At 43.4% G+C, this 243,793-nt stretch overlaps 1 protein-coding gene across 4 annotated transcripts; it reads left to right on the forward strand.

The window, feature by feature from the left end:
* Window positions 1-994: 994 nt before the first annotated feature.
* DAB1 (DAB adaptor protein 1) lies at window positions 995-239,906 on the forward strand (the record flags this gene model as incomplete). Of its 4 annotated transcripts, none has more annotated exons than XM_080921819.1 (15): window positions 995-1,061; window positions 121,435-121,574; window positions 127,370-127,468; window positions 187,635-187,766; window positions 188,385-188,504; window positions 188,997-189,035; window positions 190,503-190,568; window positions 197,096-197,155; window positions 221,994-222,044; window positions 222,136-222,183; window positions 226,112-226,174; window positions 228,442-228,550; window positions 235,168-235,716; window positions 239,366-239,493; window positions 239,811-239,906. In XM_080921819.1, 15 exons carry the CDS (start codon window positions 995-997, stop codon window positions 239,904-239,906), a joined length of 1,767 nt encoding a protein of 588 aa, XP_080777945.1. The 4 variants fall into 4 exon arrangements, with proteins under 4 accessions (XP_080777945.1, XP_080777946.1, XP_080777947.1 ...); XM_080921820.1 differs by having other exon boundaries at window positions 197,096-197,149; XM_080921821.1 differs by lacking the exons at window positions 221,994-222,044; window positions 222,136-222,183.
* Window positions 239,907-243,793: the final 3,887 nt, after the last annotated feature.

A 243,793-nucleotide genomic window follows, 5' to 3' on the forward strand; every position in this document is an offset into this window, starting at 1 on the left:
ATAGGGACCAGGGAAAAACTATTGACAAAGGCAGTATGTTTATTCAATTTAAATGAGATCTAAGGCGACAGTGCATGGGTAGCATTGAGGCCAGCGTATCGAGCGTGTCTAGTAAGAGCATAGTAAATGCTAGCTTTAATCGAAGTGTCTGTTGTTCTAATCATCGTCACTCTCCCTCTAATGGCATCTATTCTTCATAATACTCAGTATCCTGTAATACACTGCCAGGGAAGACAGAGCAACAAAACGTGGGTCTCCCATTCCCGTCTCTTTTCCTTTCTTTCCCCACATTAAATGCTTGTCTGCCCTTACAGTTAAGGGAAAAGCTGACATAAAAATTGGCTTGCTGAAAACTTCCTCAGCCCCATTTGTCACCTTAACCTTGGAACCCAATTGCATGTCAACTCTATGTCCCCTCTGATGCCTGCCAGTGAGGGACAGACTGCAGGTCACTCCCCTATGATCTGCCTTAGCAGCTTAGGTTCTGATCAAGCTTGGCTGATGGATGGTGGTCTGTTGTTGGAAATGTCTCCACAGGGCTGGTCAGGAAATATGTCTTTGTGATATTTCCTGGGTGGCATCTAGTGCTTGGCCATTAGGAACATTAGCAACAAAGAGCTGGGGATCGCTGCTTTTGAAATTTTAAGTTTCTTAGCTTGCAAAACAGCTTCACAAAGAATGGACTCATTCTCATTGTGGTGTGAACCCCATCTAGGGCCCTATAAACTCAGACTAAGATGAACAAATTCATTCACAAAGACTAAGATGCTCTCGCTGTTGTGTGTTCGCTGGTTCATTTCCTCATGTTTCTATGCAGCCCTAGGAGGACCTTGATTTTGACTATCTCTTGCTTTGATTTGCAGCACTCAGAGTGAATGACATGTGCGACCTGGGGTGTCCTTTCTGAAGGGAGGAGCCTTTCTCTTGGAGAGGATCCTCGATGAGCCTGGCCAAGGCCCGGGGTCTGTGTGAAGAGGACTAAGGATTAAGTAGGATGTCAACTGAGACAGAACTTCAAGTAGCTGTGAAAACCAGCGCCAAGAAAGACTCCAGGAAGAAAGGTAAGGCGAGCCGTGTGCCCTTCACAAGGCTGCGTTCTGAGTTAACGCTAGAACGATAGAGAAACAGAGCTATTGCAGCAAATGTTATTTTTCTGGTGATTTTGTGCTCATATTTTGATGGCTATTATTTGCCAAGTCCAATCTCTGGTTCTTTTTGTAAGATGTGGAACCTTTCTGTTTGTGTCCTCTAGCCAGGTCTCCATCAAGGTCAACCCCTGATGTCCTCAGTCCCCAACTCGGCTCCCACTCCTGACTTTTTCCCTGTTGGCATTTGTCTTTTGCATACTGCTCTGCTTCTCAAACTCTGACCACACCAGGCTCCTGAGGGTTGATTACAGCAGACTGTGGATTCCATCCCCAATAAGTGCCCAGAATCTGCAGACTGCACTTGTAATGAGTTCCCAGGCGACGCTGGTCTGGAGGCCGCACTGAAAACCTCGGAGCTATCAACAGAAAGCCTGTTCTTGCTCATTGCCTTTCCTTCATGGATCAGTTCCTGTTGTCCAGGCTGGGTTTTCTGCAACCTCCCGAGCCTTTTCTCCATCCCCAGTGGAGGCGGCTGCTCGCTTGATTTGCTTCAGTTGCATTTTTGTTGTGTCTCTCTTTATTTAAAATGGCTTGTGTTTTTGTGAGTCATCTGGAGTAGCAACTCTTAGAGGTAGGCCCTGTGCTCTGCCTGCACCCCCAGGACTCTTAGCACGTGGGAAATACTTAAGAGAAGGTTCACAGAAAACTCGGGACACAGATAATGAAGATAGGCATGTCCAGGGTCCTTTACAAAGATCATTCTATTGTTATGTATATTTTGGAGTTAGAGTTGGTTCCATGGCTTTATGAATATGCCCGTTGTTAAGTGTGTCCTTTGGTGTGCTTATGTGCTTTCTCTCTCTCTCTCTCTCTCTCTCTCTCTCTCTCTCTCTCTCTCTCTGTCTGTGTGTGTGTGTGTGTGTGTGTGTGTGTGTGTGCATGCCTGCATGTGTGATATATGTGTGTTCCTTTGTGTGATAAATGTTGTGCATATGTATATGTATGTATTGTGGTGTATGTGTGAAACTAAGGATGCCTTTGGTTTCTGTGTGTCAGTGATTCGTTGGATACATCACTGTGCCTGCCTAATCATGTTTTGTGATGGCCTCTGTCTGGCACCTGAGAAGCGCTGGCCATACATGGAATCCACATCCAGCCCCTGGGCTATTAGAACTCTAGGGCTGACTATAAATCTTGTGTTTGATGTTTATATGATACACAAATATTTTGGAGACAGTCTGTTTTATTGCCTGAAACTTCATGTAGACCTTGCTTTTTATGCCTCCTAGTCTAAGAAAAATAGACAAAAAGAAAATGGACAAGGGAACAGGTCTTGAGAGATTGCTGTGTGGGGAGAAGGTTGTAAAGTCTGGTGAGCTCTAGAATTCAAATGCTTTTGCAGTGGAAACTGACAAGTTGTATTTTTGCTTCAAGATTAACCTTTCCACTAAACTTATGCTCTTGAATGTTTAATGCCTTAAAATTTTATCTTAGCGAATATTTTAATGTGCAAAACTCAGCAATCTGAAGAGAGGGTTTTTAGGCTTTCAGCACACTAATTTAAGGACTTGGTCCTGATGGGAGAGTTTAGGCGACCCTTTTACATCCTCCTCACCTTCGCCTCCTAAGCATCTGCATCACTAACATAATATATTGGAGAAGTACCACTTCTTTCTGAGATGGCGGAGTCTGGGCAGGCAAGCCTTAGTTCAGGTTCTGATGGTGCCCTCCCTCCACCTCAGACCGTTGGGTCCACCTCTCCAGCCTTGTTTTCCTTTCCTATAAAATAAGCTATGATAGTATACACTCAGAGGCTGACTGTAAAGGTTAATTTAAGTAAGGCAAATGAAATCTATAGCCTAATCTTTGCGTGCCTTAAATGTTCAGTAGAAGTTGGCAGTTAACGTTCTTGTCATTTTCCCTCGTCTCATCCTCCTTCTCTGTCATCTTTCTGTGACTCAGTTTTATTTTCTATTTCCTCATCATATATCTTGTCTTAGTCAGCTTGAGCTGCCCTTCCACATACCATACATCGAAAGGCTTAAAGCACAAGTCATTTCTTACCGATGGGTATGTGGAGGTGTGAGATGCCAACAGTCCCCTTCCTTACAAAGGCTGTCTTCCCAACTGTGAAGGCCACCTTTTCCCTGGGTCCTGCGGAGTGCAGAGCAACATTCTCATTGGTTCTCTTTGGTTCCATTGCTTTCCCTTCTGTCTCCCTTCCCCCCTTAGCTCCTGCTTTCCCTCCGCATCCCCTCACCCTGCCTTCTCTCCTTCCCCCTCCTCCTCCTACAATATTATTCCCATCATGAAGGTCCCACTATCATCTCAGGTAGCACCTTTGTCTCTCTGTCTGTCCATTCAGCCACACATCCATCCAAAACACTGCCACACTGGGTTTGAAAGCTTCGTGTTCAGGAATTTTGATGGAGTGCAGCTGTTTGATGTATAACAGATACTGCTTCCTTCTCTTTCCTCTCCTTTTCATTTTTTGTCAGCATCATGTTCATCATAACCACAGGTTTTTCTTATATTCTATAACAATGAAGCCATTAACAGGTATATTATTAGTTTGTCCCAGAGAATAATTTTATAATTATTTTTACTTATGCAATTGTGACAAGCAAAGTTTATTCTAGAAGGATCGGTATAGGCAAAAGTACCATAAAAGCATATGAACACATCAAAAATAGAAAGTGAATGTGTAGTAACAATATTTATTCATTACTTTAAAGGATTTGATAATAAAATAAGTATTTTGTTAAAGGCTGCTACCTTGCTCATAATAATGAACTTTAATGGACTAGTTTACACATTGGTTTTGAATCTTGAACACACTAATGTTATATTCTTTAGCTGCTTTTTTGGATTTTTATAGAATCAACATAAATATGAAAATGAGTATTTTTCCTGTTACATTGCTTTGGTAGAGTCTGTCAATATACTACTTAATAATAATAACCACTCTTACCTTTGTTCTGGATCAATGAGAAATATTTTAAATTACATTTAAGAATAATATTTAACTTTTACTAAAGGTTACTAGTTATAACTTTTTTATTTTTTAAAGGAAGTTGGATCATAATATGTTTCTATAATTGCCTTAGTGAATGCAGATATTTTTCCTTTTATTGTTGTGGAATTGTAAACGAATAGATTGTTTACTTTTGATTCCTGGGTCAACTTTACTCAATCACAGGGTATAATTTTATCTACCCTGTTGAGTATGATTTGTTAAGTAAAGAAAGTTTTCTTAACCCATAGTCATCAGTAAAGGAAGGAATTTTTTTTTCAGGTTCCTTACTATACCAAAATGAGAATCAAATGACTCAGTTCTTCCTAGTTGCATTCTCAGGATTGGGGTGCTGGCTGAAGGCAATGTTGGGAGGATTGGTCCTGTGACTAACAGATAAAGCTGTTTCTGGCGTCATCACCTGAGTTGAATCAGCACATGGTACTGAGTGTGTAGAAAGAATCACTGGGTTGGGTGTGGGAAAGAATTTGTTTTTATTCTAGCTTTTCTCCATTTCTGTTGGGTAGCCAGAGATGGTGATGGAGCCTCATCAAGCCTTGGTTTACTTATCTTTAAAAGATGCACATGTGCACTTTTAGATAGGAGAGGTAGACATTTGTGAGTTGCTGTGGTTGTGGGGCCTAGCAATAGCAACTTTTTCCTTTTGGTTTTGTGAGGTCCCAGTTTATCATTGTCTCTCTTTTTAGAAACATCAGCAAATGAACATACTGTCCTTGTATTTGTGGTAAAGGTGTATCCCTGGGCCAGCAGTTAACTACAACAGTGATGAAGACCCAAGTTATTGCCAGTAGAATTTTAGGCTCAAGGCCTCACTAAGATTCAATCAGGATGGATTAGAATCCTGGCCAGTTTATGCTGAGTTTATGGTGGTTTTGGTAGGGCCATAGTCAATTATACTTAGGAAATAAGACTGTTAGCATTGGCTGACCAATTGGTAGTTTCTATAATGACATCATATTCCTTAGGGTTTTAGAAACACAGGGCATAGAAGGGTAATATTTGCAAAGGATTCTTCAAAGATTCTCATCTATTCATACTTCTATCTACTGCTCTTTGCCTACGGTGGTGAGGGATGTTGCCTGTAGCTCACTGAGACATTGGATTTTTGATCATCTTTAGGTAACTACTTTCTGATATATACATTCAGTTTCCTCCAATACCAACAGAATGTAGAAATTGTAGCTCCCTGTACAACTTTGAAACATCCAGAGACATAATTTTATTCTGCCCTTCACAGATGTTTATCCAGCCCCACCCGTGGGCTCAGCCTATATTTGACTCCCTGGGAAGAAAGCAGCACCCCAGGAAAGATGCTGGGCTCTCATTGGTCTGTGCTATAGCAGGCTTCTAGCTGATTCTGACTTCTATAGAGTTTGTCTTTCCCAGGAGAGATAGATTTACTATTTCCTTATTGTTGTTCACTTTCAATTCATCACAGATAATAATTTTTTAAAAAATATATTACCTTTATTCCAAGTTGAATCCCAGTATTAGGCCACAGATAGATTCCAAAAAGGATTGCTGCATGTTTGAAGTCTATGTGGTGCAACTGGAGCTTTAGGACAAGAACTTGTCTCAAAATAACAATAAACACAAGTAGAGCAATGCCTTAAATTCTGCGTACATCTGCATGCGATTAAGTTCACTAGAAGTTGAGACACATAAAAGGGTAGGAGAAATTAGTCGATGGAGGAAGCAAAGCCTGGTTTTCACAGATAGGATCTTGAGAGAAGGAGCTACCAAAGGTCATTCTGTGGGTTAAATGAGTTGTGATCGTGGTCATTGTTAGTTTGACAGAACCTAGAATTGTAGGAAATGAGCCTTTACTTGATGATATAAGTTGAGGTGGGAACTCACCCACGGTGGGTGGTTCCATTCCCTAGGTATAAAATCTTGAGAGAAGGAACTGCCAACAGTTATTCAGTGATGTTAGATGAGTTGTGATAGTTGTTCTTAATTATCAGTTTGACAGAACTGAGAATTGTATAGGAAATGAGCCAATACCTTATAATATAAGGTAAGGTCAGAACCCACCCACTGTGGGAGGTTCCATTCCCTAGGTATGGGATCTTGGACTATATAAGAGTAGAGAATGTGAGCTAAGCACTAGTGTGCATGCATTCATTGTTTTCTTCTGACAGCAGATAAAATATTACCAGCTGCCTCAACCTCCTGTTGCCTTGATTTCCCCACTCTGATTGACTTCACCTTGACCTGAGAGCTCAAACAAAGTCTCCCTTTTTGTCAAGGAATTGTCTCCTTTTGTCAAGAAATTTTCCAATAGTAAGTAGTTATAGTAAACTAATATATGAGGCAGGGCTAGAACCTAGGAATGTCTCTCTGGGTAGAGTACCTTCAGCATAACAGATTCCCAACACCTTCTAGTTTTAGCATTAGCCCCACTGACCTGCCTGTCCCTGTTTTCTTCCCCTTACTTGCTGCGAAGCCTCCTGGTAAGAGTTGGTGCTCTTCTTGCATGATAGCCATTTCAGACAAGCTCTCCCAAATGAGCTCAAGTCTCAAGCTGCCCCTTGGCAAATACAAGAGTAGCATGTAAATCAGGAGACTTCTTTCCATTCCCATGGAATGTTGCAGTCATTACAGTGTACACATTCTGTGGGGTTTCCCTGTGTCTCGGTGCTGGGGGTGAGAAGTATGAAACATTGCAAAGGATTTTATCAGTTAATGGGCGGGGCTGTGGTCAATAGAACCAGGTACGTCTGTGGTACTGCTTTGTCTTGGGAGTTGTTTTGTTGTTGTTGTTTAGTTTGCTTGTTTGTTTGCTTTCATAATGAAGTCATTGTTCACTTTCCTCACGGACTTTGAGCTATTGAAGCCCTAAGTGCTTCAAACCAAAGATTTTGTTTCAAGATGAAATATATCTCCCTGAGGTTGCTCAGTGAGGCTCATGGATGCAGGGTTTGGAGAAAGCAGTGATGGTTTCAGGCCAGTCAATCTTAGTGGTGAGCCTTGTATCGTAATGGATATGCCATGCAGTGGAAAGAGGTGTCATGTTTTCTGAAGTCACCCACTAATCATGAATGTGTTACTGGATGCTGCACTCAGTGTAGTTATTCTATGAGGACAAACTCATCTGCAGAGGCTGACTGGATGCCCTAGGCTAAAGCCTCACTCTAACTGGTTCTCTTAGAAGAAATCTGGGTTTCCTCAAACTGCCATTTGTCTCTCGAGCAGCATAGCCCAAAGGACAACACACCAAACTTCTTGACATATAGTCTTGGCTCCTTTCCTCTACCTCTTTGTAGATGAACCACACTGATCTCCAGGTCCTAGGATGTGCCTGTGTGACCCTAGTATAGAATGTTCCCTTGTGTGAATCATCTCCCTCATCCTGGCCACTTGTTACTGTTGGTCACATTCTAGCATGCAGTAACTATTGCACTGGGCCATTATCCTTAACCTTTCGAGCCTCTTTGCATCCTCAGTTAATGAATCACTATTATCAGTATGTGTGACAAGTTGCTTGTCTTTCCAACCCATTAATTCTTTATCTTCTAACTGTCTTCCTCCTAAAGGTACTCCAAGCTAGCTTTTATCTCTCATCTGGAATATTCTGTAGTCTCCTAAGTGTGTCCTGAGATTTCCTGTATTAGACATTTCTAGCTTGTGTTGATTTGATCAGGAGATTTGATCATGTCAGTCTGCATAAAACCTGCAGTGAGAGGCTCCTGATGCCTCAGCTTATCTCTGTATCTAAAAAGCTGTGTGTCCCGCCCTTCCTTATCTTTCCAGGCACATCTCCTTCTCTTTCTCATAATGGTAGTTCATACAGGGCTCAAGGGAATGAATTTCAATGCACCTACCCCACTGTGTTGCTTTTGCTTCTGGGGATTTGCATGTGCCTTTTCTTCTCCAAGGAAGGACCTCCCTCCCTCCCTCCCTCCCTCCCTCCCTCCCTCCCTTTCTCCCTCTCCCTCCCTCCCCATCTCTTCCTCTTCCTTTCTCCCCCTCCCCCTCTCCTCCCCCCTCCCCTTCTCCTCCCTCCCTCCCCCCCTCTTTCTTTCTTTCTTTCTTTCTTTCTTTCTTTCTTTCTTTCTTTCTTTCTTTCTTTCTTTCTTTCTTTCTTTCTTTGTTTCTTTAAGCTAACTCCATGTATGTAGTTTCAAATTAGATGATTTTCCCCCTGGAAATCCTTGGTGATCTTTTACTTCTCTCCCATCCCATCCTGGGGCTTTCAAAATACCCCTTGCTAATAATCACCGTATGTTAATTTAAGGGATATTGTTCTTTCTCTTCTTTTTACCTATGAGGCTCTGAGTTTTGAAGGGGGGGGGGGGCTATGTATTCACTCATTCCTGCCACTGAGCACTGAAGTAAACACCAGTATTAAAGGATCCCCCCCAGGCATGCAGGAATGAATTGGAACTCTAAGGCACATTGCTCCCCAGGTCTGGGTAGGTCCTACAGCATCTGTCCCCACTCAGGTCACCTCACTGGCTGCAGGTCTCCAGTCATATTTCTCAGCCTCTGCCATCACCTGTGGGTTCCTCACACAGCACTTGGCAGGTGGCATAGGGCAGGAAATGCTCAGTGAGTTAAGTTTTTATAAAGTAAGCAGGGGAAGGATTTGCATAAGAAGAAGAAAAATAAAATAAAAAAGAATACAAACATCTCTCAGAAGAACTGTGCCTCCCAAGGTTCTTGTTATATGACATTCAAAATTCTTGCCATTCCCGGAGCCTCTCCTCCTGTCTGGGTGTGTGTCCAATCATGTCTGGTGCTGTAATTTAGCATGATGTGGCCCATATTGATAGTAAGAGCTATACGATTTGCTGTATTAGTTCATCCCATTGCTTCATTAAGCTCAGTGTGCTGCCTCTGGCAGTGGCTGGGCCTGAAATTTGATGTTGGAAGAACAAAGCCCTTCACTTTAGCCCTTTAAGTCCTCAACAGAGCTGTGAGTCAGGCTTCTCAGAGTGTGAGGCTGTGTGCGCCTTCTCGGAGTTAGAGGGTCTGCGTCTTTGCACATAATCAACAAATGGCCTGGAACACGGGGCTCTGTTATTTCTGTGAGTTTGGTTAGCAGACGTATCCAGGTGTTCTGGGATTTCAGAAATCTCTCCTTCTGTAGCATGGTCAGAGGACACCTGCTGCAATCCTAAGTGTGTCTACATAACCCATCAGGAAGCGTGCCACATAGGTCAAAGGTGGTGGCAGAGAATGCAATGCCTTAAATTATCTTTACAAAGAGGGCTAGAGAGATGGCTCAGTGGTTACACACACTTGTTCTTTCAGAAGAGCCTGGCTAGGTCCCTTTGAAGAGCACATACATAATGGCTCATGGCCATGGAAAACTCCAGTTTCAGAGGGAATTCAGTGCTGCCTTCTGGTCTCCACAGGCACAAGTGTGACACACACACACACACACACACACACACACACACACATACACACAAACACATACACACTTTTAGATGAAGCTCCCAAATATATAAAGTTTTAAAAACTACACAGAAACCTTACGTTTCAAAAGCTTCAGAGGGGAGTTATATATGCTCGATAGCATTATTTTCCAGATGAGGAAGTGTATGCTCTTAAGCTGAGATGTTCTGGGTGACCCAGCATGCATATGGAAAACAGTCATCTTAAATGTCAAACTAAAGGATCCACTGCATAGTATTTATGCACTACACCATAGTATTTATCATTCTATTCCACTGTGTTCCAGCAGTGACTATTTTATAAAGCTCAGCCAAAGCTCAGGTCCCAGGGGCCTCCTTCCCACTGCGAAGCAGTAACTTTGGATTCTATTTACCTTCATAAAGAACCCATTTGTGATTGTAGATTCTTCCTTCTAGTTTGGGGAACACCATCATTTGAGTCCTTTACCTCCCTTGGCTGGTCATCCTGCTCTAGGGAGAACTTGTATGCTAATCGTTAAATCAGAAGCAAGAAAAACCATGCAGGGACTCACACATTGGACGGAGCCCAGGAGATGATGAATAGCAGACCTGAATCTTATCATGTATTTCAGGATGATGTACGGTACTGTTAGAAACTGCCTTTGACAAATGTGCACGGGAAGGGGAATTATCTCCAACAATGAAAAATGTTCTTATTATGTGATCCTAAAAAGGATCAGGACCCCGATCATTGGGAAGATGATCATCCCTACATCCCTTATTAACAGCAGTACAGAAGCATGTGTTAAAGACATTGGGCATTGTACCAAGGCAGTGATGGATAACATGAGTGTTGAAATCAGGTCGGATGAAGGAAAGGCTGCTTGATGCAGGTCCAAAACTTACAGCTCACTGAGGTCTCTTTTCGACCCTTGCTTCATGAGCATCTGTGAAATTTGTTCTGTCCATTCTGTCAGTATTTGATAGCTTTTAGTAAGTTCAGTGTTATACTTTAACTAGTAGAAAGTACATGGTATAAGTTGGTAAGGAATAAAACAGATGTGCAAGAGATTTTCTACCCTTATTTTGATTTTCTTCCTCACACTTTGCACCCCTATGCTCACCTTTATGTTGAACCTGTAAAAGTCATAGAGATTCAGCAGCTCTGGTCTATAGCCAGAAGCTGGAAGTTGGGATTTGAACCTGAGCAGTCTGCATTCATACTACGTTGACCATATAGTATCCACTAGTGAAAAATCTCCTGGGATTCAGAGTGATGGGTCAGATGAGCATGTGTACAGTGGTAGAAGAAGCCCTAATTGTATTCTTTACACAGAGCAGTGCTGTCCATGTTTTTGAAGTTGGGATATAGCATTGCTGTCTATTGCAAATTGACCTCTACTGCATTCACAGTTGTCCTGGAACATACCTGTCCTGTTAGCATCATGTGGACCTATCTAGTGAAGGTGACCCAGAATGGTTAGTTAATTTAAGAATGCTAAAACGCTAACCTTTTAAACACAAGACTCTATGAGATTTCTAACTCCTGTCTCCTTTTTCTTTCTATTATTTAATTGTCTTCCAACCCCCCCCCCCCACTGGTTTCACATATCCATTTAAAATGTTTTGTTGAGGTCAGGCAGAGTGATGGCCCTACAATACTGTGATCAGGTCTTGGACTCAAGGATTTTAAAAATGTGCTACAAAAGATAGAGAACTACAAGGCAGTTGTAGTTGCTGGAAGTAAGAGGAAATCACATAGCAGAAGAAATCTATAATCTATGTGCTTCCCTGGGGTTAAGAGATTTAAAGAAAGGTCCTTGGGGTTCAGAATGCTGATATGTTGTGAGTGCTTTGTAAAATGCTAACATTCCACAGGCTACCCATTACTCTTCAAGCATTTACATGGGTACTGTGAACAGCAAAGCGTACCCTTTCCCCAGAGACAGATAGGCCTCCTTGAATGGTAACTTGCTCTTCCTCCTTCTGCATTGCAGTGCCTTGTAGTTAGTATATTTTATACATTTCACATTATGCACAGGGTCTGGTACACACTATGCATTCATTATGCATTTGTTGAACATTAGATCAGCCTTCATTATATAGGGAATTCTTTGGCCTTTGGCTTGTATTTTCCTAGAATCAACCATTTATATACCATTAGTTTTTCTTTAATGTTTTGAAATAATCATTGCTGTGGTTTCCCCTCCTGTTCTCAAAGCTATAGATTACAAATAGATTTTTTGTATGATTTGCCAATGTAGATCAATTTTAATGGCTACCTCAAGTGCCCTAGGGAGTGTTTGTAGCCCCAGCATTTTCTATAGCAAGCAGTTAACAGTCAAGTATATTTCCTTCTTATGCTTTTTTTTTCTTACTGTACATGAATATATAAAGAGATAAATGGAGAACAGGATTCAATTACACGTTTGCATACATATTATTTATCACTAAAATCCTCATCTAAAACATTATCATACAATAAAAAATGGGATCATCATTTTTAAATGTGCTAAGTGATGTACGTTTCTTTGATTTTTTTTTTTCTCACAGAACCTCTGTCCTTACCCCTGTAAATACCGTTGTCATTTTTCACGGCTCCATTTTGTGATGTGTTAAGCATTCCTCTTTTGATAGTTGATAGTTCGCATCGCCTCCTATCTTGAGTAGATTCAGTGAGGACTGTGTGGTGCATCTAGGAGGGTAGAACTTGTTTTCCTACAAGGAGAAGAAAGCAGCTGCGGGCTGGGTGCCCTTTAGCTGGACCCACTACTGTAGTGTGATGCTGCCATTAAGATTCACCGGTGGATGTCTGTGAGAATGAGTGCTTTTTGCAGTTCATTTTGCTTCTAACCCCAGCTTATCAACTTTAATATGCTGTCTTGGTGCCTTGGGTTTTTTTTTTTTTTTTTTTTTTGGTTCATCTATTTTAATGTGATGGAATGTAAGAATTGAGTTCACTTTTGTTTCCTTACAAGGACTTTAGGGGATTTGGGCTGATAACCCATCCTTCGCCTCTCAGGGATTCGAATTTTAAACACCCCCAAAATACATTTTTTTTTTTTTTTGATATCTGCCATCAAGTGATTAGTGCAACTATTTAGTTCTGGTCCTGTTTCCTATTCTTAGTAGATTTATTTTCTCTCCTTAGAATTCTACTCTCACCCTCTCTGTCTGGGAGACTGGAGATGTCATTTAAACATTGCTTATTAGGATTCCATTATTTGCCTCATATACAGTCAGCTAAATCAAAAAGTCAGCCAGTGTTTTTAAATTGCAAATTTAAATGACAATTTATAGACCAGGTCTACTGGAAATTTTCTGTCCTTGGCATCCATCAGTGCCTATGGGTGTATAGTTTTATACTCTCCTCCCTTCCCTCTTCCCTCCCCCCCTTCTACCTCACCCCTGTATGCACACTACACCAGAAAGATCAGAACTGCTTTAAACGAAACAAAACATAGATCTCAGCTGAACTGTGGACAAACACCCAGACCTTATTTAAGGTTGGTTCCTTCTTCTCCCTTCCCCCTTCCCCTTGCTTGTGCCTTAAAGGAAAACCTTGCATTTGTTGCTTTGTGTTAAAGTGTTTTGAAGCTATATTTTAGATTCATAAATATATACACAAATACACATACATATAAAATACATCCAGTGAATACCAAGAAAGTACCAGCTTCAAGTGTCTCAGTTAGTTTTCATGAAAACAAAAACAGAAACATAACAAGACAAAAAACAAAAGCAAAAAACAAACAAAACAATGTGGCACTTACATCATCGTTGATATTTATAGAGTGTTTCTTATTCACTAGACTCCATTCTGTAGATTTCTTCCTTTAACGTGTGTAACATAATCATCTTGGGTATGTATAAGAGCTTGAAGTTCATGGGAGGTGACAGAGAATTACTGAGCGCTGAAGGTCAAGCAGGATAGAGCTTTTTTGCTTTTGCCTTATGACACTTTTGACCACAGCAGCCTGTTTTCATTCGCAGGGGGGAGGATTTGGAGTCTGTGTGGTTTCTCTGTTTCATAAAAATGACAAGTTGAAAAGTCTTCTCACTATGCCTTGCTGAGTTTTAATTTTTAGCAGATTGGGTTAGAAGAGGCAGCTTTAAACCTTGAAATCATCTTCATTTATCGGTCCATTTTCTCTGGGATCAGAGTAGATTGGCAAAGCATTATGATCTTCCATTTCAGAGTTGAAGGATCATCCGTCCTGATGGATGAAATCATCTCTAAAATCCTTCTGGAGCTGGTCGAGGGGTTGGTCCATTTTAGAAAATGCCCGTGTTCCCAGCAACCTTAAAAATGAAAGTTAATGGGATAAAGTTTGCATCTTGAAGACTGGGATTTAAAGGGCGAGCCCACAGCATCTATTGTATCAGACTTTCCCACCTAAAGCAAGAGGTGGAGTGTCTGTTGCTTTCTACCCAGCGACCTCCAGTGTCAAAGGCAGAGGTGCAGACTTTGTTCAAACAGGAATCAAAGTCATGGGGAGCTGGGGAGCCTGTCTCAGACTGATGGACAAAGGTTGAGAGGGAGTCTTTAGCTCACAATGCAGGTTTGTTCTGGTTGAAGGAGATCGAAGGAAGGAAGGAAGAAAGGAAGGAAGGAAAAAAGAAAGGAAGCCAGCAAGCAAGAAAGCAAACTAGGTGGTGCCTGGGAAACACAGGGCTGGATCAGCTGTGCACATAGATATCTAGCATCAGGCAGCTCTCCTGCCATTAGCCAGTTCTTCCTGTGTGGGAGGAGGGCTGTAGGGTACATGCTCGTGGGCCACATCACAGCAAAAGGATTCATTCACACTATATGCACATACTAGACATTTCTATGTGACACCCTTTCACATCTCCATCTTCCTCCCACCACAGACAGACTAACCAGATAGATTGCTCTCTACAAGTCACCCACGCTCCAGAGGCAAAGGTGGGCAAGTGGGTGCCTACTAGCTGCTCTGCCAAGTCGGCCCAGTAATTCCTAAAACACGTCAACCTTTCTTGGTCTACAAGGTCTGGAGAATAAAAGAGAGGAAGAGAAAGCAGGTACCATTTACTGTCTAAGGAGAAAGCCTGGTGTCACGCTTGTACCACTCCCAATGGAAGGCCATTTAAAGATGAGGTGGGTGTCTGGTAGTGTGAGGATTGGTGTCTAACACTGGAGAGCCAAGCTGAAGTCTACTAAGAGGAGCAATTGACAGCTCTTATGATTTAGCTCTCTGCCCTGCTTATCATACATATCCTACATCATATCATATGTATATGTATATGATGTATATGTATATGATGTATAGGTATAGGTATACATATGATATATATGATATATATGATGTATATGTATATGTATATGTATATGTATATGTATATGTATATGTATATGTATATGTATATGTATATGTATATGTATATGTATATGTATGTATGCTATATCTTCCCTGACCCTTGCCTGTGCAGCCCAAAGCCACCATAGAGTAGGTAACCAGAAGACACAGTCATCCAGAAGGAGTGATGGTCGTCTTAGGCAGTGAGAAGTACTTCCTGGTGGCAACAGGAAGCAGTCATCCTACCCCAAAGTGATTGCTTTTTTCCCTTCAAAGTGTGGGCAGAAGTGAGTTCCCACAGTGCCTTTCATGTACACTCATGTGATACATTCTTTGATCCCAAACTTTTGGAGGTCTTGAATCTTCAGGAGCTGCAGCAGCTGCCCATATAATAGCTGTCCAGTGCCCAATACGTTAATGCAAATTAGCTTAGAAAAGACGAATACATTGGGGACTTAATGAGCTGAGCTGGCCCTGTTCATTCAGCACATGGACGACAGCTTTTTAAGCTGCTGAAGCTAAGGAGGTAGTATGAGACTTGTGCTGTCTGGGGAACAGCTTGCTTAGGCAATTTTTACTGAAGATTCTCAGTAAAAGACGTTGGAAGGTTTGTACATAAAGACACACCTCTGTGTCCCCTATTGCCTGCCGCCCCTGCCTCAGACTGTGCAGAAAATGCTCTGAGTGGTTGAGATAGGATATGCATGTTATTGCAATGGGCTGAGTGTGATTCTCCATCCTTGCATGGAGGAGCCCAGTGCTGGAGTTACATAGGCTTCCTGGTGCTCATGGGACTCAGAATGCTACAAAGCCACATGGGGGAGTGCTCCTGTGAGAATACAGTTGTGCTCTCAAGCAGGGCCTTGGCACAGCTTGTCAGTATTTGGTAGAGGAATGAGTAAACCTGTGATCACCAGCCTTGAGCTTTGCTTCCATATTTCCGAACATGTTGAGTAAAGATGGGTGGTTTGTCTCTGACTCCTCATTTTTCTTGTATGGCTTTAAACCCCGATCACACCTACATATTCTGATTAAAAACTCTGATCTAATGCATTTATTACGTGGTACATGTAAACACACAGCAAACATATTCTAATAACTTCTATTAATAATGAAAAAAATAGATTGTTTGATCCACCTCGGTTTTCTTATTGATGAAATGGAACCCATTTCATTTGCATCCCGGGTTTTTATTCAAAACATGTGAAAGTCTGGTTCAGGGCTCAGGAAGAGGCCAGTGTTGTCATCATTATTGGATGACTTTTAAGACGAAGGCTATGCCCACCAAGCAACCAGAGACTGTGCAGGGGAAAGGACAATGTCAGGCTTTCCCAGGCACACATAGTACCTTTCCTTTTCCTTTCCTCATTCTTTTTTCATTTTTCTCAAAGACTTGGAGTTTTCAGAGACCTTGGGTTACGTTCTCTAATTTTTACAGAAACCGACTTGCATGGTTCTCATGGCCTAAAGCCAAGCCCACTTTACCAAAATATATAAGAGACAAGTAAACAACCAACCCCCCCCCCCAAAAAAAAAATAAACCCTTAATTTTTTGATCTTGTTTCTGTGACAAGAATGAATGTCTATAGCCTGTCACCATAGGTGATTTACAGAGGATGTCCAGGTAGTAGCCTTTCTCTCACTGCAGACCCATTTTCCCCTTAGGGTGATCACCTCTGAGTCTCCAGACCATGTCCTCCTCAGGATGGAAAGAGCTGGTAATCTCAAGATGAGAGGGTGAAGGGAATAGTCCAGAAGGAGAAAAGGCAGGGGTTACCTTCTGTATTGTGGAGTGGGAAAACACTGTTCATGTGCTCAGGATAGCCAGAGCACCCCCCTCTGGCACACCTTTGTCACACCTCTCTAAGAACAGAACACCCCATTAGATGTACTCTCCTGTCAGACTGAGCCAAGCAAAAGACACAAGTTCTGTTGCTCTTTAAAAACCAGCTAAAGGTGTGTCCTGGAAGTGTAGGGTTGGGTTGGGTGGGGAGGGAGGGGGTATAGTCATGTCTTGAAGCCTTGTCTGACAAAATAGCTTTCTGTGGGATCAGGGGTAGGCTAAGAAATAGGTTAGGGATGCTTGCCGCTTGTCTTTGCTTTCTGATTCCGTCTTCACCCATAAAAGCAGGGAGGACAAAGGAAGAGACACCCATAGCAGGAGCTCTCTTTCCCCTTCTGAGGACAGGCTTGGGAGTCTCCCATCTCATAGGCGCTCATGAAGAACTGAAGGCAGGACAAAGGGAGAAACCTGTTCCCTCCTCTGGCAAGTGGCTGATTCTCTTCTGTCACCCTTCACTGACAGAGAGCTGCTTTGGCCCTGCAGAGTTTCAGTTTTCTCCCAGGCCAATCCCTTGGCCTTACTCTAGTCAGACCTCCCACTACTTTTGTTGTTCTAATCCCCTGGCTGGTAGCCACCTCCCACTCTGCTAATCCTTGAGTGACTCCCCCTTTCCCTGGCTTTTCTGCCTTTTCAACCCAGTTGTGATAGTTCTCTGCTTTAAATTCCCTCTGAATAACTGTCCAGAGCTCATTTTGCCTGACTGGGTCTCCCTGGCTGGATTCTCTGTGAATCCTAACCCCACAGTATTTTTGAACTAGAACCCTGGAGAAGCTCCTTAACACAGAGAACCCCTTATCTCTGCCTCCTACCCCCATCTGCATTTGGAATGAGGCTATAGGTGTGTAAACTCCATCAGAGGGCACAGTGCACAGTAGGTGTAGGAGTGACTGCTCTTGAGTTTTTACATTCAGAAAGCCATTTCCTTTGCAAGGAAGAAACCTGATGATTTTACCTTTTTTGCCTCCTAGTTAGTTGCCATACACTTGACACATAAACAAGTAAAGAAACTTAACAAACTGTTTCTTGACACCAGGGTTTGGATAGTTGAAAGGCTCTGCCCACATCGTCCCAACACTCCTCAAAGGAGGGTTGTGTGGGTTTTCTGGTGCCTGGGAAAATTTTATTGCCATAACTTTCACAGATAAGAAACGTCACAGCTGCCCCTGGGATGTGCACCCACGGGTATGGCTGCCACCACTCCCTCCCTCCTATATCTTACCAGCTGCAACTAAGTTGGGTTGTTTTGGGGGGGGGGCATTGTTTTGTTTTTGTTGTTGGTTTTTGTTGTTGTTGTTGTTTTGGGGGGTTCCTTTATTAGGAGGAGCAGTATTTTTGTTTTTGGTCTGTGCAATCTCTACCATTATTTCGTCTCTCCTCCTTCCCCAGAGTGGTTGCCCAAAGCTGAATCCATGGCCATGTCCCAGACTGAGGCTCACTCTGGGTGAACACAGACGGCTCCCTCTACCATGGTTCCTGGAGCCAGACGCTCTTGCTTAGGGGCAAGAATCATAAGGTTTCATTAGTCACACTTGCTAAAAGCACAAACCCTCTCTAGTGGGCTTGTCAAACATGGAGAAATCCCGGTGTGTAAATATTTATGGATTAGGAATCAAATATTAAATATTTACCTCAGCTTTGTGGAATTATCAACGATTTAATAAACCCTGTTGGGACTTGGAATGGTGGTGGTTAAAACCCACTCTTATGTTTAATTGTTTCCCTTCCCCCATCTCCACCATGCAGTGTGGGGAGCTTGAGGTGCTGCTGGAAGAGTCAGCATTTGGATTTTACGTTTGGATCTGCTTTCTATCTCCAGTGTTTCCTCTGGGTTACATGGTGGGTGGCCCCGAGAGGGACTCTCATAGGACATCTCAGCCCCATAGTTGTCACCACCACTATGTGTCATGGTCACCCAAAGCTGCTTTGAAAAACTCAGAGGTAGGTCTGTGTCAGCATGTGACAGAAACTTGAACACATGCAGGATGCTAGAAGGTTCCCTACAAAGACTGCCCTGGGAGGCCCAAGGCTGTGAGGACAAGAGGCACCCAGGTCTGAGTCTCCTCTTTGTTATTGAATAGCTACACACCTTAGAGAAAAAGCTTCTTAAGCTCAACAAAGGCTGGTGTAACAAATGGTCTCAGGCTTGCTCACTCAGAATGACTTGGATCTGGAGACCTAAATATTGGCAAGGTTGTCCTCTAGGTGACAGGAGAATCTGCCCTGCCTTCCTCAGCCTTTGGTGATTCCTACTAGTCCTTGCTTTCAACTCTGTCTTTAGCTAGTTTCCCATCTATGTGTCTTAGAGTATAATTGACATTAGACTTCAGGCCTATCTGAATGGTAAAGAAGCATCTGAAGATCCGTATTTTAATTGCAGCTGTAGAGACTGATTATCTTTCAATGTCGATTTTAAATATCTTTGTAAGGTCATTATGTTGCCTATACACTGTGTAAAAGGCTACTAATGTCTCTAATTGACACCAGATTGGGTTGCTGTACAGTAAGTGTACATACACTTACTCAACTGTGGGTATTTTGTGATCTTGTGGAAGTTGGCAGTTAGAATGCCCCTTGGTATCCTGGGAGCCATCCGCTTAATGGTGGCTTCTTCTATTACAATTCACAAAGTGTGGTTCATATTACATATCCATGGTCCTGCAGATATAAAATATGTCACTTCCTAAAACACTGGGCTTGGGAGTAGGCAACACAGCCATTATAGTCCCATGTGATAAGCACCTTTGTGAGGGGAATTGACAGATGCTGCTGAGTGACTGGAGAAGACTTCCCAAGGGAATGTTGTGGGCTCTCCTTTATGCAAATCAGTGGGTGTGAACCTCTCTTCTTCCTAAGGTCTGTTGGTCACCAGCCAACAAGAAAGGACAAGAATGGGGTTTCCTATGGAAATGACAACCAGGATCAGCTTCATAGAGGCAGCTTAATTTTATTTAGGGTAAATCAAGGGCTATATAGCTTTTGGGGAAGTGGGTAGGGCAGATACATCATTGGCTACAGTCTAGTTCACCTCATTTGTATGGAGAGGCATTCCAGAAATTGCAGGTGTTTGTTGGACAGGGTCTTGTCAGGAGAAGGGAAATTGAACCTTTAATCTCACTAAGGCAATATGATGTTCTGCAGGTAGAGGGTGGGGGTTTCAGGCTCCCCATACAAGATCAGAGAAGAAGTCCTGCTCCTAAAGGGAGTCCCCCATTTTGCAAGGAGCTCAAGAGAGCCTTTTGGACAATGGTAGTCTTTGACCTTAATTATTAGCAAGGCACAACAGATTGGAACAAAGGGAAGGTACACCTCATGCCTCCTGAGAAGCCGCAGGTATTGAATGTTCAGGAACTAGGTTTTCTTGGAGACAGGAGGAAATTAGGAATGTTGGAACGTGGAGTTCTGGGAGCCGAGCTGTTCGGGTGAGGCAGCCACAGGAAGCAATGCCAGATACCATGTGATGCTCACAAGAAAAGTAGGAATCCCATCTCACTGGGGATGAAAGGGTAATTAGAAATTAGTTTACCTACAACTTGTGTCTGGTTAGTGAACAGCTCAGATCCTTGCCGCCTCGCCCCTGGCAACATGCAGGCTCTTCTTCATGTCTTTCTTCAACTGCTTGCAATGTTTTCCTCTTGTATTTTTATTCCCTCTGTATTTATTGGGAGACGCTCAGTCCAGGACCTCAGCTCTAGTGAGTACCTCTGGGCTGCCTTAGACTTGGCCCTCTATAGCCTTTGTTCAATGAGTTTTACTGCTGTGGGAATTATCTCACCAAGCAACAGAGGTGGATGGAATTCTTTCTGAAGTCTTCCCTGACCCCTGTGCTCCTGAATTGAGTCTGTTTACATAAGAAGGCAACATTTGCTTTAGGGGGTCAAAGTGTACACATACCAAGCTGCACCTATTGTTGCTGATTTCTCTGGGGGCTGGGGACTAGTTACACGGAAGCTCGATTTCCAGCTGTCACATGCTTTCTTATTGGTTTACATGTATAGATCCAGTTATGTTTACCATCCACACGAGTGCTGCATTCTCAATAATTCATCGAAATGTCGTATGAAATTAATCTACAGTGAGAACTCAAACCTGACTCAGGCCAAACCACCGTGCCCAGGAATGTCTTTGTTAACTGACAGCATCCATCTTGAGTTCTTTTGTTTTTGTTTCTTTCTCGTATCACATGATTTACGAAGTCTCCTGTAAGAAGAGCCAGATTGAGGAAATCATTAATCTCTGACAATTGTGTAGATATAATTAAAGATATATGATTAGAAAAATACCTGCTATCTCAAATTACTTCCTAAAGGAACAAGGAGTGGGGACAGAGTGTGTTCTATTTAAAATGTCAGATAGAGGCACATTAGCTTGAGTAGTCAAAGCACTATGTATCTGTCAGTCATAGAAACTGACAATTAACTCCATAAATAGATTTTACAGGCTGTCATACAAGAACGTATATCTAGCACTGCTGAGGTGCATGAAAGGTAGAGCTGTATTGGCTGTGCTGACTCACAGGAGACCAGAGGGTATCTGAGGCAGAGGATGAGCTCTTTGGAGCACTTATGTGGTCCCTGGAGGCCTTGGGAATGGCTCACAAAAAGAAGGAAGCTCACTGTTTTCTTCCAGTACTTGCCCACTAGCCCTACCCTTAACTGTTTGCATGAACTCTGGCCACTCTCCTATGTCTCCCCGACCCATTTCCTTATCTAAAATGAAATGGAGCTAGAGGAAAACTGAAAGAGGAAATACACATAGGTTAGAAGTTGACTTTCTGTCACTAAGGTGGCTTGTTGATAGTAGTGACAGCTGAGCTCTTTCTATAGGCACCAATAGATGGTCAGAAGGCATGCTAAGTCCAAGGCCTCAAAATGTCACTGAGAAATGACAAACCCAAACTGGAACTTTCTTCTATCCAGTGAGAAAGAATGCACAGAAAGAGGGTGTTAAGGGATGGGGATGTGTGTAGATCTACCCAGTATCTGGGCTCCATCCCTGCCCTTCCTCCAAGAGCTCAATCTTGTTTAAAACACACGACACCTGTGCCCCTAAGAGTCCTTGTCCACAAAATGGGGTAGATGATTTTATAATCACATTCTCTTCAAGGCTGAAATAGCAAGAGCAGCTAATACCAGGGATATGCATAAGGAAATTGCAATGCCACTGTGAAGCTCATGATTGGAAAATATGACCATTGTCAGACGGGGAAGAAGACAGAAGCAGGTCAGAAGCAGTGCCCAGACCCCTGCCCATCCTCTGTGCACAGGGAGTGTAGCTTTTGCTCACTGTGTGTTTTGTTGGTTAGCTGTATTTCATCTACACAAGCAGGAAGGTTTTGTCTGTTGCTTACTAAAATGTTCATATGCCTAGAATCCTTTCACTTGAGACACATTGATAAAACAAAAGACAATAAATATCTTATATGTTGAGTTGGTTCTATTTTAGGTAGTATAATGAGGATTACAGGGAGCAGGAAAGACAGAAAAGAAACATGGAAGCTCATTTATTCTTTCAGTGTTCAGTTGGCTTGGGAAGGTAAGGTAAAAAAAATTACTAAATGTGCTGTATAATACATGCAAAAAGCACACACACACACACACACACACACACACACACACCACATACACATACACACATACATACACACATACACACACCACATACATATACACCACACACACACACACACACACCACACATACAAACACACACCACACATACTCTCTCTCTCTCTCTCTCACACACACACACACACACACACACACACACACACACACACACACTCACACTCATACATACATATACACTAGAGCTAGAAAGCATAGGCAGTACTCTTCCAGGCTACAATCTAAAAAAGTTCAAGTGCTCTTGGGAGTCTGCTTCCTGATACTACAATTGGCTAATGTCCTGCGGTCTACATAAATAAATATCAGCAATGTGCAGACAGAAACACCCGGATGCGCTCCCACCTTCAGCAGCCAAAAGAATTCTTAGTCTTTTAGAGACCTGGATTCCAGCCAAATTGGGGTGCCTAAACCAGGTTAAGGGGGTTCTATTAAGCATTTTAAGAAAGGAACTCTCACAGAGAACAAAAGCACACCTGAGAAATGGGTCCAGTCTTATTGGGGAGCACCAAAACCCAAAGTGAGACATACCTAACTTTATAAGGCTCCTCAAGAGTGCAGACAATAGAGTGTCTTGCCACCAGCCAAGCATATCATGTTGGTGGCTCTCAAGTTATATTTTCAAAGGTTGCTAAGAAACTCTTTTTCTTTCCTGTTCTTTTCCTCTCTCCTCTGATAAGTGTGGCTATAGCATAGTTTCAGCAACAACCTGGATGTGATTTTAATCTGATAAAGTAAAACCAGGGGTCCCTCGGTTTGAACAAAGGCCTTGGCATATGTCCTTGCTATGTAAGTGGGGTTTCTGATGTAAGTCCTAGTAAATTGCAGGCTTATCTGTGGGAAGAGAGAGAAGCTGTAAATAGTTGATAATTTCCATAGAGTTCTGTTTCTACCCTGCTGGTGTAAGGCTTTAAGGCTCTCTTACCTCACAAATTCTTTTGTCCTTTTGAAATGAGAAAATGGGGGATGCTTGAGAAGAATGTGGGCTCTCCTGCCTCAGGTGGATTAACTCCAGAGTTAGGGTGCCAGAAGCTACTAGCCACATAGAACATCCTCTAATTTGGTGGCTCCAAGTCTGTGTCATAAACTCGAAGAGTGAAGTGTAGATAAATCATGGAAGGGTTAGCTTCGATATGATTTATCAAAGGGTTGTAAGTAGGAACTTGGGAGAAAGCAGGAGTGGGTCCAGAGATGGGGGTACCACAGAACTGTCAGTCTGGAGTCTTGATATAGGACCCCCAGCATAAACTGGGTTGGGCAGTTCAATCCAGTTGGCCTGTCTATCCTGTCCAGGTGCCTTGTTTTGGTCACATCCACACCTACAGCTTCCAGAGAATGGGGTGATTTAGCATTTTTCTGAAAGCACAAGAGAGAAAATGGGAAACAAGACCAGAAACCAGCACCCCTCACACTCTTTTGGGCATTTCTAGCCTCTGGCACAAACAGGTTTCCTAATAGAACCAAGGTTTTCTGGCTTCCAGGCAAGGACACAAACCAGGCCTGCTGTTTCTGAGCTCCCTACCCTAAAATGCCTGACCAGTTTCTGCTTCCAGTCCCCATCATTTCTGTGTTGGCATGGGGCAAATGAATTTGAATCCAGACTTCACCATCAAATGTGACCTTGAGTAAGTCATCCAACCACATTAGAGTCCCAGTTTCTTCACGTGCAAACCATCGCCAAAATGTAACAGATGACACAGCCAATGCAGCAACAATTGCTGGCATAAAGGCTGGCTCTCTGCCAATGGCATCCAGCCCACCCACCATTCCTTACTTTCTGCGGCGTTCCAGCCCAACTGTAGCTCTTCCTGCCACCTTGCATGGACAGTTTTTCTCCCAGCTTCTCACTGACTCCATTCTTGACATACATAACATGGTCCTTCTACTGCCCTGTTACCACCATCACCATCACCATGGAAACTATTTCTAGTTCTGTTGAGGAGCTTTGACTAGGTGATGAAGCATTTTATATAAACAATTTGCCACAAAATTGAATGAAAATGTATTATCTTATTCTGCAAATGATGGAATGTAGACGTGAAGGCATTCCAGTGACCTTAGGAGACACTCATATGCTCCCTGGCTACTGAGTCCTTGAGCTTCTTGAGGGAGAAAACTCACAGGAGCCCACCTTATGTCTGGCGCACAAGGCGAGCTCATGAGTGCTCTGCTTAGCTTACCACATTTGGCTCAAGTGTGCTGTCTCTGAGGTGGCATGGAAAAGTGTCATCACATGGCAGTCTTGGGGCTTGGGAGCCATATGAACAGGATTTGAAAGAATTTCCAAAGGGTCTTTTCTTTTTAGACTCTGGATGTAAGCAGAGATGGGAGGGTGGTGTGTTGGGGGAGGGTGGTGTGTTGAAGGATAGAGGTGTGTTGTTGGGGGAGAGTTGTGTGTGAGGGAGGGTGGTGTGTTGAGGGAGGGTGGTGTGTTGGGGAGGGTGGTGTGTTGGGGGAGGGTGGTGTATTGAGGGAGAGTGGTATGTTCAGGGAGGGTGGTGTGTTGAGGGAGGGTGGTGTGTTGGGAGAGAGTGGTGTGTTGGGGGAGGGTGGAGTGTTGGGGGAGAGTTGTGTGTGCGGGAGAGTGATGTGTTGGGGGAGGGTGGTGTGTTGGGGGAGAGTTGTGTGTGAGGGAGAGTGGTGTGTTGAGGGAGGGTGGTGTGTTGGGGGAGAGTGGTGTGTTGGGGGAGAGTGGTATGTTGACAGAGGGTGGTGTGTTGAGGGAGGGTGGTGTGTTGAGGGAGAGTGGTGTTTTGGGGGAGGGTGGTGTGTTGGGGGAGAGTGGTGTGTTGAGGGAGAGTGGTGTGTTGAGGGAGGGTGGTGTGTTGGGGGAGAGTGGTGTGTTGAGGGAGAGTGGTGTGTTGAGGGAGAGTGGTGTGTTGAGGGAGAGTGGTGTGCTGAGGGAGGGTGGTATGTTGGGGGAGGGTGGTGTGTTGGGGGAGGGTGGTGTATTGAGGGAGGGTGGTGTGTTGAGGGAAGGTGGTGTGCTCAGGGAGAGTGCTGTGGAGGCTGCTGTGTTGGGGGAGTGTGGTGTGTTGGGGCTACTTCATAACACGTGGGCTGGGTTATCTATTTTTGTGAGTAGCTCTGGGGGTGACATCTAGGACAGAGGCTTGGACCTAGGGTCCTGAAGTTATTCATCATGGCACTCACAGTTGATAAAGGGAGTTCCTGTGACAAGCAGACCTTCCCTTTGCCATTGGTCACTTGTGATATGATTTCAGCCCAACAGGCCTGGTTGAGTGGTGGCTTTTGTGACTTCAAGTAAGTAGTTTTATCTGCCTGAGCCTCAGCTGCCTCACTGGTACAACTGAAATACCAATGCCCAAGGTTCCTTTCTACTTCTCTCACTTGTGGTCCAGGATTCTACATGTTTGGCAGTCCTGCTTCCCGCAGTACCTGGCTAGAAGTCCTCACGTTCCCCAAACTCAGCTAGCCAGTACATTTTGCAGGGATGGTGGCTTGGCCTGGCTTATTTTTAGTGCCCGGTGCAGATAGAAGAGAGCTGAGCATAAAGAATGAATGAATAGCATTATCCCTGTCTTTATATACATCCTATCAATGACAGATATAGCACTTTCACGGCACACGGCACTTGGAGAAGTATTTTCCAATGTTTACTTAGTATGTGACACATATGGTATGACTGTTGTTTTGCAGACAAACCCTTGACAATGCTTCAGTGGAAGTAATTTTCAGGACATCTCACACTTCATTTACCGCTAGCCATTAGGTGACTTGAGTCTGTATGTTTGAGGCAGTGAACGCGGTGCTTCGGTAGCTTCCTCTATGGGAGCAGGCTTCCCCTCCTCTCAAAATAGGCAATCAAACAAAAAGTTCTTGGTTCTTGCGATGCACCAAGGTAGGCATAATCGCCATCTGCATGGAGTTCACAATCACTGGTGGAAACTGTGTCAGGGGTTTTGGTGAGTGAATCCATCCTTCATACCAGAGCAGAGGGAAACCTGGGTTCACTTAGTATACTGGGACAACCACAGTGTCATGGCATCAGGTATCCCGTAAGACTCTGAGCCTGCAGTACACGTTGCCACTATAAGAGTAGTCCTCATTTGGTCAGTGTGCACCTTTATACATACACCTTGATGGCTTATAATCTGAACATGCCAATGAAGGCGATCCTGTTGGGAGGATTTCAGCTGTAGGCAAGGTGGTTTACAGGGCAGTGACATGGTATGGGTTGTCATCAGTTCTGAGGCAGATTGGCCAGAGATGAGTCCTGATCTCTTGTAGTCTGAGTGAGGCAGAGCCTGTTCCCTTTCTGGTCTCTTCATCAAGGTGAATTTTCCTCTACAGAGAGGGGGGGAGGGAGGGAGGGAGGGAGGGAGGGAGGGAGGGAGGAAGAAAGAGGGATTGGGAGAGGAAGGGAGAGAGAGAGGAAGAGAGATGAGGTAAGCACCTCTCTTGTTTACTTTTATAAACTATTGAGCTATTGGGAAGGCAATCCCTGCTGTGCAGGTGGGGTTAGAGGGTAAAGAGAGAAAATACTCAGTATCTATCAACATCATTTTATGAACCAAATGCTATTTGGTAGCATATATTGGGTAGATAAGAGGACTGTATAAGTATAGCAGAGAAAATACGTCAGACTCCAAAGGAGTTCATTTTTCAAATATGAAAACTTAACTGCATTCTGACTTGCTTCTCACAAAGCCTAGAATACAATACAGGGCTGCTCCTCCAGCCTGCCGGCTGGGTTCTATGCAGAAACCGAGAGCGTTGGAGTCTTTACTCATAAAGGTTACTGTTACTGAATGCTTAGTTTGGACTAGACACTGGTACAAGTCTCTTCGGTAATTCAGTTGACTCAAAATGCAGTGTGAAAAGGCCTGGAGAGATGGCTCTGTTGGTTAAGTGCTTGCCTTGTCAGCAGAAGAGCATGATCCCAGTCTCTAGTACCTACATTTGAAAATGAAACAAAAAACAGTAGTGCATATAATGTTATTGCGAGGAACATGGGGCCAGGCAAGCCTTATGGGCTTGCTGACCAGACAGGCAATACTGTCTTATAAGCACCATGTCATTGAGACATCCCCCCCAAGAGGTGGACAGTGTCTGAAGACTGACATTGACTGTAACCCTCCCAACCTTCCATACATGCCATATACATGTGAACGTACACCAGTACACGTGTGCATCCTCACGAACACACAGAAACCAAGAATAATCGTCTGATGGCTTTTAGTATTAAGTGGGAGAGAACCTGAGGCACAGAGAGATTAGTCGTAAGTTGTCTAACAGGATGCAGGGCTAACATGGGAGCCCAGGCTGATTGGCTCAGGCTCTGTCCAATAAAACATAACTTCCATTCTGCAGAGAAACCAGAGGATTACATGCAGTTTGGTTCAGCTGAATTGGGGCAACGGGAATGGATTCATGAAAAAGTCCTTTGAGTGTGGAGGAAACCAGTTTTGTGACATTAGGTGTGTGCCCAGACTTCTTTCGGCCTGTTTGTATGATGGTAGGTTTGCATTAAAGAGTCTTTTGGAGACTTTTTTTTTTTTTTCTGGGCTCCATAGCCCCAGTATCTGAGAGGTTCAGTGATGGCATTGACAGGTGACACTCAGTCTGTGCTTCAGATCCTGGGCTTTGGCTCAGAGTGACATAAGCTTGAACTGTGGCTCTGCACTTTACTAGAAATTCTGGGTGCTTGAGTAAGCAGGTAAAGCCGGGATACTCGGATCTTCGGTTTTATCATGTATTAAATAGGTGTGTCTGGAGATCATCTTCTACAGCGTAATTCTGAAGAGCCAGGGAGCCCATGTATGCAGAAGATGTGCTCACTCACCAGAAACCCAGCAAGCATCCCACAGGACCTCCCTCTACTGTTAAGTGGACTCTGGACCATGTGCATCATGGATGCTCATCTGTGTAGAGGAGAGGATGTATCATCTTCATCCCCCCGTGGCTGAGCTTTGACATGTTGTGTTGTTGGCCTCTGGGTGAGTTTGTGCGTTGAGGGGTTGAAGGATTGTTTGCAGAGCAAGTGGGTGAGCCTGATGCCTGGCAGAGTGGTCAATATGGCCAGGACTCACACTTGACACAGCATTGTGGAAACCTAGGCAGGATTCCGATCCTAAACTAACAGTTGGAATCAGGAAGAAATGTGTAAAAAAGGATGGGATGTGGAACCGAAGACACCTCCGTATCTAGAGAACATCATAGACTGAGAACCCACGGTCATTTCTACCTGTCCTCATTCACTGGGGCCAGTGCACCCACAGCAGCAGTCGGCATAGGACAGGGGTCCTGAGATGGGCAGTTTCCTCTGTATTGTTGCTCTCAGTTTCATCACGACCGATGCAATGCCCACTGTGCGCCTCTTCCCCTGGCTACTGCTCTGAACAATTTTCACTGTTCTCTTGTCTCTGGCTGCCTTCCTGCTTCTGCTTACTAGGAACAAGAAAAGCCTCAAACCTTCCAGATCCCTCCTCATCTCTCATCCTATGTGTTCTTTTGTTCTTGACTCAGCCTGACAGTCCTCTCAGGGACAGCCCTGCTATTTAGTTAAGACCTAGTTCAGTTTTTCATTTCAGTTCTTCATTTCAGAATTCTGTGTCCTGAGGACCAGGCATAGTTGAAGCTCTTCTCCCCCTCTACATTCTTTGTCTTCCCTCTCTGTGTTTATTTAGACTTCCCATTTCCTTCAGCTCTGCCTCCCCTCTAAGCTGTGAGACCTCTTTGGACCAGAAACCTGCACCTGTCTTCCTTTTTTGCAGCTGGCCCTTGCTATAGTTGGCTGGATGTTCAATAAATACAAAGAGGTCAAACAGTGGCCCCGGGGGGAGGAGGGCAGCAAAGACCCCATCCAGCCCAGGGGAGGGTTGACAGGTAGACTGGGGACATTGCACAGGGAGCCTTACTGTTCCTGTTTCACACCAGCTGCCTGGGTAACATGATCCAGATGCAATGATCTATGCAGTGTTTCTCTCCAAGGTACTTAATCAAACCCATCTCGTTAATCCTCACAAAAATCTTCCAAGGAGGCGAGAAGGCAGAATTCATCTTTTTGTAGCATGAGAAAATGAGACATCAAAGGTGCTGAACCTGCACATTTGGATTGACACAGTTAACTCCCTGGTTCCTGGGGATAGAGACAGAACTCCCTTCCCCGCAGGCTGGCCTGTGTTCACATCATCACCCTGACATCCTCAACGCATGAGCCTCCCTTCCCACTCTATTTACGACCCCCCTCTGTCACATCCAGGTTCACAGATGATTTTAGAAGTGAGGGGTGAGCAAATCCTGTCGAACAATTTAACCAGATTCAAAAGGATTGGGATCATTTGCGTAATTGGGCTAGCAGATGGTAAATGTAGTTCAAAGTACAAAAATGTAGAATAATTACAAGGGGAGAAAGTAACAGAGCTTATGGATGAGGAAAGCCATTTGGGAGAAAAGCTCATTGAAACCATCATGTCAGTGTGGAAGAGAAGGACAAACAGCTCTGGGGTGCAGAGGAGAAAGAGTATACAGAGAACAGCCCTCAGAGGAGGAGTCCTGAAGAAAGCAGGAGAGACGGCTTGTCTAATCTCTGCAGCGAAAAAAGAAATGTCCACCGCTGGAGGGTCTCTGAGAGGTTGACAGAGTGGGACTAATCGCTCGAAGGCTGCTGGAGTAGAGAGGGTCCCTGGGAAGATAATGGCGCGGAGAGGGTCCCTGGGAGGATGGTGGGGTCGGAGGGTCCCTGGGAAGATGATGGGGTGGAGAGGTTTCCTGGGAAGATAATGGGGTGCAGAGGTGACCTGGAAAGATAGCAGCTTGGGACAGGTGATGGGCAGGTGTTTGGGAAGGTGGTGGGGTGGAGACAGTCCTTAGGAGGATAGTAGAGAGGGACAGGTCCGTGGAAAGATGGAGTGGAAGGGCCCCTGAGATGGTGATAGGGTTGGGGAGAGTCTATGAGAGGGCAGTGTGGTCAGAAGATTCCCAGGGAGAAGCTGGGATGGGAGAGTCCTATGCTAGTGACGAGGTGGGACAGGGCCCTGGGAGAGTGGTAGGACCAGGAAAGCTCACTGGTAGTTGAGTAAGCTGGAGTGGAAGGCCCCCGGACAGATGGTGGGATGGGACATGTCCCTGGGAGGCTAGAGGGGTGTAAAGGGTTCTTTGGAGGATGGAGGGATGGGGTCTCTGGGAGGGTGGTGGGGTAAGGGGTAGGAAGTTTCCTTGGGAGGATGCTGGGATGAGGAAGTTCCCAGGAGGTTGGCCGAGTAGAGAGGGTTTCCTAAGAAGACTATGGGATGGGAGTATGGAGGGTTCCTGGTCACATACTGAGTATTTGGGATAAAAAAATTATCAGGAAAGACCTGCAGCCAAAGAAGCAGTTGTCTATGGGAGCCTTTAGTGGGAAGAACACCCCCTTGACACTTTGTTTTTATTCAGCAGAAATTATTTCAGTGTTCTGGTGTCAGGAAGCATGAGAGAACACAGCATGGGAAATGACTACAGGTAGAAAGGAAACATGGCTTGTGCAAAGAGATCTGGATGGGGTCCAAATCTCAGTCATGGTTTCTGCATCCCTAACGTGGGATAGTTAGTAACACAGGACTGATAAAGGTTACTGAGATGCCGTAAAAGCGATGTTTGTAGCTTGTGCACCATGGATACACGAAACGGTTGTTAGACTTTGTTTTGAACTTTTAATCAGACTGCACGTAGTCTGCACTTGGAACTTCAGACTGTCTAGTGAAACACGCTGTGAGAGCTGGAGTGAGCAAGGCGGAGGCATCTGGAAATGATGGAGACACACAGCCTGTTTGGAAGAGGTAGGGCCATGGATATGAGACAAGGGCGCTGGGGTTGCTGCTTGCTCAAAGGAAGGTTTAGCTGCTTGGAAATGCATCGAGTAGAGCTCAGAAAAACGATGACTGTCAGAGAAAAGAATAATACTTTATCAGGAAAGCAGTGTAAACGGGAAAGGTAGTCTGAGAATACTAAATCCCAAAGTTTGGTTGCTGGTAAAGAATTGAAAAACATGGCTCTTGCGTTCTTGTTCTTCTGTTCCCCTCTTCCCCTTTGTCCCTTCTCTCCCCATTTCCACCCCCCCCTACATATTCACGGCCAGCATCTACTCCTCTGTTCCTCTTCTCTCTCCCTCTGTCTGTCTGTCTCTACTACCCCAACTATCCTCCCATGCTCTAAATACACTCTATTGTACACATGAACACAACTCCCGCCTTCCTTCCCTCCCTCCCTCCTTCCCTCCCTCCCTCTGTCCCTTCCTCCCTCTGTCTCTCTGTCTCTGTCTCTGTCTCTCTCTCTCTCTCTCTCTCTCTCTCTCTCTCTCTCTCTCTGTCTCTCTGTCTCATCTGAGTATATCCATGGTATTAGCAATGAAGTGTCAGAATAGTTCCTAGGACCAGGGTGGCTATGTGACTCTCTCCTGGTGACTCCTCTGGAAAATGTAGGAAACTGGCTGAAGCTATATTAGCAGGGATTTGGAGGGCAAGGGGTATTTGAAGGATGCTAAGTCTTACATTAAGAACCAGCAGACTGAGTGGCAGACACATTTCTTGATGGAGTTCTGATGCAGAAGGAATGATTACAGAACCCTTCACTCCATCCAAGGGTTGGAACCCGAAGAACAAAGCAAGTGCGTATGGGGTGAGAATCTCATAAGCCGGGGCTACATGTCTGAGAGCTGTGGCCGAGGGAGCTATGGAGATTCTTTCTGTGAGAAAGATGCTGGCAGTGGCGGGTCCTCATGTATCGGGCAGTTCTTTTTCTCTTAACCAGATCTTCAAGATTACCTATTGTGTCTCTCTCAGAGACTTTCTTCTTCAATCTGAGCCTTTGCCTTCAGCATCCAGCCTTTAGTGTGATCAGTACCACAGCCGAGCAGCTTATGTGATCTCTGATTGTACCTCGCGGTTTGGAGCATCGTTTAAGGAAAGGATGTGTAGAGAGAAGGGAGGATGTGGGAAGGAAAAGTAATTAAGCATAATAAGACTTTAGAGAGTAACCATTAATTTGGATGTGAAATATAAAATTGCCTTTAAAGTAATAGAGGATAACGCTGGGCAGTTGTTGTGTAGCATGGGAAGAGGCGCCGTTAATAACACACCGGGAAAGACCGTGCATGTAGAAGCTCCCAGGGTTTTGTGGTGTTAATGATGTTGGTTTCACTTCACTGCTTATTTAAGATACACATTTCATAAGTGACACATTAGAGCAAGTCAGTCAGTGGCAACCTCTGAACAGTCATTTCTTATCTTAAGGTTAATATTTAATCAGGAGATATTTACAGCTCTTTATTTTAATGCCTTGAGATGGCGGTTCAACAGAATTATCAGGAATGTTCTTTATGGGGCTCTGTGTTTTGCTCTAGCAATAAACTTTTCCACACACACATATAATTTTTTTTTTTTACTTTGCCAAGTCTTTGATCACTAAATGTGGAAATGCATATTTTTCTGGAATATGATACTTACTGTGAGTGTGCAGAGCTCACGTTCTGAAATCTGTTCACAGGGAAGACACTCGAGGACTTTTAGAGATACGTTTCGGTTTATTTAACATAATAATGAAGGATCTGGATATTAACTGTCATGGACACATATTTGTTCCTTGGGTTTCACAGAAGAGTCTGCTGTATGCTCTAGCCCCTCACATAAAATTGTTCAGTGTAGACACAAACCCTACACATAAATTCTTTTGTGCTTTCCATAATCTCCCCATACTTAATACACTGCAATTAGCCACTGTTCTGTGTTTTTAATATATAACTTAGAGGGTAATGACAAGATTAAAATGTCTGTGCCTTTTCATGACAGTCACTACAGCCTTTTTATGCCAAGTATTTTCAGCCCCCTGAATGTGTAGGCATGGGACCTATGGGCAGAAAAGGCTGCATGCCCAACACAGAGTTAGCAGAGTTTCTAGCATACTTTTCTTTCTAACGCTGTGATAAACACCACGACCAAAAGCACCTTGAGTCCGCTGTCCTCAGACGCACCAGAAGAAAGCATCAGACCCTATTGCAGATGGTTGTGAACCACCACGTGGTAACAAGGAACTGAACTCAGGACCTCTGGAAGAACAGCCAGTGCTCTTAACTACTGAGCCATTTCTCCAGTCCCCAAAAGCAACTTGAGAAGGGAAGGATGTAATTGGCTTACATCTCCCCATAACAGTCCATCACTGAGTGGATTCGAGGCAGCAACCCAAGCAGGAGCAGAGGCAGGAACCATGACAAATAGCTGCTTATTGGCTTACTCCCAGAGGCTTTTCAACCTGGGAGTAGTGACACTGCCCATGCTGGGCTGGGTCCCTGCACATCAGTCATTAACCATGAAAATGTGCCATAGGCAATCTGATGGGGCAATCCTTCAATTAATGTTTCTCTATCTCAGATGACCCTGGTTTGCATTGTGTTGACAAAAATCTAACCAGGTATAATAACACCCAGGTTTGACTCAACCTTCTAAGTCTCAGAAGTTATCAGGATGAGGTCAAATTATATATACTAGTGTTTGGAAAAGCAACAGATTGTAGTCTGACTGTTTGGGTAGAGAAAAGCATTTTGTCATTGGTTTGTTTATTTAACGTATCCATTCATGAGGTATTTATTGGTCATTTGCCTGTCCATGTTCAGAGTGCTAGGAATCAACAGTTTGAAAGGACCCCAGTTTTGTCCACTCTTTATTGTGGACAAGTAAACATTATGTTCCAGAGGAATGTGCATTTCCATAGTTTTAGGACTTGGCAAAAAAGATAAGTGGAAAAAATTCATGTGTGTGTGTGTGTAGAAAAATTTATTGCTAGCACAAAATACTCTGAATATTAAACATGCATACCTCTGATTTTGCAGATTAAGCATCTATTCTAGTTTTACTCTTGCATTTATATTTGTCAAGTTTCCATAATAAACACCCTTAGCTTAACAAAAAAATAAAATGAGTAAATAGGGTGGTATTTGGCTCCAGAGTTGGTGGGCGTGGGTGACTGGAATATTTTTACATGGTTACCCATGGTACATGGTATATAGCAAAACAGACTTTATGTAAAAAGATTGTCCATTTGAATTTGTGCTCTGTCAATTTGAATTTCCCCTCTTCTAAAAGCCAGAAAGTCTGCTGTCCTGTATGGCCTACTCTGTGTCGGCAAGATCGGTGATTTCTGATGTGATTAAAGGTTCTCATGCAAGCGAAGAATTATTTTAAAAAATAGATGCTTTGGGTAATTGATTGTCTTGTGTGTGTCGCCCTAATGATGCTGTCTGCAGGATGAAATATCTCTTCTCCATTTTCCAAAGCACCAGTCTGTAACCCCAGGTGACACTAGGTTTTCCTTACCAGCTTTAATTACTCAGTACAGATGCTTCTGTGCCGAGCTTCGGTGGGCTTCACCCACAATGTGAATGCCCACAGACGAGCTAGCCCATAGGCGCACACTGGAATAGTCATGGAATTTGGAAACCATTAGAAAGCTAGGCAATTTCATTATTCATTCGCTTGAAATAATCCTGGGACTGCTTTCAGTGACATGGTTCCTTTGGCAAATAAAGATAAGCCAAATCCCTGGGCACTCAAAGAAGGGCAGGTTCTCTAAATTAATTCCAGGCTCAAATAATTCAGCAGTATTTGTAATATTCTGTGCATAAATTGCCAATTTGCTAGAGAGATCAGGAAATGATAAAGGCTTGTGCTCCCCTCCCCCATCCTCATCTTAACAAGAACTGAGGCAGCTATCGAATAAGAGAAATGTTTTATTCTTAATAAATGTCCTACCAGGTAATGCGCTGATTAACGGTGTCCAAACATGGCACCCCTCCCCCTTCAAAGCAATTATTTCTCATCAGAAAGACTGAACTATATGGGGATCTAAGGATGGTTGCAATCAGGCTTTTCCACACAGCAAAGTTTGTGTTAATAAGAAATGTACTCGCAATATGAAGTATGATGTTAATAAGAAATGTACTCACACAATACGAACAAGTTGGAAATGAGGGCGATAGTACCACAGGTGTCTTTTATTCATTGTAGAGAATGTTTTAATTGTTTTGCCTGTGGGTTGTGAAAGACTATTGGCTCTCTCCTGATCATAACAGACTCCAGGGACCCCTAAATCTACTCATTTCTGGAATCTTCTTTCTCTTTCCCACTCCTACTGCCTTTGGGGCAGCCTGGGCTGGGGAATCTTTGAGAAGGCTGGTTTAGTCCTAGAGTAAAACCACTCCTGTTCCTCTGCAGTGCTGCAGAAGCTGGGCTTCAGCATGTGCCTTAGATCCTTCCAGGTGTGCCGGATCCACAGAACTGACAGTCCTCCAGCAGTCTGCCCTTTCTCCTCCCTGCAGTCCTCAGTACACAAGGCTGGAAATTCCTACTCTGCTGCTGTGTCCATGAAGGTGCACTAGCAGAAACCCTCCAGTGGGGGGAGCTCCACACCTCACAGCTCTTTCCAGTCTAGTGACCAGAGAAACCACCCTTCATATGGCCCCAGCAGAGAGCGGCAGCGCTAAAGAGTGAATGCTGCCTTTCTGTTGAGTAATTAAAAGAGGGTAGATGGTCCTTTGTTGGGGTTGTTAGCTTTTCCTCCCGTTTCCCCTGGTGATGCATCCTGTTCACTTGGGCAACAGCTGTCTGTAGTCACCTATTGATAACATAGAACCCCGGACTGTTTCCCTGCTGCCGGCGGTGTTAAAGAGAGCCCACTTTGTCTCATCTCCTGAGCCTATGCCAGCCCTCCATTGTGCAGGTCGAATACCTTCTTCACAGTGATGGAAGCATCTATATTTATTTTATATCCATCATTACTGTAAACCACATCACAAATGTGATATGCTTCTGGCCAGCTAAAGACATAAGAACTCATATCTAGCACATAGTAGGTACCCAGTATTTATCTGATACATCCATGAGCCTGTTTTTATTTTTACCTACAAACCATACAAATCAAACTAAAATTGTAAAATTTATTTTTCAAAAATTTTCTATGGAAACACATTTCCCTTAATGGGTTTTTCACTATTTTTAATGTCCTATTTTCAGTATATTTTAAAAATAGCCATGCAGATTTTTGTTATCAGTGGAATCAGATAAGATGAGAGCCTGCATTTCTTCTCTGGTCCTTCAGGTTAAGCTATGATAAGTTCTTAATCCAGTACTTAGGTTGCAAAGAAGGAAGGGTTTTACCTGAGCTGAAATGTTATCCACCTTGCTACAGAATAAACTTGGAAGACATTGGCTGCGGGCCAGGTTTACACTGGTAATTAATCAGTACTGGGCAGGAGTTTTTCAGTATGAAAAGGACAGACGGATGTATCTTTACATGGGGTACTGGTGAAATTCTATTATTAAATCTACTCTTAAGTTATAGAGAACTTGGCTTTGAAGTCTTTGACACTGATTTTGGAGGAACTGTGGCTTTATCCTCAGGGCTTCGAGGGAAAGGCAGGCAGCTGGAAGTTTTCTTTCATCACGTCCCCAACTCTGTTCAACAATTCAGGACTGGAACTTCCACCACAGCCCTTGCAAACAAAACTCACTCCTTTTCAGGCCCCTTGGTCATACAGAAGGTCCAGGGTTCTCTGTTGCTGAAAATCACTATCATCACACAGAGGGAAATCTCTTCCCAGCTGGCTTTGCTGGAACAAAAAGTGTTCCAGAGAGCAGCCAAGAAAAAGCAAACACCATCATTCCCATTTCAATGCATAAAGTGGAACCCCCCTTTTAATTAATTCTTTTCACTCTGCTTAAGTGGATCTGATAAAAGTCTTGAAGTGAGAGAGTCAAGGGCCAGAAGTTGCATGCCCTTGTCTCCTGATGTCTCGTTTTGTCTCCTTAAGATTATGTTTAAGCTTCTTACTGGCTGTCCTAGTATGCTTCAGGTGATTGGTTGTATAAAACACTAAACCTTTTAATACTTCTTTACAAAATTATCTAGCTCTGGCAAGCTAGACAGCTTTAATAGGCTTGTCCTTAAAGGAGCCATGTGGGTGTAAGAGGGAGTTGTGAACAACTCTATGTATCTCAGCGTTCTGTGAGTTCTAAGGATACCCACAGTGAACCATAATGTCCAGGCTATAAAATGACTGGGTTTGGGGGCATCCCTGCAGCCAACAGATCCATAGCTGTTCCTTTTTTTTCTTGCAGGGATGGCTTTTCACTGGGAAAACAAATGTCATAGACAGTTAGACATTTAAACTAATATTCACACTGGCTTATTGGGCGAGCTGGAAAGGCTATCTTGGTAATTAGATGCCTGGTAGTTCTTCATTGACTTGATTTTTTTTCTACAAATTTAATTATTTTACCATACTGTCCTTCCAACAGCTTTATGTTGTATTGTCCTGCATGCATGCATGTCTTACTGTACACATGCACACACAACACACACATATGCACACACACACCACTATCATCACCATCACAGAGCCTCTAACCTCCGACACAGGAAAAGCAACATGAGCTTTGAATCCAGAAAGATGCAAGCTTCAGTCTTGAACCTGGATGTCGTATTCAAATCACTTTCTCTCAGCAGTACTTTTCATCTTTTATCTGTAAAATGGGGAATAGAAGAATCCCCTGTTGAAGCATGAATGTGGAAGTATTGTGAAGTAAAATATATATATTATATGTTACTAACCTAATGAATGAGTACTGTCCGGACTGAATGGATCTTAACAGGAATGTTGGACAAAAAGAAGCCCCAAGTAGCCGCAGGGGATTCTCTACTACAGGAGAAAGAGAACCTTACAAAGATGTTCTCAAGAGAGGCTGCTTTAGGTAGGCTTAATGAGAGTTCAGGCTTTTGTCTTAGGCACTGGGGAACTCTCAAAGGACTTCTCTTAGTCTGTCCTTTTAGATCTTTATGCGATGGGGGGTTGAAGACACATGCTCATACTGGCAAGATCCCATGCTTGTTTTTTTCCCATTGTTATGACTTTCATACAGGATGTTTCCTTGGATTTTTATGTCTTAATTCCTCCATAGTTACTGGCTAATCACATATTCTAATTCTTCAGTAGTTATTGCCTGGTTAGGTGACCCCAACAATTTACCAAACTTCATTTGCAGGTGGATGGTGCCAGTTGAGGGAGGAGCTTTTGCCTCCATGCAAAACTCCACAAGCTACAAGGGGTGCATGGCTGCAAATCTGGGTCTTTTGCATGGCACCATTGGCCCAGCTTCAGGTCTGTTAACCATCCTCCTTTTATTTCTTTGGGCTTTAATTTCTCCCTTTGAGTTCAGGAGAGTAAAGATTTGTCAACATTATTGTGTTCTGACTTCCAAAACCACTTTAAAAATATTTATTTTTATATTTTGATCAGAGTGCATATTCCATCCATGATTCCTACACTTTTCCTTTACCTCTGTTGTATAGTCTGCTTTGTTGCCTAGTAAGCCTTGCTTGTTCTCCCATGTAATATGCATATGTGAGTGTGATGCAATGCATATGTTTGTGTGTGCATGTGCACATGTGTGTACATGCTAGTGGAGGTCAGAAGCTGGCACTGAATGTCTTTCTCGTTGCTTTCCTCCTTAGTTTTTGAATGGTATCTCTCATTAAACCTCAAGCTCCTGGATTCAGCTAGGCTGGCCGCTGAGCTCTAGGCATCTCCCCCCAACTCCATCGTAGACTAATAGGTAGACACTTCAGTGTCTCACTTCCATATGGGTGCTGAGGATCTAGTCAAGTTCCCATCCCTGTATAGCAAGCCTTTTGTTGACTCTGCCCTCTCCCAGCCCTCAGCGTAGCTCTCTTTTGCAGTTCTGTAAAAGTTGGTGAGGTTGGGCATTTTTATATGCTTATCGGCTACCTTTTTTACTCTTTCAAGAACTGTCTGTTTTATTTTATTAGCTCATTTTATTAAGTTGAAAGACCACCTTTTAATCGGGGACACTGACCAAAATGTTACAAATTACAACAAATGCATGATAAAGAAAATTGCCAAAAAAGAATCTCAATTTAAGGAACATAGGGTAAATGTCTTGATCTGAATAAAGGATGGTTAGAAAAATACAATAAAAGAGGAAATGCCGGAGTCGATGTTTTCATGCTCCAGGGGATTCTGGGGAGAGAACTAGTTTGTATGAAGGCAGAAGCCATGTTGTGTGCTGGTCAGACTATAAGTTGGGGTGCTGTGTAGAGAACTTTATGGGTGTGAGGGCTGTTCTCTTTCACTAACATAGTTCTAGCTCCTTGCATAAGACCTGAGTGGGATGTCCAAAAGCCAAATGGATGATAGAATTTTATGATGGCATAATTCAAAGTGTATATGTCTAAATTATAGATACAAATACGGCTGCTGTGCTATATTGAGTGCTTTTCTTACTTCCCAAGGCTAGTATGCACTTCTCACCAGGACAAAGCACTTGGAAGCCTTCAGTAGATACGGGACAACAAAGTAGTGCTTTCACACCTGAAGCATTGTGCAGAACTCTTACAGATGATCCGGCTTGGCACTGACCACACATAGGGATCATGACCTTACATGTCTATGCTCTCTGAGGGGCAGCAACCATTTGATGGGTTAATTCTGATAATTACCTGGGGAGCTGGGACAGTGAAGCCAACACAGTTCCTGCAAGAGGCTCCACTGGGACTTGTGAAAAGGAGGGAAGCTGTTAGGGAAAGATTCATTGGGGATTAAATAACATCCTATCTACTATAATGAGGGCCTGAGCAAATGCAGATACCTGTGGTTAAAGAAAATCACAGTCCCTACACAACCAGCACAATTGTGGGCGTAGGGGACCTTCCTGGTTCATTATTCTGAGGAATAGCATTATCAGGGAATTGCAAAGATTTGAGCTTCAAAATCAATATGTGCTGAGAATTACACGGCAGGAAAGCCAGGAACTGTAATACTTTGAACACTGTTTTTATAGTCAATTTTGAAAAAGTCCATGAATTCAAATTCAAGGACACATTTCCAACACTCACACTTGTTAGCTGATATAGTCATGGACTTGTTCAACGCCCCCCCCCCAGAAGCATTTAATGATTAGACAGTATTGGTTAAGCACTGTTCTAATTGTGTGGCAGATTCAGTGCTATGGATTGTGTCCTGAAGGCTTATGCAATTGTTCGAGTTAAGGTGATTGTAGCCATGCTTATCAAAAATGGATAATCATTCAAACAAAATTGGTGTTAATCTCTTGCTCATACAAGAGTACTCGGTAGGTAGACCAGTTGGTGGGCATCTCATTTCCAGGCAGCATTGAAAGAGCAAAAGCTGATGAAGCAGGTTCTGTTGTTTTCTAAACATACTTTGCAAGGTTACCGAGGGCAAATCTTCACTCCAGCCAACTGGAAGAAACAAGAGGCACAGACGAGCACCCATGGCTGATCCTTTCCAGTTACATGAAGTGGGGAGGAGCCAGTCACGAGGCTAGAAGGAAAAGACTGTGGGAAATATAATTTTGCTGTTCACTCCAAGGCATAACTTTGTGGCCTTGGGAAATACTCTGAGCCTCAACCTACAGATGATGTGAGGTTCATGGTAATGCAAGAGGAAGACACTCTGGAAGTCTGCCAGTAATAAATGAGTGGCTCCTTGTTTTATAAAACATTCATGTAAATTAAAGCTTCACTTCATGAACGCCCTACTGTACCCTTTTTCTATAAAAGAGGAAATGGAGACTCTGGATTTTAGGTAACTGTTTTAGTCAGGGTTTTACTGCTGTGAACAGACACCGTGACCAAAGCAAGTCTTATAAAGGACATTTAATTGGGGTTGGCTTGCAGGTTCAGAGGTTCAGTCCAGTATCATCAAGGCAGGAACATGGTCGCATTCAGGCAGACATGGTGCCAGAAGGAGCTGATCTACATCTTACTCTGAAGGTTGCTAGCAGAATACTGACTTTTGGGTAGCTAGGGTGAAGGTCTTAAACCCATACCCACAGTGACACACCTACTCTAACAGGGCCACACCTTCCAATCTTGCCACTTCCTAGGCCAATCATATCACAGTGACTTAGGTTGGGTTTATCTGAAGCCAGTGACAGAAAGTGAAGGGAAGGCTGGCGCTAGATGGATACCTACTAGTTCTATCATTTGCAGCATAATTAATAGTGTTTACATGGGTCATGAGTTACCATGCACCAGATGCCATTCTGAGACGTAGTACTGCTGTTTTGCACAGGTGCGTTTGGTTTCTCCTCTGGTATTTTGTTTTGTTAAAGCATTCACAGTTGCTTTTCTATATCCATGTGTAGTCGTTCTCGTCCCACCTGCAGAGTTTAAATTGGCACTCCCCCAGAGGAGCTGGACTCTAATTACATCTTATCTGTAAATTTGAAAAAAAAAATGATGAGTCCTGTATCTCCATCCTTTCCACCCTTCCTTTCCCCTGCACCCTGCATCTCTCCTGCACTCTTCCTCTCTCTACTGTGATCTGTACTGACAGCTCATTGGCTCCTATTCTTTGCTGATCTATTGCATTTTGGGAGAATGTGTGATCCTTATATTTACCTGATGATGCTGGAGACATGGGGCAGAAACTCAGTGACTGACTTGTTCATTTATTCATTTCTTTCTTCCTTCATTACTCCATTTCCTTGTTCTTTGTCCATCAAATGTATTCACTGTCTCACTTGAATCACCCAGCACATCAAGTGTTTCGACTACAGAAACTGAAACACTGTACGCCTCCTTTGACCAGTTAACTGTTTAGTCGGGCATGGGATCCTAAAGCTGAGACAGGTTTTAGGAAAGACAAGGGACAGAAGATGTAATTGGACCTTGACATGGGTGTGTCAAATCTTCCTGAGTACAACCCAATGCCATGAGTGAAACCAGAAAGAAAATAAAGAGGTTCTGATGAAAAGTCCTTCCATGTAGAAGAAGCAGAAGGTGGAATAGCAATAGGTAAGGGAAGGTAGAATATGAAAGCAACATGTGTTCCAGATTGAGCACCATGACAGCAAAACTGTCAAGTTTAAGGTACTCGTAAGGAACAACAGGAAATGCTCTTCCAGTGTGTCTGTGTGATAATAACACATATCCCTGTGTCTTTCCTGGGTGTATTCCTGCCTCTGGTGTTGGAGAGGCATCTCCCTTCTACTGCTTATATTACCTGGAAGTGGGCTCCTTCAGAAACCCAAGCGAGGAAAGGAAGTCAGCAAGGACCTAGCTCTTGAGAACCAAAAGTTGCCCGGTCCTGTGCACAAACTTGTCATAGGAGGGGAGTCTCAGAGGTTAGACTTTATATACATAGCGAACAGGGAGCAAGGGTGATGGCCCTCCTCCTGCCTTCATGATATACGTGGGGCAGAGGAGATCGATGGGTTGAAGACAGAGAGACAGAGGGGAGAGGAAGAGAGGGAGAGGGAGAAGGTAAGGGAGGGAGGGAGGGAGGGAGGGAGAGAGAGAGAGAGAGAGAGAGAGAGAGAGAGAGAGAGAGAGAGAGAGAGAGAGAGAGAGGTGCCATTAGTAACTAAACCCCAGAGCTAGGTTTCCAAAAACATCTCAGATGTGTTTTTTTTTTTAATTCACCATGTTTTCAGCTCCCACTTATATAGTACCATGTAAGTCCTTAAGAGTAATTAAAATAAAAATAGCAATAATAGTAGGCTTGTGTAAGCATTGATTCACCATGGATGACCAATCACACTGTTTCTGTTTCTCTGGGTGCGCAAGCCATGCTCTTGGGCCTGATGACTCACACGTACCTGGTGTGAACTAGTCCAGAGGAGCTCAGAGCATCCACTTTGGAACCCTCCAGCATCTGGCAGCAAGCCATTTGAAGCCAATTCAAAAGTGCTCATCGAGTGTCTACCAAGTACAGGAATTATGTCACCGGAATAACAATGATCAAAGGGTACTGCTCTAAAATTGCCCTCCTCCAATTTTTTCCAGTTGGTTTATCGTGTTTAGAATGGTGACTCGGAAGAATGACAAGTGGGGACTTTCTGAACATAGTTCTGTTTAAGGGTTTGAAATGCCTCAGGAAAAGGACTCTTTTATAAATGGAAAAGGTTTAAAAGTTGCCTTAAAACCCAACAACAACAACAAGGTATAGTGAATAAATTGTCTTTAACATTGACTAGCAAGTATCAAGGCTCATAATACATGATTTTAAAGACATGTTTAATGCACTGGACATAGCTCATACCTGCATGTTTCTTACTTGAGAGACTGAGGCAGAGAAGTTACCATTAGTTCAGCAATGGCTGCTACACAATGAATTCCATGTCCCCATGGTCTCCAGAGTGAAACCCTATCACAAAAGTAAACAAAATCAAAACTGGGAGGGGGTGGCTGTTCAATGATTGGAGAGCAGGGATGTGGTGATCCCAACTGTAGGAACATCTGTGAATTGTGCAGCCTCCAGCAAGGAGTTATCCAGAGCCCTATACAGTGATCTGAGTGCTACTGCTGTATATGTGTCTCTGTGTGTGTGTGTGTGCATGTGTGCGTGTGTGTGTGTGTGTGTGTGTGTGTGTGCGCGCGCGCGCGCGCGCGAGTACATTCCTGGCTTCTGCCTTTTTCCTTTGAGCAACAAACTACAGAACTCAGAAATAGGAATGTGTTCCGCAATAGCACATGCTCTGAGCACCACATTGGCAGTGAGGGGTCTCCCAGTGTCAGTCTCTTCCAGTCAGCACCATCAAAGGAAGGAACCCTGAAGGTGCACCCCCCTCCCACCCCTGGAAGTCTCTTTGTTTCTTTTTCTCTTTGCCCAGGAAAAGACCTTTGTGACCTGTCAGCTCACAGTTAGAAGATTAAAGGTGAAGAAAAGCACCTGAAAATGCTTTTGTCATCTGAATCCCTCCCTGCCAGGGAGAAGCTGCAAAGATGCTTTTAACTCCTAGAAAGGGATTGGAACAGGGTGAGGGTTGCTTGTTCCCCTAGGTCCTCAGTGTTGGCTTATAGATATGCCTTACTCTGAGCAGTATGAGTTTCAGCCATAAGCTGACATATAAACCTTTACATGTAACTCTTTTCTTATGTATGATCAAGGACAAGAAAGCTCCCTTAAACCTAAACCCATGTGGTTGTGAGAACTTAATCAGTCTCCTTCTGAGAGGCTCTAAGACTTACTGTAACATGGAGACTTAAGAATTGGGGACATTGATTGTTACCGAAACTGTTAATATGTAGTTCTGTAGATGAATCCTTGGGCAGTCTGGGCTCTCCTTTAACTGGATCATGGTGGGAGGAGGGTCATATGTAACAGAGGGAGTCAGAAGCAGAAGGTATATGCTTGGGGCATTTGAAATCCAGGGTGATAGAAAAATTAATTTCATGGCTTCTTAACTTAGAGGAAAAAATTCAGTTAAGAGCTGAGGAATGAGAAAAATGGGGATCTTGTTCTAGGACTGGACCTGCCAAGGTCATCCTGAATATGGTAGAGTCCGTATTCATGGGTCTCTTTCTTATCCTACAGGAAGAACACGGTACATTTGCTAATCAAGAAGGAAGCGTAGTCATGAACATTGTCTGTGCACACAGAAGAATGCTTTCTCAGTTACTCCCAGGCCGTGGACACTGTCTTCTAAGCCCAATATAGGGAGAGTTGATGGCCCCATGACCAGTGACAGTGTCTACTTGCTAGTGAGGTTGATTTCAGTTGTCTCCTGCTCTAGTTGGGGAAGTTTAGTCTCTCTAGACAAGAACCTGGAAGCTCTTAGCAAGTCAGAATGTCACAGAGAGGGAAGGGGCAGGTTGCCAAAGGTCCTAACAGAAGCGATAGAAGCACATGTTTATCAGTTTCTTTCTTAAGTTTTTTTTTTTTTTTGTCTTTCTCCATTACACTAGATGTTTAGGTGTCTCCCTTTTCAGTTTTGGTACAGTGGAGATTATAACTGTTGACAATAACAACAGGGTTAACGAGAACAACACAAAAAGCTGCTCGGTTCAGTAATTCAGCATGCATTTTTTGAATATCATATCTGGATCAGGTGCTCGACTAAATGCTGGGGCTTCTGTGATGAACACCGCAATCTCTGAATGATTTCTGCTCCCAACCTTAGTTGTCTTTCTTGGGATACCCACTCTGCCAGTGGCTACATATATGGTGTAGACTCATCTAATGTACTTGTGCTCCATATTTTAAATAGCCGAGAGTGGGTGGCTAGAATAACCACCACTGGGAACCAGAAGAAAGAGAGAAATCTACATTTATCACTGTGGTGGGGGGGGGGGTCCTCTTCAGAACAAGAGTAAATCCCAGAGGGCAGGATGATATAATGAACCAGGCATTGATAGTAAAAATGTTCCTTGTAGTTTAATCGCCCAAATTCACTCTGCAATAGTGAGCTTGGTTTAATGACTAAAATTTTAATTTCCGTGATGGTACCGGGCCCATCCTTCATTTTCAAAGGCATGTCTCCTCAGCTCATTGTAGCCTATGTCCAGCCTCTTATCTCTCTCCCTTCCTCCCTCTCCCCCACTCTTTAAAAGGTAACTGTGGTAATGAAGGCAGTGTTGTGTAGTGCTATCGAGAGCTGCATGCAGGAAGAAAAAGGCCTCTGAGCATGGGAGCCTCTCAATACCTGGGGCACTGGTCAGATTAACACTTGCTAACACAGTGATCCCTGTCCGTGCTAAGGTGGGTGTCTCATGACCAGCTTCAGCTGTGTTCTCCCACAGAAGTCCTGTGTATGCCATCAAGTCATTATTTAAAAATCTGTTTTTTTTATTTGCCTTTTAAAAAAGTACTTGAATGTTTTTAAAACACTCTTCATTAAGATTATAACATAATTACAACATTTCTCCCTGCAAAGCCTCCCATATACTCCTCCCAACTTCCTTCAAATCTATGGCCTCATTTTCACTAATGATTATTACACACACACAAATGGACACACAAACATATATTTATATACATTCATTTATCTTTTTAACTTCAGTGTTTTCTTCAGTTTCTCTGTGTGTTTTTAATGTCGAATTATTCCCATCAAATTCTCAACTCTTTTGTGAAATGCTTTTTCATGCATGTATTTGTTTTTTCTCCTGCCCTGGGGCTGTCGTCTGGGAACTAGGGCATCTAAAAATGCTCAGCAAAACAATTTAAAATATAATATTTATATTAATTCTCTGAAGATGTCATATATGCATCCAATGCATTTTGAGCAAAACCCCTGTGCTTCTCAGCCTGTCTCCCAAAGACACCTCCACCATCCCACTTGCAGCTTTATGTCTTCTGTTTCATAATAACCTACCAACCCTGGCTTGTGATACTTACCATCTATATCCACTGCGTCCATTGGAGTGTGGTTGACTTACCAGGGACCACACCCTTAAGGAAAACTGACTGTCTTCCAGAAACTGTCCATTGTCACTGTCTCCTCAGTAAGGGATTCATGAACCCTATACCAACATGAAATATTTTCATCATTTAGGTGTGTGTGCGTGTGTGTGTGTGTGTATGTTTGAATATGTATACACACAATCTTGCATCTTTAGCTATTGTCAAGGTATTGTGTTAGTACTTGTCAGTGTGTCTGAAGACCTTGCTGCAAACCTTAGTGAGCTTGGAGAGGTGTGGCACACTAGAGACTAATGAAACCCGAGTGTGCTCACTGGTCCGATTCCAATAATAAGGATCATTGGCAAGGCAACTTTTAAGGCTGTGTTGCATTTTCTTCTATGCAGTCTCAGCAGAGGGACCAGGCGCACCAGGGGCTCCATAAACTTCCCTTGTTTGGATGGATGGGTAAATTAATTAGGTAGATGACTAATGTCCTGTAGATGGTAAAAGTCTTTGAGAGGCATAAGGCAGAGAAGTTGTGAAGTGTTTTGATTTGTTTTTCTTCTGGCAATCTTATTAAACAAGCTGGGTTTTTTGTTGTTGTTTTCAGGATGAGGTCATCTTTTAGGAGAGCACAAAGAAAGAGGAGTCTATTAGGTGGCACAAAGACCAGGCAAACAGGCCTTACATCAGTGAGTGGTCCAGATGAAGCACAGCATGAGACTTGGAAGCCAGGGCTGGGGGTTGCAGGGCAGAGCACAGACCCACTGTCCCTGTTAGAGGACCTCAGTTACTTAGCACACTTGTGATCTTTGCCTGTGTGCTGGGTCTTCAGTCTAGAGCAGAGGTTGCCAGAGTGTAGCTTTCTTCACTCCTTTTCTGCCCTCTTGAAACTACTTGCTTGCCTCTCTATAGATCCACGCAATCTATAAAGATTCCGGAAACACCTTCCTTGCCGTTAAATTTCCTAAGTCCAAATCTGATCCACTGCTTATGCTCTAGGAAGATTCCATCTTGGGATTGTTTTAGATTGCCACATAATGTGTAAATCTTAGGTTTATTTGTTGTTTGAGGCAAAATGCCCCTAGGCAGTTTTGTATCTTGGAGAATCTCTTCTTATCTCATGGGATTTGTATTCCCTGTAAAATGGGAATGTTGGTTTGAAACCCGAGGTCTTTTGGGATCAAGGCTTTGAGCATTGCTGTATTTCCTAAATCACAAAATGATGTTGTGTGCTTGCTGTTTGGTTTATTGTGTTTTGCTTAAAGGTCTCTTTTCTTCTCCTTTTTCCTCCCCCCTTCCCTTTCATCTAATTCTTCTTTCTGTGTTAAACACCTAGCCATGACATACAAAGCAAGCTCTCTGTCATGGAGGAATACTTATAGTCCAGTAGTCATGTCTTGGAATTAAGGATCTTAGAAAAAATTATAAGTCCTTTTTGGGTTAGCTACTTAGCATTAAAAGTTGGGGGATGACAATTTGGAAACAAAAGAGAGAAAGGAAAAAATTCCCATTGAGCCTGACCTTGGAATGCAAAGGTAACAAACACTCCTTCATTCATGTCTCTATGTGGTTTACTTCTTGGGTACTAAATAAACGTGCTGGAAATGGTTTGTGGCTCATTGTTAGGCTTCCTTAGGAAAAGATGAAATGCTTCCCCATGGGAAAAGTGCTTGACCCTTTCAACAGATGATCTTCTTGCCAGCTTTCCAGTGGAAATACTCCCTGTCCTCAAGTATCCACCCAGTGATGACAGCCAATAAAATGGATGTCAGAAATGCCTCCCCATGTTAAACTCACTTTCATCCCTAATGGCTGGGAGATGAAGAAAATCTCAGCCCTGTGTTTTTTAGGACAGTAACCATTAGCCTTCTACTCTAGTGAAATTTAAACTTAAAGGGAACATTGCTACCACTTACAGTTTGTGTGTTCACAAGCTCCCCTTGACCAATGGCTGCCTCTGTAGGCAGCAGGCAATATTTCCACCATCAGAGCAAGTCCTTTGGGGTCCACCCTATGACTCAGTTTTCTTAGAATGTATTGTAAAGTGCCAGAGCCCTATAGGTCCTGTGACATCAATGTCTTAGTAACGCTCTGTCCTTTTAGTTTGGCGCTATGTACTCTGGAATGGATAATGAGTTCTTTCAAATATCAGGACTGACCTTTGTAGATAAGTGTGATGTAAGGCCTTTTTTTGTTCTTCCGGTATGATGTCATACCCATTGGTATGTTTCCCATCTCAAGGGTGTTGTTGTTGCACTGAACTTGTCAGTTATCAGTCATGTCCTGAAGTTTCTCTCATCCAGCTCTTTGCCTATAATGCATCCCTTCTCTTTCCTCCTTTCCCTTAACCGGTCTCTGTTGTCCTTCAAGACCCTAGTTAATAATACCTGGGTAAATGTCAACTGTCTTTCCTTGCTCATATGTCTCTTTGTAGCACTCCTAAGATCTTCCTGTGCTCATCTGTTTCTGTACCTCCTACTTGACTGTGAGCACGTCAGGGCTGACCCGACTCCATCTCCCTGAATACCCTATGGATAAGGCAGAAAACAGTGGCAAGTTGCACCAAGGATGAGTAGCTTCTCATAGGAGTAAGGTGGCTGCTCTTCAAACACGGGACTGAGTGAATGAGTGAGTGAGTGAGTGAGTGGGTGAGTGGGTGAGTGGGTGAGTGGGTGGGTGAGTGGGTGAGTGGGTGAGTGGGTGGGTGAGTGAGTGGGTGAGTGTGTGAGTGAGTGGGTGAGTGAGTGAGTGGGTGAGTGGGTGAGTGAGTGAGTGAGTGGGTGAGTGAGTGGGTGAGTGAGTGAGTGAGTGAGTGAGTGGGTGAGTGAGTGGGTGGGTGAGTGAGTGAGTGGGTGAGTGAGTGGGTGAGTGGGTGAGTGAGTGGGTGAGTGAGTGGGTGAGTGAGTGGGTGAGTGAGTGGGTGAGTGAGTGGGTGAGTGAGTGGGTGAGTGAGTGGGTGAGTGAGTGGGTGAGTGAGTGTGTGAGTGAGTGGGTGAGTGAGTGGGTGAGTGGGTGAGTGAGTGAGTGAGTGAGTGGGTGAGTGAGTGAGTGAGTGAGTGGGTGAGTGAGTGTGTGTGTGAGTGAGTGGGTGAGTGTGTGAGTGAGTGGGTGAGTGTGTGAGTGAGTGGGTGAGTGAGTGGGTGAGTGAGTGGGTGAGTGAGTGAGTGGGTGAGTGAGTGGGTGAGTGAGTGGGTGGGTGAGTGTGTGAGTGTGTGAGTGTGTGAGTGAGTGAGTGGGTAGTAACCAACCTCCTCCATCGGCCACATGAGGACTAGAGTACTTCTTTGCAGTCCCAGCCCAATTCTCACACCCTGACATTTCTTTCAAACCCAGGGAATCATTATGTCTCTTCAGAACCAATACCTTTGAACTTATGGTCTTAGCCTAGGCACTAGGGCCTCATCTCTACACGAGTTAATCACTCTAAGAATAATGTAGGTCAGGAGATAAGAAGACAAACTGGCTTCTGTTTAGACAGATGTTGCTAATAGGCTCTGTGTGTACTCCTAATGAAGTGGGCCATAAATTCCAAGCTCTGCATACTGTGTGGCAAGGTGGGCCACTTGCATTGTGATGAGTCTACAGTATTCTGCTAGTTTAGTGTTAAGGGGATTAAAATGCAAGCCATTAAATTGTGCTTACTGTGGTGGCTGTGATTCAAGCATGCATAGGGAACTTGTTTGTTTAAAGTTTCTAGTGGAAGTTTCAGTAACAGGCACTAAGGCACATACATCCTGGCTTGGACTCTTTCTTTTCTTATTTAAACTCTACTGCATTTACATACTGAATCCTCAATATGGAAATGATACCATCACTGGAAAATCTATCTTATCTTTCAGAACCAAAGATAAATTTCTGAGGACCTACAATATTCTAGGCATTAAGCTAGTCAGCCTCATAGGTGTGGTGTTAGTAAATCCTGCTATATTTATCTCTCCATGAAGAAATCAATTAATACCCCCCCCCATTTTTCTCATGACTGAAATCCAAAGACACTAAGTGCCATATACACAAACACACAGAACGTAGAGCAGAGTTCATAGTTACCCCTGCCCTACCACTTCCAGCTTGAGGTTGCTCCCACTTATGCTGTTGGACATCCCCTATTAGAAAGAATTTCTAAAATGGTCTGCAGGGATGCTGTGAATATGATAAATGGTGCTCTAGTTGACTTAAAAACAGAGTAGGTACTTAGTAGTTCCTTCCAACAAGATGGAGTCCTTCAACAGAAGAGTCATTTAATGGCATGTATTAGAGAGATTAAGTACATTTAGGAAGGCTTAGTATTGTTGGCCCGAACCTGGAGAGGCCATGTTAAATGGACCATGGCTATCCTGTGAGAGCAGCAAGTGGTCTGTCCCCTCAGCTTACTGTGAGAAGTGGGGACGGCAATCTCAGGAACTGAATTCTGCCAAACCAGTCTGAGCCTGGCAGTGAGTGCTTTTCCAGGGCCTCCAGATGAGAGCCCAGCATGGCCAACAGCTTGACTTCAGCCCAGTGAGACCTTCAGTTTGGGGCCCTGTTGATCCTGCCTGAACTCCTGTCCTTTAGAGTTGTGAATGGTACATGGATGTTGGCTTAAGCTGATAAATCTGTAGTAATTTGTTGTATGGGCAAAATAAAGCTAATATAAATGTGTTATATTAGTTTGTAGCACATGATAGTCCTGACTGGTTATTTCCAACCCCAGACTGCCAAGGATAGCTATGACCACAGCCCAACACAGAACTGCAAACATTTTTGCAACATTATGAATTGTGTTTTGTAATGCAATTGCACAATTTTCATGAATGAACTTAGTAAATGGAAGTATTGTGTCATAACCTGATAGGATAAATTTATGAGAAAAAAAAAAAGTCAAAAGAGAGACTACAAATCACTCAATAGACTCTTAGAAACACTTATAAAATACTTTTGGTACCAAGAGATAAAGTGTACCTGTAAAGTGCTTTCCATGCCTTGAGTTTGAGTGTCTAGAACATATATAAAAAGTTGAATGTGATGACACATGCCTGTAATCCCTTAGTTAGGGAGGCAGAGGCAAAAGATTGCCATGACCCCACCAACAAGATAGCTCAGACTATGGATGAGGAATAGGACCTATAGAAAAATAATGGTCACTCATGCTAAAGAACCACCTCTGAGGTTGATATCTAGCCTCCATACATGTACTTGTGCATACACATATACCAGCACACATGTACACACACACATACACACACACACACACACAGCTTGTTTTTCTACATCATGCTCATTTGATAAATACTACACTAAGACTTTTAATGAGTAAGTAGCATGCCGAAAGCATAGAGCTAGTGAAAGTCAAGGAGCAAACACTTAAGAAGGCTCAGGGTCCCGAATCATAAATTTACAGTGGAAACTTCTAGAATAAATATTTCTGTATTCTGGTCTCAGTTGTCAGAATCTAAGGCTGGGGTTGGTCCCAGATAATTATATTTTAGATATTTCATCGATGCTAGGTCCTACCATAGGAATGCATGGTCACTACTGCAGGAATGAAGTCCTTGCATCTGGAGGAGGGCTCACTGGCTACTTTACAGATGCTCCTTTGATGGATGATACAAAGTATGAGTGTTGTGACAGTTACCTGTCTCTGACATGCTTCTGAAGATATGCTGGGCTACACTCTTGGTTTCGTCCCCTTGACCTTTGGAGTGGTTTGTGGTGAACATGTTTCTCCATCTCCTTCCATCACCTTGTTTTGATGGCTAACAGAGCAAACCCTATATATACATCTGATACCTTTCAGAGCTGCCAGCATGCTACCCCAGTCACCTGAAGGCACATAGTTCCTTTCCTTAGTCTGCCGAGGAACCGAGTTTTCCACCTGACAGCAAAGGGTTTAAAATAAGCTGGTTAAGAATAGGAGCAGAAACGAAGCTCCCTTATGGAGATGGCGAATCCTTCCTGAGTGGGCTGAGCTGTGAGGGACAGGCAGAGAAAGACTGAGCATGAAAAGAACATTCGGGCTCAAAGTGGGATCCCGACTGGGAGTGCTGGTTTTCCGTTCATCTGTGCAGTGTCGGGTGGGCATGCTTGGTGTCTCTCTTGTTTCCCACTCAGATTTATTTTTAAAAGTTTCCTTTCTCAGAACAATTCTACTCCTAACATGCCACATGATGAAAATCTTCATGAAGAAAAAGGAAGGCAACTGGAATCCCTCGGATACATTGCTATCTATCGGACCTGGGTGATGATGGCTCCATCCTAAAATATTTATATGGTCCCGCACTGCCTTTACAAAGAAATTGCATGTCAAATCAGTTTGCGTGGTGTCTGCTGGAGCTTCTAACAATGGAAGTCAGAGCTGAGAACCCCCATTTCCCAAATACCCAGCCTGTTGAAATGCCCATCCCTTCGTGGCACCTAATAAATGTCAGTGCATCTTCCTGTTCAGATAGCTGCCATCTGCTGGACTGGAGAGGGCTTCTGATTGCAAGGTACAAGGTAACCTGCATGCATTAGCTTTTTAGCATCTGGGTCTGTTTCCTCTCTAAAGCCAGGAGAATGTGTTCACATCCCCCTCCAAGTTATATATATAAGCTCTCAGAGCCCAGAGTACATCGAGGATGCTAGTGACCACCTGTCGTGTCCTTCCTGCATGCTTTGTGCTTAGCACAGGTCCTGCAGGTAGCAACTGTATAGTAAATGTTTACTAATAAGGGTTGGATGGAGTAATGAAGATAGGGATGTCCTTGAAGTCAGTGGGGGAAATTATTGCGTATTATCTGTGTAAAAACAAATGCCTTTGAATGTGCAGTGTCTGTGTTGTTACACATAGTTGTTATACTATGATATACTAGTAGATCATAGATTTACCGTCCTTCAGCTCACCAGTCCCCTAGACAGTTAGCTTCTTGTAGATCTCACATGTTATGTGAACCTCAAGTATTAGCCAACGTGGGTATCGCATTGCCTGGGAAGAGAACCCAGAGAGAACATAGAGAGAACCCAGAGCCCCGGTGCTTACCTCCGTTACTCTGTGAAGTGTTGCTGTAGAGGGATGTTGCTGCAGTTCCATGGAGATGTGACAAGTCCAAGGCCAATGAAACACAGCATGGAGCCAGCAGCTAAGGCAAAGCTACAGAGCCCAAGACCTGGTTGACATCTGATATCAAAATGAAGGCTACTGAAATCAGAAATCATATCTGGTGTGTTTCTTGAACAGCCATCCTCCTGTAGGGCCTATTCGCCTTCAGTTCCTCCAAACAGACCTCAAGCTGTGTTGGTGGTGTGTCTCAGGAAAGGGACAGCAATAGGGCAGACAAGATAGGTGAAATTAGACTATTAGACAAAGTGATGTCAAAGGCTGGCACTGTGGCTCACTTAGCCATAATGAGTGACACTTATAGGTCTCAGATTCTCCACTGTTAATATGAAGCTGATAAGAAGTTCATGGTATTGATGTGGTCATGGTACTTAACATACATTAGGTACATGTTTTCTCTTTATCAAGACTCCATCCATCCATCCATCCATCCATCCATCCATCCATCCATCCATCCATCCATTCATCAGTGTCTTCTTGCATGTGTAGTGTGTGAGGAAGCCAAAAGAGGTCATGGATCTCCTGGAACTGTAGTTAGAGAGTATTGTGAGCCACGATATGTGTACTGGCAAATAAATATAGATATTCTGAAAGAGCAGTCAGTGCTCATAAGTGCTACACCATCTCTTCAATTGCTCTGTTCTCCATTTCATTCCTAGTCATTCCTTCAATGTGGGTTGAATTCCAAGTGTTTAATAAATGTTGTGTTTGATATAGGCAGATCCAAACATAGAAGGTCTTGTTTTCCTTGCCTCCCAGAGGAGTGGAAGAAGTAGACATCTAGCAGTGAGAAAAACAGCAAGTGACCATACAGTCAGTTACATCTATGCTATGAAAACACAAGGGAACTATGAGTGCTAATCTGTGGGACAAGTGAGAGGAAACACCTATTCTTCATCAGAATAAGTGTTTTGCAGATACTTTAGTGAGCCCAATTTAGGAGGCGAGTGCTCTCTAATATTTTGTGTAGTGCTATATGTACGTTTCTTTTGAAAATTTTATTTCTCTGTACTCTAAACACTCACGGGACACTCAAGTGTAAAGACTGTGAGTTCCAGGTCATCTCAGCTTGCATAGTGAGACCCTGTGTCAAAAACCAAAAATCAAAAAGTATTCTTGAGGTATGGGTATTATGAATACATAACTGGTCATTTGTTAAAAAATAACAACCCTTTTCTATAGGTCAACCCTCTGTCAAGTGACCATAATCCTAGCTAACATTTATAACAACTAAAAATAATATAGGCTGAGCATCTCAAAAGTCAGAGTGCTCCAAAATGTGGTGCTTCTTTAATGCTCATGTGATGTCATGAAACATCGTGTAAACTTATCTAATAAGTGGCAGGTACACAGCTGTCCTGAACATTACACACAAGGTCATGTTCAAGATGTGTGAGTGAAATATATAGAGCACAGAGAATTTTGTATACACCTCATGCCCAAGGGGATTCTGAACCTGCCGATAGTTCTGAAATCTAGTTAAATTCAGTCTCAAATACTTCTGTCTCCAGTCTTTCTGGATAAGAGATCTAGTTTTGTAGTCATGAACTCGCTTTTAATAGGTAGCATATATTTTCTAAGCATTATGTTCACCAGCTCAGCTAATACCCCTTGGCTTCTTATAACACAGACACATTTGGTTTTTTCCCATTAAACAAATGAAAGAGCAGGAATGTCAGGTAATTCTGAAGAGCCACCAGCTCATGGCTGGCTGAAGTGTGAACTTGAACCCAGGTTTTCTTGACTTCAATGCCCATTTTTTTTCATGAGACCATTATGCTGCCTCCAGATATCTCTTTATTTAGAAAAGAAAAATAACATGATTGAGTTTGTTAACAGCAGATCCAAAATAGAAAACTATAAATGCGGTTGGTTCTGTTCTATATAATCACTTAATTTTAATAATCCTATTTCTTTATTAGGGTGACATTCTTTTTGAAGATCTGCTAAGTACGCTTGATATCTCTGTTGTCATTTAATTTAACATCTTTAGCAGCTGTTTTATTTTTGCCATAGGAATAGGAACTATAATCTCTAGGGGGAAATTTTCTGTTTCTTTCTTTCTTTCTTTCTTTCTTTTTTAAACACACCAATGTTGAAAACAAAATAAATGGTTAAAGCAATCCCTGAATAGTAGCTCACACAATTCAGGGTAGTTGTTAGCTTGCATAAAAAGATAATATAGACACTGTCAGAATGAGAGTTAAAGAGCTCAATTTTAGGTTGCCTGAGAAATCATCTGTAATCACCAGGAAGATTGCTTGGGTGTTCATTGAGTTCAAAGCTGAACTGTGGAAGGCTACGCAGTAACCATATATTTTTCATGTGCTAGCAAGGGGAAATGTATGCTTCAATAAACAAGTCTTGATTACCAAGACCAAATAAGGAAAGCGAGAACTGTGCATAACTCAAACAGTGGCCAATCTCTTGCAGAAACCCTCCTTCCTGAGATTGGGGAGATGGATTTGGGGCATCATGTCAGGGGCTCTCAGTTCTGACAGAGGCCAGCTGAAAGAGAGTTCTGTGATGCAAAGTCATCCAACATGGGGATGGGGGACTACTTCAGTCCCTCTGATGGCAGTGGTAATAGGATCTATTTCCTTTGGCTTAGAAGCAGAAATAGAATTTGGGGAACATGCAGATGGCCTTGTCATTCTGCAGGCAACATCACTTCACACTGAGCAGCAGACTCCTTTGGAACCCAGTGAATCACCCTGATAGTTCACCATTGCCCTGTCCTTTGTGAATCGGTTTAACCATACAGATAACTGCAGATAACAATCTGATCCGAATCAATATACCTGCTAGACAGTTTTGACAAAGCACAAAATTTTTAAAAAATTGCTCAATATTATTTTCTGCACAGATTAAAGTACGGAGCTACCAGGAAGATGGCTCAGTTGGTAAAAGCACTTTCTGCCAACTTGATGAGCTGTGTCTTAGAAGTTGTTCTCTGACGATCACATGCATGTCATGATGTGCATAGGAACATACACACACACAACACATGCACACACATGCTCATGTGCACACACACAAAATAAATAAGTAAATTATTGTTTCAAAGGAATTAAAGTAGGGATCTGAGGGTGTAAATCCACTAGGTTTAAATTTTAATGACACAAACCATAACCCTCAAGTAAAAAAAAATTAAAATAGTATAGGCACAGAGCAAGTTCTCTGTTAGACATCTGATTCATCTTTCCATTCTCCTTTAAGAATAAAATGGTATGTTGGATTTAATGTTTAACATTTTCTAGAGGCTTTTAAAAACTAGATTATAATTCCTTTATGTGCATATATGTGTGCACCATGGAGGTCAAGGACAACTTGCAGAAGCAGGTTCTCTCCTGCCATATGTGACCCAGGCATGGAAGGAGCTCAGCTTGTCAGTCTTAGTGGAAGGTTTTATACTTGCCAATCCATTTTACAAGCCTACTGCTGTACAGCATGTAGTTTAAAAGGATATAATGTAAGTGAAATGTATTTTTGAATGTAACAAACTGGATTTATACTAAATGTAGACATGTAGACATAGCCTTTCTTTCTTGACTAAGCATTGTGAGATTTAACTGTACTGAGATAGAACTTACATACTCTGTTAGATAGTAAATGAATAGAAGAAGCTGAAGAAATAAACTTTGTTCTTAAGTCTTTTCCAGAGACCTTGAGTTCAGTTTCAAAAACTCATACCAGGTGGTTCCACCTGTAACTGCAATCCAGGGTATCCTACACCTTCTCTGGTCCATAGTCACCCCCTCCTGACATACAACACAAACACACACACACACACACACACACACACACACACACACACACACAAATAAAATAAAAATAAGAACTAATTATTAAAATATGGGTAAGTTACACAATTCTGATGATAAGGTTTCAGGTAGCTTATCATATGGAGCTATAAAAATAAAACTTTGGTAAATATACTTCTACCTACTGTTTGGCTTCACATAATAGAACTTCATGAGTTCCTGTCTAGGCACACAGAGCTGCTACTGCGATCTACATGCACTCCACTTTTGTCAAACCCTTCCAGTAGGGTTTCCGCTTCACAAACCTCCAGCAGAACATGAGTGTTCCTGTGCTCCATAGAAAAGAAGAACTTAATCACTCAGTACCAGGCAATTCTAGGGATTTGCTAATTCGCAGTTATGAACTGATTCCTTATCTTGGTTAAATTATCCCCAGCCCCAAGGTTAGATTATTTTCATGTGCTTACTGGCTATTCAAGTCTTCTGAGCTCCGTGTTCATATCTTCACTCTATTTTTATCTCGACTTCCCCCTCTCACACTGAAGCATAATTCTCCATGTGTTCCACATATAAATCTCTTTGTACTGTTATAAACTTTATTGCTATTTTTGCATGGGAGGCAATATAGTAAGTGTAGTACAGATCGAGATTATAACACATGTGGGTGTTTGTGTGGATACTTTGATGGGCTCTAAACTGTTTGTGAGAATTCACGTGGCCAAGAATAGTGCAGCCTGTCTGGAAACAAAACGATATTGCAGGAATTGCACTCCTGCATAGGGAGGCGTACTGAGCATGCACTGCATTTACGTAACTCTGAGATGATTATGGGCACGGAGTTGCTTAGTACTGTAGGCAGAGTATGACAACATGCAGAATTCTTAATTGTCTTGCAGACATGAATTTGTGATGTATCTGATAAGAATCTAGCTCAGTTCTACCCTCATCTGAAATCTGTACTTGAGAACTCCAGGCCTATGTACTCGATACGTAACTATATTAGAGCTTAGGACATAAATGTTTATTGTATTTAAAGTACTGAGTGGTGCATGGCATAATTATCACTTCTAACCTTACCATTTATCAGGAAGTCGGGTGTTCCAGCTGTTTCCGGTGTCTTACTTGCCTCTGCACAGCTGGAATCAGGGTCTCCCTGGCCCTGCACATTGGCTGTAGCTGTTCTCTGCTGCCCCTGCCTCTGTTTCCAGCTTTGCCACTCTGCGGTTTATGACCACTTGTGAATTGCGTTTCATTTTGTTTTGTGTCATCTATCTCATAAGATTTTATAACCTTGGTGATGATAAGCATTTAAGTTCATCAGTGAACCCCAGGACCTTTGATAATACAAGGACTGTGATAGATTCTCAAACAGTATTTGTTGAACGAATAAATGCTTTTTTTGTTCTGTTCTGTACTACACTTTAAAACCTTTCCTTATTAAATGGTATGTTTTAGTTTCATTAAGGCTAAAGATAAAAATGCTCATTGTCTTCAAAGAATAAAATGGGGCATTGCCAGTATGGGTTTTAATTAAGAATATAGTCTTGATATTCAGCCAGAGGTGGGATTCAATCTTAAATCATCCTCATTCCATTTAATCCCTGTTCCACTACTGATCACTTCTTGGTTGTAATGTGACTATTTTTCTATCTATCTTCTATCATCTGTCTATCAGTCTATCTGTCTATCTGTCATCTATCTAACAAGACCTGTTTCTTCACAGGAAAGAATCTATATAACATTAACACACTTTCTAATAAAGATTTTTTTATTCTCTCTCTCTCTCTCTCTCTCTCTCTCTCTCTCTCTCTCTCTCTCTGTCTGTCTGTCTGTGTGTGTGTGTGTGTACAAGAGAGAGACAGGCAGACAGACAGACATACAGACAGACAATATATTCATGCTAGTGACTGAGGAGCTCAGAAAAAGGCATTGGATTCAATGGAACTAGAGTCACAATAGATTGTGAACCATTGGGTATAGGTTCTGTGAGCCAAACCCCAGTCCTACAGATGCTTTTCTACTTAGGCCCTTAGAAATATCCCCCTTGGCTTCTCACAAGGATTTTCATAATATAACATCATCTTGGGGGGACTTCTAATATGTCAACTATCCTTGACCACATAGAGTTTTATATATTTTCCATAACTTCTGGAACCTAACATGGAGGAAAAAAAATCAGACCAGCAGCCTTAAGTCAGGTGTAAACCATCATAAGTCCTATGAGACCTTCCTTCAAGATACATTCATTGTCCTCTCTCAGTTAACTGTTGCCATATAACAAAGGATTATGGACATACAGACTTGAAGCTACACAGTTATGTCATGGTTCTCATGGGTCCAGATCCTGAATCAGCTTGGCTGGGTGGGTCCTCCACATCTCCTCCTGGGTTCTGGGAAAGCTTGCATTCTTCTTCCAAGATCTATAGTTGTTGGTAGGGTTAGTTGTTTTTTTTTTTTTTTTTTGTTGTTGTTTGTTTGTTTTGTTTTTTGTTTTTTAATGGTTATAAGATAAGACGGCAGTCCCTGTTTTCTTCCTGTTATCCCTGGATTGAACGTAGCATTAGAGCCTCATAGAGGCCTCTGCCATACAATTTCCCCACAGACTCTCAAGCCCTGAATCTGTCACTCCAGTTCATATAAATTAGGCAATCTGGGTAGCGGCCATTCCATTATTAATTTTATTTTGCCAGATTCTGTTAACTAAAATATGTCACAGCTTCTTCTAGCCCTACAGGGGAAGGGAAATCAAAGATGGATCTCAGTGTTGGTGCATTTGTCTGTCGTCTATGGTATTCGAGCAGGAATATAGATGAAGAGATTTTTAAAGCACCAATTTGCCCAACCTCAACTGGTCTAATCGGAAGTGACAGGTATCAAACCAATATTGTGTGCAGGAATTTCTTAAAGCCATACCAATGGAACAGAAAGTCAGCCATCTTTTATTCTGCTATAATTTACTGCTTTGAGTGTTGAAACGCCTTTCTTTTATTAAAAAGAAGTGACTGTAATAGTAGATGACATGTTTGAAAATATTGGTAGTGACAACTTCAGTGAGACTGATTTGAAGTAGATTTGTCATTGTTGCATGTTGCATTGAGGTGCCACTCTTCCTGGACACCTGGCATGTCCTCCACACCAGACCAAGAGGCCTTGCATACACTAGGTCTTTCCAGAAATCCTCCACACAGGGATCACGGACATTTAAAGCAATAAGAATGGGTCAGTAATTCTCAAGGCCACATAGACAATAAACTGAGGTATAAAACCCACACCTACATACCAGATTTTTAATGAGTATCACTTGTCCATTAGCAGGAACTTGAAGTTGTCATATGCACCAATAAAGTCAGTCCTGGGAGTGTATGAGATGCCCAAGGCCCTAGTTCCTGAATTAAATGTGTCTTGTTACTTGCTGTGCACTTGTGCCTTACATTCACCTGAATCTCCAGTCACATGGGCTATCGCTGCACACCTGTGTGGGGTTTCCCCTCAGCCTTTGTCAATATACCAATCATAAACTAGATGTTTGCTCCTCATACCTTTGACATACCTGATTTTATAATAAAACGGCTGTATAAATGACCTTGTTCTTGTTTTAAAAGGGTATTTTCTGAAATGCAGAGCCCTCTGTGGTACTAGAATGGATATGAAAGAAAGAGCAGCTATAAACCCCCGTGCCAGGCCTGCAAGGGAGGGGCAGGAACATGGGAGGAGGCCATTTTTTACTTTGAGTGATCACTGTGTTTCCATTAGAAGTCAGATGACCTTCTCAGAAAGGTTACAGAATCATTATTAGAGATCGTCAGAGCTGACTAGACACTGGATTAATGGGGATTTTGTAGATTTCTATAAAGAGTGCTTTAACGAAAGATTCATAGGCCAACACAAAGACAGTTTTTCAAATTTCAAAGAATGTGTGCTCACAAAGTAACAGACATAGTTGGGAGTAGAGGAGGCTCTGAGTGCCCATCAAGGCAAAGGCTAGTATTCTTAGTAGTACATTTATCTATTGTTTAGCCCACATGAAGTAGTCTTAAATGATTCTTGATTTATGTTAGCAAGTCCTTGTGGAGAACAAATGTTGCTTTTATTAAAATGTGCTTCTACTCAAACATTTCCCCTGATCGCCTCTCTTCTCCATCTGACTCTGAGAAAGTTATTCTCCACTACATGTTCACACTGAGTTAAGGTTACACTTTCAGAGCAGAATAGGGAGCTACGGCATCTTGGCTTTGCATCAAACCCCATATACGGCATCCTGGGCTCCTGCTCCCACTGAGGTCTCTGATGCTGATGACCCTTAACCTCAGTCTCCTAGAGGTCTCTGATGCTGAGAACCCTTAGCCTCTATTTTCTAGTTGAGAGCTGGTATCTCTAGTAGCTCAAATGGAATGAATTCTCTAGTAGTTTGCACTAAGTTTTGCTTTGCTTTTGGGATCTGAAAGAAAAGCTATGTCCCATTCTCCTTAGGCTATTTGGACCATGAACATATCAAGTCAGCCATGGTTGCTCCATAACTTAAGAATTGTTTATACTGGCAAAACCAAACCAAACCAAATGGAAAAGGAAGTTCTTACTTAGTAACGACAATGCCTTTCTTTTGGAAGCTGCTCATGGTGTCCTCCACTTGTTGGTTTTGATGTTTCCCACCAAACCTTGGCAATGTCCATGTGATGGTATGAAGTAAAAGACCTTTATAAGAATCAAGATAGGAAGGCTCCTTCTTCAGGAATATGATCAGTCCCTTTTAAAAGAAGCTTCATTTAGTCCTTGTCTAGTTTCTCCTTCCATGTTCTGTTATGTAGGGACACAGCAAGAAGGCTCTCTGACCAGGCCAGATGCTACAACCATGAACTTGAATTTTAGATGCTGATTCAGAGATAGAGTTTTGACTTTGATAAACATTGGTGTTTGTGGTAGAAGCATAAGGCAGCTGTGGGATTAAACTTTCTTTTCTTTCTTTCTTTCTTTCTTTCTTTCTTTCTTTCTTTCTTTCTTTCTTCCGTTTGTATTTCTGGTTCCCTATCAGAGAGGGCAGAGGACTTGTCCCTAAGACATCAGCATCTGGCACAGGGCACATCAAGTACACATCTGGTGACTGTTAGAAGTTTATAAAGAATGAAGACCAAATTGGGAGGGGAGTGAGAGATGGGGAGATAAAGAGAACAGACAAACAAGCACAAGGAAGTAGAGATGGTCAAATATTGATAGAGCCCCTGGGTTAATAGAGTTACTCAATGGTGTAGATAAAACAACAGGGTCTGAATGATGTTACTTGCCTGTAATGTTATAACACCTAAACTTCCTTATGAAGGAGGAAAAATAACAGGTAGAAAGAGGTAAGCCATACTTAGGATGGAAGGCCTCCCTATGGTTCCAGGTAGAGCCTGTTTGGCATGACAGTAGATCCAGATGAGTGATGGGTAAAATCTTTTCTGTCTCCCTGTTTTGGATCTGCCAAGGCTTGGCCAGGGATTATTCATTCTGATGCTTACATATCAGCATAGACCAATATGGTGGCCTCTAATCACATGTGATTGTTGAATGCTAGCATATGCTATAGAGTTTACTGTATGTGTAAAATGACTGCATTAGTACCTAAAAAGATTGTGGAAATACTTCATTAATAATTTTATTTTGTCCTTATATTGAAATGATACCATTTCAGATCTGTAGTATTAAGTAAACATCACATTAAAATTTATACCTTGTTTACTTTACCTTCTAGATGTGGTTCATATAAGGTCTGGTTTGTGTAGGTTCCCTTGAGTTATTCTTCTGGGATCTTTGCTAGGATCTAGACTCCTCCTTTGCCCACTGACTATGTAACCCACTTTTCCTCCAGCCATGACTCCCTCCCCCTTCCCAGTTCCTTTCAGCCATGATTCACGGTGCTGTAAAGGTCAGTACAGGACAGCAGAAGCCTCCTGAATAAGTGATCATGTCCACCATTGGGTTCACGCTCTCCCAATTGTTTTGACTACCAGATTTCTTTTGATTTTCTGAAATAGGAATAGCAGTGATAATCATTTATTACCTACCCTCGGAAGATGTTTTCAAAATAAAATGGATTAATCAGAGTATGTGAATGTGCTTTATGAATAATGTGTGAGTACACATGAGCATCGTGACATGTACATGCACATAGATATTGTAAGTAACTGCTTTATCCTTTCTATTAAAGGCATTAGTATGATGAGCTAGCTCCCATCTGTAGCTGAGTCTTAGACCATTTGAGGCTCCCCACTGGGTATCTAGTCATATATAAAATAGAGAGATGGGCTGGATAGCCCTCCTAAGTTGTATGGTAGGATTCAGGATGTTTCTATGCAGATATTTTAGGAGGCTCACCCTCTAGGACCAAATCATCCTTGCCTTTCAAATTATGTCATATATGTTCTCATTTACCAAATCATGGTCATATGGAAATCCTAATTTGCATAGAGATGCCATAAGATCTTAGCTTTGGATAGTCCTTCAGAATTTAGTTTTGCATGTAATATTTAATTTAATATTTCTATCGAAATTAGATTCATGTGCGTAGCCCCACTTTGCAGGTGAGTAAGTGGAGACACCAAGGTTTAAATGATCTATCTTGGATTCGCTATCTGTAAGGGGAAAGTGGGGAGGAGAAGGTGATCCTTCCCTTAGTTACATCCTTCCCTGTGCATGCCAAGAATACCTCAAATACAAAGAGAAGGGGTGTGGGGGGGATGACTGTGTTCTGTAGTACCGTGAAAGTCACACCACTTAGCACCAGAGCCTGTGAGAACGCATATCCTTCACACTTGTGCACAGGGTCCCACCAGATTGCCGAGCTTTGTGCCAAAAAGGCCAGAGCTCTTCCCACCCAGATCTTGCTCGTCGAGTAGCCTAAATGAACTCTGACTGTTTCCATTGACTTTTCTGATCTTCCAGCTCAAGTTAAAAAGCATCATTTTGCCTCGCTGTCAGTCAATTTCACTTTTGTGAGAATTTTAAAGATGTATAAGCCCCTAAGGTGACAGTCCCAGCCTGATGCTGTCAAGCTGAACTGTGTCATATTGAATTCTGTCACTGAAAAGAAACAAAACGAAATGCACCCAGGTGTAAAATTCTAGGTCTTGTTCATTCTCATCGATACCACATGAGAATGGCAAGACTCAAATTAGGAAATCAGGATGATGAAGACTGATGCTTCTTTATTTTAATGGGCTGGTAGTAAGATATATTGTTTGCATATTCCTATATTCATAGGAATGTGCAGACAAGGGCAGGCAGAGAAAGTTATTGATTGGTCCCATCTTTTAATATTAATATCTTATTGACAATTAGCCTGGTAGTACCCAGAGTGATAGTCAGGTTTCATCTCTCTTTCCTTCCCTTAGTCCCTCCCTCTTTTGGAAACAAATTAATTTGATTGAATCCAACTGACTTTTTTTGTCAAATTTATTAACATGCCTATTGGTTTGAAAAGAACTTTTATTCCCATGTGTGCTTAAGCTTATTTTCTCAAAGCATTCCCTCAAATATCTATTTTTTTAAGAGAATAAGTTGACAAATAAGGCTTTTGCTATGTTCCCAGTGAGTCTTGGGTGGCTGTGTAAGAGACACAGAACTCTCTCAGAACATTTACTAAGAAATCTCTATGCCCCCATCAGGTAGGATATAAGTTCTGCATATCCCAACAGCAGGGCATAGGCTGATGTGTTTTATTTATTGTTTTCAATTCTATTGCTGTTCAAAACAGTGATTTATTTTCCCTTATTTAATAGCTGTCCCATCCTATGATCTATCAAGTATGTTTTGATTACATTGTAACATCATAGTCTCAAAAATGTTAACGTAAATTTTAAAGCTTTAAACCAGCCAACAATGATAACTTTGGCAACATAACACTAATATTAATGCCAGTGCCGATGGGATCAGTTTCCGTGAGTTTTTAAGCAGTACTTCAGACCTCCCCTACACACACCCTTCCATTTCATCTTTATAATAATCCCAGAAGCTAAACATTATTATCTCAACTTTATTAATGAGGAAACTAAGGCTTAAAAAGACAAAGTCATTTGGCCAAGGTCACACAGTTATAGAAAGCTAGGCTGAGATTTTCGTCAGGCCTCTTGAATCTATGCAGCTTGTCTCCTAATCCTATAAACGTGTTTCCTTATATGCCATCATGTCCACACTAGAACAGAATGGGTAGGTTTGAAGAATGACTGCTGTGTTTGAGTAGGGAGGAGGCAAAGGATCCAGGTCTTGGGACCAGAGAGGAGGAACTATCGCCATCAAATTAAACAATAGGACAAGGCTCTGGGTACTGTGAACTTGGCATTATATACGCTGGTTGCTCCCACTTTGCAGTTGCTGTTTATCCAGTAATAGTAGACAAAGTTCAAGAACAGATTAAGGTCATATAAAGCAGCAAAATGTTAGCTGTCAGATCTTTTCAGCTCAGTGACAGGAGATGTGAGTTATATTCCAGGGTGGTCCCATGTGCTCAAGAAACAAAGGTGCGGGTAGAATTGAAGCTGGCCGCCAAGCATCCATCTTTCCTCATGATTAGGCAAATAGACAGCAACAAGCACACCTTGGGGTGGGAGATGGGGGTAGAGATGGGGTTGGGGGTGGGGTGCAGGTTCAATGAAAGCTTTTCATTCTTGTGAAGACGAGGTTTGCTACAGGACTTACACACTTGCCCACTTCATGCAATGCTCTTTGTAGCAGAGGCGAGAGCCTGTTTTTTTTAAGCAGAAAAGGCAATGTGTTCAAAGCATGTGCTTTGGGGCTTATCACATCCTGCTATAAACAGTAGCATTCAGTAAACGCTAGTCGAATGAATGAAAACCAGAGTGTGAGACTCGTAAGTCCTTGCTGATTCACCATCCCTCATATCTTCCACCCTGCACATCCCTCAGGGCATCCTTGCTCTCCCTCATAGTCAATACCTGCTCTGCTCAGGAAGCCCTGATATTCTTTCCCTGCGTGCCAGTCAGAGAGAGGGGAATCTGGAAGACCAAGGCCAGCCAGAGCTCACCTGCTCAGGGATAAGCAACAGGATTATATCCCCAATGGCATACACAACTCACTGGATTTGTCTCTCCAACACACAATGAACTATGACTTTCTTGTAGCCTGGCTGGAAAGCATCTGCCATGATAGTTAAGTGGTGGGTTCTAAAGGAAAACTTTGATGCCAAACAATATATCGAATTTCCGGAATTCATCCCAGCCTCTTGATTTCTCCAGAAATCAAGTCACCTCATCTACAAAACGGGCAGAGAAAATAATAAATAGAAATAAACATAAGAAAGTTACAATGCAGTTTTTTCCATCCTACCTAGCTTGAGAGAACTTACGTCAAAACAAACTCTGTTGCTTAACAACCCACATACATAGAATATCTTGTGCCAGGTAGCCCTCAGTGTTTTGCCTAGAGGTGACAAGGCTAGAGGAGAGTGTTACAAGTGTGTGTGTGTGTGTGTGTGTGTGTGTGTGTGTGTGTGTAAGGGTCAGAGGAGAGTGTTACAGGTGTGTGTGTGTGTGTGTGTGTGTGTGTGTGTAAGGATCCAGGGAGTCAATGGAGGGCGTAGACTTAAGATGAGAACTGTGTGCTCATACTCCACTGCATTCTTGACATGGGTGCTTATGGACCATGACAGCCGAAGATGCTGCCCAGCTTCTGATGTTACAGGTTGCGCATTCGCGGTGGCCCTGGAGGCAGCACTTATTCAGGGGCACTTGAGAATCAACCAATGGAAATATCCCAGCTCTCTCACCTTTGACAGTGAATATTCCACGGGTACTGTTTTATGCTGTTGGCAGAGTTACCTGGCATGTGGCTTAACACCCTCTTTGTTGGTTCTCTCACCTGACTTTACTCCTTTCTCATTCCCAGGGAGTGATTCCTACTTCTTCTAAGCAGAGTACTTACCCTGGATTCTCATTTCAGAGTCTGCATTAGGGCAATTCAAGCCAAGAATAGATTCCCAGCATTTTCAGCTTGCCTCCGTCAAGGGTGTGTACCTGTGTCAAGGTCTCCATTCTTCCCTGGTATTTCTCTTTGACTTGGGAAATCATTCCACAATGTATGAAGATTGTGTCTTTTTAAAATTTAAGAAATGAGCTCTTCACGATGTATCTATATAGCCCACAACAGAGTTTAAGCTCTGTTTGAAAAGTAGTCAAGTATAAAAACTTTGTATTAGTTTTTCAAATGAACATGAAAGTTTTTTTTTTTTTTTTCTTGCTCCTCTTTTGGAGAAACCCAGGACCTTGTTGATATCTCCATGATGTCTGAAGCCTGCTAATTCCTCATGGTAGAAATAATCTGCCATGTGAGTGGCGGTCTGTATTACACAGCTTACACACTACATGACAGCAACCCTGTCTCTATCTTACACACAAGCCTCCAAAGGGCTCAAGGATACAAAGACCCTGGTTTCATGACTTCAGAACACCATGACTATGCACTTCATATTTTTTCACAAAGCTCCTCGCAGCCATGATGGTTCTGTGTCTGGACACTGGTCAGCAGAAAAAGGAAAGGGTTGTGACTCTTTCAACACCTATTGTAAAACGTTTAATTATTCAGTCAGGCTGAAAAATTAGGAAGAGACAGGCGACTGGTGGGCCTCGGTACTGACTTGCATATGAGGGAGTGGTAGAGATTAATTCCTGGGTGTTGAGGGCCCTGTCCTCTTCAATATCACCCATTACTATATCCCATGTTCTAGCAGTGAGGTAGGAGCTGGACACTGGCAGTAATAGATATAAACTATATTGCATGGAAATACCATTGAGTCCCCAGGCTGCAGAGGGAGGCAGATGAAAGATCACCTCGTGTGGTTTCAACATCCCTATTTCCCTTCCCTAAGCATCCCTTCCTATCTGTCTTTCTCCCTCATTTTCCTTCCCTGCCTCCCCCTCTTCTCCCCCAAAGCCTTTCTAACAAGCTCTTAGTTACTTAAATTACAGAACAAAGCCAGCTCCCTGCTAACCCCTTTGGACTTCAATTACAGACATATTCAAATGTGTTCCTTGCACCAGCACAGGCAGCACTAAATAGCACATAAGCACTTCTGCAGTGCTTAATGTAAACTTGTTGAAAAATGAACATTATTTTTCATTGACTTTAAATTGGATAAATGTTCATTGGAAAGAATAAAGTGAATTGGGGCTAGAAAGAGCATTAAAAAGAGAGAGAGAAGGAGCCAATAAAGGCATGTGGTGTCTAAATGTACCCACACTAATTTCTCTTTGTGGCAGTCATTTGGTCTGTACTCTATGAATCTACTTGAAGATGTTGTACATGTTAATGAAATTAGATTTGTTAAGCAATGTGATTGGAGAGCTTTTTTCTACTCTTTGATCAGATAGTGCTGGATCTGCCGATTAATTTTGTGTGACCTTGGGCCAGGAATCTTGGCTTTTCTGAGCTCCCAATGCTCTCATCTGTGATTCAAGAGAAATAACGCATGGCCCTGCAGTGGTTGTGATGATTACATGAGATGATGTGTGCTTGCTTGCATCCTGGGAAGTCTCTGATGCACAGTAGTTGATCGATCACTCTTAGCTACACTTCCTGTTCAGACTGCTGGTCTCGTAGTCTGCATTTTAGTGAGACTGTACTCCTCTTTCTCTAGCCGTGGCTCTGCTTTCTGGAGTCTGCCTGCTGGAACTGTGACAGGGTGAACTCATCCATTCTTTTCTTGCTCTATAGCTAAGTTGCAAGATGGCGGAAACTTCCTGCTCACCATTCTGAGCATGGTGCCTGGCACACTGAGTGTGCTTGGTAATGACTGGGCCAGGTGTCTAAGAGAAAGAATGAATGGCCTTAGTCTGAATTAGCCGCTTACTATGAGGAGGAATTGCAGGATAAACCACATTTCCTAGGGAGTTCTGGCTTTCAGAGCTTCCTGGCCCAGAGCTGTGTCTTGAGCACAGATGGGCTCCAACTTGCATGGCAGAGGCAGAGAAGGGATGCAGAGGTAGAGGAGGGATGCAGAGGCAGAGGAGGGATGCAGAGGCAAATGAGGGATGCAGAGGTAGAAGAGGGATGCAGAGGTAGAGGAGGGATGCAGAGGTAGAGAAGGGATGCAGAGGCAGAGGAGGGATGCTGCCATATCAAAAGACACAGAGGGTCCCATGCCTTTAGAGGGGAGCGGTTCACAGCAATTCCATTAACACCTTCAAATGGGGATGCCACTAATTTCCCACAAAGCAGCCTTCTATTCCAAAGGTGAGAGGCTCATAGCAGAAATTGTTTCAACTCCCTTTTACCTCCCAGTGGAAAGCTGTTTGAATTTTAATGAAGGTAAGCGCTACCGGTTTTACTTTTCTAGGCATAGCTCTCTGCTTACACTGAAGGGGAAGACCACGGGCAACCCTGTGTCCCTTATTTCAGCATCCTTTTACAGCCAACTAAGAATAGGAAATAACATGAAAAAACAATGTCATCTGTATTGAGCATGTGTAGACAATATTTTCTTGTCATTCCATAAACAATAAGTATAAGCATTTATATATCATTTACATTGTATATATGTATGATAAGCAATCTAGGGATAATTATGTGAAATACTTTACATGTATCTAGTCCTCAGGACAATTCCAGTAAAGGTTTTTGCTGTGCTCCCTCCTATATATATGTATAGTCATGTATATGATGTGTAAATGTATGTATATGTATATGTGAACACATTACATGTACACACTGAAACTGAGGCTCAGTAAGCTAAGAAGACATCTCAGAGCATGCCATCCAGTAAGTGGCTGGTGACCATGCCACAGTAACCTCAGGTGAGGCTAAGCAAATTTCTTTTTCCTTGAAGGTTTCAGTTCCTAAGGGGGGTTCACAGGCTGCAGCAGCTGAGGCCAACACTGACACGGTTTCCCGAACAGCATGATTCTATGTTCCCATGAGACTTAAGTCTGCACAGGTTCCTTGGGTCTACCCAGGATGACGGGTACTAATGCGCGTTCACGTTACCCACTGCTGTTTCAGATGAACAGCTCAACCTTTTTAGATCTGTTTGAGTTTCTATCTTGCCTATGGTGCAGAACAAAGCCAGTCTTGATGCTCTTTCATTTGAAAGCATATGCTTCAGCTGAGGGACAAGAACAAGCAGCATTAGGAAGGCCTCTCTCCCTAACCAGGACAGGGCTTTAAGACCAGAATGAGATTCATAATATCCCTCCAGCTGATAGACACCGAGAGACAGAAGTCCAAAAGTTCCCGTTAACTGTTGGGGTGAAGCAAAGGCGTGCATTTCAATGCAGAGATCACCAAATGTTATACTACCGTGGCCATGAAGTTACATACAAGCTCATAGCTATTGAAGGTATGTGGGGGTGGTGCAAAGACCCTCGTGTTCATTTTCATCCTTTCTGTCAGACACTCCAGAACTTGAAGATGGGATATTGTGGAAACGTTGCTATGGGCAGCTCCAACCCTGCAACTGATGGTCAGCTTTACTCTACTGTCTGGTCCACCATAGCTCACTGGCTAACTCAGCTCCCAGCTGAGTCTTCCGAAGCCCTATGCTGGGATTCTCCCTTGCTTTCACAGGAATTGCCTCTCCTTAGCAGGCAAGGGCTGTGCCTCTGCGACTGTTCATTATTAGACAACAGATGAAGGCAGAAGATGGAGTTGCTAAGGTTAGATCGAATTAAGAAAGGATGAGTCTTGATTTTAGATACCATTTTTCAGACAACAAGACCGCTCTGAACTTATGAAAGTCTGAAAGTTACATGATCTAATTTGTACAATTAAAGCTAATTGGTACCAATGTGATGACTTAATCACAGGGCTTCGGTGAAGCTGAAACAAAATAATAGATGAATGCAAAAATGCTTTTCTTAACTGTAAAGTGCTCGCTCATCCAAATGAAAGGTCCAGTTACTACAGAATTTCCCCCTTAACCTATAGTGTAGAATTAGTATTTCAGTGAGCTACCACCACCCCCATTTCCAGTCTAGATCCAACCCGTAATTTAATGGTTAATTACACTCTGCATATTTTCTTCTTCCAAAGTGAATGCAGGTAAAAGGACCCTAGTTATAGACCTGGCCTCTCTTTGCATTTCAATGGGTTCCCCAATGGAACAGCCAAATTCCAGCTTGCTATTAAAATGGGCAACAGACCAACAAAAATCTATGCTCATCAAAAATTCAGTAAAATAAAAAGATGTAAGAGGACATTTTCAAAGAATTCAGTCTGACCCCCTTGTGTTTTTAATGTATGCAAAATGTATTTTTTTTGCACCTGCAAGCATAGTCTCTAAGCCAACTCTAGCCTCCAAATTGCCAAAGCTCAAAAAAGAAAATATCTGCCTTTCAAATTCAACCCAGAAACCTAGTAATGAAACAGGGATGGGATGGAGGGCTGCCTAAAACTATTTATAGGAATATTGAGGGGGATAATTGCCATCTTGTGACTTGCTCTGAAATACTACTGCCTGGCAGAGATGTGTGCAGCACATCAGAAGATGAAGGGAATCCTTAGAGATGCTGGTACCTGAGCATCTTACAGCTGCAGCGTGGCTCCCTTCTTTCCTCCTCTTTCCCTCTTCTTCCTCCTCTTCCCCTCCACTTCCTGCTCCTCCTCCACTTTCTCCTCCTCTTCTTTTTTGTAATTCTTGACTCTGCTTAAGATGCTGTGGAAGTATAAAACTCTACTATCCATCCACTCATCTTTCATGTATTCTTTAATAATGTAACCTGTTTAGCACTGGCCAGGCTTCAGGCTCTGTACTGGCCCCTGAGGATCCAGTAATGGAAACTGGACAAGTCTCTGTTCTACTAAATTTTTTAATAGAGGACATAAGACGGTACCATTTGAAGGACAATCATGTCAGGATTTTTTTTCTAATTATTATATAGGGTATTTGTTATCTCTGTGGTATTTTATAACCAAGTGTGTTTTAGTAGATTCTCTTTCTCACCCTGATTTCCTCAACTCTGTTATCCCTAATTCCTCCTTGTCAATCACCCACCCCATCTCTTCTCCTCTTTTATGTTCCATGCATCCTTTTCCTGACAGCTGCTATACCATCCCCAGGCAAATGCTTAAAGGACTCCTTACCTACTGATACAGGAGAGACTGGGATCCCCTCTTGGTGGTTTTAATCTCATTAAATACAATAACTTAAGAGCAGACTCCAGTGGAAATGCTAGGACAGTTTATTAGGATCCCAAAGAAAACCCCAGGGCGAGAAGCTTTAACCTCAGTGGCTATAGGATGAAAAAGGCTTGTCCATTTGATATGCCAACATAGAAGTCTTCCTGGAGGAGCAAGTAGCCTGTGTGTGTGTATGTGTGTGTGTGTGTGTGTGTGTGTGTGTGTGTGTGTGTGTGTGTACACATTCATGCACATGTGTTTGTTGTGGCTAGGGTGTGCTTTAGAGAAACATTAAGGAAGCCCAAAATATCAACAGAATCATACTTTGAGGTGGCATCTGCAAGCAAGAGACAGAAAGAAAAAGGGGGAAAGTTGCAACTTAGAAAGTCAAACAGACCCAAACCTCATGCCAGCCCAATGAGGGCTTTTGGGGCTGTGCTGAAGGCGGGGAGTTTTGGAAAGGAAAAGTACAATATCTCCTAAAAGGATCAATGAATGATTCCACCCATATCTGTTTGACATGGTTTAATGTAAACCTACCTTTCTAGAGATGGTCCTTGGTAAGGCATTTGACCTGCCAGCACTGGGATGTTTTTACCAGGACCAAGGATTCTAGACTCTTGGGCAGTTGTTTTCTGTTAATTGGCCTTTATTGGTGCCCCAGCACTCCCATTAGACTTGTGCATTCACGTTTGTTTCTGTGTTGTTGATAACAGCAAGGAAGTAGCCCCTGCCCCAGAGACCATCAGCAGGGGTACAGGGATCGAATAATGAGAGCTGCATATGTGCACGGTGGAATTTTATTCTGCTGTAAAGAAAAATAGATGGATCTGGAATGTCTAACATTAAGTGAGGTAGCCCAAACTAAGAAAGACAAAAACTACATGTTCTGTCTCTCATGTGAATGCTAGCCAAGAGAGGGGAGAGAGAGAGAAGAGAGGAGAGGAGAGGAGAGGAGAGAGAGAGAGAGAGAGAGAGAGAGAGAGAGAGAGAGAGAGAGAGAGAGAGAGAGACTAAAAGCACTGTCACACATAGTGGATGTGCTGATGCACATAGTAGGCATGTTCCGGAGATCAGTCCTCCTTAGAGAAGTCATGCTCAAGCTGGGACTAAGAGTAAGTGGAATAATGGTTCAGGGCCACCTTTGTCTTAGAACCATTGTGTGGACAGTCAGCTCTGTCCTGAGAAAGGGTGCACTGGCCCCACCCTTGATCACAGAGGTGTGGACCCAGGCTCTCTAGCCTTGTAAACATGGCTGGGTGCCTTTGCTACTCATTCTGATACTTATTTCTTACAAACCCTCCTAGGAAGTTTCACCTCCTCTCCTCTTGACAGACAGGGAAGCTCAGGGAGCTAAGAATGATTGACTCAAGGTCAAGGAGCTGGTCTCAGAGTTCCACTTGTCCCCCACCTTCTGACTCCCACTCCACATCCCACCCTCTTTCTCTTAGTACTGTTGCATCTTTCGTAACAGCATTTTCACGCCATGGCTGTCTGCAGTTGCCCTGTCAGCGATCCATGACTTCTCTCTAGTCATAGCTGCTCTCCTGCTAGGAGACATGAGAGGAATGACCCATGCACACATATCCCACAGTCCTCAGCTCCCTCAGTTCACACGATCACGTCCCCATTTCTCCCAGAGCGCACACTTCTCAGTAAGTGTGTGTGTGTGTGTGTCTCCGTAAGTGGCTGCTAAGCCTTCAGGAGGGAAGCCAGCTGCTTTTTCCCATTAAGTTCCTTAAATACAGGTGACAACACACTGATTCCTTCCAGATGTTTGCTCTGGCAGCCCTTCTATGGCCTATCCCTCTGCTAGAGATACTTTTGCCTCCCTGCCCTTTCCTGAAGTCTCTGTGTGGGTGTTGTAAGGCATACGATTGCTAACCATCCTTTATTTTAATTGGAGAACTTTATTTTAAAAAACAATGACAAATGTACAAATTTTAAGCATTTTTGCATAAAAGTATACGAATACATTTTTGTCATGGCTTGGCTTTTTTTTTTTTTTTTTTTTTTTTAAGGTTTGATAGTGTGCATTAAGATCTTACTAGTTACAATGAGCATAAAGTACATGTAAAACAGGATGTAACCTGGAATTAGTCAAAGTTTTCTTGGTGTGTAAGGAGTAAACATAATGTTTTTTTTCTTTCTTTTTTTTTTCTTGAATTTCACACAGTCTCTGAGTTGTTTCTGGGGTGTTCAGAGCTTTCTGAGGTTAGCATCCCACTATCAGTGACTGCATATTATGTCTGTTCTTTTGTGACTGGGCTACCTCACTCAGGATGATATTCTCTAGATGCATCCATTTTCTTAAGAATTTCATAAAGTCATTGTTTCTGATAGCTGAGTAGTACATCATTGTGTAAATAGACCACAGTTTTTGTATCCATTCATCTACTGAAGGACACCTGGGTTTTTTCCAGCTTCTGGCTATTATAAATATAGCTGCTATGAACATTGTGGTGCATGTATCTTTGTTGTATATTGGAGTGTCTCTGGGGTATATGCCCAGAAGTGGAATAACTGGGTCTTCAGATAGTACTATGTCCAATTTTCTGAGGAATCGCCAGACTGATTTCCAGAGTGGGCTAACTATCTTTTTAAAAATGTTTGTAATCTGATTTTTTTTTTTAATAAATGACAATGTGTTCTAGAGGAACCCAGACGGTCTCCTCTCATGTAGGCGAGGTCTTCTCAGCAAGGTGACAGCGATGCTAATGTCCTGCTGACACTTGGCCGTGTTGATGAGTAGCCGTGTGTTACAGTGGTTTTAGAACCAGGCACCAGTATTCCCGAAGTGTCTCCCACCTCCACCCGGTTCATCACGTGGAAAATTCTAGTCAGTCTTCTGTGCGGTCCCCAAAGCTGTTTCCCTTAAAACAGGAATTTTCTTAAGGCCATGATTTACTAGAGCTGACCTCAGTGCATTGCTAACTTTAGCTGGCAGAACCTTACAGCCCTAGTTCTACTTAGATTCTTATCTGATCCCTCAGCCATTCAACCCAGTGCCCCATATAGGGCTCTCCATTTTTCTTTCACCCGCTACATCCCATCCTCCTTCTGTCTTAGCTCCACTCCCCCAACCCTATCCTTGACTTCACAGACCTTATATCCTTCAAATTCCAACTTACATACTTTTAGCTTTGAAAACCCCTATTCATTTTCTGCCAGGAAGAGTTGAGGTTTAGTCATAGAAGAGAGAGAGGGATGATGGTGCGGAGAAACATCGAGAGAACATCTGTTGCTCAGGATATATCTGCTGATATTCCAGGCAGAGACTAACCTATAATAAAGGAGAAGGGAGGGATGAGGGTAGAGATTACGGCATTGAGGAATGTCTGCTGCCAATGTTCTGGAACTTTTTGGAGCAGGCGGAAGTAGTTACAGGGTTAGGTGAGCGAGCTAGGGAACAATGAGGATTCAGTTTTTATTGTAAATGTTGTGAGTCGGTTTTTAGGGGCTTTCTTACAGTATGTGTAGTCCTATTACTTAGGACCATGCCTGCCCTGCCCTGGGAGCAGCACTGTCTCCTTATCACCAGCCCCTCCTCCGACATGGGGTGGGGGATCACAAGTCCACACTGAGCCAACACAGGAAAGAAGGGATCTCAGATCAAGACCCTGGCTGGCTTGATTTCCACACCCAAGCCTGCTGGAAGTGGCATGTTGTCCCTCCTGGTCCCTCCAGCTCATATTTTAATGTCCTTCCACCTTATTGGTATAGATTTGGCAGGCAGAGTTTATGGGAGAAGCAAAATTTCATTTATTGTAGTTTATGTTTATCATATGTATAACTTCTCATTATTTTGTGTGCAAAGAGTGTTTCCGAGGCGCAACTCTTTAGGGAGATAATATGCAGAGATCTTCTATTTCATTTTTTCTAACACCACTGCAGTTCGCTAAATCATCACCATCAAACCATACTTTAATTTAATCCACTTTATTGCTTTCCAAAGCATTTCCTACGAGTAACATCACATTCCCTAAGTTTAAAAAAAAATAACTCACTCTGAAACATACAAGTGAAACTAGACAAATGTTTTGTCCTCTTCAGCCTTTTCCATGCCCATCTTTCCCATGTGAATAAGGAAAGTCAGGAATGCCAAGAGGGGAGAGGGAGGCTCTTAACAGGGCCGTAAACCTTGTTTTCTCCCAGGCAGCCCTTGGCCTTGGAAAGAGTTGAACCTGGTACTAGACACCAACCTTACCACTGCTTGACTGAAAGATCTCAGGCAAGTGCTGTAATATTTTAAGCCCCCATTGCCTTGTGTGCGAGATGACTGTGTGCTGTGGTTCCACTCAAACTTTTTCAACAGAAAAGCTCTAGTGCACTTGGCATTGTTCTTGCCCATGGCAGGTGCAGAGAAAAAGGCTACTATTGTTAATGTGTAAAATGCTGGGTCTTACCCTGCGCCTTCAATCAATTGACAGGAGGAGCTCTTGTGTATCCATATCCTCAAGTCTAAAATGAGGAAGGGACAGGCAGTCTAATAGGTTTGTTGTGTGGATGAAATGGATTAGTACCCATGAGCTGATTAGGAAATAGCCAGCCCAGTGAGTCCACGGTAGACATTAGCCCTGTTGTTCTCTTATCAGTTGTTATCATGTATGCTTGCCCTTTGCTTTCAGGCATAAAATAAAATGAATTGTCAGACCATATAAAGGCTAAATTTTGAATTGCTCAAGCAATAAGGACTAGAACAGACTTTATTGATTTTTTTCCCTTAATGGAAGGTACTGGCAAATCAAAAGTAGTTTCAATTTCTGGTTTATCTGAACAATTGCCTTTGTTGTGGTGACTCTAATGATCTGAAATCTTCATTGCCTATAGCTTGGTTGACCCCATTGAAAAATACACTGTGACTCCAGTCATAAAAATTACCTCAATTAAACAGAACCGTTTAGAGTCTGTATAGAGTCAAGACCAAGAAGTCTGAAAGCCTATCCATCAGTGAAAACTTCTCATCATCCTGCCCAGGGCTTCATCAAATGGCCCGACAAGCTTTACTAAACTCTGGCTTGCTAAGCTCCCATATACCTCCATGTCCCTGCCTGGTTATTTCTATTACATGGGGCAGTAGGGAAGAAGAAGTGTACTGGAAAATAAGTTCTCAGCACCATCTCCAGCTCTGGGGGGGTGGGGGGGGCAGGGGATGTTCTAAGGTGAAGACAAACCAGTCTGCCCACTGGCAGAACATACTCTGTTAGAAATGCCTTCTACAGATGACTTTATGAGCTGAGGGCTAGCTCAGTGTTAGAGCCATGTCCCTGGCACTTAGAAAATCCTGAGTGTAATCCTTAACACTGCCATGCACCATGGAAAAATCAACCCTGCCATAAATCAACAGCACTATCAGACAGTAAATGATAGAGTGCACTTAAGGAAAGCACACATTCCATAGATTTGGCTTCACCTATATATCTGACATTACTACTAATGTGACCAAGCATTCTTGTCCTCACAGCTGCCTTGACTTCTGTTACTATTCATCTTGTTGTTGTCATTGTATATTTCCTTAGAACTGTATATCTAGGAATCCCGGGACATTTGATTTGATGTAGTTATCTGAAGTCTGAGGCTACACTACCTGCTTATGAAGTTGACTTCTTGGACTATTCCTAACAATAGTGATCAGTTAGCGTGTGTGTGTGTGTGTGTGTGTGTGTGTGTGTGTGTGTGTGTGTGTGTGTTCGTGAGTACAGTGAAATTCTCATGGCAGCCTTTTTTTCTTGTCATTCAATGGTCAAGGAGTATGGTCACTGATGTTCCTCAATGAGGACACTTTCAAACACAGGTCTGTCTGACTTTCAGACCTACATTTTTCCATCCACTGGTTGCTGGAAACTGTGCTGGTGTTGGAAGGAGGCTGGCAGAGATTCTAGAGAGAACCAGGGTAAATCCAGGCCTGCCTCACTTACAGCAGCAAAAGTCAGGCAAGATACTTATTGCTTCCATCTTACTCCTCTCCCTCCAAATAGTATATGTGCAACAGCCACTTGCCTGCCACTCTGACCTGCTCAGGAGTATTGACTAGTTCCATTATTGATCATGTACTATGCACTGCATATCCACAATAGAAAACGTTTAGGAAGGGCAGAAGTGGCCCCGTTTAGCATTAAACGGGCACCCTGTGTTATTAACAAATGAAGGTTTGTTCGGGGAAATGGGAACTGGTAAAGGGTAGAGAGTCACATGGGATTTTGTGTTCCCGTCTTGACTCCACAGAGCATCATATGACTGCAAGTGGACTCAGTCAGTATTTGATGAGAGTGTGACCAGTGGTGGAAGAGTGTGTGTGCTATGTTGTGCTGTGTGTACAGTAGAACCAGCGTGATTCAGATAGGCGCACCCACATTATACAGGCCAAGTGTGTGAGAACCGAGGATGGAAAGCTAAGAAGAGAGGAAAGAACTTCATGCATCTAGATGTCAGTGGATTTTTATCTTAACTGAGTTCCAAAGTGGCAAAAGAGCTTTTCCACTGAAGCACAGTTCTGGTGAATAAGCTATCCCAGGCCATGGTATAGGAGAGGTACCTTCCCTGCCCTCTTTCAAAACACAGTAAAGCTTTTGCTCTATGCATTGCCATTTGGCTTCAGTAAGCATGTCTAGAATAACTTAGCATCCCCTGAGTCCTGGCCATGCATTACAGGTTGTGTAAGCAGTTTTGATGAAGCAAAGTAAGTTCACATCAGCCCCTCGACAAGGATTAGCACTGTGGGGTTCCCATTTGTAGATGGAAGACAGGCACAAACAAGAGACCTAACCAGGGTCACATCCTAACACTGGATTTAGGATCCAAGCCATACTGGCGCAGACAGCCACACTCTTCTGTTTCTCATTTGAAGGGCCTTCTTTGTGAAAAGTGGTTATTAAAATAAATAGTTAAAAAGAGGAAAATTGGAAGAAGTCTTTGAAAAGACTATGTAGAAACAGAGTTCTAGAATTTCTAAACATTACATATCAATGTAGATTTGTAATCTTTAGGACACTGTGTTAAGTTCAGTAAGCCAGGTAACAAGATACAGGCAACAAGTGATCTCTCTTCTTTGTGGAGTGGGTACTGAAGGAGAGGCAAGGATGGGATTGTGGGCTGGGGTGGAGAGGGATTTAGGGGTGCAAGAGTTCAGTTCCACAGGAAGATGAAGTTAGAGAGCTTCAGTGTGTACCATCAATATTTATCTATGGTAAATGACAGCCTGCCCTCTTGAAACCAGAGGAGTTTCAGGGCTCTCAGTGTTAGAATGTGTGCAGCGTGGAGCGATGTCATAACGGGTGCATATTTCAAAACATCACATTTTAAGCCATAAACCATGTGTAATCTTGTGAATTTAAATCGAATTTAAACAGAAAGAACTGTGAAATTAGACAGTGGCGACGGTTGCACAAACCTAGAAGCATACACTTTAAAGGAGAGAATTTTATGGTAAGTGAATTAAACCTCACTTTAAAAGACAAGGGATGGTAATGGAATTCTGTTTCCCTTGCTAATGGAGGCCTGGAGATTGGAGATAGAATCTCTCTAACTTAGATAGAACACATGGGGCACGGGGACAGCAGGAATATAATGAAAATAGGGGCTAAGCAGATCGAGGAAAGTATTGCTGCTGCTGCTGCTGCTGCTGCTGGTGGTGGTGGTGGTGGTGGTGGTAGTGATGCTAGGGATAGTGGTGCTGATGCTGGTGGTGATGGGAGTAGTGATGCTTCTGATAGTCTTTTCTCAGTCTCTCAGTAATCTTACAATGTACTAGGCATATTAACACTTTTCCCACCCTAATTTATTTTATGTCACAAATGAATAGCCCGTGCGAACAGGAAGGTTAATGCACTTACCCAGAGGCACACAGCTAGTAAACAGAGTGAAGATCTCGGGATGGGGTGACATATAGGTCCTTCACATATATTTGAATACTTCACCCTATTTCCTCGTATTATATTGTGCTGTGGCCTGCTATGCTGTGCTTTGTTTGTGTCGTGAAGAACATTGGTTACATTTATTATGCGTGTGTCTGATATGACCACCGTGCCTCATGTGTACGGTATGGCCTTCTGTTCAGCTGCACTGCCTGACTAGCTTTGCACTCTCAAAGCAGTCATGAACAGCCACTAAGGATCAGTATTAGTTCCCACAGAATGAAACAATATCAGGGACTCCCTCCGAATGAGTCACTATCCAACAGGGACCAGATTTCCTGATGAACCTTCAGGAACAAGCTAGTGCTCCAGGGAGGTCTGATGAGCAGGGGGACATAGACCATAATAGTATGGGACCATAATCATTGATGATTTGTTTTGAGTTTTTAAATCCATTAATATACTGCCAGAAGTTGGAGCATCTGTGAATGTGTCATAAATACGGAGCGCTGGGCCATTGTACCGTACTAAGAGTTTTTCCAGATGTGTGCCTATCTGGGTCGCAGAGGAAGAAAGCGGTTGGTGGTCAGGAAGCTGATAGCTTTGGGTAATATGTCACAAATCAAGAGCAACTATCCCCAATCCTATTTTCTAATAGCCTGTCTTTCTAACCAGTTATCTCTCATAGAATTTCCCTCGTTATAGCAACCGTAACACCCCACAAGATATCCAGTTTCTATGTTTCTTTCACTTGTAACTCTAGGTTGCTCTGTGATAGCCAAGCCAGTGGAAATGACTGTTGGACGGTAAAGTGACTAAACCTCAGCTGAGTTGAAGGACTTACCCCTAGATCTTTGGTACATCAGTATTTTCATTGTATCTGAAGCCTTGTGTTTAGATCAGATGTGTTTTGTACAAAACCAGCTATGTATCATAAGTACCCCAACTTGTCCTGTAGATGGCGAAGTCATGGAAGTCCTCAGTTTTCTCATTCCCAGATAACTACCAAGTTCAACTGTCAAGTGCATGTAATTTACCTCTCCATCTCTGTTTGGGCTGATCCAAGGATGAGGGGAGGTTCATGTTACTCTGCATGTGTCACCTGATGTCTCAGGTGGACAGGTGCAGGTTGAGCATGCTAGTAAAAGGGCGTCTTGCTGGAGATGAGTCTGTTCTCAAGCTGCCCATCTTCCTGAGACCTACTTGGATCATTTGCAACCCATCTCAAGAATCTGGGTCACTATAAGGCCTTGAAGACTGTATTCTACTCCTGGCCCGGGCTCTTCATGTTGCAGCAACACACAACCATAAAGTTTTGTTGCTACTTTATGACTGGAATTATGCTACTGTTATGACTCATAATGTAAATATCTGTGCTTTTCTGATAGTCTATGAATGGGTCCCCGAGCCCCCAAAGACATCATAACACACAGGTTGAAAACTTCTGCTCTGTAGCAGTGTGGCCTTGGCCATGGTGCTTTTACCTCTCTGGACCTGTGTCTTCTCAGACCTGGGTCTCCTTATCTATATATCAAGGATGGATGGATGGATGGATGGATGGATGGATGGATGGATGGATGGATGGATGGATCTGTCTGTCTGCCTGCCTATCTATCTATCTATCTATCTGTCTGTCTGTCTGTCTGTCTGTCTGTCTATCTACCTACCTAACTACCTGCTTGCCTGCCTGCCTACCATAATTACAAATTCAGTTACTTCCAACTGTAGTCAGAAGATTACATGAAATGATTCTTACGGACTGACAAACACTGTGTGTGTGCTGGTCACAGTTGATCCTGGTTTTTTCCTTCCTTGGGTTTCTTGTGAATTATCTTGTCTAAAGTAACAGTTCTTCGAGTGTGTCATCTGTGAGCCAGCAGAGCATCCTTACCTGGATGGCCATTAGAAATTTTGACTGGAGGCCTCACATTTGTGCACCTATTGAATCAGGTCTACTGAATCAGCACCTCTGGGGGTGAGTTCTACCACCTTCTCCTTAATAAGCTCTGTGGGCATTTCTGACACAGTGAGTGCAAAGTCTTGGCTCTCTTCTCAGGGATCGAAAGAGACAGAAATAGTGCCTCCCAGTCACACCCATAATCCCTAATTATGTTCAGTGCTACAGAAGATGCCACCACACACTCCTTGCTATTTCAGAGTCCTTCACACTGAAGTAGGGCACTAGGATTGTTTTATCTTACCATTGTCCCCTTGGAATTTTCTGCTTCCCCAAATGCAAGGTACAGCAGTTTTGGACTGGCCTCTGCCTTTCTATTCTGTGTTCGCATGCTTAGAGTGAGTGGGAATCTCCACCCAGTGTCCTCTCCAGATGGCTGGCGCATTGGCCTCATTTCTCCCCATCGGTGACAATGTGACAGCGACATGATATCTCCCAGCTCAACATCATGACCTACTGACCTTTTACTGTCAAAGATGACAGGAGAGCTGAGGACAGCAGGTGGCAGGAGCTCTGGACAATCTATTAGAGTTGGTGGCTCTTGTAAAACCATTTGCTCCAGTCAAGAATTTCCTTGCAAATAACTCTCTGTCTCAACAAGCCTGGGTCTGTTATCACTAATTATTTTTGGATTAAGAAAGGCTAACAGGACTCAGCCTTGGAAGGTCAGAATAATTTGAGTAGATAACTAGATAGCCACATCCCCTGGGGAAAAGGATCTCCAGCAACAAGATTCCAGGAGCTTTGATTGAAAGGGAACAAAGCATTTGTTTTTGGTTTATTTTGTGATAAATGCTGATAAAGGGCCACATTTATATGAGTTTTCCATTGTTAGCTACTAGGTGTTATGGCAGAACCATTACGAGAGTGACATCAACCTCTAGATTCTAGGGGGAAAACATAGGAGAGAAAGAAGAACAAGTGAGCAAGAATTTTGCTATGAAGACAAGAGGTAGAGAGAGTACTGATTGAGAAAGAAGTCACTTCATCTGACAAGCTTTTATTTCCTACCCCCACCCCTCCTCTGAGCTATTAAACCCTCTGCAAACTATTACTTTGTGACTTTATTTCTATACAGATTGGAAATAAATGACGTTCCCAACTTGTAGCATTCCACAAACATGCACAAATGCATGCACACATGCTCACAGACATGTGCACACACACACACACACACACACACACACACACACTGTACTGGGGATTGAACCCAGGGCCTTGGTCACACTGTACAAGTGTTCTGAGCTACATCCTTGGCCTGAAATTCTTTTAAGGTAGTCTGTCTTGGCAAAGCCCGACAGTGAAGACTCAACAGTCATTTGGCTGTAATTTCTTTTGACAAAACAGCAGTAGGCACACTGAACAGCAAATTCCTGGACTATGTCCCCCTCCCCGAGGTTTCTTTCTCAAAGCAGTGGGTAATGAACTGAGCTTAGTCCTGAAAGATACAAAGTGAAAGAAAATCTCAAGACTGGAAAGTATTAGTAGGAAGCAATGTAGGAGAGATGGAGAAACATTAGGCGTTGTTTTTCTGCACTCATGTCCCACCTTCATTCCCTATGACGTCAAATAACAAAGCTGAGCCTCCTCCCTCGGTCAGTAACTTTTCTCGGACCCAGACTCCTGTCTTTCAGACCTTCACTTGATTTGAAATGATTTTCACAAGACATTTTTTTCTGCCATCACCAACACTATCTTTGTTTCTGCCTTCTATGGAAAGGCCATACATGTGGGCCATCTCCTGACAGTGGTAGCTCCTGATGAGCAGAAAACAGCAGGTCACTTACTTAGGAAATCTGAGTGGACAAGGAGGATCTCAGTAGTAGTGCAGCCAATCTGGAGAAGCCTTAGCACTGTAGCTGTGCAGGACATGGCAGATTTAGGAGGACAAACAATGTGAGGGGGTTAGAAAACTGTTTTTATTATAATGACATAGAAGTAGAAAGCTCACTGGGTCATTGAGAACAGTGGCTGCTCTTCTAGGGGATAAGAATTTAGTTCCCAGCCACGACCAACACGCTGTTCACAGCTATCTATAACAACAACACCATCTTCTAACCTCTGAGAGTACCTACCTGTACTCAGTACACACACACACACACACACACACACACGTAAATAAAAATAACAAAAATCCTTTAAAAATAAACCATAAGTGCTTTTTAAAAGACTATAGTTGGGTGACTATGGAAACAAAGAAACAGCTGGCATGTAAACCATGCTGGGTCCTGGATATTTAGTTGGGACTGTAGATGTTATTCTGAGCTACCTAGTGATCAGAGGGAAAGAAATGCCTTTAAAACTCAAAGGAACTGCATAGAACAAGGGGGGGGGGGCTGTCCAAATCACAGAAGGCATATAATTTATTTGAGATATGTTCATGTTTTAAAATTTAATGCATGATATAAAGGTTTGCTGTTACTCCAAATAAACTGGGAGCTCTACACTTAGGCTCTCTGAAATCCCCCTTTTTGGGGTCATATCACAATTTGGCATTCTGGTTCCAAATAGAAACCAGTCAGCCTTGAATTGAGTGTCTAAGAACTTCCAAGACTTCCCCAACTGAGAGTACTTTATCCAATGGTCAAGAATATATCATTCCTTGAACAGATGAATCAAAGTGCCTGCTTTTCTATTAGAGTATTCCCAGGCTCCTGGCCAGCCTTCCCTTGGAATTCAATGTGTCTTATTTCACTAACGAAACTTTGCTAATTACAAAATTTGTGAAGTCTGGTCCTGGAAGAAAAATGTTTTGCACACTTTACAAATAATAAAATCTCAGAGGGGCGAGTGCTGACTCAGACTATTCGGATTTGGGCTTATTTGGGTATTCATAAGAGTCCCTCTGTGCTGATTATGTCAGCACAACCGCTTTATTGAATTATGGATTGGGTATTTAATCAAGGCCTGTGTCTTATTATTAGCCTTGTAGCACTCCATTGTTTCGGTGGAAAATGGAGAGTGTAAAACCAGATTCACGAGAAAATCCATTGCCCTCCTCATAAATAGCCTTTTACAGGGTGCTCTTCTTTTATACCCCTATAATCCTTATCTGCCATAGAGTTGAGAATAGATGTGGGCCTTGTGCTGATGATGGGCTGAGAACGTGGCATGCGTCAGAGTGGTAGTGAGCCGAACTCTGGTGTGGAGTTTCAAGTTTGTCCCTCCTCAGTTAATCTGGGTTTGGACTTGGGGCTGTTTGGGAAAAAAACCCTGATGAATATTGCAAGCATTTAAATACTAGTATATTGTTCAGTGAGGTTTGCTTTGGGGGTCTGACTACGTGGTCGTACCTTAACTGACATAGGACACGTTTAAATACCTTCATGAAGGCCCAGTCCTCTGGGATTGACTTACCTCTTGCAACAGGGTCTCCATAGTTTTCTGGAATGCCAAGGTTTTCCTGATTTACAACCTAGACTAAGGACCAAATGATCTGTACTCCTGGGAGAGTCAAGGGCTAATCTGTAGTAATGTGCTGGTTCTGAGCTGAGTTTCAAGTCTATTCTGAGCATTCTGTTATTAAAGGTTCTCTAGGGTTCTCCTGGATGCTCACTGGAGCAGAGCATGCATTTATTGCAGAGGAAAAGGTTCTTTTTTTTTTTAAACGACTTTATTTTGCAAAACAAAGATAAATGTACAGATTTTAAACATTTTTTGCTTAAAATTATACATTTTTGTCAGTACTGTTTTTTCAGACATTAAAATAAATTTTACATAAAACCATGTGAATATATTTTTTAGTCAGTACTTGATTTTTTTCAAGGGCTTGGCAGTATGCATTGAAAACCTACTAGTTGCAATAAGCGTAAAGTACATGCCAAACAAAACGCAACATGGAAATAGTCAAAGTCTTCTTGTTTTGTGAATATATGTATATTTTTTGTTTTCTTTATTTCTTGGACTTCATACAGTCTGTGAGTTGTTTCTGGGGGAGTGCAAGCCTCTGGGGTTAGCATCCCACTATCAGTGACTGCATATTATGTCTGTTCTTTTGTGACTGGGTTATCTCACTCAGGATGATCTTCTCTAGATGCAGCCATTTTCTTAAGAATTTGGTTAAGTCATTGTTTCTGGTGGCTGAGTAGTATTCCATTGTGTATATGTACCACAATTTTTGTATCCATTCGTCTTCTGAAGGACATCTGGGTTCCTTCCAGCTTCTGGCTATTATAAATAGAGCCGCTATGAACATTGTGGTGCATATATCTTTGTTGTGTATTAAAGTGTCTCTGGGGTATATGCCCAGAAGTGGAATAGCTGGGTCTTCAGGTAGTACTATATCCAATTTTCTGAGGTATCGCCAGACAGATTTCCAGAGTGGTTGTATTAGCTTGCAACCCCACCAACAGTGGAGAAGTGTTCCTCTTTCTCCGCAGCCTCGCCAGCATCTGCTGTCATCTGAGTTTTGGATCTTGGCCAATCTGACTGGTGTGAGGTGGAATCTTAGGGTTGTTTTGATTTGCATTTCCCTGATGGCTAAGGATGTCGAGCACTTCCTCAGATGTTTCTCGGCCATTCGGTGTTCCTCAACTGAAAATGATTTGTTTAGCTCTGTACCCCATTTTTTAATAGGGTTTTTTGATTCTCTGGTGTCTAGCTTTTTGAGTTCCTTGTACACCTTGGATATTAGGCCTCTATCTGATGTGGTGTTGGTAAAGATCTTTTCCCATTCTGTTGGTTGCCGTTTTGTTTTCTTGACGATGTCCTTAGCCTTACAGAAACTTTGCAATCTCATTAAGTCCCATTTGTTAATCTTTGACCTTAGAGCTTGAGCCATTGGTGTTTTGTTCAGGAAATTTTCTCCTGTGCCTATGTGTTCTAAGGTTTTCCCTACTTTCTCATCTAATAGTTTCAGTGTATCTGGTTTAATGTGGAGATCTTTAATCCACTTACACTTGAGCTTTGTACAAGGAGATAAGAACGGGTCTATTTTCATTCTTTTGCATGTTGAGTGCCAGTTGGACCAGCACCATTTGTTGAATAGGCTGTCCTTTTTCCATTGAATGTTTACTGCTCCTTTGTCAAAAATCAGGTGACCATATACATGAGGGCTCATTTCTGGATCTTCTATTTTATTCCATTGATCCACCTGCCTATTTCTGTACCAGTACCATGCAGTTTTCAGCACAATTGCCTTGTAATATAGCTTGAGGTCAGGGATAGTGATTCCCGCAGATGTTTTCTTGTTGTTGAGGATGGATTTCGCTATTCTAGGTCTTTTGTTATTCCATATGAAATTGCACATTGATCTTTCCAATTCCATGAAGAACTGGGTTGGAATTTTGATGGGGATTGCATTGAATCTGTAGATTGCTTTTGGTAGGATGGCCATTTTTAAGATGTTGATCTTTCCAATCCATGAGCATGGGAGATCTTTCCATTTTCTGAGATCCTCCTCAATTTCTTTCTTTAGAGGTTTGAAGTTCTTGTCATACAGGTCCTTCACTTCCTTAGTTAGAGTCACACCAAGGTATTTCATAGTTTTTGTAACGATTGTGAAGGGTACCTTTTCCCTAATTTCTTTCTCCACATGTTTGTCCTTTGAGTATAGGAAGGCTACTGATTTGTTTGAGTTAATTTTGTATCCGGCCACTTTGCTGAACTTGTTTATCAGCTGTAGGAGTTCTCTGGTGGAATTTTTGGGGTCACTCAAGTACACTATCATGTCATCGGCAAAGAGTGATGTTTTTATCTCTTCCTTTCCGATTTGTATCCCCTTGATCTCCTTTTGCTGTCTAATTGCTCCAGCCAGGACTCCCAGTACTATGTTGAATAGGTAGGGGGAGAGTGGGCAGCCTTGTCGAGTCCCTGATTTTAGTGGAATTGCTTCAAGTTTCTCGCCATTAAGTTTGATGTTGGCTGTTGGTTTGCTGTATATTGCTTTTATTATGTTTAAATATGGGTTTTGGATTCCTGTTCTTTCCAGGACTTTTAACATGAAGGGGTGTTGGATTTTGTCGAATGCTTTCTCAGCTTCTAGTGAGATGACCATGTGATTTTGGTCTTTAAGTTTGTTTATATGGTGGATTACATTGATGGATTTCCTTATGTTAAACCATCCCTGCATCACAGGGATGAAGCCTATTTGGTCATGATGAATGATGGTTTTGATGTGTTCTTGGATTCGGTTTGCAAGGATTTTGTTGAGTATTTTTGCATCAATGTTCATAAGGAAAAGTTTCTTGAACCAGAGTGTATAAAACACAGGAGGCTTGGTGCCTCCAAGCTGAGAGAGTTTGAGCATTTGTCTTACTCTGGAGAAAAACCTGAAAGTCCTCTCTTAAACTTTGGAGCCTTATCCTTCGGGTGACAGCATTCTGAGTTCTTTGTGTCAGCCCAACCTTCTACCTCTGCTAATATGGCTGAGCACGTGGGTGACATATTTTTTTTTTTCTTGTGGCTGTTTGCAGATTTAAGTCTGACTGTCTGGTGGAGGTTTGTCAAGGATGAGGTTCTCTATGAAAACTTGTTGCTGTTCTCACCCTGCCTTGGGATCCTCAATTCTGCTATCTTATCTCCTCCTTTAGCTCATTAATAACTTCCCATGTGAGAAGCCATTCTCTCTGGGTTCCCCTTGCCCTGCCTGGAGACATATAAGTCCTCACTCTCCATAGTCTGGTCTCTCCTGCCTGCTGTGGCACCATTAGCAGTTTGGAGCAGCTCTTGAGGCCTCCAGCCTTCCCTCTTCCTGATGTTCTTTGTGCAGTGGGTGTGACAGTCATACATAAAGTAATGACTAGCAAAGGAAGGAGAAGAATGCCCAGGGTGCAACTTGCTGTGGGTGTACTATGTTTCCGAAGGCTCTGGAAGATTCTGTCTCTGTGCTTTAGCGTGTGTAGGCAGAGATGGCCTGGCATAGAGAGGGGATACATGCCTCAGGCAGGAGAGCAGAAGAAACAAAGACAGAGGCTGAGCAGGAGCCTGGTGGTGGGTTCAAGAGAATGAAGACCATAGAGCCCTGGGCTGGGATTTGGAACCAGGGCAGTCTCTGTGCCTGTCCAGTGCTGACCCCTGCTTTTCTATCTTTACATTTAGTGTCAGAACTTGTGTTCAGTTATGTGTGTTGGGCCATCACACCCCTGAGATTGGGTGAGGAAGAAGAAGCCAGTCTGATTAGTGGGGTTTGAAATGGATTGTACAAAAGTGCATAGGTAGGGGTGGTGTGTGTGTGTGTGTGTGTGTGTGTGTGTGTGTGTGTGTGTGTGTACATTTGCATGCTGGAGATAGGACAACTGATTCAGGTGTTTTTCTCATGTATGAAATGTAAACCATTTAAGAGCTAGGAGGACCTCAAACTCTATGTAAATTTCTACATTGATAGAAACATGAATGATTGAAATATATATCTGTGGCTCACTGAGCAGGTCTTTGGAACTGGACCCCAGGTGCCAAGTTTCTGTAATTCCTCAACCTAAAGAGAAGCCTTCAGATGTGAGGAAGCAGGGTCTTACCGTGTTGTCTACTTCTTTCTGAAGTAGACACTTAGCTGATTTGTGAGGTGAGTTTTATAATATCTTTTAAAAAAAGATAAAGTTAGAAGCAGTAGGTTTTTTTTGAGCTCACAACTTACTAGGAAAATGGTTTTATTCCCGCATAGATGCATCCCATTCATCAAAACTGTCTAGTGCTTCCACAGACATCCAGTGCACACCTTGAGGCAAAGACATTTTCTCCTTCAGGAAGACTACCACCTTCTATATTTTACCAACACTTTTGTCAGTCCTTTCTTGTGTTCTTAATTGTGACAGTGAGGACTGTGCCTGTGACAGCCTCTTTTGCCCCTGCACATTATGAGCTCCATGAAGAAAGGGATCAACTGCTCTCCCTTTTTTTTTTTTCTAACTTGCATAACTTACTGTAATGTGTGCACTTACTGCTATTGCTGTATGTGAGCTAGAGTCTGACTCAAGTGTATTAACAACAGTAGTTAGATGACATGAGCTCATGATTTCTGCTCCTCGTTGCCTAAGGATCATCTCAATAAGGCTGTACGGTAGGGGGAAGAGGAACACATCCAGAAATGAATTGTCAGCCCCTGCTAACCACTTCCTTCCTAGTTCATATCGCAGATGATGCTAACTTAATCCAGAGAGTTGCTGGTTCTTCATTTTCTCATCGAATCTAACCCCAGCTCTCTAGTACCTGCCTTTACTGACTTCAAACATTTCTGCTTTCAAGCTACAGGCTTCTGATAATTCTCCATTGTCTTGATGTCTTGGACTAAGCCTTTCCTTGCCTTCCACTGTGGTCTCCAGCTGAGGACTGGATGACCTTTGAGTCCCAGACCAGCTCTTGTTCCTTTCTCTCTACCACACTCAGCAGCTACCTGTCTCCCTCGGGGTTTCCATCTGCCACCTCCACTCCTGCCCCCTCCTGGATTTATCATATAGAATTGGAAGCCTCAAGTGCCAAGTAAAGTCTAGTGGAACTTTCCGGAGTACTGGAAATGTCCCTCACCTGTGCTGTCCAGGGTGAGAGCCACTGGCACCTCGTGCCTATTGAACACTTGAAATGGAATTGATGTGGCGAAAGAAGCCAAGTTTTCCTTTTATTTCGATTAATAACCTTATTTTTAATGTTTCTCCTCTGACAGTTTTATACATATATAACAACTTTTAGCCATTTTCACCCCTCACTGCCCCTTTCACCCCCTCTTCCTCTTCTGAATAATCCCTCATTTTATTTTTAAAATTGAACATTAAGGGAACCTGCTTGCTAGTGTCATCTACCATTGCTGTCGTATACCCTTCTCTCCACACGTGTGATCAGATTTGCTCCTCCGAGAATCTTCATCCCTACATGTAACCTAAGAGAAAAATGGCAACAGATACTTTTTGCCCACATAATACCCTCCCCCAACCTCAGGACCAGGCAAATCGGTGCTCTCCTCAGCTACAGAACACAACATGAAAGAACACAACATGAATTTTATAGGAACACAGTGACATGTCTTGACATTCTTCATGTTTTCACTTTTGGCACCCACATTGGAAAAGGAGTCCTATCGAGTAATGATCCAGTCCTGGTATCCCAAGAACACAATGCAATACCTGTCTAGCATGTACGGGGTACAGGCCTTTTGATCTTGGATATAGTGATAATCAATTTTGAGGACAGGCTCCTTATCTGCTACTACGCTGTCCAAATCTATCCTGTACCTCCACTTTCCCACCTGTCAATGGGTGTGATAGTTCATTCTTTCCTGAAGGTGCTGGAGCCTTACTGATCTGGCTTAATGTGATACCTGGGCTGTGCAGGCACTTGGCGATGGACAGCTTCCAATCTAGAGATGCTCAAGTCTGACTTGCAGTTAGTTGTCTTTCAAGCATGTACATGCTGCTCAGGGCTGCAAAAACTGGATTTATATGGCAACATTTTACTCTTCTTCAATATCCCTGATAAGGACGGTGATTTCCTTACAGCCGGGAACGGCAGATCCAGGATGCAAAGCCAGGGCCCCCAGGCCTCCAGGCTGACATAGACTTCCTTGTGCCTTCTTGCATACATTTGTAGCTATTTCGGGTTGCAGCCTCTATATTTAGTCAGCAATATGGATCACCGGTGAAGACGGTTTTACCATAGCCCATAGCTTCCTGTTTATACTCAGCCAACAGTGTGGATCACCAATGAAGGCAGTTTTCCCAGACCCCATAGGTTTCCCATGAGCATGTTGATTTGGAGACTGATAGTTGTCTCCCTTGCATGGTGTACTTTTATTCCTTGTTTGTAGGGTTTGATAAAACGAGAAGGAAGCATTCAATTCGTTCTCTCAATTAGGTTGTGTAAAAGATTGTCATGGGCATTTTCAGGAGGCAGTGTTCAATGGTGGGGTCGTGAAACGCATTGATCAGCTCCTTCTCAGATGAGCCATTGATTATTAGGTCTGTGTCAAGCAGAAAGGCTGCTGGCATCTCATCCTTAGAAGACTTAAGCTTCAGGTTTTGAAGATGGCTCAGAGACTGTCGAGACGGGTCACTTCCTTGTCTGTACGGAGAGCCTTGTGTTGACATCGACCACATTTCTGCGTCTTGATTAGCAACATGCCCCCTTTTCTTTTATGAACATCATTTTCCTGCCCTGACAAACTCATTGACTTTGCACCGTAGGTAAGAGACATATTCCTCTCTCCTAGAAGTACAGTGCTCATGGAGAAAGGGCTAGACACAGACATAAACATGCTCATGAACATATATAACATCAGCCATGGTAAGTAGAATGTACATAACCTGGGAGCCCAACATATAGGGTTATGGTGATATGTAAACATTATTATATACTATTATTTCTATATAGCCACAAAAACAAAGAGATTATACAACCTATCCAATGTTGTGTAGCTCATGAGTGGCCCGTCTCTTTAGCCTTTGCTAAAAATTACAGTGTTATTCTGATTTTAAATCATCCTACTGATGATTAAAATGTAAAGTTTGATGGGAGAAGCAAGTGGTTCTCAAATTATTTTCCATCAAAAATTACTCACAATGCTTTTTAATATGATCATAACATATCTTTCCAGGCCTTCTATATCCAAAATTCCTAAGAGGGGCCAAGAGAATGAAATGCTTACTGGAGAAGTGTCCATGTTTGGAGACCACTAGTCCTGTGTCTAAAGGACACAAAGTGTTATGACAAGACCTGGACTCAGAGGCTCATCCCTCTGTGGCAGAGGCTGTTAAGTTGTTGAGAGTTACCGAGAGATGTTGTTACGAACTGGGTTTTAACGGTGAACAGCAGTTAGCCATGCAGAGAGGTAAAGCCAGCTTTGTGTCTCCCAGGAGAATAAGTAGGAACTTATGTACTCTGAGGAGAAAAGGGGGGGTACCTCTTATGTATGTTATAGTGGGTGCAAATATAAGAAACTAAATGAACTGGTTTGTTATTTGTACCTAAGACCACACCGGTGTATAAAAGCCACTATCTTGCGCAAGATGATTTCAGGGCTCCACATATTGTGGTTCAGCTTCCAGCAGTCTTGGAATTTCCCTACCAGAGCCCCATATTTCGGTGCAAGCCTTTGCCTCAGATTAAAGAAATCTAAATGTCCTGGATTGCTGACACATGAGACCACTATGCATGCACACTTAATGTGATTAGTGTAGCCGCTTCAACCTTTGCAGCGCTCACCCCCAGGGATGGATCAGAGGTGGGAGTGGCGTCACGTGAAAATTATTAGTCCCGGTAAAAATCTTTGTTAAATCGCACTGAGAAAATGGAGCAAACAGATTTTCAGTGGGGGGGGAGCACAGCAAGGTTCCCCAGGAGGACAAAGACATGATCCTTGCTTCCCTGGTCCCTGCTACCTGTGACCAAATCACATTTGCAAACAGAATATGCCTGGAGTCCTGAAGACACAGCTGGGAGAGGTCAATAGTGTGTAAAGTGCGGGTGTGACAGCAGGATTTTACCAAGTGGCTATTAGTGCACTAGCACACACTTATTTTTTTGGTTTCTGAGAGAGCACAAAACAAGTCTGTAAAAGAAAGGCCAACCCTGGTCCCAGACATCCACTGTGCTGGCCTGTTCCCATCCAGAGTATCTGTCTGTGACCACAATCTGGCCGATGTTTTCTTGTTTTTGTTTTTAAATGGACTTTACTTGTCACACATCACACCAAGCCATCATAAGTCACACTAGGCTTATGGAGAACCAAACGTCGTACTCCCCGCACTGGGAGCAAAGAGGAAAAAGAGAAACTTCATTTTAACAGCTAACTGTTGTCTCAAGCACACGTTTCTGGTGTGCAGATTTTTAAAGAAGGATTTCGAAATCCTGCTTGCCAACGAGGTAAGACTGAAGATTCCAGGTGATTTATTTTGATGATTTCAGTAATAAAACTCACGAGGGAAATTGGTTCATAGTGAAAACAGCCACTTTTCATTAAACACTGCTAAAGGCTTCAGAATGAATCTACTGAGGCGGGATCTGCCTTTTGAATCAGGGACAGTGAGACAATTTGCATGTGACATAAATTCTCATAGGGTCCTGTTAAGAACACATCGGGCCTGGAATAAAAATTAAATTGACTTCTCACCCATTGTTGTCCCTTCCCAGCTCCACGGCACTAGAAGTCATTAATGGATGTAGTTGTAAAGAATGAGGATGTAGCCCTTTGGGGTTTCCCAGTCACAGAGATGCTTAGCAGACTGCTGCTGCAGGCGTTGATCCACACTTCAGCCTTGCTGCCGGCACCAGGTTCTCCTTTAAATAAGGCAGCAGTGGCTGTGAGCAGCACATCTTGCCAGAACAGCCCTGATGACAACCCAGGGTAGTCTGGCCTGGCTCATTATCCATCCCAGGTCCCGGGTACTAGACTATTTGCTGTAGTAATTGTGAAATTTGAATTTGGGGAGTTCTTAAGGGAAGTTTAAAGTGTGATGATAACACTCTGGTTAATTTTTTATATGTATTGGATTTCTCATAGACTTTTCTTCCTAAATGAAGAAAATGTGTTACCCCTCTATTAAATGTAAACGAAGGCAGTTGGTTACTTCTAGTTACAGAAAACCTTTAAGATTGTGTGTGTGTGTGTGTGTGTGTGTGTGTGTGTGTGTGTGTCTGTGTGTGTGTATGTATGTATGTATGTATGTAAGAGTGTGTGTGTGTGTGTGTGTGTGTGTGAGTGTGTGTGTGAGGGGGGTGGATAAATGAGTCTGTGCACACTTGAGGATACCAACAGAGGATATTTCTCATTCTCTGCCCATTCCAGTGACAGGTTCTCTTACTGAACCTGAAGCTAGGCTGTCAGGTAGCAAGCTCTAAAAATCCTGTCTCTGCTTTCTTTCCCCTTGGCACAGAGTTATAGGTGTACATTGACCACATCCATATTTTTAAAGAGTTTGAAGGATTTGAACTCAGGTCCTCATCCTTGCTTACCAAGCACTGCCAACCCGATGGCCATCTCCCCAGTCCCCAATTAGGATCCTTTCTTACCTGTATTTCTTAACCTCACAAAGTAGAAAGTAAGGTGAAAGTTACTATTTTTTTTCCAACTGATGTGTGCCATGTAGTGTCATATGTGGGTTGTATATTATTTTCCAAACTTTCGTTGTATGATATAAACACTGAAAATATAAACACCAAGTGAGGCACAGTGTCCTAATGAATGGGTATGTCATCAGCACTCAGACACAGGTCAAGTCACGACTGTGACTTGTCTCCTCCCATCAATTTTGCCTTTATCTCTCTGTCCTATAACAGAACTCCTTTTGATTTGTTGTTGTTGCTTTGTTTTGGTTGGTTGAGTTTTGTAGTCCTGGGAATCTATCCCAGAGCCGCCTTCTTGCTCATCAAGAGCTCAAGTACCAAACTACACCCCCAAGTGCTCTTGTCCTCTTTGCTTGTCTTTATGGTTTCATTATCCAAGAGACCAATCTAATCCTCTGGTTCTGCTTGCTCCTGTGCATCAGCGCAGGCCTAGTGCACATTCTGTATATATATTGAAAACACGTACATCCTTCCGATCCACCCAGATTGTCAAGTATCTTTACCTTTCCATCGGTTCAGACTGTGCAGTGACCTTTTGTCTTTTATCACATATATTCTTTCTTCCGCTTATATTTTGTGCACAGAGACTTACAATAGGATTGCTTGGCGGATTAGTTACTTTTCCATTGCTGTAATAGAACATGGTGAGAGCGGCAGCTCAGAATAGGAACCATTTATTTGGATTTACGTTTTCAGAAGGACACGAGCTCATCACAGTGAACTCTTAGGGAAGGCATAGGAGCGCTCAGCATGGCACTCAGAGCAGGAAGCTGAGAGCTCACAGCTTCAAGTGCAAGCCAGGAACAGGCAGAGCCAAGCAGGAGTGCCACAGGACGTCTACTCCCAAAGGCTGCCCCAAGTTACATACTTCTCAAGCAAGACTGTACTTCCTAAACTTTCCAAACAGCCCTCCCAAACCAGGGTTCAAATTACAGAGCATTTCTTATTCAAGCCACCTGAGTCTAAGGGCATGTTATGTTTGCCTCGAATTATAAGATATTTCTAATTTCTAATTATTATATCCTCAGCTTCCTGGAGTCCTGCTTACACTAAGCTATGTGGACCTTGCCTTTGCTGACACTCAATACCCTCAGTCTTTTTCATGTTTTCCCATCTATGATCACATTTATCTTTAGACTGCTCTAATCAGGAGGATAGTCACAGCTCTATCTTACGGGTGAAGCAATGTAGCCGCAAGCTTTGGAAATCGAGCTATAAAAACACAGGAGTGGGAGAATGTTACCTGTCTTCTCCTGGGGAGTTTTCTCAAAAAAAAAAAAAAACAAAAAACAAAAACAAAAAAAACAAAAAAAAAATCTTTGCCTATAACCAAAACCTTAGACTGCTTAAACAGTGAAAGCCAGCCAGCCCCTCCTCATTCGAGGAAAGTAAAGTAGAATCAAATTACACATTTTCCATATCCAACGTGAAGAAGTTGTGCTATTTTAAAGCACATGAGATTGAGATTAGGGTGTCAGGATGTATGTTTAACATCCCCATGGGTAACACTAGTTACTCTTGCAACTAAAAGGTCACCCAGGGTGCATCATGTGTCTGTGCCTTCCAACAACCTAAGGAAGGAAATAAAATCATAAATGGAGGAAGTTTGCCTTAAAAAGGTAAGGTGACTTGTCCTAAAGGACACAGCCAGGATAAAACAAAGCTTGCCTTTGAAAACAAGCACATATCTATTCATCTTCACCTATTATATGAAAATGCCTCTAGTCAGGAGAAAGCCTCAAGCAGGAACTCCAGACACGAGCATATGAGCCCCGAAGTTGGCTTTCTGCACATGACATTTACTGGGGCTGTCAATCTGATATGGTTAATACTCTCTGTTTTGTCCAACAGTAGCTAGAATTCTCACCGCAGGGACCAGGAAGCCAAATCATCGTGGATTTATAGACACTGTTGTCTCTGCGAAGTCTCCAGGTTTGGTCATGGTTGGGCTATTTGGCCCTATTATTTCATGGTGGATATGGTACTGTAGTGGTTAATATTTTCCTTGTGTCCACTAAGGAACCAAATGCTCAAACTTTTTTTTTCCTGGCTGTAATTTTTTTTTTTTTTTTTTTTGTGATGCTATAAATATGACCCTACTTCAAATGGGTTGAACAAGAAAACTCACAAATAGATGCTTTGACGTGACCACAATTACATGGTGTAGAATTGACCTACTTAGTGAGAACACTTCCCCTAGAGTTCTGAACAGAGAAATCGTCCTGCTAATAGAACTTAAGAAGATTGGGGCCTGTAGTTGTCAGGTGATCTACAAAGAAAATAATGGAAAGTGTGAATCATTAAGAATATGGCTACCTTTCAGTTTTATCCTCACTGAGAACACATAATGCATGAATATCGAATTATAGCTATTTTGATGCTGATACCAAGTCAGTTTGTACCTGTTCTTGAGGTTAGAGTACAGTTTTGCTAATTGGAATGTTGTGCCTGGATTTTAGTGAAAAGCCCATATATAAAGCATATCCTGTATAAATTCCCCTTTGAGCTCTTTAAGAATAATGTAGGGGTGAAAGAAAGTACTTAGGAGTTTTATAGAACTTCGGCATCTGTGTGTATTTCCACCGAATTCTTCTCAGTGTGTTGCCGTCTAAAACCTCGGCAGTTTGGGTCATCCTCGAATTTTAAATTGTCATTTTTATTGACACAACTCCTCTTTTACATTCATCTTACAAGCTTATCGCATATTTCAAAAATCATGTGATCCTATCAAAGTCAGCTTACACTAGCAGGTTCAGAAGCAAATGTGGAGGACTGGACTGCAGCCAACCTCTGTGTACAAAGGGCCTGTCTGGCTTTGGTGTTCAGAATGCAGCAGCCCTCAGACTGAGACGCAGGCCATTCTAGGCCTGTTCACTCCACCTCACCACATTATTGTGAAGCTTCTAAACAAAGTCGAGTCTGGAAATGGAGTGGCTGGTATATAAAGAACTGAATTCGTAAGTATAACTTTTGAAGATGTAACTTACCTTTTTCGTTGGCTTTAATCTAGTTTCCTTTTAGCTTCTGGGGTTTCCGGGGTAACCTGTGTGCCGTATTCATTCTGTTTGTTTGGTTTGGTTTGGTTCCTTGTATGGCTTAGACCCTACCAGGCCTTCTGAATATGCCACCCAGCTGCATCCAAGAATGATTCTGACCAGATAAAGGGAAGGTGATCCTGCCCTGAGGCCCATGTCTGGGGCTGCTTTGGCAAGGGCAGATCTCAAGAGATGGAATACAGAGAGACCCGCAGTGAGTCTGCAAACACAAATGGAGATATGGGGTCTAAGAGGCCCATGGTCCAGTCTGCTTAGGATCCTGAAGGTGAAGGCTGTAAATCAGAGGAGCATTCCAAGCACTCCTGTGGGGTTTCCCTCTGGTTGGTTCCTTCTCTTCTGGAGCCGGATGGATCCCCACATCCAGATTCTCTGATAGCAACCAGCATTTCTTTGCTGTCAAGGAAGCGGACATTGTAGAAAGAACAAAGTGGGATTCCAACATTGGAGGTTTTTAAAAATAGGGTCCATATCTTCTTTTGATATAAATATAGGAAAAGGCAATTACAGATTTAGTTATGACATTCTACACTTTCAAATCATACAATTAAGAGCCCCCAAACCCCAAACCCTATAGACAGTATAACTCTGTGTGTGTGTGTGTGTGTGTGTGTGTGTGTGTGTGTGTGTGTGTGTGTTCATACGTGGGGGGTGGGCTGATATATATGCCATGGTCTGGTACACAGGTCATAGGACAACTTGAGTCAGTTCTTTCTACTTGAATCTCAGGGGTCAAAACCTAAATAACTGGACTTGGAATCCAGTGCTTTTCCTCAGCAATCAATCCTCCTGACCCCAATTCCTAATCTTTAATGGGGAGAAAAACACTTGTCTAATTGCTGGTTACTTTGGTGCAGAGGATCAAGCCCACTCTCTGTAAACCACAGCTAACATTTTCATCAAATGATGGGTTGTTGTTTGTTCTCTATGGCCAGTAACAAAAGAATAGAAACAAAATCACCCTTACGACATTTCCACAGAAAGATCCTTTCTGCTCTAGATTGCCCCCCGTGTGTGTGTGTGTGTGTGTGTGTGTGTATGTGTGTGTGTGTGCACACGCGCCCGAGTGCGCATTCGCACACACACACCTCTACCCTCCCCACTTTGTCTTTTAGGCTCTTTTGACCTTGGGGTATATTTGTGTATAACAGCGTCTTGATTTTAGCTTTGCACTCTGGTGACAGTGGCAGTTATGCAGAGCTACTCTGGTCACTTCTGTGACATAACCCGCTGGAGATACCTTAAAAAGAAGTAGTATTCTGGTACCACTCAGCAAAGACTTTTTGGCAGAGCAGACACCTCAGATTTCACTCTAGCTTTGGGGGAGCACTTGAAGGCTGAACACAGATAGTTGGGTGATGAGACACAGCCCATGTAACCTTCATCTTTTCCTCCACTGTATTTGTCCTCTGCTTGAATTTCAGCTTTCTTTCTTTTTCTTTATTTCCTTTTGTCAGTGTGGATACAACTGCCTTCTGTGTGATGGTTTCAAAGTGTAAATGATCTGACAGGGATGGAACAACTGTGTTAGGAGCTGAATTGTGCTGCCTCTCTCTGAGCTCAGATACGAAGTCCTAATGCCTGTCGGCCAATAAAACTACATGGTTGTCTACAGACGGACCCGTGGGTTAGAATGTTGTGGTTGGGCAGTTAGAATGTTTCCGACTGAGAGTCAGGACTGTGTCAGGTTGTCTTTAATCCTCATTCATTGTTCTGGCCTCTCTCTGACCTTCACTGGTATCTTGACTGTCACAAAACAAAATAAAAACAGGCAAACATAAAAGAGAACCAAGACAACAACAACAGGAACAGAAATCCCACCTTGGAGACTGTTTGTTCAGTAGAACTGGAGGTTACCCTCACTCTGAAACTCAAGCAGGTTCTATGATAACATTTGAAATCAACAGAAGAAATCTCTCCATGTGTTTGGTCTGCCTATCCCTGGCTCCTACCAACGTATCTGATAAATGCCTCAATTTACTCTGTGCTCTTGTTCTGTGACGTTTGCAGTTTCATACACAGTAAACCAATGTGCCGTTCAGGGCATGGTTCCTAGACTATGGTCACTCATATTTGACTCCAGATAAAACTGCCTCTTGTTTCCTTTAGAGAAAAATGTTTGCATCGGCATGCTCCAACTTGGAAAATGACCTGCTTTCGGGGAAATTGCCATCATTATAAAGGAGCTTACTTAAGCTGAGGTCCTTGGCTTTCCTCCAATATATGATGGATATATTAATAAAATAAGAAGCTGTGGACATGACAGGTGGGGAGAAAGTCATAGGAAGGTGTCCTCGGAGAGCAGGGAGATGTGTCTTCAAGACCCGAAACTAAGTATTGGCAGCAAACCAGTCAGAGGCCGAAGGCAGACAGAACAGGGTCCCTCAGAGTGAGACGCCATCTATCCCAGCCAAGGCCTTTGGTCTTCGATGTCTCACCTTCAGAGCAGTTAGATGGTGAGTTTGTTTTAAGGCACTTGGTTTGTATCATTTTGATACAGTCACCCTGGCAGACTAAAACACACCTAGCCTTTGATTTTATTGTACTCCTCTTTTACTGTGTCCTGTTTCCTCCCAGCTTCAGTGAGGTAGCTTCAAATTGGCTGCCTCAGGAACCCTCTGCAGGGTGGAAACCCATGTATTCAGGGCTTCCTAGTTCTGATCTTGCACCGAGCACATGGAAGTTGTCCTCTCTCCCTGTGATATGTAACATGTGGGTTGTTGGTGGTGGTTGGTCCTCTGCAGTAATCTGCCACACATCCTGCTGTGGATGATTCTCCATGAGAAATTGCCTTATGAGGCTAACCTGAAAAGGAAGAGTGGTTGTAAATGCGTTGCCATGCGCATCGTTTTGAAATACCATTTAAAGCAGCTCAGAGAGTTGGGGAAAGAAGGGTTCTTTGCTTTAGGTTTCCTGTTTCCCCTTCATCAGGGAAGATGTTTGCAGGTGTGGAGAAGTCAGCAGGAGACTGGATTCTCTGAAACCCCCATAGGTGATTAAGTGACCACCAGTCACCCTACTTTGTCATTCATGTTAACTGTGCAATTTTATACTTCACACTAGAGTTCCTTTGTGAGTTTGTGACCAAGGTTGCATCCTACCCAGCTCCCTAGCATTTCTTTGAAACTGGCCCTGTTTGGTACTGTTTGCTTTGCTTTTGGTTGATGTTATATGCAAAAAATCCTCCTTCTGGTTGTACAATAGACCAAGTATTACATCTGTCAGCAGCATTATAGTAAAGAAATTCCAGCCCTGCATCCTTTAGCTCAGAGGGTTTTGTGGACTTCTTTTCCCATCCACAACACAAAATACAGTCTCTCTCTCTTCTGCCAAGCAGTATTGAACCCTTTGCCTTGATCTGAGGTGCTAGGATCTCAGAGACTTCAAGTGCTACAGGCTGAGGTGAGGGAGCCTGGCTCCTGCAGTGCAAGCTGCCTGTGGGCTGTGACTTCCAGTGGAGAGAAGGTTTTGAAGCATCAAAAGCTTCACACCTCTGGGTGATTTCCATGCAGAGACAGAGAGGAAGGGTGACCCTACCCTGACCCTCTGAAACTCACATCTGTACACCCTTCTATCTAGGGGAGAATGATAGCCTTTGCTTTCCTAGACACTGCAGGAATACAAAGACTGGGGAAGACCCTTGAAAGTCTGGAGGGGGAAGGGGACAGTGGGACCATGTCAAAGGGCGTGTGTTCTAATCCCACACCTGCCCTGCATCAAGCTGGAAAAACTTCTCAAAGCCCCTGCACCTGCCCGAACCTCTCTCTATAAAAATAGGTTAATGACAAGCACTTGACCTGACAGTTCTCTCCCTGGAATTATGTGCCATTGTGAGTGAATATGGCTCGCACTATTTATCCCTCTGTCGGCCCCCTTCCTTCCCTCCATCTGTCTCCTGCCACATTTATCACATCATTACTACATGCCATGTGCTTTGCTAAGTATAATAATGTTCATTAATTACATGGCTCAACGAGGTACTATCACGCTTGTAGTTAAAAATCGCATTACTTGGGTTCATATAAATCCCAGCTGTCAGCATGACCTTCACCAGATCCCTTGGTCCCCAGAAGTTTGGGTTTCTTACTCATAAGTGGAGAGAGTAAGAATAACTGCACTGGACCATCCTTGAGAGAAACAAAGAAAATAATGTGTGTTGAGTGTTCTGACACACACCTGACAGCTAGTAAGTACTGCTTAAAAATCGGCAAAAACAATAGCCCACACTTGTGAAAGTGAGTTTCTTTATAACTTCCGAAAAGATACGTCTAGATACGTCTGCCTGAAGGTTATCAGCCTCATCTGGGACTAAAAACAGTTGCTTGATAAATGAGTTAATTTCTGCAGTCCGGTGTTTCATTCTCTATTTCAGTTTAAGCAAATCTCAGTCCCACAGATTTTTCTCTTTTTTAAACCTATTTCTTTTTTTAATGCACTTTTGATTGAAATAGAACTACACTACCTCCTTTTCTTCTTCTATGCTTCCTTCCTCAAACTCTTCTCTTGTCTCCATCCTGAAGTCAAAGCCCCTTTTATTATTACTATTATTATCATTATTATCATCATCATCAATACATGTGTATATGCACAAATATCTAAATACAAACTACTGAATCCATGTCATAATTCATTGTTTATGTCTACAGAGTTTTATGGATGACCAGTCTGCATTAGACATCCAGTAAGGGGGTTCATATTCTGCTAGCAATCATTCTTATGGAAATTCTCAGTGGGTACAAAGGAGAAAGAGCACCTAGTCATGTCTGGGAATGGACAGATATAAGGGTGAGAAACCAGCAATTTGGAAAGAACTAAATTCACTGGTTATAAGAGAATTAGCCTACGACAAGAAAAATGTGGGGGGGCACAAACTATGGGGACAACAAGGTGAAAGGTAGGACCTAGTAGGTTGGTGGGGGATAAGAGGAATTGTTCCAGCCAGAGAAAATGGTGTAAAGCAATAGACAGATGTGTGCATGTGTGAAGAAGATAGGGGAACCAGGATTTAACTGAACCTTACAGTGCTAAAGCAGAAAGCAAATGTTAGGGAAACCGGTGTAAAAATAACTAAGTTGCTTTTCCAATAGGAAAGACTGCAGTGTCTCTAAAGTCAAGGAATGTGTCCACAAGGTTTATCTCTTGCTATCTGTTATTTAGGGGGTGGGCATGGAGCAAATATTGGATGTTATATTTTTAAAACGGGCCAGAATTTGTTTTCTTTGGTGTGGAAGAAAGTTAGAAAGCTGTGACATTTTCTGAGATAAATAGAATAGCATTATAATGCACTCTCTCAAGAGAGATTGCCCAGGTCCTTATCATTGGATCATAAGCAGGAATACTGGACCCTGGTTCTAAGGACCAGAGGGAAATCTAAGCTGGCATCCAGAATCTCCATCCAGAATCAATCCAGCTGCATAGATGGTAGTGTGCACTAGGAGCTGGGATTTGGGGACCAGGTTGATTCAAAGCCCTTCTTCCTGCTGTCACATCTTCTTAACTCATGGCTCTTTGGGTTCTTTTTCTGTACATGAGTGTGCACCACAATGGGCTTAGTACCGTTTCTGGCTCATAAGAAATATCCAGCATTGTAAAGCAGTTACTACTAAGCAGAATTCCATACAGGCTCATTTGCAGTATTTGACACTGGTTTAACGTTTAGCCATGTCTGGGTGTGGTCCCCTCTCTTCCCCAAACTGTATTATTTGAATCTGGTATTAATCCTACCTCCCATTCCAAACTCCCTCTGAGGATTGTAGTTCAAAGTCACCTTTTGTCTCTGCAATACTGCTCAATATAATATGTCTGCTAGTTGTTCTTAGGCTGGCCTGGGCCTTGACTTCTCTTGTTCTGCACATGTTTTTCTATCTTGATTTCTTGTTTCAGTTTTCAGAGGTTTATGTATTACCACTCTGACTTGATTGTAAATTCCTTGAGGTGATACAAAGGCCTTAAAATTTATTATGCCTGTAATTGGTAGCTGCTTCTTCTCTTTCTGTTTCTTTATCTTTTATCTTTTAAAAAAAATTGATAGCACATGATTCAGAAGAAAAAAAATAAATTATTTGGAAACCTGAATTTGAATTTGTTCATAGCCAGATGGAATATAAGTGGGTGTGGAAAAATGCTGTCTATGAATTGTGAGCTGTAGAAAGTTGAAAAATAGTAATACTGACTCATAGGGCCTGGATGCCATAAATATGATAATTGGTCATTCTTCAGTACTTTTCTGGGTCCCACAGTGATGATTATCAGTTGGCCATGTCCCCATCTAAACGGTGTCCACATTCAAAACTTGAATAGAAGACTTCAGTGTTTCAGATATTCAGATCAGAGACATTTATATGACCAGATATATTCAAAGTCCTTAAAGGTTCAAAACTGGAAACATTCTTGCTTCCAAGTATTGTGGGTAAGAGAATATTCAACCTCCATGTGTTGGTATTCCTTGAAGAGTTTTTCTCTGAAAGCCCTTCCCCCTTGGTCTTCCACAAAAAATGCTCTGTCCTTCTGGTTGTCATGTATCCATCCATCCATCTATCCTTCCATCCATCCATCCATCCATCCATCTACCCACCCACCCATTCATCCATCCACCATTGTACCTACCCATCTATCCATTCATCCATTCATCCATCCATTCACCTACCCACCTATCTATCCATCCATCCATCCATCTATTCATCCACCCACCCACCCACCCATTCATCCATCCACCAATCCACCTACCCATCTATCCATCTATCCATTCATCTGTCCATCCATCCATTATCCACCCACCCACCCATTCATCCATCATCCATCCATCCATCCATCCATCCATCCATTCATCAATCCATCCATCCACCCATTTATCCAAATTGTGACTTCTTCACATATGCTCCTTCAGTGCTTTGCTTGGAGCACAATTTGCTACTCTTTAGGTAGAAAGCATAATTGGAGCTTAAGAAATGAAAGGACTGAGACAGACTTGCTGACCAAATCCTGAAGGAACTGTATAACTTTACTGTCTGTGTGATCCCCTGACAGGTGCCTTGACCTCAAAAACCTCTTTCCTCCTCTGCAGAGAATGAGTCACTGGTTGTTGAATGATTTGATTGCTTCATATAAAAAGTAATGCAGGCACATAACTTTTCCCTGGTCCTAGAACTAGTGCTTAGGAAATGACAGTCTCAGCCCTTCACAGGAAAGATTCCAATCCTTTCGTTTTGTTTGTTTATTCACCAAATTAAGCAAAAAGTAATTTAGTTCTTATCTCTCTTTTCCACTGATTGCCTTACTGTTATTGCCCATGATCAGAATTTGCCTCCTATTCTGTTTCCCTTTAGTTTGAATAATCATTAAAATCACTCTCACAAACAAACCATTATGAGCCTTAGGGAGAGATGGGCCTTTGTGGTGATGTCAAGGCTCCAATTGGTTTTTCACCCTTCTCTTTCTGATCCTGAAGACCCTTCTGGTCTTCATTTGCAAAAGGTAGACAGACAGAAGTTGTTTTAGAGGAAAGTGGGTGGCTGTTCTGTTCCAGATTCAATGCAAGCAGAACATTGAGAGAGAGAAAGTAAAAAACTAGACAGTTTAGAGTCTGAAATTGTGATGTGGAAATGGAGCGAAGATCATCTCAGCCCGAAGGCCTTAGTCCACAGCTTCTTTAGGAGGTTTGAAGTTAAGATAAAGAGTGGGGAGAAGGACAAACGTCCATGGAAAAATGAGGCAGATGTGGTCCAACACATCCCTTCCTTTAGCCAAGCATTGTGTAAGGATCTCCTTGACTTCGGGTGGTGAAGGAGAAGCTGGTGTCTGCATCAGACATCTTCCTGATGCACTTTTTGAGCTGCAGGATGTTTCTACTTATCAGATTTCTTTCTGACTTTTAATTGAGTTTCCCCCATTAGCCTGGGGAATTCCATGGCCTAATTCCTATCCATTATTAACAAATTTTAAATAGCTTCAAGTAACAGAATCAACTTGAAGAGAGCTAAATAATAGAGCATATCGTAAGAACCCAGTGATGTCTCACAGAGCCAAGAAAGACAGTAACCCAGGAATTGGAAATCAGCTAAAGCCAAGAAAAAGACCCTGGGCAGGGACCCAGAAATCTGAAAGCATCCGTAACCCTAACATTCCATTCTTTCTCTGGTCACTTCTTCTAGGATTCTTTTCCTCCTTTTTTTTCCTTTTCTTTTTCTTTTTTAATGTTTGGTTTTGTTTCCCTGATTTACCGTAAGAAAAATAAAATAGCTACCTCGATTTTTTTTTTTTTAATTTACCAGCTGTGACATGCTATGATCCCCTCATAATGGGAAGCTGACTTCACCCTTATTCTCTCTGCCTCAATATTCAATTCCCAGGAATACAGCCCTCTGATTAATAACACACGGGCGGACCAGGTGTTACAGGCCAGTGCAATCAAGAGGGGCCAGAGGGCGGGTCACAGTGTGTAAGTACAGTCACCACGAATGTCATAGGGGAGTGGTTGGATAGCTGCTCAATCACTGAAATCTAGGCATGTATCACAAAAGGCCAGTATCAGTTCTTGACAAATGAGACAGGTCCCAGCTCTCACATCTGAGATGGATGCACTCCAAATGCCCAGGGACTACAATACTCCAATATACTGATCTGAAGGGTCAGCCAAAGTGTTTCAGTGTGAAATCTACCGAATGGGAAGAAGCTCATGTGTGTGGGGCAGCTCTGCCAAGTAGAAGCAGTACTCTTATTTCTTCTTGCACACACAGCACACAGACTGGCTAAGTTTTGGTGGAAAAGGGATTAATCTGTCTCACTATACTCAAGTCTAAGGTCAGAGGCTACTTTTGTCATTTGCCCTTTTGCTGCCAGAGCCCTGAGGAAACAGAGAACTACCACATGGTGAGAAAAAGGGAACATGTGTGTGTTTCTTCTGGTCTGCTTTGAGTTTCTTACACAGAGTCAATCATGAGATCCAGTCTAGTGATCCTAATTATTCCTGAATCACCTTGCCAAGGTTCTACTCAAAACCCCAGGGTTGGATTACATTTTTTTTTTTTTTTTTTTTTTTTTTTTTTTTTTTTGCTTTCTTAATATCTCACGGTAGAGATTAAATTTCAGCACATGCAATCTTGAGAATCATGGGGACCATGTCTGAACTATGTCAACAGGCTATATGTCCTCATGTTGGTTCTGTCTGTTCCACATGATAAATGAAGAGATGAGCCTCTCTTTGTGACAGAGACTACCTCAGATTCCTGATTTACTCCGGATTATACCTTTTGGTTGTTTGGAAGTTTTGTTTTTCTGCTCCTGAACCTCTCGTACCTAGCACAACTGGATATGAAAGGTCTTGAACAGAAGGAACACTGAGTCGCCACCTTCTCTGAACAAAGTTATGTCAGTCAGAAGAATTCTACCTGGAGAAGTCGCTCTGGCTTCCACTAAACTGCCCGAGCTCTTCTCTTTTCCTGCTGTCTCCAGTCTCTGTGTTTGGTAAGCCCTGTCTGCTTGTCTTAGAGTTTCTTTGCTGTGGTAAAACACCGTAGCAAAAAGCAATGTGGAGAAGAAAGGATTTATTTCAGCTTACACTTCCAGGAACCTGTAAGTCACAGGGGGAAGTCAGGGGAAGAGCTCCAAAAGGGGAGGAACCCAGAGGCAGGAACTGAGGCACAAAGGCCATGAAGGGGGCTGCTTACTGACTTGCTCTCTGCAGCTTGCTCAACCTCCTATCTTGTAAAAGGCAGCAGCCCAGGGATGGCACCACTGTTGATATAGGCCCGTCCTCCTTCATCACTCATTACAAAAGTGCTCTTCAGACTTGGTATTTTTCTCAGTAAAGATTCTCTCTTTCCAGATACGTCTGTGTTTGTGTCAAATTGACCAAAGCAAGGCCTCCCAGCACACCAGTTTTGACCTAGGTCATTAGTCTAGACTTCCTCCATTCCTCTCATTGTGGCTCTCCTCTAGCATACCTGGCCCTGCTTGGACTCCTCCCTTGAACACAGAGCAGTGCGAACAACCCTTTCCTGCTAAGCATCTGTCTCTTCTTGAAGCCCGCAGTGGCTTTCTACTCTGCTTGGAATCAAGCTTGCAATCCTGACTTTCCCTGCCTGGTAATGCAGTCATTGAGGACATGCCCACTCTCCCAACCCCTTCCCCTGCACTTCCTCACTCTCCCCGGGGTCACATCTTGAACAGTTCAAGCTCCATTCCTCCCAACATAACTGCTCTTCCTTACCGGGATTCCTTGCAAATGTCTTCTCTACAGCAACGTCTCCCTGGGTCCAGCTATCTACAATAAGTGTAACCTGACTCACTCCTTGTTTAATCAAATTGCTCCCCCGTCTTTAGAACACGTGCCACTTTCTGGAAAGACCCTTCCCATTATTCATGGGTTCTTCTTCCTCCCTGCCCCTCCAAGATCAGAATCTCCAGGGGAGAATGGGCTTCTTGTTCTCTGTCATTCATTGATGTATCCTGGGACACGAACCAGTGCTTGGCACAGAGTGGTGCTTCAGTGTGAGTGTAGGGAATAGAAACATTAGAGGTGTGGGGAGCCAGGGCTGGGCCTGTGCCCTTGCATCTATTATGAATCACTGCTGGAGACACTTAGTCACTGTCTACCCCTGTACATCCTCCTTAAACTCACCATCACTGAGATTTATCTCTGAGTTTAATCAAATGTAATTTATACCGAAGCCTCCTCAGTAAATAATTGATTTGCCCTCTCTGTTGTCTCCATCACACGTACTTCTTTGTACTCTGAAGAAATGATTTAATCAGTTGAGAGTATACACAGCCCTCTTGTTTAGAAGGCAGAGGGAAGATAAAGCTTTGTTCGCACCAGAATATATACCAGCACCCAAATAATCTCACTTACAAGAGGCACTCTTCAAGTAAGTTGGCAGCAGAGATATCCCACTAAATCCTGTGTTTTTCTAATGAAGATGACCCTGAACATTGTATCAGTACAGAAGAAAGTAGCTGTTTGCAGGCTACTCGTGACAATGAGAACTCCTGTTCATTTGTGTTTTAATTAACCTCTGCCTGAGCCTCAGAGGAAACTCTCAAATACCCAGTATGAATGCAGGATGCTGGAGAACTTCAAACCAGGGATTCCACTGACCAGCACTGCCTTCCACCTACCTCAGAACCTCTAGGTCGCTGGCGGCCAGTCTGTCAGGCTTAGCCTGGCTGTCGGTCTGTCAGGCTTAGCTTGACAGCTCGGCCAGGCTCTTGCACAGTCTGCGTCTATCCTCTGAGTGCCCTCTTGCCTCTCATGAAGAAAGCTGACAAGAGAGGAAAGTTTTACATCTGTTTTCACACATTTGTCTATTTTGAGCCAACATGTTTCTGAAACTGGAGAAAGGAAGGGGGGAGGGGAACATGATGAAGCATCAACACTGAAGCCTCTATGTGAGCCTTCTCAGGGGGCAAGTACATCTCTGTATTGCCTTTAGAAGTAATTCTCCGGATTGTATTTCTTTGTACTGTTTTAATTGGAAACATTGTAACTGTCCAATAATAGGGTCTGTTGAATAAATTATGATACATCTATAGGATGCAATGTGGTGCAGCCAAGACTAATCTTGCTGCAAACTCTGTTATGTAGGAGAGAAAATACATCATTCTTTGCCAGTTTTTTTTTTTTTTTTTTAAAGCAACAGGGCTGAAGCTGGAGCTCAGTGGTTAAGTGCTTGCCTGGTGTGCCTGGGGCCCCAGGATTCCATCCCTATATTTACAGCATGAACATATGTTCATACACTTATTATTGGAAAAAAGAGATGTTTATGTGTGTATAAATACTTCAGGAAAACCTGGACAAGCATGTACTCCGTTGCAGCCTTAAATATCACCAGGTGGCATTAGGGGTGTCGTCCCCTTTTTATTCTCTTGCATTTGCTACATTTTAAGTCCTGCACATATTTTTACGTTATAATTAGAAGCTTATTAAGAAGCATTTAGTTTAAGGAACAGAAATTGCAAAAGTTAAAAGGAAACACCTGGCTGGGTTTGGGTGGTTTTTTTGTTGTTTATCGTGGTTTTGACTTCGGGTTCTTTTGGGGGGTGGTTTTGGTTGTTTTGTTTGCTTTGGTTTGTATTTTTCTTTTCTTTTTCTTTCTTTCTTTCTTTTTTGTTTGTTTGTTATGTTTTGTCTTCCTGAGGTTGTTACTCACCCTGTGTTTTGCCTCTAGGGCTTTTCTGCTGGCTGAGATCCCCACTCACACACATTCACCACAAAGAGTTGTGAATTGTGGGCTGCAAGTACACTGCTTGCCCACTGGTGGTGACAGTGATGTCACCTTGGATTGGTACTCCTATTGTCACCCATACAGATGTGACCTGGCTACTGGGGCGGGGAGGGGGGTGCTGCCAGGTGCCTTGGATCCACATTTGGTGATAAACTATTGGCTCAGAATTGTTTTGGGCTGTGTGAGATTCAGAATCACGTATTTTACTTTGGAGAACGTGAATTCTTCCTGTCCCCATTGTACCTCTAAGCTCTCCTCCCAAGTTACCATGGAGGCTTTCTGGCTGGTCTGTCTCCAAGACTCTCTATCTCAGAAAACTCCTTTAAATGCATTGGTTGTGGTCCTGCCTTTCATTGTGCTCCAGGAAATCTGCTAGAGGAAGCTTGTGGATGAGCACTGCAGTGTCCAGAGGTAAACGCTGCTGGGGTGGGTCCTGTGGTACAGACAGAGCGAGGAAGCAACTTAGTTGCACTCCCAGCCTTGCCATGGCAGGAGACCTGAGTTGGCCGGCAAAAATACCACACATTGAGACGTGGGTGACATTGATAATGACAGGAGGACTGGACAAAAGAGAGAGAGGACTATGCAAGGAAGAGTGATAGTGTACTCACTAAGAGGTAGTAGCTGTGCTCCCTAAGAGATTCCCCCCCCCCTTTTTTTCTGTCTCATTCTTTTTCCTTATGCCTGAGGAAGTGAATGGCCCACTGGTGGTGACAGTGAGGTCACCTTTTAAATTTTTTTTTCCTGCTGCCTTCTTGCTTCACAAAAATGCCTGAGCTGCAGTACCAATGCCTCTGATTGACAAATGCTGAGATTTCAGACACTGTGATTAAGATCTAAACTTGGATTTGCAAGATTATAAACTGTTATGCATATGTGTTGGGTAGAGGTGGTATTTGAAAACTCTGGGAAGTAAGTTAAAGCAGTTTCCCTTAGCAAACAGATCTTTCAAACCAAGATTCATTGAGTACCCGGGATGCACTGGGTACAATTTACTTCTTTGCATCTCACAGCGAGCACAGCTGCCCTCAAGGACCTTCTGGTCTACTTGATGGTGCCCAGGGGCTTACACCGTCCAAACATGAGAAATATTTCAGCCTTATTCAGAGAAACATAGAAGTGGTATTTGAACAGATGCTCTGAGACCTGGCTCCTTAGCTCCTTTCCACACAGAGATCTACATGTGGCTTCAGACAATTATTTGAAGGTTTAGGTAAAGTGAGAGGGCTTGGCCAAAGAGTATTATCTATTGCTTTTTAAGAGTTTCTCCACATTACCATATACTTTATACAATAGATTTTTTTTAATTCAAGTATAAACAGGCCTAGAATTAAGGACAAACAAACAGTAGTAATTTTTTTCAGTTTTACTATTACTTGTTATTACTGTTTGTACCTATGCGTGGTGTTTGCTGAGCATCTGTGTCTGCCAGTGACAATTCATGCAGATAGATGGTGGTCAGACAACAACTTTCCCTTCACCTTTATGTGGGTTCTGGAGAGGAAACTGAGGTGGTCAGGTGGGTCATCTCCAAGGCTCCCGGGATAGTAAGATTTTGTCAGGGAACTGAATGTAAGATGGGGGTCTAAGAATGAGAGAACCATCCCTAATAAGGTGCCACTAACGGCATTGGTTAGCTTTAAGGGCAGATTCTTGGGGGCCCCAAATGTGGGAGTGAGGCCTGGTACTTTCTGCCAGACAGACTGTGTCATGTGTCTCTACTGTTTTAGAATTGCCAGGACATCGTTTTAGAGTCGTAGGCTGAATATTATCTTAGCTTTTTAATTAGTTTATCCTTTAGCAATTATGACGGCAACCGTGCTCATAAAAACCCATTTTAACAGCCCTCCATGTGTGTTTCCTCTGTTCTGCTTGCTACCCAGCTAGTCAATTCTCCAGACTCAGCCTTCATTCCCACACAGCTAGTATACAGTTATGTGTCCACTGCAAATCAAACCTTGGTAGTAACACAGTAGTAATCTAAGTAGAATCAGTTATTTCTGTGTTTGGCCCTCAAAGTCCTCCTTGACAAATCTGTTCTCAAATTGAAAAATCTACCGGACAGTAGGGTTCTTGCAAGGAACAGGCAGCCTGATTCTGGATGGGCTGGGAGAAAATCATTTGAAATGCTCTGATCATCGGGTCTGCCAGTCAGAGAGAGGAACAAAAGGAGGGGACATTGCTCAGTGCTAATAATTTAGAAGGTGATTTCTGCATTGACTCCAGGCTGGAACATTCAGCCCCTGATTGTACTCTCATTCCTATGAACCAGAAAGTTCCCAAGCAGCTGGGTAAGTATTCTGAGGCAGTATGGAAACTTGTTTCTCCTGATGCTTGATGAGAAATATATTCCTGGACCAAAGCCGTAATTTACAGTAGGGTCACCAAGTGCCAGGCAGAGTGCTAAGAACATCATAACATGTCAGATCCCCTGGGGTTTGAGAAATGAAGATAATCACACCCCTTTCGGATGGAAAACCTGAGAATGTTGAGTTAACTAGTTATCCCAAATGCACATAGTAGGTATTATACCACAAGCTCATCGTAATGCCTTCCTCCCACGGAGGGTCAACAATGTTCCTTTCCATCGCATTGAAGGTGTGTTTGACACAGTGACCTTGCTTCCCTATGCTTCAGATCCCTTCCTGAGTGTATAATAGTCCTTGCCTCCAAGGTCAATGCAAAGGAACTCTATTAAAACAAGACATTTAGGTATCACCTACATTTATACTTCTTCCCGATTCCAGCCATTCTATAACTAAATGTTTGTGTTCTCTTGTCATTCATAAGGCAGATCTCTAGCTCTGAGGGACATGACATTTAGAAGTGGCACATTAGGTAGGTGAAGTCAGAGGGGAGGATCCTCAGGATAGAATTAGCACCTGCTTAAGGAAAGGAAAACCTAGAATGTTCTGGCACGTGCCCTCCTGCTCCCCTCTTCTCGCTTTCGTATTCACCACACTCTATACTCCATATGGCTCGTGGAGTCCATTAGAGAGAAAGAGACAGACAGACCCTGAGTAGCTCTTGAAAACACAAAGTATGCAAGCCTGAGAAATCACCAATCTCCTATACCTTCATCTGGCTCTGCCCAACACATGACTCATGAGAAAGGAATTTCTGCTGCTTAACCACAGAGTCCATCCTATTTCACCCATGTGTGCTGAGCTGCAAGATACTTCTGCAAGGGTTAGGAGTCCAGAACACAGAAATGAATTGTCACCTGGAATGTGCTGGCAGTGACCTGCTTTAGACTTGGGAATGCTGTAACTAGGGGAAAAAAGTTAAAAGGCATTCACAACTGCAAGGACCACTAGGACTCAGCCTCTCTTAGGTTTGTGTGGCCACTCATCATAATCGGAGGCAGTCTAGGAGCTACAAAGACAATAATCTTGGGTATGAAATGTCTTTTATTTAGCCATTTAGCAATCAGCCTGGAGTAGGCGGCCATGTGCGACTCCAGGAGACTCTGAAGGCAGTCCCCTTGTGTTTCAGAAGTGCTAATCGCCTCCTTCCCTGGAACCTGACTCCTGCAGGTGTTGGTTTATATCGAAGTGTCTGCAGAGTAACTTTTAGTGTCACACCTCAGTATTAACAGTGCCCCCTGCTCCAGAACAAGGAACCTCCAATGGCATCTGGGAGGCCTGTTCAAAAATTGGGGAGTTGGTTCCTGTCCTGAGAAATCAGCCTGATTTTAATTCGGGAAAGAGTGGCCTCCAGTCTAGCAGGTGAGCAGGATTTGATGAGGTACATTGGTTCCTGCCTAATCACATAAAGCGAAGCCAACATTAAGACAATTATAGGTGTGAAATTTACTTTGGCACATCAACACTTTTATTTGTTGGAGACGAGATGAATCACAAGTTTGGATGAAGTGGGGTATGATGGGAGGGGTTTTACAAACTCCTCGGAGGCTTCCCGACAGTGGAACACACTGGCAAACTGCTTTAGAATGAAGGGACAAATTTACCCATTCATCTGTTCAGGAGACCTGAGGCCCCACGGCTCTGTGCTGTGCCTGAGGCCCCATGGGCCTATGATGTACCAGTGGCTACACTGAAACAGCTGAATCCGTCCTTGTTTCCATGGTGCTCAAGCATAGGGAAGAAAGCTAAGGAAACAATGTTACTGAAACGTCCTGAGTGCCGAAACCAATGCTGGAAATGGAGAAGGTGGAAAAGTATCCATGCCTATTAAGAATGCTGTAGTCTCCAGGAAGTGCGTGGTCAGCTGACCCAGTAGAGCCTCTGCCTTGATTGAAGTTCATGGCCTAATGAGGAGGAGTGCTGTTAAGCAGTTAGTGCAAATGAGATTAGTCTACAGCAAAAGAGCATAGGAGCTCTGAAGCCATGCTCTGGCTTCATCACCAAAGGGACTACTGGGCAGCTAACTCTCTGGAGCAGAGAACTCAGGGTCTGGGACATTAGAGGGAGGGGGTGAAAGGATGAAGTGATGGGAATGATTTCTGGACCCAAAGAACCTTAGGTGCAGAGTTGAACACAGTGTATTAGCTTTCTGCCAGTGATGAAACATCAAACTAATCAACTTCCAAAGAAGAAAGGCTTCTTTTGGCTTATGGTTGTAATGTTTCAGTCTGCTGTTCTACCCTGTTGCCTTTGGGTCTGTGGGGGAGGTAATCCTTCTTTGTATTTCTGTAGAAACCTGTTCTTTACTTCATGTAGCTATGAAGTAATAACTGGTTCAAGGGCATTTCCAGTTGGAATAAGTCCCTGGTCCTGAAGCCTATATCCTATAGGTCTCAGTAGCACAGCAGTCTCAACTGGGGACCATCCTTCAGCATGTGATTCTCTTGGAGCCAGGAGCAGGCCATTAGAGTTTACATCTTAGAGGATTGATCTGGATGAAGGCCCCTGGACCAGTAATTGTGGGGGATGGGAGGCTGGTATAATCCTAGCTACATAGATGAATTGAGCAAGGATGCAGATTATGGGGCAATTTGTAAGAGGTGAAGAGTCAAGGAGGTTAGCTTTAGTTAGTGAACAGGTAGGGCTAAGAATGGAGAGATGCTTTGAATAAAAGCCTCATAACAGAACTTGATCTGCATTGGTAATGTGTGTAAGGAGGCAAGTCATGTCAATGGAAAAAATCATGGCAAGAGCAATGGTCATGGGGGCTTCTGATTGGCATATAAGGTGTTGGACCAAAGATGCAGAAAGGGGTGATGCTGTAAAAGGAAATATAGCCCATGGCAAATGGGAAGGAGGCAGTGGAATTTTTAGGCATCTGAAGTGTGCTGAGGTGGCTCATATAGGAGGAAGTAATCCACTTGGGGTACTGTGGGACCTGGCTTAAGGGGTTATATGCATATGTCAGGGCACAGTAAAAAAAAAAAAAAAAAAAATCCCCCAGTGGCTGCTCCATGCTGTGTTAAGGGGAAGGTTGTTTTAATTGTGAGTAAAGGGGAAAATATATCCAGGAGTCCAATGCAGAGAGAACAGAAAACAGACTAGACATAACCTGGGCTGTCTGTGAGAGAATGGTAGGAGTGACAGCAAGAAAAGAGAAGGGGCATAATGAGAGGGATAGGGGAGGAAGGGGAGGGAAGAGAGGAGAGGAAAGGAGAGAGGCTAGAGAGAGAGGGAATAGCAAAAAGGGGGATATTAGAAAGGAGGGGCATAGGCTAGCATGGGCTTTAAAGTATATAACAGATACCTATAGGGACTGAAGAAGGCTTCAGGTCTGCATAGGCTTTGATATGCAACAAGTAGCCCAATATCTCTTATGCCAAAAGTAAGCCGATGACTCCCATTGGCAGATGGGAATCTATTCCTGAGGAATGCTGGCTCTGATCTAACCACCAGACACCCTCCTTCAGTTCAGCTTGAGGTCATTTCTAGATGTACGGACGTCCTGAGACCTGATGACGTGGAGGCACAGCCACTGTCATTCCCATGAACTTTCAGGTGCTCTCCCATAATGGCCACCCCACTCCAACCTCACAGTGGATTAAAGACAGTAGCCTCTGGGCTCCCCACAACACTCTGCAAAAGTCAGCAGAGAAGTGTGCTAGAAATACACACATCTTGTTAGCATTGTCAGTTTGCTGTGACTCCCTGAGGACTTCTCAAGTTGTTATTTCTCAGTCAGAACTGTCTGCAAGGAAACTGTGAGATGCAAAGAGTCCCCTGGGTGTGCAGATAATACACGGGCACACAGGAGAAATATGAAACATATATTTATGTTTAGCTTTATAGGAAGGTGTACGATAAAATAAGTAATGAAGTAAATGAATGATTTCCAAGAGTGCATGCACATCGTTTATGAAGAAATAGTCCAGCTTCTGAGTTGTAAGTTCAAAAAAATTTTCATTGTAAAAATGTATATAATACCCTGGGGGCCCAAGTTCTATGGATTTAGGAACACCTGAGTTTATTTTTTGGCACTAGTGTTTCTCTAGATATATCAATGTAGGGATCATAAAGTCTCTGGTTTTCTCTTTCAGTGCCTAAAGTTTAAGGACACTGGTTTTCTATGACTGTGAGTAAAATGCTCAACATTTATCTATAGTTCAAGCTCTGGGTAAGACCCCAGATATTGGTCATAGATACTCCTGTGGATAATTGGCATTCAGAGATGGCTTGAGAGACCATCTTCTCTCCAGAAACACCCATCAGACACAGCAATAAGGAAGCTCTATAAGGGTGACATCCAGGATGCTGTGTAATGGCTGGTGGGAAGGTGTGGTGATTGAGAACAAGATGAATCCCCAGCCTTCTATTTTCACATGGGTATTGCTTGTCTTTCAGGAACCTCAGTTTCTAGGCAATATTACAATCCTTTGTAAATCCAGTACCTTCCTACTTTGGAATCCAAATCAAGGAGATACTAAAAACTCCTTTGTCACATGATTTAGAAAATTGGCTGAAGACCCCTCCCACAGCACCTTCCATTTCTGGTGCTATTAATTACTCTTGCTTAGGAAATCAAAGCTGGTCTATGAGAGCAGAGCAGAAGGCTTTAAGCTTCTCAGTTGGCCCTTTGATATGATCTTCTCAGGACAATATCAATGCAGTAGTGGGTGTGCCTCCCATGCACACTCTCCATCTCCCAGACGTGGATGCCCAGGCAGCTACAGGTGAACCTGAGCCACATTTCCAACTTAATGGAATCTGTTTTTCAAAGAATATTAGTAACATACAAGTATCATTTTCTTCACATTTGGTAAATGATTAGAAAACTATCATCAACTTGCAAAGGTTCAAATTGGACAGTTCTCTCTTGAGGCTACAGTTTGAGAATCACAAGATGCCTTAGTTTCTCTTTATGGTTGTGCACTCACCGCTTGTTGTTGCCAATGACTTACAGCTAGTCAACTCTGTCTTCTGAGTTCCTATATTGATGCATAGTCTTCATGATAGTCACTTAGGATCTCGTGATGCTTTGTCTTTATGGTGATTCTCTCTAAGACTAGAATGACAGAAAGGCTAAAAAAAAATCTATTGATTTTTGATCAATAAATTTGACAAGACCTGTCCATTAGGATGCAACCACCATGAATAGAGTGGTATCAACATACTGAGCATGTGCCATATCTCTACACATCTTAGATCACACAGTAAGCACTCATTAGACATCTTGGAACACACAGTAGGCACTCATAAATATCTTAGAACATACAATAAGTACTCAATAAATGGCAAATGAGCCCATTTTCTTGAAATTCAACAACCTGTTCCAATTCAGGTTCTTGGAACAGAGGCGGAAAAAAGCCAGATTCTTGGCCCAAATATCAGAGGAATGACCCAAGCCCAACTTCTGGTGGTTATGGTTTTCCTCTGAATGCTGAAGGGTGAGTGGGATCCTCACTCCTTATGTTCTCTCAGCTTGGCCCGTTAAATGGTATGCTTTTTGAGTCTCAAATACCAAATTCATCCGTACCCTCAGAAGCCACCAAATAGTTCCAAAGTCCTAAAAACCTTGGGGTCAGGCTTTCAATGTACCACTTGTTCTGTATTAGTTACTTTCTTTTTTCTGTGATTTAAAAAAGAAATCCCTGACCAAAGCAACTTAAGTGAGAAAGGGTTTGTTTTTGCTTACTAGTGCGAGATATACAGTCCATTAAAGCAGGAAAGGTGTAGCTGTGCAGGGAAAGGCATGGAATCAGAACACAGACTCTAGCTGGTCATACTTAGTCTACCTCAAAAAGCATAGGGTAAATGAAAAGAAAGGCTCAGCCAAACAACCCCAAGGCAAGCCCCCAGTGGCCCAGTTCCTCCAATGAGATGCCACTTCCTAAAGTTCTCCCAGCCTTTACAAACAGAACCCCCACTTGAGGACCACGTGTTCAACTCTGAGAACCTCACAGAGACATTTATCATTCAAACCACAGCAGTGAATGATATCAATAGGTAAGGGAAATCTTTGAACTTCAAAGCATTCTAACATTATACAGAAGTGATAACCATACATTCTGTGAGTGTCCAAATACCACTCACTGACTTGTATATGTATATGTGTGGGTTCTGTAAGATGCAAATACTGTATTTCTACTGCTGGTGACTGAAAGTAGTGGAATCGGCCGAACTGCTGTGGTCATCTGTGACTTTGTGCTCATTACATAGCATAATTCAAAGAGCAGGCAAAGGAGTAAAGGAGAGATTGCATGGCTGAGTCAGGGACACCATAAAAGCTGGGCGTTAGACAAAGAAGCATTGTAGAATTCAGCTTAAACAAGTGACCTCTGCTTAGCCTGTCCTGAGATGTGGCTTCACTGTTTGCTTTTACTTGAAATGGACTGAGAAGCTGCAGGATGCCCCCCTCTTTGCATGTACTCTAGTGAGATCACACACTTAGGGCTCTGATATCTGTTATTTATTTTTTAACTAATATAACTGAGACCTTGTTCAAGATGTGCTTATGAAGAATTACCCTTTTAATGGTGGAGCATTTAATGAGAAACTGGATTTTCTACTGCATAAGTGCCCTTCATACAAATTAGCTTGGCCCTGGGTCCTGATCTAAATTAGGCTCCTTACTTTCTTCTAAATGACCTAATATTTTCTTATTAATCTCTGCCCTTTCTACCTGCCCTGACTCTGCCTCCTCATGTGAATCTCTCCTCAGCAGCGGGCTGTGCTTGACCCATGTTTCTTCAGGCTTTTTGTATCTGATGCAGGGGGGTTGGGAGGTTAGACATGACTAGTTTTCTGGAAACTATTCTATTTTCAAACTCCCTCTGTGTCCCAGTGGAGGTTTTTTGTTGTGTTTTGTTTTTTCCTGCCAGTGTGTTTATATTTAGGAACAATGGATTTGGGCCAGGTGAGTTCTGATTCGAGGTAAAACTGGGGATTCAAAGAGAAGTCGCATGGATGAAAAGCAATTAATCATAGTCGTTAAACGGATAGGCTTGGAACACAGTGTGTGCCGACCCAAATCCAGGCTTTGGCATTTGGAAAACCTGTGCAGTTCCTGCTAAGTGAGTGTGGGTGGATAATCTTGATGGCCTCTCTGCTCTGGCTTTCCGGTGTGGGTCTGTGGAAAGATACTTGCCTTATTGAGGAGTAGTCACTCGAGGTGTGTAACATACTTCCAGTGAGTGCTTTCAGCTGTCACTGTTACTGTTGCTCTCTGGGACAGTCTGAGTAGTGAGGGGAGTGTCACTTGTAATGAGAACAGCAGGGCTATATGTTGGTTATATGAGATGATGAAAAAGACCAAGATACAGTCTGCAGTCACAAAACATAGCATAGCAGACAGGGGAAAGCTTGGGTTGTCATAGGCCAAGTTGCTTAGATACATATCCAAAGAAGGGATCCAGCGTCCGGTATTCTCAGCACCACCCTCTGCCATGTCTTCTATTAGAAGTCCGGCATTTAATGTTTATATTGCTTATTATCTCTGACTTTGTGTCTTTACACCATTTGCTTTTAGGACTATTGTATCAATTATTTATTATTAGTTATTGGTAGACCAGGAGTCGCGGAATTTAGTAATAAATGACTATTAGGAGTTGGGAACCACAGATTCAGACTTGTCCCTATAGTCATCCCTTCTCCCCAAAATGGTATCTCCAAGTGCTGCATTTATTGGTCCGACTTATTCCTGACATCCTGACCTCCAGGTTTGTGATGATGAGGGAAGCCTTAAGAGGCAAATAGTCAGGAGTTAGAGCCACTGATAAGTGTTAGAGGCCTGGGGGACCCCAGGTTGCTAGAATGGTAGGTCCAGTGTCTAGGTCCCTGACTCAGCAAAGTGTGGTCAGTGTTAATTAAACTCTGTGAACAAGTCACTGGAGTTTATGTCCATCTTCCTTTAGAAAATGGAAATGGTTTAGCTTTTAAAGAATGTTTATAAAGCTTATAATAAACATCTGTATGTCCCGTTCTTAATGTGGGTATTTTTGAACTCCTGATTCATCTATGTAGTAAAATAGCATGTTAATAATGAGTAAAACAGCATGTTGTAAGATACAGTCAACACCAAATACTATAGGAGGCTCTTTTCCTGCATATCTGAGTTACCAGAAGCAATGTCATAAGTCAGTGTCATTACCTGATGTGAAGAAATTATTCTGAACTTTTACTATGAGACAGTTCGTGGCATTGGATGTAAGCAGTGACTTGGACTCTGGCAAAAGCGTCATTAAGAATTATAAACACTGGAAACTCAGTGCTGATGCTATCCCTAGCAAGACATCCGGACACGAACTCTTGGTGATAACTGTTGATTCAGTACCTATCATGTATCAAAAGCAAATTAGATATGTCACCCATGTTATCGGATGTGTTCTCTTGCTTTACTACAGTGATGATCTTTAAGTTTTCCTTTTCTGTCCAAAAGGTAGATGCTCAGACAAAGTAAATGAGTTCTGTGTTTAAATGGGCAGAGGCAGAGTTTCCATCTGGAGATGTTGTTTTATTTCTATTGGTTTGATTTTGCTGGCATGCAGGTATATGCAGGAAGTAGACCCCCAGTTGGTAAATTCTGTGAGCCAACGGAGCCTCAGCATGCTTGTTTCTCAATCCACTGTTCTTTGTTTTTCAGGTCAGGATCGCAGCGAAGCCACTTTGATAAAGAGGTTCAAAGGCGAAGGGGTCCGGTACAAAGCCAAGCTGATTGGGATAGATGAAGTGTCCGCAGCTCGGGGAGACAAGTTATGTCAAGATTCCATGATGAAGCTCAAGGTGAGTGCAAGCACTTCTTTAAGAATAGCTTTGGTTTAGCGTGGGCAAGGGAGAGCATTGCTCACCAGCTCTGTGGCAGATAACCACACTGCTTGAGTGATTTGGCTCCTGGATGCATCACCATATTTATTCCCTGGGACAAATTCTTAGTGGCTTAGAAACACTGCCTGGACACTTACTAGAGAGAGACTTAGCCAGGCCTTCTTCATGCTGTTTGAGTGAACCATTGTTTCTTCTTGGTTAACTTCCTAGTAAAACACCTGAAAAACGAAAGCCACAAAATGATCAAATTCTATAGTCCTTCACATAGTTTGAATTCTCTTGCTATTTTTGTTACTTTTAAAGAAAACCTATATGTATCTTAACCTCTAGTGAGGAATGTGAGGGTGCACAGTGGATTGCATTCCTTCTTGCAATGGCTCTGATGCACTCAAACGTATCATAACAAAGGAAGGCGGCCTCGCTTTCATGTGCAGCTGGGCATCAAAGATGGCTTTGCTGGAAAAACCAGGGGAATAATGCCACGGTAAAGATGAAGAATGGTAACCTATTATCCCCCTCTAGTGCCAGCACCATTAGGGCCACATGACACGTGCAACCCAGCTGCCACTCTGTCATATGGTCTGCAAGCCACCCTCTCCAGGCGGTTGGCTTCTCAAGCTGTCAACTCTGCCTGCCCTAGCCTTCTGTCCCAGGTGGTCTACAACCACTCTAGTGTGTTGTTTTTACTCCCTTGCTGTGCTGTTGCCAAGCCTTGCACACACACATCCCAACTCCATAGTGGGCTTTGTGTGTCCCGTCACTACACCCTCTTTGAACTCATGTATCTCCTTGACATCAAACTACAGAATAACTTAGGGGGAAAAAAGCAAACTTAAACAGACCCGACAAAGATCATGCTCTTTTTTCAATCAACCTTACAAACACACGAGAAAGAATTCCTAGCCCCCAGATCTTGATTCTGCACATCCTCTTAATTAAAAAAATGAGGTATAAAAATAGTAGAAAAGCAAATGATCTGACAGGAATCTTGCTTCATATGCATTTAACACGTATAAATCTTATTTTTCTCAACATAAAATTCTAATTATAAACTTCAGAAATACAAGGAATAAAACTAAAATCATCCAAATTTCCACAGATATGAGAGTTGACATGTTTGTGTTTAATCTATTTAACTTCTTTAATATAAACAATACACATTTTATAATAAAAATGGATTATAGTTTATATAGTGTTGTACTTGGTCTTGTTTGAGCTCATACACACACACACACACACACACACACACACACACACACACACACACACACACCTCTGTCTTTTTCAAGGGCACTGTTAGGTCAGTGGAATATATTTAATTATAGGAAAAGTGAAAACTGGTCACATTCTGGCAAAGTACCTAAAAGTATTTTTAAGTGAGAGAAATTTATTACTGTCTGTACCACCATTTTCCTATTTGCTTAATAAGTCACAACTTTTATTTTATTTTGTTGGTGGTGCTATACATGTCTCTTAAGACTTTAACATGTCTGTCGGATATGGTCTCCAAGTGGTATGACTGTTAAAAGCAGGCTTTTTAGAACTACTCGGGTTTCTATCTCTACATCTTTGTTTTTGCTATTTAATGCACTATATGAAAGAACTTTGTTTCAATCAGTGCATACCTAACTTTAGGTATATTAGAAAAGAGCATTGGCAACAGTGTAATCATGACTTAACACTTTCACCTTGGAAAGAGCTTAGAGATTTTTTTTTTCCAGATAATGAATCCATGTTATGAGATTTCAGAGCAGCTCAATAATGAGCCTTCTTTCTCTTCTAAATTCCAACCTGAAAGATAAAGAGATGAGACAGTCAGGCAGGAAGATTCCCACGGCTGCCCCTCTGTGACTGCTGAATGCTGGCCTAGGCGATATGACTGGGAAACAGGGCCCCAGGCAGATGATTGAACAACATAAGCTGTGGTGCTTGACTTGGAGAATCCTCTGTTCTCCCCACTGTTATCTGACCCCCAACCCAAGTAGAGCCCAGATTCTGCTTGTATGCACATGGAATCAGAATGCAGCTCCTCTGCCACAACAGATTGTTTACAGAGCCTCAGAGAGACTGAGCCTCCTATGTCCCTCTTAAAGGGCCACTCGAACCACCCCAACAGAACCAGATGCCGATTCTTACCTCAGTCATTGATGACTGGCAAATCAATGGAGATGTGCTTCTGACAAAGCTTTATTAAAAGACAGCAAAAGTGCCACTCCTTAATCCTTCATGTGCATATACTTGATTTTCCACTAGTCTTTGGAGGAGAGAGGAGTTATGCATCCATCCCCTTTACCCAGCATCCAGGAGAAGCTGTTCATTGGGTACCAGATGCTGAGAGCCTTATTGACCAGCTGGACTTGTAGAAGCACATATATCTAAGTGGGTATGAGGCAGCAGTTCCTTCTACTCACAGGAGTTTACTCTTGGAGTTAACACTAGGCCATGGTAGCTGAGTCAGGTCTAGCCGTGAGTGCCGTGTGTGTGTGTGTGTGTGTGTGTGTGTGTGTGTGTGTGTGTGTGTGTGTGTGTGTGGTGTGTGTGTGTGTGTGGTGTGTGTGTGTGGTGTGTGTGTGTGTGTGTATGTGTGTGTGTGTGTTATCTGTAGTGAAACATTCTATCTGCCATCCCTTATAATCATGAGGTCCCAAGGTCCAGAAAGTCTGTCCTGATATAGCACTCTCCTGTCAAATGCAGTGAACACATTGAGGGGTTCTTGGTTTCTAGATGATTGTGTTTCATTATTTGCAACTTGCTGAGAAGAATGTTGACATTTCAGCTCCCAGTGGTTTTTCTCTAAGAAGCACAGAAACATAAATGATCGATTCTGCATTTGGCCACCTGCCCAGGAAAGAGACAGAGAAGTACAAAATTCCTTTCAGCCTTGAAAAAGGACCCAATTTCTCCTATTAGACTGCATGAGAACTGGGGAAAAATGGATTCTCTTTGCTAGACTCCAAAGTTGATGCACTAGAAAATTTCCTCCTGCATTGTAGATATTCTAGACACCTTCTTTGTATGTATCTAAGGGGCCCACTGTCTACTTAAAGATATATATACTGATGTACTATTGCCATATTTCAACTTATAGTCAACAGGGCACCTTCACATACATCAGCCTTTGATATTACAAGCTAGAGTTTGGTTTGTCTGTTTGTAACTATAATATCTAGGTTCAGAGACATTAAATTATTTCTTCCACAGTCTTTCCCAGAACTCAGAACTGGGTCTCCAGAACCCTGTATTTAACAAATAGTAGTTTAACACTCAGTTGAATTCTAGTTTTGTGTTGGTTTAATTTATCCTCTTTTAGCTTGGTTTATTCTTCTACCTCTAAGGTACTGGCTACATCTCACTCACCTTTAGAGAAGTCAGTTTTCAGAAACCTTGAGTGGTTCCTGAACTGAGGATGGGATTAGCACAGAGATGGAACCTGCAGAATTGAGGATAGGACCACAAATGTGTGCCAATCACGGTCCTGGTTCAGAATCTACCATGAAGAGAATCTTGTCACAAATGTTAGGCAAGTTTAGGAGAGCAGGCATGGTGTGGACACATAGGGTCCAGTATCTCTTACACCTTCCCCAAACAACATTTATTGCCTAGAGTCCAAGAGGCATATACTAGAGGTCAGAGAGTTGACAGAGGGAGATGCCAGGATAATTATTTCTTTGTTTCCTTACCGACCATGGTCTACAATACTGGCTGTTGTTTGATGGGGGTGGGAGGGTGGAGATTGCTTTACTCCTCTTGGACTCAGCACTGATGGCTGTTGCGTGCTATGTATTTTTTGCACGTCCTATTGGTAGTGTGTATGGAGTCCATTAGGTTTCCAAGCATACTTGGAAATAATAAACTTGACGATTCCCACTGTATAGTTCTTCAGATTGAGTTTGGTAGCCGGTGGTCTCACCTGCCATTTGCAGGAACTTTGAAACATATTTGCAGCTTTATTGCAAGGCTATTTCCGAGGCCCATATCCCAGAACATTTGCTTAGAGAATAGTTCTAGTTTCAGGTACTTTCAGAGCTAGAAGGGCTACAGCCTGAGTTATTTGTCTGCCGTTTATCGACGTTGGCCCCTTTGGGTTTAAAGAGACCGCTTGGTCACTGAACTTGTGCTTTCTCATCCGCAAAACGGGACGGATAATCATTATTACCCCAGATTGTGATATGCAAATTGTAGGGCAGATAAGAAAGCATTTATAAGAAGTGCTTAGGAAAATGGTAGATTCCCAAATCTCAGATTCCAGTGATGAGTCCTAGACACAGGGTCCTAATCACTGCCTACAGGAGCAGCAGCATCCTGATCCCCAGCCAGAGTGTGCCTCTCTTTCTCACGACTCTTCCTACACAGCCCAATAAAACATCTTGAGGGGAATCATCCCTATGGCATGCTAGGATGGCAGCTGTGCCTGTAGGAAGTGTAAGTTCTCAGAACCTGACACAGCAGCAGCCTACAAAGGGCTTCCTTGATATTATCACACTTTTTAATTTCCCCAAAGGTAGTAACATGTGGAGGGCCCTTCCCTCCATTCTCCATGAGCAGCACCAGGCATGGGTAACTCAAGAGCACAGCCCTTTCCCGTTCTCTTTGAACAGTCACATTCCACTAGGAATAACAACCTCATGGTACCGATAAGCAAAGTTGGCCTGGGTTTCTAGTTGGCACCATACGCTGGACTGTATAACTTCTTAATGTTCCAGCAATTTCTGTGAACCAGGGATTCTATTGTGGAGGGAAATATTAAGGCCATGCTTCCTGGCTGTAGGTGTAACATTCTCCCCTGTCCTGTGATGTTCTATCCTAAGAGGAAGAAAGAGGGCTTCCCTCCAGCACAGCCCTAATATCTTTTCCTTTGTGAGGGGTGATCTTAATCTTTTGTGCTGATACAACAAAATATCAGGGTTAAAATGAGCTCCGTAAGCCATAGAGTAGTTAGTACAGACTCACCTAACAAGTACCTGATGATCACCTGCTGCCTGCTGATACAGTTGCCAGTGGTATTGTAAGCTCTAGTGCTAAACCACAGAACAAAGTAGCCCCTCTAGCTTCTGTGGGGTTTATAAAGTGTCTGGGCAGGTGGGAAATAGATACTTTGGTGAATTTGGAATGCATTCCCTATGTTTTTCACTTGAAAGTACAAGAATAACAAGGAAAGAATAATGGAGAAAGACTATAAATCTCTTTGAGTAACTATTTCAAATGCCAGGCATAAATATTATGATCATGTTTTGCCAAGAAGGGGAGGGAGAGATGAAGGTAAGATTGAGGTCTCACATATTTTTGCTTCTCTCTAATATCTAAAATTCATTCATATATGCATTCATTACTACAAAAAAATGTTACCAGAAGTATAGAACTATAATCTTTATTTAAGACTATTGTGAGTGACTTGCCTTTATTTAAAAGATTAAATCCACATTCAATATAAAAACCCAACACAGAAATTAATATGAGGGCCTTATTGTTTTTATCTTAACTAGTCTACCCAACTCTGAATCAAGTATCACAGCACAAAGAAGGCATTACCTGTAGTGGACGGTCAAAAAAGCAAGACCATGTAGAAAAGCAAGACTAGTGTTATCCTAAAACTCAAAGCAGTTGTGAGACTGTGGTGTAGACTCTGGCAGGAGGGCAATGGAAAGGTGTACGTGATTGGTAGCTCTAGCTGATGGTGTCTGACATGCCTTTGGACTGGAGAGAATTTTCCAATGAAAACACTAAAATAAAGACCATGTTCTTCCTTCCAACAGGGTGTTGTTGCTGGCGCTCGTTCCAAAGGAGAACACAAACAGAAAATCTTTTTAACCATCTCCTTTGGAGGAATCAAAATCTTTGATGAGAAGACGGGGGTAAGCGAAAGCGTCACAGAGCAATATGAAATTGAATCCATTGACAGATGGACCCCTAACAGCCTCTTTTCTGCGGGCAGGAATATCAAACAGGCATAAAAACACATAAAGCAACTGACAAACTTGATCAACTGTGATCATCCATCAAGTCTCTTGCCTGACTTGGCCACAGCGTTGCTGCTTCGTGCCTCTTACACAGTAACTGTGGTCTATGTGTCACACTATCCCAGTTATCTAATGGGAGATTGATGAGCTCTGAAGAGTGGTGGCCCTGTGACAATTCACATTAAATTTTTGTGTGCATCGGTGTCTTCATTGATATGCACTTGAGGGAGACGCATGCTGGCTTTGGGGAGTTAGTCAAAGCCCCAGGCTCTCCAATGTAACTTGTCACACTTTGTAGTTGCAGTTATCAAAGGAATAGATAGCATTCTTAATCTAATGTAAATAAATAAATCAATCAAAATATCTAAAGATAAAAACTATCACTCTCTAGCCAGTCACAGGACAGACATGTTTGTTGAACCCACCCAATAAAGAGGTTTGTGTTTTCTTCAAGCTCATGGCTACACCGAACTCCCAGGCTCAGCCCCAGAACTCCCACAACACTGTTGGTCTTGGTCATTGAGGGTCGGGAAAAACAAAAGCATTCTGTGGCCCCATAGTGTAGAAAGCCATAGTGTAGGTTTCCCTGTATTCACTCGGTGTTTCACAGCTTATAAAACATCTCTGTGCGCGTCACATCCTTTGAACCTTGCCAAGATAACTCACCAGCCAATTTATGAGCGGTACTCCAACCAGCCATATGACTTGACCTTGATTGTGTTCTTACTGTTACCTCTTGCTTGTTCTGACGAGTAACATGGGGGTAAGAAGATGATAAGTTAGAAGTAAAAAATGTGTTTTCTTGAAGAAAAATATCTCAGGAAAATTGCTTCTAAATAAAGTGACAGAGAAGAGATTTTGGTCATGAACCTAGTTACAACCACCAGAGAGTGTGTGGCCCAAATAGCCGATGGATCAATAAATGGGAATTGTATATCTACTGGAATGCTAGGGAGCATTCCAGGGATGTCTGTCTGGCAAGTGCTGCAGTCTGGATGGAGTTTGAAAAGAAGATGCTGAATGGGGATAAGCTAGGCACAGAATGGCACTGGGATGAGGAGCCTCAGACGTTCAAAATCCTGGAGTCTCGGGCATCCCAATGTCTGCCAGGCTTAGGAAGAAGGAAGACGAGAGCTGGGTTTAACGGAATGGGGTTTTGGTTGGTAAGTGATCTAGAAAGTGGGTGATAGTGATTATTGAGAGGGGCAGAGTGTGTAAATCGAGGTACAAAGATGGCTCGGCAGTATATACTGCTCTTGTAGAGGCCAGAGTTCAGGTCCCAGCACTCATGTCTCAAATGTTGCAGCAACTTCAGTTCCCAGGGACCTGACACTGTCTGGCATATCTATGAGCACATGTGTGGTTGTTCATGCACGAGCGTTTGCGCGCGCGCGCGCACACACACACACACACACACACACACACACACACTAAAATATAAATCTTTAAAATGTATGAATGTACTTAATGCCTATATCCTGGCTATATACTTTAAAAGAGTTCATGTAAATTTTGTAATATATATTTTAGCACAATAAAAATAATAACTAGTAATAAAAGCATGTGCTTATCCAGTGCCTCCTACATACTAATTATGTTAGTCATTTTACATGCATTATTCAGTTTCATCCTTACAACCATGCGATAATGGTAACTGCTATTTTCAGAATCGGTAGTAAAACACGGGAGACAAGCTGACTTTATAAAGGATCGAGGCTTATTCCTCTACAGTTACTGAATTTTAAAGTCATAGCTGTGGCATTCCCTTGGCTGTAGAGAAGAGCCCATAGTGTGTTGTGTTCCAGCAGTGTGAGCTTGAAAGAGAGCAAGAGAGCACACTAGGAACCAGGGAGACAGTAGGTCACAGGTTCCCACAACACCTTCTAAGGGCGAGATTGCCTAGGAGGCTCTACCGTGTGGAGGTTCACACCATTTCTGACCTTGCCATTCTAAGACCTGATCGCCAGCATCTGAACCTTGAAGGATACAAAGCTTCAAATTATAACCAACCCTGGCAGTATTGTGTTCCAGACACCTGATGGTTTATAAGTACCAGTTATATTAACACCCTAACTATCTAAGAGCTAGTTACCTGTCATCTCTGCTTTACAAATAAAGGTGACATGGACAGAAAAGTGGGCACAACTTTCAGGAAATGGGTAATGGTAGAGACCAGTTAGAACCCATGCATTTTAGCCAATGTTTGCATGGCCGAAATACCTGTTACATCTTAGATTTAGTGACTGTCCTAATTTTTCCTGTTTTCTTGTTTGTCTGAATTTGTTTGTTTATGAGCAAGTCACTCTGATGCATCTTCTATGGTCCGGAGAGACTCTGGAAAAGGCAACCAAAGAGAAAACATTGGCAAGTCCTGGGGAGGAAGCATAGCTCACCGCCCAGGGCCACATGGGGAAGACACAAGGGTAGCCAAAGACTAGAAGATAGCAGTAGAGGGACCTCACCTCTTGGACCTTAGACTGTGGCCTTTACTGAAATTCCCACAGTAAAGGGAATGCAGAGCAAGGGGACAGTTTGGAACTGCCTATTGAAAATCAACTCCCCCACCTCTGTCTCTGGCTCTCACATGAGTAAGGCAGGCCAAATTTTCTCCTATGAGTTGTGCACTGGAAAGGATGCCTGGCTTTGGATTGGTCAGTTTGCCTATCAATCAATGGCATAGTCCATACTGAATTTCTGTTGTATCTAAGAATTTGCTAGCCTTAATAAAGGCAGTGCTTTCCGAGCCTGAAAGGTTTATGCATATCTTAAAACAGCATGATATGTGGAAAGCTGAAATGTATTTAGAATGCAGTGTTCAGGAACAGAATATAGATTTAACCTCCACTTCCCCTGAAGAGAAAATCAATACAATTTACCTCTATATTATTGGAAAAGACCAGATTGCCTGATGATGCGTTGATGGAAGAGAGTTTAGAATCAGGGCACAGGAGTCAGTAGAAAATGGGTTTGAATTCTGCAGGACTAAAAGCCAAATGTAAGCCTCCACTGCCTTCTTCAAACTGTGGTTTCAGAACTTGAGAGTTGGTGTCTTCCTCAGAAAGATTGTACTTTTGGATATCTCTGCTCAGCCAAAAACTTCAAATGAAAATCAGGTGAGAGGATATTGGCAAATTGGAATCCATCCTGGTGGTCAGGACCAGTACCAGGACAGGGACTAGGGGACTGTGAACTACACTGGCCAAGTCTCAGTACACACTTCACCTCTAGAATCCTGTAGCATACAAAGTGGAGAATGTCAGCTGTGCATAGACTTAGGTCTGTCTTTTCAGCAGTCTGTGGGAGCCAAGTAATTGGGTAGAGCCTCAGAGAAACTTTTGCAATGGTTTATATACCATAATACTATGATGTCACTTCTGGTTCCTTCCCAATTCCAGCCTTGCTTATCATAATGACAACCAGAGTATGCAAAGGGACAGAGGCAGAGAAGCAGGAGCTTGGGGATATGGTCTCTTTTCTTGTTTGCAGGCCATGTTTTGGAAATGCTACTATGCCTCTATGCCTTGTCCCTCCATCAAATAGACTATAACTAGGCCCAGATAGAGATCTTCTATTTAAATGTTTAACAGTGAGGAAAAGTAGTTTGCATTCTTAACTTTTATATACCTCCTCTAGCATCAAACTTTGAAGTAGTAGCTCTTTTTATTCTTTATATAAGAAAACAGTAAAAAAAAACAATTACCTCAGATCTCAAACAATTGGCTTGGTTGGAAAAATGTCAGATCCTTGGTGGAAAATCAGAAAAGGAGACAAAACTAAGTGTATGTTGCCTCAATCCGCTGCCATTTTATGTGATTAGCACTGGTCCTATGCAGTGTCTAGTTTCGGTCGATGTTCTGTATTAATGTATCACAACGTAAGTCCTAGAAAAACAGTCAAAAGAATTGAGGTTTTATCACTCTTGTTATGTATAATAGATTTATTCATTTTATGTGCAAATGCTTTCTCCATGTTCATCTGTGGACCACATGCCCACAGAAGGTCAGAAGGTAGCATCTGATCTGAAACTGGAGTTACAGATGGTTGTAAACTACTTCATGTAGGTTCTGGGAATCAAACCCAGGTCCTCTGCAAGAGCAACAAGTTCTGAGTCATCTCCAGGCTAAGTATGTTTAAATTGCTGAAGGTGCAAGGAGCTGTCCAGCAGAAGGAAGCAGCTTGTCCTGTAACCTTAGAAATGAGAAGAAGGCTCCTTACTGAAGTTCCCAAAAGGCAGGTTTGGTATATGAATAAGAAGACACCTTTCCCGACAGGCTGAACTGCTCAAAGGGTACGATGGCATATGCTTTGTGTGAGTGAGTTCACCATCCCTGGGGGCAGGAAGACTGCACCTTATAATAGGAATAATGAAGGAGGTAAGGAAAGAGACATACAGCAAAGCTATGTTTGTTCATTTCTGAGCTGAATTTTACGATTTTTCTTCTGAAAGTGAGAAACATTGATGTTTTCTGCTTGAAAGCCTTCCCTAGGAGATTCCAGCACTGTACTGAACCTCTCTGCCCTTGCCCAACAGGGAACTGGCCACCCACCACATGATGGGATCTTCCTGTTGAGGAAATGGAACACTAGACTTTGTCATTTGGAATGATAAATTATGGTCTGGTCGTTGGATTTTTTTTTGTCTGAATATTTTTGCCCACATTTGACTACACTTTTTTTTAAGCTGAGAAAAGAAACATTTGCTAGAAAATGGTGACAATAGCTAGCATTTTAAAAACCTTCGAATTGTCAAAAGTGTTTTGATCCCAATTAAAAAGACCCTTTGCAGCAATTTACACCCTGTCTTGAATCTCGGAGAACTCCTAGTCCCTTATATGAGTAAATTTGTATTATTATTGTCATGTTGGGGGGGGGCATAAATCATTGCTGAATGCTGCTCATATTCACACATTTAAGACATAGCTAATCTATCAGCAAGATTGGCGAGAAGAGAGAGATGACATCCATTGACATCCATAGCCTTTCTGTTATTAGTCATATGAGCCAGAGCCCATCGATAGCAGTGCGGAGATGCTCAGCAATAAACCAGTGTTCTCCAGACAGTCTGGCGGACACCAACCCCAGACGCTGTCACTCTCATTTCATGGAGAGGAAAATGTCCCTGGCCGCATGTGTAGAGCCGGAACACACTTTGCAACCCTGAGTGCTCCTCCATCCCGAGATGATCATTGACTCTCTTTTGTCTCAACATAAGTTTTTATTCCACACAATCACTATACCTAATGCCATAAAAAAAATCATAAATATCACAGGATCCTAAAGATGGGTCTGTTCTTAAGATGGAGCATCTCGGCCCGCATCACCTTATAAAGTGGCTAGGTCATCCTCATTGCAACTGCATATGAGTTTTACTCTTGGAACAAGCCAACAGTTACTCAAATTCTACCTTATATCTCATTCTATTATTATTATCGTACAAATGGGCCATTTTAGATCCAAGTAGTTTCAGCCACACAGCTAACAAAATCAGGATGTGGTATCAGGTAGGCTGATACAGAAACCCTAATACTAGCAAGGACTAACTAACAGCAGCATGCCTAATTTTAAAGATGTTTTTCTGTCATATACAAGAGAGCACATTTACATGACCTCTGTTCTGTCACCACTGTCGTTTTATTCCGTGTGTCCTGAACGCGGATAAGAAGCTGTGGAGATAAAGCCGGGATGCCTTCCTTATGGGCAGACAGAATGTTGACAGTGCGACTCTCAGGTGATTAGCCAGTGGCATCTTGGAAGCCTGTCTATGCCATGCGCATCTTGGTTCCTAGGGATTTAAAGATGAATAAGACATGGCTCTTGGCCCCGAGGCATCCATCACAGAGTGCAAAAGCAGTTTCACAAAGTGAACTGACAGCTGCCAAGGCACAGGCATGAACAAAGTTGTCCAGGCTCAGGGACTAAAGCCTAGCTTTGCCTAGAATATTCCAGCAGTCTTCACGGGAGAGGACGCGGGAATTTGACAGTGAAGGGGCTGATTGAACAGATGAGGTGGAGAAGGCAGGAAGAGACAGTAGTGTCTATAAATGCACACCTTTCTCTAAGAGAAGGTGTGTGCTCATTATTTCCTGCAGGATGTATTTATTGGGTGCCTCTATAAACATGTAGATCACTAAGGCTTTTTCCTGTTCATCGATGTTGTCTGTTTGGTTCATGGTGATGCCCACAAAGTGGGGTTCCAGTAGTATTGATTGCAGCAACAGTAAAATGACAGCATGATTAAAACCACAGAGGCTCACGGAGGAAGTAGGGCATAGCAGGTAAAAGGTGAAGAATGACAGAGGACTTCACCCTGCCCCTCATGATGGACTGGGAACCGTGCTTTAAATGCATTGGCTACACTTAAGTTTCAGGGCTGGTTGAATAAGTTCCTCTGAGAAAACAAAGTGTCACCTTTAGTAGTATTCATCAACTAGAGGGCTGTTCCTCGTCAGTTCAGACTGAGTGTTCTGAGCATGCTCAGGAACAGCAGCTGAGGTCAGTGTGGGAGGCTGGTCTCAGGGAGGACTGCAGTAAAGAAGATGAAGGTGAGTGTGTCAGGAGATGGGAACCTTTTGAGATCGCACTGTCATCTACTAAGAAAGAAGCTGATAGCCACACTCAGTGTAATGGCATTATTTATGGCTACTGAATCCAGTTGCCTGGGACTCGAACAATTCTTAGCATTTCCAGGCTGCCTCGGGTTGCTATTTATAGAAGTAGTTTTTTTTTTTTTTAATCACCTTTAATAACTCTTGATCTTTTTTCTTTCTTTTGCTTCTAAGTTTTTAAAATGAACTCATCTTGTCTCCCTAATATATATGGAATCCATATAGCACTTTGTCTGATCACAGCTCTTTGGGGGAGGGGTAATAATGCAAGAATTTAATTGTTAGGGACGAACTGCTAAGTATTTTTACAATACTCAGGACAGATGTACACAACAGAAGATATTTTTCTGTGTGATATGACTTTCAAATGTCTTGCCAGACATTCATGTAGATGAGAAACCTGTTTGTAATTACTTGAATCTAAAACCTAGCTCAGTTTTACATATCAGCAAAGCATTTTTGTGCCATATTCAGATCTGAAGTAAGGGGTGGGAGCACTTTGTTTTGTGGACCTTAGCAAGACCTTTCATGGTTTCAGAAAACCACACTGCTGCTTTAGTTGACCATGGTTTGGTCAGCCGTTCTTGCTGCAGCCATCCCTCATGCCACATACCCCAGCCAGCTCTTGTTCCACTGTATTGTTGCTTGCTCAGTCGCTCTTTGTTGGTGTCTATTCTAAACAAAGGAATGTCAATGTCATTGAGTTCTATGTTCTCTTGAACCCATGTTTATTGATCAGAACAGAATCGACATGGTAACTATGTTCTTAAACTCTTCAATTGTAACTAAGCCCCTATACATAGGAATTCACATTATTTTATGTGATGGGGATAGAGCTCAATTCTAGGGTGCTTGCCTAACTGGTGCAAGACTCTGGATTTATCTATCAGCATCAAAGAGAGGTGGGAAGCAGGGAGAGGGGCAGAGAGATTGATTTACATCATTATAAAATGAGAAAATATTTTACATTTTCTTTATGTTATAATTAGAATATTTTTATTTGTATGTATGTAAAATTTATGTATATGGTGGATTTTATAACTGCTTCCAAATAAGAGATGATAAAATATATGTTATTAAAAAGTAACTGAGGGGCTATGTAACATTGATTGAAATCTTGTCCCTACCATTTTGATTTGTTCATCCTTGTATCCTTTCATTCTACAAATATGGGAATGAAACAGTCCAACCCCCCTTGAAGAAACACAGAGGCACATTTTGGGGGAAAGCCAGGGGGAAAGGAGAGGGTGATGGGGAGTATTATCGGAAGGAGAAATGGGAAGTGGGGAAATGAGTAGAATGGAACGTGAATAAGTAAAATAAATAAATAAATAGAAACACAGAGCCTGGACACTCAGGTATATGAATAATGGAAAATTCACAGAATCTGAATGTAAAAGGAGAAAGATATATAATTAACATCAAAGTTCAGAATAAATGACTCCTTTTTATTTGATAAAAAAAAAAAAAAAAAAAAAACAAAGAGAGAAAAGATCTAAGAAGATGAGGCTGAGGCTTAAAGGGCATGCTGGAATTAAAGGTAGAAATCCAGACAGACAGGCTTCTCTGTGGTCTTTGAAGTGGGAAGGTTATAAATCAGATGAACACAAGTCAGAGGTAGGCCTGGGTTTACAATCCTTGCTGGTTGGAACTGTTGGAACCTGTGTAGCTCTATGAAAAAAACACAGCCACGGAGGAAATTAACCCCAGGTCCTCAGTCGCTCAGTCGGTCCTGTACCTGAATGGCTATGTGAATAGGAAGAAGAATCTCAAAATTTATTATTTTAATTGATATAAGTCAAGTCTATTTTGCTTGCACAACATGATATTCTTAAAAGCCTGTGTGATGTGGTAAGAACACGAAGATGTTCTGCCAGAAGTTTTCAGGCCCGCCTTCGTTGTCATGTACTATTGAAGGGGCAAGAAAATACACTTGTATCCTCTCTTATTGTTCAGTATTTGAACGGCTGAAAAAAATGACCAGACATGTGACACATAACTGTCAAAAAACAAGTAAAGTAGTTATGTACGTATGGCAATGAGGAAGGAGAGTGCTGGCTAAGCCAAAGAGATGGAGAAACTCACCTTCTTCCTAAGGTAGAGGGCCTTGAAGCTGGAGACTGCTGTAAAAGCAGAGTAGACCATTGCAGGGGGAGGGGAGATTAATGAACCCAAAATACAGACAGCAGCCCTGGTCAGAGTTTGTCTGAGCCCTGGTTACATAGCCTGTGTGACCTTCCATCCTCTACAGAATGAGTGTAATCTTCCTGGGTTGGTAGATGACAGAAAGAAGACACGGACACCAAAGCTCCTCCTTGGAGGATCCTGTTCTTGGGTAGGAAGGGAACTTGAGCATCTCCCTGTCCCATGTGCCTTCTCTTTCAACTACAGAGCATAACAAGGCACCAGGTTTGGGAGGGACCCTGAACTTTATTGTTGGCTGTACATTTTCTACTCAAGATCTCATTCTGCACGTTTAGGTGAAATTTTATGTCTCCACAGCTGATATTTTCAGTTTTAAAATGTATTCTTTGACTGTTGAATATATTTATATAGTAGATTTTAGTTGTCTTCACCAATTCCCTGTCTCATTCAACCTGCCCCTTCATTTCTAAGATGGCCCCATGCTACCTTTTTTAAAAAATTGGATATTTTACTTATTTACATTTCAAAGGTTATCCCCTTCCCCAATTTCCCCTCCAGAACCCCCTATCCCATCTCCCCTCCCCTTGCTTTTATGAGGGTGCTACCCCCTCTACCCACCCATTCCTGCCTCCCTGCCCTAGCATTCTCCTACACTGGGGCATTGATCTAGCCTTCACAGGATCAAGAGCCTCTCCCACACTGATGCCTGACAAGGCCATTCTCTGCTACATATGCAGCTGGAGCCATGGGTCCCCCATGTGTACTCTTTGGTTGGTAGTTTAGTCTCTGGGAGCTCTGGGGAGGTCTGGTCCTACTTTTATGTTGTGTTTTGTGTGTGACTTCATGAGTGTAATCAGGCTGGCTTCATGCTAATGGGTGGGAAAAGATTTAAAGAATCATGAACAACCTTTTCAGTGCCTACACCACTGAACAAAATAACATGATCCCCACAGCAACCATTAAGAGGTAGGGCCTCTCGTGGACTGCTGCTTTGACATATTGGCTGGCTCAGACTTTTGATAATGACAGTTGCTATGTATTCAAGTCCAGAAGACCAATTGTGTGGTGTGTGTGTGTGTGTGTGTGTGTGTGTGTGTGTGTGTGTCTACACCTCCTTATCCTCTGTCTCTTACATTGTTTCCAAATCTTTGTTGTCCACCATAATTCCCTGTGATTTCGTTTAACCTACTTTGTCCTTAGAAACCACCACTATCTTCCCTTCTTCAGCAGCTTCGCCGTGTGTAGGCTCCGTGATTGTTAGAGTACTTGCCTAGCATCCATGCCCTGGATTCAATCCTGGGAGGAGGGCCAGAAGCTTAAGGTCAGACTTAGATACATTGTTTCATGTTGCATTAAATGGTAAATAAAAATACAAAGGCACCATGCCGTGCTGTGATCTGGCCCAGCGATGATCTCACCACCATAGCTAGCCCCTTCAGCAGCCACCCATCTAGTTCACATGCCACGACAACCCATCTCAGTTATCTCTCACAAACCTCTGTGACCCAGTGAGATCAAAACTCTAGAGGCTTGTAATTCATCAGTCATATTTATATCAGTAAATTTCTATCCCACAAAACATTCATACAATAAATGCAGAGCCAATTAATATCCAGGGCTCCCACAGACCCATGGCTGCCCCAGATCTGTTTAATGTCATGGACACCAGGCATGTGAGAGTAGAGCCAGAACTTCAGTATCTCTTAAGTGTCTTGTTTGATAATGATGATTATATCATTTTCCCCCTCCTCCATATAAACTCTCCCACGTGTACCTACCCTCCCTTTCAAATTCATGGCCTCTTTTTTTAAAATTATTGTTACATTAATACATATGTATCACAATAACAATTCATAGATAAAAGTCAGCAATGGTTTTGTAAACTGGCCCTGTTAGGAAGCTGCCACTGAAAGATAATTTAGAGAACCCAAACTTGAGGTTGGTTATAGTTGGTAGAAGACTATGAAAAGTTGTGTCATATTTGGCCAACTCAGAACGTACATCTTTTCTTCAGTATATACTCTCAGTAGTTTTATTCTTTAAAGAGGTAAGGACATAGTACTTATTCTAATCCTGAAACACAAGTAATGACAATTATTCCCATTAGACAGATGAGAAAACTGAGGCTAGGGTTGATCCAGCAGCTTCCATAAAAGTAAATATCCACTAACCATGGAAGTAGACCTTCAGTCCATGGAAATTTAAGGCCCCTGCTCTTTCACACCCTGCAGATGTTTGTTTCCCCTGCTAGTCTGCTCGGGGCCTCTAACAGCATGTAGATGCTCACTGGCTCCCAAGGAGAGCAGCCATAATGCCCTTAGGCTTGTCATGCCAACAGACAATGACACTGAAGGTTTATTGGGTACAAATAATCTCAAAGGCTCAGCTTACAATTAGAGTGTAACCCATGAAGTTACATTGTAATTTTCAAAGAGGAAAAACTAAACAATAATCTAACTCATAGGCCATCTTCTCACTATTCTGGCTAATTTTTATGTTAAAGATTATCCTAATTTTGTCTTTTTTTTTTTTTAAAGATGAGCCCCTTGGGATAGCAGGGTAAGGACCAGGTGAGATCTCTTTGTCTTCACTTCCTGCTTCTTTGACCCCCCTGGTCTTTTGGCATGACACAAAAAATAATACTTATTTGTCACTCTTTTGTATTGAGCATACTTTGCCAAACACATTCACTACATCTCATCGCTGACATTGGCAATATGTATCTTCATTGATTGTTATTAACACCCATTTTACAGGAGATGACTGTGACGTCAAAGATAAAGTATTAGCTCTCTTGACTGCTGTTAAATATACATCTATTCATGCATTCAAATTACCTACTGTGTTCTGTGAGATGCTGGCAGGTACTTGGTGAAGCAAAGGAAGGTTTGTTCCTACCTTGTGGAGCTTACATCGTAAGGTACCGAGACCAGCATGTTACACTAGACATCCATAAAAAATGCAGTCTGCTAGGGAGTCACCAGTTTTACTGAGCAGAGCAGCGGTAAGGAGGATCGGGGAATCCTCCTACCTCTGTGCAAAGCCCTTGGCCTCCCTTTATTGGTGTTTTTTGTAAATCACCAATATGAGTATGTTACTGGGGCTTCCTGTAGCTTCAAGGGTTGCCTGTGTAATGGAGAAAGACGTTTCTGAAATTCTCATAGGATTTCTGGCAGCTATTAACTTGATAAATCAGAGCTGTCCAGTTGTGCTTCCTCTGTTTCAATGGCTGAGTGTTTTCGTTGAGACTTGCTGATTATTTTTCTATCTCCCTCCATTTATTGTGAATTATAATTTAAAACTCATTTTCTGTGACCATGCCTTGGTGTTTAACAGGTGCTTGCATGTTTCCAGAGCACTGTTCCTGCAGGAGCTCCGTGTATCCAAAGGGCGATACTGTGATTAAACAGTAACAGTATTGGGGTGACTTTCTGCTGAGCCCTGTGCAGCAGTGGACCTGGTGGCAAAATCTCAGGGTTCAGGCTATAGCAAAACAATGCATTCTCAGAGAGCCCAAGACCATCTGAGTCATGATGGGAGAAAAAAAAAGGAGATCTGCCTCCTGGAACCTGTGGAGATGGGACTGATCTTGGGACCAGGTGACCACTGGGAAGCCTATGGACCAAGGTGATTGATATTATGGGGAAATAGCTGCGTTTGCTATTAGGAAATGTGAGTCTGAATTGTCACTGCAGTGCACGCGCACAGGTTGTGGTAATACAGGCAGCAGTGTGAAAATTGAGGTGGTGATGACGTTGATCACACTTACGGGTTCCCAGATCTTTGTCAGCGCTGAATGCGCATGTCATTTTATACTTTGAATCTCTGATCCTGTTAGCAGCTCTGTCTTCTGCTTTGATGTATGCGAGAAGTAATTAACTGCCCGATTTTCAAAATGATCTTGCAAAATAGATGTGTTGCCTCCTTTTCAATAGAAGATGCCATGAAGATTCAGACAGGAAAAGGGTTGCCTGCCTTCTCAGCTAGGACAGGTGACCCACCCACCATGGCGTTTCATAGTGCTTCAATTTCTTCACTGTAACAAGAAAAGCTGAAGTGAGAAAATGCCCAACAGTGACGATTAGACACATCTGGAACAGAACATGTCCACCATTTCCTGGTGTACCTTTTCACCAGGGTTTACAGTTAGTTTAAAGCCCTCAAACCATTTTTGTTTCTGATGTCTCGGCCACTGTTTTCCTAGACCTTTCTCTGCTTTTCTACAGAATTGGAATGACCTGGCTAATTATAGAAAAAAAAATTCCTACCCTAGTGTTTTCAGTCTGAACTGTGGGAAGAATTTCAACTCAGCAAACCCAAGTGCTAGACTGATGGGAAGGCAGGTCTCTGTGGCCGTAACTGTGTCTCTGGCATTGGCATTGACTTTGCTCCTGGTACCTGTTTTTGGAATTGTACTGAAAGCCGTGAAGCCCTTGGTTCACTTCCCCGCCTGGTCATCTCTTAGACCTCAGATCACTGAGGAGACATCGTAGTGATTATCTCTAAGGGTCAAAATAATGGAAGTGGCAGTAGTGAGACTCCCTTTCTTCTGGCCATGCCTGGGCCTTTGCAGGGATGCTGTGAGCAGAGATTTGTAGCCCTGCCTGAGAGGCATCACATCTCAGCTCTCATGGTCATGATCTTGCTGCCATCCTCCTATCTGTCCCACCATCCACTCAGCTTCCTTCCCCTTCCTTGTTCTCTCAACACATGCACATGCATGTGCCGTTTTTCTAAGACTCTCCAAAGAAGTCACTTATAAGATGTAACATATAATTTGCTGCAAAATATGTAAAATGACAAGAAGAGATTGAGGAAGAAACTCACATCTGCTGATCACCTACTATGTGTCGAGGACTGTCTCAGCACAAAGACAAAAAGTCCTGTGGGGTAGAAACTCTGCCTGAACAACCCTCCAGCCTGTGAGTCTTGCCTCCTCTACCTGTCCTGCCCTACATGGCCAGGGAAGGATCTCCTTAGATCCAGTCAAGTCTCAGTTCCAGGTTTCTTATGCCTGACACCCTAGGCTCTGGAGCAAAGGAAAGCATGGTCTGATCAAGAGAGGAAAAGGTGAAGTCAGTTTTGTAGAGTTACACAGGAGATAAGAGATGACCGGGAGCTATATGTCGTCTATGCTTGGTCACGTGCAGAGGAAACTGCACAGGCTAGGGCTAGACTGGTAACTGCAATGTGCACCGTAGCGTGGACAACAGAAGCTTTCAACTTCACAGTCTCAAGCCTCAGGGTTCACAGTCTGTCCTCTGAACCCCAGATTAGATTCGGTATGCGGTCATGTCAGCTCTAGGGCAACAGTACCATGACATCAGCCAGATAGATATTCCTGTAGGAGCCCACTCCGACACTGCCTCTGCTCCAACCCGCCTTTGTTGCAGAGCACAGAGATTTGCTTTCTAGAATACATTTGGCTTCCTAACTATTTAGAAAATCGGGAGATTTTTTTTTTATAATGCAAAAAAAAATTACCTAAGAAGCACAGCCTCACTATTTAAATAGCAAATGTTAGCACGCCGAGAGACCAAGGTTTGCATATTTTATGATGTCTTAAGAGATGTGCAAACTATCTGGAAATTACATATTTAAATTTTTGAAAATAAAGATTGTTCTGGTGATTGCCAAAGCTCAGCACAGCTATAACCTCACTTTCAAGAGGAAGGTAGTTCGTCTTCTATACAAACGGCTGTAACAAGAGCATCTGAGACTCTGGTACCGAGATGCATCATCTCGTAACTGACTCTGGGCTGTGATGTATTTACCCATGTGAATAGACACACACAGTCTTTCATGTTTATTTCTGTGCTGTCAAAGTCTCTGCTCATGGTCTCCTCCACCCCCTTGACTGATCCTATGGTGCAGCCCCATGCACACACTTAAAAACTCTGTGTGCTGCAGTGATGAAAGGGACCTTCTAGGCTCACCAGTCTTTCTGTCCATTCACTTTGCTCCTTACAACACGATCCCTTTGCACATCACAGGTGCCGTTTTATTAATGATGGGTCTGAAGCCCAGGGTGGTTAATTGCTGGTCCAAAGGCACATGACGGTTATTGATGGAGTGTCATTCTTACTTACATCTGATGTCTTTTTATTGTTTCTAAAAGCAAGATATAGTTATCATAGAAAATTTATAAAACATAATGGCATAAAGAATGAGACGAAAATCATCTGAAATCCCACCAATTAGAAACATAGCTAATATCTCACATACATTTAATTTAAGAGGAGATTACAGTTAATTATACATGCTGCTTTATAATCTACATTGTTACTTCTCTGCAAGATTCCGTATTGAATATTTCTCAATTCTACAATCCATTTTCAGCCAGGGAAGCATCATAGCATAGGGCACGCAGAATTATAATCTTAAAAACAGGGCTGGAGAGAGATGGCTCAGCAGTTAAGAGCACTGGCTGTTCTTCCAAAGGTTCTGAGTTCAATTCTCAGCAACCACATGGTGACTTACAGTAATGGGATCCAATGCCCTCTTCTAGTGTGTCTGAAGACAGCTGCAGTGTGTCACATACAAATATAAATAAATCTTTAAAAAGATAATTTTAAAAACAGCATATTGTTAGCCCATGGAGGTTGTATCTCTATCTTAGAACACATTTCTCTACATATCTCTGATGAGTTCTCTCATCCGAAACCTAGAATTCCTGGAAGAGGTATGTGTATTTTAAGACCTTTGCTCTTAATTTCTTCGGTTAGTTTTTCTTCTAACATGTTATACTCCCAGATGTCTGTTTCACTATGCACGTCTCTCCACATGGAGTGTGCAAAAGACTTAAGCCATTTGACATTGTTGTTTACTTTCAATATCTCTGATTTAATTTCAGTACCTGCTTATAAAAACATTATAGTAGCTCAGCGGCATCCCTTTTCATGCAGAATTAGCTTTTTTATGTATTCATTCCTTTGCATCATGGTTTGTGATCTTGGGAGGATCACTTCATCTAGGTTTTCTCCATCATGGGTTGAGGAAGGAGACACTGGTTCTTCTTTGGAGGTCTGGTACACTCAGACAGGAAGGGGGATTCCAGTAAGGCTGTTTTGCGTGAAATGCTCTCTGGTGCGTCATCTTTTGCCATGACAGAAGGATGAAGGTGGCGCGGCTCGAACAGATGAGTGAAACTGCCTCTGCGGCACTTTATCCCAGATGTGTGTAACTTGTGTGCATCTGCGTCAAACAGTACAGGGAATGGCACGAGTGGGGGCAGATTCACAGGCAGTGGTATTACAGCACGGTCCCCGTGGCGATTATAATTGGTTTTTGTCTGCCCAGGACATCTCAGTGGCTGTCACAAGGCTGAGGAGGTCTAGAGACATGGCTGCCATTAAAACCTCAAGAGACTATTTCTAACGTATGCCCTTGTGATTTTTCATGCACCCGTGTGGTTGGATGTCATTGGGAAAATTAGGGTTCAGTGTTCCGTGAGGCATAGATCCCACCCAGAGTGCCATAAGCACTTTGGGGCTGGTGTCGCCTGACTCCCCTTTTTAAAAATGGATGTTTTCTATCAGGCTTTTACTGAGTTCCTGCTGGACATCAGGCACTGGGATGGGAAGGTGAATTCCTTCCGCCCTCTGCAAGAGCACAGATGGCCCAGTTGTCCAGTCAACAGCTGACTGTCCCATGGTGCAGTTAGCCACATCACAGGGTAGCAGCCTTGCCTCAGGCTCATGTCTATGTGCTTCTCTCCTGGTGGCCTGACAGGCAAAGCAGAGAGAGGGTTTCTCGTGAAATAAGTCAGTAGGTGACATTTCATTAATCTGTGCAAGCAATACTAGTGTAGTAGAGACACAATGTAGGGATCATATGCAGAGAACAAACTCACATGAAAAATAACCTCCTCTCTCTCTTCCTTTTCCTAGAAGAGTTTTCCCCCAACCAGTTCCTCTACCCAGTCTTCTTGGCCCTTCCTTTATCTGACTTATGCCGAATAAGTATCGATAGGTCTTTCCATTCAATCCCCTTTTTCTCAAGAATTCTTCCATGTCCCAACAACCTAGGATATCTAGATCCCTTCTCTGGTCTTATGCATGTATCTGCTACTTCTGATGTAGTGTTTATTAAATGTATTGTCCAAAGAGATAATACAATGTGAGTGACCATCAATGGATAAATGAGCTTATATTCTCTATATGTGTGTGTGTGTGCATGTGTGTGTGCACCTATATACACATATATATGTATATATGTGCATATGCATAACATATAAATAAGCTATGTAAGTATAAATATGTATATAATTATGAATAAATATATAAATATGAATATATATGAATAAGCTATACATATGTACACACACACACACACACACATTATTTACCATACACACACAGACACACACACACACACATTATTGACCATTGATGGTCACTTTAGTTGTATTTACTCTTTGTGTATATACATATATGTGTGTGTATATATATATGTATATACACATATATGTGTACATGTAAGCGAATACTCTATACGCTTTAGGAAATATGGTATATTCTTCAATGTAGATGAACCTTGAAGACATTGTACAAGTTAAATAAGGCAGTCAGTAAATGACAAGTATTTCATGACTCATCTTACCTGTGTCCCAGAGTTGTCAAACTCATAGAAGCAGAACGTAAAGTAGATGGTAGGGGAAAGGCCTGGAGGGAGAGTGACAGATTAGTGTCTAATGGGCTGACAATCTTCTGGGGATGGGGATCATGGTTACACAACAGTACAAATATGTCTGAGACCACTGAACTAAGTCTCTAAAATAGCAGAAACGTCACATAGGCATGTTACAGGTGGATAGTGCATGGCCGTGTGTCTGTCTGTGACGGCAGTTCCCTGCATGGTGAGGCTAAGTGGGTTCCGTCAATGCATGTGTAGTGTCAAGCCATGTCCCTTACAGGAAGAAGGTGCTTCCTTCAGGGAGAATGTGGGCCATGCACGTGAAGGCAGAGGCTGTTGCCTTTCCCATGCTAGCAATGGATCCTCATTTACAAGTAGAGAAAGTCAGACTCAGAGATCAGACCTCTCAGAACTCATCTGGGTGATAAATGGTCAAGTTTGAAAGCCAGGTCGTGCCAGCTCCCATCCAAAAATAGCGCTTTCATTGGGCCAGCCTTTGTTTGCCGTCCCTCTCTATACGCAGTGGGAACCAGCCAAGACAGAGGCCTGCAGGTGCTGGTGGCATGCCATATCTCACACTGAGGATGGATTTAGGAGCCCTCAGAGAGTGGGAAGGCAAGGAGTGAAGGAACCTGGCCAGGAAGCTTCGTAAGACAGACACTTTCTATTCGCCCTTTATTCTGGTCACTTTCTTTTCATGTTGCCAACAAAATGGAATGAGGAGATTTATTGGCCATCACTTGTTCCCCGAGGACTGTGTGGGGTCCCCATTTCTTAGGTAATTTAACCTAGAGGGGGTTTTGCTATAGGCAACAGCCCGCATAGCTGAGGATTGATACAGTGATTTAATAGGCCTCTTTTTGCCCTAGTCACTGGTCTTCCTTGGGGGAACTCCCTTCTCTAGCTGCATTAAAGGCTCCATTAATTTGCTTCTATATAAATGTAAGTTGCTTGGATTCTGTCACATTTCTGAGAGGTCCTCACTCAAGAATCTTCAGCTTGCACCACCCATCAGGGTTGGCCAATAAGAAAGATGCATTGTAGATTTTATTGCCTTGTCTACAGAGCGCATGTGACAACTATAAAGTATATTCTGTACAGTATGAATGACTGTCAGGGAAATTGATAAAGCTGCCTGTAATAAGGGTAGCTGGAATGGCTTTTCTATAAGCTGAGGGCTGTAAGTGCTTGAGGGTTGGGGAGGGGTCCCAAATGAACCCAACCCTTCAGAAATCACTGTTACTTTAAAATAAATAACCAATGGGGATCTGTAGACCTACCTTTGAGGTAATTATTTTATGTTGCAATTCATTTCATCTGACACATTCAAATCAATTGAAATAAAGGAATACCCTAAATCTCACATTGTTGTCTGGGCAGAAAGAGGTTTGAGATGGAGAGAGGCTGTCCCTTCATTTAAGTACTTGGGGAGATTGAAGATGCTGGGAGAGATGTCTTCCTGTTAAGAAGGGTGGCATGGCAGCAGCCTGTTGACACTTATGCAAAGCAGTGCCAGGCTCTCTAGTGAGTTCTACGTTAACTACAGCTAGCTGTATAAAATTAATTGCAACCAACACCAACATTGAACACCCACCATGTTTTCTTTTTCTAAGGAGCCACAGGAATGTGTCCACTCATGCCATCGGGTGATCTCTGGGCCCCAGATTTTTAACCTGGAAATAATGATAACATAAAACCCCAAGACCAATCGAAAAATTAAGCAGGTCAAATATGCACAATGCCTGGGGCATTGCTAGTGCACAGTGAGTGTTTAACAGAGTAAACCGACAATAGCCGAAGGTCTCAGAGCTTCTGAGGAGGAGGAATGAATGGGGGGCGGTTAGAGAGAGAAAGGCAACAAATACAAATTCTGTTTGGAAAAACAACATAATGAACTAATTATTAGGAAGCTAATTATTAGGAAGCTATGTAATAAAGGAATCACCCCTAGCTTGGAGAGAAGGCTTACCAGTTAAGAGTGCTTGCTGCTCTTGCAGAGAGTTGGAGTTTGGGTTTCCCTGTGAGTGTTTTCAAATCTCATTGTCTGGGAACTGGGATGTACTTCAGTGGTGATCAGTTCCTTAGCACGTGGGAGACTCTGAATGTGAATCTCATCCCTACAAAATAAACAAATAAAGCCAATATTTTATCATCTGTCCCCTTCATGAGTGTTTTATGACCAGGGCAGGAAAGGTGGAGGTTTTGAACATCCTAGAAATATGTTCAGTGTGAAGCCACAAGCAAAAGTGACCTTTCCAATGTAAGTGGCAACTTCACACACACACACACACACACACACACACACACACAATATTTCTCCCATCAAAAAGTAAGAACAAGGATAACACCTACTTTTCACTGGAAAGTGTCTAGCACTCTCAGCCAAATGACTCATTTATTTTTTCTTAATTGGAGAGAGGATAGGGCGGAACCAGGCCCCAAAGCCAGGAGTCACTGGGCTCTTTCCTGTATGTACAGATTAGATCTATACAGCTGCTTCTGCCCTTCATGCTCCTGTCTGCAGACTGGTGTTTGTGCGGTGCTAAGATGAATTAACTCAGACTCCTGTTCAAGATAAATGCTAGTTCTGTTTTGCGCTGAAAGATGTGTGCCGGGACGCAGAAAGGATTCTCTGCCTGGCACTCCAGTTAATTCATAGCAGTCTGAGAGCTAATTATCTTTTCTAGCCCACCTTATATTTCAAGCAGGTATCCCAACAGGTTCAAGAGAGATCTGATATCAAAGCCATTGGACTACAATCCCTATGAGATTTTGTAGCCATTATCTAGTGGGGAACAGCGAATATTTGTCCTGACATCCTCCTTTGTCCTTGGGTTTTTTCTATGCAGAATGAACTGGGGAGACACTAAAAGGTTCCCTTTGCTCTGCTAGCTTCCACCTGACCAGTTGTAAAATGGGAAAGGCCAGTTGTTCAAACTGGTCAGTTTGGAGAATTCTGAAATGACTTGTGAAGAAGTTTTCTGTGTGATTAAGTGACCTTGGGATTTTGCCAACCTACCTGTGAGAGAATCAGTGGGAAATACCTTATTCTCCTGATGGGAATCTGCCAACAGCAGTCACACTTGTCAAGAGCATGTCTGCAATTCATTGGCTGTCAATGCTAGTGTGTAGGAACTTGGACTTGAGTCATGGAAGAGGCAGGGACAACTGCAGTCATTTGCCCCCTGGTCAGATGAGGACCCATCACTAGCTTGGTACTCAGAGTTTTGCGAAGAAGGCATCCAATACAACCCAGCTTAAGATGCCTTTCTCACCACCCCCCTAGTTCTTTAAGAAGCATTGCAAGCCCTCATTCCCAAAGAAAGGCCAGATTTTCTACAAGTCAGAACCTTCTCATGTTTATGGCCTCAGCTCAGGGAAGTCCTGGAGCCCACATGATTCTTCCTATTCAACCCTCCCCCACTGAACGTACCCTCTTTCCTTCCTGAATACATAGGAAACCTCAGGTCTTTCTTGAGAACAACCCCACCCTGTATAGCAGCCACCAGCCACATGTGATTATTTAACCTGTGATCGGAATGACTCAGAATGAAATAAAATTTGTGAACTTGGTGTCTTAGTCATACCAGGTATGTTTCGAGTGCTGAGTAGTGCCAGTAGCTACCATATTAGAGGCGCTACAAACCTTTCCCTGTAACACAGTTATATTGTCTTGGGCTGCTCTGAAGTGTGGCTCACTCTTTGCACTGTGTTGGAAACATGCCCATCGCATCCAAGTTCCTAGCCTGTGCTAAGCACGTAGAAGTACTTCATGATTCCCCCAAACAACTCTAAAATTAAGTGTGATTTTTAACTGTGAAACCCAAGGCTTAGTGGTATTTAGCCATAGAGGCATGGCTGGGAAGTAGCAGGACTGGCTCAGTCGGTGCTGAGACTAGGTCGATGTTGGCTCCACATTTCTTTACATTGAGGAGTATACTCATCCCATTAGTTTCTGATTGGCATCTGCTATGAGCCTAGGCGATGGGACTGCACAGTTAGGCTGGGCACTAGAGTGTGGAGAGGAGAATGACAGCCATCCATTTAGGAAACTTTATGAAGTGCACACTGAGTCCTATATGCCCTTTTGAATTCTCCTAATCATCATGTAATGTAGATGCCATTATTGTATTCAATGCATTTTTTTAAAAATTAAAACCAGAAAAATGGCTATTAAGGATGATCAGAAGAGGGATTGGCAAGTGAAAACTCAGAGGTCTGTACTGAGAAGCCAGAGTCAGGACATGGGGCCTTGTTATCCCAATCCACTAGAGTCAGCTCTTAGCCTCAGTCTCCAAAAATGTGTCCTCAGCTTCTCCACATTGAGGAACCATGGGAAGCTTCCTCCTGCATTAGGGAGGTAAACAGGGCAAGATGTCTGAGAGGATTGGGTATCTGGAGCTTAGGAACTCCTGTGGTCCCTAGAGAGCAGTGCTTCTGTAAAGGCCCACTCTTTCCCTCCTCTACCGAAGAGCTAATCGATGCGGCAAATACATCTGATTGACTTCTTGTCACAGCCCCATTGCACAACAATGGACAACGTCTTCTGTAATCTGAGAACTGATTACAGTCTTACAATCCTGATTTTCTTGCTTTTAAAAAATAAATAAATAAATGGGATTTCTCTCTAAGAATAAAAGCTCTTCTGATTCGTCCCCATACATTTCCAAGGAGGCTCCTTTCCCTTTCCTGTCTTAAGTGAGCTTCTTAAGTTACAGTAACTGAACTTGAAGATACAGCAAAGAAAAAAAAAATAGTACCATCTGTGTTCCATTTTCATTTTTGAGAATGCTGAAACATGATGAAAAGGTGACCCACTGTCACAGGGTTTATTTCTTTATGTGATGGTAGCAGTTTATCAACAGATGACTCTCACCTGTAAAATTGGTATTTCTTAAATCTCAAATACAGAGCGACTGGGAGAAGAGATGAGAACCCTGTGAGTGGAGCCCATTTCCACACTCATACTATGGTCAGGGAAGAAATTTAAACAAGGATCACCAAGGCAGGGAGACCAGGTCAGTTTCCATAGAAACTGTCTTACAGTTACTTTAAGGCATTACCAAAAGCAGCAGGAAGTGTTCAGCCTAGAGTAGAATTCACCCTAGGAGAGAATTTATTTGAATTCTTTGACCATTCTCACTTACTTTGCATTGGTACAAAGGGCATAAGGCTTGCAAAGAGAAGCCTGGACTCAAGGCTACGCTGGATGAGGCAGATCCAAGAGAAGGCTTCCACAGCAAATGAGTGGGTAGGCATCCAAGCACAGTTCATAGTCCCAGTCCATCATAATATCTGTGTTTGTAAAAGCAAAAAATACACATTTCTATTTTAAGGCAATTTTAAAAACATGTCTAAGTTATTTTATGAACTTTAAATTCCTTTGTCCACAAATATGAAAATACTACAGGATCACACTTGTTGATTTACATATGGTCTGTGGCTATAGCTGTCCTCTTCCACAGAGACAACATGTTCACAAAGCTGAAGGTATGTAACATCTGGCCCTGCACAGAAAACGTATGCCAACCTGATCTAGAATTTTTAAAGTTAATATTACTTATTTGAACTCCTTATATCTTATATCTTCATCTGAAAAAATTATTTAGTCATTGTCCCATCCCATGGCAAATGTACAAATGGAGTATAATTGTGCAAGAGCTCAGCATAATGTCTAAACCTCACAGATGCAAAATAAGTGGTAATAGATGACCACACGATTTGGTCAAGTTAATAACATGCTTCAGAGTTTTCTCATCTCCGAAATTCAGATAGTACCTACCATACAAGATTTAAAAAAAAAATTAAAATTAAAGGAGATACCTACAAGAAACATTAAGTAGCCACTGTTTATTTACCAGTTACATCACAAGTAGGAAAACCAACATAAAGACTCAGTAAACTGACTTACTGGATCTCAGGTACTTAGTGACAGAGCTGGGTCAGGGGGCACACCATTCTTACAGCCTGTAATTGGGCCTAAATGACTCTCACCTGTGTGGCCTCAGTGTCAGATGTCCACCATTCCATCCCTTGTCTTTTACCTCTGTAATGGTAAACTCCCTGTGCCTACAGTTTCCACAGTCACATTCTGCCTTATACTATACATAGTATTAATATATAATACTATATACCATGACTAGTGTTTCCTGTTTGTACTCATTTAAAATCGTACTGCAAGTGACAATGTCTCTTTGTCATCATTTCTAGAATGTGACTCTTTTGAGCTTGGAAACCATATTATGTGTTCTTTTTACCCTCTATTGCCTGGCGTGCTCCGTGGCCATTGTTGGTGTTAAGTTAGTATTTACGAATGCACTGATGAATGAATGAACAGAAAACAAGATTTCTGTTAATTATTTGTGTATCTTCTTGCATGAATCCTATTTGTCTTTGAATGGCAGGCATTGTTGTGAAATATTTGGTATATAACTTCTCAGAGAGTTTAGTGAGCCTAAATGACACCTGGTCCTTTGAGCTTCTAAGACTGGAGACAACATAATGGCCTCATAGTTGAAAGAGACCTTTGCCTGCTTGCTCTGAATCTTTGCTAGGCTGCTTTATTCATAGGTTCTCTTTGGCTTGTCAGTGTTCAGAGGCTTCTCATTCACAAGACTACAAGGTCAGAAATTGTTCCACTACTCCATCTTGGTGGTGGGTCACCTGCTGAGCTAGAAGAGAAGTTCATCCCGGGGATTGTTGGAGGTTGCAGTAAGCCAGCCACCTTACTGTGCACTGACATACAATGACTTGGTGTAGAGACTCACAGTGGAGGTAACAGCGGTCCTAAGTCTGCAGTGCCTTCTTGACTTTGTTCTACACACAGTCCTCTGAAGGTATTTGACACATTTAGTCTCCTAGACTAGACACAAACTTCTAGACAGGCAGAAAGGAATCCTTAAATTAAATGGATAATTTTTTTTCCACACTAGACCCCAGAGTAAAAGAAAGCATGACAGCAATAATTTCATAATGACACCGCAGGCTTTTATGTTAGACACTTTTAATATATCTATAAGTGTTTAATGAATATTATTATTCTTATTTGGCAGGCATTGAAACTGAGATCTCTGAGGTAGAAGCTATACATAACGAGTGTTTCAGAGCCTGAAGCCAAGTTTAAGATCTCTGACTTCTGGTCACCGTCTTCAAACTAACTACAAATGAATTTTAGATGCAGGGCAGAGATGATGCAGTCTCTTTCTCTACTCAACAAGTCTTAATTGGTCACCCATAATAAACACAGAAATCATCACTGAGTAGACAAAAAAAGACAAGGTCATAACCCTTACTGCCATCTGTCTCCTTGGTAGCATTGGGCAATAAGCTTGTAAATGTAAGAATAAAGTAATTTCAGGGAGGGATAGGCTTTACAATGCTCTTCTTTAATTGAAGATAATGAGCTGGGGAGTGACTGGAAGGGATAAGAGAGGCTGGCTCTGGTGCTCTCAGGTGGATGAGGGGATAGCCCTCTCTGTGAGAGGGTGTGGCCAGTCTCCTAGCTAGGACCACACCAATAGTTCAAGAGGGACGTGGTCCAGTGGTCCTATCCCCTTATCCACCAACAGCACACTCATCTGTAAGGTCTGCTGGCTTTGATGTCCACCCCACCACTAGACACCTTCCTTTATTCTGAATGAGCAGTCTGTCCTTCCCACACCCTCATCTGCATGCATCACGAGTTGTTCTTATCAAAATTTTCTGGAACGCGCTCCTGGTCATTTCTCAAATCCCAGTGGACAGTGTAGTAGTCCAGACAACGATGATGAGGCTGGGTAAGCTCTAGACTGAGGCCCAGCTGTCCACTGTGAAGCCAGAAGCATCGATCTCTCTAGATGCCAGTCATATCACCTATAACTGGGTATAATTACAGTGCCTGTAGCCTAAGATTAACCTGAAAATGAAGCGATGCCATAGAACACTTCGTTAATATTAAACACCCAGTGGATAAAAGTAACTGCCTTGGTTATGATAAATATATGCCTCATCAGAAATTATTTAGTCCCATTTATCAGACTGAGGGTTTGAAAGCAGAAACTATGGTCTCCTCAGAGTGGCTGTGGATTACCAGAAGATGGTAAGAAGCCACTCGGGGCCAGAAAACTCTGTGACTAATCAGAACTAAATATTCTGTGTGGTCAGAATACTCAAGTTCCTTGAGCATATGGAAATGGTGGTAGGGGCTGATTCCATGTATCTTCCTATGCCTAGCAGAGGGCAGACTATGGGACGAAGCAGATGTTCTGTGTGCATGTGATGAACGAGAGGACACATGTGGCCTCTTACTGATGGCACATTAACCTAATGTGCCTTGTGTGCAAATGGATGTTGAGGGTGATATGGCTCTGTGTCCTGTGTCACAGAGAGTCCTTTGTCACCCTGGGCTTCACTGTCACTGTGGCCTGGGAGGTAATATGCATTGATCCGTCAATGATTTGAAGTCCTGGGAGTATTTAAATGACATCCAGGGTTAGTGACTGTGGCACAGCAAATTGTGTTTAGAGATCATTTAATGGCCTGGGATTCATGTAATCACTCAGAAAATGCTTAAGAACACCTACTGTGTGACCAGGACTTTCTCAGTCTTTATTGGGAATTTGGAAAAATAATAGTGTCTTCCCTGTGTGGCTGGGAGGGGGGCTGAACTCTGCAGATGGGGCACAGAGGGCAATGCTCAGCATGTGGTGATTGTTCAGCATCTTAGCTAGTATCTACAAAATTTATGTATTCATGAGGTTATGGTGATGTCTGCAGTGATTCAGAGCACTCCAAGTTGTTCCAGACTTACTTTGAGCTCTCTGATCACCATGTTGCTGGTAGTCCCAATTTGAAACTCCTTATCGGAGTTCCAGCCAAATCAGATGTTGATAAAGCCCAGCGTCGCTGAGGATAACATTTGTCCTGCAGGTGATCAAAGCAGGGGGTTGCTAAAAATATGTGTGACCTATGCAGTCCTGTCCCTCCACGAGCACGTGTGAAACTCTTGTCATCACTGGGGACCAGGGGCAAGGCATGTTGAAAACCCATCCTGAGTGAGAGAGGAGGAGTATGACAGGATCTAAGTTCAGGAGCTGGGGGTCTGTTGACCCTTGGAAGACAGAACTGAGGCTAAATGAGCACCCGATTCTCAGATGAAGACTCCCTGAAACAGTGGGGAAAAAACGGAAGCAGGTGTTGGGTCTGTCGGAAAGAGTGATATCCACATGGGAAATAGAAACCAAATCCAAAGGGCACATACAGGGAGGGTCAAAGTTTCAGTTACCAAACCCAACACCTGGTCTGCTACAGACGAAGACAGTACATGAAGGGAAAGCTGGAAAAACTGTTATTTCACATCCTGGATATGGCTGTAACTAGTTGGGCCAGAGTAGGAGGGAGGAGGATGTAGCATCATGCCCTGAAGGCGAACACGAGTCAGCCCAGATAGTCATGGATAGTCAAGGCTGCTCTGTTATTCACAATGCTGTCTTCTTTACTCCTGGAGACACTGCCAATGGGTGAGTACATCAGCCTACTTTACCCAGCTACAGACTGAGACTTGACACCATAGAATGTTCCCTTGAAATCTAGACTTTATTAATGACATTTATGCCCCCCTGCCATGCACTTGGTCCCTGATAAAGACAGCAGCACCGTGTCCTGGCGACGGCTGACACATCTAATAATGGAGGGAGGACACTAACTAAAGAGCTAGAAGAATGTGGGAAAAGCAGCCACAGAGAAGAGAACTGTGATAAGGAGTGTGAAGCCGTCCTTCTGACTGCTGCTTAGATGTTAGGCGGGGGGTGGGGGTGGGGGGGGGAGCTACTCTATGGGGAGCGGAGACTGAGGCTTTCAAGAGTGCAGATGGATAAAGATGAACTACTAACTATGTGTATGGGGAAGGTCTATAAGGATCCATCTGGCATATGCTCTCCTTCCTGAATTGTATACACAGCTATATCTTCAGCAAAGTCTTCTGTCCACTCTGGGGTAAAATGTGTTTGAATAACTGAGTTTGTTTTTGTCCTGTACTCTTAATCAGGAGAACTATCAGGAAATAGTCCACACTCTGCAGTTCCACAAGATTAGGATGAAAAAGGCCTGTCCAGAGCTGACTGGATGCTAGATTGAAAACTGTCTTGGTGTTGCCCACAGTAGCCGAGTATTCTTCTTTCCCACACTCTCGTAGTTGAGTGTGATCTTCCCAGTGTAGACGAGAGTCAGATGAGCTGGGCAGGGTCCGGCAGCTTGGGCAAAGGCAGAACATGGCTTGCACCCCAGACTTTGTGATTTCATACCTGGACTACACTGTGACTGCTCCTTCTGAGCCCATCAAGTGGGATGCATAGAGTTGGGCATTTGCATTCTTACCTAAATGTAAGTGGCTGGCATGGGAACAGTCCCCTCGACTTCGTCCAGCTAAAATGTATGTTGTACAAAGCACTGGTCCTCAGTTCTGAGCTGGACTAATTCAAGTTGTGCCAAGTTCTTCTTGAGACAGTGCTCGGTGCCCTGCTCCCTGAGCAGGCCTGTTCTGTTCTTTCTCATTACCCACATCACATTGCAAGGGCTGACTCTGTATCCGTGCTCCTAACATCTAGTGCGGGGTCACATATGGATTGGCTGCTCATGTGCATTACTTCAAAATGGCCAGTTGATTGATCTTGGTTAACAATGTGAAGAAAATCACTTTCTATTCCTGGGCCTTCATGACCTTACCTCTAAGTCAGAGCTATCAAACACAGTTCTTCTAACCTCATGAGAGCCTGACTCATCAGCCCAGAGCACCTAGACAGTTGCCTTCCCAAGACCTGGATAAACTTAGTCTATTCTTCCTGGCTTTATTTGTTTGTTTGTTTGTTTGTTTATTGCAATGGACATATTTATGTGGTTTTTCCCTCTGTCTTGTCTGAGTCTTGAGGACAAGAATGGAATCTCATGAACCTTAATTTCTCCCAAACTTAACACGTGGAAGGAGCTCAGAAGATGAAAAATGTCTGTCTGTCTGTCTGTCTAGTTTTTACTCTTTTGCTAACTTTCTGTCTTTAAATGTACCTCCTTGTCCTATCACTGAATCAATGGGAAACCACTCTGTGTGTCTCAAGCTCTTTTCTCTCTGAAGCATTACACTATGAGTGGAAATTCAAATTTTTGTGATTTGCAATCTTGCCTGGCAGTCCCTAGACAAGACAGGAAGAGAAAGCCCCGTCCTACCAACTGGAGCCCTCTGGGGCTGATCCAGACCCACGTACATCAAAGATGGCTTATGCTGGCTGTTTATAAAAGAGATGCATGCCCCGCCAAACTCGGGGAATGACCTAAAATTTGCAGTGAAGCTTTTAAACTGGGCAAATAGAACACTTGCTCCTCCCACCCTCTGTGCAGGAATGGTTTTAATGAGCCCAGGCCTAGTGAAGATTAAAGAACTAACCACCCCCCCCCCCGCAAAAAAAAAAAACCTAAGTGCATAGAAAATACTAGGGCTGGAGGAGGGGTCGTCAGAGGAATAAACTGAACAGGAAGAAAGATTTCAAGACATCAAATAAATATCAGATAGCAGGAGCTCCCCATGCCATTTAAGATCTTGTTTCTGTTGGAGAAAAGGTTAACCCAATGTGAATACTATTGCCTAAGAGAAGAAAAAGGAGATTAATAGAATGGGGTGCCTGCCAAGGGGCTCAGTGGACAAGATACTCCAGCAAGGCAGATGCTGGTCTTTGCATTGGACATGGTCATGATCCAGGGGCTCATGAAGTGAGATCTGCCAGCTTTGGGACCCCAGGAAGAAGGTGTCAAGCCCAGATGCAACTGTCTGTGTGTTTTCCCCCTAAGCCAATTGAAAAAGAATCAGGAATAGCATCCCCGTCTGCTTTGCTCCAGCCCCATGTATGCCCTACAAGGAAATGACATCACTTGTAAAATTAGAACATGGAAATTAAAATGGAAGAATTTTAAAGGGGAAAAAAAACTTTCTGGAAAATCAAAGTAGCACAGTGAAATCATGCTGAGTGTTGGAGGCTGTCTCCACACAGACTGTTTAATTGGCGTTGTATTTTGAGGGTTAGATTAGAGGAAGAAGAAAAAAGACAGTGTTCAACCTGATTTACATGAAAATGAGAAGAAGGGAAAAGTGGGATATTAAAATTTGCGAGTTGAATCCTTAGATCTCGGAATTGTGAGTGGCACACAGAAGAACTTTTAAATTGGCTACATTGCTTTAATTGAAATATAGAATTGTAATAACACAATGTGACAGGTGCCTATAGGATGGTGGGCTGGGAAAAAGGACTGAAGCTTCCCCCGCTTCTCCTTGAAGCAGCAGGAACAGAGATGAAAAAAGTATATACAAAGATATACATTCAAACAAGTTTCAGCATGCACGGGAACACATGCACACAAGCACACATGCACTCTCTCTCTCTCTCTCTCTCTCTCTCTCTCTCTCTCTCTCTCTCTCTCTCACACACACACACACACACACACACACACACACACACACACACACACACACACGAAGGCACACACAGAAAGAGAAGCACTTGAAAAGGCTTTGTTCTTTTAAAGGTTCTTTGAGGCTTGCTTTATTGAAAAGCACATTTTCCCTCATTCGCTTCAGGGTCCAATTAATCCACCCCATTCCACCTCAGTTCCCAGAGAGCTCTTGCCATCGGGGTATTTTGCATCAATTAGGGTATTTGTTGTCCGCTGGATGGAAGGAATGAATGTGTAAAAATTATCCAGGTTTGTTCACAAAGACTCCAAACCTGTGGCAGGTCTGTCAAAGGTTAGATGGTTTCAGAGGTTCCCCACCAACTCTACAGGGCTGTGGCTCCTTTCAGGTGTGAACAAATGCTGGAGTGAAAACAAAGGGACTTAACCCAGAGGAGAGCTGAGGAATGGGTTTATGAATAGGACTGATTTTTCTGAGAGTCGTAAAGGAGCCTGGGAAGAGATGCTTTCTCATTGACCAGCCTCCCCAAGTCTCAGTCCATTTCTGTTGGTGGGACTCGCTAGCTGGTACACTTTTCTATAACTATTAACTGTGATCTCATAACCTCAGTTCTCCTCCTCCTCCCAAGACCTATGCCTATGTCAACATGTACTGTATAGTTCAGAGGTCTCGGTGCAGACATCACCAGCCTCACTTGTAGATACATGGGGCCTGGGTATCTTGTGAACTCTCTACTCTTCTCACATGAGCTTTCCCACAAAATCTGAACCTGAGAAACAGCTCACCTTACGCAAACAGCTTTTCTCCACCATAAGGCATTGATTCAAACAACAGAGCATCATTTAAATTAATTAAAGCTCTCCCAGCCCTATTTCACAGCATGCTTTATGTCAGCCCACGTCAATGTTAAAAGTAAGTTTAAGCTTATTTTAAAATGTAAATTATCTCTTCTAGGTTATGGCAATATTCGCCTTCGGATGATTTATGTTGAAAGACTAAATATTGTGTTTTTCCTGCCTACTGCTGTCCAGGGCCTTGTGGACAATGGTATACACTATGACCATATATAACTCAATATTTGGATATGGCAAATGGGCAGACACAGCTGTGTGCTGTCTAGTGTGGCAGGCCCATGGAGAGCATATTTACTGTCACGGCAGCAAAGCTTCCAGTTTCTTGGTGACACTGTACTTAGATGATGTGATCAGTATCAGCCTGCGGGCAGAGCAGTACCATTCTGTAAAGCATAGAACTTGTGTTCAGGACACTGTTCGCTCCTTACCCCAAGACCAAGTCTCCTCCAGGGACATGTATCTCTGACCCTTTATCCATATGGACAGTCCAGACATTTAATGTAGTTTGAAATTTCCCCCTAAAGCTTTATGTGCTTGAACACTTAGTTTCCTTCCTTGTGACACTGTTTGGAAAGGACCCCTTAAGAGGTGGTACTTCACTGAAGGAAATGGGTCAATGAAGGTAGATGCTGGGGTTTTGTAACCCACACTAATTCTGTTCACACTCTGCTTCCTGACTACTAAAGGTTGTGACCAGTTATAGCTTGTTAGTGCCTCTCATGATGGACTGTATTCCTTCAAAGAGTAAGCCAAAATAAACTATTTCTTCAGTAAGTCATTTCTTGGGAGATATTTTATCAGAGCATTGGGGACAGTAACTAATAAGAAAATTTATAGTGAGAAGATGGGTCATTGCTGTGATAACCCTGATTATGTGGCTCTTGGATATTTGAAACTGACCTGAAGGAAGAATGGAAGAGTTTGGAGGGTTATAATCACCCCGGTCAGCAGTTGTTAATGGGCCCATTCTGGTGTGCATTTAGAACAGAATGTTAGCAGAAACATGAACAGTGAAGGCTGGTTTGTGATGAACAAGAAGGAGGCTGGGGAGTCTTTCTTTGTTCTATTTTTGGCCTGACAATTTGACTGAGGCCGAATTTAAAAGTATTAAGTTAGTGTTTGACAGAGGACGTTTGGAAGCAGGAAAGCATTCAGGATGTAATGTGGATACCGCTTCCCACTCATACCCAGAGGCTTCGTTGCATTTCTATAGACGTGACAAAACACTGTGACCAAGGCAACTTACAGGGAGTTTATTTGGGTTTGCAATTTTAGAGGTAAGTTCATGACAATCTAAGTAGGAGCATGATTGCAAATAGGCTGGCATGGTGCTAAAGCAGTAGTCGAGAGCTTAAATGCTAAGACAAAAACCTTGAGGCAGAGGTAACTGAGAATACCATGGGCTTTGGAAACCTTGAAGCCCACCCTCAGTGGCATACCTCTAGCAAAAAGATCATGCCTCCTAAACCTTCCCAAACAGTTCTACCAACTGAGGAAAGCATTCAAATAGGAAATCATATGGGGGGGGGGGATTAGTGATATCCTCCCTCAAGAAAAACCTGGTCTTCATTGTGACAAAAAGGCCCATCTATCAAATGTTCCATATGAAATGCAAATTTATTTGAAAGGAGAGAAGCTAACCTGAGAATGCAATCGAAGGGGTTCCCTGTTCAAAAATCTTAGAAGCCCGGGGCAGTGATGGCACAAGCACTAGGGAGGCAGAGGCAGGGGGATCTCTAAATTCAAGGCCAGCCTGGTCTACAGAGCAAATTCTAGGACAGCCAAGGATACACAGAGAAACCCTGTCTTAAATAAAAAAAAGCAAAACAAAACTGAAACTCCCTTGGGAGGTATGTGTTCATGTGCATTGGGGACAACTATGCTACTCTAGGTGGACAAGGTTGCATTCTGTGCTGGCAGCAGAATTTGGCATTGGTCATAGAAGAAACAGTGCTGAGAGAGTCAGGGAGCCTTGTGTTAGAGTTCCAGAGAACGGAGGCAGGCAGTATGGAGCAGAGTCAGGGTGGCCTTGGGGAGTCCATTCTTAAAGCTGTCTCCAGGATGTTGAAGATACCAGCACCTTAGATCATACGTATGATGAGGAACACTGCATGTAAAGTCATGGAGCTGGTCCTGGAGAGAAGCTATGGGCATTGCATGTGGCAGAGCTGGAGGTGGAGGCCTACCTTTTGGAGCTCATGTGATTCCATCATAATCCTCAGATGCTGCCCATGGAGCTTCAAACTCCAGCATTTTACCTAAAACGTTTGACTTTGTTTTGGCCTCATGTTGTCTTGCTAAGCTCCAGTTCTTCCATTTGTGAGTGGGAAAATGTATTCTTTGCAGTTGTGTATTAGAAGTAAGTAGTCTTCTGTTTTTGAGTCCTGAGGTTCTCAGTTAAGACCTTGCTTTGAGTCTCAGAAGAGATAGTAGATTTTTGAACAGTTCCGTGCCTGTTTAAAGACTCTAGGTATTCTAAAAGTTAGAATACTTGCATTTTGCACCATGAGACAGCCAAGCCCATAGGAGCCAGAAGTGAAATGTGTTTTAGAAGTGAAATGTCTCCAATAGTTCTGGTTTCGAACACTTGACCATCTGCTGTTTCAGGGTACAATAAACCTTTAGGGTGAAGCCTTATTAGAGGAAGTGTGTCACTTGGGATGGGTCTTAAGGTTTTGTAAGTCCCTATTTCCTGTTCACTCTCTGCTCCTTGACTACAGGTATGCATAGTGTAATGTTGTGTAATGTGAGGAGCTGCCTCCAGTTTCTGCTACCGTGTTCCCTATCAGGATGACTGCCGCCTCCTCAAATTGTGAGGCAGAACAAGTCAGGACATTAAGAACAGTAATATACTTGATCACAGCTCTTAAATTTGCTTCCCATTAATCTTACGCACACACACACACACACACACACACACACACACACACACACACACACAAACACACACACCATTTTCCCAAGTCTGTCGCTTGTCCCATCAGCACTTTTTTGAATACTGCATCATTGTTTTGCCCTGTGGCCCCACTGTGGCCCTTCTGGACTCATTTAAATCTGTTCTTCAAATGTCAAGCCTCGGGAATCTTTACCACACAGTCACTGCCTGGATGTAGGCTCTGAGACTGAACCCAAACATGTTCTAATCTGTTGTATAAAATTAAACTGTAGTCCAAGTAACCTACGCATATTCTGCCATGCTATTTATTTATACAAAGTAATGCCATGTATATGCTGTGGACATAGATACTACACTGCATTGTTTTGGGACTAAGACAAAGAAAATTTGTCCTGTTCAGTGCAAACACATTTTGGTCCTGTTGAACCCATTGGTATGGAAACCCTGTTGTGCTTTTTTTTTTTTTTTTTTTTTTGCACTTTGGGACAAATCCCAAAGCACTTGAGATGGCATGCAGAGTGCTGGGGGCCCTAAAACCTGTCTGCCCCCTCTCTCAGCTTAAACCTGTGTCTTGTTATTTGATTCCACCCCCCCCCCCCCCGCAACGCCGCTGAGCCTTCCTTTTAGTATCTCACCCACCAACTAACATGAACATTTAGCTCTTTGCTCGCATGGCATCATTATCAGCAAGAAGAGGCCGAGAACAACTAAAATGGTGCCACGTGGTCCATTTCCTTTAGAAAGCCCTGGTGTGGGGTGTCGGCAAGCCAGTCATAACAATGATGGCCCCTACCTGCTCTCTCTTCTGCCAACTCAAGGACTGAGCCACCTCCTCCTTTTAGCCTCTTGTCAGCTTCCTGAACTGAAACTTCCTTGACCTTGGCACCAACCAAAAATAACTGAGCCCAGTTTCTAGGAGGCACCAAGTGCATTCTGGCCTTGTATATAGCATTTGCAATTGGAAATCTATGTCTCCAGATGAATGGACTATTCAAGAGATGAGAACATCTTTTCAGTTTAAAATAGGCGCCAGAGAGCCCCTGAACTCCACATCCTCATGCTATCCTAGACTTTGTGTCAGCAGCACCCTCCCCCACCCTGGAAGCAGGAAAACCTGTGAGAAGAGAAAGTGAACTCGTCAATGAAAATGGCTGGGCAGGCGCCAGCGGCAAGAAAAATCCACACTCTGTAATTATAGATTTTTGTTTGTTTTAAATCCTGGTGCTCAATCTGTGGGCTCAGTTTAATAATAAAATACTAGAATTATTCATGCAAGTGCAAATTTGGTATCATGTCAGTCAAGTCCAAACACTATTTACGGGATGGAGTCATTACAGTGCATTAATATAATGAAGAGGCAGGGTGGCCCGGTTCTGTACGGACCTCAAGCATTCCCGCAAGATGCTTGTCAGAGCCGTCTAGAGTTTGCATTTAAGCCATCTCTGTATCACGAACTTTGTTGTTGAAAGAATGCAGTTCTTACTCTGCGTTTACCAATGTGTGTGGTACCTGCTGCTGCTTCCTTTGGGGAGAACAGAAGAGAGGAGGAGCCGAGGCTGCTTTGGATATTGCTAGAACCAAGACCCCCATCACTCCTAGGGGCAGGATTTTGCTCCTGAGAAGCTCATGCATCACTGGCACGGCATTGGTTCTGTGTGTTGCAGCAATGACGAAGAGCTCATTGAAAGCATAGGCTCTTGTTTGTCTCTGGTGGCAGTATAGCATAGTGGTTCATTTAATGTTACTACTTTCGTTTTGTTCTTAGAGACAGAGTATTACTAGGTAGCCCAAGCTGGAACTTCCTGTGTCCCGGGCTTGCTTCAGACTCAGTCCTCTTGCCTCACTGTGCTATTTGCCCTCAGTGATAAACTTGCTTGGCTTTTGAATCACCTTGGAAGCAAACCTCGAGCATGCTTAACAGGGGTTGTCTAGATGGGGTTACATGAGGTGCAGGAGGGACTGTCTTAACGGTGGGTGGGACTTGCCATGACTAGGGGTCCTAGAGTAAATGAAAGGAGGAAGGGATCTGTGCACAAGCGTTCATCATCTTCTGCCTCCTGGTTTAACATGCAGCGGGTCCAGCCAGCCTCTGCTTCTATGGCATGCCATGCTTTCTCCATGAACACATGTGTCCCCTAGAACTGTAAGCCAGAGCAAACCCTTTAAGTTGCTGTTTGTCCAGCGTTTCGCCCTAAAAGGGTGTACTGTGATGATGGTCTTACCATTGCCATTTAAAGCAAATTATCTGAAGCCATGCATCCAAGAATCAACTCCAGCCATATGACATACCATCTCGGTGGTTTTTGTGCTGCTAATTAGCTTTTCTGTACCCTAGTTTCCTTATCTGTAAGCTGTATTAACTTCACAGTAGGAATGCTCAGCCCGTGGAGTTTTTATATGGTCTAGGTAAATAGAGTCCTAGAAAGGCTCCTGGCTCAGAGCAAAAGCCCCCTGGGTGCTTCCTGCTTTCTTTCTCTCTATGTCCACAGCCCCCAGGATGGTGTTTGGCTGAGAGACTGTGACTAAGCCCTCTATGGAGTGAGTGGAAGCATCAACAAGCAGCACAGCCATGATCCAGCGGGCGCATTGCTTCTTCAAACCCATAGTTTTCCTTTCACGACACTGGTTCTGCCAGAATCCAGGCCTCTCCTTTGTTGGAAGTTGAGCCTGCTCAGAGACGATTGGACCTGGTTCAGATAGCTATCGAGGGAGACAAAGAGGTTTGCACATCAGGGACCAAAGTCAAGCCTTTGCGAATGTGCAGAACCGAGAATTGATGCAGAAGTATTATTAACTCACACATTTAACAGGATGTTTGCCTTTCAACAAAGGGTGACTAATTAATGTAGCAGTTGATTATGTGGCTCCCTTAATTTGTTACTGGTTCTTAAATACCAAAATAATTACATCACCAAAGGAGGACAGTTGCTAGAAAGTCAGTGTACAAAAGAGAATCAGAAAGGGTTGTCTGTTGGTTCCAAGTCCCTTTTGGGCATAGCTTTGCATTTTGCTCTGACTTGGCCGCAGTTCACAAGTCCCAGGAGTAGAAATCATACCCAGTGGCTCCCAGTGCGGGGAAAGACGAGGGTCTCTGACACAGTGTGCTGGTGTGGAGGGGCTGTGGGTTCAAATCCTCACTCTGCCACTGGCCAGCCCTGGAAATGCCTACCGAGGGGAAAACTCTAAGGACTATTTCTGACACAGGCAAAGTGCTGAAGATGCTTTAATATAATTAATAATCATCAAGTAGCTTCTGAATTTTTCTCTCCAGCCTCATTTCCTGGCATTTTCCACTATGACCCCTATTTCCTGAACATCTCAGGCCCTCCTGCTGTTACCTATCTCTGAGTACTTCCTGTCCCTTGAGTACCCCCTCTGCAGCTTACCAAGTACCCATTACCCTTTAAATCTTTGCCAGACTTCTGAAGCTTCCCTTCCTCTTTCATGCAGAACCAGACACTCCTTCCCTATGGCCCTTTGTCCCTTGCGAATACTGTTTCATGGATTTAAAATATTATTTCCTCATCTCTTAGCACGTCTGTAATCAGGGTCCCTTGATAGCTTGTTTGGTCTTCTCCTCAGTGCCCTACAGCTCATCCATTCTTCCTGCATCTCTTGTCCTCGTGCCCACGCCTTTGTAACCTGAATAAAATAGAATCCATGCTAGGGTTCCACTCTTGGTGGCTTGACAAAGTATTCAATCAAATACCCGTCAAGGAACAACCAACACAAGTGGCGGTTGATTTTATCAGGTAGTGAGTGCACAGTCTCTGCACAAATGCGAACATCTCACGGATGACAACAGATAGCAACAGTGTAGCACTTAGTGATGTACCCAGTCCCACGTAGATTAATCATAGGTATTAATTAACCTACTTCACGTTCGCGAAAATATAATGAGCTGGAGTCTATTTTTATCTCCATTTCACAGATGGGAAGAAGGAACTTGGGGGAGGTTAAGCAGGATGCCTGGGATCCTGGAGCTGTTGAGATTTGAACCCAGGTTATTTGGCTTCCAAGCCCACATCTCACACTCTTACTCATGGATCTTTTACTGTGTGGTTGTAGACTTAAGTTAATTCTTTTTACTGAGCATTTAAAGTCATCCCTACTCTGTTCTCCGCAGTTCACCTAGCAGTCCATCCGGTTAACCCATTCTTGGACTCTCCTCTTACCATCTGATTATTTTCCTTCCTCTGCCTGCAGTCACTCCTGTGTTTTCAAACTTCATTCTAACCCATCCTCATCATGTCTTTGGAGTCCACTCTGTCCCACAAGAAAAAGCATCCTTTTGAATCTGCTTATAGTAGCCTTTGAAAACAAGCCACATGATGGTGTAGGCAGATACTTTATCGATTGTTGGAGTCTATATCCTGATAACTTTTTCTAAATGTTTCCATGCTAAGCCATCAATGACTTGAGGATAGGTAGGTCTCAGAAATCTTTGTATTCCCCTCCAAACTCGTCCTCTTTTAGTAGTCCCTGAAGTAATGAAGGATTAAACGAGCATGGTATCCGTAGGGTTGGTCCCATGATAAATCACAGCTCTACCATACAGCCTGTAGTATTAATAGCTCATTTTGTTTTGTCATCCAACTATGTGTATTGAGTACTCATGCCTTAGGAATGGAGCTAATTATGGCCAAGCCTCCAGCTGCAAGAGCTGCTAATAATAGCGACTGAAATGTATTGAGCACTTGCTGTCTCTCAGACATCGTGCTGAGATATGTATGCACCTCAGTCCCCTACAGTAGTCCTGTAGTACTGAAAATACACGGAGAATCACAAATGCTATACATTTTGTCATATAAGCATCATAGACATACATATGTTCTATCTACTTTCCTTCATCCTTTTATGCCCAAGAGTTTCTGCCCCTTATTAAATATTCAGTAAGTATTTGTTAGTAGGCTAAATGGATAGATTAATGCTTGTGTTTACAAAATCTTCCCCAGAAATTATAGTATTCTCTATTACTCTGCCTTAGGTCTTGCTGGCTCTCCTGGTAAACAGAAGTCTAGGGACTGACATGATAGCTCAACAGATGAGAGCCTCACCTCAAGACCAGAGTTTGTCCTTGAACTAACATAGCAGAAGGAGAAATCCAACCCCATCAAGATGTCCTCTGATGTCTACATGCACACCCAAACATGCATGCACACACACACACACACACACACACACACACACACACAAGAAAAAATAATGTGAATTTTTAAATATTGAAAAGCTTTAGCCTAAAGGTAAAATCTTACTGTATTAATTATCTGTAGTGTAGCGTTAGAACCCATCAACCCATCTCGCTCACCTTCATCTCTCTCTCCTCCTCTTTCTCTGCCTTCCTTTCTTTCTTCTCCTTCCCTTTCAATGATATGGCCCCAGATCAGTTGTGGTTGGGTGTAGTGTAAGTCTATACTGTCCCATTTTTTGGTACCTGGCCTTCAGTTTTCCAATGGACCCTGGGATTGCTTCCCAGTTTGTAAAACATCCATCTCTTTCTTCTAGCCCTCTTCTTTTCACATCTTTTACCCAAGCACAAGACATGATTTACTCAGGATAAACAAGAGAACTTTGTATAATACAGATTGCTACACACACTCCATTGCTTGTAAGATACTCTTGCAAGATGTGGCAGCCCAAAGAACACCAGGAGTCAGTCCCACAATCCACACTCTGCCCTACAGATGCAAGAGGAAGTTCCAGCTCCATGGCTGTGGGGGCTGGAAGGGGGAACAGTCTGTGAACTCTTTTCACTGAGTCCTGAGTCTAATGTCAAGATGAACTATTGTGACTATAATCAAAAAATTTTAATATCTTTGAGTCAGTCTCATTTTCTACTTTTGCAAATTAAAATAGCATAACTACATCATTGTGTGGTTTGGAATTGATATTCTATAACTAGAAAGCATAAAATGTTGGCATTGAGTGTTCAGTACATGAATTTAGTTAAAAGAAAGAAAGTTGTGCTTAGCTTTAATGTTTATATTTATGTATATGTATACATACATATATATTATATGTATAGCTATTATATTTATACTAAATATTATATATATATGTATTGTGTGTATATGTATATGTGTGTATACACACATACACACAGACACACACACAAACACACACACACGCACACACACACACACACACACATACACACACACACATATATATTCCCCTTGGGGATTTTTTTCCTACCTTAACTTAGAACCATAGTAACTCAGTGACATCAGATCTAGGAGCATAATACACACAAATACATACACACAAACACATACACATGCTCACACATAGATTCAATTGCTGGCCGACTGCCATGTTTTTGATAAATATTAAACAGACAATGACGAATTAATGCATGAGATAACTTACGTGAATTTCAGTCACCTGGACAGCACAGGACCTCAGATATCCCCTGGTCTTCAAGTATCGAGAGACCTCGCTTCTTGCCTTGCAGCCACATCTCTCCTGTATTTTCAGAGGGTAGCATTGTCTGGCATCAGTGGGAGAAGAGGCATTTGGTCCAGTGAAGGCACATCTTCCCAGTGTAGGGGAATGCCAAGGCACAGAAGTGGAGAGGCTAGTTGGGAGAGGGAGCACCTTCATGGAAGCAAGGGGAGGGGGAAGGGGAAGGAGATGCAAGTGGGGGATAACATTTGAAATGTAAATACAGAGAATAAAAAAAAAAAGGAGTCATGTGGGCATACCTGTCTGCCCTGCAGTGGTGCTGATCAGAACACACAAGCATCATTCACAGCCCTAGCCCCTGCTCCTTTTGTCTGGACAACTGTAAGGCTGTCAGGATTGGAATGGAGCCAGTGACACTCAACCTGGGATAGTTGAATGAGAGCCTGTGCCAATTCAGGCTTAGTTGGAACTTAAATGAATAAGCTGCTGCCAGTTAATAGTCAGCCTCGCCTATTGGAATCTATAAAGCTGCAGGGTGCAGGCTGTGAGCAGTGTCTTTGTACTTAATTTACATAGTGGGAAAGAATTGTTTAATTAATTTTTGCCCATCTCTTTATCTACCCACATTCCACATTTTTCTAATACCTTTTCATTGTCAGACATTAGTCTGGTTGTTGAAAAAGGCCCTGCTGCCTCTGCTTTCGGAGGACGCAGACCTAGCTGGACACACAAGAAAACCACTCTATGATGTGTGATAAAAGAACCAGAGAGAAGAGAGAAATGGGAACCAAAGAAAGGGACGCTGATCCAGGTTTAGGCCCCTTTGAGCTGCACCTTAGTGGATAAATGACACCTTTATTGACTGAAGAAACAGTAATTAGCTAATACGTACCATGTGCTGTGGACAGAGACGTGAACAAGACAAGCAGATGATAAATGCAGACAAACCGGCAAATTAATTTCAGAGAATTCTGAAAATCACAAAGCCACTAAAAAATGGTCACATGCCAGGGATTCACTGAGAGGAGGGACTTGGGCTTTGGAGATGGGAAAATGGCTTGTGAGAGACAACCTAGGGAGACAAGTTTATCAGCAACTATGAGCTCTGACGTGAAGCCCTGGTCTGAGGGGACACTTTGCTGATGAGAGGATATGGGGCAGCAAGAGGCTTCATTTTCATCTCAAATGTTGCCAGGAGACCTAACTTTTCTCTTGCTGGGTTGAATTTTTCTTCATGTTCCTTTGCTTGCAGCGGGGAGTTTAAATATATCTCTTCCAGAAGAGGTATCTATTATTGGACTTGAGTGTTTTTATTTTAGGCATCTCTGAGAGCAGCGTTCTGAGAACAAGCAGGAAAGATGACCAAATAAGCTTTTAAGCAGAGAGGTTGACAGTAGAAAATTGATGTACTCTGTGGATCCGCAAGAAACACGAGCCAGGAGTCCAAAGGCCTAGTGGACAGCCCAGGACCCTTTGTTCCAGCTGGCTGGTTGTTTGCAAAGCTCGGTCTTGTGACTTCCACATCCTTGCAGTCACCTCCTGGTGCTAGTAGAAAGAGTCCTGCTGGCTTGTGAGGCTCTGGTGACATAAAGCCTGCATATTTTGAGCATGGTGGCTGAGGAGAAGGAAGCATTCAGGGGACGTCATCAGCTGTCAAATTGTCATGGGGGGACCGTTCTTGCTCTCAGCTTCGTCTTCGTTACCGTCATCATCAGTGTACTTATTTTGTGAGAAGCATTATTCTTCCCTGTTGGATCGATGTGTTTTCTGGGGGCTTGGCTTTCACTTATATGACAAATTATAGGTAGCTTAATTGTCCCCAGCACATCAAGTTGCAGATTTTCAATGGTATTCGAAGCTCTTTTTCCTTTGTGTCTAAATAGCATCTCCTTCTTACTCTGCCTACCTACACCATGCCCCGGGAGCCCCTCCTCACTCTGTCTCTGTGCTCTTTACAAATGCTGGTTCCCACCCACTGGAGAATGTCCCCTGCTTGGTGGTAATAAAATACGTTGAGTTCCTACTCTACATCTGCTATTAAGGCAGGTGCTTTATATAGGTGATCACGGGGTCTTCACCACTAAGAAAGGGATTCCTTTCTCTGAAGGTAGTCTGGCTGATAGCCAGGCCTCATAACATTTACCCAAGGAATGAAAAAGTCAAAGAAGTAATACCCTGTGTGTGTGTGTGTGTGAGGGTGTGTTTTTTTTTAACACTGCAACTGCAGTTCTTGAGCTCCTGAACTCCCAAGCAGCTGACACACTAACCCTCTTCTGGGCACACAGTCAGCTTGCTGAATTCGTGATCTAGACAGGTAGGCTAATGGTCCCTTTTAATCCTCATGCAGTGGCTGACTCCAGGCAGGACATGCAACTCATCCTTCATTTGTAAGCTGTGATTCCCTAACCAGTTTATCGGAAACCGATTGTGAGTCTAGTAATGGTTTTGGTTTTCTGACTTTTTTTTTCATAAAATAGCACTTTCTTTTTTTTAATTTAAAATTTCTAATTGTATATTTTAGTGAGCATGAAAAGTAATGGGGTTTCCCTGTGACATTTTCACACACACTTCCCAAGTGCAGGAAAATGGCTCCAACTGCACTGGTACTTCCACTTCCTGCAGGCCAGCTCCGAGCCCCATACGCACTGTTCCACTTCCTTACACTGTGAAGCTATGGCTCCCGAGCTGTGCAGGTGAGACAAGCAGTGGTCGTTCCAGTGCAGACAAGATGGTTTGGGGGGACTAGGGTGTGTTGTAGCTGTCAGACTGGCATCAGAGTCGCATCCCGATGATTCTAATCACATCACATGCACATGACTGGTGGGGTGAAAGGGTTCAAAGCTGGGGAAGCTGAGGGTGGCACTTGGAGCCGGTGAGTGTCTCTAACCGCTGGGAGCTGCCTGGATTCAGCCAAGGTTGCACCTTGACAAAGATGTGGACGACAGGGAGATGCTCACCACTGCTATAGTTTCCACCCGAACCCAGTTCACCTTTCTGATTTACCTGGAGACTTGGAACCCACTCTGACTTGGATCGAGGCTAAGCTCTGTGTTGGAAGAGTTACTGTTTAAGGTCAAGTCTACCTGGTACTTTCCACTCTCCTCCCAGGACTTGGGTTTGCTCGGCCCTCCGTCCCATAAATTACAGCCTGAAGCTGCCGAGGCTCAGCCACTCTCTCCCACCCTTAGTTTGTGTCTAGGGATGCTTGTTCACCCTTAAAATCATTTCTGGTTTTTGAAAATGGAAAAGCAAACTGTGACAGCCTTCAAATGTTTCTCCCATTTGAAGCAGGAACTTGGGACTGCCCTGTAGCCTCTTCGCATCATAGGAACCTCATGTGGGTTCTTGCAGCTTCTCTGGGACTCTTTGGGACACAGGAGTCTTGTTCATGCTGGGTCCCCATGAATCCATGAACATGGGAGTTCAGCAGCCATGACGGTTTCAGTGCTAGATATACTGAGTCTTTGGGAAGGGAATAGTGTTGAGCCACGTGTATCTATGCAGTGGAGAAAGGTAGCGTTCCCTGGAGAGTGGGCACAGATACACTTTCTTAATGTGAGTCAAAACAGAGAGACTCAGCCACATCCTTTCATGTAGTTAAGCCATGGATCAAAGGCTGAAGATAAGCAAATGGGAGTCTCAGTGACTGAGGTTAGGGAATCGGACAACCTGGATTCAAATCCAAACTTCTCCATTCCCTCGCGTCATAGGTCCAGAAGCAAAAAAAGCAAAACAAAAACAAAACAAAAAAAAAAAAAAAAAAAAAAAAAACTGAAGAGTATTCTGAGATAAATTAAAACCTAAATAAGCAAAAGTTCAGCATAACATATTCCTAGGCCCCAGGACGTATCTTAAGTACTAATCCCAGTGTCTTTACATGATCACAGCCACATGGGGCAGGTCATAGCTCTTTCCTCAGGTAATAACTACATATACTGGAACAGAGTATGTGCATATGGGTAAGGGCCAGGACCCAAGCATTCTGGATAAAGCATCCACAGTCCATATTCTTAGCCTCTAAGCCTACCCATCTTACCACAGGAATATAATATTTGACTTGAGAAATCAGAAACACACTAGTTTCCTGTCTACAGCGTCCTACATTGCCTCTGGACCAACGACTTACCCTCTCAGAACTAAATAAGCACTTTTTTAAATATCTGACAATAAAAAGAGATCATAGAACTTTTAAAAAGCAGCAAACGATTTGCATGTACAGATGTGAAAAATCCTATGAACTATTCAGAGCCAAAGATCTTTGAATGAATTCAGGGAGACATTTGCCTTGTGTGCTACTAGAATAGGGCAGACTGGGTGAGTGGATGGCTGGGCGTTGCCAGGCTTTATCAGTAACTTAGAAGACATAGTCTATTGGGACGCTTTTGTAAAAGGAAATGGGTAAGAGGCAGCCCATTGTAATGCTGGCAAACTCGAGAATGGGGAGTGGACTGGGGTTCTTTGAGACAGTAGAACTTAGGTCTGCAAACCCACCTCTCAGAGCCTCAGTAATGCTCCTGCCAAATAAATGATTGGCTCAACATGAAATTAACTCTGATCCTGAAGGAAAGCATCAGGCAAGTGGGAAGTTCTCCCTTCCTGCCGAGCCCCTCCCCACTTCCTCTCTGGCCCAGTCCCCTGAGACTCCTGCTTTACCCACGTGATGGGAAGCTGCCAGGTGCTTCCCTCTGGGAATTGGTTTCCTAAAGTGGTATGAGGGTGTTCTGAGAAAAAAACAAAAAAGAAAAGCAAAAGAAAAAAGAAGCCAGCCACATTTTCATCCCTGTGTTTACCTGCTTACAGGTGCAACTGGCAAGGGAGCATCCTCTCCAGCAGGGCTCCTTGTTCTCCTGCAATTAAAGGCGCCTTGCTAATCCTTCTGTCTCCCAGATGCTCTGAGAATATTTTTAACTCATCTCTTTTATATGCCTCACACTGAAGACATCTTATTATTCATTTCAAACAACTCGACAACTCCTCTCACTTGGTCCCCCATCCCATTCTGATACACAAAAGGAGAGTGAGTTATAGCAATCTCAAGCCCAGAGCTGTAAGGATTTCTTCTGTTCCCATCCTTACATGGTGGCCCAGCTCAGGGCGTCAGCCATGACATGAAGACTCATGCACTTCAGTTTCATTTTGTTCAGAGTAAGCTTACAATACCACATGCACTGCTGTGAACGTTGAAGCAGCAGTCTTGGGCCAGGCTGAGACAAAGCTGAAACCATATAGATAAGAAAACCAGGACAAACATTCCCAACACAGAGTTGTCAACTCCACAACCACCATTACCTTTTTGTCACTAAGATAGCCACTAGGTAAAGAGATCGTTTGCGTAAGTAGAGAATTAATTGCCTTTTGTGATACAGTTTAAATAATCTTGAAATGGCGTAGCAATTATTGTGTGCTTACTGTATTCAGGGGCAACAGGTTAAGCTTGTACTGAGTGTGAGTTCATGTCGTTCTCATAACTAATCTGAGGTGGGAATAGGTTTTCTCATCAGTTACCTACCTATCAGAAAGCAGACCCACCAGCAGTCTCCAACCCAGAGATATACAGCTATGAGTAGAGAGTCTTGCCTCCAGAGTCTTCACTCTTAGCCAGACTGCCTCAGGGTCTGGAGTGAAATAGTCAAAGTGATTGTAAATTAAGCTTAAAGTCTGGACCTCAAGCTGCAGTTAGAGATAGTGTGGAAAGGGAAGCCCAGCTCCATGTTAGCTAAAATGGCAAAACAGATTTAACTCATAAACTATTAACATAGAAAAGAGCTACACTCGATCCCTGTCTATGCAGAGAGGACTAGGGGTAATGAAGCAGTAAAGAGAATAAAATATTACAATAATCTCAAGGTCAGGCTAATCATTATCAAATCCACCGGGGTTTGTTCACACATTGGCAGCTTTGAAGCTCCCTGAGAGGGTAGCAGACAGGCACCCTCTCTATAGCTGATGGCTAGAACAAAGCTCTTTTGACTTCCCGAAAGTTTCTCAGGCAGGCTAGATTCCTCCCAGGACAATGGCCTTGATCCTATGGAAACTAAACCTAAATGTATTCGTGTATTTATAGGCCAAGATTGAGACCTAGTCTACAAAGCAGATCAGAGAACCTGGGCAGAGAATATTGCCAAGGCTTCTGGTAAAGGGAAGGCAGATTTAGAAGAGAAGGGAATTGGAGACAAGGTGGGACAGCCAGATGAGTTGGAACCCAGAGTGATGATCCTTTGTTCTCTTACCCTGAAAGTGCCACAGAATTCTCAAGATGATGTGCCTGGGCCTCCATACATTATCCCTGGCCTCTCTCTCCTTTAGCTCACAGTGGTGAGTGGCTCTGTAAGGAACACACACATGGCCTCACACTGGTACACACCTATCAATCACCCCGGGAGGTTTCAGAAGTCTCCAAAGCCAGCTGCATTCTACCTTGGCCCTTGTGACTACCCATGCCTTAAAGTGGTTGTCCATTAGTTGATCCTTAACTTTTGTTAATTGACCTAAATATCTGTTCTTTGCAACTCTTACTAGAGAGGCCAGATTCCCAGTTTAATCCACCTTGGGTCTGGTCTCAGTATCTCCAGGTCTCTGAGAACCTGATAGACTCTAATTGTTCAGACTTTTCTCTCCTGACCATGAGCTCCTGGAGGGTTGGAGCTGCCTCGATTATATTTTTCATGCCCTGTGTGTCTGTGATATCTTATTCATAGGGTCACACAATGACTGGCAGGGCAGGCCATGTCTAAGGTTGTTTCTGGCACGTCAGGTGCCACTCGAATTCTTACACCATCTAAGCACCTAAGTTCACCGTGCAGTCTTCAAGGTGATGCCTCAGAATCGCTTCTTATGAAAGAGGATGCTAAACATGCCAGATTGGTGACTTCCCCACATCACAGATTGGAGAAGAAACTGGAGAGGCCAGGACAATACAAAAATCACTTCAATCACATTTCACCCTATGTTAACCTAAAGCCACATAGTGAGGTCAGAAGATGCAGCTAACCACCCTGTCACTGGTTGCTAGGAGACTTTGAAGTTTGGTGGCCACAGATTGAAGCCTGGCTAGTAAGAATTACTAGGTCGGGGAGACCAGTCTTCATCTTCATTTCACAAGCACATTTCTAGACCTTCTCCCAAACCACTGTCTGCTCTCACAGCCCAGGGCAAAGTCACCTGGCTCTTGTGTACCCTAGCCCAGGTCCTTAGACAAATACAGGGGGGACAAAAAGCAGGGTGAGCCCCATGAAGTGGCTGTCATCCAAGAATCACAGGTGCATTTTGTTGCAGTGAGCTGAGCTGATCATTTCTACCAGTTCTCGGTTTCACTCTAGCTTGAAACTCCGGCATCCCCTGGCCCTTCCTTCCATTGTCACCTTCCTGCCTGTCATCCTTGATATCACATTTTCTGGCCCCAGACTGTTGCACTTCTCTATCTGGTGTGTTTTACAGCTGCGCGACTCTGGTTTTGTTCCGGTTGGAATATCTTAAAACCTATCTCCTCCTCATTCCTTCACTTTTACCTACCAAGTCCCTATGGTCTAGTCACTTCAAGCCTCTATTTATACCTCATTATTATGATGTAAGCACAGTGTTTGGTCAGTCATCAGCAAATCATTACAACACACGTGTGCATGCACACACGCCCGCACGGGCCTACACACGCACCTTCAGACCTTATGCTAGGCAATGGGGAATTCATACAGAGGAAAAAGCAGAAGTTAAAGTACTTCCCTGGTTTCCTTAGTCTAATGGAAGAATCAAATGCTAAGCAAGGAAACAGACACACAAAGGGAGATTTACAGACCACGATGTGCATTAAGAGACTGGGAAGGGGTCCTGTGACATTAACTTCCCTGCCAGTGTTATGGAAATGAGCTGCAAAGGCATCCTGAACAGTCCTGATGGTCATTTATTGGGGTCAGGCTTACTTACGAGGGCTAGGCCAGCACAAAGTGGTATTTACTGCAGAAGGTGGGTATCTGTATACCTACCCTCACTTGAGTGCTGCTGCCTTCGAGTCTGGCACAGAGGTGAAGCTGTGTGAAGAAGGGGAAGGAGAGCTGGGAGGGAAGCCAACCGGACAGAGCCAGAGTACCCACTGTAGGCAAAGGAACATGGAGCTTCACATCACAGTGCCCTTCATCCGCAGCCTGTTCTTCACTATTGATTGAGAATCGATTAGGCAAGTCGCTTAACCACCCCGAGTCACAATTCTCTCTTCTCACATAGGAAAAGGCTTTTTGAGTTGTTGTCCATTCTACCTCCGACACCCTACGGTAGCTTGAAGTGATGATAGATTTGCACCTGATGCCTTTTGGAAGAAGAAGGGAGCAGTTTTGTGCTAATTTCGCTTACTGACAGTTCATTTTCCAAAGCAACAGCCTAACAAATCATGGGGCCAATTAGTGTAAGAGAAACAATTGATCCCTGTGCTCTGTGAGCTCAGCCCACCGCCTCGGTGGTTTGCGGCGTATTTGGGGAATGCTGCACAGCGCTAAATGGAAACTAATTGGACAGATGCAGCTGTAAATTGCATGGCGCTGCACTACACTGCAAGCTTCCGATGGCAGCCGCATGGCCTGACAGTAATGGGAAAACTATTACCAGGCTTCCCGTCACACACTGAAAACCAGCCCAGCTGGAGGCACCGTCCTGCCCCCTTGTCTTACAGTGGGGGACATGGAGGCTCACCCAGGGAACAGAGGCTGGACAAGATACCAGAGCACCTGTTCAGCGTTGGTTCCCTTTAACCCTGACCTTACCTGTTGTCCTGGCAGCCTTCTCAAATAAAGAGCCATAGGAGTACAATCTCGACGCCTAATGGTTTAAGGATACTGTATCAAAGTCCTGGATAATTACTGGGTAATGGAAACAAGTGGGGTGTGCTGTCTCCCGTGCCAGTGGCTGGGAGTCTCAGACCAGTGTCTACAGGATGATTCTTTCCTTGCTCTGAAAGGATCTGGTGTTCTTCTCATGGCTTGCTGACCTTCTTTGACAGCCCGTGATTCCTGCTACAGTTCTATATAGAGTTCTCTATGTATGCTTGTTTTTCTACAGTTTCCCCCTTGGATAAAGATATCTGTGATTTCGCATTAGGGTCTCACCCTGCTCCAATATGACCTTTCCTTACTCTGTACGTAATTAGTGGTCCCAAAGTAGGGCATATCCTGAAATGCTGAGATTTGGGACTTCAGGGTATATACTGGGGAGGAAGGACAGCACTTGTTTCAGTCTGCAACAAGAGCATATGGTTTCAAGAACTGAACTTTTGGGCTGGGTAACAACTCTTCATTATTAAGCACGCCCTACACAGGGCAGAACGCTGAGAAGTTTCCATGGTTGTATTTAATTCTCACCTCCATTCAGAGAGTCTGGGAAGTCTGTCCTACATAACAGTGCAGATCATGGCAAATGTACAATTCAGGTGTGGCCTGTGTCGGGCTGGAATCATGTCTTGACACACTACCCTGAGGTCTTATGTCTGTGGGTCATAAGAGTCATTCTTTGCCTCTGCCCATCACCAGACCCCCCCCCTTCCTCACTTCCTCACTGTGTGCAGGAAGCCACTGGCATCCCCAGCTTCTCTGCCCCACCCCTCCTTCCATGGGCCTCAGTGTAATCAATTCACATTCTTGCAAGTTGTCTGCATGAGGCGCTTTCTTGTGACCAAGACAAAGGTTAATTTCAAATTTGTAACCACATAAAGAGTAATTTTCCGTTAAATATAATGACCTCGTTTCTGTAGTGACTTGTAGCAAAACATGCTGTTTCATCTCATGCAATCACACTCATTTACCTACTTGCTACAATAATTTTATACCACAAGTTAAAACGTTGAAATCGTCAGTTATATTGCTAAATACCAACGTCGGCAGTTAGGATTCCTCATGCAGGAAGAAAAGGAAATAAAAATAACAGTTTTAGGGAAACAGAAATAGAGGCGATCTAAGTGCATTAGGAACTATTCAGGTGCACAGAGACAGCCAGAACATGGAACCAGCCGTGCCTGGTGGCAACCCATATTAGCTGTGTCACCTAAGATATGCTATTCTGCTGATTAGTTTATGTCAACTTGACACCCACTTAGTCATGCCTTGGAAGAGGGAACCTCAATTAAGGAACTCCCTCCATAAGATCCGCCTGTGGGGCATTTTCCTGATTGCTAATTGATGGAAGTGGACCCAGCCCACTGTGGTCTAGGCAGATGGGCATAGGCTGTAGAAGAAAGGTAGCTGAGCAAGCCAGGGGAAGCAAGCCAGCGAGCAGCATCCCTCCGTGGCCTCTGCGTTAGTTCTTGCCCTAATTTTCTCTGCTTTTGCATCCCTCAACGAGGGACTATGAAGGATAAGATGACGTAAGCTCTTTTCTCCTCAGTTTACCTTTGGCCATATCATTTACCACGGCAACAGAAAAGCAAACTGGGACAGTTACTCAACCCTGCTGGGTCTCAGTTACTTCAACGGTGAAAGCAGGGGAGGGGTGTTTGTAACGTTATTGAATGGGTGAGACAAATGAGAGTTGCACATACAGAGCACCTAGCATAATGAATGCCTAGCAGGTAGTGAGAACGCTCTGAATAGTATCATTTTTATTTAAAAAAAAGTCTGATAAAAATAAAAATATAAAGTCTGAATCCTTATTCATACTGAGATATTCTAAGTTCTCTCTCTCTCTCTCTCTCTCTCTCTCTCTCTCTCTCTCTCTCTCTCTCTCTCTCTCACACACACACACACACACACACACATCACTTATTTGAGAGCATAAATTGACCCCATTGTCCCCATGCCCGTTCAACCTGAGCATTTAAAAATGCTATGACAGACTGAAAGACCCCAGCTGATATCCCACTAGCCTTCCTGGAATAGGGGAGGAGCTTGGGAAAGTGGTGGCTGTCCAGCTCTTCTCAGCTTAGCGAGTCTATAGAGCTGCCCATGGGTGTAGGAGCAGTGGCTGCTCGGGTGGACACGGTCAAGGTTTCCTTCTGACCTGCTTTCAGTGAAGTCACAGAAGTTGCTCTTGGGAAAGGACGTTAAAACGTGCTATTTTCCCCACCCCATGGCTGATGTCTCCACATTCAAAATGTGCAAGAGAGAAGGGCGAGAGAGCACACTGAGATCTGTCTGTCCTCAAAGTATTATTATGAAAACGTTCAACCACACAGATAGTTTTGTAAGGCTAACTCTAAAACTTAACCCTCTGCCACATTTTCTTTCTCTGGCTCTAAATGGGTTAAGAGATCAGTAACAGAACAGATACTAGCTATGTCAGAAGGGCTCAGAGCTACTGGAGTCTCATTGTTTCTAGACCCTTTCAGCAAACAGTTCAAGAAAAATATTTTTTTAAATTATAACCCAATATTGATGCTTCCGTTTCAGATTTAGCATTACAGGGTTTCTTTTTAAGTTTTCCAAATATCTATGTCTCACCTCTATCCTATGGACCATCTTGCTTGCTAGTAACGGTGTATTTATGTTCTTGCTTTATTCTAACATATGTCCAAAGCTGTCTGAAAAATTTTATTCCAACATGCATTATGGCTGATAATGAGCCAGGTACGCACTGGAGTTGCCCTGGTCCCTGTGTCCTAAGCCTGCTTCCTCTTGTGACAAAGATAATGAGAGTGGCTAATACTCAGAAATCCCTGGGTTTCAAGTGCCAGAAAACTGATCAAATAAACTGATCTCAAAAACTTTTAGTGACAGAAGGAAACTGCTGATGTGTGTCATTGAGAACTGTAGGGTAGATTCTCAATAGTGATGGGATCCAGGCTCTTAGATCCCAGTGTAAATCAGAAACTGACCTTCAGCTCTTTCATTTCTCAGTAACTTGATCTCCCAGACACTCCCTTACCACACTCTAGTGCCTCCCAGACCTGACTCTGTTAGCTCCAAGGAAGCCTTGTTGAGTTTGTGAGCCCTTGCTACCAGCATAGCCATAATGTATAAGGTAAACATGTTGGATTGAGAATCTTTAACTTATTAGCCTCAGGAAAAAAAATCCCTAAATTAAGTGCCTTCCATTCAATATGCTAGATACGTTAAGCAGACTGCTTCCCAGCCCTATGAAGGAAGACACCTTTTGGTTTTCCAAGCAAAGGAGCTGAGGCTTTATATAAGAAGGTGATTTTTTTCAAAGCCACAGCACCATGGAAGGATTGAAATCCCTCTGTCACATGACATACCTGACATTCCCTGCACAGCAGCACTGGAGCCTGCTGTGTGTAGACTAGGAGTTGAATCATGGGGACATCCAGACCAGTCCTCCAATTATGATGATGTTATAGGTACCCTATCTCATGAGCTCTGGGATTTTGAGTGAGCCCCCGTGTTAGGAATCTACTGTTCAGGCCTGTTTCCCTGGTGAATTTTTACAAATCAGCTTCCATGTCACATGGCTGATTGCTAAGTGATTAAACATACCTGGCTCTTTGCCTGTGAACCACATTTTATCACAGGTCTGGGATGCTTTTTGCTAGTTGACTAACTCATCTCTCTGTTTTAAGCAAGGTCCTTGTCACATCTTTCCAGATCTGTGTGTTTATACCATATGACTAGAGAGCTGTTAAGAAACTGTTATAGCTGTTGTCGTCTTAGGAGATTTACAAAAGAGGGAAAGAAATGCTGAGGGCTAGAGAGGATGCACACATTTCCTGAGTCCCACACCTCATTTTAATTGCCAAGGAAAAGGAAGGGTTAGGCAAACAGATGAAGAGCTCAAGGGGCTAGAGGAGGGGATCAGAACAGACTTGCACCCCAGATCTTACTGATTCATTCATTGCAAACTTTCACTTTAAATATATACTGACAGAAACATAGACAGAGATAGACTAGTGGCTGCCAGTAGCTATGAGGGAAAGGGACGAGCTGTTTATTGATACGGAATGTCAGTTTGGGAAGATTAAGATTTTGTGCAGGTGGATGATTTCAGAACAATGTGAACATGCTAAATGCCATCGAATTGCATATTTAAAATGCCAAAGTCTAAGTTATGTATATTTTTAAGTATAAATGCTCCAAATCCTTAGTATGTATCAGGCTCTGTACTTGATCAATAGGGAGAGAGGAAACAGCATTGTAACCTTGAGATGGATACTAATCAACACAGTCCCCTCCACAGAAGGGCAAACTGGGCAGTTCCCTGCCCACCTACCCCAATGAAAGGCACAGAATTCAAGAGGACATGGGGGACACAGAGAAGTAGCATCTGTATTAAATTCTGTATTCAGAAAAGAGCCGATCTTTTTCTGCATGTGGAGCTACAGAATATTTCCGAAGGGAGACTGTGACTCATTCAAGGGCCAGACAAATGACTATGTGGCATTATGTGTAGGAAATGTTGGAAGAACCCAGGGAAATAGCCATTTCCCACTGGTGGGATGGGGAGGCCCTGCTAGGCTCTCCGACTTTAATCCCAAAGGCAAAGGAAGCTTTGGTGTGATTCCAATACCGAGGAAAGCCTTGAGGGAATTCGCCACATTTTTCACATTTTCTTTCCTCAGTCCCTTCACACTGTAATGTGACATCACAGGAAGCAGAGGCTTTCTTACCATGTGAGGACTGACTAGGCTACTCTCCTCATCCATATATGAAACAATGGTTACTTACCCTGGGTTCTGGGGATGGAAGATGTGAGGAGTGGATGAAATGAAAGACAGTAAGGAGACAAAATAAGTTGAAATTGGAAGGAGAAGGAGGGATTCTTGAAAGGCCAGGAGGGTTGCTTGTGGGAATGGAGAGAAGATGGTGTGTGCATTAAGTTTATAACAGGAAATAAAATTATTCTGTATTTTCTTCCATGCATAAAGCAATTGTTGTACCAACAATTGGTATAAATAAAGGGAGTCCTGTTTTAAAAATTAGTAGTAATGCCTCCAAGAAACAGCCTCCGTTAAGGACAGTAACAATAGACTTCCAAAGTTCTGGTGCACATAGAGATAGCCATCCTTCTCTTTCTTCAGAAACACGGTCATTCTGAACAAACTATTTTGAATATGCTTTTTCGAACTCAACAGGATACTGCATGAGATTTCCATAGCAAAAATAATACCTACGTTTCCGGAGGACTCTTGCCATGCTACGTAACCGTTTTACAATATAGAAACATGGATTTTTCTCAGCTAGTCAGTGACTACGCACACCTTTGGATGTTTCCAATTTTTCACTGTTCTTCAGCATCGTGGGGAGTATCTTGCATCCAAGTCTTTGTCCGCAGATTGCATTATTTCTGGATAATTAATTCCCTATGAGAGGAATCATAGGGTCATTTGGTGCATGATTTTCAGTCTTTGAAACACAGTCAACCAGCTCCCCAGAGAAGTTGCATTTCCACAGATAACAAGAAAGAAACCCTCCTCCCCAGGTGCCCTGAACCACACTAAGCATTTCATACTCTGACTTATTAATCTCTTAAAAGCACCAGAGAGATGCTGCCATTTTCCCTCTATTACACCTATACACTCTGTGTGGTCTGCGTTTCTCCATAGCTTCTCAACCCTGCGCTGTATCCTCTTCATTCTGAAGGGGAGATACCTGCCACTTTTGTCTGGCAACATTTGGGGTTCCATGTCATTCTTCATAGTCTACAAAAATCAGAGAGGGAAATCCAAGAAAGAGTGAGAGTGGGCTTCCAAGGGGTACACAGGCAGATGGGAGAGCTCTGTTTTGAACTATGTTCTCCCTGGCCCGAGAGCCTGTCCCCACTTCCCATTATCAAGGTACTGCTCACAGCAGGCAGCTGATCAAGGTACTACTGATCAAGGGGCCTCTCCAGCTGGATACAGCATGATCCGAAATTTTGTTCTTGAGAAAAACCTAAAACAAGATGCCAACCAGGGAACAGCTTCCTCCTGACCTGCTCCATGGAGCACTTGATGATGGGGTGCCCAGGGGGCTGGTACAGAGGTTGCCTCACAGTCTTGTTGGCACTGCATCACAGTGAATGCATCCAAAAATATGTTAGAAAAGAGAAAGGCTTTTTATAATGAGCCCAGGCCTCCCTTTGTCTTGTGAGGTTTTAACTACTGTAATTGCTTATCATGTGATGTAGTGGTTTTTGTGTGTGTGTATCTATTTTTATTCTGTCTTTCTACTTATCTGTATTTTGTTTTTGTTTTTTTTTTTTTTTTGTTTGTTGAATTTTGGTTTTCTTTGATGGTGGTATTGTTAGCATACTTAAAACATGATGGATATTTTTCCATGAACAGTCTTGCGTCGGGGGCATATGCACAATAATTGCATTAAAGCTAAACAGGGTAGAATTTATTCCTTAAAAAGAGCTAATGGTACAGTCTTCAGCAGATGACTTTCTAATCCATACTGTATTTAATTGGCTGTATTGAACCATAGTACAAATTAAGCCTTCTCTGTAATTTATTCTGTCAGACAGTAGCCCCCCAAACAATTTGATACTTCATTTAAACATTGTTAAATGGCTCATGGAAATTCAAAGAAAAAGAATTAATGATGCTAAGAATCCCTCTGTTCACAGAATGTGTCCTGTGTGAAAAGTCATGAATTAACCCAATGCAGCCATTCGATGAGCATTTATTGAGCGCCTACCTTGAGCATTCCACAGAGATGGCTCTGCCACCCATAATCCCCTTCTCTACGCACTATGTACCACTTACTGTCCCAGAGAAAACTTTTTAGGAACTGAAGAGAACCCACCATGGATCTTTTTCTGAAGACTTAACATTCCCGAAGCAAAGAGGAACGTGTGCTTAGAAGCCAGGGGCCTCCCATAACACAACCTTTGCCCTAGTCTTCTGGGAAGCTCCCATTTATTCGTCAAGATTTAGACTGAGCTCCCAGCCTCTTCTGGCAAGTCTTCCACATGTCCCCTCCCTGGTTTTGCTCCCAGCCTATGCAACATTCACTGAAGCTAAATATTACCATGATATGTTGTGGTTTTAGGGCTTTGCCGCCTGTCTGTTTTATGAGACCAGGAGACCATCTGCATAGACCCAGGTCATAGTCATCCCTTAGTACATATATGTGATGTGAATCACTGAATGTCCTGGATACATTTGGGGCAAAACAAATCAAAGAACTCTTACATGAAATGACAGATTGAGATTTGGCACCCTGGGGTTGGAGAAGTGGGAATTATCCAAAGGAAATGGAGGAGTAAGGGAAAGTTCTTTGATGAGCAAGATGCTGCATTTAGACTTTGATGCATGGCTGCAAGAGTGTTGGAAATAATATAGTTGCCTATGTAGCTAATGAAGCACGGGGGAAGGGGGAGAGAATGAATCACAGAGAAAATCACAGGGGCAGTGGTACAGAGGTAGGAAGGTGAAAACTCTGAAAGAGGGTTGTTTGTAGGGTGGGGGGGCCTAATGTTCCTGGAGAAGCTGATGTCAGACCGGACTGAGGACGGTGATGCCTGGGTGATCCCTGAGATTTCTCCCACCAACTTTGATCCACCATGTAGGGAAAGAGGGTGCAAAATATGGAGTCCTGAAAGCCCTGCTCTTAAGACCAACAACCTGCTTTACTGGCAAGCGCAGGTGTCTCCGAAGCACTGTTTCCATGAGCCACACAAACCAGGCATGAATGGAAGTTGCCCTCTCTCTCTCTCTCTCTCTCTCTCTCTCTCAGCTTTCCCCTCAGGTCTCAATCTCTCTGCCACAGCCCAAGTTTCCCCCACAGAAACACACTTCTTGGCTGAAGCGTTCTTTGTCACCTATGACCAGTGGTAGCCTGTCTTTGACATTTTGGCCTTGGCTGCTCGGCAGACACATAGGAAAGTTAGGCAGCATGACCTGGAAGGGATTCATAAGAACTAGTAGTCCAGGCCTTGCTTCCTTGACTACTTTCTCTGGGACCCCTGTAACTCACCTCTCTATGTTTTGGTTTACTACCCTCTCTGACCTCAGACATTTGTCCGAATTGCAGAGTCATTCCTTCCATCTACCCAGTTCTGCACTCTCTTGCTTTTTCTTCTCACGGTTTATAAGCATCATCTTTGGCTTGTTCACACTAGAGAGTCAGGCTTCTATGAAAATGAGACCTAGCTTCTACATAGCCCTGTTCTCATCATCAACACTTCACCATCCTGGGTAAGAAAGACACGTCTTGGGTTTGATAATGGTTAGGACAGTGCTATCCTTCAGTCTCTTTGTGAATAAACTCAGAGCCAAGCTATGTAATATTTAAGGTTCCTTCTGGCTCCACGTGCCTTTGATTGTGTTGTGTAATAAAAAAAATCTCTATCAGAAGACTAATTTCTAGGCTCAGTGAAGAAGCATTTGCATGATGCTCTGAGTTTCTAGAAAGAATATGAATTACACAACTGTAGAATTTACCAAATCCCAATGTGTGTGTATTTCTGTGTGTCCTATATTGTGTCTGCAGAGTAGAAGGTAGGGGAAAGCAGAGACATATTCCTTCACTGATGCTTAGTTTTCGAGTGGATGAGACACTTGGAGGGCACTGCTCTTTAACCTCTCATAAAATTAAATATGGGAAAAGATAATGCTACAAATATCTTTAAGTACGCGTGTGCATGAACTGACAAAGCTAACACTTTGCAAGGCAATATTAGGTATCATCAAGCATTAAGAATGTTTTGATTTAAAATACTTAATGAGGATCCGTAGATAAATTAAGACATCTCCATCTGCTATCTTCATGGGTAGGTGATATTTTACCATTGCACACTCATCTCTAAATCTAATTCCACCCGGAAGATTTCTAATCGCTGTTTAATTTTAGAGCAATATTCTGCTTGGCAATCAATAAGGCAGTGTCGTCAAACTTGGATTTAATAGGAGACGTGGATTACATCCTCTACATTATGCAGGGAAAGAAATACTTTCAGGGAAAAGGAGAGAAGAAAAGAATGTCTTTGTCTCCAATTTTCCCCTGCCACATACCATTCAAACTCACAAAAGCTTATAAATCAATACCCCATGTTGCGTGAATATAAATCTCATCAATTTTACATCATTAACACCATGAAAAAGCTACTACTCTCAGAGCAATTTTCCTCTGCTAGCTAAATCTGTCCTTTTGATGAAACAAAACAAGCAGATTCTGATTGTTTTGCTAACCAACCCTTCCTCCACCCACTTTAGTCACGTCAAAATCCACTCAAAGTATAAACTTCCCATATTACCAGTTTCGAGACTAAGGACTTTGGGTGGTGATGCCACGATGCTGTTCAGGAAGCAGTGGGTCCTTGGAAGGAGGATGTGGCAGAAGGGAGAGTTCTAAGGGTCAGCAGGTATGTGAGTAGCAGTTGCATTCTGGCAAATGAAGGCAAGGCAGAACATTCTAGAGCAGCAAATGGTTCACATGGTCAGAAGCCTAGTCAAGCAAGAGGCTGAGGAACTGACATTTTGTAAGGACAGTCATCTCTAGAATTAGGTGATGATCCTCATGAGAACCAGAAGCCAGAGAGCCAGGACATCCAAGTGGCTTTAAGGAACAGGAATCCTGGTACTGGACCTAAGAGAATACTTACCCTAATAGTTCTAAAGGCTTTCATAAAAAAGCTGCCTGTGCTATCTTTGTTTTTCCCTCCTTCCTGGTATTCAGGAATAGGAAAAATTTTTGTGCACCATAAAACACATTCCTTTTTCTTGTTGGACTATTTGAAAGTTACTCAAAAGTTAAGCTAGGGAAAATGGCAACAATAAGCAGATGTAATTCTAATTAAACATTTGCATACACAGGTATATTAGGGATAATTATGAATGTATATCCTTTAACAACACGCCCATAGCCAGCATCATTCTAAAGGGAATGAACTCAAAGCATTTTCAAATAAATGAGGAACAAGACAAGAATGTCTTTTCTCCCTATATCTGCTCAATATAGTACTTGAAATCCTTTTAGGTTTTTGAAGTTTGCCTTTTTAATTGCCTTTATTAATCTGCATAGAGCCATGGCTTTTGAACTGAGATCGTTTTGTGTGGTTTTTCTAGTAAGAAACTGTGGTGCAGAAAGGACTGGTGGGTGGTTTGCATTGGTACAAGGAATAGAACCCAAGCTTCTTTATGTAAAGAAAATGCTCTTTGTAAGGATTCTGAACTGACTGCAAGCATCTCTTTGTATCTACAAGTCTTTATAGAATATTAATTGATATGATATAGGGGATTGTTACAGGAAAATACCCAAAAGATGCCTGTCCATGTCCTAATAGGATGGGACACGTTGGTTCTTCCATAGCTTGAATAATAACAAAAGCAGAAAGGCTGATTTCAAACTACTGAGCACAAACCAGGTTTCCTCAGTTCACCAAGATGGGTGGAGCTTAGGGCAAGGCTTGGAGATGGCAGAGTTCAGGAAGATAGGGTCTAGTGTGTACAGTGGTCCAGAAGTCAGACCAATTTATCATCCATGACCATCCGAGTGAGAGAAATCCATCATGAATTTTAAGGGAATATTCCTTCAAGGAGAAGGAAGGCTAGCTCTGTTCAGGGGCTGCTTAACAGACACGCTGTTGTTCCATGTGGCCATTAAAAGAGAATTTTAAAATGGTGATGAAATCGGACATTGCAGACAGAGGGACTCCCGATGAAAGTGTGTGTGTGCACGTTGGCATGTGTGTGCACGTTGGCATATGCGTGCACCCCAACCTCTGCCCAAAATGGTGACTTTGCAAAAGAGAAAGTTACTCATTCCTCAACACAGAGTTTTCAACAACTACTGGGAAAACTCAGTAATCACGCAAAACTAGAATACTGTGCCGTTCACAGCACTCCCTGGAGTTTTTCAAGGGACAGCCCCTCCTTTGTAGGCAAAGGCCCGAGAACAAGTGCATTCACTCTTGAGACAGATTGGACCGAGCTGTGCTGTGAAGGTTGCAGGCAGAAGCATGTGGGCTGATTTCGACTGGGAGGCTTTGGCAGTCACCTCTGCAGATGCTCACTTCCATATGAACAGTCCTGGTTTATCTCTGGTCACAGCAGTGAGACCATGGAGGGAGACCTCCCTTTCTCAAGGGCAGGCATAGCTCTTTTTCCTTCCATCTGTATCAGACAGCTTTCCCAAAGCCCCTTGGGCCTTTCACATGTGGCAGAAACACATCTCTTATTGATCAACAGCTCGAGGGGGTATGTTCTCTGAAACATACTCATCCTTTTGTGTGTCCCCAGGCCCTTCAGCATCACCATGCTGTTCATGAAATTTCCTACATCGCGAAGGACATCACAGATCACCGGGCTTTTGGATACGTTTGTGGGAAGGAAGGGAATCACAGATTTGTGGCCATCAAAACCGCCCAGGCGGTAAGTATTCCTGTCCAATACAGGTGTTATCCTTGTAATTGTCCAGGAAAGAGCCAACACTGTTGATTTTCCAAGACCCAGCCTAACCAAGTGATGTACCACCACTGTGAGCTGATGTGCAGAATCACACGTAGGAAAGATATACAGCCTTATAGCAAAGAAACGTGGCCCTGCCCATTCAGTTTTTTTTTTAATCCTAATGGGTATTTCCTAATGACTAATTATTTTCCCTTTCTGATTAAGCTAGATAGAGACATGTATACAAATAAGTTTTCTTGTGTTCATAGCTTCATTTAAAAAGAAAATAGGAGAAAACAAATAGCTGTTTTGCATATGGCCTGCCCTAATTTTATTGTATTCCAAATCACTAATAAATAAAAGCAATGCTTTTTATGCTTATGATTATTATGAACTTGCAAATATAATTAGTTGAAGAAATGAACTTTAGCCTAGAAGCAATTTGCTAAACCAATATAAACAAGGTAGAATTAATTAAGAATGGAATGCTTTCAGTTTAATAGAAAAAGGAAGGGCTTCGGGTTGGAGCCAGAGACAGAAATTAGTAGCAGTGGTTCAGCAGTCCTCTTGGTTAATGTGCGCCACCACCCTTCACTCCAGGCTGAGCCTGTTATCCTGGACTTGAGAGATCTCTTCCAACTCATCTATGAGCTGAAGCAAAGAGAAGAACTGGAAAAAAAGGCACAAAAGGATAAGCAGTGTGAACAAGCCGTGTACCAGGTATTTCTATACCTTTCTCCCAGTGCTGCAGAAGATGGGGCCCACAATAAACAGATGGGAAACTCCTCAGTTTCCAAGCTGACTCCTCCTGGTGCTGAGCAGCAGTAAACAGAGATGAAAGGTTCCTGTGTAGATTACAGACACCCACACCAAGCCGTTAGAAGTGATCCTTTTTGTTTTGTTTGTTTGTTTGTTTGTTTCTGAGACTCTAGATAGGTTAGAGAAAGGGAACTCTTTAATCCAGGGGAAGATTTCAGGAGAGGAAGAGGAAAGGCCCAGAGCAGCTTTGCTGGGTTTCCTGTTGTTAATGCCAGGAGTGGGTGGGGAGAGAGCTGCAGGATTTGGAGTTTCTTTGTGTATTTTCTGCATTAATGGCCTCCTCTCCTATCCTAATCAATGCTGGCTCTCTACTGTGCTGTAGCATCTGAAGATAATCTCACTTCTCTTCCTTTGCATCCTTTGCTTTCACCCTCCCTTCCCTCGCTGGGATAGACCATTTTGGAAGAGGATGTTGAAGATCCCGTGTACCAGGTAATTTCTGAACCACGTTAGGGTTTTGCATGCAGCTGTGAAGGCCCTTTTGACTGAAACTTGAGCATTCTGTTGAATGCAGAACCTGCAGAAGAATTAAGATGATTTCTGAAGGCCAGGGTTGCCAGCCTCTGCAGGGAGAGACATTTTCCACACTAAGAAGCCAGCAGCCGCGATGGGAGATCTAGAGATCCACTTCCTTCTTCATACCCCTGCCTCAGACCCCTCCAATATCTGGAAAGTTTGATCCTAGAAATAAATGTTTTTCAGTGGTCTCTCGACTGTTGTAACTTTCTTAGAGACAAGATGGATAATGAAGTAGAATCTATAAGCTAAGAATTAGGGTTGAGGGGCTGACATTTGCATGACATTTGAGCGCAAACCTAATGAACGGTTTTTGAGCTTTAGCAAGGCTGTGAGGATATTTTTGAAGCCCCGATGATGTAGGCTAACCCTCTGATTATTTGGCTCAGGGCACAAAGCTGCTATAAAATGAGCAAATCCTCAGACACCTCCGTACAGGGCTTCCTCTGCACTCTCGTCAAGGTCCACAGCACAGCGGACCTCTTGAGGTCAAGTCCAAGGTCTATAAAAAGATTCAGAAAGAAAGGAAGAAGTGGTTTTTACCCACTCTCTCCTGTGCTTACTTCTAAGGAGAAAAAGTGCAACAAATTTCACACTCGACTTAATGAACCTAAAAGCAAACCTTCAACTTGTATTTCTAACCATGATACTCGGGCATGGTTTATGTCTTTCCTACGTATGCATACATTCATAGCAACAGCTACTAAGGCTATGCTGGAAATAAGATGATAAATAGATACATGCATAGATAATGTCTCAAAGTAGAAGTATCAAGCACATCTATGGTAAACACAATATAGAAATACATTACTCAACACACCTCTACTTTTGAGGGATGAAGAGAAAGAACTTATAGCGGGAGCTTCCACCACTGCTTACTGGGCTCAGGGAGGATGAGAATGGTGGCCTTTTGCAAACACTTAGCCCTTTAATGTCTGCAGTGTACACAGAAAAAGTCAAAGTTCACTATTCTATACTGATAAGATTCTGTTTAGGGGATCATGGAGGTTGGGGCTTCTGAGCTCTTGAACAATAGCCTGGGACCTCAGGAAGGCAACGGGACTATAGCGTGCAGTTTGCAAGGCTATAGCCCCACAACACCATTCCATTCAGCTGCTATGCAGACAAAATGCCACTGGATGAAGACATCACCTCTCCAGAAGGACGTGCAGTTGCCCAGTGCCCTCATGGCACAGGCCAACCAGCAAAGCTCTGCAGTGTTCTTTGGCAGGGTCCATTTCACCCCAGTCCCCATTTCCGATACACCTCTTGTGCCTTTTTCTGTGATGCTTGCTGTGATTTGCATCTAAATTCGAAATGCTTTTCTCGTCTTTCTTTCTTTTTTTCCTTCTGCTTTTTCCTCTCTGGCTGCTCCTGCACTAGTACATTGTGTTTGAGGCTGGACATGAACCGATCCGTGATCCTGAAACAGAAGAAAACATTTACCAGGTATAAGATTCTTGCTTCTTCCTTTGCACCTTTTGCCAGCAAATGCTAGTAGCATACCAACAGGCTCAATACTGAGAGGTTCAAGAAGTCAGGGTCTCTTGGTCATCCAGGAGTGGGAGGTGCCTTTGGGAACAATGATGTTGGTTCCCCAGCAGTTTCCTGTAGTCATTGTTGACCTCTTTAGTGGCCAGTTGGGTATAGTGTTTAAATCTGGAGCAGACCATAGGTGTTTTAAGTTGCATTATTTCGGTTAGGGTTTCGTTGCTGTGAAGGAGCACCATAGCCAAGACAACTCTTATAATGGAAAATGTTTAATTGAGACTGGTTTACAGTTTCAGAAGTTCAGTCAATGTTCATCATGTCAGGAAGCAAGGCAGTCTGCAGGCTGGCTTGGTGCTGGAGATGGAGCCGAGTGAGAGTTTGACCTCTTGATGTAAAGGCAGCAGAGTAAGACTGTCTCACACTGAGCATAGGAGACCTCAAAGCCCACCTCCACAATGACACACTTCTTCCAACAACGCTACTTCAGCAAGGCCACACCTCCTAATAGCGCCACTCCCTAAGGGCCAAGCATTCAAACACACGAGTCTATGGTGGCCATATTTATTCAAACCACTGTAAGCAAAAAAACCCAAGCATTCCACTGTACTGAGATAACACACTGTAGAATTGCAATCTACCAAGCAGAAGGGTCTTTCACCTCTCAATGTAATGCATGCATCCAGTTTGTTCAAACACCAAACTTCCCTCCTATGCATTACCGGACAACATTCTATATAAAACATTCTACATGAAAGCAGCATTGGGAGGGTGACTGGGATGAAGGGGAGCGCAGCTGAAGGGTTTCGCCATCCTGAAGGGGAAGCTCTGTGACTCACGACTGTGGAGAACACTTAAAATTGTTCTAAACACATCCAACTCTTAGAACTGGGTGATCAAATGACAATTTTAATCCTTAGGGAGGGCCATCAATGGATAAAAGTTTAGAACACATTCCTCAGGCTTACACAGCTACTTAGAGCCAGGACTGAAAAGCAGATGCATGTGGAGGCTGAGCCCCAGTCTCCTCTGGGATTCCATGTAAGGGTTTGGACCTTGGGCCCCAGTAGCATGGTATAGTGACATACCAAGTAAATATGATAATTTTTTCACTAATGAGAACCTTAGTCTTCACTTAAAGCATAAATACTATGGGAGAAGGAGTGATTTGATGCATTTATTTAATCAGTGGTTTTAATTTACTCGGTTGTATGTTCTATTATTCAGCCTTAGGCGTGTGTTAATTGTGAAATCAAAATAAAACCTATTTTCAGTTTCTCTCAAATGTGTAGAATTCAAAATGAGCAAACCCAATTTCTCCCAGCAACTCAGTTTAAACCAGCTTCACAGACTAGTCGTTTATTTATGCCTCCCTGGGTCCACCCCAGACTCTTCCCACTGGGCCTCTACCAATAAGAGCTAGAGCAGGGATGACCTCAAAGAGCATCTACTTGAAATGCAAGGTATCTATTCTTCAATTACAGAGTTTCTGTCTTTAGAAAGAGAAGTTGCAGTTGTCCTCAGAGTCAGATCTAAAGCACTGACCCATCCTGTGGTGTCTGAGCATTGAGGTCAAAGAGACATTAACCTGCCATCCCAGGGAGAGAGCACCTTCTCTATAGGAGGGGCGCTTAAATCCAGCTGAGCTTGTAGTATGTAGCACTGGGGGACTGCAAAGTGCCATAATGTACCAGAAAGAACTGCCTTAGGCTGGCGCAGAGCTGGGGGTCCAGTTTGATGCTTCCTGTCATCTACCTTTGGGTCATGGTTGGAAGGCAAGACACCTACTATTTTTCAGACTTTACTTCTCCAATTCCAAAGTAGGGGGCTCCACCCCAACACACGTCAGTGCGAGACTGAAACGTGCTTATATGGGGATGAAGTAGTGAGGCAGCACCCGGAGCCATGAATAAATATGTGAATCCAGATCTTAGCAGCAAGCGTTAGCTCCAGCCACTGATTTAAATGGTAGGTGTTTTACCCGTCTCTGGGCCTTAGTTTACCCACCTGTAGAATGAGTAAATAAGGTCCAAAGATCTCTCTGGGTAAGCTTTTTCCTGCTGTTTGCAACACACGCTTTGCAAGAAGCAGCTCAACCACACAAGACAGGGTTCTCTTTGCAGAATCATGCTGACTCTGCTCTACAGGGCAGCAAGTGCTACCTCAGAAATGGGGTGCATGTGTGAAGATTGATGCCCCTAAACATGGAGGTTATATACAACTTTCATCTCTCAAAATTCCCACTATGGTTTGAGTCACTTTCCTACCTTTCAGACAAGGGCAGTGCTTAAGGCCACCAGGGATCTTTCTGAGGTTGCAGAGCAGGTGAGATCGGATCTCTAAGGCAGGTCTCTCTGACCTCTATAATAAGCACCTCTATCTCTCAGCTCTCTTCAGCTCAGTGTTACATGGCTCTGGGCTTCCCAATTAGGCCCTGTGTATTTTAAGTAGCTATCTAAAGATCTCACTTGTTTTAATAACATTGGCCTCTTGATCTTCCCATCTGCCTATCATTAACAGGAAGGCATCATTTACGAGAATGAATATTTTATTCCATCTATTGGAAAGGCCTGTGGCCATGTTCCTCTCCTGTATTTCAGATCCACCTGGGCTCGGTGCACTTAACAGGAGATAAGCCCGAGGCCTAAAGATTACCAGGCCTTTAAAGCAATGCCATTAGAAAGCCTGTTGTGTGTGTGTGTGTGTGTGTGTGTGTGTGTGTGTGTGTGTGTGTGTGTGTGTGTGTATGTGTGTGTGTGTGTGTATGTGTGCGTGTGTGTGTGTGTGTGTGTGTGTGTGTGTGTGTGTGTGTGTGTGTGCTGGCATTTACTACATAGCTGATCCTGCTGCATACATCTTACTGTTTCTACTACTTTGGCTCAAGGTGATCTCGTTTTTATCATGGCCTCTATTTCTAGAAGGAAGCACGCACACAGACCTGAGGCCAAATAGCCTTTCAGATTTGTATGCCTTTAGATGATATTCATAAATTTTGCCTCTCAGCTTCCTGGACTGTGAACTGGGGCTAGTCCAGTGTGGGCTCCACACTCTGATGCCCTGATATGCCCTGTTCATGGAAGCTTCTGTGTAGCCATCCCTTCCTTTTACTTCTGTATCATTATCATGATTCCATCAACATCATCATCATCATCATCGGGAACCACTTTTGATGATTCTGTACTAACAGAGAAACTACTTATCGAGCCCATTTTGTGGGAGAGTCCCTCAGAAAGCTGAAGCCTTTCTTTGCCAATGTGCCCAACATGAGATGAAGAGGCTCTGGGGCAATTGAGACATCTTTCCAAGGAGTGCAATACGTCCCCAACTATGTTAATAATCGTAATTGCCTCTTGTGTCACATGCCTCAGGAAACATCAGTTCTCTTTAAAACACCATAGGGCAATTTTATATGTGACCTACTGGTGACCTTTCTGTTACTTGGTGAGCTGAGAAGAAAAACCGAGGCTGTCATTTTCAACATAAGGGACTCTCAGTGCCAATACCAGGGGCTCTAATTTCGGTCCATAAGCGAGGTCCCCCACTTTCCAAGTGGGTATTTTTTACTTCATTTGTTCAGAATTTATTGTTAATCTCCCTATGTGTTAAGTGCCAATTTAAAAAAGTAACGCTAGCCCTGTGTCACCCAACACAGCCCTGAGTGTCCTCTCCACACATAATTACCACACTGCTGACCCGAATATACCCTCTTTGTGTATCACTCCTGGTGAAATAGTCTATTTAACTTGTTCATTGAGAAATGTATTTGTGGGCACTTAAGTATCTGCTGGGCACCCGGGAAAGTCACAGTGACCATTGTGTGGTCCCTGTCCTCAAGAAGTTTATAGATAACCTCCTGCATGCTCACGTCAACCAGTTGAGGAAACAGGCTCAAGTTGAGCAACGTGTCTCCTCTAAGTCACCCACTCTAGAGCCAAGCCCTGGTTAGGGACCAGATTTCCACCGCTTCATCTAAATGTTTTAGCACTGGACATCACTGCTGTGTACTGCAGTGGGTGGGAACAGATCACCTGTGCAGAGCCAGACCTTAGCCCTCAGCAGTGAATGAGTCAAGGATTTGCCTGGTGTTTAAATGCAAAAGCCCAAGGATTACCAAGTATGCACCTGGTGCTAAGCAAGCTTACCCTGCTGTGGTCCTAGAGACACAGACAGTGAGTGCTATCGTAGCTCCTATGAATAGAAAAAGTCTGTTTCACACTCTGCAGTAGTAGCTTGTGTCTAGTTCCATCTATCACAACACAAGGAGCTCTGCTGACTCCGGGTCATATCTTCCATTCTCCCTGTCTGGAAAAGGCACAAAACCTGGCATAGAACAGGTGGTTGGGGACATTTCTTTTTTTTAATGAAAGGGTGTACCTGAGCAGGGAAAACAAAAGAAACCATCAAAAACCTCCAAAAGAGGCTCTGTAGAGGGGGGCAGGACTGGTGAGATGTTCTGGCTGAGATCAATCTTAAAGGACAAACAAGCAGATTGATATCTCCCCCCATGGGAGAGCCCGGTGGAAAAGTGTTTTCAATTATGCACAGTTTGGGTTTCTCCGCCGCATGGCTTGTTCTGCATTTGCGGGGATAATTGAGAAGCAGCCTCGGTTCAACTGTGCTAAGTGGCCGTGGTGAGCAGTGAATTAGGGGCAACAGAACACTCCTCCTCTGCGCAGGAAAGGATGGGCCGCTGCAAACAAAAGTGAGGGCTAGTAATTTATTGGCCCTCGTTAACAAGGACTCTGTAGACATTCGGGGAGGATTTCTTCTAAATGGGGCCCAGTTATCAGGACCAAAGAAATTACATTCTTCATTGGATACCTGCAAACTGGGCTTAGGGAAGGGCATCTTCTGCCTGGCCGTGCTTCCTCATAGTTCGGGTTTTCTGCAAGGATGCGCATGGGCCTTTGGGAATTGCAGGGCATGATGTTTTATAAAGAAGAATGTGCCTGAAGCAGCTGCCTGAACAGTGTAGCAATAAACTGCAAACTGCCTGAGGTGCAGCACCTGGCCACCCCAATCCCTGACTGCTGGACCCTCTTGGCCTGATCCTCCTCCTCTACATCAAAGAGATGATGTCTACAGGAAAATGAAATGTTTGCCACCCTGCCAGCTCCACGAGTTTGCCTAGTGCCATATTATCTAGTTATTAAGACTACAAGTCTTATTTTTGTAGCCAGAAAGATCTGGGTTTGCACACCACCAGATCTAAAGTTTGGGGCAAAGTCCACATCTCTTGAGCCTCACTTTCTATAGTTTGAGGGTAGGGTTGGCGTCAGGAGTTTAAGTTAAATAAGGGTAAAAATGGAAGAATTCAACATGTCAGCTCAGGTTCTTACTCTCAGGGACGGAATGTATGGCTGCTCCTTGCTTGGCATGCACTTCTTTTTTTTTCAGTATCTCCTACCCTGCCATGGAAGATTTCCCCAGCGGGTATTCATAGCAGGCCTTCTGGTTGTGACATACTCTATCTGTTCCCGAGGAGCATCCCACCTGCTGGAAAGACAGTCCCACTGTCAGGACATTATACATCCACTGCTGCTTGGTCTCTGCAGAGGAGAGCAAAGCTGTGGCAGTCGGGGGTGGGAGGAGCAGTTAATGAGTGCTTCCAATCTGGAATGTTTCAGTGCAGAGCCTTTGATTGACACATTAGAGAAGTATTCAACACTATTAATATCACAAAATGTGTTCGTATACATATGTATATGATTGTGTGTGACAAAGGAAGTTCTCCCCCTACCATATTGCAGAATTCTGGGGCTCCGTAGTTCTTAATTATCTAATACCCAGTTTCTGATTCTGCTCCTTAACATAACCTGAGTGATTACATTGTTGGTCAGGCCTCTTGGGAGCAGCAAATGTTCCCTCAGGGTGTTGGAGGCATTAAGTAGCCCCAGGAAGCCAGATTCATGGGCAGGGGAAAGAAGCACAGAGACATATATGCTCAACAGCAAACTGTTTGTGGTTTACATCAGGGAAAATCATAACATCTCAACCTCCTGTACGATTAATCAAATGAAGTTGGGTTTTTGTTGTTGGGTCTGTTCTGTTTTTGAATTCCCGCCATGTGGTGCTTGAGGTCTCTATAGCTGTTCTTTGATTCCAAGGAAACCTCGAGAGCAGAAATGTATTATAAGATGGTTACCCCTGTCCTGATAGAATTCTCTCTAGGGAATGAGCTTGGCTTGAGGCTTTCACGGCTAACAACACCCCTTGGGGATGGATGGGTGCTGGATCTGTCTTAGGGACCATCTCATGGACAGTCAAACTTGCAAACATGACTTACCAGCGTTGAAAGTAGAATTCCAAGCCAGATATGTTGGCACAAACCTTTATTCTCACCACTTGAGAGGCAGAGGTGGGGAAATCTATGAATTCAAGGCCAGCCTGGCTTACAGAGCAAGATCTAGGCCATCCAGGGCTATGTAGAGAAAAAGAAGGAAAGTGGAACCCCAGTGTTTTGACTGTTGAATTTGATTTCTCTCTAGGTTCCCACCAGCCAAAAGAAGGAAGGTGTTTATGATGTGCCAAAAAGTCAACCTATAAGTGTAAGTACATGTGCCTTGGTGGCCAGATTCACACAGAGGCTGTACCTGGTGGGGGCCTCTTTTCCAGTCTTAGCCTCATATATGGCTTCTAATGGATACAGGAGCAGAGACATGAGGGCAGAATGGTACAAATGAGCAGGGGACCAATGAGGTCTGTTCCTCTTGTTGCTGTGAGTGGAAAGTGATGGGGTGTGATGACACAAGCAGCTCTGCTGAGGGGCTCAAGGTCCCAAGTGTTCCAGGATAAAGGTCTCCAACTGCAGCTTTATAGTATATGGAAAAGTATAGGGTGACATTGGGTTTTTTTTCCTACTGAAAATGGTTGGAACATTTCAAAGGAACAAAGAAAGGGTTGGTTGGAGCCTTTGAGGTATGTAAAGACTCATACCATTAGCAGGGACCTACAGAAAAGGTCCTGTATAACAGGCTATCAGAGGAACTAGCAGGTGGGTGGGGCCATGGTAAGGACATGTATCTGGACCCCATCTGCTGGAGGGTCTTTAGGCATCTAAGCCAGAAAGGAAAACTGAGCTCTACCCTGGCATGGAAAGCAGCCTCGTATTCCTAATGCTGGCAGCCCTGAGGACCGGTCTGCTCTTTGGGCTTCAATTGGTTCATCCCTTATTATAGTTTCCTTCAGTTCAGTTTGTGCTGGGATTGACTCACTTGCCCCTGACAGGCTTAGATATGCGAAGAAACTCGCTCTATTTGCTGCCCTAGTTTTTCTGATTTTATTAGCCACTCTGGTCACACCCTCTCCATGCTTAATAGCTCCAAGGGGAAAAAAACTTAAGCCTCTTAGCCTGGCAGACAGGCTGTCTAAAGGGCTCCACTGGCTCACTAGTTTCTTATGCCTCTTCTGGTCGAGCTTTCCAGACCCTGCCTTCTTCCTGCTCTGTCTGCTACCTGATATTCCTTCATCCAGTTATCAGGGAGATTTGGGGTTCCTGCTCTGATCACCCCTATTTTTGTGGCCCTGTTAGCGCTTATTCCTTTATGAATAGTATGTCTTTCTCAACACCTCCGTTAGTCTCCTGGGGTTCTTGTATTACCAGAAGTAAGCCCTGGCAGCTGGATGCCAAGCTGGCAGCAAGCACGGAAATATTTGCTGAAAGACAATTGATTCTATCTTAAAGAAGAAATCTACAAGAAGTCCTGGGTCTTCTACTTAAAGGGATTCCCTGTTTACCAGTGCCCCTAAAAGGTTGTTACCTAAAGACACAAGAAGTTTTGCCTGAGAGGCATGAACGCCTGAATGGATTGCGTTGGTGCTCAATTGTGTTTCCCAATTCCTAGACTAACCCAGTGAGGTAACAAATCTCCACATTTCAAAGGCAAGAGAGAAGCAGGAGGCATGAAGCTCAGGCTGTAGCTTACAGATTTATAAGCAGACTTTCCTGCTCCTGCCCATCCTACAAGCTTTGGTAGAATTTCTACAACCCTAGGGCCAAGGCTTTTCATCTACTTCAAGACTTGAAGGAAAGGTAGTGTGTGTCTTGGAATGTTAGTCTCATTTATGTCAATCTCACAGAGAAGCATGAATTCCCTTTGGTCCCTCTGCCTTGCTGTCTCAGTGCCCTACAAGCTTTGGCATAAAGCCCCGCCTCTTTGATCATGTGTTCTTTTTAGAGGGCAGCTCTCTGCTTTGAGAACCCTTAATGTAATTACCAGGCTGTCCCATTTGTCTGCTGTCCTCACAGAGATAGAAAGCAGAGGGAACCCTGCTTATGCACATTAGGTAGGTGACAGGGAGCTGTGGGGCTACCACTACACATGTCCCACAGGGAAACAAGAGGCTGGCATGGCTCCTCACTCTAAGGTCCTCCCTGGTTGCCTCTAGGTCTACACAAAGCCCAGGTGAGAGAATCTACCTGAAGGTTTCCTTTGGGAAATTGATCATCAGCTACAAAGGGTTAATGTAATCTGCAAGTCAAAGGGCTGGACATAGCTGTCCAGGCTGGCTCTTTCTGGGGGTCTCTGAGTAACCTTGGTCTCTTAAGAGGCCCCATCTGTTTAAAATAAATAAATAAAAGAGGTACTCCATCCCTTTTATCTTTGGAAGATTGAAAAACATCTTAAGAAAGTCCTTAACAGAGGATGTAAATTATATTGCATTAGGGCATTTCTGTATTGTTGTAATAAACAATGCTTGAGCTGACAGTTTTGACCAATCTGGGGATGGTCAACTTCTCAAATTGAGTGTATGCCTCCCTTGGGAAGCTTTCTTTACCTCAAACAGAGATACCTCCTTTCTGCTGGCTTTTGTGCTTCCCTTTGCAATGCTAACAGTGGGTGGTGTTTTTTTTCTTGATTTCTCTACATGAGCCCCTGGCTTTTGTGTGCCCCAAAAGCATTCAGTGCACTTACAGCTGTTGTAGTTCAGGAACCCAGCACCCTGCCTAAAATTTAGCTGTCTGTGAACTTGGAGGTAATGTCCCATGTTGAGGCAGAGATCTGGGTTTGAGTCCTACCTGACTTCATCATTACCTTTGGGAGGTTTCCTGAGTCCTTTTCTGTTCAGTCTTTACTCTTCTTGTGTTTGTAATGGCAACAAAAAGCCATGACCATTGTGTTCTAAGAGTTTATCTGAAGCACTCGGCATACAGTATCTATGGATAGAACTGAATAAAGTTGCTTTAAATGATGTGTGTGTGTATTGAGGAGGGAACGATGCCCTGTCTGTGACCTGCCTACTAGAGAGCATTAGCACAGAAAAGCTGCACAGAGTGTGTGAGAGCGAATATGGATGTGTAAAGAATGGATGTCTCTGGATCCAAAGCTATGTCTTCAGTTCTTTCTTCTAGAGCAGGGTCTCAGAGGCAGACAGTGTTCCCTGTTAGAGCAGCCCCCTTGCCCAGCCACGCCCTGCACTTTGTCTTCAGCAGCTTATGCCCTGTTCTGCCTCCACACTTCATAAATATGTGTGGGTTTCTTTTTCTTCATAGCTTGGAACACCAAGCTGACAGATGGCCTCGTGAACACACACACATGGAAACGCACGCACTCACGCACGCACGCACACCTGCACCTCTCTCCTCCCACAGCAGCAGCTCGGCAGCAGCCAAAGCCAAAACAGTTTGCTGACTTGGCAAAGTTATTTTTGGGGTTTTGTTTTGTGTTCTGAAGCCTAGGGTTGGGTCCAGAGCGGCAGTCCCGGGGAAACTGGTTAGAATCCTTACAGCGTTTAACGTTTCGAAGAGATACCAGTACATAATAAAATAGTGAGGACATGGCCAGACAGAATAGAATTAAGAATCTGCATAGGCTTTCTACCCAGAACCCCTTGGAGCCATTTATATGTCACAAAGAAGGCTAGAGAAGGGAAGCGGGTCCATAGATTTTACTACATACCCGTCTGAAGACCACTATAATTCCTGCATTTTTAAGAGCGAATCAATATATCTCTTACCTATTTTTAGATCATCTAGAATTAAAAATAGCAATCGCACAGTTTAATTTTAAACCTCATTTAGCTGCAGGCTTTCCTTCAAAAAGTAGAAGTTTATATGGTAATATAATATAATATAATATAACATAAGCTATGAACAAGATAAAAGGAGATGTGCAGACCTTGAACTCCACCCAGTCATTTCCCTGCTCGGCCCACAATGGCTCGTGAGGCTTACCAGTCTCTTCAACAGAAGAAAGAAAGACAGCATCCATTTCCAAGCTGGTGTTTGTAGGAGCATGGGCCAATGAGATGTTCATCAGTGATTCCAAAAATCAAACTGTTAATGCTTTCAGGTGTTTAATACATTTAAAAATATACTATGAATGTTAATGTGTATTTATGCATGAATATGCAATAGGAATAGATTTCGAGTTATGAATATATATATTACATAAATTGAGTGTTTCTGAATTTTCTTTGACTTGAATACTCTTTTTAATGTAGCCTCAAATACAACTCAAATGGAGACTCATCCTATCAAAGACTTACTAGGCAAGAGGTCTGGAAGACAGTAGGTACATGCATGATACTAGTAAGTAGCTCTACTCCCAAAACTCAAGAGTAAGCAACACTGTTTTTCTCTACTTACAGGTCTGTGAGCTAGCCATGTGGTTCTTCTTCCTTCAGCCTTTCCCAGGGTTTCTTGACCTATGTGTCTCAGGTTACCCATGGGTCAAGAGGCAGCATATCCCTGCTGAGCCAACTCACAATTTGGGGGTTTGGTTAGCTATGGTCCAAGATGGCCTCAGGAAAGGCAAACTCATTCTCTTCCATGTAGTGTCTCCATTATCAACAGGTCAGAGTCACTGTGCGGTGACAACGGTTCCAGAGTGTGAGTGGAGACACCCAGACCCTCTGAGGCTAAGGTATTCTTCAGCCAAAGTCATTCAAGTCTATTCTAGACTGACATTTAGAAAAGAGGCTGTACATTTTTGGTAGACATTGTAGATTTCGTCTCAAGGCTAGTAGATACATGGAGAGTACGGGAGGGTCTCTCATGCAATCCTTTTATTGCAGTCAGCATGTGAAATCACTACTGAATCATAATAATCAAGTTGAAAAATACTTGCTTCCTCACTACTGCCTTTTTGTTGCCTTGTCTATATTTTGCCATTATCTGGGGTGATTTCTGATTGTTCACTCTGTAGAATGGCCCATCGGGTATCCTAACCTACCAACCTAGATCCCTCAGCCATGGAACATTTGCCCCTGGAGACAGCTTAGATGATGAGACTCTCAGGGGTCCCCCTTTGCCTCTCCACAAACCTCCATCTTCCCCTCACACCTCATGCAACAAACTTTCTTGCTTCGAGATTCAAGATTCAGTTAAAATATTTTCTTTGCAACTGCCCTGGAACCCCTAAGAAACTGCTGTTTTGCATTCACTTGTATAGCGTTTGTAATGATGCTTTTATCATTGTCCGAGAGAGGTATTCTCCATGACTGAAGGCATGGCCTTGGTAATCTGGGGCACTTGGATTGGAGTTCAACTTCACTGTTCACTCCCTGAGCTTTGTGACTTTGGCTGCTGTCTTAGCTCTTCTAAGTCGAGGTTTGTTCTTCTGAAGATGGAGTTTAATGCTGGCACCTGTCTTAGCGGGTTTGTCAGAGCATGGTGTGAACTGGGCTCCTTCAGCACGGCCCAGTGAGCATTCAGAAGTTGTCATTGCATTGCATTTACCTGAGGATCTGTGAACTGCCAGGGAACAGAAATCACATCCTGTCTCTGTAGGAATACTTTCTGGGACTTCTGGTCTCTTTGAGATGTTGATGGTAAATTGTCTTCCCATAAAAAGACACAAGCACTCCAGTCAAGTTCTGTGGGTCTTGGAGGTGACATGTCTGCTGTCCCAGAACCCCAGGGAGCAGCTCGGCACCACATGTGTCAGCGGCAATGGCCTTGACACCAGACACATTGGATGGACTAGAAATGCCAGAGTTTGAGGATTATCGGAATTTATTCTTTCTTAATGCTCACCCCCTGCCTCGCCTTGCTTAGGAACCGGCTGCTTAAGAAAGCTCGCTTCCCGCTTTTCTCTCCTTCCTCCTGCTCAGTTACTTACCCATGTGCCACCTTTGTCTCCACCTGATTCATAACTCAACTCGGCCCCTTTTTATGATGATTTCTATAGGATTGGATACCTTTGTGTGCTGACTTTACCATGAGTCTGGGCTGTCCTTCTAGCAGATTTCTCCTTAGGGTCATCCTACACACACACACACACAAACACACACACACACACACACCCTTCCCGTGCCATTCCCTGGTCTTGACAGTAGGAAGCTTTGCACATGGAGCTAATCTCTTTTGTAATCTTAAACTCATGGGTATAGTTTTATGGAGAGGTCTTACAATGCCAAGGGCGTACATGCTTGGTGATGGGAAGTTAGCTGGAGAGAGAGAGGAAGATTTTAGGGTGGAAATTGTAACTTGAGCAAATCTCTGTGGATGAGCAGGATTAAGAACAAACCCCAGGCACAATGCCAGCCTCTTGGAGACTGATTAGACTGCAAAGTGTTTTGACGTCTGAGTCCATATTGGTCTTACCTAGCGGCACTCTGGGCTGATGAACTCATCAACTCCCATACAGAAGAGAGAGAGAGGAAATGCAGATATTCTTTGTATCCGCCAGATCGTAATGCTGGACATGTTTTCAGCCAAATATCCTGGCCTTTGGGGTGACTATTGGAAATGCAGAGTCCTGAGGGGAGATATGGGCTGCTGCTAAGTGTGGCATTACTGCATTTATTGTTGAGGGCTGTGTGCACTGTGCTAGCCTATGAGAGTGATTTAGTCCCAATGTGAGGATGCGAGGGAGAAAGGCGCCCTGACACCTAGGAGGGTGAGACTTCCCCTCGCCACTTGGCTGTTTCAGTGACACAGACCCAAACCTTTGTGTCATTTTAGATGAGAGATAAATTTTTCTTCTTGATGGTCCTCATCCCCCTTTGTAACATTCTTATGCTTGAGAAGAAAAGAAGGTCTTTTATCCTGAACCTTGTAGTTGCCCCCATTTAAAACTCTTATATAGTAAATAGTGTTCGGCATAGAAGACTTTCTGATTATCAGTAATAAGGGTGAATTCTGTCAGAATCCACTCTCCCTGCCCAGCCTTCAAAATTCAGCCTCACTGCAATTCTTAAGAGTCTTGGCACAGAGGCGAATAAGAAGGTGGCCAAGCTGATACCTTGGGTTGGGCATTAGTCGCCTTGAAATGAAACATGGATTTAGAATAATCAGATGCTTCCCCATGTTCTCCCTTACTTTGGTTTCTTCAACTTCCTGTAGCTGTTTTTCCTCCTCTGCACAATGAAAGCACTGACCACGCCTTCTGACACCTTGAACCCCTAGGAGGTTCAAGACATGAGCATGTGAAATCACTGTCTTTAAATAGGATAGAGCTGTTTGCACAAGACCCCAGAAAAGTATGTACGGAGAAGGGTACAGTTAGCAGTAGCCAGGGTCTAGACTGGGCATTTTCCACATTCCTGGCTTCTTACTCAAGAATAAAGGACCTCAGCTGCCATACAGAGACCTTCAGTTGTCTTAGCTCAGCCTCCTGTGTGCCAGAATTGCATTTACCCTTGCATTACCCTTACATTACCTTTTCCATTGCAACAATGTGTCCCAGGCAAGTCTCTGTGTCAGCTTCTACCACATGGTGCAAGCTCTTCCCTGTCCATGCAAAAGCTGCAGTTATCCAAAAGCACTTTTCATAGTGATGCTGAGACTTTTCAAAAGGACATTAATGCTAATACAGGGAACCCAGGAAACCTTCCCTGAAAATTCTTTCACAAATAAGAATGTGGGGGAAAAAATAACTTTGGCAAACAGTGAGTTTCACACATTGGCTTTAAAATCCAGGTTCATAGTTTTAACTCACATGATAAAATGAAAGATTAGAAAAATAACTACATTAAAATAATTTGCTCACCCCTAAATCAAGACCTTTAGGGCTAAGAAAATAGCCTATTGGCAGGACGTTTACCTAGAATGCATGAGGCTCTGGGTTTACAACCCAACACCATACCAAACAACCAAAATCATACCATGTGTGTTTATCTCAAGGAACACCATAAGAAAGCCATACAAAGGGACAGTATAGTCTGGAATTCAGTGGAGAGGGTGTCCTGTGGGAAGAAGAACCTGACATGTTTGCACATTCTCTCTCCTGAAGAATCTTAGCCTCAGTGAAGTGTCCCAAAGTAAATAATGAACTACTTCTAAGTCAAGAAAAGCTTGACAGGAAAAATGGGTTTCAGCACCAGTAGCAGGAAAGGGGAGGGGTGGGAATGGCAGCTAGCTCCCTAGGATACCTGCGTCCAAAGGGATACCACACAGTAGTCCTACGTTAAAGTAAAACCCTTAAGACAACTGCAAACATAGACCATGAGACATCCTTTTGACTGACCTGGAATTCATTCTGTAGCCCAGACTAGCTAGCCTCAGTGGTCCATGTAATCTGGTGATTTTTCAACATTTATTAGCACAGGGGTCCTGGGTCCCCTTTTACAGGTAAAGGGAGGAGCCCCCCCCCCATAACTGGTGGGATGAGAGGAAAAGGAGGAAAAGGAAAAGACGAGTTGGAGAGAGACAGGGGCTCCCGGGACAGGGACTGGAGGTATTAGGAGATGCTCAGTGGATAAGCACTTGCTAGACAAGCATTTGGACCCAAGTTCAGATCCTCAGAGATCCTGGAAAAAGATCCCTGTGTTCATTCTCATGCCTGTAATGCTGGAGGACAGACAGACGTGGCGTGTGCTGCTAGCTCTGCATTAGTAAGAGCACCTGGCCCCGACGCCGCTGCAAGTAAGGAGAGCAGCAGAGCAGGGTCCAGGCACACAGATGTGCTTAGTCCACACAAAAGACCGTACACCACACACACATACACAACTATTAAATCTGGAGGCTGGCAGGGAATGTAGGCAGCACCAGCCAAGCAGCTGGTTTCCTTCCCTACCTTATAGCATTTTTAAAAAGATAAGTCTTTACAAGACAAACAAAAAAAAATGGTTGTGAGCCACCATGTGGTTGCTGGGCATTGAATTTGGGACCTCTGGAAGAATAGTCAGTGCTCTTAACCACCAAGCCTTCTCTCCAGCATAGCCCTACCTTGTTATCTTCAGTTTCTCAAAATCAGAACTGGAGACCTAAAAACTTCCTGATAGACCTCAGCTCCACATGAAAGTCAAAACTGAGCAACTGGAGGGTGTTACCAAGTTAACAGCCACCCTCTCTGCAAAAAGAGCGGGCAACAGGGCTTCCTGGTGACTCAACGGACGAAAGCCCTTGCCAAGCATGATGGCCTCAGTTCAATCCCCAAGACCCATATAGTACAACAAGAAAACTGTCTCTTGCAAATTGTCCTTTGCCCTTTATACATATGTAGTTTGGTATGTGTGGACCTACACACATATATACAAATAATAAATAGTATAACTCAAAAACAAATTTTTAAGGAGCCAGGAATAAACTCGGCTCATAACAGACTTCCAAGGGGCAATGCCATTTCATTCAGGTGTAGCAGCTGCACAGATCAAAGAATTCACTGTCATGATTGTCGGCGGACCCTATGAGTGGCCTGGCACAGGCCCTGATTTCTGTGACGTACCTCCTTTTATGAGGTACAAAGAAAAGAGTTTGGTTACTTACAAGTATGGTTTAGGTGATCTATTTTGATTACGTTATATAACTATTTCTCTATAGGTCATGCCCCTACCCAAGATGTGTCTGATTTTAATTATATGCACAGTAATTAGGTATAAGAAGGTAAATAGAAATATTTTTGCCAAGAATTCACTTTGAGGACAGAATTTATCTTATGTACAGACGCACACACACACACACACACACACACACAACCAGTTTAGCCCAGATCACCTGATTTCCTACCCTTTTTACCAAGAAACAACCTGAGTAAGATTGAATAGGATCTCAGTTTAATTATCATTAATACAGGGAGACTTATTCCATTGTTCAGAGAAGGGTATGTGGGAAGCTTGATGCAGGGAGTGGGGGGGGGGGGTCTAGGTTTCTAACAGGCTGCTAAAATGCATTGTTGGGGCTAGGTGTATGCATAATATATGCAGGTAAGAGTCTCAGGCTGCTAAGTGCATTATTACAAGAGGTATGTGTGCATAGCTCAGACCAGATAGAGTTCCAAGTTACTAAGCTATTCTTGATGTTTGCTGCCTCAACTGGGCTTTATTGCCTCTATTTTATGACTAAGAGGCACCAGTCATATAACAAAAGAGGGTAAATGTGGGCTCAAGACAAGAAGGAGCATTTAGTGATGTCCAGAGGGTGAGGCAGCTTCACCGAGTAGACAGCCTACTTCTAAAACACTGAAGCAACATAAATGGTTCCTTGTTATTTGCCTTGCGAAGGGAACTGCCTAGTAGGGTTCAAAATTACTCACGTATTCATGTCCCATTTGCTCTCATGTCTATCTAAGTGGGCAGTGTTTATACTTTAAGCTTCTCCTAGTACCTCTGCTGCCAAATCAGATATAATTGTGGCCCATTTTAGCTTTCTTTATCTCTCTGACTCATAGGAGTGTACTCTCTGAGACACAGCAGTCAATGATGGGTTTGTGCTGTGAAGTTAGCGCTTTGGATGAGAAGCAGTTTATCAGGTGCTAATCAAGTCAACTCCCTGAGCAAGTGGACGCCATGAAACAGCTATCTAGAAAGCACATTCCTTCCTGGTTCTTTTCAAGAAAGTCTGAGATCAGGGAGGTAGATCTGTGTACCCTTAAAAAGGAGCCACACTGGAAGTGATAAACCTCCCAGTAATGAGATTTGACATTCAACCTACAATTCAGTGCCTTTCTTGGTTTTATAGTGCCAGGCACTTACCATATGTACTAGGAATTTAAGGGTAATTTAGCTGTGAAAAAAGTAGCTAGAATTTACAGAGCATCTGTTAGACAGTGTGGGCAGCCTGAGCTCTGGATTCATTTGTCGTTCTCCCTTATCATGGGCCTAGGAGGGATGTGAACTTGCTACAACAATCACCCACACTCACAGGATTGGTAAGTGACAGAGCCAAGACTCGAACCCTGGTTTGTATGACTTAGCCACACAGTTTTCATTGAAACACAATGTATTTTTTTTATCAATTTTATTATTTTTCTAGATAAGACATTAAGGCAGGGAAACTTACTCCATTGCTCAGAGGGGGGTATGTTGGAGGACCTAGGTTTCTAACAGTCTGCTAAAATGCAGTGTTTGGAATGAGGTGTGAGCATAGTGTATGCAGGTGAGGGTCTCAGGCTGCTGAATGCATTATGTAGTCCAAGAACTTAAGAACCACCTAAGTCCAAAGAAGACCTTGAACATCAGATCTTGAAGCTTCTACTTTCGAAGTGCAGGGGAAAAGGGTTCTGAGTGCTTCCCACCCAGTTTATAAGGTGTTGGTGATCAAACTAAGGCCTCCAACATGTTCAGCTAACCCTACCCACTGAGCTCCTCCTCTGTTCTCTGGGTCTTCCCTTTTCACCCTGCTATGAATCAGTACCCAGGCCTCGCATCTGTCCCCTAACGTCCTTTTCTAGTATGTTTATAAATATTAATCTTGCCTCCTAGGGCCTAGCACTCCTGACTGGCTTCAGACATGCCTTTCCTCATTTAGGCAGAGCTTCAGATGAGGAGATCATGTTACCTTTACACCTGTCAGACCGAGCATACTGCTGCAGTTCCTTGATGTTAGAGACATCTGTAGATGCCAAGGAACAAATCCTACTGGAAGTAGCCCCACTGCTGAGAATAGGAAAAGTCACACTTTGCAACAGTTGCCACTTTTACTCCACATACTATACATTTGTATACGAGCCCCCTGTGCCCCAACAGCCGGCTTATGGCTGAGTTTCTCCGATCAAGTTTTAATTCAGCTTCCCAGCTACAAACGTAGGAAGAGCCAATCCATTAAAGTAAAGAATTGCAAGAATTCTCTTGACAACTATTCACTACTTCCCCCCTGCAACTCCCATCTTTTATGGCAAATAAATTTTCATTCACAATTCAGCAGTTGGTTTTTTCTTTAGTAGGAAATCTGGATCAAGATGTTGCATAATTGGATTAAATCTAGTTTGAACATTTGTCAGTTTCACTTCCTCATTAAGCACCACATTGTACAGAAATTATAATTATTGCAAGGCAGTTAACAGAGATGTCACACAAGAGGAAGAATCGAAGGAGGGAAGGGAAGCTGAACTCGTGCATTTACAGATGTGAAGGGTGAAGGGGAAGGTGGCCCCTTCACATGTTTCTTCAGTGGATATCATTTTTTAATCCATGCGTTTACAGAGGGGGAGGGGAAGGTGGTCCATTCCAATGTTCCTTAGGTGGACTTCCTTTTAGAGTTACTTAAGAAAGTTGTCCTGAAACAGAATCCTGAATCCCCATGGATTGGAATGAGGCTTCAGATTTATACTTGCTTAAAATCCAAACTCCTCCTAAACAGTTGTGATAGATGTGGGAGAAAAATCTCCATTGGTTTGGCACTTGTAATACTGAAAGACCTTTCTAACTTTTCTTCTCCTAGAGCCTAGAACTCTTAACAGATTATTATAAAACTTCTCTCTTCTTTCTCTCTCTCTCTCTCTCTCTCTCTCTCTCTCTCTCTCTCTCTCTCTCTCTCTCTCTCTTCTCTCTCTCTCTTCTCTCTCTCTCTCTTTCCCTCCCTCCCTCCCTCCCTCCCTCTCTCCCTCCCTCTCCCTCTCTATGTCTGTCTCTTTAAGACAGAGTTTCTCTGTGTAGCCCTGGTAGTCCTGAAAGTGCTTCTATATAAATGATTAGCCTTGAACTCTCTGAGAACCACTGGTCTTTGCCTCCTACATGCTGGCTCTGAAGGCGTGTGACATGACCGCTCTCCTTAATGAGCCCTCTTATAATCTCATTCATTCATTCATTCATTTAGTGATCAAATATTTACTATGACCCTCCTACCTTTGGACAGTGTTTTGTTTTCTATCAGCATAAAGATGGAAACGATAGGTCCGTGAAGAAGCTTGACAGTTAGAGAAGGCCAGGCAAAGAAAATAATGATTAATACCAATAACCAAGGCCATCAGAAGAATGGGCAAGAAGACACATGAGTACGGCAGAGCTGAGTGAAGGCCTCAGCCAGGACATGCTCTTGTAGTGGTGGTGTCTTGTAGACCAGAGGAGTTTGTCACTAGCTAAACAGGAACAGACTTAAGAGACAACTGAATTTCCCAGAGGACTGAAATGGGAGAAGAAACATCTGGTCTACCTCAGAAACTGATGGCTCACCTCAAATGGTCAGCCTACAGAGTGTTTTCATGGAAGCAAAGGACAGGGACACTGAAGGAAGCTTGCCCTAGCAAGCAAAGGTCCTGAACAAGCCAGGTCTTTGGGATGTATCAGGAAGAGGCTGGTGCTTTCTGGTCACAGTTAGACCCGTGTTTCTCGGTGCCTGTCTGATGGCCTGCAGCAGGTGGCTGAGCATGTGGGGAGAGCATTAAAGTGCTAATACAATTATCTAGGTGCAACCAGCAAGGGACTCAGGGAAACATGCCAGGTGGCTTAATGGAGAGAAATTATCGTGGGGGAGCTACTTACAAGTTACTAGAGGAGCAGAAAAGCCTAGCCTCACAAGGCGATTGGGTGGCCCAGATTAGTAAGTCGGTTGGATGGAGTAGTGAGTAGATCTATAAGACCATGCAGAGCCTTTGCTACAGCTCAGATAATGAGCTTTGCAAGCTGGAGGAACAGGGTGAGAGGGACCAAGTACTCCCCTTCCCTTTGAGATTTGTCACTTCTGAGCACCCAGATCTGTTCTCTAAGTCTACGCTCATTTGTACATCAGTCTTACCACCAGCCATCTTCATGTTCTATCGAGAGACAGCAGTAAACCCAAGCATCTTCCTCGGCAACGCCCATTTGGTTCAGATAAAGTTACTCGTGTGAATGAAGTCTAGCTTTCTCTCAGAGTAGAAAACCTTGAGTTAGTGGAGAGTGGAGTCCAGCTGGGTTTTAGGCAGCCTGCTCTTGGGTCCCACCTGAAACTCATTTTCATTGGATGACACTGGTCATGAAAGGAGTGAGTGTTACCTGTGAACCTCCCGGCTGCTAAGCTTTTCACATCTGTGCACCAGAAAATCATGTCCGAATAAAACAGTGGCTATTCCATTCTTCTGCCAAAATGTCTGCCCCTGGACCCCAGAGGAGTGATCTTTAGAATTTCTGTAAAACTCAGAAGCCTTTATTTGTATGAAACCTGCTGGGCAGGGTGATATTGAAACAGACCAAAGCGGGGAGATGGCTGAGGCTGAGTTGGACCCTCAAGAGAAATCAGTAAGAGTACACGGTCTGAAGGATGTACTCTAAAGTATAAAAGATTCTAGAAGGGAAGTGATGGAGAGAGAATACTCTGGAAGCCATTGTCCAGAGGGTCCTACTCACTGATTCTGTAGATGGAAGTGGAAAGGCAGAAGCAGAGGTCCTTCACAGTATTTCTATCTTGAACTTGGATATTTTATAAGTCTTGAGACTGTGACAATAGAGAGAACAGGAAGTTGGGAGAAAATCAGGACCATCGATTTCTTAGGTGCACGACTCTCAGCAAACTCCTGGATTTTCTGGTGACCAGTTGACAGAACACACAGCACCACAATTCTTGTGTCACTATGGAGGTTGACTAAGATAAGACATCGATATAGCATTGTGTCATAAATGGCATAGGACTGGCAGGGGGAATGCTGTTGAGTGTGAGCTTTGCAACTAGCCGGGCTTCAATTTTGTGTCCCTCAGTTACCAGCTGTGCCAACTGTGACTTCCCTTTGCCTCTGTGTGTCCACCTGTGCGGCGTGGATGATGGCTGTGCCTCACAGAGTTTTTCTGAGTTTTGAATAAATAATTCATAATCAGACGTTTATAACTGTGCCTGGTGCATAATAAGTGCTCAGTAAACAGTGGCCGTATTATTATTGTGAGCCATTATGTAGACTCTACAAAGGGCTTTAAGGTGTAAACATGAGTGACTCTGCCCTTTCTAAGTTGCAGTCTGATGGGAGGAGGGGAGCCAGAGGTTCCCCAGGCTATGGCATCCCTTGTCAGCTTTAACTGACAACCCAGGATGGTGCTAAACTACCCTGGTGCCACACATGGCTATTAGGGTTGTGTGGCATCCCCTTGAGCGGCCAGAGCAAAGCACCAGAGGCAGGGTGGTAGCCTAAGCAATAGAAGCAAGTGTGTTTACAACCTGGGCAGGCTGCAGAGGCCCCGTTCAAGGTGAAAACTGTCCCAGCTTGCATTGCATCCTACCATGGCCTGTGCTTGCAGGCTAGGGAAGAGGGGGCAGGGAGAGAGGGAGGAGAGAAAGACACACTGAAAGTTAGGACTAAGGCTCATTAGTCAGGGGAGGAAGAGACACAATCAGTCCTTCATGGCAATCACACTAGTTAGGTGGTGGTGGCAGAGTTGTTGTTGTAAAACTTCAGGACTGTTATGGAGGAGAGGCACAGCAGCAGGTACTAGACATGCCCTCAGAAGCAGGAAGTGGAGACATCCCAGATCCTCCACACGCAGGAGGCAGAGAGGGCAAACTGGAAGTGGGGTGGGTTGTATAATCTCAAAAGCCTACAGTCAGTGCTACACGGCCCCCAGCAAAGATAGACTCCTAAACTTACCCAAAACTGGGCCCCCAACTAGGGACCAGTTTCTCAAACACGGACAGGCTTTCTTGGAAGCCAGTTTTCAAGCCACCACAGCAGGGGTGACAAACAAGAACTGGTAACAAACACTGAGCGCCCCACTGTGCTAGACACTATGCATTGTTATGTCAAAATTGTCCCAAAGTACTATAACAGTGGGTGTCCTCAAGACCCAGTGGGATGCTGGGAGCAGAGGCATTTAATCTACACAGCGAGAAGCAGAACTAGGTTGCCTCTCTCCACCACCTCTTTGACCCTAAAGCTAGAGTGACCCAGTTATTCCTCCAAACTGGTCCAAACTGGAAGGAGAGAAGAGTCGCTATTAACAATTTGATATAGACAGAAGGCATGAGCAAGGGCTGCCTAGAACAAACCCGGGTCTGGGGCTGCCTTCCCTCTAACTGGTTCGTCTTCCTGCTGGACCACACAGCCTCTAAAACAAAAATGCCTGACACCCAAAGCCCCTGGCCGTCTTGCTCCTGCTGCTTTTTGTGGATGGCGCTTCCTGAGCAGAAGGAAGGACAGCGACTCTTGCATGCACAGGTGTCCTGCGCGCGCCTGCTCCCTCTGTGGCATTCATCCAGAGACTAGAAGATCAGCGTGTGGGTATCTGTCAACTGCTGCTGCTGCTGCTGTGGATCCGTCATTATTCCACTAATACAGATCATTAACATTCACAGAATCTTAACTACAGCATCTTAACGAGCAAAGCTGTAATATACAGCTTTGCCATAAATATCCATCGGTGCTGAAGCGCCTCCTCTCTCCATTCCGTAATTCCGCTGCTCTGGATAAATCATCCTGCTGTACCCCTTTCTTTCCTCCTAACTGCCGTTATTAGTGGCTACAGGAGAGTAATGAACAGACTCTCATCATAGAAGAACAAGAGCTACATGAAGGATCTCGAGGCTGGAGAATATATATGTCAGGGGCAGGCCCAGCGGAAGGAAGCACAGAGCTCATCTTCTGGGGCAGCTCTGAAAGGAATCAAGAAGCCAGCGCTGCCGGAGCCCTTGCCAGGGTCAGGGCTGTGCTCAGCTCTCCACGGTTCCCTTGTTCTGTGATTCCAAAGACTGCATGGTAGCGCTATGCTGTGTGACTTTTCAGACCAGCACTTCCTGCCCTGCCTCCATAGACAGGATAAAGCATGTGTGTTTCTATGAGGCCTCCAAAGCCCCCACAAGAAACTCTAATCCTCCATGAGTTTATGCAGTTTAATTAACATGGCAGCTATTGTTTTGTCTGTGATGTGCATAAAAAGACTGGGACCAAGATGTCTTCAGTAGAGAGCAGCAGTCTGTCTCTAGAAGGTCTCCAATGACAGACATCCACACTTACTTTGTATGACACTTACATCATCCAATTCTGCTTATGCTTCTGGCAGCTTCCCGTCATTTTCTCTCCGGTGAGTTAGCATTGTCGCCATCCTTAGCTCTAGGATTAGCCCTCTTTCCCACCTTGCACCCCGTCAGCACAGGCTTTGGGGTCTCTCCCGACTTTTCCTGTACTGTCCAGTCTCTCTGGCTTATCCCTTTGGCTGCTTCCGTGTTTCTCTTTAAACCTTCACCAGCGGTCCTGGCCTTCCTCCTTGAGCATCTCTGTGGAACTGACTTATCAGTTGCATATCTTGGATATCCACTGGCCATGCCTTACAAATAGGACCAGGCTGTCCTGTACTAGGGCAGGCTCCTAAACGGTCCTCAAGCTTTTTTCCTTCTAGACTCTTGCCAGATACCTTGGTCTTATGACATAGGTCATTATATACCTTTGGCTGACTACCACCATAGCCTGAATCTTAGGAGTACATATTCCAAAGCTACCCCACTTTGGTAAAACTACGTACTCTGCTATTTTCAAGTTGTGCGACCCATGTGATTCCATATCTGCTGCTGAAAATGGGGGTAGTAATGGTGCCATGTCAGTTGTGATAAATTAGTTACTACATGAAAGCACATAGAATAGTGTCTGCTGCATAGAGAGGAATTCTAAGTATCAACTGGAATTACCATTGTCCTCCATAACCTTCTGCCAAGCCAAGAAGACATGAGGGAGGCCTTAATGTTACAAATGGTTCCTCTCTAGTTTACATTGACTACATTGAATAGTTTGTGTGATATGTTTGAGTGGGGTATGTGAGTGTGTTTGTGTGTGTGTGTATATACTTGTCAAAACCAGAAAAAAAAAAAAAAACAGTGCCAACCAACCATGGCCCTACACAACATATGTAGACTGCTTTTACTTAAAGAGTCTCACAGAACACTATGTGGCATATATAGGGAAATGTGTCCATGTAAGATTGGTTATACCATCTATCTGATAGCTATACAGTCTCTCAAGGTAACCCAGGACCAGAGAACAAGCAGGATAGGAAATAGATGCAGGAGTCCAGGTTTCAGAATGACAAATCCTCTGTCCCTACAGGAATGCACAGTATCCACTTTATAATAGCAGTACAGTGTCTACATCACTGGAAGTCACCTCCTGAAATCATTCTTGAGGCGTTGAACATCCGCCTTTCAAGCATTTATCTTTCATTTATTCCACAGAGACTGTTGAATGCCTCTTGTGTGTCAGGCACTGTGAAGACAGGGGACTTATAAGTCAGCCCATGTTCCTTCTTAGAGCCAGATCTCCTTCCATGGTAAGACCACCAACAGACAGGTAGACAAACAAACCTTAGAGAATGGCCCCAATAAACCAAACACGGTAGTACAGAGGTCTCTCACAAAGGTAACAACTGTGACACAAGAAATCAACCAGAGACAGATTGTGCCAGAATAAGGATGGAGGAAAAACAGCCTGAGACTAGAAATAAGACTAGAAATAACTGTTGGATGGAGGGGGAAGAGAGGGAAGGTGGATTCATAGTCTGGAACATGGCAGGACAGAGAATATGGTGGAGGAGTTCAGACTTTGTGACCCCCTGTGTGTGCACAGTCCCTGAGTTGGAGAAAGGGTTAGAAGCTATGCCAAGTGTGATGGGAAACCCACCAGATACACTCTTCAGTCACTTGCTCATTGTGCCTGATGAATGTAAAAGGTGAGATTAGAAACCAGGTCTCAGGCCAAAGGCTGTACACAGACAGAGGCAGGCAGACAAGAATATGGTCTAGACCAAGAATCGATACTTCCTCATAAATGCCTGGAAGTCACAGCACAGGTGGGTGGGAATGAAGGGTAATGTTATAATAGGCATGTGCAATGCCCCCAGGGACTCCAACCAGGGGGTGATGTTTTCCAGAGTGATGTCAACCAGGGGGTCCTAGGAGCACTAGAAGTTCCTTCAAAGGGAACTGTGGAACTGTACACTCCTCTGCACTCTTACCTTTTGCTTCCTGGTCATAAGTGGGCACTCACACAATTTATCTACAAAGGGCCATTGGCCAAAAGCAATGGGACCAATAACTCATAGACAGGAACCTCAAAGTTTGTGAGTCAAAGTGAACCTTTTATTTATCTAGCTATCTTTCTTGAAATGATGTCTCACTTTGTAGCTCAGCTGACTCCATTTCTGTTTGTAACCCCCTCGCATGCTAGCTAGTCACTGGCATGCGCCACAATGCCCAGCTCTGCCCAGTCTAAGTTGGTCTTCTCAAGCTCTTTAACCGTAACAGCAGGAACTCACTCTCACACATAACCTGTACACCCACCAGCTTTGGGTTCTAGTCATGAGTTGGCAACTATGTAGAAACCCAAAGATGAGCAAAAACCAAGTTTAGGAAATATGCTGGATGGCTTTATGTCAACTTAACACAAGCTAAAGTCATCTCTCTGAGAGAAAGAAACTTCAATTAAGAAAATGCTTTCTTAAGACAGGCTTGTAGGCAAGCTTGTAAGGCATTTTCTTAATTAGTGATTGATATAGGAGGGCACAGCCCATTGGTGGGTATGGCATCCCTGGACTAGTGGTCCTGGGTTCTATAAGAAAATAGGCTGGTCAAGCCACAAGGAGCAAGCCAGTAAGCAGCACCCCTCCATCGCCTCTGCATTAGCTCCTGCCTTCCTACTCTGGTTCCTCCCCAACTTGCTTTTGGTTGTTTTGTTTCATTGCAGTAAAGGTACCCATTACTAAGACAGGAAGATGATATTCAACACAACCTCAGATCAGCATCTCCCTAATGTTACCACAAAGAAAAAAAAGGACGAGTGGACAGATTATGTTCTGAGAATGACAGAAAGCTTTCTTTGGCTATTACCAATGGATGGTGTTGGCTTCTGTTCTCTGAATGGCATTGTGACTGAAAAGCGCATTCTCTGTAAAAATGCTCAATATGGTTCCCTTGTTGTGACAGTCCCCTTACAGCAGCTAGAGTTAGTCATCATCAGTTTCCCCTAACCTCACTTGCTCTAGCTCAGAGGGGCAGTTCAAGGGCCTCTCCGTGCCTGACTAGCAGTAGACACACAGGGCACTTTGGAGGTTGCCAAATTCATACTGCGAAAAGCAAATCCAAGAGGGAAGACCAAATAGTGAAATGAATTCCCATGTCTGTAAGCTGCCGTCCTGTGGAGAAGGAAGGGAAACCATGTTGCAAGAAGCGGCTGTCAGAGCAGCAGGCAAGGGCTGCTGGCTATTTTTTCCTTTGCTGTGACATCTCTCCCTTTGCGATTGCTTCTGATTTGCTTGAATTCTGCCTCTGCCACTCAGCTTGGTCTCAACTTCATCCAATATTTCTTGTTACCATTTGGGAACCATCTGGACCTCAGCAGTGGTCTCCCCAAGAAGACACAGCATCGGGGAAAGTGATGGACTCTGCTGTGTGTCCTGCCCTCTTCCTAAAAAGTGGGCCGAGAGCCTGTCAGCTGCTGACAGGAGCCAATTTCACATTCCTGTGGCTCTAATTCACCCCGTTTGCAGAGTTCTGAAGCCATGCCAAAGCTTGTTAGAAGGTTGTGAAATCTCCTTGAGTTTTGGCTAATGTGGACATAGGACAATAGATTTTCAAAAGGAAAGGAGAGAAAAGAAGAAAGAGAAACAATTCACTTTAAGCCTTTGGGAACCGTTCACCTTTGGTATATAGTCTTCCGAGCTTTTTGGAGCCGTACAAGTCAGATTGTTCTGTTTAAAGTCATCAAAAGTAGCACAAGCCTCTCTCAGCCTGTTCCTCCAGCCACAGGAGGGGTGAGGATAAGTCCTCCTTATCTTCTGGCTCCTAGATGATGTCACTAGTTAGATATATAGGTCCCAGAAGTCTGCACTGTCCTCCCCAGAACTGTGCAGGCTCAGGTTTCTCCACATTTCTAAGTCCCATCACCACCCTCTCTTGCCATCACCACTGAAATAGCTGCATCACCCCCAGTGTCTTTCATGACCACAATGTCGCCACCATCCAGTCCCTAATGTACCAAGTCTTCACTGCATATACCATTCCCGACCAGAACAAAGCAAGACCCTGTATCAAGAGTGTCAAAAAAGCAACAACAACAACAACGAAGTACAACTTGAGGGAAGTCAGGTGTTGACGTTTTGTCAGAGGACTGACTGCACACATAGCCCACCATATGCTCTTTGAGGGAGGTTGCCATCTTCATTACTGGATTCAGGCATGCCCCCATCAAGCTTCCAGACATTCCTCAGAACTGTCCAGAAGCAGTAGCTGGAGGAAGAAGAGCTTTTGGCTGCAGAACGATGTCCAGCGTGGGTTACTTAGAGACAGTTTTTCAGTCATTCCAAAGCCAAGTCCTCACACCAGCTCCAAACCTCTCATTAAATCATAGCATTGAGTTTAGCAGGAGTCAGGCTTACATCTCATGAGGCCTGGCACACTTGAGCAGTCAGTGGAGTTCTATTTCATTTGACTGTTGATGAGGCTTTATGAATTTCCACTTGAAACATGAATCTAAACTTGCTTCATGAATTTCCATTTGAAACTTCCTTGAAAAAGACCCACAAGTATCTGGCTCTGGCTTAGCCATGAAAATGAGAAAACTTTGATCCGGAAGGTGGTTGTTATCACTGCAAACTGAACTCAGTGATTTCGTGGTACTCTTTAGACATACCAAGGAACTGAATCCCCCCCCCCAAAAAATAATTTCCAGTCAGTGCAAGTGTGAGAGGTTTTTCAAAAGAACAGAAGAAATGACACAAGGAAAGAGATGTCCGGTGTTCAGAAAAAGGCCAGCACTGGGAACATGGCTGATCGTCTACTTTTTCATGTAGTTTCTGTCTGGTTGTGCTGGCTCCTGCAGTTGTAACCGGTGAATATTTAAGGTGAAACTAATTCAAGCTAAGCTTTACAATTCAGCCCCGTTAAGTATTTCTGTGGTACCCAGCACACACCCCCCAGCAGCTGGGACTGGAGAAGCACAGAACTCTTGACCGCCATAGATGGTTCTACCAGACAGTGCTGCTCTGGGGATTGACCGGATGCTGACACAGTAGTTCACACTCCTTCCACAGCTGCCCCCACCCTGCCATTCACTTCCCATACAAAGCTTTTCTTAACTGTCTTCTAGGAAGAAGAAAGTGACCCATCTCCTCTTTGGTATAAGTGGTGCAGGCCATAAGCTGCTAGCTACCCCGTGAGAATTAGTCTTCATTAGCATGTGCCTTGCTTGTTAAATCATGCACTTGGGAAAGCAGCGTGCATTCCGGTACTGCCAATCACTAGGTGTCCTTAATACTACCCACCTGTGCACAGTTACAAATCACTTAAGTTAATCCATTCCTCCCGGGCCATCTAAATGGATAATTGGATTGATTCTTTTGCAGCCTTGGCCTAGGTCCTAGCTTAGATCTAAAAGCCTTGTACCCAGCCATATGCACATCCCTGCCCACCTCGGATGACAAGGACTGCACACCATGGCCCTGCAGAGAGCACGGACCACGTACCAGTCTTCATTGTATCTTCAGCACCTGTCTAGGTCCTAGCAGGTGGGAAATACACCAGCAATGTTTGTTGAAGGCCTTAATTAATCCATTACCTAATCAATCAAGATGCCTTTGGTTCTCCCAGTAGGATGCTCACTGATTATCCCTGAAGAGAATCCATTTCCCAGCACAGCAATTTGAAAAGCCAGCTGCACATCGGAGTCACTGAGGATCTGTGGAAACCTGGCAAAGCCACCACCTGCCACTCTTCCTCCAGCAGAATCCCATAGCACAGCCTGGGGCTCAGGACTCAGTTTTGTAAATGCCTCCCCGTGGGATTGTGTTCCGCAGCCCAAGATTACATCATAAACCATGGCAAGTTCCTGACTTGTCAGCCATAAATATGATTTCCTCCTATTTGATGTTTGTACCCCACAGCCTGTCTCATCCACTGTCATGTTTACTGCATGAGGGTCATCACTCTGACCCCCTTCTCCCACAGTGCCCAGTGCAGAGCATCATTTCTCTGCCATGGGGAAAGAAACTCCCCATAAGAACTTTATTTCAGTGTCTTCTCCAAGAGTCAGGATAGAACCATATGAAGCAGTGAGGGAGAATGGAGTCGCTGAAAACTCTTCTCAGAATGCTGAGGGCCTGGTATGGTTGTACCTGTTGAGTTTTTTAAAAAAGCAAAATACAAAGCAAATGGAGGAAATTCCAGAAGAAAAGTCAAGAATTGAAGATATTTGGTAAGCCAAGCCAAAAGGCCTGTATTAGGTGTGGGTAAAGCAAGTGCTGGGTGGGATTCAAGGGATGGATTCCAGGCCCTAGACATGAATCTCAGTTGGGAAATGGGGCATTGGATAGAACTACCTCTCCACTGGCCAGATGGAGTGCACTGTCAGCTAAGCTCAAGCCAGACAGGTGGGAGGAGCCTGGAACAATGACCAAGTCAAAGTCCGAAGAGAGCAGCAGACCAAAGGTGTCACCAGGAAGAAGATGGTCTGGTGAAACTGCCTAGGAACAAGAAGGAAGGAAATGGAGCCAAGAGATGGGAGAAAATACTAAACAATGGCTGTGATTTATTGAGCATCTACATTGTACCTAATACGAAACAAACAAAGCTATGCACACTTCTCAGTAAGACTCAGAGAATGACTCCACAATACTACTACCTAGAAATGGGGAAAAGTAAGGCCCCTTGAGATTCAGAGCCATGTGACCCAGAGGTAGCATCGCCACTGTGACTCCTAGGACACATAGAAAAGTCACCTCTGCAACTCCCCAGAGGCCATGTCTTTTGTCACCAGCAGGGTGACAGGCACACGCCGATGCCAGAGGTCCTCCCACATTTTCATTATGTGGGACATGGTGAGGCTTTTATGAGACTCCACCATGGGCTGTTTTTCAAATTTATTTAATTCATCCATCATGTTCTGAAGCCATTTGCTTTTTTATATTGGACAGATGTAATGAGATTTTGGACACTAAAAAATGTTTTTATTAAAAGTTATGACCCAGAGCTAGTTGGTAGGGGCCCAGCCATAAATCCCCAGGAGTATGTGAATTTATAAGGGATGTAGCGACATAACCTTAACCTTCTGGACCACACCAGAGATTACATGGTCTCCTAGGCTCTTGCCATCTTCCCACACACCTGTAGCTAGATAACAATAGTCATAATTATCAGTGCCAATAGTAGTGGATGTCATATTTCTGTAGTTACTGCACATTAGTTATTGCCCATGGCAACTTTCCGTCTTGTCGTCACCACGGGCGAGTCATGGTGAGCTAGATGTTGATGGAGACAGGTGACAGAACCCAGTGCACATCCTGTGTCTGGGATGAAGGAATTAGCAGTCGCAATTTCTGCGGATGGAGGAAGACAGTTTTGGCAAACGAACAGTATTTTAAGACTGGACCAAGCCCTGCTCAATATTAGGAAGTCTTGACATCTCTCTGCTCGTGCGGGGTGGCTCGATTTGAATGCCAGTAGGTACAGATGTTATTAGTATTGAGCTACTTGGAAATTATCCAAAGAATAATTAGCTTGTATGTATAGACCAAAACGGGGTTATTAAAACATGCGTGTGTGGTAGATATTATACATAATACATGATATATACCATAGAGTTAAGAGAACAGTGAGTTTGGGCCAGCTGCCAGCCGCTTGTTAGAGCATGGATTCATTCATATTAGTAGGACATTGCTATATATTAGACCCTGGGCATTGGAAAAGTTATACGTGTGAAAGAACTTGCTATAGAATGGCCAGGTGTTGAGGCACTGAGAACTCTCAGAAGGATAAGTCCTCCAGTAGCGGTGGCAGTTACCTGGGCTTTGGAAAGTAGGGAACACTGAGCTTACTGGGATAAGAAGTGGTGGCTGAGCAGAGAGCAGGGCTGGCACAAAAGACAGTCACAACTGGTTGATGAGAGAGAGAGACAGGGGAAGGAGGGAGGGAGGGAGGGAGGGAGGGGAGAGAGAGATGGAGAGAGGGAGAGAGAGTAAATATAAAAATATAATAATGAACCCCATTATTTTGAATACCATAAATGAGTTTAGCAAAAATTATACGATAGTACATCTTCATTTTCAAAGAACGCTGTTTAATGTAGACACGTTGGCTCTTACCTCTGTGCCTAGCTGAGTGGGGTGCATGATCCCAGGACGATGGACCTTACAGACATGCTGCTGCTGTGTCTCCCAGTCGGGCTCATGCTTTATCATCTGGTTATGCTGGAAACATATCCCAGGCTTTTCACCATACATCAGAGTCAGCTCCCTCCTACTGAGCCCACGGGAGTGTAAAGCATAGCTGCCGTCATCATTAAACCCATCAATCCACGTCATTTGTGTGTCATTCACTCCATCCTCATTCATCATCCCTTGCACTTGCAGAGTAGCCAGCCGCTGGAGGATTTCGAAGCGCGCTTTGCCGCAGCCACGCCGGTAAGAATGAGAGGGCCTTGTCTGTTTAGCTGTTTTCATGTTGTCGAACATCACTCATTCCATGCTCATCAATCATGCCTTGTGGTTGCAGAACGGAAACCAGTCAGTGGACTTTGATGAGCTTCTTGAGGCAACCAAGGTGAGTCCGCCAGGGTCCTGTTAAATTAGAGTTCTGCTTATCCTCCTCATGTGTCGCGTGGTTTCCTCATCTACCTGCATAAATGGTGATTGTTCTGCTCTCTGCTGCTCCAGTAGATACCCATTGCAATGTTCCCAGGAAAGCTAAAGGTGCTGTGAGGTTGAGTAGGAAGAGTGTATGCACAAACAGGGTTTGTGTGTGTGTGTGTGTGTGTGTGTGTGTGTGTGTGTGTGTGTGTGTGGGTGGGTGAGCTCATGCAAAGAACTGAAGATGTGTTGCCTTTCAGATCCTCTGGACTCCATCCCCCTGATGTCCTCAGGTCTGTGTCCCTGCTCTTGACACAGCAGCCAACACGTGGTAGGAAATCCTACACATCTCATGAAGGGTTCTGGGATCTCCTGTTGCCATAACATAGGGAGTGAGCCTGTGAGAGAATGTAATATAAAGGTCAGCCCGTGGCACATAATCTCTCAATTGTGTGACCTTGCCACAGTCATGTTGGAAGAGGGGATAGGGCACTAATCTTGAAGCAGCTGCACAGTGTTCCTGATACTTGGGAAACTATAACTTATTTAAATCAAAGTGTCTGGGCCAGGGCCAAGCCTGATGGGAGATATCAAGGGGGATGGACCTAAACCTCTCAACACCTTGACTTCTCCAACACTGGCCTTAGCGGCCTCAGCATCACTCCACCTATTGCTGCAAAGTACCCAGTAAAAGAAACTAAAAGAAACGCTGCTGCCACTTAGAGTTCTATGTCTACGAGAAGACCTTTGAAATGCTAGTGTTGGTCAGCAATCCTCTGTCATGAGCAGACATCTCAAGCTAACGCTGCAAATGGTCTTCCTTGGGTGTGCACCATAGCAGGTCTCTTGGGAACCGCAGCTTCTGGTTGGAAGATGTCTTCGAGCTCATTACCACCATTAAGAAAAGCCGAACAGGGACCCGTGAACCAGCAGACAGACTTTGAAAGGGTGTGGTTACTCTGCAGGTCAATGCATTCCAATCCTCTTGTCCCCAACTAGTCGCAGCTGGTCCCTTACCTCAGCCTCAGTTAAGGCGTCTGTAAAGTGCAGACCGTGACAATGGAGCTCACTTTCCTGGGCTCAGGCAAGTGTCAAACATGATGATAATGTATGGGAATGCTTATTGTAAGCTGTAAAGTGTTTTACAAATGTGAACTCTTAGCTTTATTCTCTTGAGGCCTTTAACATGATGGATGAGGACAGTATTTTTCAGATATTTTCAGATGGAACATGGTTTATTAGGTTACAAATAAGCGGCGGGGGTTCACATAGGGGAGGGCTATGAAAATAGAAACTATCCCTGATTCTCAATCATACATGGTTATTCAGATTATTTTTAATTTTATGGCCCAAGAACCCCCTTTTTCTATAAAATTTAATTAACTCGGGGTTCTATTTAAACAGCAAATTCAATGAAACTAAATAACAGCCTATGTTTTATGCCTCCCCATGTTTTTCTCGTTTAATCCTTGAGTGAAAATCATTTGGCAAGAGGAAGGGCTATATCTCAAGGAAGAAGGTTATTTTAAAAGTTGTGCTTAAGGAGAAAATTAGCCAATAAATTATCTTTACGATGTTAGTAAAAGTATGCCACGAGTTCAACACATTTGAGATGTAAATTGTGTGACTTAATTATTAACTTCATTTTAATATTTTCCCAACTCTGAAAATAGTCCCCAGTCATTTTATAAGCATGGAGATCCAGACTCCAGGATGCTCAGAAGTTTCAGTTGAATTCATTAGGCAGCGTCAGTCTTTTATGCAGCCGGAGAGGGACCAGAGGGTAGGTTCACCCTATCAGGTGAGGTGATGTTGGCATGCCAAAGAAGACTTGCAGAGGAAAACCAGAAGAGTCCAGATTTACAACTCATGCTACACGTCGACTGGCATGTGTACATCAGCTTCTGAACCATCAGTGTGTGAGAGGGAAGGTGTTAGGGAGTCAGTGGAGAAGACTGAAATGTACACAAACGCCTGCAGTAGCCTCTGCCATCCCCTTGCCATGTCCTCTCCCAGGAGAGGTCCACGCTAGTAGCACCAAACGGCTTCCGCCCTACTCCAGTGCTCTCCCTGGCTCTGACAGTTCCATATTCTCTTCCACTTCTTTGTCACCAAGCTAACTGTCCCTCTCCTGCTAGATTTTGGAGACAGGCTGTTTCCTTTGGAAAACTGACTAAATTCTCTGTTCCTAGCTGGCTGGGCTCCAGTTCCCCAGCAGAGACTTTGGGCAGCCTTTCTGTCCTGTTACCTTGAAGGGGTCTGCCTGTGGACTACCTTACCGTGTCAGACCACCCACTCCCTGCAGTTGGGACTTGTCACTTCTTCTTTGTATGCCCCTAACACCAAGCACAGTGTCCAGCACCTTATGCTTCAAGATTTGTGGGAAGAATGTTGTATCCTTCAAAAGAAGCAAACCGCTTGGTGTGTGCCAGATACTGTTGTTCAGTCTGAGAGCCCAAGGGGAAGGATTGGAAGTGGTGGGCACAGCGCTGAGCCTCTTTCTTGTCCAGGAAAATCTTCTGTGCCATTCAGCCAAGTTTAGCCTAGGATGAGAATAAACAAGCTCTGCTCCTAAGAGCATCCATTGTCAGAAATGCTTGGGACCAAATGTGGTTTGGGTTTTGAAGTTGGGACATATTCAGAATAACATACCGTGGAGATGGAACCAAAGTCTGAACACCTAATTCTATGTCACAAATACTTCTGCTCATAACATCATTCTGTGTGTGTGTGTGTGTGTGTGTGTGTGTGTGTGTTTAGTGTGCTAGCATTTTTTACCATGATCCTTATTGAGGGTCAGGTATAAAATATTCCATTTGTGGCATTGTATCTGTACTCAGAATGCTTGAGATTTGGAGTATTTGAGATTTAGAGCTTTCAGACTAGGGATGATAAATCTTGACCATATCAACTCTATCGCCGAGCTTGGCAAGTGAATCAACACACATACCCAACAGTGGGACCTTCTACACTGAAAGCTTGCTCACTCCTCAGAAGGAATAGTCGTTTCTTTTTTGGTATGAATCCTAGAGATCCAGCTATGACCAAGTTTTGAAGCTGATGTCTGCATGGGGACCTGAGTAGCAGTGCAGCCAGCCTCTCCTTGTGTTTTCTGTTGACTGGTTTTTGCTGTTGCCTGCACTGGGGGCCCTCACTTAAGATGAGAAGATGCGTGGGAAGTAGGTTTTGTGCGGTGGACAGCTTCACACAAAGTGTGTGATTATACGCTTTGCATAATTAACTCAGGACATTTGGTTCATGGCCAAAGACTCCCTGTGGCCTCTGAAGCAGAAGTGTATGCAGATTAATTTCTAAGTGTATCTTAAAATGGTTCCTCTGCTCTTGTGGTCAGGTTTTTTCACACCCCCTATGATGGGAAGATGGATGGAGCCCTGTCTGTAGGCATGGAGTTCCTGGGAGTGATTGTTAATGTACACTGGGCTGGTTTTGATGCCTTTCCTGGTATTAAATAAAATATTTTCTTTTCATCCAACCACATTTTTTTAAATCTTAAAGACAGACTTCCGGGGGTGGGGAGGATACATATTTGACTGTATGCTCTCTCTATAGACATTACAAATTCTGACCTGGATGACTTTGATGTCACCTCTCAGGGCTAGTGCTGTTGGGAGCATTAACTGAGAGAGGACCTCATAGTCATTCCTTGCCGTTCTTGCAGGTGCGTGGCTTTCGGCTGGGTGGTTCCACTATTGAGAAAAACAATCAGTAGGGCTGCATTACTGTCTATGGACTTGGAACTACGGAGTGTAATAGGGAATGTCTAGCCTTACCATTTCCATGGTGGTAAGGAAGAAGAGGGTAGTTATTCTCAGTATACCATCTTAAAGCAAGCCCAGTGATGTCACTCTAATGCTTACATGATTCCTTTTGTGTCTTTCCAGGCTGTGACCCAGTTAGAACTTTTTGGAGACATGTCCACCCCTCCTGATATAACCTCTCCCCCTGTAAGTATCCCCCACCCTCTGAACCCTACTGCTGGCTCTTCTTTCTCTACCCACACAACCATGCAATCTGGGCTCTGCTCAGAGAGCCTGGCTAGTAAATTTCAACTCTCGCTCTTGCAAGCTAAACTGTGTTTATTTGGGCATTTCAATTAATGCTCCTGAATATGGAGCTTCTCTACTATGAAGAAGGAAATAGCATCAATGCCCCTCATTTGAGGAGCCAATGGCACCATGCTTAGAACAACCACAGGACATTGCTTGTGGCTTCCTCTTAAGGTTCTAAGAAGGGAGACCAGAAAGATATATAGTTTGAGCCTTCCAAGGGTGGACAGCTGACTTGAGAATATGGACACGAAATGCAACACGGCAGGAAGCATGAGCAGGCATGTGTCATCATAGGCCTGGTCCTCCACAGTACAAGTGGCAGCTAAGGGAAGGTAGCCCTTTCTTTCCCATCCTTCTCTTCCCCTTCCCACTTCCTTTCTCTTCCTCTCACTTTACTATGTTCACCCCCCCCCACCAAACTGGCTTGCCTTTGTGCCTTGGTAAGCATGACCTGTGCTTCCCTGAGCCTCTGGTTCACAGCCAGAGCTCAGTAGGGGCATCCAGGGCACAGTTTGCAGGACCATTGAGATTGCACAGAGCCAGCAGGACGATTGAGATTGTACAGAGCCTTCCTTTGAAAGTACAAATTATTTAAAGAGAGAAAGAGAAGAAAAAGAAAGAAAATTGAATTAAAAACAGAGCAAAATAGAACCTAAAAACTAGACCCTTTGATGAGCAGTCACTGCAGTAGCCACTGTGATGCATGCATGCAGTCTTCAGCCCCTCCCCTTCCTGCTTCCCAGAGGCATGAAGAGATCCAGGCTGCACTACAGAAGCAGGTGGGAAAGGACTGCCCCTCCCAGCACCACACAGTGTGCAAACAGAGGCATAGTGCTACCATTCATTGCTGAGATGCACCTCACAGAGGAAGGGCTGTGATCTCACCACGGGGGACAGATGGCCTGAGACCTTGCAGCCCACAGCTGCCACTGGGGAATCCAGGCACAGCTGCCCTGCTCCCAACCCCTGATGTCTTTTGCAACCTTGTCTTGTTCCCAGAGAAGCCAGCCCACTCTCGTGAGCCTTTTGCTCCTACAACACCCTCAGTGCATAACAGCTGGGTAGAGAAAAGGCAAGAGTGGGCCTGCGAGGCTTTCTTCTTTACCCCCTGTATTGTACAGATGAGCAAACTGAGACCCAGGGAGGACATGTGACTTCTTCAAGGCCATGTGTATGGGGGTGGGGGTGTTCTTGATGTGCAAAACTGCTTAACACAGCAGCTCAGGGCTATGTTTCTGGCCCTGAACCCAAGTGCAATCCAAATGAGTATTTAGTAATCCTCAGAACAATGCCATTCGTCCCGGAAGCTGACGGTCTAAAAATGGCCCTGTCTAATTGCCATGGTTTCAGAATTAATTGCTTGCCCCAGTCTCTTCCAACGGAGGAGGCGGGGACCAGCAAGGATATTATGGCATCACACAGACTTACACTGTAGGCAAAAGCCTACAGCGAGCAGGAGTGGGCATCCTTATTTTGATAACTTCCCTTTATCCAGCACTTAATGTGGCTGACCTTTCTGGAGCTGCAGCTGAGGTCAGGTTGAGGCTAGAAGTCTCCTGATATGCTGCTGCGGTTTGGCTGTCGTCTTAAAAATAGCTCCTTCTCTCTTGCAAAGGGAGGGTTCAAACAAGAGTCTGTGAGGTTCCAGGACATATAGGCCTGCACTCTATCCGCTCCTCAAGCATTTTTTGTTTATTTAGCCAGCTATTTACTGACCACCTAAGAAATGACACCCTCTAACAGAGAATACAATAGGGTTCAGGCAGGTATACTTTAGACTGAATCAGGCGCTTGCAAGTGGTGAAAGTCATATATGACAGAGTAAGTTGGTAGCCTGAAAAAATCCCAGAAGTAAGGGCTCAGATAAATAATCCTGCCCATACCGTGCTGAGCATCCACTATATGCCCAGGCATGGTGCTTAAGAAAAACTGAGTAAATAAATTGTTTAGATGCATGGTTTCATGTAGTCCTCACAGCAGCTCCTTTATCCCCCTCCCCACCCCAGAGGAGGAGTAAGATAATGTTTCTGTCATCAGCCAGTGGAGCACATAAGTGACTTAAACCGTTTCTAATATTAGCGACACCTACCTTACTCCCCTTATCTATGTGGATTTCTGAGCAGGTCTCACACATCTGTTCCCTTTCCCTCTCTGTCTGAAAGACTCCTGCAACCCCAGGTGATGCCTTCCTCCCGTCATCATCCCAGACGCTTCCGGGGAGTGCAGATGTATTTGGCTCTATGTCTTTTGGCACTGCTGCCGTACCCTCAGGTAAGCCCACCCTCCTTTTTTCTACTTCCTTCAGACCTCAGACAACTGATCGAACCAGTACCAGTACAAAGCTGTGGGTGCCTACATCAGGAATTTGGGGATGGCTTCCTTCCACCTGGAAAATTCCAGACTCAAGGTTTTTGAGAAACATGGCATCATGCACACAGGCATGGGAATCAGTGCTATTGTTTCCCAATCACTTCAGCCAGAGGCAGAAAAGATGGTGCAAGGGAAAGAGGAAATGTGCCGCCTAAATCCTGACGGGTAGATGGGACTACCTTGCTGGGTTCAAGGAAAGAGAGGTCCCCCACTCACATGGGGAACCCTGTAGGACAAAAGTAAGCTGCTAATGGCTGATTTCGAAGAGAATGTAGCATTTAGAGATTTAGAAAGTGTCTATTTTCCAAGTGTCCTTTAAAATGCATAGATTGTATTTATAGGGGGATAGAAAAATACCCATAATCACAGTTCAGCAGGTAATCAGAAATGCTAGCCTCTCGGGGCTTATACTTTGTTTCTGCAATATCTGCCACTCCATGTCGCCAGGTCACTCCACTTGGAAATGGCCTCCGATAGCTGAGGTTGGAACAGTGTTGTGTTCTCCTGAGCGCTGAGTCTGATGCTCACTATTTTTCCTGGCTTTATTCTTCTAAACAGCACATGAGAGCTTGAATATTTTAGAATACAAATCTGCTTGAGCTTTTTTATGTAAATAATTACTTTTAATTATATGGTGTTAGGAACGAGTTCTTGCTACTAAATATAAACCTTGCTTTTCTTATATATAAATTAAAAATTCGTACCCTGTTCTAGAATGCAGCTCCTCCTCCTGAGTTTAGGGATCATTACAAACATTTAGAAGCAACATAGTTGATAGACTCATAGCTTAGAATCTATAGGAATCCTAGAAATATATTCATTTCCAAGATCCCCTGATGAATTGTTTTGGTGGACTCTGAAATGGTACAGTGGTGATGGGTTGTTTTCGGAGGGTAAAATGGACATTAAAATCTTGGAAAGAATAAAACAGGATGTGTCCTTTAAAATATGAGTAAAAATTTCTATTAGGAACACTCCTGAGCTGGTGCCTTGACTTCATACACACTGTCACCATTGCTTTGTCTATAAAGATTAATGCTAACGATGATAAACCTCATGGCTACTAATCTTCAGACATGCTCACTCTACAGTATTCACTGGGTTCCACTGTAGGCACCTGTTCTAAGTGCTTGTGATACACCGCTGAACTTAGCTGGGGTCAGAAGCCAGAGCCTACATGAGTGGGCAGTACATTGGAGCAGTAGAGTAATAAGGATGAAGTGGTACACAGAGCAGAGACAGGACTCCGAGGAGAGTGTGGTCAGGAGAATCTCTGGAGTACAACATCATCAATAGGGTGAAGGGTCAAAGAATAAGACCAACTTCCTGGTTACGAGTGTTCTAGGCAGGAGGAAGAAGTTTGGCCTCCCTACTTTCCTCTTCTTCTCTGTAAACAGCAAGATGGTACGAGGTGTGGTTTCGAGTCTCACCCTGTAGGTGGATTACAAATGTCCTGAAGACCTTTGTCAGACTCAGTACTGCGAGACACAGAGAAAGTACTGTAGTTTTCCCCAGGTTAGACTGAGGACAGGTAGTCTCTAACTACTTAGCCAGCTTTGTGTCAAGCTACTGATCTTTGAAATGCTGTCTCTTTGGGTTACCGAAAAATCTGATCAGTTTTTAAAGCATAAGTCTAAAATCAATTTGCAATGGCATATTTTTATTTTCTGTCTTTATGTAAGCTATGCTTCAAGTAGTCTTTGGTCGTGGTAATCTGAGCCTGTGTATCTTCACCTTGTATTAAAAGGTCACTAGATCTTCTGTTTCTATCCACTTGCATCAATAATCTGGCCACCAGATTAATCTGGTCAGGGAGTGACCCACGTCACATAAAGGACAGCTAGCTGCGGAGGACTTTTGAATCTCCCAGTTTGGCTTACTTTTTAGTTAGATGTTGGAGCTGATCATCTGTCAGAAGCAAAACTTCATCGTCATAACTGGAATGAAAAAACAAAACTTGTCAATATCCTGAGAATTAAAGGAGATAACTAAGGGCCTCTGAAAATGCTGGTGCATTGTAGATGCTCGATGTGGAAAAGATTGTTATTACTTTATTATCATAGCTCTGGTTATAAAAGTCAGAGCCCTGTCCTACCTTTCCCCCAACCCCCACCTTCTTGGGACTTTCTTAAATGCATGTAGTAAAGCTTAGCTCTTTGGTGTCTTGGTTACCAGTTGGCAGAGATGGCTGGAATGGTCTGGAGAAGCAAGCTCTGCTATTAACTAGCTGTAAACAGCTCAGCTGCCTCTCCACTGAAACCTAGTTGCTCAAACCCTAACCCTGTAAAATGAGAGGTGGCAATTGGCTCTCTCAGAGCTCTGCTGAGAGCCTCATCCCCATGCCTTGTGTGCTACAGAACCCTCTGTGATTTTGCCTGGAAGTGTGATCTAAGGAAGAACTCTGCAGACATCTTTGCTTTTCAGCTGGTGTAAGCTATGCCCTCACAGAAGCAGAATTGCATGCATAAGAATAAACAGAGAGTGGTAATAGCTACCCCAGAGGGTTACTGCAAGCATCTACTCCCCCACCAAAAATGGGGAGGGGCGGTGTCTTTTCACTCTTTTCTGAATCTCTAGAGACTGAATCAGAGCCAAGCATCCAGCGTGGATATTTTTGGATGAATGAATGAGTTAAACGAGGCAGTGTAGCTAGGAGAAACCAAACATGTCCTATACAAATGCAGCGAGCCTTTGTTTCTAATGTTTTTCTTATAGCTTAGTCTGATTTTGTTTTTCTTTCCTCAGTCATGAATATGGGTGCCTCTAGAGCTGGTATCTTGTTATAGATTGCATATTTAACCACACACACACACACACACACACACACACACACACACAAACACACACACCCTTTAACTGCAAGGTGGGAAAGTGGGTATTCCCTTTTTGCAAGCAGCAAAGAGGTTTGTAATGCCTGAACTTTAGTGACACAAACAGATGTTTCTTGGCACCTCATCCCTCCACTGCTGCTCACGAGTCTCCAGCTAACAAATTGCTTGGTAGCTGCCTTGGCTGCCGTGGAACTGCCCCCTGGAATCAATGCTGCTTTAGTCCTGTGGCTGAAGTGTCCCTTCAGTGATGCCTATGGCCTGTGGCTAGAAAGCAGTAGCTCCCAGACTTGGGGAGAGCTCAGGCTTAACAACCCCTCCTCCCTCAACCAGGAAAATTGAATGAGATCTGTAAACTCCGCAACATGGTACCAATTACCAGTGTTGCCTTTTTCTCTTCTGAACATTATACTTCGGTCTGGAGCAGATGGCGTAAAGCCAGAGAGACATGCTAATAGCTCTTTCCCAAAAATTGTGCAAAACCCATCTGTTAGCTCCCTGTGGGGGGAAAGAAGAAAATATGAGGGGGGTGCTGCAACCAGCAGTACAATTATCAGAAATGAATCTACCTGTGGCTCTTAGGTTCCATTGCACTCTTGGAAAAACATGAAGATGCCCATCTTCTGGATCTGTTGAGGCAGCACTCGAGAACCAAAGCCATGTATCTGAGCCTTATACTCAAGAGTTAGAAGTGCCGCATGGACTCCTCACTCATGGCTCAGGATGCTTCTCCTTAAAATTATCTTTCTTGGGGATTATGTGGTGACAATATGCACTCTGTAGAAACCACACTGTGAATGTTGATCTTTCACCAGGGTAACAATATGCGGTACAATGCTCTCTCACTAGGGGCTGGACAGCCACCGGGAACTGCCAGTCAGCCATGCAGTCAGATAGAAAGGTCACTCCATAGTCTACTGGGCTGCTAAGCTAGGCTGTTCAGTAGGTTAGTGCCTGCGGTATCTCTGCTATAGGTTATAACCCCATCATTGAAGAGTGCATCTATTTGTGCTTTAGAGGAATGGTGGGAAGGAGGGTGGGGCATGACTGGGTCAAAACTGAAGGTTTCTGCTCACTCATTAATATGGGCATTAGAGTCTCTGGGGACATAGAAAGAGCTACGGTTGAAGCCTAGATCCTTTTTCTTTTTAATATAACAAATATCTGCAGTGTTGTAGGAACTCATTATTTTCCTGTACCCAGTTTTAATCAGTATAATGTCACACTGATAGTATGGAATTGAAATGAGAAGTGATTTATAATAAAAGCATGTATTTCAATAAAGAAATACTTGGGCATGACCATAGTGCAGCACATAATGAGCAATGAGATGATTGTACCTGATAGCAGAGTCACCAGTGAAAACTGCAGCTAAAATACAGGCTGAGACAAGCCACAGCGACGAGGGGTTCTGCCAGGGACCACCATTTTCTTGCATGTTCCAGATCACATGACATACATCCTTTCTTGAGTGTACAGGCTTGTCACATTCGTGGGAAACCACAGCTATTAACTCTGTGTGCAGAGAAACTAAATGTCTGAGCCATTTGGTGTGTATAGGCTTGTATCAGGAGGCAGGATCAGTTGTTGTTCTGTGCAATGGTCTCACAAATGATGGATATCTGCTGTCAATGATGGTGGCCCCTTAAATACCATGAGAGCCCAGACTTTTCTGCAGTTACCATAACCACTAAAACATCTCTAGAGGGGGTGATAGCATTCCCTCTGAGAATAATTTAGTTATGTCAAAGCAACTCAGAGAACCAGAGAAACAAATGGCCTGGTTGTCACTTAGCAATCAGAGGTCAAGAAACTGCATTAATAGGTGAACTATCAAACAGTGTGAATAAATCAAAAGTTTGAACAGTGTCCCCCCCTCCCAGTACAACTGGATTTAGAGTTCTACAAAGATGTTGTCTGCTTCATTGTTTCAAAGCCTTTAACACTGGCTGGATTCACCAGTAAGATATCCTTGTGCCCTGTCTAAAGCTTCCTCCTGGGGCATCTTGGCTAGGGGATGGAGAAATGACCAGACTTTGAATGTTGACTTGACCAGCTTCAGTCTGTTGAGGGGCAGTTGAACTGAGGCTAGAACCAGGTGCTTTTGTATATAATCACTGTGGGCTCCAAAGAGTCACTGACATGAATCATGATGTTATCTTTGCCAAGGCGCCTGTCAATCATCCTTTTGGGTGTTGCTAGGATACCCTGAATCCTCTCCCAGTTTGTCCTGATCTCATTGTTTTGCACCTACAGATTTATTCTGGCCGACTTTGAAGTGTTTCTTTGGGCAAAGCTAGCTTCTCTTCCCTCTGCCATCACTGAACTGCCACATGTCTCTTAGGCTTAGGTGTCCATGTGAGTGACCATTATGCCCCCTGAGAAGCATGAGGACCACAGAACGCATGTAAGAATTTCCAGTGGACCCACAGTACACTGACATATTCCACAGTAGCCCAGACCCATTGACCGTGAAAGACCCGAAATAGGTGTTGGCCATCTGGATGACCACTTAACACGAGGAAGATAATTCTGAGTAGAGATGAATTCACCTCAGTTTCGACCCTGATTCTACCTTATGCAAGCTGTGTAGCCCTAAGCAAATTACTTCTCTCTGACCACCATTTTTCTTCAATGGGCATAATGGCAACTAACATTCAAGGATTCTGTAAAGATGCAGAATAGTGGACCATGCATACTGTATGAGTTTAATGAATGGAAATCATTACTTTCTATAGGACTGTTTTAATAAATAGCATTTACATTCCTATCACAATATCACTATCTCACCCAAAAAGAATAATTGGGCAAATAGTCACCATGGTGATAAATGGGAGAACCTGCCTTAGTGTTTTTGTAATACCAAACTACTACAGCAAGAAGTATCCTCATTGTATTAGTAACTTCCGATGTCTGGTTTGTAAACTTAAAAGGTAATAATGCACAAGTAATGTATCATAATTCCTACCTTCAAAGTGAGGTGTTGTCTGTTACATAACGAGCAGGTCATATCAAGTACTTTCCAGCGTTTGTCTAGGCCAACATTTGCTGGGTGTCTACTGTGTCAGCTGCAATAGTCCCTTTCTTGAATACTGAAAAAGAATATATAATATATAATACGGAAATAGGAGATAACGTATGCCCATTTTATAGATAAGAGTCTGAATCCTTGCAGATCGTAAAGGGTGCTTCCAGATGACACACTGAGGAAGCAGAGGTCTGGCTTTTCATCTGTGCCTCTGAGTTTCCCTTCATACACTGCCTGCCTGAAGAGAAACGTAATGAAAGTTAGGTCTCAGTGCCTGACTGCATAGCAGAGACTGGCTCCCAGATGGCCTCAGTCATTGAGACTATTCTCAGCTCACCAACTAGAGGCACGTAGACTAGGCTACCTTTCAGTCTCCTGCCCCTTTCACTGAGACACCCTGTCTCCTGAACTGTGAGACTCAGGAAAGTGGAGCAATGGGGAAATGTTCTCGGATTCAAGCTGTGTTTCATTTCCTACTTATGACCTCTCCCATGACAGGTCAGCCTGGCCCCTCCACCAGTAGGTCAGTATTCAGAAGTCAAGACCCAAGAAGTCCTAGTACAGCCTAGGACTCTGTACATGGACAGTGAATTTCTGGCAATCACTCAAACCCATAGATGTTCCTTCTCCAGGATGTCTGACCCTCCTTTCTCTCGTCCCAGGTTATGTTGCTATGGGCGCCGTCCTCCCATCCTTCTGGGGCCAGCAGCCCCTTGTTCAACAGCAGATCGCCATGGGTACTCAGCCACCCGTCGCTCAGGTGATACCAGGAGCTCAGCCCATCGCATGGGGCCAGCCAGGTCTCTTTCCTGCAACCCAGCAACCCTGGCCAACTGTGGCCGGGCAGTTCCCGCCAGCCGCCTTCATGCCCACACAAACTGTTATGCCTTTACCAGCTGCCATGTTCCAAGGTCCCCTCACCCCCCTTGCTACCATCCCAGGCACGAATGACTCTGCCAGGTCAAGTCCACAGAGTGACAAGCCTCGGCAGAAAATGGGGAAGGAAATGTTTAAGGATTTCCAGATGGTCCAGCCTCCACCCATACCCTCCCGAAAGCCTGACCAGCCCTCCCTGACCTGTACCTCAGAGGCCTTCTCCAGTTACTTCAACAAAGTCGGGGTGGCACAGGATACAGACGACTGTGATGACTTTGACATCTCCCAATTGAACTTGACCCCTGTGACTTCGACCACACCATCTACCAACTCACGTGAGTGTCCTTCCCCTGAGTTCTAAAACCTATCCTATAATTTAAGCTACTGGGGGAAGAATCTATCTCACTTGCATCTCAAGCTTGCAAGTATCACTGACAACCATTCCCATAGCAACCAACTCACTACCAGTCATAGCACATACAGGAGACCCTTACTCCTTGGGTCTCTTTTTATATTACGTTGATACCAAGTTGCACCCAGATCTGTGTGACAGATAATGGCGGTAAGGTTCAGCGACCATAGTACACAAAGTGGTATTCGTCACAACGTTACCATGCTTCTTAGGACTTTGCTGATATGATCATTCATGTTTCTGAACGCATTAGCTTATGGCACACAAGTTCTAGCATGGAGTATTAAAATGGAAACAAATGTAGTGTGTGTGTGTGTGTGTGTGTGTGTGTGTGTGTGTGTGTGTGTGTGTGTTTTAAGGAGAAACAAAGGGCCAGAAAGAGCTCAGAAGGTAAGGGTGTTTGCCAGTAAGCCTGAAGACATGAGTTCAGGCTCCAGAGCCCTGGGGTCAGAATCTGTCTCACTGGCATCTTAAGCTTCACTGATAACCATCCCCATAGCAACCAACTCAGATACCAGTGATAGCACATACGTGAGCCTCTTACCCACAGATCTCTTTATATAAAATTGATATCTACCATCTAGATTTGTGTGAAGGAGAAAACTGACTTCCAAAAGTTTTGTTTCTGACTTTACATACTTACACACACACACACACAGACGCACACACACACACACACACACACACACACACACACACAAATTTAGAAACAAGGCTTAAAATTAGAAGTTAAGATCAGAAGAAAATGCAAGGCAGAGTTTACAGCTATGAGGTCCCAACAGACACTGAGTAGACAATGAGCCCTGGCTAGAAACATGGCTGGTCAATCCTACTGACTGTGTACTTTGAAGCAACAGTCTTGCCTCCATGGCCTTTGTGGTACTTAGCTCTAAAGCCCAATTATTTAAAGACTTTACAACATAGAAGATCTTTTGTGTTCTTTGTCAATGGGATTTTTTTGTTGTTTTTGAGGGGGGGGTTGTTTGTGTTTTTTGTCAATGGGATTTTTCTGTTGTTTTTGAGGGGGAGGGTTGTTTGTGTTTGCAGGTCTCTGGGCCAGCTTTCTAGTGCTCGATTCATCATGATGAGCTGTGTCTTAAGACAAAGCAAGTCACTGCCCTGAGTCCCTGGACTCCTTGTAGGAGCATCAGCTTCCTTCTCACCTTAGCCCTGGGAGACTCTGCTTCCACCGTACTTTCCTATTGCAGACACCAAAAATAGAAAGCCTGCTGCCCAGTCAGAAGCCAGACACACTTGAGCACGCATATGCTTGTCAGACACAATCAGAAAAAGTGTTCCAGTGACTCAGCCTGTGCTTTGACAATTGATAAGGGGAAAGAAAAGGCTCGTGGTACAATGACTTTGGCGTTTTCATTACTGTCACTGGTGACATGGATCACTGGATGGCCAATACCATGAATTGTCAAAAAAAAAAAATTTAATGTGAATACAATTAGATTGTGTCATTCAGCCAGGCTCAGAATGCTCTTCTGAAAATGAAGGCCTCGCGCTCAGGCCATGGGTGCTGTATAGACAAGGCATTTCTATTAATTCTAACCATGGGGTTTCAATGACGAATAATGAATAAAAAATGAAATACTGGAGAATGACAGTCATGCATAAATGAGCAAGAGTCTTTTAGAAACATATGTCTCGTTTTCAATGAACCATGGGCTGCCTACACACAAGGAAGCTCTTCCAGAACCGGGACTGTCTAGTCACTCTCCGAACACTTCTCAGAATTCGAGCAGTGGACCCCGGGCACATACAGATATTAGGAAGGTTAAAGACAATGAAGCCAGCTGACCAGAGGCCTTGTCTCCGAAACTGTGTTTGAGAACAAGGTTAGCCCGTGTGTCCCGGTTGACATTTGAGGACAAACGATTCTTATGTAGCAGCATTCTACCATCTACCCACCAATGCAAACACATCCTCATTCTTTTCTTCTAGTCAATGACAGCTAATAATAACTCCAGCCATTGCCACATGTTCCCTGTGGGTGAAATGACCCCACCCACCCACCTTGAGAGAACACAGGCTCGGAATACTGAAGTGCCCTGCCTGTAAAGCCTTGATCAGCTAAGACGCTGGCATAAATAACCTCTAGCTGTGCTCCTGTTGGTTCCACCGGGGATCGGTGAGCAGTTTACTGTTAGGAGAGTCAAGGGCTCTCAGCATTTTGTAGGCAATAGGCCACTTCAAACACAATTCAGAATCCAATGACGCTAATATCACCCACCGAGTGATGAATCTTTACATAGCATTAAACCCAGTGTAGCCAGTTTGCTCTGAAACCAATTCACAAAGCAACCAGAAATACACAGTCTTTCATTTTAAATAAAATGAGTAGAGTCAGTTTTCTCATACCCTTACCTGACAGTGTTCCTTCAAAATAGGACTGAGAGATGAGTCATACAAAAAAAAAAAAAAAAAAGGAAAACATAAAAGCAAAACACCTCAGTGTTAGACACATCTGTGCCACATCCCATAGCTCATACCCATGCCTGTGTTGAGGTGAATGATCCCCAATGTCCCTCTGGGCTCTGACTCCTAATATCTGAAGGAAGTGTACTACTGCATCTAGTTATTTGTATCAGGAATAAATAATGAAGGGAAAGAGTGTAGTCAGGGTTAGCCTCATTCCTTATTGTAAATGGCAAAGGAGCCATTTGAAATAGGGTTCACGGGGTTAAAGATCAGCACAAACTTTCGCAATCTCACTGTCTGACAAAATACCTGGGTTTTGCTACGTATAATGGGGAAGCATTACCATTGGCAATGTTTCTCACCTACGCAATCAATCCATGCCTTTGGACTAAGCCAGTGACAAGAATGTCCTATGCTAAGTTAATCATTAGGAAAAGAAGAGCTTCCAGTGTCACATGTGTCAGGAACCTCAGGAACAAATAAGAAGAGGAAGACAGCGGAGGGTCATGGCAACAGATGCACATTTTTTACAACAAGCTTATCTGCTAAAGGCTGAGTCTCTTCCAACTCAGCCCGTGCTCATTAAACACTGGGTGTTTGTAAGAATGTGAAACCTGCTTTAGCAGTTGCTGTGAAGTTTTAGTAATCTCCACTCTTCTGTAAAACTTAGGTAACCTCTATCTCTATCTAGAAGCTTGAGGGATAGTGTCCTTAAATTTCTTAACAGTGTCTGGTTCACAAAACGTCATTCAAAAATATGCCTTCTGATATGAGAGGAGAGGAGAGGAGAGGAGAGGAGAGGAGAAAGAGAGGAGAGGAGAGGAGAGGAGAGGAGAGGAGAGGAGAGGAGAGGAGAGGAGAGGAGAGGAGAGGAGAGGCCATGCCCAGCAGTTTGCAGCTTGCTTGTCTGTCAGAAGCACTGTAGGCGTTGTTTGGAGCTCCTGACTCAGTGGTTCTGCAGTAGGGTCAAAGGACTGGCATTCCTGAATCAGGGGAGGAATTTAGATGCTCAGATTTGAATTGAGATGGGAAGTGGGAAGACTTGACTCAAGAATAGGAGACCTCGGGTATCTCTATGGGATATAAATGGTTGTAGCTTATTACGTACATCTACCTCATTTCCTCTCTTGGTTTGATCTCTGTAGCTCCAACCCCAGCCCCTAGGCAGAGCTCTCCATCCAAATCATCAGCATCCCACGCCAGTGATCCGACTGCAGATGACATCTTTGAGGAAGGCTTTGAAAGTCCCAGCAAGAGTGAAGAACAAGAAGCTGTAAGTAACCTGAAGACAGCTCTACCTTTCCTTAACATTAAAATTTGCCCGTAGACAATAAGAACACCAACATAAAAGAGAATGCCAGCTCTGAGCTGAGATTTGAAGAGCCACTAAAGGGTGTATCCACCGGAAACACTGACCTTTTCTTAAGTTGTTAGGAGCTCTCACATCTGGGAGGTGGCATCCTCTGGCAAAAGTCTGAGCCTCCTGTAAAATAATTGGTTGCATATGCCGCATGAATATAATCGTAGTTGGCTTATATTTTCAGTTGTTGAAGAGAGAGAAAAAAAAAGTGTTATCTTCTTGTGTTCTAGCCTGATGGATCACAGGCCTCCTCCACCAGTGATCCATTTGGGGAGCCCAGTGCTGAGCCCAGTGGTGATAATTTAAGTCCACAAGACGGTAGCTAGATAGCGCAGGTCTGGGTAGGTATCCGGCCTTTTTATCTCCTTCACCTGCAAGGTTTTCCCTCTTGCTTGCTCCTTACTGCTGTGTACCGGAGTCTATGCTTTGTCCTTGCCTGTGCTGTGTTACAGTATCCACATCATCTCCCCATGTCTGTGATTGCTCCTGATGCTTGCTCCAATTTGGTTGTTTTCATGCCTGTTTCTATGTTGCCAATATCCATACCCCCTCTCCTTGCCTGAGCCACCTCACCAGTTACCAGTGCTTGCACCATCCCTCTTTGCCTCCTGAATCCTTTCTTTTGCTCATGGATGAATGACCTTTGACATACACCAAAATGTAGGTTTGGACGGAACATGGCGAACAGTTCTATTACTTAATCGATGATACATTCTGAGTTGGTGGCTGGTGATAATGATAAGATGAGGTCCAATCAATAGTACCTCGTGGATACTGAGTTTCTGAAAACATTGGCCCTCTGGAGTGGGCACATTATACACTCACTCACACTCCCAGTCAGTCTCCCCACCCACTCGACACTATCTCTTTCACACACATTCACACTCATATACTGTCTCTTTTAGTCTCTTTAACACCCACAAACTCCTACCCACTCTCTGACAAACACACACGCACACACTCACACACATACACACTCGATAATTTCTCAGTGAAATGAAGTCCTGATGCTTTACTCTTTTAAGCCAAATGTCACTGCATTTGCCTACATGCCACAGATCTAAAGAGGTCACTAATCAAACACACTGAGAAGCCACACTATGAAACAAAAACAAGCCATGCTTGAAATAAGATTGATCAAGATTTAAGGTCATAGTAGCCCAAACTATCTATCCAGGAAGGGTTCTGTACCTCCTTCCAGTGTGTCAGTGACACCCAAGGTCACTCTGGAGGCTCCGAGCCTGTGCCGCGTCTTTGTCTTGCCACCACATCACCTCAGATACTCTCGGCTATTGGAGAGAGAGATCCTTACCCTGCTACAGTGGTGTTTGGAACTCACCTTTCAATACACCTCATTTGATCCAAAGAGGAGCTGATGAAGTCACCTTCTCAGGAGACAGAAGGACACTTTGTTTGCACAAATGTAATTTCTTGGGCCAGCTTTGAAAAACGTTTCAAATTGTCAAGTATCTTCCTGGTTTTCCACAAACATGTAGGACTGCCAGACCAGACTCGAAGTTCTTTACTCAAACTTTCTTAGTTCTGAACAACATCATGGCCATTAAAAATGGTGACCAGCATTCACTGCTTAGAACTGGATTCTATGACAATGCCAGTCAGTCACGGTCCACACGTAGGTTCTTTTGACAACTAATACGGGGATGTGAAAGTACATTCCATTAATAGACTTTGAGATTTAGAAATTTAGCATACTATAACTTGTCACACCTTATATCTGTAAAATATAATAATACCCTGTACTATACAAAACCACAAACACCCATGGGGGGGGGGATCGATCTTTTACACTATATTGGGAGCTGGTCTCTTACAGGCACAGTCAATGCAAAAGGGTAGGATCCTCAGTAGATTCCTCCAGGTGACTTCCAGGAAGTTTTCACCCTGTGTGTATGTTGTACTTCAGAGTTCAAATTCACTTTAGAAAGTTTGATAAATGAAATAGAGGTGACGAGAGCCACTCATCCCAATATCAGCAAACATCATCCTAGAAGTGAAACCTTTTTTGGAAACCAAGATGACTCACTCCATTGGTAGGTCAGTGGTTCACACTCTGCTTCATGAGTTTGGCTTACACAAGCCGAACAGTTTCACGAGGCCTTGCTTTTTTCCACACTTGATGGTCCTACTAGCTCCTCAGCCCGTAGCTGGGTTGTAAATGGACATTGTATGCTGATGTAGCAAGAGCTCCAGATTTGGAACTTTAATTCAAATCTTAGCCACGTAAAAGTGGAAAATCTTGGGCAAGGGATATTTTTTCTTTCCTGAATACTGATTCTTTTTTATTAGCTATAGGAGGTTATATTATCCTTGATATTAACTGATATTTTCTAAGTCTAGTCTGTGGCATAAAGTCAGACCATGCAAATTCACCTGAAAACTTATTCTGGTTTCGGGTTTCTGTTGTCAGGGTTCAGAACCTGGATTCATCCTCCTTGACCATGTCACCTTGATCATGATTCTAATCTTATTTTTCTTCATTTGAAAATAGGAATAAAAATAATGCCCATCTTACAGGAGAGTTGGGTGAAGTCACGAGGTGGTGTGTATGGAGTTCTCAATACAGTGTGTGACACATGGAGTGTCTGGTAGCTACCATCATATCCACCACCAACACCCTTGTTATCAGTAGCTCCCCACACCATCTCCACTATCACCATCATCACCACCACGATCATCACAATTACCATCACGATCACTGACACCTCCACCATCATTAATATTATCATTACCACCATGGCTGCCACCTTCTTCATCTCCATATCACTAGCAGTACAGTCAGTATCAGCACCACTACCATTACTGCAGGAAACCACCATCATAGCCACTGTCTTCACTCCAGCACCACCACCGCCTCAGCACACCCACCAACATCACAGCTATAGCATCCCTATTGCCCTCATCACTACCTTTATTGCCATAATCAACGTAGTATGAACTCAGTATACACTGGTGCTCTATATTCTTAGACTTTATCCACTTAGCCCCATGTTGAATAAAGTCAATGACTAGGAGAGTCTGCTTGACACTTTTTGCTTTTAGGTAAATTGTGGTATGCCTGATAAAAGATTAAAGCAGATGGAGAGATAAAGCCTTCCCAGTAATCCTGTGACATTCTGTTCCATAATCATGACTTCTGCTGGCTACTCATAGACCAACTCTGACACACACATAGACACACACACACACACACACACACACACACACACACACACACATCTTGGGGTTCATATGTAAATCATATTAGAACCCTCTTGTTGCAGTAAATATCCATTGGGCCCAAATAGAAAGATTAAACCACCTATTTAAATATTTGCAGCAACACCCTCTCAGCTTTAAGGGGAGCTAGATTTTAATTTTTGATGAAGCAAGAGTTCAGCATGGCCATTTCACAATTTCCTATCAAAAGCTGTGCAGTGGAATTAAAGCCCACCTTGCAGATAGGTTTCCTATGATGCCCATAGAGGAAGCTCCTGTGAGTCTTTTGTGTCCCACCATCAGTGTCAAAATAGCACAAGCCAAATGTGATCTTTCTGCCTCCATCCCCTTTACCCACAGAACCAACTGGAAATGTACGGACTATAATTTCTTAGTGCTTTTGTGGACACTTGGAAAAATGATTGCATGCAGAGATTTTTGTGTCGGTGGCTTTATTTCCCTTCTGCTGTCACGGAGTTGGAAGGCGAAGTCCCTATCCTTATCACCCTTGCAGCCACTATCTCCAGCTGTTTTTTATTAGAAATAGCCACCCAGTTTTGAGTAAGCAAGGATGACATCTGTTGATAAGTTAAAGCCATATAGCTCCAGAAGAAAAGAAAGCAAACAGACTCAATCCCCACAGGTGGAAGCTTAGGGGCCAATACCAAATGTTTCTGTTTTAACAATAAAGGAAAATATCTCCACTTTATTATTTCACTTTATTCCCCTTACCTTTCCATCTGGGAGAATCATATGTCTTTTAAAGACTGAATCAACAGGGGCAAAATAAATAAATAAATAAATAAAGAGAACCGAAGCAATATTATAATGGCTGGCGTGGGAATAGCAGGTAATTTGTACTTCACTGATGTGTTGCTGGAGCAATTTTAAAGGCGAAATGTTAGCCTTTGAAGGGACGAAAGAAAAATGAAAACATTTATTTGGTTAAATGGCTAAGTAAATAAACTGCCTATCAGACTTCCTCAGCTGTCAAGTC

Source organism: Micromys minutus, assembly GCF_963924665.1.
Source record: "Micromys minutus genome assembly, chromosome: 9".
NCBI lineage: Eukaryota > Metazoa > Chordata > Mammalia > Rodentia > Muridae > Micromys > Micromys minutus.